Source organism: Lutzomyia longipalpis, chromosome 1, assembly GCF_024334085.1.
Source record: "Lutzomyia longipalpis isolate SR_M1_2022 chromosome 1, ASM2433408v1".
NCBI lineage: Eukaryota > Metazoa > Arthropoda > Insecta > Diptera > Psychodidae > Lutzomyia > Lutzomyia longipalpis.
In genome coordinates, this window is record NC_074707.1 from 49,241,468 (window position 1) to 49,526,897 (window position 285,430).

The window sequence follows — 285,430 nt, forward strand, 5'->3', positions numbered from 1 at the left end:
TTCTTGGCGTCGAGATGTGATGGACAAGGGGCGTCCAACTAATCTCTTTGATATTCGTTTCTTTTATTCTTATTTGGCTTGATGCGATGCTGATTTTTCTTTGTTAAAAAGGTTTAAAAGATTATCGATAAAACATTGAACTTCTTCCAAGAGAAAGATTAAATTCATTGATATAAAAAATTTTATCTGGAGATTTATACATAAATATAAATTTGTTCTCACCCGGCATCTTCATCTTAATTCAACACTAATTTTTTAATTAAAAAATTCTCTTGACTTTATTCATTAAAAGAAAACAGGCGCCTCTACCAAAGTTTTTTTTTTTAAATATTTGATCTCTGTACATGGCGTCTCCACTGAATATTTTTATATTAAAAATTATATTCTCGTCGATTTTTCTTTCTCAGTATCAAAAAATTGAGCTTGCAAAGGATAACCCGGCGTCTCCATATCAATTTTACTATATTTTTAAAGGAAAAGTCCTTATATCGTTCTCATTAAAAAAATCAGGCTCCTCTATCAAATTTTGAACATAATAATTCAACAACGACACAAATATAGTAAGAACCTGGCGTCTCCACTGTTACTCTTTATTTCATTTAGAAATGCAGACTTTAAAGCAAAACCCGGCGTCTCCATCGTGATCTCTGATTTTATCCCTACAAAACCACGTAGTTACCAGGCGTCTCCATCAAAACTTATTCCCAAAATCGGTCATTTTTTATCATAAATAAATTTAATTTAATTAAAATAAATTATTGAACAAAGTTTAATTAATTAATAATATTTCAAACGAATTTTTTGGCAGTTAAACGCCCCTTGTTCATGTGAAAGACATACGGAGAATTACTAATAGATCGAGTATAGTGAGAAATATACGATGGGTTGGAAAGTCTAGAGGCCGTATTTCACGGGGTGTTTACCATCAGACCACTCCAATCTGTGTAAGAGCATATAATTCAGAGTTTCCGGAGGAAAATCACTGAGATTTTGTACACATGATCTCATTTACCGAGACTCAATCAATTGATTGAGAGTGGTTGGCTAATTGAGACACGGAGCGAATTTGGTGAAGTAGATCAAACACTTTCTTCCTTTCTTTTGCCAATTTATTCTTTTATTGAATTACACAGTGCTTTGCAACTTGTGAGCTGAAAATTCATTTGAAAATGTGATATAACGGTCGGGAATTCCCGCGATCGCATCGCCACAGTGTAGGCATCACGATCTCTTGATCATTTCTTGAATCCACTTTGAGGTCTTCATGATGTTGTGATAGATTCCCGGTTGCTTTTCAACTCCACACCCAAAGCCTGCACTCGTAATGCCAATTAGGTAGTGACGATCTTTAATTTTAACAATTAACGGGCTTCCGCTATCCCCTAAGCAGGCATCCATGTGCCCATCGAGATGTCCAGCACAGAGCATTTCATTGAAGAGTTCAACATTAATGTTTTTGCTCTCATGCCATGCTACACATTCATTTAAACTTATAATGGGTACTGAGGCTGTTCTTAGAATACTCGTCCCTGTTCCTGTGCTTGCTTCCGTCTTACCCCATCCTGCAATCATTCCATTGACCCCCGTCAAGTCCAACTGTCCCACTGGAAGGCAAATTGGTAGAATGTGACTCCTAAGAATGAAAGAAAAACTTCTTTTAGATTTTTTTCTAAATGAAAATGAAAGCTTTCCCCGCCTTACTTGTAACCTGCTGGCCGTGAAAGCTTCAGCAATGCCAAATCATATCGATCAGGTTGCGTAACTCTAAACTGAAAGCGTGGGTGGATGTACTTCTGTAAAACTCTGTGCCTCTCAGCTGGAAGAGGTTCAGACACCGTCCCCGAATTTTGCGTATCCAACTCCCCGAGGAAGACAATGATATCCCGAAGCTTTGCCTGCTGAATGCAATGAGCAGCTGTTGCGATAAATCTGCGCGATACTACAAAAGAAAAGAAATGTGAATATTATAATTAAGAAAATCTCCTGTCTTGCGTGAAAGATTTCAATCTCAAGATTAATAAAGCTAATACCAGACATAGGTGTATTAAAAGCATTTTTAGAAAAAAAAAATTGGATGAAAGTTACCGTTTAAGCACCAGACGGTGATATAACACTTTCGCAATAATGCGCAGCTTGTGGAGTTTTTGTTTGTCTTTTAAACTTGATGAATTTGGGTTCTTTAAGAATATTTTGAGAGGAAAAGAAAAAAAAACAAACAAAGCTGACCTACCCAGAAGGCCCTAAATTAATGAAGAGAATTGGTGGAAAGAATTATGTAAGAGGCTTTATTTCTTTAACGTAACTTTTTTTTAGATAACTGTTTGAGAGTTAAATAAATTTGCCAATATTCTGTGGTTTGACGTCAGAACGTTTTAAATTTCAATTTATACGGCAAAATTGGGAATTATTCTTTAATAAAAATCGTTAATTGGAGCGGAAAGAATTAACTTTTTGTGATGTGATTAAAGTTTTAGAACTTTTAGCTGTAAATTTTATTGGTTAAGAATTTATCTGTGATTCCTTTGCTTCGGTAAATTCTTTTTTATTAAGAAATTAGAACAGATCTCAGGATCTTTTGATCTTTCTTTATTTCTTTAAATTCTATTAAAATAAAAAGAAAAATTATCCGAAAATAACTTACAAAGTACACCTCCGCATTGATATTCGAGGATTCTTATGTGAGCCTGCCATGGATATTCAGCAAATTGCGCCAATCTCCCACCAATGATGCGCTTCTGAAGGGTATTTTGGCTATTTCGGGAGACTCCACATTCAAAGGGTTGTGCCTCCGTGTCAATTCTCCGTCGCAGAAGGGGGACTTTTGAGTGAACTTTGCTAGCTGCTGGCTTTAGATGGGGCCTCACAATGGGTGGCTGTGGGGGTGGTGGTACAACAATGTCCACTTTAACGTCAGGAATACAGCACGAGAAGAGCCAACGATTCTCCCCACAACCCTGCGTATGACGACCACCCTGTAGCCAACAGGAGAAGGAGAGCTTACAGGGCATCACCTGGTTTTGATGCATACATTCCGTTGGGATGCCAAAGACGCTATTTATTATGCCTTTATTGGTAAAGAAAATTAAAAGATTTTTCAGTGTTAAAGGCAAAGCTTCTCACATGCAAAACTTTAGTACTTACTTGCATTTAATTCTGGTCCAGAATTGAGAGCAAGAAGGAGGTAGAGTCTGAAGATGATCACGTGCTCCCATTGCGGCATTTCTGTGTGTGTTCTTTAGTACTCAAGCAATTGTACAAAAGAAGAATCCAATGGATTTGGTGAAGATTGACTAAAGAGTCATGATATCACATTGTGTGTCCATCCAGAAGGTATTTTCGCGAGTTCTTTTTTATCACTCACAAAAACACTTTTATGCTCCTCTTGACGCCATCAACGTCATCGTTTGGGCGTTTTTTTCGGATTGCCAATTAAAGTGAATTTAAGGTGAAGATGAGGTAGACAAAAAAAAAGAGGAAAATGCTGTGTGTTGACCTCAAGGAAGATCACGCTTAGAGCCGGACACGAGTTAACCGTTTTCTGGGCAAATGCTCGTCTTTCTCTCGTGCGCCGGAGCACTTTTGCGCAAAAGAAGATGTTGCGATTGACCCAGAGATTTTAAAAGTATCCGTAAACAACGAAATTTGCCCTGAATCACTTTAACGTTTGCACACAAGAAAATCCACGCTGAAGAGACTTTTTCTTTCTTTTTTCTTCTTTGCAAAATTATCTGTTAGAAAAATTGATGATTATGATGTGAAGAAATTTTCGTTGATGTCTTTCTAATGCTGGTGTGAGTTCTTTTTTTTCTGATGTCTCCTTCTTGCTAATTTGCACAGAAGAAAATCAGCTTTTTGCCCGCCATCGTGTAGCTATATCATCAAAGTGTGTCCAAGGCAATTTTCTCCGTGTTTTTCATCTAGTCCAGCAAGTAGGTTAGCAATTATTGCAAGGTGAAGTAGCAAAAAAAAAAAACACAAATCCCACTACTTTGCCACACTATAGAGGATCACCAACTAAATGTTTAAAATTCAATTTCTTCAAGAAGATTTCTTTAAGCGTGACCGCAAAGAAGAGATTCTAAATTCAATTTAATAAAATTTCATTCGTTCATCCACCTCTTTTTGGAATGAATTAAAATCTCCCGAGAATTCAATTAAATGCTCAATCACTTATGGGTTTGTCTCACATCACTAAGAGGCATTCACTGACTTAGAACGCTTTATTTTAAAGGTGTATTAAAAGGTAAAAACAAAACAGCCCTTCTTAGCGCACGTTTGTGAAGCAATAAAGCACAAGGTTGCTCTTGCAGCAGCGGAAAGGAAGAGTTCAACGTTCACGGCAGCACTATATGCGGATATGCGGAAAGAGAAGATGAAGAGCGATGCCACCTTGTCAAGAAGAGAGTCCACCGAAAACTGATCACTTGTGACGTCTAATCTGACTCGCGCAGGTGCTGAGATTGGAGTGGAAACGTGTTTCTTGAACCTCCTCCAGCCGAAGATGTACTCGCGAAGATGATGATGGAACATCTAACTGTTCTTCACGCAACATTTTATCCACTCACGAGATCGCTCTTTCGTGCCCAGAGGTGTTCATTCGACAATTACATTTTTCTGTATTCTCTACATTTTTTGGGTTCTTGTTAATTTTGTGATGAAAAATTCAATTCTTGGGATGTTCTTTTGTTTTTTAAGGAATTTTCTTAGGAACTTCAATTAGATAACCGTTAAAACTCTTGGGGATACCTCATTTTAGCTTTTCTTTTTCATAATTCTATTAAAAGCTCATTTTTGAAGATTTTATTCAAGAAGAAACATTTAAGATTTTTTTTAAATTGAAGAAAACCAAAATTAAAAATATTTTTAGAATAATTAATTTATGTATTTAATATTAATTCTGAAAGAGGTAAAAATATTCATTCTAGTAGAGTAAGATCCTCTAAAATGAGCTTAAAGCTTTATTGGAATTTTAAGAAAGAACAAAAAGCTTCCATTTTATAGGTAACTAGAATATATTAAGGAATTTGCAAGAATTTGAGCAACTATATTATGTAACTGAAGTTTTAAATCTCAAGGAAAAATTCTGCAATGAAAAGTTTTTATCCAGACGAAGAAAATTTTAAAGAGGCATTTCTTATAAATCTATTCTACAAAATATATTTAGAATTTGAAATGTAATTTAGGACAAAATAAATTAGTAATTCAGGTTGACCCTCTCCATTCGAATTTCTTCTAATATTTATAGGCGTAATCTTTATGTATTTGCTGATTGTTGCGGTTAATCGTATAAATTACATTTGATTCCTCGCATCTCTCTGGTCGCGGCTGATGTCTTTCAGATGAGGCTGTGTTTAGGCAATTCTGGAGGAGCCACAAGTCTGCACAGCTGGGCAATTTGTGGGGAATTGTGTCATGTTAATCAATCAAATGGGATTAGAGCATCTTGTGGCAGATGAATTTACAATGAAATCAAAATAAAATCAAAATAAACAGAAGGAGGAGAAAAGGAGGTCCATTGAATGGAGCTTTCTCACTCTGAATAAACATTTTGAACATTTCCATAGAGCGAAGGATCTTCTGAAAAGTACTACAAGAAGAATTATCTACTTTGAATTACATTGTTGCAGCACTTATATGCCTCTTTGTTTTCACTCTTTTGATACCTTTGAGAGCTTGAGGTAAGAATTTCTCCGCAAAACTCTCGAATGTCGTCAATTAGAAACGGTCGGCGGTGGTAATGATGAGGAGTAAATTAAGGACACTGAAATTTCACTCAAATCAATGCGTTAGGATGTTTTTTTAGGGTTCTTCTTACACAATTTTTTTCTTCTCTTTTTTGTTTATTTTCTTCTTCTATCGTATAATTACAACAATTAATGACTGGACTGTAATTGTTTCATATCAATTAAGGAGGTTTATGTACAAAATATTTTACACAATTTTCTCTTCATCAATTTTGTTGTTTTTTTCGACTTCTTTTTTTTTTCTTTTAAATTTCATTGCTTCTTACAATATTATTGGCTTTTACTCTCTGTGCTGAAAATTATTTTTAGAGACAAATTATTATTTTGCCGAAACAAATAGTTAACAAAAAAAAGTTCCTCTCAAAAGCAACAAAACTTTGGGCACTTGACGATGGAAAATATCCATTTTTTTTTAGTGTTTTTAAATTTCACAGCAAAAAGGGTGAAATTGGTAACAAAAATGGAGGTTTTTCACAGAGTGAAATCTTCTCTATATGATCAGTTTTTTTCCTTTCATTTAATTCTCCTCAATATGCCTGGCGCTTGTCGCGTGATTTTTTTTTGTGCATTTTAACGTTTTTTTTTTCTTGATTGATCATCTTATAAGTTAGAGAGTTTTTTCTTCTCATTTAAAATTATTTACAAACATGATAATTAACATTAATAAATTATTTACACAACCATTTGTTCAGTTTCACAGAAACATATCCCAGAATGGTCATCTCCGGAACAACAATTTTCACCTATATTTCTCATCATCTCTTCTCCTTTTTTTATTTTTAAACAAAACATTCACTCTCGTCCATTTTGATATCACATAAGTAAGAATTGATTACATTTGCTTGTTTTCTTTTTCATTCTAAATCATTGACATAAAGTTCTTATTTATTCGTCTATTACTCCTCACGCTTTTCCATGAATTTTCAAGAAAAAATTAACATATTTTAAACATTCTAAACACAAAAAATATGTTCACTTTTTCATCCATCTCCTATCACAACACGAAAGGTTTCTTACAATTTTCTTTCATTTTCATTTACATGGTTCTTAAACCCTCCGCAAAATACTACGTTTGTATGTAATTATGATTTTTTTTGTATAGTTTTGGAAATCAACTATATGGATGCATGTATAAGAGAAGTCTTCAAAAACAAAGATAAAGATTTCTGCAAAGGATCTGGTTTTTTTTTTGAGTTTGCAGAAAGCATCCCCAGTGCAGCAAAAAATGTTAATTTTCTTTTGGTGCTTCGGTGTTCTAAAGTCTCTCTTTCTCTTTCCACTAATGACTCGTGAAATTCTTATAAGTTGCTCACGTATGATATCCAGTCGACAGTATAGGCGACCCTATGGTAAATTCCTGGTTGACCACGATTGGCACAAGAGTATCCTGCTGAGACAATTCCTGCAAGAAATTTATTTAAAAAGTTAATTAATTCTGTACAAGTTTTTCATTTAATTTTTGCGAGTTGATGTGCTTACCTATTAGATACCATCGTCCATTCTTTTCGTGCATTAGAGGTCCTCCACTGTCGCCTGGAAAAGAGAAAAAATCCAAAAGTGAGGAAGGAAAATTCTTAAATAGGAATGAATGTTGCCAATACCTTGACAGGAATCTTTGCCACCCCCTCGGTAGCCAGCGCATAGCATTTCGGGATAAATGACTACATTGATGCCATTGCTTCGATGCCATCGTTCACAGACCCTTCAAAAAATAAGAAATAAAGGTTATGAAGATTAGAAGAATTATTCATTATGAATTGAAAAGTTTTAACGCTAGAATTTGATGTTATTTTTTTTATTTTAAGAAGTTTTTTGTAGATAAACTGTACAAGAAATTGGTTTAAATTCTTCAGTATCATTTACCAGAAAATTGTAACAGTTTTGTGATTTTTCTAACTCAAGAAGCAAATTAGAATAAAATTTTAAGAATAATTAAAAGTAATACAAAATTAATTAATAATACTTCTTCGAAATCACGAAATGAATGAAACTTATCCGTTTCTGTTCTATAAGAGCAAATTTTTAATTTCTATGTTGCAATGCTATACTTATTGAGCTCTTTTCCCATCCTTCCTTTAAGGTCTTTTAGCCCAATTATTGAATGGTTGTGAAATAAATTTAACTATTCATTTCCTCAACTCTTCGTCTATAAATGCATTGGTATATTTAACAATTTAGCACCACACAAAGAGTTGTGCTAATTTCCATTTCCATTGCAAATGTTTTTAAAACACTTGTCAGTTATCTTTTACTGGACAAAGAAAAGTAATTTTCTCAATGGTTTGATTCATAAAATTTTTACATCAATGACAACGAAAAATGTGAGAAAAATTCTTAAATTTCTTGATGAATTTAAAGAGTTTATCTTCGTTTATTTTTGAAGTGTGTTTCTTATTGCAAAATATTTAATTTGAAAGATCAAAATCTGTATTTACATTCAAAATGTTTCCCTCTAAAAAAGTCAGAAGATTTTCCACTGATAATTCCTTTCATTTTTCACAATTTCATGCTTACTGACTGTCTATGTAAAATTAAGATTTCTTTTATAATATCTTATCCTCATTTAGAGCACCTTCTAAACTGCATTACATATTACGTCCACAACGGCAAATTACTTCAAATCATTTCCTTCTCTGAGTGCACTCAATTGAGCTTTTTTTTTCACTGGATTTCGTAATAAGTTTTTCAGCATTTGCATACGTTATCGTGTGTAGTTCTTACAACAGATTATCTCATTTGTTATTTATCGGGGCAAACAAAATAGCTCTTGTTATGCAATTGATTTTCTTATTCTTACCTATTGTCTATAACAGGAACATCAACAGCTTGTAGTGTCTTTGGCCTTAAACGAGATCCAGGATTCAGTGCTCCCCACCCGGCTGCCCAGCCAAATTTCCCCAGGAAATCCTCATTTTTCTCCGGCAGACAAATCGGAGCTGCAAAAGAGGATTTTTTTTAAAGAGATGTTGAAGATTTTTCTTGCTTGGATAGGCTGTGGTGGATGAAGGAGAAACTCACCAATGTGTGGCATATAGTGAACTGGCCGCTCTAGGGTGAGCACCGAGACGTCGTATCGGTCGGCCTGTGGTGTGAACTTGAAGTATGGATGGACATCGATGCGCCTGACGCCAAACGTATAGGCCGGTAGGGGTTCCACGGCCGAATTGATCACATAATCCCCAAGAGTAACATGCACTTGGCGTGGGCTGGCTCGTGCAACACAGTGACCAGCAGTGACCACGTGTCGGCGTGAAATGAGTGAGCCACCGCATCTGGAAAGCAGAGACCTGGCGTGTTTATGGCGCACGTTTCAGGGCACAGAAAAGCGTCGAGGGGAAAGAAAAGTCGGTTAGTAAATGATGATATGGCATGTTAAGATGAAATTAATAATGTTAGATTTGTTATAATAATGATTTAAGCATTCTGCGCATGAGCCTAACTTAAACACTAAAATTATTTTTATTTGCAAGCGTTAGAAGGTGTCGATGCGTTCATACCTTGAGGAGCCAATTCGAATGTAGGCCTGCCATGGAAAAGATCCAAATCCAGCATCATCTCCGCCAACAATCCTCCGCTGGGCTGTCTGTTTCGCAATGGAAATTCCACATCCTGGATTGAGGGGGGATTTGGAAGGTGATTTGTTTGTGTCACACACACACGCACAAATCACATGTAAGTATACAAAAAGAACTCTCTTTAAATCCTCCCACATTATAAATAGGTATATAAAGAAATGAGGATTCAAGAAGGAACTTTGTGCCAAAACACAAAAATTAATGTAAAGAAAGCATAAATCCATCATGCTGGCACAATCTTCCCAAAGTTAGACACTCACATTGTGATCTCCGACAAGCAGAAAATGGGCATTAATAGAGCTTTGAGAGAAGAACCACCCCACAGATGAGAAAGTTCTGTTTTTAAAAGGACTTCAAGCAAAAAATCTTCCACAACAAAGTTACAGACCTTCAGTTACTAAAAATGTTGTTTAGAATTTTTGGTCAATTTTATTAATTAAAAATAATTTGTTTTAGTAGCAGAAGCATCATGTTTTGGCCAAAAGTTTAATAATTTTAGAAGTAGGAAAAGCTCTACGCTTTGCAGTTCATTGAAAGTTTTTTCTCGCATGTCTGGATTTTTTTTCTTTAAGTTTAAAGAATGGTTGTTGTTATAAGAATGGTGTTTGTTAAGAGAAACCGAGGTGATTGATATTTTCTTCGTAAGAGGCGCATTTTTGTTGACTTTCTTACAATATTATTTAGAAGATTTAATAATTAAATAAATTAAAAAGTTGACAGTTAAATATTTCTAATTCTAATCAATCTGAATTCCAATTCAAAATCATTCCTATATTACGATGGAGGCGCCAGGTCATAACGGCCTTCAGTATAAATTAAACTTGAATTAAAAATTACAGTGGAGACGCCTGGTAACATCAGCGTATCTAATATGACTTCTAAATTAGAATTTTACAGTGGAGGCGCCTAGTACAAAGTTTAATCTAAAATAAGCTAAAAGTAATTAAAGAAATAGAATTAGTGGAGGCGCCAGGTATGACTGTGCTATTTTCCAAAAACAATTAACAATATTGATCGCGATGGAGACGCCTGGTTTATCAAAGTCAAGTAAAACTTAACTAATATTATGTTAATTTATTCGAATAATGAATTTCTTTAATTTTTTCATCAACAAACAGCATTAATTAATTTTCCATATTTTATCAAAGAAATCCAGTAGAGAAATACTCATAATGAACCACACAGAGAAAGGCATCAGTTGAGGGATCGCAAAGGAAAAGGAATAGAAGAAGCAAATGAATAAAAAATGAATTTACATTGAATGGATAATGATGAAGAGTACAAGTTGTGTGTTGTCTTTCTCCACAATTTTGTTCAAAAGATTTGTTTTTAAATTTTTTTAAGTATTTTCAAAACATAAAAAAAAACGAACCAATAAACACAAAAACTTGTGATGAAGTAATTTTGGGGGGAAAAGCAGAAAAGCATGCAGTGGTGTGATGTTGAAATTTGAAAATGAATCCAGCCACTTTTGACCAGGGTTGGGCGGTTTGTTTACATTTTTACATTTTACATGCTTTTTTACATGTAAACAATTCCTTTCTTTACATGCTTTTTTCTTTACATACTTTTCTTTACATTTTACATAAATAATGTAAAGAAAAATAATGGTAGCAAAATATTTCTTTAATTGAAAAAAAAAAGTAATTATTTTGTAAAATTATGTAAGTTTTTTTTTATTTATTCAGACACAAAAATCTTAATCAGAATTTTGTCTCTGTAAAGTAAATTTTTATGCATTTATAAACATTATTCAAAAGCTTGCAAAAATACAGATAAAATTAATTTGTTAAAGATTCGAAATTCTGGGAAAGTTCATTTCTAGTTATGTAAAAAATGTTTTCAGCTCTATTATTAAGGAGAAAATTTGTTGAAATTGAACTCATTCCCTTTCTTCAACCCACATACTCCCCTATATACATTTTTTTTAATATAGCTTCTATGTACGTACACTTTACCTTCATCTCAAATAAACTCGTAATTACCTATCATAGTAATTTGAGCTTCAACTTAAAAATACGTTAAAGAAAGCTTTAATGAACGCGCATAAAGTGAGAAAAGGTATTTTTTTTATCGAAATAAGAAAAATATCAGTTTTAAAATCATTTAGTGGGCTTTAAGAACATCAATAGAATGAAATCCAGGATTATTCATCGGCTTCTTTACGAAAAGGAAATTTTTACATATTAATATATTGAATTAAGTTTCTTTTATTTTTTTATTTTTCTATAAATATTTTAACGGGTTTCATATAAAAGATGATTTCCCACCTAAATTTCTGACTAATTAGTTATTTTGCATACATATTAAGAAATTTAAAACCTTTTAACAAAATTGAAAAACTTTTTACAAATTAATTTTTCCGTTAATGTAAAATAACTTTTTGATTTAAAGACTTTAAGTTAATTAATTAAAGTAATTTTAACAGAGAAAAAAATCAAATTTTAGGTTTTTTCACTCATTTCTCCCTCAAATATTGTTTTTACAAATTCTTTACATCATTTTTACATTTTTGTATACTTTACATATAGTTTACATGTTTTTTACATGTAAAATGTAAAAATCATGTAAACAAATAATTTTACATGAAATTGCCCAACCCTGCTTTTGACTTTGTAACATAATCTCTTCTTTTTGTTTTTACTACACTGCTGTTAATTAAATCTTCACGACACGTTGCAATTTTGTCGTGTAGTTCATTGCAAAATCAAACATATAAAACCATAATAATAGGATTTGGTTATGAATTTCCGTCTTGTTGTCTTGTAGGTAACGTTGGAAAATGTTCATGTCAAAATAAAATTCAAATATCGTATAATTTTCACAAATATTGCAGTTTCCGTTCATGTCTTGTCTTTCAAAATTGGCTGGAAGTTTCTTTTTTTGTGTCAAAAAGAAATTATAATGTTGCTTATTTTTTTTCTATGAATGGACACCCACCCGCTAGAGTTATTTAAAAGGAAAGGAGCTAAAAGAAAGAATTTTTATCATGTAACGTCTCTCCAAGTTCCTTCTTGAAAAAATCCTCTTGCCTCCATTAAGAGCAGAAAAACCAAACAAAGGAAACATTATAAAGCTTCCAAGCAGATTTATTTTTCTTTTCAAAAAGGAATAGCATAAAAGCTTAGAGAAAAGAGAAGCAACAAATTTAGGGAGATTTTCTCAAAATTCGCTGAATTTGTCCATGCATGACCTTCTTGATTTTTTTTGCTTGCCTCCATTGCTAAAAAGCCTTTTAATCCTACACACAAAACCGTTTTACATGGAGAATTTTAATTTATTTTGATGTCTGGCAGTGAAGCGTTTTCTCTATATACGAGTAAGCCAAAAAAAAAAGAATTTTCCCTCGCAAAAAGACAATGGGTAATTTAGGTGTTGTTAAGTGAAATGTATAAAATCACCCATTAACATTTAAATTTCTCTCGCAATCACATCAAGAATCTAAAGCCAGAAATGATGAAAAATTTGTAAAAAGAAAAAGAAATATTTTGAGAGCGCTAAGTGAGTGAAAATTAGTAATTTAACGATTCAAAGACTTCTTTCTATGCGGTTTTAAAGTAATTTTAATAACTACAAAAGTACGATCGTCAGAGATAGAATTGAGGGGAATTATACAATATTAAATTCATTGACAAAGAGGCAAAAAGAAGTAGATCGAAAAAGCCGGAAATCTTCTACTTATTATATTCAAGTGGCCAAAATTGTTTTGGATTTGCATACAATGCAAAACTTTGCTAAAAAAAAGATTTGATTTTTATTTCATTTTATTTTGCAAGGAAATGATTTGATTTTTTGTGTGTGATATTTTATGTAGGCCAACATAAATTTTTAATTTAATGTAGGTAACCATAAAAAGACTTAGAGTAAGAGGTCGCGTAAGCAGAAAGACGGAGTGGGCGTAAGCAGATCTTACCTGACCGATAGGAAATTAATTAAAAAAAATACATCACAATATACATATATACCCTTTCCCATATAACATATATTGGTATATCAAAAAGGAATGGAAGGGTGTAGCCATCAAGATAAAAAAACCCGGCTCCTCCTGATTCCCCCATCTACACTCATGCTTTATTTCAGCTACAACTCCTTTATACATATTTGACAAACATAGAACTATATGTATAAACCAGAATCCCCAACAAACTTTTTTAAAAAATGTCTGAAAATCTAAATATCGAGAGATTTTCTTAAATTCTAAGACTGAAATCAGGAGTTTTCTTCTATAATTATTTTAATTCTGTGCTATCTATTTTGTAGAAAAATCAGAATTTTAGTCAGAAATAATTCTTAATTGACTAAACATCTAAAAAAATTAGCATAAAATTATTTTTTATGCCACTTACAGGGTATAATTGCTTAAAGTTATTGATGAAAATTCAATAAAGAATTTCTTTCTTTCATTTTCATGAAAAAATATACATACATATGTAGTTGAAGACAATAACATAACTAAGCTTATGAAAATTTTAAATGTATTAAGAAACAATATTTTCTTTCTATCAATGATTTTTAAATCAAAATTAATATAAATAACTAAGAAATTATGAGGAAAGATTGTGAGAATCAAACTTTAATAATATTTTAATCTTTTCAGAGAAATCACATAAATTTCCTTCTGTTTAACATTTAACATTGTAGGTATAACATTCATTATTACAAAAAGAAGGTAAAATGATAAAGTTTACAAACCGATGAAGATCATTAAAAAATATATATTTTTAGCATTCACTGAACATAGGGTAAATGCACAATTTCAAATTTATATACTTTCTGCAGTAGCGCAGCGTTTAAATTGAAAATTACTGCATTTACCGCTTGTTTGAAGCAGAAAATGAAAATCAATGGTTTATCGGAATTGATGGGAAACTCTTTGATATTGCGCCATTCCAATATATTGCTTTGGGCGCGGAGATTTTCACTGTGAAGAAGCCCCTTTAAGAGTTTTGTGATTAACGACCTGGATGATAAATCTCTGAGAGTCCACGCGTGCTAAAGAGGTGTGAATATGTTGAGGGGTATATGTTTTATCATTAAGGCAACAATTGAACGAGTCTATTAGTCTATGTGCTTTGTAATCACACTATATTGGAATTAAGACGTGGTACACATTTTGACGCCAAGAAAAATTTGAAACAATGAGGCGTTACATGACAATATGGGGTACATATTACAATATTTTCTTTTAACTCTTCGCGCGGTCTCCTCTCTCCATTGTCTCACACATCACCTTTTGTCAACAACCATTGCGGGTGGGTAACAATTCATTCTTATATATGTCTTTCTGTCACGTAAAGAGTCGCTTTTTTTATCCTCCCCGTCGTGCTTATGATGATAGTTATAGCGAGCCAAAAAAAATGTTGGGAGAAAGTATATCGTCGGTATGTTTTGTTGTTGTAAAAAGATGTAGGAGTTTTGAGATGCTTTTGGGTTTTTTTTTAAAGAAAATTTCCAAAAAAATAGCCAAGAAAAAGAAGAAATAAAAAGGATGCGGATTACTTTGAAGATGAATCGGAGAAACTCACTGGGGTCGTTGGTAACAGGTCCATAATCTTTGTTTGGAAGATCCGTCAGATCGACGGTATTGCTGAGGTCACCGGCTGTGCCCAAATTTGCCGATTTGGCTGTCCTGTGACAGCAGCCGCGCAACAGGCCACCGCAGGCGCCATGTAGGAGGCCACCCGACATCCAGCACATCAAGAAAAATTCACATGTGCCCCCTTCGTGTTGACAATGCAAATCTGACGTGACGCCCCCACCGACTTTTGCATCAGGGTGAGGTTTTTTTTTCATTCAAACGTGCGTGCGAAAGATACAAGAATTTCTCTCATTTATTCAATTTTTAAACGTTTTTTTTTCTTTCAATGGCATAGTATTTTCAATGTGTATAGTAAGGTAATTCAATTGAATTTCCCACGGGGTAGGATTCTGGGCAAAGATGGCGCGCTATGGTATGTTGAAGATGCAGAATGTTTTTTTGCAGACGATTTTATGGAAATGAGTCAAAATATTTTGATCAGCTCAAGAGTATTTTTGAGAGATACTAATTTTCATTCTCAATTAAAATTAATCGCATAAAAACGTTTTTAATTTTAGTGTTTAATTAAAAAATATGTAGGTATTACAGAAGAAGAATTTCTGGATTTTTTTTAAATAGATTTAGAATCTATAGTGAATATGCCAAGATCAAAAATATCTTCTTTGAATTAAATTATAAATATTATGTGAAAATAGTTAGATTAGTCTAGAGATATCAGCGCGCTCTATATTCCCGGCAAAATTCTCAACTAAAGCAACACAAACAAATCTTTACTAATAATCAACAACACACAATGCTGCTGGGCAGGTAAAACAACAAAATCTCTGGGAAAATCCTTTTTCTCCTCCATCATTCACGTTCTTGACCGTTTTTCATGTCATTCCAGCTAAATGTGAGCACGATCACGATGCTGAGTGACTGCTAATGCATTTTCACCTCAACTTTGATCTCAATTAAATGACTTTCATGTATGATGGAACATTTTGCAAGATTCGCACGTATATAGCATATGAATTAAGTTCGTGAGGTTTTGCAGAGATCTTCTTCATGTAATTCCTCTTTCACTTCAATTTCCGCGCGCGCGTGAAGATTTCTTCCAAAGAAATGTATCAAATGAGGAAGGAAAATTAATTACTGATTTTTTTTTCTTCTTCTTCACTTGGTCTCTACTTATCTATAAATTGTGCAACGTTCTCCCGTAATAATAATTGATTGAATAATAAGCAATTTTCAAAAAAAAAAATAGCTGATGGTGCATGTTTGGCCTTATGAGTGGGTAAATATTCTTCTTCTCAAAATTGCCATATCACTGAACAACGATGAAATTTTGTAGGCAATGTAGGTATTATTTTTCCGCATAATTCTCTACATTTTCAGCTGTTTTTTCTTTGGAATAAACATCATGTTGATTGCCCATACTTAGCGTTAAAATAAATTGAGTATTGAGGAGAATTGATTAGCATTTTACCACAAAATCAAGCCCAAAACGCATTTTGAAAGTTCTTCATCTCTATATTGCTCCGTCACGTTGACTTTCGTGTATATCCCTTCCCTCGACGATGAAAGAAAAGGTTAAAGATCGTTAATTAAACCTGTGCCACGATTGAAGCTAAAAATTCGAATGGATAAAATGGCGAGAAGAAAATCGAAAGTGAAATTGTTTACTTTTTTTCTAATTCACTGCGAGTGCAACAATCGATAGTGCTCAATATCATGTCTATTCTTCCATTTCAAATAATGCTGCTTGTTTATTTAATGCGGTATATATGGGTTTTTAATTTGATGATTAAGAGCAAAGAAAAAAACGCACACAGTACAGCAAACTCTTTTGCGGTTGTCACTCTAAATTGCGTGATGTGTAAGTCAGACAAAGTGCTAGAGGGGATTATGAGCAGAAGCACGAAGAAAACCAATTTAAATGTTTAATAGCAAATGATGGTCCATTAAAGACGGATGTTAAATGCACATTTTTTTTTCAAGCAATAGAGAGAAAGATTGATGACTAATATACTTTGTTTTTTTCGTCTGACCAATGCTATTGTGTAACTTTTTTAATTAGCTTGTTTTATTTTCTCTATCTCTGTCGATTTATTAGACACACATTAAAAAAATGTCTCAACTACAGAGCTTTATTAAGGGTTGAATTTAAAATGATTATGGAGTTGAATATTTAATTCAAAAAAGACAATGTTTGATGAAGAATTTAAGATTCTCATAGAAAGGTATACCAACTAATAATGAAGTTTCTTTGAGAAAATTTCAAGTAAAGGCTTCTAAAAATATTGCTAAAGTTATATTTACTCAAAGATTTTCATATTTAGGATTTTTTTCTAATTAATTCAAGCTTTTCGATATATGTATTGGAAAGCTTTTTATGTAGTTCTCAAAATCTTCGTGATTTTTTTCCTACCAAAACTTTTAGAATAATTTTTAATATTCATTTCTTTCAAATAAAAATATTTTCTTATGTCTTTCTGATGAAGGAAATCCTTACAAAATTAAAAGGAAAAATCATGAAAAAACTACTAAAGTTCTGAAATGAATTTTCGAGGCTTTTATTTTGCTCTGAATTCTTTCGAATCATTTTATAAATTTTAGTTTATTAAAAAAAAATTGTCAAAAGAATTAAATGATCTAAAAAAAATATTCTTTCATCCAAAAAATATTGCAAAAACATAATCATTTGAAATCAATTATTAACCGTTAAACAATTTTAAGAAAATCGTATTGCGTGGGAGTCGCGTCGCGATAATGAGGGAAAAAGAAAGGGATTAAAGATCTCCATAAAAGAAGAAAATGGGATTAAAGGTAAACCCATTTCGTATATTTTGGGATAATCCATGAGAAAAATTTTGCATTAAAAGTCTTGCGTGGGTTGCAAAAAGGAAGAAAAAATTGAAGGAAGGAGCTGTTGCAGAAAAAATCCATGAATAAATCCTCATATGACAAAGGATTCTCCGTGGATTTGGACGTTTAAGAAAAAAAGCCATAGAGAAGCATACGTGCGAAAAAATTCCTCTCAATTACCTCGATCGACGTTGCTGGGATCTTCTGTAATATCTTGGAGATTGAATTCATTGCGAACATCCTGAATGGCCGCCAATTCATTTAGTCCAAAATTTTGATCACTGCAAGTACAACAACATAAAAAAATCATTGCAATGTTTTATAATAGAGAAGTTGAAGAAGAAGAAAAAATCCTCCACCACCATATCTCGTTTGTTATTCACTCACAGTGAGAGAGCGAAAGACCGGGTTTTGACTTTCACATTCACTTTCCATATAGTGACGCCAGAGTGGGATTTAAAATATATTTGCTATATGCTTTTTTTTCTTAATCAACGTGCGATGTTTAAGCATAGCTGATGTTGAATTAAAATTTCAAATGCAAACTTGACATTGCGTCTCGTTTCTCCTAATGCAAATTTCCGTGTTACAAAACTCTTCCACAACAATGGGAGCTTTTTTGTTGTTGTTAGTGCTAATATATACAAAAAAAAATTAATTCCACTATATGCATTTGTGATGCATAATTTCGGTGTGGAGATCATAAATATGTCTAACCGGAGATTTTATCAACGTCACATGACCGTGGAAGTTGTAAAAGTTTCATTGGATGCAAAACTCCGTGGAGCTTTTATGCTATTTATGAACTTTTTTTCTTTCTTTTTATACTATAGAATTAGCCATTAATATGGGAAAATAAATATAAATAATCTCTGCGGAAATTGTTGTAAAATTAAGAGCAATTAATTTGATTAAAAAGCTATTAAAAATTTCTACTTTCCTGGTCCTATTGATGTCTGTATTAGTTTATTGAGAAACATTTTGAAATTTGCCAAATAATTTAAATAATTTGTGGGTAAATAGTCTTATTAATTTGTAGAGTTTATTACAAATCTCCATGTTAGAGCTTAAAACATAGAAGATTTTTTTAAATCCATTCTTCGACTATCTTCTAGAAATTGTAAGAAACACTTCAAATTAACCCTGCGTAGAGGTCAAAAAATATCTTTTGCGTGACCCATCATAACGTGATGTATATATTTTGAAAATATATAAACAAATGTGGTATGAAGGGTAATGTACTACTAAATGTTGTGCAGTAGAAGAGAGTCAAATAAACATGAATTCATTCTTCCGTGAGAAATGTTAAGAGGACAACGAGAAGGTCAATAAAATTACACACAATGTAGCAATATTTCGTAATTTTTTTTCTTTTCTTTCTCATTGTAATAAAAGTGTTAAGTGAATGATCTCTCTCTTAAGGAATTTCTAAAGAAAACATGAAATTAAAATGTCTTTTGTTGCTCCTTAGTCTTTTTTCAGTCTTGAGTTTCATTAAATACTTTACGGACAGATTTAGAAACAAGAATATTTTATTTTCTTAATATTAACTCAATTTTTAAGAAGAATTTTTGAAATTATTATATTTTCTTCTTCAATTTCACAGCAATACAAGAACTCTCTTATGAACCAGGAATTTAATGTTAAACTTGTAAACTAAATATCCATAGCAAATGGCTATTGATTTTAAATCTATAATTAAATAATGTGTTCACAAGATTTTACTCAAAAACCAACAAAATTAAATAAAAACAACAAATCGATAAAATTTCAAACATAAAAATCCAAATTATTAAATCGTTTCAATGCTTCCGGCACAACACACTGGATTCTGAAGAATAAACAGCATGAATTGCAATTAAAAAAAATTGTACGTTTGCATAAGAAACGGAAATATCTCTTTGCTGATAATTCGAATTCATTTGTTTCCTCCGGAGTGTTATAATATTTTGTTTTCTGTGTGTATAATTTTCCTCTCAATTAAATACCTTCATTTCGCGGAAGTTTGTATTTTTATATACATATATTGCACTACATATCTGACCATTCGAGGGGTGACTATTAATGTCTTTTTCACACTATAAATTTATATTATTTCCGTGAGAAAATCTTTGAAGGAAATTAATCCAAAAATGCGTGACATCAATAAAAGTTATGAATTTCATAATATTGTTGCGAAACTGCAAATAAAAATTATTTTAAACGATTTTTATTACTTTTGACTGATGCTATAAATATTTTCCTGACTTTAGGAGCTCTCAAATTATTCTTATCTTTGAATATCTAACACATTATTCTCTTTCCTAACTCTTAAGCAAAATTTTACATTGATAAAAATGACTCAAAAAAGAATTTTAAATTTCTCAATACACAATGTTAAGTTGAAGGGCGTTGCAAGATTAAGAAAAAAAAGTCTCAAATGTGAGTAAAAGTTCGAAGAACAAGAAAATATTAAGTGTGTGTATAGCTCTCACTCAATAAAATGAAAGGTGCAAAACAAACAGAAAAAAACAGCAACACAAACTCACCGGAAGACAATGTTATCGTTTGCGTAATTTGTCGTTGATGAGGCGCCCGAGGGGAAAGTGATTCCGTCGCTCTGCGGAAAGACAACTCGTGGTGTTCGACTGCGCCAAAATTGCGGTGGTTGCGAGATATGTTTGGGTTTTGGCGGTCCCGGGTACTCGCTGTACTCCACGTATGTTTTTGGCGGGAAGAATTGCCTCGGTGGATGGCGGAATGTGTCGTAGGACACGGCAGCCGAGGCAGAGGCATCGAATGCACGTATACCGAGCTTTTCAACGCCCCCAAAATCGCCGTAGGGTCGCTGGGGTGGGTGGATAATTTGTGGCATGGGTTGCGATGGCTGGAGGCCAGTTATGGGCCCACCTGTGGCATCCCCGAAGCGCGTTACATCCTCATGGGAGTACGTCTGTGGCGCTGGGGAGGAAGTTTGGGGGTAGTCCTCGGGAAATGCGAGCCCCCGCGTGTACCTTGTGTCGTGCGTGAGATGATCTTCGCTATAGGGGCGCTGGTAGACGCCAATGGCTTCGGCGAAATTGAGATGATCCTCACGGTAGCCCTGAGGAATGAAGAAGTGATCATACTGCTGTGCTGCTGCAGTAAGACCATAGTGTGGCACACCACTCCGCCTTGCGGAGGTTTCTGTCGTCGTTTCAATATTCTCATCTTCACCCTCATCGAATTTATCCACATTCCCCTTTGTGTGGTGATAGTCAAAGTGCAGGAGTTCACTGGGGGTGGTATATGTGGCATTAACGGGGTTGTCAGCTTCATGACGCTGTGGGGTTACAGTTGGTGGGAAACGGAAGGAACCAAAGGAGCCTTGGGGTGCACCCACAACCCCCTGATGCACCTCCATGAAGCGTATATTGTCCACATTTGAGAAAATCTGCTGCGGCGCGAGGAGATTGTGTACGAGCTGCGTGGCCTTCCCTTGACCACGGTGCAGCGTGAGTCCAACGTGCGATTCTGTGCGTGATGGTCGTGCTGGGGAATCAATAGCGTGTGCCAGCAAAATCCCTGCCACTATGGTGAGAAGTCTCCACTTGTTGGAACCAAACATTGCTCTCAGACCATATACGCGCTATCACACCCGCGGGTTCGTCGCTTAAGCGTTGATGTCTATCGTGTTTTCTTTTCCCTAGAGGGTGGATCTTTCTATTTGGGGATGATTTGCTTACGCGCGGGACTTCACCTCAATTTGGACATAATTCTCGTGATGCGGGGGAGGGTGTGTGTGCCTGTGTTTCAATGCAACCGGACTGTGTGGGTGTTGATAATGAAATTCACTTGATAAACGCTTAAGCACAGGTGGTTGCTGTGTATATACTCCGCACGTTGGGAATAACAACACATGAATTTCACTTTTAATCTTTCGGCATTTGCATTCGAAATCAGATGGGAGAGAATTTCACTTTTTTTCTTGGCTGTTTACACTATTAATAATCCAATTTGTTGGCTGGTGTGTGCTCACAGCAAATAGCGAGCTCGCGGTACCCCGCGCGTCCTCCAAAACGCTCGTTTTTTTCTCTCCTCTACTCAACTTCTTCTTCGCACACCGTCTTATTGAGCGAAAGAAACAACCAATTTCACTTTTAACCGTCGATCTCGTGATGATTTGGAAATTCCCGGAGCATTTGAGCCACTCACGTGGAGACGCTTTTTTGTGGCCTAGTGCTTTTCACTGATGTATTTCGTAACAATTGATGGATAGGATGGATGGTGTGTCGATGATGATGAAAAGTTGTGGGCTCTCTTCACTTTCGTTTTTCCCCTTTTGCACGTTTTGGTAGCTACCGCTGTGTCATGCACTCCCCAACACCGCCAGGTTCCTCTCCGCTGGTGGACAGATTTGCTTCTGATGCTCGTGGCTAATTTTTGATCGTTTTTTCGTTGGATTTTGTCGATTGCTGCGAGCAAAAGAATGAGAGAAAAGGCATAAAGGAAAATTGTAGTCAGAAGGAAAAATTGCTTGAGAGAAAGCAAAAAAGTCTATATACCAAGTTTTGCTGCCACAGAGTATATCGTGTGGCTTAGATTTTTATAATATATACCCTCTATTGGTAGACTAACCATCGACACTGGCGGCCAATTAGTCATTCAATGGATTGCCCGAGACTTGCTCTCCGAAGATCAACCTATCGCCGTGATGTACGAGATTGTTGATCTCGACATTGAATGAGAAATTGACCTCGATGGTGGGGAGATTGAGATGAAAAATCTAATCATGGCCATTCCTTCACGTCTCAAAATGTGAATTTTTCTTCGTCTATATCGCGTGTGTGCCGCAAAGAAAAATATGTGCTATGTCGAAGAATTCTTTTATTTACTACCTCTTTTTTCCTTCACCTTCTCCTCCTTCTCCTTAGAAGACTAAAGGAGAGTTATTTTTTTTCTTATTTATTTATTAGTAAAAGAAATGTCTTTTTTGCCGGCATTTGAAATTTATAAAAGATGCACACGCGAGATGATGGAGTTGTGTGGAGAAAAAAAGAAGATTTCAAACAAGGAAGAAGATGTGTGCGAGGAATGCGCAGTGTGTGGAGAAGACATATCTCGAAGATGATGAAGATGATATTTGGAGAGAAATGGGTGTGTTTTTCTTTCACTTTCTGTCGCACTTTTAAATTATCGAGTGGGTGAGTGGTCGTGAAGAAATCCCAAAAAGGGGGTATTCAATACACAAAATTAATGTCAATTTAATTGAATTTATTTGAAATGTTTGAAATATTCTTCTTCTAGAAGAATTTAAATGATTCGTTTCTTAATATTATTACTTTTGATTTTTTTTCTTGTTATTTTTCATGAAAAATGTGTTTAGAGACTAGAGATAAGCTGAGAGTTTTGAGAGCTTTTTAGGATGAGAAAGCTTTCCAAAATAAATTAAAGAAAAAACTTCCAAAATTCTCGTTAGAAATTAATTAAACGAATAATAAAAGAAAATTACCATTAGATAGAATCGATAGAATATTTCTGAATCAAAAAGATCAATGACCTGTTGACCGATGACCTCACAAAGCTGTCCAAGGAAATGAATAAATGCGTACAAATTGCTTTAATCTTAATGACTTAATAAACCTTAAAATTTTGATTTTGTTGTGAATTTTAAGGCACAAAAACAAATCTATCAAAGAAAGCACAAAATTAAGGAATTTTATCGATTATCAACACGAACTGTTTCATTTCATGAAAATAATAAGGTACTGAAGAATTTCACCAAGAAATACGACGAAGAGTATTACCAGAAAATTTTCAATTGGGACCAAAAACAAAATATTAACACGTTCATTTTTTTTTTATTTAATTAAAAGAAAAGAAACTAATTTATCTGAACCGAAAGACCCAAAAAAAATATCTTTACTATTGAAAAATTGTTCTTAAAATTATGTATTATCGAAAGCTAAAACTGCTGTTTATCACTCAAAAATTTCATCTTAATCTCCTTTATACTCTTCTAAGCACCAAAGAAGTCAGTTCGTTATTAATGCAAAAGCTTCAAACACGGAAGTTGAGTCAGAGCTTTTTTTGCTGCCCCAAAAGAGCTTATCCGGAAGCACAGAGAATTGACCACACTCATGTCTTGAAGATGATTAATTCCCCAATAAATCACACGCCTTGAAAAATCTCTCATGGCAGCCACTCTCAATACATTTCGCATTACTTTTTTTTTCTTCTTTTCTTATTTATGCTCTTCTTTGGGCAAAAATCAAACAATATATACCCACATTACACTCACCATTTCACCGCAAAGGTAAAATATAACAATGTTTTACCTTCTTCTCGCTCTCTCGTGGACCTTTTTGTAATGAAAAAAAAATGAACAATTGTACGCCAAGGAGGAGAAAGATGTTTTTGAAGATGAGAGCGTTGTTGTTGATGGAAAAAGTGCAAGAAAAGGTGCGAGACTCAATTCACACCACCTCCTATTCTAATTTCTTTTTTTTTCTATTTCTTCAGGTTTTTCTTTCTTTATGTTTTTCCATTTTTCGATAAACAGAGACTCGCTCTGCACGTGAGTTCCGTGGAAATAGTGAAATTCTTTCGTGAGCAATCTTTCACAATAGAAGCGCCAAAGAGAGCAACAATAAGTGCAGCAAGTGCAGGAGGAGGGTAGAACAATGGGAAAAAGTACGAAAGTGTTGCATATGATGCAGGAAGATTTTTTCGCTCTGACTGACGGAAAAGTCAATTTTTAGGGGAAATTTTTCCACCAACAATTTCCGGATGTTTGTGGCTTTTACATGGCCAATGGGTGGTAGTGGTGGTGTAACTTTTTGTTGACGATTGAGGTTTTTTTTTGAGGTGCACAAAGTGTCTCTTTTTTCATTCGAACAGCAAAGAGACTTTCTGTGTGTGGCGCGCAAAAGACACAATAATAATGATCATTTTAAAACGGAGCGACACACTTTCTACCAACAGACAATTTCATTGCGAATGTTACTTGTATGTTACCAGATTTAACAGACAATTTTTTCCCTTCTTCGTCTTATTTTTTTTTCGTGGTGTACCTTCCTCACCATCTCACACCACAGAGTACTCGCGGACTCTTCGAGTCTTGTTGATGAATTTTGTGATTGAGAAGATTGTCTCTTTCTCTTTCACTACACTCTGGATGACTTTCTGCAAGGTCGTTTAAGACGCTGTGCGCACAAGAAGCAAAAGCAAAAATAAGAAGATGAAAGAAGAAAAAAAATAAAACAGCAGCAGCAGCTCAAATTAAAACCAGATGAAGATGAAAAAAAATTGTCTGTGCTGACCAATGATTCTCACAGAGAAATTTTCCTCGAGATGGTAAATTGCGAGTGAGTCAACAGATGGCAGAGAAAAGACACATGAAAAATAAAAGATTGCTTTGAATGAAGTTAATGAGATTTACAACACTCCAGAATCCGGTTTAATGGCAAATGAGAGAATTTATCCACACTTGAGAAATAACTCTCTTTCTCCCTTTTTTTTTCTTTTTGAGAAAATTGGTGAAAATTTGTAAGAAAGAAAAGTTTTGAATGAAAATTTCACTTTACCTGCAAATTATTAAAATCCACAAATGCACAAAGTATTTTCCGTTTTCACCTGGAACTGTTTAAATTTTTGCAGGTCAAAGATTTTGCTTGGGAAAATCCTCTGTGTGGATGATTTGTCCCCTGGGTAGTGCTGCGGACAAAACAGTTGTGCTCCAATCACAATACTTCTCCAAGCAAAGGTGTTATCACAATTTTTTTTCTTCACTACTTTGCACTTTCATTCACTTCTCCACGGGAGATTTTCTATCGCGAACTCGTTACAAGAAATTACAACAGGATAAAAATTATATATTAATTTTTCTCACTAGGTCGAGAGAGTTTTTCTTAAGAAGATGGTAAAAAAAGCGCGCGCCAGAACTGAGGAGAAACAAAAAAAGATAGAGAATTTAATCACCAAAGATGAAAGAAATGTTGTAAAAGATGCTTTTCTCAGTGTGTGATAAAAATAACACCAAAATGACTAAATAGAAAATTGTTTTGTACAATTTTTTTTCGTTAAAACAAATATTAAACTCACGACTCTCTCTCACTGATGCGACCTTCTTGAGTAAAAGCTCAAAGAAGTCTGGTGCTGGCGCTTCGTCTTTTGCCAGCGAAAAGCGAAAGAGTCGATGGAGGTGATTTTTTCGAATGTGTGTGCATGCTTTTTTTCCCAACTTCTTTCTCTCTCCACCCAACTTCTTCTGCACAACAAAACAACACCTCGCAATGGGCTCTAGGTGGGGAGGTCACCGCGCAAAGAAGGCAGGAGGTATTGAGCTCTGAAAGAAAGAAGAAAAAACTCGAGCTATCGTGAAAGAAAAGTAAAATTCATGCTTCCCAACCAAATGAATGCATCAAAAGCACACTCCAAACACGTATAAGAAGAAATTATATATTTTTTCAACTTCTTCGCTATGCGCTGTTGACGAAAAAGTATAAGCAGAGCGATTAAGGAGAGTTTCCTCGTAGAATTTGTGATTCTTTTCAATGCAATTTGGGATGACTTCTCTTTTTAGCTGTGAATTTTTGAGATTTTGTTGAAAATTTTTTGCTCTTCTGTAGGTATTTAAAACTTAAAAAAAAAGAGAGTCCTCTACGTCCTCTACTTTTTTTTAAAGCCTAATAAATAAATTAATTAATTAACAAATTCTCAACTTTGAATTTAATTTAACAGAGGCTTATGCAGCCTACAAGAGCTTAATTAAGAAATTATCAAACATTGATGAAAATTGTAATCATTTCCCGGAAAAGCGCTGAGAAGTATACAAAAATTTTCCGAAGAAGAGGCTGCTCTGGGAAATGACCTCACTTTTATTAAGTCTTTGATATTTAGCACAAAGACAAGCTACATAAAAATCTCTTAAACGATCATAAACATAATCGAAAGCTCTATTAATGTATTAATTTCTCGTAATAAATATTCCAATTCATTTGCAACAGCTGTGAATTCTTGAACAAAGTCAATCCAATCCAAAAGTTATTATTAGTGGGCATTATAATTTGATTATCGAAGGGAATCATTTGATGGCTTCTCAAATCGTGTTGATGACTTCATATATATGTATATTGATGGGTTTGATGGTGAAGAAAAAGAAGTGAGGTATCTGTTTTTTTTTTCTGACAGAGAGATTCTATCGCCAATTGTTCGAATTTTTCCCAAAGAGATACAAGAAGAAAATGGTGGTTAATTGGAAAAAAGTGGTGCGACGAGAAAATCAATTCAATTGTAATTAATTCACAATAAATCTCGAAAAAAATCCACACACCACCTCAAATTGCAATCATGCAACTAATTGCGCGATCCCATTGAGGTAAAAATTTTTCTTCAGGTGTCAGTGGTATGGATGCAATGAAGAAAATGGAAATGCTTTTCATCGCTGTAATGCTCTTCTTTTCTTTTCTTTTTTTCTCTTCTTTCTTTCTTTTTTTTTTGAAATGTCGAGAAGGAGTATCAAGTTCACTTTTGGCGCATGGCAGAAAGAAATAATATCCACGCTCGGTGCACACAATCGAATTATTAAATTGGCAAAAATGTGAGGGAGATGAAAAGAAGGCAAGGTATGGAAAAAATAATCCAAAGACGAATACAAAGACGTTTTGATGGAAAAAAGTGCTTCATGTTTTATTCATTGTTTGCCAAAGGCAAATATTGGCTACCGAGAAATGTGAATTTTGTTCCCCCACTTTTTTTTGTGCGAAGGAGTCTCTCATTGTTTGAGGAACTTTCTTCGCGATGTCTCTGCAATCATCTGCCGGAGTGAGCTCTTCTTGCAATCAATGCTATATCGCGCGCAATCAACAAGTCACCAAATGCGGTTTATGTTGAGGAAGTACCAAAATGCGCGCGCGCGAAGAGCTTGGTTATGCAACCGATAAATCTCCAAATGGCATCTAATGGTAAAAGTGAAGATATACACATACAAAAAATCATTAATTTGCATAATTTCCTCTAAAACGACTTCGATGGTGGACACCATGTACGAAAGCAGTGGTTGCAGTGAAAAATGAAAGAGAATTTGAGTGAGAAGAAGAAGTTGAAAAAGAAAAAACGAGCCTGCAAGCGGTCGATGGGGGATTTTTTTTCGTCTTTGCAAATGCGCGCGAAAGTGAAACGAGATCTCAAGGTGTAGTTCAAGGTGTTTATACGGACGGATTTTCTTCTCTTGTACAGCACTCCTCTAAATTGCGTCCCACTCCTCTCACCAAGTCATGCCTTCCCTTTGGGGGGAAAAATTACACACATTAGAAATGAATTAAATTGAACGCACACACAAAAATTGATTTCATATTTATTCCTATTTCGATTCCTCCGCACGGAATTGATCATTTTTCACTTAACATTTTACTGTACGTACTATTTTGTGTTATTTTCACGCAGGAGGGGCAATTTACCCGCGAGGCAAGCGAGGGCTTCAAATTACCCTCTAATTTGTGGAAGCTTATTTTTTTTTTAGTTTTCTTCACTATTTGAACGTTAATTTACAAAGTAATACGTGATGTATACAATTGGCAGGACGCAAAAACGAAAGAGTTGAATGAGTGAACGACGAACCCGATTGATGTATTGCAATAGCATTCAATTTTCTACCCATTGACTCACACGGGCGAGAAAATTGAAAAGAAAAATCCACCATAGAGCGCGATTCTCTTCATCAAAATCCAACAACAACCTTTCATAATTGTTGTACTCTCTCAGTCTTTCTCTCTCACTCACCACCATGACAAATTATGCTAATGGCGAAATTAGTTAATTAACCACTTGCTGATGTGTAAAATGATCAAAATGGATTTTTAGCTATGATCCAAGAGGTGAGTGAGATGGGAGAAAAGATCAACGGAGATTAGGTGTCTATGGCTGTGAATTTTGTAATTTTGTACCATGCTTACCATCTCTTTTTCTTTTCATTTTTATCTATAATTGTGTGAATTTTAACATCACGACCTGTGATGGATTTTTAAAATGTTGCTTTAAAGGAGAGTTTCCTCTCCCTCTATAGATAAATTTGTTACTTTTAAGAACCAAAGTGTGTGTCCTTAATATTTTTATTAAGGTTTAATTGAATCTGTCTTAAAAGATAATAAAGCTAATTTATAATGTTTTTTCTACGTAATTTTCGAAAAATTTAAGTCATCTTGATCACTATTTAAAGCTACCTCCTGCTGTTAACGCCAGTGTATTGATCTCACAGTTACGTTTAACTATAAAAATATTTTTGAACATTGCCAACGTGCCCTGCAATCAAATGTTTCGAGCCGAAAAATAAACTTAATGCTTTTCAAACATCATGATTGCTGCAGCAAAAGAAGGTATATATATAGCAAAGAAGAAAGAAAAAACGTATTTCGCGATTTGGTAGGAAAGTAAAACCGAAAGTGGAATTGTAACGAAATTGAGTTGCTTTCTGTGTTGTTATTTTTACACCAAAATTATATACTTTACCTTCCTCTCCATTGCTTGACCACAAATTTGATTGGAATCGCAAAATTCCTGATGGTCGGTGAATCGAATGGCGCCATCGGAGATTTTCCCGCGCATTTTTGTCGTACACATTTCATTAATTAATTTCTGTCCTCACTCTCTTCGTGTGTCGTCTCATTTTTCTCTTTAGTCTTTTTTTTTCTTTTAGTTTAATTAGCATTTTCGTTGGTTAGCAGAGATGTACCCGGCAAAAGGGGATTCATTTCAATATCTTTCACTTTTTCTTTCATCGAGGAAAGGTCAGGCAAAACTTGAGAATTTTGCCGGGTGTGTTTTCATTTTATTTTTTTTTTTTAATTTCTTTAAACAAATAAAGAAAGAAGAGAAGCTTTATTGCCCCACCATGGGATGAATAAAAATTAATAAATAAAATATCCGGAAAGATCCCAATTAAGAGAGATCAATGTGAAGGATGTTTTGCAGTGAGAAAAGGAGACAAGTAGAGTCCATGCGAATGAATTATGGTTGGTAAGAAAGTCATTGCGGAGTTGTTAAGTTTTATATATTGTACAAAACTGCAGCACGAATGATTTCATCGCACCGTATTGGCGCGGAGAAAGTAATTTCTGCTGCTCTGCTTGCCATCGTCATCGCGATCTTGGGTGAGATGGCTACCAGTTGAAGCCATAGGGAGAAAGACAGGCTATACGATGAAGATTCTGCCCATTTAATTCGAGAGGGAATGGCGATTTAATCACACACACAACTCTTTTTTCTTCTTCTCAATTCAATGCAAAAAACTCCCCATCCCAATGCAATTGACCACGAATTTCGTGATATTCATATATTTTTACTGTATGTTCCTACAGTTTTTTTTATATTCCTCCTTTTATTTATTTTTTAAATTTATTTTGGTGCATCTTCTTTCTTTGGGAGAGCTTTGACATTTTTTTTCTGTAGATAGGAATTAAAAAAAGTTTAAATTGACTTATGAATATTTTCTGAATGCAATTTCTTAGAATATTCTTTAAGAAAAGGTTGAATTTACATTTAGAATTATTTTTTTAATTCTTTTCTTTCTCAATTTTCCTTTTATTTAAACTTTTAGATTAAAGTTTTTGTCCCAAAAGCTTCTTCTTGTCTTTAAAATTTTCATAAGGTTCTTTAAAAAATATAGTTAGCTTTTAAAGCTCGTGAACTCAGTTGGATGATCTCGTCTTGTTTATAAAAGGATCCTAATTTAAATAATATTTTATTATGTATATATGTAATTACAATGTCCCAAAAACACTTGTATGTATAAGGGAGAAATAAATTATTATTATTATTAAATAATATTTTTCAAAAATCAGGAAATTTTAGTTTTTCGCGGAAAAATCGAGCATAAAAGTTAGGAAAAGCGGAGTTTTATTTTTTATAAAATTTATTTATTAATAATCGGATTTGATCTACAAGCTTTTCTCAAGTCACTCAAACGTTTAATAAACAATCGTCTAAAATATTTTCTTCATTCTCTAGCCATGATCTTTGCTTTGAATAAAGTTCGGGAACAAAATTAGTTTAATTCTGGACCTTCCCCAAATCAATTAAAAAGCTAAAATTTTTGCTTAAAAGCTCTAACATACCTATAAATTATTTCTTCCCTTTAATTGTTTTTTGAAAACAAATACAATTTTTTCTTTGACTACAAAGAAATTCAAGAAAACTTTACAAGAAGTTGACTTAATACAAAAGTGGCAAAAAAAACGGTATTCTTTGTAATTTTGCGACTTGAATGAGAATAAAAACTGAAACATTTAAAATTGGTGGAAAATTACTCTTAAAGCCCATCAAGTGAATCCAATGGGTGACTTTTTCTCCTTTTTCTTTGATCTCTTTTCTTGTCTTTTCACCTCCTTTGTTCGTGTCACTCTCGCACCTCTTTGCGCCGCCGTGACTTGGCCAAAAACAATCGCAGGAGAACGTAGCAAGAAAAAAAACTGCACTGCGACATGGGTTGGTGGTACAGTACCTCTCTGCAAGAAAGCAAAAAAAAAGCTCAAAAAGTCAAAGAGTTGAGGAGAGAGAGACAGAAGAAGAAAAAAAAGAAACAAATTGATCCATGTTGACTCTTTCAGTTGGATTGCACGAAGGAGTCCTCTCCATCACTTTCACTTGGATCATGTACGTTATATATAATATAAGTTATTTGAGTACGCCAAAACATGAAGCATGTTCAAGTGCGAGAGGGAGAGCAAAGAAGCAAAATAATAAAAAAAAAGCACACACCATCGAGAAGACGATCACAAGACCGGAAAGTTCGGTGGCTCTTTACATTTCAGCATTTTATGTGCGTCTTCAATTCAACCTTTGCGAGTTCATCTTTCAATCTTCACTCTCGCACATCCATCGCGCACAGCCACGCAAGGGTATTAAAAATCTATTACTAATATATATACCTACCTACATACATATCACTTTTTTTTTTAGCTTCAGCAGATATATATTAGAGCGAGGTAGAGAGAGAGAGAAAAAAATGCGAATGTTGAAAAAGCACAAAATGAGAAATTCTCTCAAGTGCAAAAGATTGTGGGAGTTCGTTGATTCTTTTTGACGCGTGATGCAACGCATTGAACCACAAAATCGTCATGGTTCACTTGAGAAAAGGGCTTCAATCTCTTGAAATTTATTTTTTTAAAAATTTAGCGCCATTTTTGCACGGGAAGACCTTACCCCAGGCAAGTGACTCACGAAGGTCACACATGCAGTGAAATTTCAACCTCGCATCCATACCTCTCGCGAGTGGGTCAACATCAAAAGATATAAAAGGTGTGTGTGTGTGTGTGTGTTTGCAGAAAAAGCTCCAGGCGGATGTTGGTGCAGCGGAAATTTTTCTGGGTCACAAAATTCACAAATATTACGCAATATTCGTTTGCTTTTTTGGGCGGCTTTTGGCGGATTAAATTTGTATGTGAAGAAATAAATTTAAGGTATTAAAATGGGGTAAAAGATCAGGGGAGGTAAAAATATATAAAGCACTTTAGAAGGGGTTTTTATATGAATTAATTAGACTATTAATAAGTAAATATTTTATGTGTTTGAGGGCAAAAAATTAAGAATGAATTTATCTGCTCTTTCTTTCCTCAGACAGGATCGCATTCAATGAAAGATAAAAGAAATTTTTATTAAATAGGTAAAACTTTATTTAAAATTTCGCTTTTTGACAATTTTCGGGAATTTTGCATAATTTTCGAGAATCAAGGAAAGACATTTTCGGGATTTAATTAAATCCTTTTGATCCTGATAACCCCTGCTTAACGGTAACTGATTTCTTCAATGAACAATTTTTATTTTACATAAAATAGAAAAAAAAATGTTGAAAAATATGAATTAAATTGTAAATGCAAATTCTTTTTTGGAAGAAAATAATTCAAAGAGTTAATTCAAAAAGATCAAAGAAAAGAATTGTTTAATTTGAAGAATTCATACTTAATCAGATCTTTGCAAATTTGTTTTTTTTTTTTTTAATTTTATTGCACAATTAATTCTCTTTATTATAAATCCATTTTTAAGTTAAAAAGTTACCAAGTTTAGAGATTTTTCAAATGATTTGTGTCAGGAATTATTTTTTCTTCCTAAACAAGACTTTATTATTTAAAAATAATCTTTTATTTGAAAAGATTTTTTTATATTCTAGCAAAATTCGGACTACATATTTTTCCATATAAATTTAAAGCTCTTAAAAACTCTGTTGGAATAAAATTAAACATAAAATAAAATTTAATTAATGTTTTGGTGATTAAATAAATAATATTTTGTGATGATTAAAATGCGATAGGCATTAGTATTTTATTGACAGTAAATGCAGATATGTTTTATGTTTAAAATTCACAATAGAAAGTGAAATTTTGAAGCGATAAAAGTTTTTAATAAGCTGTTAGGTAAGAGATTAAAAAAACATTTTTCGTCTGCATATTCCTCAAATTTACCTTTGATGCTGCGTTAATTACAATTATTTTGACGCAGTTTAATTAAATTATTATTTTGAATTTTGAATTGAATAAAAGATTTTTTCCCTCCAAAAACGTTGGAGTTATATTTTAACAGTTCCGCATTCGCAGCTTCCGCATTGATCCTTTGAACTCTTAACTCGTTGTTATTTCTCCAATTTCAAAAATATTCTTTTTTATGCTCCTTTTTGTGAAATATCTTTCAAGCAAAAAAAAAACATAAACTGCGCTTACATTGAACCATAAAGGTAAAGAGAGTCCCTCTTTAAAATCCCATAAACAACACTCTCGCTGATTTTTGCAGTCTTTATTTTCCTCTTTTTATTTTACCATCAAATGCACTTTCATCCGAACATGTCTTTCTCTTGAATGGAACTTTTCAGTTCCTCTTTTGCACTCTCTTCCAAATTCCCGCATTGCTGCATTTGCCATTTTGCTGCTGCTGCATCAGCATGAGAAGGAAGAAATATCATGCGCGCGAGCACTCGGAGAAATGGCAGAGACTTCCGCTTCAATGTACAAGCATCACGTGGTGCACATGAATCTCATTTGCAGATCATTACAATGCCCATGTTGGTCGTATGTGATGATGAAGACACCTCGCTTGAAGATTTTTGGAATAAGGAAGTCATTTACGTGCCGGTCATAATGCTAAGTGAATGTGGTGTGTACTGTTAATGTGCGCACCTCCGAGCCATAAAAGCCACCTTTTTTTCGACGCCTTTTTGCAGCGTCTTTTTCTCCATCATCGCAACATCCAACAATGGCTCGCACGGAGAAATGATTCAGAAAAAAAATTTTTTTCAGTCAAAAATGTTGGAAATTCAGTGAATTTTTGGATGGCGATGGGGCATAATTTTTGGCCTTTTTCGTTTGTTTTTGGTGTGTCTCCGTGAAATGTGGTTTTGGGGTCACAAAATGTGGGTGTTTACGCTGCTGATGTGAAAATAATCAGCAATGAAATCTGTGCTCAAGACTTTTTGCAAAGGGTATTCATTCAGGAAAGTTGTAGACAAAAGGCGGATTTACTTTTTTAATTTGATTTAATTTTTAAAAGAAAAATAAAGAATTTTCTCAAGAAAAGGAGTTCATGCACCGGCCGTGTAAAAACTTCCTGTCGCAGAACAATTTTAAAACTACGAGGATGTTGATCATTTGTTATTTGTTTGTCGTAGGTTTACTGAAGGAAGAGAGGATCTTCTCAGAGTGTGTAGAAATGTATGCGATAGCAAAGTGGTGAGGGATATTATAGCAATGTGCATAGAATGGAAGACCGTCGAACCTCTGGAAAAAGTTGTTTTATTTTTGAAAACTAATGATATAAGGATCTGAATCTTAATTACTAACTAAAGCTGTATTTCGGCGGTCATACATAGCGAAAGCTACAGACTACGGGTGGGGGGGGGGGGTCGCCAAAAAAAAAGAACAATTTTAACCAATTCCATTTTGTAGAGAATCAAAAAACATTGATGAATCGCGTGAGGAACTCCCCAATATCCACTGAGATAACATAGAAAAAATGCAAATAAAATTTACCAAAAACTTCAAATATTGCCGAGCCATTTGCAGTTTTTGTCCGTCTAAAAAAATGTTTCAAAACTTTTTTGTAGACTTGTAATGCATTTTCTGCTGAGGTTTTCATCTTTTTCAAATTAATTTTGCATAATCGATAAAAATGTCAATTTTATTGTAATAAACGTTTTTTTTTATTTATTTGAAAAAAGGAAAAATCTCCGCGGAAAATGCGCTACAAGTCTACAAAAAAAAATTGAAACATGTTTTTAGACGGACAAAAACTGCAAATGGCGAGGCGACATAATGCTTCGCATTTTTTGCAATCTTTATTTGCATTTTTCTAGGTGATCCCAGTGGATATTAGGGAGTTTCTCTCGCGATTTTTCTATTTCTTTCTTATTCTCTACAAAATGAAATTGGTCAAAATTGTGCTGCGATAGAAGAAGTTTTTACATGGGCAGTGCATGAACTCCTTTTCTAGTTAAAGACACTTTAAATTAGCAGAAAAATTGATGAGATTATTAAGGGCTCAAAGACAGCCAAACAGGCAGTTTTTCATACCTAAAACAGTCATTTAATTGCGCACTAAATCAATCAAGGAAAAAATTGCAAACAAATTAATTTTGAATTAAAGAAATCTCTAATTTCGTAAAAATGTTAAAAAAAAAAATAAACAACAATGTAGCAAAATCATGAATTTACTAGGAATCGATTAAAGTTCAATTTTCTCCTGCAATTTGCACCTTTTACTGTTTTTGTACTACAAATAGGAGAAACAAGAGTCACTGCAACACCCCTTTTGTTGCTTTTCCACCAAAATATTTCCGCATAGTTTTCATGTGATTTTTCAATTGACCAGTAAATTGTTTTTTTTTCTTCATGACTCAAATTGAGGGGACTTTCAGAGCGGTAAAAGAAGGGGCTTTCCAAGAAGTTGACGTGAAGTGATTCAAAAATGCATCATAATTTTACTTTTTCTTCCATTTCTTTAGTGTGGAAGTTTGATTAATCAGTATTTTGTAGGATATTATGCAATTCTTGTGTTTTCCCGGTTATTAAGATGATTTTTTAAAGTAATTTCTTGGGTATTAATAAAACATCTCCTTCGTCTCCTTCTTATTAAGTAATCTTACATCACGCTAATTGCAATTTATTTCTTCGTCTGTAGGACACGATGTCATGAAGAAGAATTATGAGCGATTGTTTTTCTGTTTATTAATATTATATCATTATTATTTAATTAATTATCTTTCTTTTGGGTTTGTGACTCAAGTAGTTTAAAAAAAAACGTTAAAGACCGTTGTTCATTTAGCTTTGAATATTCAAAGAATTGCTCATTGTCAGTGAGCTCACAACATCTCCTCTTAGTCTGACAGAGAAAATTTCGAATAATCTGACGAAGTTTCTTCGGAGATTATCGCAGCCCTTGCATGAAAAATGCCCAAAATGCGTTTTTCCGGGCGTTTTTTCCGTCCGGATGTGGCTTTTGGGGCGTAGTAGGCGACGCCGCGTCGTTTGGCATCAAAAAAACAAAAAATTCAATATTTTTTTAATTCGAAAAAGTTCTCATAGGTTACAATGCAAGCTGATTAAGTCGACGATTCGAGGTTTTTCCCGATTTTCTCGCATTTTCCGGGCGCTTTTCCCGTCCGGGTGTGGTTTTTGGAGCGTGGGAAGCGAAGGCGCGTCGTTTGGCATCAAAAAAGCGGAAAATTCAAATTTATTTAATTTATTTTTTGGAGAAAAAGAGAAAGAACGTTGCGAAACTTTGTGACGTCTCGCTCCCACACTGTCAACTTTGCTGTGTGAGTGAGACAGAGAGTGTAATGAAACTTCGCGATGTCTCGCTCCCACACTGTCAAATTTGCTGTGTGAGTGAGACACATTGCTGCAAAATCATCGCTTTCTCTTGCTCACACTTTTTGTTTTTCACGATTTTCTCGCATTTTCCGCCGAATTTTCCATCCGGGTGTGGTTTTTCGAGCGTAGGAGGCGACGTCGCGTCGTTTGGCATCAAAAACGCAGAAAATTCAAATTTTGCCGAAAAAAAATTTTTCCCAGAGTGTAAAGAGCCAAAAAATGAAATAGCAACAGCATCACTCCCTCTCGCTCGCACATCGTCTACTACATTAGTACATGTCGCATGTTTGAATTGGTTATTTAGTTTTACAGTACAAGCTGATTCAGTAGACGAAAAAAAACATCTGTTTTTCATTAAATCCCTCCAAAAAGGTTTTGTTTTTAAGGATTTTCTCCTTAAATTCCACACGACATTGGCCAAAAAGTCATCCCAATTAAAGAACGAACCATCCTTTACAGAGTTCCTTGAGAAAATCACAAAAAATCAGCTTTTATTTGGTGATTTGGAACAAAATCATGAGCAGGATGCCAAGGAAGCCTCCCAAGGAAGCGATTCCCATCAAATTGAGTGCTGCATACTCACCAGGAAAAGCCAAGAATACCGTCAAGGATGATGCTTCATTCAGAGGTAACATTTCCGTCCACTGAATTACTCAAAATACACTAATTTGCATTAATTTAAACAATCCAGGAACCCTCCTGCACCGTGCCAATGAGCTCTACGGACGCGGAAAAGTCCCGGAATCTGTAGAATGTCAAATTGAGGCTCTCTGCATGGGCTTCCGGACAAAGTTCTTCTCCTGCAGTGACCGCAGCGACTCACTTGATTATGGTAAGCATCTTCCGGAAGTTTCTTTTGAGCATTTCAAGCATAATCCGGATGTTTTTTTTCAGATATGAATATGAAGTTTATCGATGATTTGGAAGCTCTCAATGCTGGTCAGAGAGATCCTCCGGAATTCACGGGGTGAGTGTAAAAAATATATGGAAGATTGAGGCAAAATTTTTGAGAAAACTTTCCTTTTTAGTCCTGAATTTGATGTGCTCAATGAAGCCCTTACAGAGGTTGTGGAGGAGTTCAGAAAGTCCACAAAAACATCCCCTTTGGACACACTAGAGTATGACAGTGCAGGGAAATTGATTGAGAAATGCCGGGAACTTCCGGAAGAGTGGACAGTGTTGCATCTCTGCAAGGATTTCAATGCAAATTCCATAAATTCCCTCCAGAGTGAAGTGATCTCCAGCAATGGTGGCATCTACCTGACGCTCCTCAAGTACGAGAGGTCCGAACTGAACCATCACGAGCCCATTTGCGTCTTCCTGCCCGCACTGAAGGAGCAGAATATCTTCGAAATGATGCAGGATGTGGCAAAGAGACATGAAAAATACATGACTGTCAATCCGGGAACGGATAAAACGATCTATTGGGCTAATTTGAAGCTACTGGATCAGGATTACTTCAATTTGATTCAATTACTAATTAATTGGCTCGGTCCGTGGATTACCTTCTTCCTTGGGCGCATGAAGGAGGAGCGTGATGTGCACGAGAAGATTTTCACCATTGTGGATGATTTTGCAAAGGCCGAGAAGCTCAATTCGCGTCAGAGGATCCTCTTGAGTCTCATCTGCTGCAATAGGGATCTTCTGGATAGGGATTCCGTGGAAGTGGCTGCAAAAGAAATCAGTCAAAGTACCAAAGAGAGGCGAAAAATTCTTGATTTTCTCTCAAATGAAAAGATTTTTCCTGATTTCACGACCTCCCTGCGCTTCCCGATACTTCTGATTGTGGATGAGCTGCTGGATCAGTTTCCGTGGGAGATGGTTCTTCCGGAAATGGAGACAGCACGTGTGAGCTCCCTGCACATGCTAATGCGGCTGTACGACAAGTACAAGGATCAAATTGTTGAGGGGTATTTGCAGCTGAATCTCGAGAAAGGAATAACATTGATAAATCCACAGGGTGATCTGCTAAAGATGCAACGACGGATGGTGGAGTTCTTCACCTATTGGCTCCCGGAATGGCAGCAAAATGTCCAGAAAATTCCCACATCTGAAGAACTTCGCGGAATGCTCGAATCTTCTGATATTTTTGTGTTAGTTTTTCATTATTTTTTGTTTTTTTTTTGGAATCTTCTTTTGAAATTATTTTTTTCTTTAGCTACTGCGGCCATGGGAATGCACTGAAGTACATAAAACCGATGGATTTGATAAAGGATACCCTTAATTGCGTTGTTTTGCTCTTCGGATGTGACTCAATCAGGCTGAAAGCTGAAGGATTCTGCAGTGAGATGACTGGAGCTCATCTGTACTATCACTACGTTCTTTGGTGAGGAATTTTTCATCCTGTCCGCTTTTTCTTTTATTAATTTTTCCTTCTTTTTTTTCTCTCCTTTAGTCCTCTCGTTATTGGAGCCACGAATGTCATCACAGACTTCCCAACGGATCAATTGAGTGCCCGAATTCTCAGTTCGTGGTTCAAATCAACGGCCTCAAAGCACTTTGCCTTTGCTGATGAAAAGTCCTTCAAAGAAGGAAAAATTGGTAAGAAGGATTGAAAATTGAAAAGGAATCAAAAAAGAAATCCTTCATCCTTTATTTTCTTTTTGCAGAATTTAAGAAAAATTCCAAACCAGCGTGGGAGAATCTCCACAATCCGAGTATTTTGGGAATATTTGCTGATATTCGTAACTCGGAGAACTTAGCTCTCTTCATGAGAGCTTCTATTATCCTTCGGGGACTTCCCATTTGGCAGGGAAATGGAGAAAAATCAGGCGAGTAGACAATTAAAATATTTCTTTTATTTATGAGAGATTTCTCAGTTAGAAGAAGAAGACAAACATTGAGGGAACAATTTTCATGAATTACATTTTTCACTATTTATATTTATTCCGTAAAATTTGTAATATTTTCGTAAATTTCTAATTGGGAGGATAATTTATTATATTCTTGGTTAAACGTTAAATTTCTTGTTAAATACTTTTTCTACATTTTCTGGGAATAAATTGCAAAGAGAACAAATTTTTGATTAATTTTTCTTTTAATTTGGATACATTGTTAAACATTTATTGATAGCACAGCAGTATCTTGATGCTTCTACATTACATACATCAATTTTTAGTATTTTCTTTTATTATTCAGGAATTTTGCAGGAAGATTTTAACGAGGATTTTTTTTTAAAAAATTTAATAAGGTGTTTATTCGTCTTTGTATGGAACAGCTCCTTATTCTACGAAGCAATCAAAAGATTCTTAATCTTGTAGAAGGGACAAGAACGAGTTAATAAGAAATTGCTAAAAATCACTTCTAAATTTTCCGTAAGGATTAATTCGAAAAACCCCAACATTACCACAAAAATGCAAAGAATGACGTCATCATGTGATTTTTTTTTTATCTCTTTTGCTGCATGAAGCATAAAAATACTTAATACTCACCAATGAAGCATAAGCGTAAATGCTTCATGCATTGAAAGAGACAAGAAAAAATCAGAATGATGACGTAATTCTTTGATTTTTTGAGTAAATATTTGTGAAAATTTGGGAGCTTCTTTGGCGGTTTTTAAATGTTTTTAGCGAAGGGTGTTTATTTGAATGAAAATCTTTGTATTTTTCGTTAAGATTCGGATTAATTAATCAAGATTACACGTAAACTGATTGTTACTTCGAATAATTTCACGACTCATACATTGATGAATAAACTCCTTTTTCATAAAATGAGTAATTGAGACAATAATTAATAAAATAAATAATGATAAGAATAACAATAATTGAAAAAAAAGATGTATTTAAAATTAAAATACTGTGATATTCTCTTTTTTTAATAAACTTTAAACAATTAAAAAAAATTCTTTTATCTAATGAAACAAATTCTAGCTGATCCTTTTTTGCTAAATTCCTTTTTACATCCCTAAATAGTGATTGTTTAATTCGCAATTCGTTACCTTTTCTTGCTTTACATAAATATATATTTTCCTAGACCTTAGTCTGAATAAATATTTTAGTTCTTTGCTTAAGGGAGAGTGGCTTAAATCGGACCTTTTTCGGATTTAAGGAAAAATATGTTTTTTAATCTTTTCTTACAGAACTTGCTCCTCTTGAGATTTTTCTTTCAACAGAATTCAAATTCCTTGCAAGAACATATTAAAAAAAAATAATTGCAAAAGATCCAATTTAGCCCACCCTTCCCTAATAAAATAGAATGATTTCTACATTAGGGCACACAGAGTTAAATTTTAAGTGAATGATGCCCACATTTATGGCAAAATTTAACATTAGCATAGATTTTTTCCTCTTCATAAATTAGTTTTTCACTAGATGTGCTGAAGGATCGTTGATTATGTGGGGTATTCCAAGATTCTCCTCCAAAGTCCCATTCAGAGCTGTGGCAGGAGAATCCCAGAATATCCCTTCGTGGTGGTGGTGGGATTGTTTGGAAAAAGGCGGGATTTGAGAAGCCACAGCAGAAAACTCCCTGAGAATTTTCTACAATGCTCCCAAAGCTGCTGGAGAAGGAATTAACGTGCTGAACGTTGAAGAATCTCTCTTTGGATTGTTTAAGGGTTGAGGAAAGGAGTGGTTCAGACATTCTGTGGATTTTTAGGCGTCCTGTTGGGGTTTTAGGGGGAAGGGACCATTTTTCAGGGATCTGATTCACTTCTGCCAGACTGCTGGAACGTTGACGGCTTCTTGATGGCCACCCCTGGGGAATCATGTCGTGCTCTGAAGCATTTTTCTGAATGGCGTTTTTTCCTTCATAAACTAAAGGAAAATTATTTATTTTTAATAAATTTTTAAAGAAGATATTTTATTAAAAAAAAAGAAATCAAATTAATTAAAAAAAACAAATATTAGAATTAATGCCTTCAAGAAAATGAAGAAATTAATCATGCAAGACGACATCTATGTGAGATAAATCGATCACTACCTTCCCTTCGTACCTTCCCACGGATCCTCATTGTCTTCCGTGATGGCGCGTGCTTTGTCCAGAAAGTTCTCACCATCACTGCTGTTGTGAATGCCCTGAACAACGAGATCCATTCGAGAATCCAATGAGAATTGTTTTCCCGACATGAGGATTCCACGGACACGGCGTCGCATTGCTGGTGAATCCTGATTCTGCCAAAAGAACAATTTATTTCTTTTTTTTTAAATTCTTTTGGGTATTAGTTAAAGATTTCACTCACAGAAATCCTAATGCCAGCGTAGGCCTTAGCTAGAAATTCATCAGCATCGAAGATAGCAGCAAAAGATCCATTGACGATCTTTGGGGACATTGGTGAATTGGCCAGAAGGAGACTTGAGCCAAAAGCTTCGTTCTTCTCTCTTGTATCTACCAGAAAAAATGGGGAGAAGAAACGTAATGGTTTTGTTAGTGGTTGATGGTGAAAGTCTGCACAATATTGTTGCTAGCTTAATGTCCTTTTCAGTTGCTAGAAGAGCGGGATCTAGAAAGAAATCTTAAGAGTTATTTAGAATTATATCGAGGCTTGTCTTGTTGAAACTGATGGAATGTCTTCTTCTCTAATACAATAATAGATGATCAAAAAGAATATCTAGAAGTTCATAGTTTGTTCCTTGTAGACAGTCATTTCTGCGTATTTTCGGAAAACTCGAAGACTTCTTTCAGGTTGATTCGTTGGTTTGTTCTGCATTCAGCCTCTGCTGATTTTATTTACAAAAAATCAATAATTCCTTTAAGAAAATAAAAAAAACTGAAAATGATAAAAATAATAGTTTAGAAACAGAAATTTTAGTAAGAAATATTTTACAAAAGAAAAAGCAAAATCATAAAAAAAGTAAAAAGAAATTTATGGTTAAGGCAATGATGAAATGTGCATAAAAATAAAACACAAATTAATAAAAAAAATTTATAAATTAATAATATTTATTTACAAAATTATATTCCTGTACTTTTTCCATAATATATTACATAAGGCACTAAATCTTCTTCATTAATTAAAATTCTTTTCTTAATTATTGCATTAATTTTTTTTTTCTTGCGTCTACCGCTGACTCACTAATCATTATCGGGATATCAAGAAAAAATTCTACAAGATTCTATTACTTTTTTTACAACTCTTTACTACGTAATACAATTTGTTATCTATATTAACTTATTTACATTATTAGTTTTTTTCATAATTCAATAGATACAGTTTAAAAAGTTAAATTACCTTTAAGCAGTCCTCTAGCGGGAAAAATTATTTCTTTTTTCATGATACATTTTTTGAGACCTTTGATAACTAAAAAAAAAATAACTTTAAGCATTTAATGAGAAGCTAGAATAATCAGAATCATCAAAATCGGTCTACCTCGTTTATTATTTCCGTATTAATGAAACATTTTCTGCAAAAAATTATTTTGTAGAATTTTTAAAATTCAAACATATTTTAGAAAAATTTTAAAACATTCAGAAAAGTTAGTAAGAATCGAATAAGAATTATTTACATACAGTCCATTCAGTAATTAAATAAGAAATAAATTTAACAAACGGTGATGAATCTAATTGATAGGCAATAATTAATCAAATATTTGATCAATCACTAAATATTTGTGCTACGTATGGAAATTGTGAGAAGTTGAGTGAAAATTGATTAAAAATTGAGCAATTATTGAGTCAGAATTGATCAATAATTGTTATGCCTTTAAAATGGTAGTACATAATTAGAAAAGTTTTCATCAAAGATCCCAAAATATTAATACACAACGTAACAAAGACTAGTGCCTATTAGAGACTTGGATTGTCATCATGCGACTCACCTTTGAGGCAAACCCTCGTTCTTTCAATCTTTACATTCAACTCCTCGAGAATCTCCGTGGTGACACCCCTAATCTCAGCCCAATCTTTCAAGATGTCCTCATTGGTGGTGCGCGAAGAAGTAACCGTGAAGCGTATCACATAGCGTCCTTTGAGCGATGCTGGGACACAGTGAAGATTCCCGCGATTGTTGAGCCTCTTGAGGAGCTTCTCGGTGAGATCATTGTCACCACGAAGGCGAAAACAGACCATTCCTATTCCCCCGATGATTTTTCACAGAGCGTTGAATTGCAAAAAGAGTTTAAAAAAAATTAAATTATTATTTCTTTTTTTTTTTTGCACGGGCAGCAATTCTAAAGCGAAACATTGGGGAGGTCAGGAGGGGGCCTTCTTGAGTGTGTGCCTTTTGGGTGATTTTTTTTTCTGAGCTTGCGCGCGGATTCTCAAGATGAAAAGAAAGAACCGTTAGCAATTTCATCTTCACTTGGAGAAATTTATTTTGCGCACAATTCCCTGGGCTCGGGAGAATGATTAAGCGCATTTTAAGGTGAATTTTTTGCTGTCTGCAATACATCTCCCAAAGTACTCTCATCTCACGCAGTCCCAATGGGCTCCCTTGGGTGGGGACGTGGACATAAAGAATAAGAATTTAAGGCAACTACAAGACTAAAAAAAATGAGACAGACAAGAGCCCCAAGAGTGTCTTTAATCCCTCCATTACTCCGCCACTATCTCATTCGTTTTGCAACACACCGCGGGATTGGTGATCGCAAATCCCGCGAGATCATTGCCGTGGCCATTTTCTGGTCCGCGAAAGAAAATACTCTTTGCATGGAGAAAGGCAGAGGAGGAGGTATTACTAAATTGTCTTTCACGGCTATTCAAACTGACAAAATTGGTATTTAATGTTACAAATTATATCCGTCCAACAATTTCTTGCGCCTCGAGGTGGTGGGCAGAAATTCTTACAATTTGCCCCGAGAGAAGCCAAATTGTTGGAGTCATAAGCAAGAAAAAAATTAAATGGATTTATTGCAAACTTGTGAAAATTGCTTCTCTTGCAAAGACTGCAGAATTTCTTGCAAATAATCCAGAATGATGTGGATGAGTTTATTCAGGAAGATTGCGCAAGAGTTGAGGATAACCAAACATGGTCCATGGGGCATACAAATTGTGCACCAGAGTCCCATTTAAAAGAAGACAGAGAAAGAGAGACAGAGAAGAAACACCCGCGGTTTCTTTAACTTGGAGTGCTTAACGGTGAATATTTTTTGGATGGACTTTCTTCACGTGATAACAATTAATTTTATTGATTTCCCGCGTGCAGTGGGAGATTGATGTGGGAGATTGCGCGGACGTAGAGGGATTTCCAAGAATCTCACCTAAATGCCTAGTGGCTGGGATCTCAAAGCGATGATCAGCTAAAACCAATGCTTCAAATTTCTGCGCCAACCGAACGCCCTAAAATGACGAGAGAGAGAAAAACGAAATAAAATGACGATTCATGTTGATCTGCAAATCTGCGGGTTAAATCGGATGATGGACACAATAACTTGCCTCTCGGATGTGTTTCTGGAGACCCTTAATGCCGTAATTTCGCAGAACAAACCAGAGTTTCAGGGCACGGAATCGCTTACTAAGCGGAATCTGCCAGTGCATGTAGTCAATGGCCAGCCCTGAGTTCTCATGCTGAAGATACAGCGGCTCCACGTTGAATGTCCTATGTAGGGCTCCACTGTTCTTTACCCTGAAATTTTATTTTAGGAAATTAAAAGGAACGTCAAACTTAAGAAAACTTCAAAAGAAACGTCAAGTATTAGAAAATTAATGTCAAACGTTAGAAAAACCTTCGAGCGTTACAAAATGACCGTCAAACGATTAAAAAAAACTTCAAACCAAAGAAAAGAAACTTTAAATGTAAGAAAATAAATTTCAAACTTAGAAAAAGGAATGTTAAAAGATTAAAAATTAATATCAAACACAAAAAATGTCAGACGCTTTAAATAAACGTCAAACTTCAGAAAATTAACGTCAAATGACACAAAGCGAACATCAAACTTAAGAAAGTGAACGTTAGTACTTTAATAAAAGAAAAGATAATGACAAGCATTAGAAACGAAGAACCGTAAGAAAAGATTCTTCAAACTTAAGAAAATAAATGTCAAATGAAGAAAATGGACGTCATAAGATAAAAAATTAATGTAAAACGTCAGAAAAACTTCGAACGTTCAAAAATGAATGTCAAAAGTTAGAAAGGGAACTTAGATTTTTAATACAATAAATGTCAAACTCTTTGCTGATTCGATCTTCATCAGTAAAATTTTTTTCTAACGTAAAACGTTAGAGTTTTACAATTAAATTATCAAAAACTTCTAATACAAATTATACCACCGCTTATATGATTTATTAACCTCAATTTTCATAAACTTCGACTCTTAAAACTTTCTTTTAATCCAGCAACCCCTTTAAATTTTCTGAATGGCTCCCTGATATTTTAAAGCTTCTTTTTAACATACTTTTTCAAATTTTGGCCGTTACTTCGTAAAATTTTCTACATTTCTCTATTTTATTACTGCAGTTTCTTAAATAAATAGTTTTCCTTCTATGATTATTTCAAGAAAGAAAACTCCATCAAAGATCATTCCTTTAAAGGATAATTTAGAATAAAATCCCTTTTCACATTGGCATAAACAATGGTTTGATTGAGGAAGAGCATGTCTGTTTGTAAGGAAAGAAAAATGATTGAAGTATTGGGAATTGTTTTAATTTAATGCAAAAAATGCAAAAAGAAATTCCTTTTTCGTGTGCACGCGTTTTCTTTATCAATTTATTTGCATCAAAATGTGGAGTTTCCGATCTAATTTTCAATTAATGTAATAAATTGTAAATTATGATTTTTTTTGCGGAACTCACCACATTGCCGTGCAATCGAAATGAACCATCAACCACTTGGAGGGATTGAAGGCAATTGAATCGGCACGACGAATCCCCTTGAGCCATCCTCTGTATTCTGGGCAGATAAACGCACTTCCGGCATATGCGGCGTCCACGTGGAGCCACAGCTTGAATTCCTGACACACCGTGCCGACTTCCTCTAAATTATCGAAAGCACACGCTCCTGTTGTTCCCAATGTAGCACAGACCTGATGAGGGATTAATTTTTTTTTCTTTTCATTCTTCATCATTTAGTCGGACTTCTTTATGCATTTGAAACATTGGCAATTATGAGGGGAGGATTTTTATGTACATAAAACGCGTGGAGGAATGGGAAATTCCTTGAGAATTTGTGGATTGAAGGGTTGGGGGGGGGGGTGTTGTGGGTGGTTGTGGATGGAAGTCACGGCAAACAGGAAGCTTTTATTAATTGGATCCCATGAGAGATGCCGGGACACACAGAGATTTGTGTTGAGAGAGCGTGTCTTGTTGGTGAAAGCAACACTCACACGCGTGGGTGGAGGCGGCAATCCGCTTTGTCAGGAATCTTTTCACAATCTGTCGCTGTGTCTCCGTGCACTTCTCTCCGTATTATTAGCCATGATGCCGTGTGCGGTTTTATCATTCACAATTGTCAGGGAATTTTAGTACTTTTAATTTAGGATTGAGGATTTTCCTCCCCTTGGGGACAATTTTCCATTATGATGGTTTTAATTGTAGAAAATGAAGGTGTGAGCTGTGGTGGATTTTACTTACCCAAAATGGTATTAATCCTTGCTTTATGTCACTCTCAATGGCATCACGAAGGGGCTCACCGCGAAGGCTCAATTTCTCATCAGCTTCAATGTAGCGCATCCTCACGAGTCCTTTGTGGGGAGATTTTTTTTAAAGAAAAAAAATAAAGAAATATTTTGAGAACTTACCAATAAGAGCAGCTTTCTCAACACTCGAGTGAGCTTGATCCGAGCAATAGGCCACAAGACGGGCATTTACTTCGGAATCCTGGAGCCCAGGTGAGTGCTCGTGGAAGCGTCTAATGGCCTGAGTTCGTCCAGCAAGGAGGCAAACAAGCGTCGCCTCACTGGCTGTTGTCTGAATCACTCCACCCCCACGGCTTGAGCTGCCCAAATGAAGAAATTCATCCGGCAGCCCAATCATCTTCCCCAACCAATTCATTGCCACCGTCTCGAGTTCCGTGCAAGCCGGTGAGGATGCCCATGTGAATCCAAGGCAATTTATCGCATCAGCTAGCATGTCCCCCAGCAGGGATGGATAGGAATTCAAAGCTGGGAAGTAGGCGTGCATATGGGGGCTCTGCCAGTGCGTAACTCCCGGCATGATAACACGCTCCACATCCGCGACAATTGCATCCCAACTCTCACCCTCAAGTGGTGCCGAATCCGGCAGGAGGTTACGCATGTAGCCCGGCTTGACATTGGGAAAAACACGCCTTTCACGAATATTTTGCAAATAATCCGCAATATAGTCCACCATCTCCTTGCCTGCGTGGCGTAGAGAAAATCAATGAGAAAATGAGAAGAAAAGCGGGACATGTGAACAATGAATTCAATTTGGAAGTTAAAATTGGCGAAACATTTAACTCAATAAAATTCGAAGCAATAACATGGTGCGGGGGTGTAGGATGGCCATGTGAAATCCTCAGGAAATCCTTTAATGCACTTTACACATTTGCTAACATGCTGTGTGTGTGCGCGCAGAAAAAGGACTAACCCAGAGGGAGTCTCAATGAATTTCAACACGAGAAATAATATGCAAGGATGTGTGTAAATGGCTTTGAGGGATTCACTCGCGCAGTACCAACAAATTTATTACCTCGTCTTCGATATTCTTCGCAATCCATTGGTTCCCTTTAGCACAAGACAGATTTTTTACAATGTTGGAATTTTCTTTTCAACGAAGCTGGAGATTTTTTTTGGAACCCTTACTGGTTTTGAGAAGAAAAACCTGCGTGAAGAAAATGTTTTTCTTGAGCTTCAAATTTTTGTTTAATTGAAATTTAGATTTGGTTAAGATCCGTTAGGGAAGCCAGACCTAAATCAATCAAAGTTGTGAAGAAATATTTTTTATTATTTTTTTCCTAATATTAAAGGAAAAATCTCTAGGAATAATAATTTTATATCTTTGTAGAAAGGTTGCAAAAAACTCAGCAAGAAACGTTTGAATTCTGGTTATTTCTGACTTCTGTCTGACTGTAAAAATTTAACAAACACATTAAGTATTTAATCGTAAATTAGTTTAATGGCAAGTAGTTAATTTGTAAATAATTAATAATGTAACGTAAATTACGAATTATGTACAAAAAGTCGTTACAGATGTAATGATACTTTGGGGCCATTTCTTTCATTGAATAATTTTCCTTTTCGATTTAAGGAATTATTTCATGATAATAATGGAATTTTAGGGACTTCAATGAGTGATTTTGAGTCATAAAGGGACTAAGAGATAAAAAGCAAAGATTGAAATTTTTCACTAATTCATTTTAAACGGTTAAATATTGATTTAAAATTTATTTCTTATATTTTCGAAAAATATTCTTTTTATCATGAAAATAAGAGACACTGTCCCTATCGAATTGAAAAACCGAAAAAGTTCTCATTTCATATCACAAATAATTAATTTCATCACAATTTCTGGAAAACTTTTAGGCAAAATGTAAAGCTTTTGAGCTTTGAAATAAATTATTTCCACACTGTACCACACTTAACCACTTTCCTTTTAATCCTCTCACTTTAAAGAAAAAAACCTTAACTGAGAGCGATTAGGAACTAAAGATGTATACTAGAATAGTTTCAAATGAATAATGAAGTGCGACATGGTCAACTTTGTGAGTTTAAATGGGCTCCCAAACTTCTATTTATGACTTCTTGGTGAATTTTCTTTTTCTAAAGTACTATTTGTATTTTTATTGGCTCTTAATTTCATTCGTTTCCTAGCTGAGATTTTTTTTTATTTGGTACCTCTCAGACACGCTTTAAAGATATAATTTCAACAAATACACTCGATACCCGTATTACGCATATTAATGGATAAAAAAGATAACATGATAAAAGTTCTGAGATCTAGTACAAAAACAAAAGGAAAGCGTCTTTAAAATTTTATTTAAAATCTCATAAAAAGAAAAACATTTTCCAAATAAAATGTATCTGTTGATTGTGGGTCTCAGTGTATGTTTAATTAATATAATTAAGTTTCCTTATTTGCAGTTTGGCCTTCTTTTTTTTCTTATACTTTCAATGTATTTTCTCCATCGGGAAATCCTAAATTATTTTAATGAGGAAAAAGCCCTAATTAAAATGTATGACGTAATATATTTCCATGTAGGTAAATCTTTTCTTTTTTCATAAAATATCCATATATATATATAATTCATTTGAAGCTTCTATAAAAAGTCTTCAATGAAGTTGGGTAGAATAGTCAATAGAGACTCTAGATCGTCTAGCTTTATGAATGAACTGTAAGTAATTAATTTTAAGAGTTTTTCTTGATGTGGTTTACCTTTAGTTAAAACATTTACAGTATAAAAAAACAATCTTTAATTGGCCTCTATTATGAAACAAACAGAAGCTTTACTGCGATTCTTCACTGTAATAGGAAGAAATACCTATATCCGTGATAATTTGAAGTATTTTTCGCCAATTTTTAGCGTTTAAAATTCTTTATGGAGAACATGTTGTTTTGTGATTCAGGTCTCACATATGTCAGACTAAGCTAGAAGAAAAAAAAGCCATGGAAATTATTTAAATTTAATTGATTAGCTTTTTTGTTGGGAAAAGTTCTTTTTACTTTCTGCTAATAAACTAAACACCGTGTAGTGAACAAAATAAACTTTAAGCTCACTACAGGCTATGGGACTTAAGGCTTCAAATATTCGAATCAGAAGGGGTTAAAAAATCTAAATTTAATGTTTTTCTCACTAAAGGAATAAATATTATTTTCCATCAACACTCATGATCTGTTTCGCCTCTATTTAATGCATAAATTTTGTATTAAATTGTAAAGAAAAACGAAATACTTGGCTATTATGAGTAATGGTGGGAGTGTTGGGTGCAAGACACACAAATGTTAATGTTGCACAACTGAAAATGAGGTGAAAATATTGCCCAAAAAATTCTCCAGCAAGTTCAATGAGACACCAAGTCAAGGAGAGGAAATGTTAACACTGAAAACCACTTTCGCAAAATTTCCGCAGTGTTTGTGGAATTTTCTCTGGCTTCCTTCGGGCGCGGGTAAATGGTGGTGGAAATAGTACACTTGAACCCACTTTTAATGCTATTAGAATGCACAAAAAGAGGTGTACACTGTTGCACTGAACAAAGGGGGGCACACACGGGAAATCTTTTTTCTCAATGAAACTATCTTGTGGGGAAAATCAAATTTTGGATTCTCTTTCAAAAGCTCACAAATTAATCACGAATTGTCGCGAGGAATTTGTACTGCGACCAAGATGGTCCGGAAAAACTGAAGGAAAATCGCCAATGTTGCTGCCTTTTATACCCTTTGGGGCTGAATTGATCTTACTGCATGTGGGGAGTTATATTTGGACTTTCCCACCCACAATTGGGGGGAGAATTTTCTCAAGCGCACTTTCTTGACCATCCTGTTGCGCAGTGGATGTCCCTTTCTTGTGGCTTCAGTTATGCAGGTTTCTCGCTTTCTTGGCTCGAAGTTTATATTTTACACCTGATGTCATGAAGTCTTTCATCATTTGGAGCTTTTTTTTTTAAAAGAATTCTTTCGGAAAAGAAAATCTGAAGAAAGAAAATTAAATTCAAATTATTAATAAAATTAGGGCTAGGCCGATTAAGTCCATATCAATTTGATAACAAAACAAGCAATTTAATAGAGAATTCCAAATTATACCAACTTAAAGCTATTTTATTGGCCTCAAAAGAACCTGAATGAATTTATTGGTCGATGGAGCCCCATAGAAAAGCTTCCATAAACCACAATGATTCCCGTTTTAGCTTCGATTGGACCCCATCAACTTAATATTCCCCACAAAATCATGGATATTTTTCAGAAATTCATTAAGACTATCAATTCATCTTAATTATCGTAATTTTTGAAGATATAAAAATGAGAGAAAAAATCACGCACATTTGTCACATCTTCGGCATTCTTACATTCTTCATCATTCATCTCTATCATGCTTGTCTTTCATAAGTTATGGTCACAGAGAAGAAGAAGAAGTTGAAAAAAAAGACCATCGTGTATAAATTAACTAATTACACCTGGAAGATTCTGAGAGTGAGTTAAGAAATTTAAAAAAAAATCATTAAATGTGAAAGAAATGGTAAAAGCTGGATGGAGAATTTCTTCTTGTGCTGTTTCTTCTTTTCTTTAACAAAAATATAAAAAAATAAACAACAATTTCTCCATCCCTCTTTATTGGGAGGAGGTGAGATGAAAAAGAAAGGTGAGTTTTGGGTGGAAGAGGCATAAGGGGGAGGATGGAAATGAATAAGAAATTTAAAGGTGTAATGTACCTCCTTATTCCATTTCTTTTCAGCACACAAGCGCAATCTCACCAACATGGGCGCAAAATTTGATCTTCCGCATGGTATTGTGTATATGGGGAGATCAGTATGAGGAAGAAGGGTTATAAGAAAAAAGAGCATAAGAAGATGAGGTGTATTGAAGTTGAATTTACCGCTATATGAGCCACGGAGGTCAACGAACGTACTCACAGTGCGACACACAAGAAATTTAATACTTAGGCAACAGATCCATACCTCTTCAGGTGTGTGTTGGAAATCTTAACCCATCTCACTCACATACCTGCCCTAGGTATGTTCTCTCTGTTCCCATTCTCTTCTTTTTCTTGCTTCTCCTTTAACATTTTATTTTCCTCTTCTTCGACTTCTTCCCATTTTGCCGCTTCATCCAATATGAGTCAACTTCTTGACAATTATATACAAAATAGTTTGTGCCGTAATGAGTGTAAAAGTTTTCATATATAGGTATACCTACCTATATTGGACAACGGCGTGCTGCTCAAAAAAAAGAGGCAACATCAATAGGTTCAATAGGAAAACCACACAGAGTCAATTGGACGGAATTTGAAGATATATTGAGAAACAACGCGTACACCTCCTTTTATTCCCTCAAATTACATACAATGAGAACAAATCAATTTTTTTCTCTTTGCCCATTTGGGGATAAATCGCAAAACTGCCTGAATAAATGGAAACAAATTATCTGTAATAATTCTCATTCTCCTAATTGACCACTCTGAAATATGAGTGGGTTTTTTTGCACGCAAGAAGATCTCCTTTTTAAGCTCAATTATGTACAAAAGAAATTGTTCATATGGCTATTAGAGAAAAAATCTTTAAGGCAAATCATTTAGATTTAAATAACAAATATTTAAATTTTTCACTAATTGTTTTTCCAATTTTTTTTCCAAATTTTCCCATTTTAAAATTCTTCCTTCTTTTGGAAGGTTTAGGGAAAATATATGTATATGAAGAGAGATCACTAAATTGTAAAGTAAATATTGCGTAAGTCGTAAATATGACACATTTACTTTTAAGACATCTAATAATCGATTTTCCTCGATATTTCTCATTTTTTGCATTTTCTCACTCACCTGTTGGTTTTAAAACAATTTTGACTGCATTTTCTATTTATCCGAATCATCCCATAGCTTCAGGTACACTAATGAGCCCTATTGATAAGTTTATTATCAAAGAGATGTAGCAAATGTAAAAATTAGCTTAATCGATTTTTCTTCCACTTTTCGACCAAAACAGTTTATTCGAATTCTCTCACTCTCCTGTTGGTTTTAGAGTGATTCTGGGTAAAATTCATTTGTCAGATAGCCTTAAGGATTTCTTAAGGTTTTAGCGGTTCTAGCTATGATTCTTTCGATTTTAATTTTTAAATTTTAAGTTTTCTAAAGCAAATGTTAAAATTTCTCAAGTTTTCTTAAGAAAAACCTAAGATTTTTAAATTTTTCTTAAAAAATTCTGATGTTTTCTTAAGACCGTGTTAAGAAAACTTAAGAAATCTAAAGAATATTTTTAAAATATCTTAAGAAAACTTTAAAAATCTTAAGACTTAAGACTTAAATCTTAAAAAAAAATAAGCAACATAGTTTTTTTTTTCATTTTTATCCTGCTAAGCATTTTTTATGCTGAGCCTAAATCTAGTTCCCACAAATGAAATTCATTGTTTACTGGCTTAATCTTATGTAAAATACTAACTATTATTTCTACAGAGCTATCCCAGAACTACGCACCTTCTTACTTTTAAATTAATTTATTAAAACTTCAAGATAAAGGTTAAGAAATTCAATAAAATTGCCTTCAAATGAAATAATCTGACATGAAAGAAACAAACCTTAACTCATTTTTTGTCGTTCCTGAGATGAGAACCTTCTTGTTCTTATGAAGGTACACACAAAACAGAACATAAAAAAGCCCTCAAAAAATTTACACTTCTTCCAATACAAGCAAAAGGCTACATTGGGATGTTGTATACGCATAACAGGGAGTCCCTCCCGAAGTAGCGAGACTTTGGGCAGCTGTGCGCGGCTTGAAGACGAGAATGTGGAGTTCTTTGGGCCCCTTAAAAGAGCAAAGTTGATTCCTTTACATTTTGTTGGACCCTCCAATGGTCCAGTTCATTGACCATTTCTGGGTGTTTGTGGAGTTTTCTTTCCTTCCTTTTTCACCCGTGCAGCATTTTTCTTTTATCTCATTCACTCCCAAAGGCTCGTGGAGATTCCGTGGTTGATTATTTCCTCCAAGAGCCCAGTGGCAGTGATTAATAGTCAACATCAAGGATGCCCATGGTATGAGATGGCATTTTGGGCGCTCTAAGGGCTGCTGCTGCTGCTGCAAAGGTAATTTCAACAGTCACGAATTTTAATTTAAACCGGTAGTCAAGATCGCAGGGCTTTTTTGGGTTTGATCTTCATCTTTATACCATCCCAGGAAGAGGCTCTCCCTGCGTATTGTGTTCTTCGCGGGCACTCTGGGGAGCTATTGGGGATAGTTTTTATTTCATTCCATACTTCTTTCTCCATCTCATTCCAGCACAGTGAATGTTGTCACAGTGAGAATAACCGTTGGATCATTTTTCCCTTCCGGCTCTGCCCGGAATTTGCTCCAAAAGTCATGTGTGTGGCAAACGGTGGTGGAGAAGAAAGGTGAAACATACAAGGCAAGTATGGAGAAGACTTGGGGAAAAGGTGTGTGCAAGAGCGAGATGTGTTCTGGATTGTAGCGGTGAAGAAGTGTGTGAGTCTCAATGTTCTTATAGCTGTTGTTACGGGGCATCTGGAAGAGCCTCCCGTTGAGGTCACACACCCCAAGAATGTTTGATTCTTTTCATTTCACCACACACACCGCCGAAGAATAATATTCTTAAAGCTCCAACTGGTCATCCCACTCTGACGCACCACAGTGAGAATGTGGAGCTGAGATGGGATGAACAAATACATTGGGCCAAAGCATACCAATATACATCACCATTGGGGAGCTTCCAGCATTGACTCCCAATCGTGGGCATGACGACAAAGACGCGGTTGCCCAACAACAAACGAGCGCAAAAACACTGTGGCAGCATCAGAGGTAGAAACAGTTCTTCTTGTGCTATTTAACTTCTACGTTATCGTGTTGCTTTTCATGCCTTTCTTCATTTCCGTATTTTTGTTATTGCGTTTTCACCATTCAACACTTAGTTTGCACACAAGAAGTGGTGGAAGATTTTCGCGCCTTCTGCACCACCTTTTCACTTGTTGCATTCCATCTTCCCTTTGGAAAAGAATATCGTTGTACACGAAAAAAAAACGTGCTAATTGTGTGAATGATTAGAGTGAGCTTTTTATGCTTCTCTCTCTAAAACTAAAAGTTCTATCAAACCACCTGGACACTGAAGCATCTGCTCCAAGAAGACATGAAGACTTTGTGAACTTTTGGAACTTTCTCTCCCTGCTGAGGATGTGATTAAAAAAAGGATTTGAATTCTGTGTGAATTTAATTGTAATTTGTGACTCATAATTGAGGATTTATCAGTGATTTGCATTGAAAGTTATTTTAAAACTAGTAAAAGAAAATCTCAATATAAAGAATTTTCTTTAAGAAAAAAAAAAAACAGTGAGAAAATCCTTTTGTGCAATGAAACGCAAAAGAACCGTGAAAAGTATACAAATAACGTACAAATTGCAAAGAGTTTGTGCAAAGTTGAGCTTTCCTGGGTGAAAATTGAATCCTCTCTGAACATAAGACATCCTCCAAGTAGCTTTGAGAGCATCAAATGTATGTGCCATTGTCAAGTGAAGTGATCAAGAGATTCAAACTGTCGGAATGGTGCAAATTCTCATCGCCATTTGTCAAGTGGGATGACAAAAACTACAAGAGTGTTGGAGATAATCTCAAATGGCACAATAGTACAAATGAGACTATCACCGTGATAGCCAACAAAGTGCATAATTCATGGATTATTGTGAACGAATCATTGACAGGGATTTAAATTTATTGTTTCAATATCCGCGCCAAAGAGAAGAAGTTCTATATAACATTTATTCTTTCTCTGGCACGGCATTCCTCAACTTCTTGCTGTGTATAGCCCCTCGTGTGCTGTCAAGGAGTGACGAAGAAGACAAGCAACTGGAAGGTGAAAAACGGGCCCCGGAGAAAGAGAATTGAATATCCATTTTTTTCTTCTTACTTCTTCGTCAAGGAAAGAACTCTAAAATGCCAAGTACAATTAGAGGTGAGTCTCACTTGATTTGCAGATTTTTCACTTTGATACTAAACCTTGATTGTCTTCAACACTGTACTGTACATGTACCCAAAGAAGCTCTCTCTCTCATTCTCTCGAACCCATGCCCCATCCAAGAACTTACAGAAGTCCATTCCAGAAGACATTCTTGTTCTCCGCCCGCTTAAAGAATAAAAGAAAAGAGACCTAAAAAGTTTAAATTCAATGGGCTTTTTTTCCTCCGCCACCAAAAGCATTCTCGCGGGCGCTATATAGACAAAAAATCCCGATATTTTTAACTGCAAAAATCTCTCAATTGATATTCATGCTGAATATTTTTCCTTTTGAAGATGAATGCTTAAATTTCATAATGTTTGTCAATAAGCCGTAAAAATTCTTTCACAGTGGCCAAAAAAAAAGACAACACACAAATAAAACAAACGATCCCGCGGGTCAAGCACCTTCTACCAAGACGAGAGACTATATGGCCGGTAAAAAAAAACAGAAGATGGTGTAGTTGAGGTGCCTTTTGAGAGGGAGGCGAATAAAATTACACGATGACGCATTTATTGTCGAAATATGTGATTTCCATCCACTAAAAATTGTTTGCATTCTTCAATATTAATCATCAACGTTAAAATGCCAACGGGGAGGTATATTATTTGAACAGGGTGTGGCAATTCGGGTGTTCCATTTTCTTTTGTGAATATTTTGTTGAATTAATGATTTATTCAAGAAGCTTTTGAATCAAGTTTTTTTTTGAAAGATGAGAAGAAAGTTCTTTGATATTTTTTGGATTGAAATCTTCATCGTTGTTTCGGAAGTTAATTTTGTGCTTCATCAGGTATGAAAGTGTGCAAAAGTTACGTTGATTTTTCTACACTTTCAATTGTTGACATAAATATAGTTTTCTCATTAATTACAAGTGAATAATTTGCCATAAATTACGAATATTCTACCATTTCTAATTCACAAAAATTACACCATTTGAAGAAGCGAAATAAGGGTTATTAATCTTAAAAAGAAATAATATTTCGGTAGTTAATTTTGTCCTTCATCAGGTATGATCACGTTGATTTTTTTTTCCAAATATTACATCCGGAAAAATATGAAAAGGAGTTTATTCATTGATCTAGGAAAATCTATCTAATTACAAATAAAAAATGAAAAGTAATAATGGAAAAATAATAGGTATAGGTAGGTATATAAAATAGCGACACATTTTTTCGCAATCTTCACTGAATTTTTCTATTTAATTTCAGTCAAAAATAGAGAGTTTCTTTAGCGATTTCTTAAGCTTTTCCCATTCTCTACAAGACAAAATGGATTAAAAGTTTTTTTTGTGAATGAGGAAGTTTTTCATAGACCGATGAATAAACTCCTTTTATATCTAACTTTAATTTAATAAACTTTAAATGACGATTTTCTCAAAATGTGTATGTAGTTAATTGTTTTCAAATTAACAAATTCTAGTTGATTCCATTCAAAATAATTCATAATTTAATTAATTTAATTATTTATCAAAAAGTTTGTGCAATAAATGAGCATCTGATACGCCCCACCCTTTGCTTTAGGCTTCATAAAGGTGATTCAAATTTGAAAATAATCTGTGTGTGGCGGTGTAATGCAGAATGTCTCTGGGCAAGACGCACACGTCTCACAGGGCGGAAGACTTAATTATAATAATTTTTGGCGAAAAATTGCTTCTTGTACAAATGATAAATAATAAAATTTTGGCGGGTCTCTTCGTTGCGGTTGTATAAGTAGAAGAAGAAGAAGCATTGGGGAACGGTGCATGGAGACGAATCGTCAAGAAGCTTTACCTGTTTTTCCAATGTGAGAGACACAAGAGAATATTTACTGGCGATTAAGGTAACGGTATGCACCTGTCATTATTGCCTTTTACCGACTTATTTATGTGTTACTTTTAATAAATTTTCTTCTCTTGAATTTCTTCCTCCTGCGGGATACACAACAAACCCCCCGAAAAAAACGAGAAAAACACCTCAAAACGACTTCTTTTTTTTCTTGCAAATTCCTCACGCAATTATCTACTTTCTTCCTTTCTTGGGGCCATTTTTTTGGCGGGAAATTTGTTTTGAGGGGACTTCTTTTATGCTGCATGGTTTTGTTCACATACGCATTTTGGGGTTTATGTTTATGCAAGATCACGAAGAAAGGAAGAGAGAAAAAAAGACGCGCATAATTCTATATAGTTGCAGTGTCCATCCCTCCTAAGTGCTTTCTATTGTAATGCACTAAAAGTCTCTATGCGATGGCGGGAGAAAAGACAAAATAAAGAGGTGATGCCGGGTGGTTAAAAAGCACATTATTGATGCAATGTAAACAAACAATTACAGCAAATTGTGCTGCGAAGACTACGGTTAAAGATGGTTAATGGTGGAGGAAGAAAGACCGCGCGTACGCGGGTATATGTATATTTTCCTTTACAGTAAAAGAAGTGAGAGAAAGAAAGAAAGTACATGGCATAGCGTAGAAAAATAACATAAGTTTACCATAAAAATTAACAGTTAACCGTGTTCTTCTCATACACATTAATGCTCTCTCTTGCTATGCTAAAATTTAATGGAGGCAGTGAGGGAGAGAGAGAGAGAGAAGAATAAAGATCGAAGCATAATGCGATAAATGCGCGGAGAAAGAGCGGGAGGAGTTTGGTGAAAAGTTGCACCATAGCATATAAGAATCAATGAGACATTCTTGTTTGGAAGTTTGAGAACCCGGATCTTGTGGAATTCTCAATTAAATGCCATCTCATTGCAATAAGGAGTTTTTTCTCCGTGTACCACAGAGAGTTTTGTGCATGAAAGTCACCCACCAAAGACAACAAGGAGGGGTTTGTGCCAAAGTCGAGGAGACGCGATCAAAAAAGAAGAATTTCTCTGATTGCGGATTCTTTCCGCGCAAGAACTTAAGCATTTCGCGCGCGCACGATGAGACCATCACGCAAAGTAGGACAAGTGTTACGGTACTTTGCCATATGATTCAAATATTTAAAGAATAAGAAAAAACCCACGAGATAGAGGAGAAGAACACTGTAAAGTGCGTATACAAATTAACGTGTGATTCTCCATCTCCCAATCTCGCGCATTCTTCTCTTTATATTCTTCTAATGCAAAAAAAAAGAAAGAAAGCCCACCGCGGAATCTTCCACTCCTCAAGAAATCAACGTCTCATTCTCTGCATAAATCAAATATGGAGACAATCACAATATTTAACTATAAATATGAATTTATAAATTTCAAGAAGATAACGGATTATTCCATTGAGAGGTTTGCCAAAATGATTTACAGCGCTTTTCCGCCACATTAACAAATTGCCCAAAAATTTATACTTGCACTGTACATATCTACGTACATAGCTAAAGGCACTCTGTGCAATAAAGCAGGTATATCTCAGTCATTAATCTTTCTCTCATTTCCTTCTCTAATGATTCGACATTTGGGAATAAAAAAAATATTTTGAACAAAAAAAAAGAACCTTTAAGAACTCTCTGGGAAAAAATTGAGAAGAATCTCAAAAGTCTCAACTTCCCAAGAAATTCTTTTATCATTTCTCTGCACTTTTTTACATGTGTCAGCAATAATATTTAAGATTATAAATTGTATGTATATGGTGATTTAAAATCAGGCTACATTAGCGCGTAGAGATAAATGTGGGTAGTTAATTAATTTATATTTGAAAAGAGAGAGAGATAAAATACATAAAATTCCTTATGCTAAAATGTTAATGGATTCAGAGTCAACAGCTCTAGATTAAAAGAAGTTCTTTTAATTTATTTCATGTGAACTTTCATGGAAGCTTTTGTAAAGTCCGGAAAATCCCTGAAATAAAAATTCTTTAATTCTCTGGATCATTAATTATTTAAATTTTGAATGAAAAACTATCAAATCTGACAAGTATATTTTTTTTACAATTGAGAAATTTATTGTAAAAAAAAGCTTAAAATTTCCTTAAAGCTTTATAATTTTTTTAAGAAAAAAATCATTCAAAAATTCCATTTTACAATTTAATTCCAATAATTTAATAAAATTATCTTTATCTTTATCCATTGAAATTTTCTCTCAGAACATGCGCATTCTGATGAGAACCTTCCCCTTTTTATGTTTTCACTTTCTTCTCAGATTTTAATTTGATTTAAATTTTTTTTTCAATAGTATTTCTATTTCGATTAATTATTATTTTAAATCAAGTTTTAAAAAAAATATATATATTTAAGTTTTTCTTTGAAAAAGGACTCATCAAAAGCTTATCGGGAGGTTGAACATTTCCTCCTTCCTTAGCTGAGGATTTCTAAAATTTAAATGCGTGTTAAAAGAGGAAAATCCGTAAAATTCAATATATATAGAGCTTTCCTTGTCAGCTTTTCCATCACACAAATGGTTTGTTGTTATTTTTCACGGGGTTGAAGAGGGAAAACCATTCACCCACTTTTCCCCTTTTCCCACTCTGCGTACAAATGAGACGACAACATATGAATTGAAACAGGATAGATATGCGAGAGCTTTCCCAAAAGCTCCAGAGTGGGAAAAAAAGACAGGAGAGCGACGTCATAGAATTGCATCCAACAATGGAATCGACCCACATTCGGCATCAACTTCCGCCTGTGTTCCTTTTTCATTCACAAAAGTGGAAATAATTTAGGGGCATTAACAATTTGTCAATCAGTGGATAAGTAGAGAACATTTTGGTGTTGCTATTGAGTCATAAAGTGCTAAAAATCACGCGACATTGACATCAATTTCGCCTTTTTGGAACATTTCTGGGGGGCGGCTCGAGTGGAATTCCTCTGGAGAAGATCTTTCTGTGACTTTTTGCGTGTGTTTGTGTTGTTTTTTGTGTGTTTTTGTGTAAATCTACGACGAAATTTGCGTGTTTCCCCGTGAAAAATTCCTCTTCAAATTGACTTTTTCTCTAAACAATTTTCCAGCCTCTCTTTGAGCGCTAATGATTTCAAGTAAAATAAAAAAGTGCTATTGTATCCTCCTTCTTTGTGAATATAGAGAAGAAAAAGAATGTGTGTATTATAAAAAATCTCTTTATCAAATTCACTAAAATTCCTTGAAAATTCCTTCACTCGATGAAATATTAAATAAAAAAAAGATTCGTGAAATTTCCGGGAACCAATTCTTCAGCAATAAAAAATCATTACCTCCTAAAAGATTGTCTAACGTATAGGAGGAAAAATATAAAGTAAATGAGAGATTCCATCATTTAATCGACTGAATAAATTCAAGTCTGATTTTCATAAATGTCGTGAAATAATATTTAAAAAGAAAACCCAAAAAGGCGAACGAAGAAATTCAGAGGAAACTCGAAAAAGACATTGAATAATTTTCTTTTGGGGGTGGTGAGAGTATTCGGTTGAAACGGGAGGTGTAGTGATAAGGATAACGCACACAGGGACATAAAGTGTTTTGGGGGAAATTTTCCCCGCATTTGTGAAAATTCATCGAGGTTGAAGTCTGAGCTTTGGAAAATTCCCCACAAAATTGTCCGCAGCACAAGGCGGAAAAGCCAGCGCACACCCCCTGTGTTCGATGCAGGGTGAGAAAATCCCCCAACGAGGGTGGTGAAAAGCACATTCGATGAGGAAAAACACCCAAATCCGCCATATTTGGTAGATTTTCCTCCCTTTCGTGTGTATTGTGTTTATTGATTACGAAATAACAGAGTGAGAGTGAGAGGACGAGATTCGGAGAAGTTGCAATTTTTACTGACACTCGGTGAGATAAAAAAAAGAGTTTATACTTTGCAAGTGGAAGGAGTAAGAAAAAGGATTTCAATGTGTGTGGAAGATTAAGAAGTTAACCGCGGAGGTTTCTTGACGAACTTCCTGTGAAAGCACCCACAGAGTGTTGCAGAAAACGGAAACTTTGGAGCTTTATCCCCCCTCAGAAAAAAAATAGAAGAACCCGAAATAGTCCACATAAAAAAGGAATCCTGCGGAAGTATTCCTGTGTGTGCTGAGGAATTTTCGTGTACAGAGGGTTTGCCGAAAAAGCTTCCACATCGATAAATTTCATGAAAAGCTCTCCACAAATTCTAAAAAGTGTTTTAAGTAAAAAAAGAAAAAGAAAATTCATAATCTTTGCACTTTATTAAAAAAGAAATCCGTGTGTTCAATGCAATTACCAACGAGAGCAATGAAGGGTGTGTGAAAGCGTGAAGCTTACGAAGGTCGCTTTTGAGGGAAATTTTCGCTGAATTGGAAATTCTTTTGCAATCAAGAGTAAATAAATCTCAATTGCATAGCCATACAACGAGGGGTTGCTTATATATAATCACAATACATAGTAGAAATCCTATATAGGATAGAAAAACTGTGTGAGGAGAGAAAAATCTCCCGTGGGGTGAAAAGAAGTTTATTGGATGCACTGTGTCGTGGAGGTGGATAAAAAGCGACGTAGTTGTGGGTGGCAAGATGTAGTTGGTATCAACTCCCGGTTGGAGTTAAGAACCCATCCCCATTAAAGAGTGGCAAACCCTTTTGGAAAACACACCCCTCTCTAATGCTCTTGTGTGCGCGAAAAGAGAAAAGCTCACGAGTTGAAGATAGACTCTGGTGATATTGTTGAAAAGAACGAGAGTGTTGTGTGAAGATTTTGAGGTAGTAGCAGCAAACTAAGGAGAGAGGGAGGTTTTACTGAATAAATTGTGTGTGTGTGCGGTGGAGTTTTGTTTTGGGGGGTGAGCACCAAAACACCCATCCCATCGACGGGAAGGCCCATAAGCACAGCAACGACGCAAATCTCGAAAGAGCAAATTCAGCATCTACATCCCCCCGCGGAAGTTTGTGTTGCAGTTGCGGAAACTCATTCAAAGTGGCGGCATCAAACGAATTATCCCCATCTCTCCCTACTTCTTCACCACCCACCACCCCACAGAGTGTTACACTAACACCGCTGGAGACTTCACCCACTATCCTCATTGTGGGTGAGACAGCACCCACCTCCACTGCTGTCTCATCATCCACCACCACGGACACCTCCTCATCTACCACTTTGTCCACAGCAGCCACTTCATCCTCAGCCACCCCCCAAAAGTCCGCCACCACCGCCTCAGCTTCCACATCAACGGCACTCGTTGTCACGACAATCGCCCAGCATCAACCGCAGCTCACCAAAACTCCCAGCTCCTCCACCGGAACGACAAATCCAATCGCCAGGGACATCTCGTCGACGGGTGGCGTCATGACAGGTTGAGTTTCTCTCCCTTTTTCGATTTCATTCCACCCTCTTATCCCCCACAGGCTCTCTCACATCTCCTCCACTTCCTTCTTTTATTTCCCATCCCCCATTTCACAGTCCGAAACTTTTATTGATCTTTCCACAAGAGGATGTTTTAATTTGTACAACGAATTCTCATTTGCTACACTTTAGTTTGTCGTTTTCTTCCCAGGCTGTGATGCCTTAACTTCTAGATCCTGTGGTATACATAACTATTTTGTGGTCTTTTATATACAGAAGAGGTTTAAATTTGTGTGTTTAAAATAAAATTATTTTTTATAGCTTCAGGAGAGTTTTCTTTTGAGCAAGATATAATTTAAATTGAATTAATGATTTATGTATGATCAATTTGAAATTTTATTAAGAATTTTGGTTGGTTGAAGAAATTAACCAATTTAAAAAAAAAAAAAGCTTCCTATGAAAGGCTTGCATAACTTCAACAACATATTGAAATTTTAATTTCTTAACTTCTACATTCAAATTCATAATAAATTCTTGTTTTTTTTTTAACAATTACAAATAATTCGATTTTTAACATCTTGAGGGGTTCCAAAGTTCATTCTTCTAAGTCTTTTTTATTTTAAATTCTTTAAATTAAGAACAAAGATCATTAATCAACGTGAAAAATGCAATTTAAATCTTATCAAAAATATCTTCTATTTATAAAAAAAACAACCTTTCCGTGTGAAAGCTCTCTTGGGAGCTTTTATACCTCGTGCGTGTGATTAATTGAACACGCCTTGCGTTTTATCTTTTCGATGTCTTTTTTTGGGCAGAGAAAAGTTCAGAGAGCACTTTGCAAGAAAAGAAATATAACGGGGAGATATTTCTATTCTATTGCTCAATACTTACACGTAAAGTAAAAAAAAAAAAACAGAACAAGCAGAATCGGTGGGTTTTTTCGGCAATCATTTACCATTAAGCATTCTCTTTGCTGAGTTCGCGATGTGAATTGAAATGAAATTCTTCTTTTGCAAATTTGAACACACGGCACGCGGTTTTTCATGTACCACCGTGGAACTTTTTAATGATCCCTTTGGCCATTTTGCTCTTGATATTGCTTTTGGGTGGATTTTTTATTTCATAGAAGAATGTGCCAACATGTATGTATGTATGTATACCTGTCCTCCCACCGCGAGAATCGTGAGCCTCTTTTTATTTGCGTGGTAAATGATGAAGAAGCTTCGGCTTGATGAAGCGAAATTGCGCGCATTGAAGTCATCTTCCAGTTGGATGGAGCTTCTTGTGTTATATATATAAATTCCCTCCAACATTGCCCATGAGACTTCTTAGCTTTCGGGTTCTTTTTCATACTTATATACACCATCCAGCAGTCAAGTCGCGAGCGCGCGCGTTTTCTTGCGAGTTTGTGTTGGTTTGCCGTGGATGGCAAACCATCAAGAGCTAACGGTAATTGCGTCAACTACAAATCTTACCGTTAGTGACTTTTAATGCTCTCTTCTTACATATGGAACACACCGTATATACATTTTAACCCAACAAGATAGAAGCAACTTCTTGGGATCTTTTCTTATTTCTTTCTTCTCATTACTTCTCTCTTTTTATTGAAATTCTTGCATTCTCACACGGGGTCTCTCTGCATGATCGTGTGCAAAGAGAAAATAGCCAAGAATAGGAGGATTAAGAAAATGCCCCAGCAACCGCATAAAATCATATTTACAACCACATCTCATCCCTCTCCGCCATTATATCTCTCCTTTCATCGAAAGTTCTACGTATTTAATTGTCTCCTCCACCACCATTCATGACATTTCCCACAGCATGTGCTGTTTTCTTTTTCATGGCATTTTCCCGCCCATTCACAACCCCCTAACATCCACCCGCCTACCCCCATCCAATGGGTTTTTGTACTGATTTTTCCACATTTTTTGCAATAATTCCCCAATCTTGTGTGCGTTGATGTAAAATTTTAGAGCTTTTTATGCTTTGGTGCCTTTGGTGCCTTTTATGTTGTGTATGATGTCTTGCGGGCCCGAAAAAGCCGATGTTTACTGGGAGAGTATTTGAGAGACATTGTGAGAGAACACAGAGGACCGGTAAGAGAGATGAGAGAGTTTGATTTCCGCCGAGTTCAGCTACTTCGTGCCAGAAGGCGCCAAAATACTATATCGCAGTGAAAGCTCCATAAATGAGAGTTTTCTTATCCATATCTCTTGTATTACATACACTTTTCGCAATTACATAAAAATAATGCAACATTTACCTGTCTATATGTAATTTAATTAACAATTCTTTCATTTTTTCTATTTCATTCCAGGTAAGTTCAAAAGTAAATGAACTCAATTCAAATAATTAAGAGGAGGATGCTCTGTTCTGGAAAAAAGGATTCTGTAAGTTTTTATCTTCTCTATTTGTTTTAACGAGAAATGATGAAGAATGAGGAGATTTAAATGTGCAAAGAGGTTTCTATTTAAGAACTTTTATTCTTGAATTTAGGTATTTGCTTGACTTAATTAATTTAGATTTCATGGATTTGATTGATTTATAAAAATGTCTAAAGAAGGAAAAAGCTCAATAAACTCTATATAGATACATAGAAAGAGACAGATAATTGCTGAGCATATTCTGCTTTGTAAATATATATTAAGCTCATCACAAATTGAAGTCCTTCTGCAAAAAAAATGTTTTTTAACATCTTGCATAAATTTTTAAAAATGCAAAATTGCGAGCTTTTATTCCAAGAGAGCTTTCATTATTAAAATTTAAAATATTCCTGAAAGGACTTATGTTTTGTGAATGCAAATCTATGCAAAAATATATTGTTTATGGGGTAAAACGATCTCTTACAATGTTTTGCTAAAAGGCAAAATGCTATGCAAAGTTTCCATTCAATCTCTGTGGCTGATATTGAAATTCAACTCCTGAAATTCTATTTACCTGTATACAGTATTTGTCTCTAATTAAAATCATTTCTATTGATTTTCCCTTCTGATCCACTCTCCGAGAAGTTCAAAAGCTTGTTTCAAGTATTTTATATCCATGTAGGTACATAATGTAGATATATTTATTCTATGCAATTAAACAGTTATTCCTTCGACTTTGTGCTACATAGCATGTCTTTTCTCAAAATGAGGCAATGTGTAATGATAAGTTTTTTCGAATGCTGCGGTGTTGCGTGCATGTGGTGCGAGGGAAACGATGAAAAGTCATAAAATCTCGCAAAGTTGAAGAGAGAAGAAGAAGAAAAAAAAAGAATCCTCTCTAAAGGTGGATATTTTTGCTGCAAGTTGCAATGCAAGAAAAAAATAAAAGATAGACGAGAATGAGGTCAATCGAATGAATTTGTGCACCACACAAGAAGAAAATTATGAAGAATTGTCTATGACACTGTATGTGTTTTTCAATTTGCAACATTAAATCCTCTTCTAACTCGTTTTTCTGCCATTTTGAATGCAATGCAAAAATTTAATGTTTTAAAAGAATTTTTCATCTTGCAAGCATCAATGAGCTTTAAAGAATATATTTGCGCGCATTTTAATTAAATTCAATTTCAGCTAAAAAAGCTATAAAGGTCTCTCTTTTTTATTAATAAAAAAAATTGTCACACTCCGCTTGCATGGGCATTGGTGCTTTGGAAAAGGAGTTTCATTTGCATTTTCCACAAGTCTTGTGTATATGCATTTATCAAATGAAAATGATCACCACCGCCAATGGGCAAGAACAACTCTCGAAGATTGTGCCCAAAGAGAGGTTTGTGTGCCTCTCTTTAAGCTCTAAAATAAGAATTTGTCATGTTGACCATGAAGATTTTTTTTCATTCCACTTCTTTTGCGATTCTATGGCACATTTATGTGGTACTTGTGGTGGAAAATGCATTTGAGAATCATCTATGCGAGATGCGTGAGTGACTTGCGGAGAGGTCGATGGCAATGTTGCAGCATTCGCATAGAGGAGGGAGGTCACATTTAAGAGCCACTCTTGGTGGTTCTTGCGCATTCTGCACAACCTCTTGCGGGTTCTCTTTTTTTTTGCTTTCAAGGTGGACCATACTTTTGACTTCTTTTTTTTCTCACTTCATCATGACCGTCTTATTTGGTTTAAATACCAAGTTTAATAGAATTCTCTCAATATGTACGTACACAGCCGTTGAGGTGGGGCGATATGGGATGCTAGGGGGAAAAATGAGTGGACAAAATGCATCAAATGCAATTAACTTTTCAAAATGTGATCTTATTTCGCGTATATATATCGATGTTTACACACTTTAATTGCGCCTCGAGATATTCTCATGGAGGCAAAAATTGAGAACGGTTGTTTGGACTCTTTTTTTCTTGAAAAAAAAAATCTTGTGCGTGCCTCCGCCATACATTGAAATTATATATCTTCTAGAATCACTTCTTTGACACTATGTTGGGTGGTGGGAGAGAAAATGTCTAATTATGCCAGAAAAAGGCCGTTAATTGGTCAAGAATAAAATGTTGTGCAATATTAGTTGCATGTAGACCACATTTATCAGGATTTTAATGTCGCGGGGCAAGATCATCAAGTTTCCACATAAATTTTAAATTTACCATGATGAAAGGGCAGTAAAATTGGGTGATTATGCATTGAGGAGAATTTTTGTGTTGCTGAAAAATGATGCTAATAACTCTATGCCGCTATCTATGCCAATATCTATAGAGCAGTTGTATGTAACGCGTTAGAAGAAAATTCATGTTGAATCTTGCATTAACTGTTATGGAAATTCTCATGGAACTCATGGAACTTGTCATATTATTTCAATAATTAGAAAAATAAATTTAAAAAAATAATAGCTTAAAATGAAAAAGTTGTGTAAATTCTTACTATGTCTGACTTCAAAATTTTCTAGAAAGGTCAATTTCAACCGAAATTTCTAAAATTTCTCGTAAACTGTTCTAAAGCATTTCTTTTAACGGAATCTATTCAAATTTTGCAAAATTTAAAATTTTTAATGCCGTTTTTAAGCGCTCAAAATCAACAATTATGGCAAATCCAAAATTAAATTGAGAGCTTTTTGATTGAAGCTATCATCCTCATATAAAGACTATAAAGATCATCCTTCTAAAATCTTAAGAAAAAATAAAATCTCTCAAATTATTCTTAAGTCAGAACATAGTATTTATATATAAGCTTGAAAAGGCAAATTATTTGTGAAAATAAGTTTTCTTATTGCTCCAAAAATGAAAGTTCTGCCTCTCTTTAGTTATATACATACATAACATATGTTCCTCAAAGTATATAGTATTTGATGAGACACGTGCGGTACCATCTGCAATAAAATGTCCACTTTAGCATTATAATAGTTATAAATTTTGCTAGAGCATTGAATAATATTGCTTCATTATAAGTCAAAAGCATATGGCATAAAATAGAATCAAAATGGGAGAAACTAATAATGCTCAAATGGTTTTTGCACGATTCTCTGTGAAATTTATTTATTGTTTTGAGAGACAATTGCATAATGCTATAGAGACAAATTTCATTCTTCTGCCAAAAAAAGAAAGAAAGAAAAGTGCGAGATGGATGCGTCTTTTACACGCTAAAAAGAACCTTTCTGGGCTTTTTTCCACTTCTTGTATGCCACAGAAACCATCTCACATTGCAAATTGCAATTGTTAATATTGCAAAATACAATTCATGCGATCTCAGCGAGAGATTTTTGCGTCAATTTCCGCCACATGGTGGATTTCGTGCCTTGTTGTGGTTGTGTGATTGAAGTCTCGTAGTGTTTGGGATGAGGGTGCTGCTTGCCTCAAAATGGTGAAGAGAGCTGCGAAAAGCCAACATTAGAGAAAAAGCACGGAGAGAAGAACACAATTGTGCCTATTGAGAAAAACACAACACACCGCAAGTCAGAGTGCTAAAGAATCGCAAAATTCCCTCCCATAATTGTTGCTTTGAACATACTTTTCGCTACATATAGTGATTGTCGTGTGACTGGGAACAATAACCTACTTTTTCACTGAACCCAGAGACATACTCCAATGTAGAATTTATATCTACATAGCAAGAGACAATATATAAATTCTTTGGGAGCTTATATTTATTTATTTTTTTCATTTCCCATTAATGTGCCATCGGAACCACTTGATAAGATGAAAAAAAAATGGGGTTAGTGTGCACAAAATACCAAACAATAAATTAGAACAAGAGACGAATTCGTCATTGTTTGCCACCTCTTTTCCTTATTCCTTTTTTTTTTCAAAGAAAATAACATACATATTGAACTCCCCCGCACCACAGCTTATCTATTATTGCCAATTAATTGCGAATGTACTTAAAAGGCACGCACTTTTTCTCCTCATTTGAACGAAAATTCCTTTTCTTTTTAACCCATATGGTGACTTATTAGGCACACTCTTAGAACACACGCGAATTTTGCGCCAAGACAGCATGGAGAAAACGAGATCAAAAGAAGAATAAATATTTAATAAAAAATATATTTTTTGAATGGAAAAATCAGCAAATATTTCCACAAATGTGGTAAATCAGCACATCAACGTGTTTTTTTCTTTCCTCCACTACATACCCTCTGTGGAATATTCTTTTACGAATTATGAACATATTCACTTCACCAGTGAATGCCTTAGGTCAGAGAAATTGGGTGTGTTCGTGAAAAGAAATGTCTTTTCAGTGATTTTTTTCCCACAATGGGCTGTGAGGCACTTAATTTTTCATGTGTCTGGAAGAAGTTGAAAAATTATGCGACAATTGCCAAGAGTTGACCCATTTCTAGGCAGTCAAGAAGTGCTAAAATTAATTTTTCCGTACAAACATTATGATGCAATATTCTTTCTTGCATTCCAAGAAAGTAGAAGAAGAATTTCAAAACTCACGAATTAAACGCTAATTATTTTATGCTTTAGAATTGTGTTTTTCTCAGATTTTTTTCTTGACCCTTAGAGAATTTTTTAAGTTGTTCTAAAAATGTTTTAGGGGAAGATGGGGTAATTTGGTTAGTTATTATTCTCTAAATTCTTTGATCAAGCAAAATTTTATTATTCAATATTTTCTTTGAAGTGTACTGAACATTTTTCTCAGAATTAATTAGAAAAATCCACTGAATTAGAACATATAAAATTTAATAGGTGTGAGAGGGGGGGAGCAAAAAGCCACTAAAGGATTTAGGAAAAGCTTCAAATGTCATATTTCCCAAGAAAGAGGTTTATGGCGGAAAATTTCATTTAAGAATGGAATTTAAACTTTGCTCTATCTCTCTGGAAAATAGGATTTTCCCAAAGCTTTGATTGACTATTTTGCCTCTCTTTTCCCTAATTTCCTCTCTACCTGTCGAAATCCTCAATGCTCTGCTTTTACTGAAGTTTTCCATGCGATTGTAATGAAAGAAAAACAAGGTAAAATACACAACTATGAAGCTTTTGAATTCTCTATTCTTCAATGAATCATAAAATTATTTTTATTACAAATTTTTTCAAATCATTTTATCACTTTGTTGCAGAATTGAATGAAATAGTCAGAAAAAAAATTAGTTTCTTTCGTGTTTTCTTCATGATGTACATAAGTACAAGAATTGTTAACCTTAGTGGAGAAGCAAAGATTGGCACCAACAGTTTTTTTTTCATTCCCGAAAATGATCTTACAGAGAGAAGTGAGTGAGATAAGATTTTCAATAGGCCATTGTTGAGATGAAATTGTATTTCACTGTCTTGGTGTTTTTTTTACTTTATTATGTTGCTTTTAAAATAATAAAAAATGCCATAAAAATCTGACAAAATCTCACGTGAAATGTTTATTAAAAATATTCGGATGCGTGATAATCTTTCGCTGCAAATGAAAAATTGCTTAAGAAAAAAAACTCGACGATTTGTGGATGTTTTTTTTTACATCTCGTCAATCTTATGCATAATCATGATCTTGTGATTTATTGCAAAGATTTGATAAGTTTTCTCTCAATTTAAATTTTTTTTTCGGGACAGACACCAAATGTGCGAACACGTGAATGTCCGTTAAGTGCGAAAACGATGCTTAACCTTTGGAATGCGGAGGCCTTGGTAGTTACGTAGAATGCGAAGGTGGGGTCGTTGAACGACCCCAAAAAGAAGGCCAATTTTCTCCCAAAGTATACAACCTGGAGTTGTCGGGTTAGTGCCTATAGATTCCTTATATAGTCCTCTTGCACCCTGCACCACAAATTCGCCGCCCTAAAATACTTAGAAGGAGATATTAGGGAAAAACATTTTTCAATCATTTTTCACAATTTCTTTTTGAGAAATTTGCCAAGAAACTGCAATTTTTTTTTACTCTTCCCCACATTCCCCTAACTTCCCGCAAAGTGATAAATGGCAATATTTCTCGAATATTCTTTATTGTTTTGCACATTTACATGCTTCTAATTATGTTTTATATTGTTTATGCTCTAAAAAATTTTCCGCAGCATGACCGTTACACCAATTTTTGAATTCCCTTCTTCTACATTTTCCTTAATAACTTTTCTTGTGGTGGTCGGATTGAGCTAAAATTTTTACACAACCTCCTCAGATAACCAAGGAACTTATTTCTAAAAGATGGGAATGGTATCTTTTATATTTATTGAGTTATAGCATGAAATATAGCGCTGGGGTCGTTCAACGACCCCGCTCCGCATTCCAAGGGTTAAAATTCTCATTAATGATCAATAAAATTGGTTTGTAACAGTTTCTCAATTCGTGATATTGGTAGCGCGATAGGCGCGATACTTAAGAAAAAAATCAAAGAAGAATGACGAAAGACGTCTAAATTTTCACAAAAAGCAACTCCACAAGATGACAAAGAACCGTTCTTGTGCGATTTCGGGAAAGTTTCAAAGCTCTTTTAATTTTATTTCGGCGGGATTTCCAAAGCATTTTATATTAATCTTTTTATTCATACTGATTGAGAAATTAAATTAAAAAAATCTCTATGCAAAAATTGACAAATATATTGGCAAAAATGGCGAATTTTATGTTAATTTCTGCATGCAAAAAATGCAATATTTTTTTTGTGGAGATGTTTGATGTTTCATCAAAATCTGAAGGTCCTCTCTCACAGTTTGACGAGAGAATTTTCACATGTAAACTGAAGGTTCATGTACTGTAGGAGTCACAATTAATTACCCAAAGATCATTATCATTGGTAATTTGTCTCTATCAGCAGCTTTACAATTACAGCGTCACGAAATGAATTTTCATTTAGCATTAGAGAGAGAGAAAATTAAATTTATAAACTGTTGAATAGAAGAAAAAAAAAACTAACAAGAACTTTGCAGTGCTAGAGTTGTGCTGGCTTTGCTGACTATGCTGAAGAGAAACTTAATTGACAGCCTTTTGCCTAATGTCTATCTCTAACAGTTTTCGAGGTACTGATGTGAGTTTCTTTTGGCAATTAATGTTCTTTTTCATCCTTATTGGTTCTAATTATTTTTCAACAAAAAAAATCTTCTCATAATGGTTTGTTTTGAGAGAAACTCAAACTCCCTCCAGAGATGAATGGATATGTATGTAGAAATATTATGTAGGTTGTGAAGTCAAGAAAATAGGCCACAGTACCATCCATCAGTGCTGCAGATAGCGCCCCATTGTGTCTCAGTCGTCATCACATTGCAAATATATATGCATTTTATCCATAAGTATAGGGAGAGCGCGAGGGCTTTTTTTTTCAAACCATTTGGTGTATTAGCTCACGAGATCAACATTACGGCGCGCGCGATGAGATTACATAACAAAGTGCATTCACACTGCAGTATTAATAGCCGCTATACGGTGGCCTCGGGAGGCTATGTGGATGTGAAATATACCAACAACGGAGCGAAAGAGAGAGAATTGTGAGATGATTTTTTCGGTGTATTGTTTGGACGCACATATCCGATGATCCCGCGAGAAAAACAAACCCAACATAATATTAAAAATGTGTGTGAAAAAAAATTATGTGCAATGAGATGAAGATGCTGTGTGGTGGATTATTTCACAAGAACATATGTTTTCATAGTGAATTCTTCTTCTGATTCACTGAGATTTATTGCGGGATGAGCAACTGCATCCATTCTGGAATAGGAGGTTCAATGAGAAATGCGCGATTGTGATTTCTTTTAGTATTTTTCTCTTCAATATGTTGCATACAGTAAGTGGTACTACATAACGAGCATAAATAGTGTCTTTGATCGTATAACGAATTTTATTTAATATTTTAAATTAATAATTGAAATTATAATTCATATTTTCTCAAGAATTCTCTTACGAACTATTCACTTAAGTTTGATTTAACTGCGTGAAATCTAATAAAATTTAGGTTTATTTTTACATCAAATATTGTACAAAAAATTGCTAATTTTTTAAAATTAACCCAGACATGCCCGGGAACTTTTTAGAATTTTTCCAAAATGGGAATTGTCTAGAAAAGTAAATCCTGAACTAAAATTCTAGAACTATCGCGTAAGGATTTCTGGGATTTCTAAAACTCAATCAGCCATATTGGGTTAAATAATAATGTTCGCGAAATTCCCCGAATTATACGCGATAAATTACACTTTATTACGGAGCAGGCACGTTTGCATCCGTATTCCTTGCCTTCCAAAACCGATCTGTCATTTTTGCCGCCAAATCATTCTTTTTTCCCTACATTCTCTATTTTCACCACACGAATTCACCACTTCGAGTGCGCGCCAAATTCAAATATTATTTTATTTCATAAGTTTTCCGAACAAATAATATGAGACCCTTTGTCGCTGAAGGGTTAAAAAAAATAGAAAAAAAAAGAAGTCTTTTTTATCTTCATACCATACTCAGGCAAATTTTCAATAATAAAAAAAAAATAATTAAAAATCATTTAAACACTCGTATTAGTATTGGTTTTTTTCTCAATCCTTACTATCAGTAGACGCGAGATAAATATAAACCAATAGAGTTGAGAATCTCTCCCGTATATACATATAATTAAGATATGCCCAATAGATACAATATGGAGTACCTATGTACATTTTTTCTGGACATTGCGTGTGTAGAATTTATGCTTTGTGTAGTGTTAAGATTTGAATTTACAAGTAGATTTGGAATTTCTGTGGAAATTCATGCTTTTCCATGTAAAGTCATTCATTTGCGTCAATTTTATCTAATGGAAATCAGGTTTAGATGAATAGATTACTTCTGCTAGGTATTACTGTGCTCTGAACATCTCAAAGTACGTAGAGATGTGCATTTAATCCCAACATATAGCTGGGCATTTGAGGGGTGAGCTTTGGACGGAGCTTTTAGGCTTTTGCTATGTATGTGCTGTGTGTGTGAAGGGATCGCGAGTTGACGGTTGGCGCCCGTTTATTTTGGAAACACACTGTTTTTGGAGACATTCACGCGCGCAATGTGACCATTTTGCTGCGGTGAAATGATGACGATGGATTTATATTTTCGTGTGTCTGTCCCGCAGCTTTAATGGCTTTCTCACTCTTCGGTGTAGCGTGAAAATTCACCGAAATTGTGCAATCACACACAACAAATCAATTGACCAGGAGAGTAGTGTAAGAGAGAGAGAGAGAGTGAGAGAGTGAGTGTTGAGAAAAGAAGTGGCCATTCGATGACTTTTTCCTTTTTCACATCTTTTATTTTTCTTTTATATATTATGCGAAGATGAATCTTTCGGTTTCTGTGGATTGCTTGCGGATGACATTTGGGATAATGTGTTGTGTTGTGTGGTACTTGTATGAAATATATATATGGTTTTGGGGTGGGGGTTGAATGCGGGGTGGGTGGTTAGCAGTATCCTGCTGCACATACATATCTAGTGGAGCTTTTCTCAGTTGCTGTATGGCGGGAAAATGAACAATGTATGACAACGATGCACACACCATTTAACCATTTTCCACAAGCCCGGAGAGATATGGCATTTTATTGTTGGAAATTCATAATAAGAGAGACACACAAAACCATGGAGGAGCTATACAACAATAATGAGATATTCCATAACTTTGGAGTACCATAAGTTAAAGCATCATACATAACCATATTGTATACATAAAATGTGCTGTATTCATAGTGAATTTAATACTCTCTTGGTATTATAGTTTGTGGGGCAGAAAGAGAGGTAGAGAGAGAGCTTTTGGATGTGAGAGAGAGCCAAACTCTTCGGGTATACACTATAGATTTTATAACTGAACCCAAACAGCCATTTTACACAATCACGATGGTGAGTAGTGGTAATATGCTTCTAGCCAGTCTTTCGCCAAACTTCGCGTTGAGCGCATCGATGCGGTTTACCAATGTTGTGTTTTTTTATTATGTACCTTCTACACCCAAAAAACTGTGAGAAGCAGTAACATTTTAGTGGAGAACTAAAAGAGTGTACCAAAAGTGCAATAATTATGGATTGAGCATTGTAAAGTGAAGGGAGCTTTAATGCATTTTATCCATTAATTTAACAAATAAAAAAAAGAAAAGAAAGTTTTAGTGGAACATTTAAAACTTAAAGTAAATCCACCCCCTTGCAAACCTCGTAAAAGTATCAAACCCCATACAGAGTAAAAAGCTCAGTGGGGTGTGCTTTTTCCTCCCCATAAGCAAGTGTGTGACATTTCCATCTGATTGTTCCTACAAACGGGGGAGAGAGAGAGCTTTTATTGTGTCTGTGTGAAAAAGCACATTGCTATATAGGCAGGTGAAGGAATTTCGTGAGTTTTTCACCCACGAGTGTAAATCCACGGGGGAGGCGCGCATTCGATGGAGTTTTATTTGCAGTGAGGCTTTCACCGGGTGAATGGAGTTGTGTAATTTTTTTTTCGGGAAAGCGTCTCGCAAAAGCCCATCGCAAAAATTCTCCTGAAATAAAAAAAATAAATAAATCAAAAATTGTACCCCAAAGAAGGGGTTCAAAAGTGCAAAAGTGTCTCTCGAAATCCCAATGAATGGGAAATTTTCTTCACAACACAGCATTTATAGTGAAACTTGTGTGCCTTTTCGTTGGAAATACGAAATTATTGGGAAATCACTTTGGATAAATTTATTCATCATATTCACACAACATTTATGAGATAATACTTCCCCACACCGGAATGTCTCTCACAGGATTACTAAATACATATTGCAGTGAGAAATGTATCTCTCTCTCTTTCTTGTATATAAAATAAAAATTTTCTTTTTATTGAAAATTTTCACGATTTCAGTAGTAAAATTAAATTTCATTTTGAATATTTCGTTAAAATTAATTTAAAGTTATAAATTGAATATTAAATTTTTTATTATTTTTTTGGACGTTTGGAATTTAATTTTACTGTGCACAGAATTATTATGTAAAATATGCAAAATTGATTACTATCAATACATTTATAGTAAAAATTATGTATTTTATGTGGTATATACTTTGATACATAAGCTTCAAAATTAACCATTTATTCTTCGTTTATTTTTTCCTCTCTAAATTTTAAACTTCTCTGGGTTTGGTTTTTCTTTTATTTTGTAAAAGAAGTATTATGATGTAACCTTAAGCACTCTTTAATATAATTTATAGATGAAAAGTTTATTGGATACTCACAGCTGATCAAAAAGCAGAAAAATAGTCTAAGATACGTTTTTTTATCACATGAATTTAAACTTTAAGAATGTTCTTTAAAAATTATGAAAAATTAATAGGGGAACTCACTCTAAAAAAAATTAGAATACTTTTCCTCAAGATTTCATGTATATTTTACGGGATATTACGTAATTGTTGAGAAGTAGATTATGATAGAACTGGGTGTAAAATTTATCTTATGTTTAGAATTTTTATCGTTCAATAAAATATTACGAATAAATTCCTGAATAAATTGACAAAATTATGATAATTCCAATGAAGATTTTTCTCACATTTTCTTTGCTATTTGTAAATTCTTTAAAATCCATTTTAATTACATTTTTAAAAAAGATTTTTATTTTAAATTCAAACACTGCTCATAATTTACAAATTAGTACGACCTTTGTTAATAAATCTAACACATCCCTGCATCCTTAATAAAACTATCAGGTAGTTAGTTTATGTACTATTTAACTAAACAAACGTGCCAGAGAATCGCACTGTAAAATCCCGCATAGAGAATCCTTTTACTTCGTTCACTTACCTGTACTGTAACTTTCAAATTTACATCCCACAAGATGTATTTGCATAAAAATTAGGCATTAATTAAATTTAAACTCTGTGAGGTATATTCTTTGAATTTATTCACACTGCGTCGGTGGGCAAATTGCCATTTCTCGCGAGCGACGTTTTTGATTATTTAATCAAAAAAGTGCCAAGAGAGAAGTGTCAGTGTGAAAAGGGAAAATCAACCCAATAAAATGCAAAAAAGCTCCCCATGTGTTTTCATTTGAATTTTCAATTTTGTCGCACGGCAGGGAAATCGATGCAGGGCAAATGGAAAGTGAAACTCCGTCCGGGGGATGATGGAACATTTTTTTTTCAATGTGGGGGGAAAATGCATTTATTAAAGAGAGAAAGAGCTATTAACACCGCTATGCAAAATATTTATATAAATTGAAAGAATATAGCAGAAGTTGGTTGCTTGGAGAAGAAGTAAAAAGAAAAAAAAAAAAGAATGAATGATGTGGGTTTTAATTGATAGATAAAATTCGCATTTGCTAGCATCCTCTTGGGCTCGCGCGCGCTCCCCTTTATATCGTTCATCTGTGTACTTACAGAGTGGTGGTGCTCACATTTCAAACGCCACGATCGCGATGATCACCTCAATTGGGATCTCCATGGCATGGGAGTCAAGTGGAATTAAATATTGTTGCATTACCGTTAAAATGCACATTGAGAAAATTAACATCTTCACGCGAGAGATTAACACAAGTTAGAAAGAATAAGAAGCAAAAAAAAACGCTGCGAAGATGATCAAGTCCCGGTGCAAGTGAGCAAAAAATGCTCAACATTAAATTTTTTTTAAACAGTGAAAGAAGCGCGATTGAAGAAAAATATATGTAGTTGAAAGAGGTGCAATAAAATGAGGATTTCCTCTTTCTCTCTTTGCAGATATGTATTGCATTCAAGATACCTTCTTGTTATACTGTTACAAATTGTCGAGTGGAGGAAAACAATCCTCCTGATATTCGATACCTACTATAAGATACATGGAAACGGGACATTATGGAGGCGGGCGCGGGGGTGGATGATGCCAAAAGGGACTCTTGTCTGGGCTATTGAATTTTACTTTATATATTTCATAAAATACCTTTGCATCCCTTCGAGGGATTTTATCGCGTACTTCTTCCCGGTCTTTTGTTGCAATTCCTCACCTCCGGTGCAAAGGAGATGTGAAGAATTCAATTGGTTTGTCGGTGAGGAGGAGCAAGTTTCCCAAACACAAAAAATGCTCTCAAGTGCACCCAGGATAGGGAATCAAATTTAAACCTGCGAGAATTCTCTGTTCAGGATATATCGGAAGGTTGGTGTGTGGGAGAGAAAAAGGATTTGTGTGATATGAGAAATTCTATAAATCCTCTACCTATCGTATACGATTTTTTCCCCGTGTAAAGGACCTCGTGTGAATATCTCTCTAACAAGAAAAGCAAAATAAACAGGATTCAATTTCATCTTCAAATCTTCCTTCTTCCCTTCATTTTCAATTCAATTTTATTTTACAACTTATATGCGATCCTTCTAACAGGATTCCATTGTAGTTTCTTCCTCAATCTCACAATTCACTTCCAATGAGGTTTACAGTTCATTTCCTTGCGTCCTTTTTCTTTTCTTTTCTTTTCTTTTCACCTCCTCCCTCGCATATCGTGCGAGGATGTTTCGGAATTATTAAATGTGTATTTTTATGTTGCAAAAATGTATTGCTTCTTTATAGATAAAGAGGCATTGCAATGCGTTCCATTTATTACGCAATATAACTGGGTTGAAAAAAATCGTCGTTAGTTAGTAATTTAATTAACTTTTTATTACTACTTATTTAAAAGAACTCGAAATAAAGTCTAACAAAAATATAAAATAAAATTGAATCATTAGAATGTTTCATGGCTCTTTTCAATGCACAAAATATTGATTAATATTTTTAACAATTTCTGCAAAATTTATGACTTACTTCACAGCTTGAATTTTATACAAACTAACTAATTCCTACATAAAGAAATTGTTTTTTTTTATTCATTTCAAAGCATTTTCACGTAGAATTTTCCTTTAGGCATTTTGTGGTCGATGTATTGGATATTTTTTTTGCATTAAGAATGGGTAGCACTGTATCTCTGTATAGATTGAAAAATCCCTTTAGAGACGGCACCAGAGGGAAAAGTCGAGTTGAAAATGCGCAATCTCAGTGCAATTCCTCCAGACCAAAATTATTTTCTCATACCAATTTTCAAGCCTTCTCTCTCTCGCGCGCTCTCGCTGTATTTTCTCAGCACTATTAAATTATATATATTTAAGATTTTAGTGTTAATTTCCATATATATCCCCATGGAGACCTATATATGTATATGTTGATGGTTGTGAAAATTTCCTTGTGGGAAAAGCACGATGATGCAAATGCTGTATCCTATGGACGATGTTCTCTCTCTCCTCAATACGGTCTCCTTTTGCTTTTGGAAAACACTGTTATGCAAAAGAGGTGGAAGAAGAAGAAGAGGTTGCAATGGGATTTGTACTATTTACCCGATGACTTATAAATTACACACTCTATTCGCTAAATTGCACATATGTACAGTGCTACAGCGTATCCACTGTGTATCATGTATGCTATATAGGTACATATACATAGCTTTTTGAACACAATGAAACGCAAAATGGGTGTATGTATATGTGTTGTGTTGTATTTGCATGGTGCATAAATGGTATATAAACATAAGAAGGAGAAGAGAGAGAGACATGCATGGGAATGTTCCCTGGGTATTGTCACTGTGTGTCTGTGGATAAAAATCATTAAATGGGTGGAATGCAACATGAGAAATGTATTAAATCCGATGGGAAAACACCATGAGCATAAAATTCCCTGCGCCTATGTATTGGGATGGGGGACCCGTGCACATGCAATGGAGCATGTGTGTCGCGCACATTCAATGCATCATCATCGTGCATTTTGCCGTGCCATTGTACCCAGTTACACACATTCTATTTTGCCTCTATTTTCATCTTGTACTCTTTCTCTCGCACACCCTCTTTTGCCACTCTTGCTCACTTTTTTAGTGGGTCTCTCCTTTGCCTATTTTCTTTCGCACAAGCCCACCATATGATGCGTATTTGTGCCACGAAATTTCTTATATGGATCTTCTGACTTTCTATTTTTTCTTTCTTTCTTTCCTCTTTCCTTCATCCAATACTGCTGTGGGGCTTCTTGCATGCCAATATGTAGGAATTACGTATCGTGGTAGGAGGAATTTTCTTCCCTGTAAGAACTCAAGTTTTCTCCCGTCTATATAGCAATTTTCTCTGCTACATATAATATTTTTTCGGTGTATAAAGGATTGTGGATGATGTCAAAGTTTTAGATCCCTTTTTGAGGGATTAAAGAGCTGGGGTAGAAAAGAAAGGAGTTAATGCCTCGAAATTGCACTCCGTGTGGAGGATGAGAAGACTATGAGAATGATTTTTCGCTTGAAGCTACGTCACGTATAGCGAGCTTTTCTTTTGCACTCATAGACTTTCCCTCAATGAAGACGTGTCCTTTGATGAGTATTTTTTCTCCCACGATATGACTTAAGATAAAAGATGAAAAGGTTCTTTGTTGAATCCCGCCTCCTTCCCGTTTTGTAAGGGAATTCACTATATAAAGTATTGTAAGTTCGTAATAACTACAATTTAGAAACTCAAATCTTTGAAAATATAAGAAGCAAAATTTACAGCATGATTTGATCTTAGAATTTTTGCTGATTTGTTAATTTTCTTCTTTTTCTTTGATAATTTGTTAGCTGTTTGCAAAGTCTTTAATCTCTCATGATTTTTTATGCATTCTCTTACTTTTTATTGTGAATTCTTTAACCCTTTAAGGTTTTTTGGGTCATACGCTGATCCAAACGTGAAACATTTTATTTTTTCAATTATTTATGAATGTAATTGTTTTTCCATGTTACAAATATATCAAATTCACGCATAAGGGGTCAAAGAAAACTTTCTGAGTGAGAAAAGTCCTCTAAAAAAATTCATAGAATAAAAATCGCGATAAAAGAGCGCATGTTTCAATGTTTTTATGTTTCACGTTGGACGTTAAAGGGTTAATTTAACTCTGTAAAATTAAATATTGCTTTTTAATCTCATGGTATTGCACCCTCTAAAAAGCCTTAAAAACTATTAACAAAAATAGTTTGAATTCTTTTCCATTACTAAACAAAAAAATACTTCTTTAGCAAGAAAGAAACGGTTAATAATTCATAACACTATACCATGTGAATACACCTAACATTTATCTTTTCTTGGAAAAAAAACTTTACTGGTTTGAGGAAAATCTCTTTCAATAGTTTCTCATGTTAAAACCACTGCAGAAAAATGACACGGAGCTCAAAGGAAATCTATGGGAGGATTATACATATAAGTATGTATAGAAGAGAATCTCTTATATACATAGTTTCCTTTTGTGAGAATGGAGGCGCCTGGTTGTGGGCGACTTTTCCATGTATTTGTGTTTGTCTCCAGCCCTAACAGAGGGTGGTTGGCGGTTGGCTTTCATGCTATGAAAAAAAGGGATGGTTTGTCGTGGGAAAAACGAGGAGGAAATGTTGGAACAATATGTGCAATCAATACTCTCTCTTTAGAATTTTTCCAACTATTGAGAGAGCACAAAAGCGAAAGAGAGAGAGAGAGAGCATGTACGACTTGAAGGCAAGTTGCAATGAAAAAGCACACAAGATTCATTACACAGAGAGGGTGAAGACACGATTTGTATGGGGTGGTGGTGTTCCGTGGAAATTGTTGGAAAACTCTTCTCAATTGCTGTGATGTGAAGAAAAATAAAAAAGCCCTTTTTTCACGTAATTTTTCCCTTTATCTCTCTGTAGACGTGCTGTGAGAAAATTCTGTGTGGTTTAAAAAGAAAATATAGAAAAAGAAAACATTGAAGGTGCAATTGGGACTGAAGAAACAATTTGAAAGGATGTCGCAAAAACTGTGGACCGTTCAGAAACCTGGATGATTTTCCCGCGAGTATGTGTGTGTCTGTAAATTTGCGTGATTTGATTTTTTATATATAACTAAACTACCTATATACATAATAATAATTTTTATATCTCGGACTGAAAGAAGTTAATCTGTTCGCCAAATTATAAACTCTCAAGAGAGGCTGCAGAAAGGAGATGAAAAATAAGAAGAATTAAATTCAATTGTTGGTAACGAAGACAAGAAAAGAGAGAAACTGTGAATTAAATTGAAAATTGCGTGTGCAAGAAAAGTTATATAGCATTGGAATAATAAAACTCTTTTGGTCTCTTCGTCTGTATCTGTGCGCGCGCTATGTTTGGTGTGTTGTGTCTTACAAAGTGATATTAAAACAACTCCGAGTTTAAGCCGTTACATAAGATTTTCGAATTACATGATTGAATATAATAATAATAAAAGAAAAGGAGAGAGAGCAAACTGCGAAGAGAGCACGAAGAAGGAAAAAAAATCACAGCAAGAAAATTTCTTTTTCAAACCATTTAATCTCCTTTTGGGAATCTCCGTACACGAAAATCGTGTGCGTTTGATCCACCACCCGCAACGGACGCCACACTGAAGAAAAAAAAGCCAAATGGCCAAGAAGGTTTGCAGCAGCAGATAAAAGTAAACTTTTAAAAGCAACAACAGCAACAAAAATTAGCGAATGATTGCCAAAAACAAGAGTTTGTCGACACACAACTGAGGAAATTGACATTTAACAAAAAAAAAGAGAAGCAACATCCCAAAAACTACATATATACCTACAAAAAAAAACCAGTGGAAAAACAGCTAAAGCAAAAAAAAGAGTTTTCTAAATTCGAGCTTATATGCAGATTTAATAATTGTAAAATCAAAATATTAAAGTGTCTTATGCAATGGCAACGTGAAAGTACAGTTTTATACAACGTTTTTTCTTCTCTGCTTTTTTATACCGTACATATATAAATTTTTTCTTGTCTTATTTATTTATTTCGACCACACAAAAGAGATAAAAAAAAGAAACCAGAGAGATACTACAGGCAACTAAAGTGAATAAGAAAGCAACATTTATTGACAAAAAAAAACTTCAGGACAAGAAAAAAGCAGCAGCGAAGAAATAAGAAGACAAAAAAAGTGCATTGAATTGAATTGAAGGAGAATTTGAAGCTTTTCTGGGTGCGCGCTGATTATTAAAGAGGAGAGTTGAAATTTTTGTACCTTTTTTGCATGATAAAAACTGTGATATAAAAATTTTTCTCTTGGCTTAAAGACACAAAAAATAACCTTTTTTACAAGAAAGAAAAAATAAAAATTTTTACACAAATTCAAGAAAAAAAACCTTTTTTGAGAGGCGAAGACAGAGAAATTCTTTTTTAAAAACCAATATTAAAAAAAAAACAAATACATAAATTTAAATAAAACCCCGTGAGATCGTGAAGACTTCGCGCTGAAAACAGTGAGGGTGGAATGCTTTCTGCTGCAATTTGGTATTACATATATTTTTTGGCAAGAAATTGTAACTTGTTCAGCAATAAAAATCGCATAGAGGTGTAAAAAATGTCCCCTGGCGACAAAAAATGCACATGGATGGTATTTTACGTGGAAATTGTGTCAATTTCTCGTCGACAAACAAAATAGGAATGATAAATTGAGTGCATTTGAGATAAAGATCGAGAACAAGAAACATTTTCTTGAGAGTTGAAGGGGGAGGCGAACACGGGCTCTCCGAAAGTGTGGTGCGCAAAGACAAAATGATAAGGAAAATGTAATGGATATGCAGTGCTTGTGATTTTTTTTTCAAATGAAATGGACTTTCTTGAAAAGAATGAAAACTTTTTTCAAGTTGGTAAAAAAATGTGCTAAAAGGTAGTGAAGAAGAAAAGCAAAGCGTAGGCGAATGGAACTGTTATGTGGTAGTTTCTGGTCCACGGAGTACACTTCAAGGCGACGAAGACGTGCAAAGAGATCCACGAACTGCATTTAATTTGTAAGGTACACCAGTGTGAAGGACAGGAGTGGGTGTAGGTCTTCTTTTTTTATTTTAATTAATTTTTCGTACCACCATCCTTTTGTTCAAACGGAATAAATTGTGTTCATACACACACACACCTTAATACTTTCCTCAATCGCACCTTTTTACACCAAGAAAGGTGCTTGTGGGGAAAGCTTGGAAAAAAAAAGGATTTTTATACCAAGTGCGATATATATTTTTTGGGCGGGAAAAAGATAAAGAGAACCCAAAAAGTGGTGTGATTAAACAAGAGACAAGATTAAATGCATACCTCGAGAATGTTTGATATGTGGAGCACAGTCACCACTAAATTAGATGGACACACTTCGGTGCAGAGCAACATTCAGACAACTTCTGTCCAGAGTCCGTCTAGTGGGTCGATTAAAGGTAAACAGCTATTTCCATTATAATTATATACAAACACATCTTCTTCCCATATATGTTTAAACTCCATATAAAGGGTTTGATTTACTAGCAAATGATTGATAAATCCGATTGCGACAAATGTCAAAAGTTTGACAATACTTCAATCGATGACAGATGTCAATGTCGTTTTCATTTTTGCTCGGAAAGACAACTGAAAGGTACATCTTTTATAAATTATTGTCAATTAATTTTTAAAGAACTTACTTGATTCTTTATGATGCAGATACATTGATTTTATATTGCTTTCATGATTGATATTATATATGCATTTTTAATCGGGAGATCAGTCTTGACGAGAATTCGTTATTGATTTTCCCGCATCAATGACGGTTCGACGACGTATTTTCAATCTTCTTCAGGCTCTAAAAAATACGAAAAGAAACAATATTTTAGTATTGAAATGACTAGCCATTAGAAAAGGCTTAAACTTAAAGTCGTAGCAGATAAAAGGTTTAAATCTCCATTTATTGACCGATTTTAGAAATTTAAATGGTTTTATAAAAATAAGCAAAGAATTCACAGAGTTAGGAAAAATTCAAGAAAGCTCATTTAGGATTCTGAAATCCTTTTAGTTTATTTCTTTATTATTCTCCTTATTAAAGACTAATCTACTTAACCCCAGTCCTCCCTACAATTGAACTTAACTGTCCGTGATAGATATTTAAATTTTTTAAATCACAAATATTAAGATTACGCCATTTTGAGCATTAGATTTAAAAAAAAAAAGGAGAGCTTTCACTCTCTCTGTATCTCCTGCTGTCTACCCTGCGTATCAGAAGGAAAGTTTGATCTTTGGGGAAACATTTCGGCGTTGCCTTTCTGCAATATATCTCTCACTTCGCAAGATTATCTTTCAGCTTGATATTTTTTTTTCTTACACACAAACATGTGTGAGAAAGATCAAGTTGAAAAGTAATTATTTAAATCAATTTGTTCATAAAGAGTGCTAAAAGAGAAATTTTCGCTAAAACCCACTCGCCAATTTTTTTTTCTTTTTGGATTCATCGCGGAAAGGCTTTCAAAAAAAGAAAAAGAAAAACAAAGCCTGTCGAAAAAGGAAAAACTCTTCCTTTTCATTTAATATTTTTTGAACATTTTTTTTTAAATCTTTCCTTCGTTCTCTGCGCCTTCACGTCTACGCGTAGATTGACATTTAACAGGCGATCGTGTATATCGATTAGTGTGATTGAATAATCGCGCATTTTTTAGGCACTATGGCTTAATGCTCACGAGGAGTGAAAAAAGAAGTAAAATTTTGAAGCATATGAGTTTGATTTTTAAAATTGATAGTGTCTCTGGAACGAAGAAAAATGTCTCTAACGCCCTTTTCGTGCAAAATATCATTCATTATATTTCTTAAGATCTCTTAGGCCTTTAGGGTGTGCTGAGATGTAAGAAAAAAAATCGTGCTACATTTTCGAGGAGACTCTTCAAAAGGTTGTCCAATGTCCATATTGGGTAGTTAAAGAAAATGAGTTGAGTTTTTAAGAGAAAAAAACATTAAAAAGAATCTCAAGACATTTGTTAGAGCTTTAAGCTTAATAGCTTCATATAATTAAAGTTCTGACGTGGGTGTTTATAATTTTTGGTTGATCCGGTCTTCGTCAGTGGGGGCTTTTCTTCTTAACCAGGAGTTAAAAGGAAAAACATAATTTTTCTTCCAGAGCTTTCGGCTCCCTCCGAGCCTTTCTTAATAGCTTCTTGAAGATTTTTTTTATTTTAATTTAATCTTCAAATCTATACAAATGTTTTAAGATAAAAAGTATAAAATGAATTACAGCTAAAAGAAACATCTCACGTCTTTTTTTTAGCATATTTTAATGCGAAGATCACCTTTTGGCCAAAAAAAAACTTTCCATAGATGATGCGGAAACGTACATCTTTCACTCCACTCTATGTCGAAATGAGCCAAATTAACTCCTCTATATACAACATAATGTTAAAACATGTAAAATATCTCGATGAGGCAATTTAGTGGCTCACAAGTCTTATAGATGGAAGATCGCGTTTGTCTTAAATGCTAATAACCAAACCGATAAATTGTATCCGGATTTGTATTTCTTTGAACGGAAATGTTGGAGCTTTGCTTCTTTCTTTTTTTTTGCCTTGATCATGCTGCCCATTTTGCCACACTCTCTTGAGCATTGGCGATTAAGGGGAAAGATGGCAAATTGGCGTTTTTAGCATCAAAATGTTGTGCGTCTGTGCGTGCGATCTTTAGAGGTATTCCGCACTAACGGCGATCATCCAACATGGCGCAAAATTTCGAATCCACGACCAATTAATGGGACTAATCAACAGGTTGAATAATTCTGGTAACTGTTTTACAAGCCAGGGAAATTGCAATAAATGTCTCTCTCTCTCGGGGATTTTCTTTCAAAATGGACTCAAAGCCATCCATCTCTGTCAGCATGCGATCACTTAATTGATGATCGCGGTGGATGCTGTATTATACTGTGAAGATGATCACCCTGATCACCAGATGAGCACCAACTGTTTCGAGAAAGAAAAAAGAAGATTTTTGGGTGGGAAATGGTCAGTGATGCCGATTAAATGATAATAAGGTGAACTTCTTCTTCAAAAAAAGTTTCTTTGGCACAATCTTCGCGTGCTCACCTGATCGCGAAGAAATTCGTCAACATTGTCTCACATGGCATATTCTTTCTCACTCACTGAATGTCTCTAAAATGAGAAACAGTTACCTAACTGTATAATCGCCGGTCTGTGTTTCACATTTATTATTATTATTTTTCTTTTATATATACGTGCGCCAGGGGTTTTGTCTTTCTCTCTCTCTCACACACATTCTCCCATTGCCCGTTCTTCTGCCTCTGGAGCCCAACAACCCAGGCGTCCAACAATACCGAAGCCAAGCAACCACAACTTCTTTGACTTGAAGGAACCCATATGTGTTGTGTCTGCTTGGATGTTTAATTCCAAAAGAGAGAACCCATCGCAGCCGTGTGGAGCAGCAAAATATGAAAGAAAACTGTAAATGAATTCCAAGTTGGGCACTTCATTCACCTTCTCACCCAATAACGGGCTTTACTTTCTCTTTTCAAAACTTCAAATTTTTTTTTCTTTAACGCCACTTCTACGTGAGGACTTTTTCTTATTTTTTCAGTGGGCTTCAATTGTCGTCGTGACTTTTTGTGAACGCCGAGTGGGAGGTGCGAGATCGCGTACAAAAGATCGCTGATCGATTTATCAATGTCCAGATTTTTTTATTGTTTTTTTTTTTTGCAAAATGAAATCGTCTTTTGAATTTTTAATAAATAAATTCCGACAAATTGGTTTTGCATTATGTTAACCCTTTCGCCTCTAATATGGGAAAAATCATTAAGTTTTATTTTTTGTTACAAAGAATTATTCAGAGGAAAATTGAAATAAATAGGAGAATTTTCTTTTAAAAACTCAAAAACATTTTCGAAAGCTTCATTTAAAAATCATGGATTAAAATGATTAAAATTAATGTGAAACTCCTTGTTGCAAGCCCTGATTTTAGGGGATTTGAAGCTTAAGAGCTCTACTAAAGAATCTTGCTGCAATTTTAATTAATTTACACAACATACAAAAAAGCCTGAGAGATAATCTAAATCTTATTGCTAAAAGCTCTTCACTATCTCTCGCCCATTCTCTAAAGCTCATATCAACAAGCATATCTTGCATGAGAAAATCTTCTATATTAGATTTTTTTCCAGTTACAATTTAAATGTAAAAAAAATCTCTCGATGTTAAAATTAACATGAAAAATTCATGCACCTTGTTATTCACAAAAGCATAGATTCTAATCTCTTTTGACGAGTTGTCTGACCGAAAGAAAAAGTTCACTCGGCGCCTTGTAGTGCAGAAAAATTAATATCCCACATAGATTTTCATTTTGATGTGTATGCAAAAGGGTGCGCGCGGTGGTGGGGGGTAAAAGGGAATGATAGAGTTGCAAAAAAAAGCTCAAGTGGAGTTGTTGGTACAAAAAAAAATTCGAGGAAAAAATTTCACGAGAGTGTCGAAAAAAGTCTCGTGACTCTGCAGTTAAAATGTTGCGAAAGCTCAGTACAATCAATTACAAGCTTTTTTACGGGATTTTCTCTCTCTGTCTCTCCCGCTGTGTCTCATTCCTTCGCATACGTGAAAAAGACCATCAAAAATAGTATGAAGCACGATTGCAGGTGGGTTAGATGACCACAAAAAAACCACGTGTAATTAAGTGCGTTTGTAGACAAAACTTTGAAGCACAGACATTGTGCTATGTAATTAGATAAACTGCAAATAAGCTCAATAGCTTTTAATTTATTCCCTCTTTTTTTCAACTAAATTGTACTATTTGGCCTATACCTACATATATATTTTTAAAATGAAATTTCGTACACACTTGACTCTCAATGTTTGTCGCACAAAAATGCGACGAAAAAAATGTTTATAGTAAAATACATACATATAGATGTAGGTATATATACAGCTGAAAGAGCACGAAAGAGAGAAGGGAATAAAAATCATGGGGATTGCATAATTTTTAACACACAGTATGATTCTCGCATGTAAAACCATATGTTTATGATGACAAAAAAATGCTAACAAAGTGTGTGTGTGTCAATTTTCATGTTAAGTAGAGACACGATCATCATGCTGAGATTACCTTTTGATCATCTGGCTCATCACTTGAATACAAAATACCTTTTTATCGTATCTTTTTTTGTGCTTCTTGACGATGTTTTTTTTTCATATTCATTCTCTTGTTGCTTTAGAAAGGATTTTATGTCTTGCAGAGCTTTGACAATGGTAGTTAAATTAAAAATAAAGAGAATGCTTGAAAAATCTCTTGAAAACATATTGAAAATTTTATACAACGAACGAGGACATAGAGAGGGATTTAATAAAATTTAAAGAGAGTTTAGTTAGAGATTAACTGGATTTTTTTTAAAGAGTCTTTGAATTTTCAAATTTTCCCAAAGAAATGGAAACTAATAAAGGGTTCTATTCAGCGACAAAGAAATCGTTGTTTTGCTTGAAATCTTGAATATTTGTACTGAAATTTCAACGACTTCAACGGTTTGTTGGTCGCTGAATACGACACAAATAATATAATTAAGAACTTTTATCCAAAAGAATCTATAATGGAAATTAAAGATTTTAATTCAGCATAGAATTTGAAAAATTATTGTGACTGTCTTACGAGAAATTCTTTGAGAAAAAAGATACATAAACTAAGAGTAGATTGAGAAAAGAATATTTTTCAAGATTAAAATAAATTGTTTGAGAATAATCTTTTTATTTTTAATGTTTGAATCTTAGCAAATTCTTAGAACAAGCTAAAAAGAATTATGTTAATTTTATTAAAATATTCCTAAGAAAGTCGAGGAACGATTAAAGAAATGTAAGAAAATCATCTTAGTCTTCGCATGAATGTCTTGAGAAACTTAAAAGCTCGAAACTTATAAAGAAAGCCTTTATATTCTTATTTTATTATTCTTTATTCAATAACATTTACATAATGCAAATTGATATAACATTGCAGATAATATGTAGGTACATTGCAGTAATTTTCCCGTAATTTCCTTTAATTTAAGGAACTACAAAGAACTTTGCAAATAATTAGAAATTCACCGTCTACATCCTTTTGAGGAGATTTGTATGAGATTCCCACTTGAAGTATTTTCATCGCCAAAAAGCTAGAATCCTTCCCGCATTACCACCGCTTAATGAGAAAATTCAAGTGGTGGAGACACACACTCACTCTCTCTCTTGAAACTCAACAATTTTCCAGTAGCGTTGGGAAAATTTTCCCATTAATTCACTCCAAGAGCGCGCGAGTTTTTTTGTTGTATCCAAAAGAACCTTCGGATTAATTTTACTTGATTATTTTACCGCAACCAATACTAATTTACGCAAAATAAACTCACGAAAATCCGACTCATTCTCACCTGAAGTGATATTGAGGCGGTATTTTATATATATATGTGGGAATGGAAAATTTCCGGTCCTCGATAGAGGGCGCGAGGGAGGAAGAAGGACAGAGGGAGAAGGACAAGACGAGCGATCAGACGTGTAAAAGCTTATATAATTAAATAAATCGAATAACTTCGAATTTAATACAATCTTACATGGGGGCTCAACCGGGATGTGGCGTAGATCAAGTGACTTGTGAAATTCAAGTGGACATTTAAAGTGAACGTGAGAAAAAGAGAAGAGACTCCGGTGAATGGGGCGCTATTAGTGAAGACGCCAAAGAGGTTAGCTCCATTGAGCGCGAAAAAGACGAAAGACGAAGTCGTGTAAGACGAGCACGACGAAAGACGAAGCCGCGGGCAAGTAAGACGAGCTTGCACCGGAAGAAGACGAAGACGCGCGAAAGCGAAAAAAGACGAAAGCTGAAGACGAAAAACGAAGCCGAAGACGAGTAGACGAGTTTGACAAAAAAGAAGAAGACGCAAAAGACGTGGAGATTTTTCAAAGGAAGTGTGCTGAGAATTTTCCATTCCAATATGATGGCTAAGAGAGTGTGTTCAATCGACGAATTGATGGAAGTGTTCACAAAGGTTGGATTGGAAAAGGAGTGCGAGCGTCGCAAGATTTCTCGTGATGGTGACAAAGCTGAGTTGGCCAAGCGAATTGTGGAGCATGATTTCACAACGAAGGAAGATGGCGGCGACAGAGACGAAAGTGATTACGAAGATTGTGAGGAGCCGGCAATGACGACACGAAAGAAGAAAGTTGTGAAAGAAGTTGATGAATTTCATGGTGACGGTAGAGCAGTCAGTATTCGAGATGTGGAAGATTCTATTGAGAAATTTGGCGCAGAAGACGGACAAGATGTAGTGACTTGGATCGCTGATTTCGAGGAAATGTGTGACAATATAGGTTGGGGCGATTTGCAAAAGTTGATTGCCGGAAAGAAGGCGCTTAGTGGCACGGCAAAGAAGTTTGTTTTGGCACAGAGTGGAATTACAACGTGGAGTAGTTTGAGAAGAGCATTGATAAAGGAATTTTCGCCGAGGTGGAGTTCAGCGGATGTGCACCGGAAGTTGCAAAGCCGACAGAAAGATCCGAATGAACGATCATTGGATTATGTGTATGAAATGCAACGTATCGCAAAAGCTGGTGGAGTTGACGAAATGACTGTTTGTGAGTACATTTGCGACGGCATTCCGGGAGATGTATCGAGAAAAGCCATTCTATACGAAGCGAAGTCAATTGAGGACTTGAAGGTGAAGTTGGAGACGTATGATAAGCTCGTGTTGAAGAAGAAGAATTCAATGACGAAGGAGAACGTCAAAGATGAAGTGAAATCAAGTGCAAAAGAAAGTGAGGGGACAATAAAGTCTAGCAGTCAGTGTTTCAATTGTGGAGGCGATGGGCATAAGTCGATGGAATGTCCTGACAAAGACAAGGGGCCGAAGTGTTTCAAATGTAACGGATTTGATCATATTGCAAGAGATTGTAAGAAGAAGAGCGAAAAAGTTGCCAGTGTGAATGTGATTCAGAGTGATGACAGGAAGTTGAAAAATATTCCAACCATTTTGATGAAGATTAACGCATCTGAAGTGAAGGGAGCTGTGGACACATGCAGTGAAGTCTCGTTGATGAAAGAGTCACTGTGGGAGCAGATCAAGACGCCAGACATGGAAGCCAAGCCTACTCAGATGAAGTTGTGTGGATTTAACGGAGCATACGAGAGAGCAAGGATAGAGGTCATGTTGAAGGTGGTGATAGATGCGGAGAAGTACGAATTTTTATGCTATATTGTGAGAAATGAGGCCATGGATCTGGATATGATCGTAGGAAGAAACTTCTTGGATGGTGTTAACTACTCAATTACGTCTCAAGGTGTGAGTGTTAAGCCGCGAGAGCCTGAAAGTGTCACTAAGCCGAAGTCAATGCTAGAGGAGACCGAGTTGGCAAACGTCGAAATCGGAGAATTTCAAGTGAGTGCTCAGATGAAGGAAGATAACTCGGTGATGGCATGTGAATTAGACGAGGAGATTGTACTGTCGGAGTGTGGGGTGCAGCCGCATGAGTCCGATGAAGTTGGGACTAAAGAAGGCGCCGTTCTTGAGGAGCCACAATGCAACGATGACCAAGGGCTTGTAGATCAGCAGCGGGTGTATTCAGGCGGAACATCCGAGGCGGATGAATGTCAGGAATGGCCGTGTGGGAATGGAAAATTTCCGGTCCTCGATAGAGGGCGCGAGGGAGGAAGAAGGACAGAGGGAGAAGGACAAGACGAGCGATCAGACGTGTAAAAGCTTATATAATTAAATAAATCGAATAACTTCGAATTTAATACAATCTTACATATAAATTTTATAGTTTTTCCCTTTTAAATGAATTAAATATATATTGTAATATTATATACATTTAGGTCTATTTTGATAAAAATGTCAGTGATATTGGGAGGTGTTTTGGTTGGTATTTCAGCAACAACAAACTTCTAGCACATGCTTAATCGTGCGTGGTGGGTTTGAAAAAGTATTTTATATATACAAATGCTGTATATACATATATTTTAGCTACTACACTTGCTTTTTGTATAGACAAAAGAATTGTTAACGTGGGAGAGGCAGAGGGGATAGTGGGGGGGAGGGAATAAAATGGAAAAATAATATATCGGTGTTGATTGCTCAATTTCACCGTTGACCTTCAATTTGAACTCTACTGAGACACCAAGTTAGAGTCAAGAAGTTGCCTTACAATATGCCATTGGGTATATACACAACAAATACACCGATGTGGTTGATTTAATTGATACGAAATTTACGCTCTAATGTTTGAGATAAAATGGTGAGCTTTGAGGAAAGCTCACTCGCTGTTAGATGTTTGATTTTCCCCCCTGCGAGAGACACACGGCGGATGGCCCCCTTGCATTTGTGATTTACAATCTCTCTGACACAAACAACCCGGTTTGGTATTTGCCAAAGCGCCCCATTTTCTTGCGGGAATTCCTTGAAAAAGTTCTTTGGCATGATGCGGTAATTCACAGTTGCTTTATTTACAAAATGATTCGTCTGTGAGAATTTGTACATAGTGTGATGACTTCTAAATAGAATCTTCACCTACTTCTCACATGCGACTGATGGCGTAGACACGAAAAAGAGTTTGAGAGAAGAAGTAGAAAAAAAGATCGCGCAACCTCTTTTAACTTTGTCCAAATAGGTGAGGAAATTTTTCTCATACTTATATATACAATACATATCTACGAAAATATTATGCCAGAGAGACATGGCTAAAGAGTAGCTCAACGAAGAAATTATGGGTCGCGCATTTTCTTCCGAGGGAATTGAGGTCTCTCAAACCGGTAAATCTAACTGCAATCTCAAGCTTCTGTTGCTTCTGTTATTTTCTTTACTTCTTCTTTTTATATACATACATACCTACCTTTTTTCCACAATGTTAAAGCCAAGTCCGTATGCTCATTTTATTTATTGTGTGAAGTTTTGCCGTTGATTGTGGAGCCCCTCGCTGTGTTGCCTCCCTCCATCGTCATTCGCGGATGGGGATTAAGAAGAAGAAGATGGAGTTTGTAAAGAAGAAGACATAAATACTGTATCCACGGAGGAACACAGCTCTGAGAGAGTTAAGAAATACGAGGGAAGAGAAAAAGAAAAAAAAAGAAAAAACACGATGTGTTGTGTGCATCAATGGAAAAATATCTCTATAGCAATTTTTCCTTCGGGTAGTTTCTTGTGTGTAATAATATAACCACTAAGAACATCTAACGGATGTAAGAAAGATCTTCTTCATCAACTTTTAATGCGCGATTTCATCGTGTGGTGTGCTAACTTTATGCGAAAAAATTTATAGACGTCTCGTCTTTTCTATGCACTTGCTCACACACTCCAATAAAATCTTGCATTGCGCTTCTACTAAAGATTTTTTTTATTATTTATTATATGCATAATTTTGCTTTTAATTAAATCTATTAAATTCTCTCACAAAGTCCTCCTGATTTCTTATCACTTAATTTTGTGCAACGTAAACACCTTGAAGACTATGCGTGCCGAAGAACAGTTTTCCACGCTAATTCTTGTTATTCTCATGAGTTTTAATTTTAATTTCTACTCACGTTTGAGTGGCTTCAGAGGAGAATTCTCTTTATGATTTAATTAAGAAAGAATTTCATTCACAATTTTATCTTATTTGTGATAAAATTGAGATTGTTTTTGATAAGGTTTTGTGAACACGTCTTTAAGTTCCTAATTGGAAGAATTTTTGTAAGTTTTTTGTTATAAATTATTCGTTCTATCAAATATTAAACAAAATCCTACATTTAATGTTATAAATTTTAATTGATAAATAACAAACGTTAGATTATTCTCAACATAAAATAGCTTTTAAAATAAATGAGATTCTAAGCTAAAAAAAAATTTAAATACTAATATTGTCCGTTAGAGCTTTTTCAATGAACTTAAGAACCTATTAAACTATAGTAACAAAACCCTAATTTTTTAAACAAACGTTAGAAATTCCAATAAAACAGTAAAGTTTATTAGAAGATTTGCTTGGAAATATTTCGAAAATTGTCCTTTGAAATTAAGAGCGCATAATTAACAAGTTAAAGAATAGATAAAAGGCCCATTTAAAAATTAAAAAGAGTTTTGATAAATTGTTAAAAATTCATCTTGTATGTTAATTTAAAAGTCCCTTTGATGCAACATAGATCCGTGAAGCAACATAAAAAATGTATCAAGCATAAATTCAAAGACGTTAGAAAAATAAAAACCTACAATTTTTTTTTGAAAAGGGAGAGTAAACAGGAATAAGCACATTCTTATTCTAAATATGCCACCATAGAGGTTTTCACTGACCATTGAGCTTTGCATATAAAAAGTCTTGTATTGTGTATATACACATTTTTTCTAACCACTCAATGTGGCACAAAATTATACTGACAATAGTATTATATAAATAAAATTGGTATGCTCTAAAAATAGCTCACGATGTGCAAGAGAATGCAATCGAAAGTGTCTTCTGGGTCTTGATATTTGTTAAGCAATACTCCTCTTTTCTTTGACTATTGATAACACGCACTATGTGTTCGCAAATCAAAAAAATAAAGGGGGGTATGCACATGAAGCACATTATGTACACATTAAAGCAAAATAGGAGTGAGAGGGAGATTGGAAATTGATAGAAATGTCTTAATGTAAACGCTATTTTTGAATCATTGATACGGTTGGATGTCAAATAAATTCTAGACTAAATATCTTGGCAGTAATGTACGCAAAGGAGGTGACTATGCGCAACTATGTAATGCAAAGCAGGGAAGAAATATTTAGTGCTGCCTATCGATAAATTTGTACAACCACAGTGTTGATGGTTTTCAATTTCTATAAGACAATTTTTGCATTTTATATGATAAATTTTTTTCTATCTAATTCTCGGAAACAAGACAACATTATTTATTAAACAATTCCTGCAGTATGTGTTGAGATTAAAAGATGCCGCAATGCTCAAATATATGTAGTTTAGTTTACATTTCAAAGCTCAATGATTTGTTGTTTTGGTCTTCTCGTTAAGGATTTATGAGCTGTTGATCTCTCTCTCTCTCGCTCTGTGGCACCTTTCCTAAAACATTGCCAATAACCTTTAATTGATGAATTTAAGAATTGGTTTTAAGAAAAATTAATAATCTTTATAGAATATTAGAAGAGCTTTTTGAGCTTTTTAAAAAGAAAATCAATCAATTTTCTTCTTCAATAAAATCGGAATATTTGAGGATAATGTATTTTATATTCTATAAATTTATTTGCCCCTCATACATTATGTATATAACAAATATGTGTTCTTGTTTAGAATATTGCGAATATGCTCCACTGAAATTAAAGACAAATAAAATCCTCTAAGGGAAGCTTTCATTCAACAATATTTATTAAATCAATATTTTTGATTTTTCTGAATCTCTGTATGTTTTTTCATGGTGACAGAAATCACAGAAAATAAAGCAATTTGAAGTGAAGAATTATTTTTTAAAGCTTTACTCACCTCCCACTTTATCAAATCCAAATCCGTTGAGGAAAATCCCATGGAAAATTTACTCAAGGGGACTTTCATCGGATGATTTTTCATATTGGGCGTATAGGTACATATAAGCAACATAAAGCAAAGCTTGGGAAAATATTGAATGTATAAAATTATATATATTAAAAATTTAACATTGATTTTGCGTGTATGTGCCTGTGGGAAAATTGGCAGGTATATATGAAAGCTCTTTATGCATGCGGGGTGCCGTATTGTGCATTGGCGATATATTCATTTAAGTTAGACGGGGCAGAATGACATGGAGCTGTGACAATAAAAAGACGACTGGGTGACAAAACATGAGAGTGGAAGCCACACTAACACACATTTTTGTTTGTAGCAATTTTATATAATATGGGCAAAATATATATATTGAGAGTTGGAAGCCATTCTATGCGACCAAACTGCCCGTCCTTGGTTGGTCTATTCAACTTTGTCCCATTTATTTTCCTCACACACCAAGTCGTGCGTTTTCCAATTCTCTCTGTCTCTCTCCTTCTCTCTTTTTGCTCTTTCTCACTCTCTTGCCACCGACAAATACTCGCGTGCTTCTCTGACGCGATCTCTCTTATGTGCTATTACAACTATTTGCCTTGTTGTGTCTATAATAAATATGCGAAATATTACGTCTTCCAAAGAGATCTGTCGAGGAGATACTAAAACTTCTTCCCCCTCTTACCAGCTCGTCTTTTCTCCATATAGCTTTTTTCCTCCTCAAAAGGGAGCTTTTTCTTTTCTACATAAACCAATCTTCCTTTCCACAAACATACCAGTTCTCTCTTTATCATAATGCTATACGTTTCTATATTTTATAGCTGAAATATTGGATAAATATCTCTCTGAATATCTCTCAATCCTTATCAGCTATATGTGGGAGGGGGGAAATATTTCTTTTTGCGCGATTTCCTTTTAATATAAATATGCCAACAGAAGGGATATATCTGTGTGGAGGAAGTTGACGAGTTTTGGCGCAGACACGATGGAGACGCCTGGTTGCCGGGCAATTAGGCTCTACACTCCTTCGGCTTTTCTTCCGCACCCTCTCGCTCTTTCTCTCTCTCTCTTGCTTACCTTTTATCCCACGATGGAAAATCGAGAAAATCAACTAGGAATATTTTCTCTTTCACATTAAATTCAATTTTATTTCATTTCCTCAATAAAATCCCTCAAGAGCTTTTTCCGGTGCATATCTACTTTATTCCCCACTCAAAGGGAATTGAACTTTGAAGGACTCTCTTGTACACCCAAAAGGGATATTTGTTCTTTAGAAAAATACATGAAAAATAAATAAATTGGGAGTATTATGGATGGATAATTAAATAAATGTAATATTAAATTAGTCACAAGTCTAGACGATGCAAATAAATACAATAGAAGTGGCTGAAAGTGGACGCAGTGGAGGCGGCGGGTGGTTGAAATTGAAACGAAAGCGAAATTCATTATGTCATTTAGGTATGTAGAGAATGATGGGGAGAGTATGAGTGTGATGTGGTTTGAAGTGTGTGTTTTGGCGCGATTTCATTTGGTGTCAGACTTTAATTTACTTTTCTTTTTTGCCACCGCAAAAAGAAAGCATCACGATAAGAAAATCGAACTGGTTGTGCTTTTAATTGGCTCACCCACAAGAAAGAAAGAAAAGCGCAAGCAAAAAATTTAAGCTTCAATTTTCTCTAGAAAAAAAAATCAGGATAGTTGTGGGAAAAAGAGGTCACGTGCAAAAACTATTTGACAATATTTTGTGAATATTAACTGGTAAAGCTTTGATATTTAAAATTATTTGTGGTTAATCTTTTTCAATTGTTTACAAGAAAATCTTTTAATTTTTTCTTTGCACTATTTTGACATAATTAAATAATATTATCAATTCAATATAAAAAAACATACATATAGAGCTGAAACTATATGCCTTTGCTCTCCAAATCTGTTTCCCTTCTCAAGCAATATTTCAGAATGATTTTATTTTACATCTCAATTGCACTGCAAATTAATTAAATGAGTTTTCCTTATTTGCTCTCCCTCTCTCTGGGAAATGCAAAAAGAGATAAAATTGCGAGGAAAATGTCTCGTGAGCTTTTTATGCTGCAGTCTCAATGATTTGTAACTTACACGAGCCCTTTCTCACAGTATAATTTCTTTCTAATGGAAAATCCTCATGTTTGCATGATGAGGAGAAAAAATGACGATGAGTATGAAAATGATGAGGAAAAGAGGACTTTAAGAAAATCCTGATGAGAAAAATTAAGTGACTGTGGGTGGAAAAAAAGCTCTCTCATACATCTCATCGACAGCAATGATGAGCAAAGACAAGGGGATGAAGAATGAGTGAAAGGGGTTTTTTTTCTTCTTCATTTCACATTAATTTTTAAAATGCATTTTATATTCCATCTACATTTTTCACTTTATCTTCTCGTTCGGTGTATGTGTGCCTTCTTGGCTTTTCTATGAGCGATGAGAGTGAGTTGAAAAAATGAGTCTTCTTCATTTTACTTTATTTTTCCAGACCACTTTTCCACACCCACACCCACATGTCATCTACTGAATTTCCACATAAACACACACGTTTACATATCTCCACTTCCTCTTGTACCCACCCCCACCGTGTCTCTCTGAAGCCCTACAAAGTGGTCGGAGGTGAAGGAACGGATGGCACTTAAAAGTCAATGGATTGAGGGTTGGAAAAGGAAGCTTTCTATACACATCAGCTTTTTTCCCTTCTAAAGACAAAACGCATGCGTTGATACTTTTTTTCATTTTCTTTCGTGTTTTCTAGTCATTTTTTCTTCGCCTCTTTCTTTTCTCCTCCACACACCATCTCAAATTACAAATAGTGCTTTTCTTTTTTTTTTATCAATTTCCTCCTTCACTTTCAGTGTAGAAATTGTTCTCTTTTACAACATGGGAGAAGAAGCAAAAAAAAAAAAAAGAGAAAAGTTTGAGTAGAGTTTACTTAAGATTTTTTTCTTATCATTTGTGATACGGAATATTACACAATTTGTCGATTAACCTCCACTATCTCGAAGACCCATTAAGCTCCCATTTTATACCGTACTACTTGCTGTACATTAAGTATGTACATAACATCTTCCGAGAAGCTTCTTTGCGGTGATTAATTTTTGTTTGTTTTTCTACAAATTAATGTTAAAATTCAATTACATACGGATAATAAACTCATAAATTCATTCAAAGTCAAAATGTTCCATTAAAGCTTTTTTGCACAGAGCTTTCAAACAAAAGTTTCCCGAAAATTTTACAATGAAAGGGCGCCCTGAATGTTCAATTAATCTTCTCAAGATTCGCCTCCCCCTTTTATCTCACAGCCTTCACAGTGATTGTTGTTTTGTATGCTTTCTCACAACATTCAAAATATTATTTTTTTTTGTGAAAAGAAATAAAAAGAAGTGCCATGGAGGAGGGAATGCGCAAATTCATTAATTCAGTAGCAAAATGCATAACATTTAATTAATGATGATGTGCGGTGTTATTTGATAATCGGATGGTCTGTGTGCAATTTTTCTCTTTTTGTTTTTCTTTTTTGCAAATAATTCCAGCTGTAATTGTTAATTATGGATGAATAATGAGGCAAATTGTATGTACATATGTATGCAGAAAAAATTGTGGGAGGAATGGCGGGAGACTGAGACGTTTGCTATATGCACTAGAAAAAATGTCTGAAGTGTGTGAAGTGTGTGAAGAGAGAGTGAGATGGTGGAGAGATGGGTGACAGAGAGGGAGTGATGTTAGGTAAATGAATATAAAAATGTTCCGGCTCGTTGGTGCTATTAAGTATTATGTGTGAGAATTGGTTGGTGATGAGATTATCTGTGCAATATGCCAATAAGGTACGGTGTGAATAAAAAAATATAAAAAGAAGTTTTTTTTGTGGAAGAAATTGCAAGAAGAAAATGAAGATAGAGCGGCATACACAGCTGTGAGAGATTGGTGGAAAAAAGGCTCAAAAGAACTGCAGGAGAGCCACAATAGAGTGGAGGCGCCTGGTGATGGCGCTTATGCTGCATGCATTGCGTGTCCGCTGTGGGATAACAAAACGGACTGGCGTCTCCATCGAACAATTCATTTGCCGACTCAACTTTACCGTCGTATTTTCGCTCTCATTCTTTCACATTTTCTCAATCTCCTCTCGCGTCTCTTTTGCCACACAAGATTCCGTTGTTTTATATACATACATAATATACCGCTTCTCCCATTGATTGCATACCATACAGTTCTAACAGTATAGGGGTACATAAACCATAATAACGAACAGCAAAGGGTGTTACATGATAAACTATGTTTTTGCTTTCTCTAATGATGATTTTTTTTTGGTTTTTTATTACTTATTTTGAAGTTTTAGAATTTAGTAGAGGGTGGTCTAAAATTGATTTTTATTGACGTTTTTTTCATAATATTTTTAGCCCGAATTTGCTCATTTTGTATTATATTTTATACGATCGAAAAAAAGTATTTATTGACTTTGAGTGCATAGAAATGCAATTAAAAGTTGGCTCCATCCAACTTTTAAGGCTGAGTCTAAATAAGGGAAAATTTGAGTCACGATAAGGGAGTTGAGTCAACATTAGACATTTTATGCGTCACGATAAGGTAAAATTGCGTACATATTATTTTTAACCTTTAAAAGTTTTTATTCTAAAAAGAAGTAAAAATTTTCTATTGAACGAAGAATTTTAGAACTTCTAGCATAAACAAATTTTGAAAAAAGAACTTTTAAGAAAATATTCAATGTTCTTATTGCAGGGAAACATTTATTAAAAACAGAATTCATTAATATGAAAAACCTACATTAAAAAAAGCTTTAAAAATATCTTTCCATAAAAAAGAACATATGTTTTCCATAAAAATCACAGAAAAAAAATGAATATTTAATAGTTTGCAAGTATATTCATATTTTTCTTATTCTATGCTTCATGCATTTTTAATCCACATATTTTTCGCATAAACATACATAAAATTAAATTTTATAGTAATTAAAACTCTAACGTCTTGTATGAATTTCTAAGAAAATATTTGTTAAGTTTAAAACTTTTGCATGTAGTGTTTGTTCTTAAAAGTTTTAGAGTTTAATCGTTTTATCTTGTTTCAAAAACAAGAAACTCACATGAGATCAAGAAATTATGTATATATGTTAAGAACTTTATTCAAAGCACTGGTATTTAGTGCATTTAGTGGTTGAAACTTAAGTGGATGATGCTCTGTGTTTAAGTAAAAGACGTGATAAATGTTCTTGCAAATGAGACTTAAAGTTCTTTTTCATTCTTTTCTTAAAATTTTTCTCTAAGATTTCTTTTAAAAGAGTTTTGTTTTTTCAGAAGAATGATTCAAATGATTTAAATTTAATAGTGTAAGAGTTGGTGTTAATGAGTTTTGCGTGACTTTCCAAAGTCCTCAAAAGCCTCAAGGGGTTAATTGATACCTATAAAATTAAATTGTACTATTTTTATTATTTCCATTTCCTTAACTACCAAGTATTCAATTTACTCGAACGGTGTTTATTTTCCTTTAGATTTTATGCTTTTTGCAATAAAAATCTCTTTTCTGGGCCTTTAGGGCATGTAGGTATCTCTGGCCCATTTCTTATTTCCCAGCACTGTACTTAACAAGGATAACTTAATCCTCGGAGAATGGTGCTGACAATGCATTTCTTGGGGGAATTAGAATTCTCTTAAAGGCCATATAGATTCGAGTTTACGTCATCTTCACACGAAGAAAGAAAGTTGAAAGAAAATCTAAGGAACAAAGGAAGAAAGCTTCTTTAGAATTAGTAATTAAGGAAGGGATTCCAGGAAGTTGAAAACTATATATTAACTAAAATTGAGATGATAATTATTCTGTACTAATTCCAAACATCTCTCTCGCTCATCAAGTTGTTCTTGTAGTGTAGTCTAACTAAATTAATTTCAACAACGTCATGTAACAACGATTTAATTGCAATTGCTTGTACATTGTTTATTTGTCCCTTTCACACCATATTCCGTCCCTTTCGTTGCACACTGTGAGAAGAGAATTTTTCTTCGTACATCTTTGCATGTGTAGTTTGTTGAAGGGAGATGGGGGCAAAAACAGATGAAAAGTACATAAAGTAACATATATAGCAAAATAGAGAAGAAAAGCTCACCCCGTTTTTTAAGGGGAGTGTGGGGCAAAATGGGTGATTTATTGGGAGTTATAAAATGAAGAAGTTATGTACTTTTTTTGCTGGCTATGTGTGGATTAGTAGATATTCTCAGTGACATGTGTAATTGTGTTGTAGGCTCTGTGTGAGTGGGTAAAAAAGCCGCTTCATCGGCGCGGTACGACGACTTTACGCGAATCCCCAACGAAATCGCGTATAGTTGTACGCGAGAAGCTTCGTAAGTGGGTCATCGCTAAGTTAGGTCATTGCACTATGTATGCCGCGGCGCTGTTATTCTCATTCTATCCCCATCTCACTCCGCCACACAGCCCGTTCTTTCTGCTATCGCGCGCACACTTCTTTTGCCCACCCCGCACACCTACCGTCTTCTGCCATCGAATCACTATTCAATGCGACGTAGAATAAAACAGAAGGGCGCCCAAATAGACGAGAGATAGATGACAAATTTTCAAAAGAGACACAAAATATGAAAAGTTGAAATTTTCAAGTTTGTTTTTCTCTCAATTTAATCTGCAATTTGGAACCTTCAATTTTTGTGATTCTTGTTCCTTTTGTACGGGTAAGGAGCTTTCAAATTGGAGCTTTTTTCTTCTTTTACATATAACCAACACTCTGAAGCTCGACGACGTCTCGCCGCGAGCGACAGAGACGGCGTCATGGCGATGGATGATGTTACACCACAAATTACAATATCTCCAACTATTACATAGTCTTATGAGTTATTAAATTAATGTGCATTATGTAGCTTGATTGATACTCTCATTTTGATGGTGCTGCACACAACTGTATAAGCTTTACGAAGAAAATGCTTCATTTATTATTGAATATTAAAATATTTTCCTTCCTCTCCGTCGCAAAACAACGAAATTTCACTCCAATAACAACTAAATTGATTGCGAAAAAGCACTAAGAGGCACAAATATTCGATTGAATATCAAATTTGGCTGTTGGATAAAAATAAAATGTACGCTGAGAGTGTGAATAAAATGAAAAAAAAATGAGAGACAGATGCGAGCAAGAAATGTTGCCGCATATTTTTTTTTCTTGTTCAATTTAGTTAAAGATTTTGAGTTCTTTCTCTAGAAAATCTTAAAGAGTATGAAAGAGATAAATAAACGAAAATTTTAGAATTTTTTTATAGAACTTTGTACAGAATTCATTTTAGAAACTGCCAAAAGCTCTAAAAGAATCTTCAGAATTGTTTGAGCTACCCCAATTTTCTCTATTAAGTTTTATTCCTCTTAAAATATTTTTCAATATACAGTAATTAGCAAAAAAAAAAATAACAACCAAACTTATCTTCTTCTTCTTCTATATAATAAAGAAAGGTCTGTTTGTTGGTGAACGTCGTTCCTACTTTTTTAAACAATTCCACACCGTTTGACCGATCGCGATGAAATTTGGTACAGAGGCTCCTTATAACAGGCGGTTTCAGATGGCCGTATTCATTTTCCCCCCAAAGACCCCCTTCAGGTAGCCCCCATATAGATTTCATGCAGTTTTTGCGAATTTTTGAATTTGGCGCCTGAAGTGTTGTATGAAAATTATTTCTTCTCTTTGCAAATTTTTTCTTTTGGGATTCATAAGTGGCCCTAATCTACCTTTAAACGTTTAAACCATCACAATATATTTTCTCATTAAAATTTGCGCGCAGCGCAACAAATCCCCGCGAAGCGGGGCGAGGTAAATTGGAGTGAAGCAACAATTTACCTCGTTCAAAATAAAAATTCCAATTAACACATGAAGGATCGAGGTTTCTAACCTCGATCCTAAAGATCCTAACGATCTTAAATTAATGGAACTTCCTTACACAGAGATATTAAAAATTATCACGATATTTTTAAGAGGTTTTATTCTGTGACGATTAAAAAAAAATATCTAATTGCCCACTTTGGCCAGCAAAATCCTCCAAGAGTGCGCCAACATTTCGTGGTTGGATCTGTAAAATGGAAATGACCACCAAATATTTCTCATTCTCTCTTTTTTTTTTTTGAGTGAAGTAACATAAATATACGTGTGCGGTGAATGATAAAATTGTAGGTGAAATGCAGTCCAGTATTGTCTGGATTTTCTTATCATTTTATGCTATTAGCAACAAAATTGACAAGATTAGCAAATTAATTAAAGCTTAAACCATCTTCAATTCATCTAATTTCGATGAAAAGTTTTGTAGAATATTTTCTAACATATAGAGACAAACAAAGGAATTTTCTGATAAAATAGAAAAATATTTCATTTGAATGGTGAAATATCTAATTGCCCACTTTGGCCAGCAAAATCCTCCAAGAGTGCGCCAACATTTCGTGGTTGGATCTGTAAAATGGAAATGACCACCAAATATTTCTCATTCTCTCTTTTTTTTTTTTTGAGTGAAGTAACATAAATATACGTGTGCGGTGAATGATAAAATTGTAGGTGAAATGCAGTCCAGTATTGTCTGGATTTTCTTATCATTTTATGCTATTAGCAACAAAATTGACAAGATTAGCAAATTAATTAAAGCTTAAACCATCTTCAATTCATCTAATTTCGATGAAAAGTTTTGTAGAATATTTTCTAACATATAGAGACAAACAAAGGAATTTTCTGATAAAATAGAAAAATATTTCATTTGAATGGTGGGTTTGGTTTTTTGTTCTCTTTTGGTATTGTACTGAAGCCCCAATGGTTCGTCATATTAAACTCACTTTCACTCAGCAATGCGTAAAAATCCGTTGCGTAATTCCACAATAAATTACAAGAGGCACACAGTCATATGTATACAGACAGCTCTCTTTGGGGAACTCCAACAATTGCTAGGTGGCTCGCGTTTTTCTATACCTTTAGATGTAGGTACCTATGTATATGAATTAAACAATGTCTTTCAAGTATTTTATCACATACCGCAGACGCGACTCTTTCAACGAGCAATTTTCGATAATTTTCTTTTTGTTCAACAGCAAATTGTCTATGAAATGTACCTTAGAATTAAGAGCTCCACCTCCTCCTTTAACCCATGTAGATGTTTTTATTTTAAATACTTGCACGTACATAATGTAATTGAAAACTAATGTTTTTCTCTCAATATTATTTTTTTCAGGTAAGAGATGATGCATTGAGGGGCTTACATTGTGAATAAATGGACTTGTAGCATGAGAACGTGGCACATGCTGATGAAATATAAACGCCATCGAAATATTAAGTATTAAATAAAATATTTATTTCAATTACTCTCTGTCTCTCCCGTATACACTTTTTATGGCCAATCCACAATTTGGACAGGTAAAAAAAAAGAACTTTCAGCCTATTCAGCAAATATAATTTATTGCTTTCCATTGAAATATTTGCACTTTTGTATCTTTTAGTATAAAACTTTTATAATATCGTTTTTTTTTTTAACTCGATTGTGTCATTTATTTGAAATTTTTCTGACAAATTATTATTATTAATTCAACGTGCATTACGCGTGGGAATTGCAAAAGAACAAAAAATACCCCAAGGGGTTCATGTGTGTCGTACAAACATGTAAAGTTCTGCAATGAAGAGTTCAGTTGAATGCGATTTTTCACAAAAGGACGAAAGTCATTTTTATCAAAGAAAAAAACCAAAAGAAAAAGAGTTTCTTCTGTTGAATAAGAAGCAGTAAAATATACAAACTCTCAATTTTATGGCATCTACCCTCGCAATTTGGAAAAAAAAGTGAGAATGAGTCAGAGAATTTTATGGCGAGAGCAACCACCTTTCACAATTCTATCGAGGGTGAAAATATATACCTCACCGGAAGTTAAATGTGAATGGGAAAAATTCTATTTATTTTTTTTTTTACTTCAAAAATGATTATTCGGAATATTTCAATGTTAGTGACATGACGGATAAAAAAACATTTAAATATGAAATTATATAGTTTTTAGAGCTTTCAAAGCTTTGCATAAATAATGTATACAATATTTAAACCTCTTTCCATTCTAATCCTCAAAACATTTATAACAGGCAATTGAAAAATATTACGAGACTTTTTTCTTAATCAAAATTGTGAAATTAATTTTCACGTAATTTTTGAAAAGTTTTCTATTTAAATTAAAAAATAAATTTTTGTCCATAAAAATAGTTCCTCTGATTTATATTTAATCCCAAACAGTGAACAAGAATGCTGAAAATCACGTGAAAAGTTCTATGTGTAAACATTTTTAGAACGTTCTTTGAACTTTTAACCAACACAACAGCTCACAACATAAATTTCCAAAACCATCTCAGCTTTCACTTAAGTGTGAATCATGGCATTTCTTGCGAAAAAAAAAGAACGAGCATAAAAGTAAAATTGTTCCTGTCAGAAGTATTTGAGCTTGTCTCGCACTTCCGACTTGAGCATAAATTATCCGGTGAATTCGGGCATGCCGCTGTGTAGCATATTTTAGAGGAATGCGATTTTTTAACAAGCAAAAATAATTTTTTAATTGAGGTGAAGGAGAAGAGTTTTTTATTTTGCACAAAAAAAAGTGTCAACGATTTGATATTTTGCCTCAATCGTGCGAGTCATTTTGGATAAGATAAAAGAATTTTCGCAGTTCTTTTTCGTGAAAGCGTGAAGCAAGTCCCCTCGATTAAAGACATTTTGATTTACAACATGCTAAAAATATCATTTGAGAGTTTTTAAAGAACTTCATAAAGCAATTAATGCGAACATTCTTTTTCTTTTTTTCTTCTTCTCACTTCGTGCCAACGAGAGAACTCCCTACAAAACAGAAGCGCTATAAAAAAATTACTTTAAGTGATGGGTTATTTTTTCTTCTCCACGCTGTGGGGCTGACGTGGCAGGGATGTGGGGGTGGGTTAACCGGGGAGAGAACACTTGTAATTTTTTTTCCGTGTGGTGTGACTTCATGTCCAAATCAGATTTCTTATCTCATCGACAATTCTCCCAAATTGTAATTTCTACTATTTTCATTCAGTTTCCCCACCAATTTTTTTCCCTGCGAGCTGTATGTTTATCAGACATTGACCTTTTGGTTTATTTCTTTTTCGTGCGTTTCCACCATGTGGTTGTATGTACGTACACAGTACACACACTTTGCCTGTATTGGGGGGGAACGCACACAGACTCAAAATTCTTTTTTTTTTCGAGGAGGGCGAATTATTCGGCATTTTTTTTCCTTTCGAGTGGGGGTGTGGGTGGTGGAATTGTTTGTTACTCAAGAGGTTCCAAGACGACGGTCACAAGTCTCTTGTATTTTCCCAAGAGAGAGTGAGGGGGATGAATGGGGCGCTTTTTCTTCTTCTCATCGTCAATGTGGCGAAAGACGAACGAAATGAACTCGTGTGTGAATAATAGAATGGACTTTCCGGGTTCATTTCATATTAAGTTGATTCAACTTTATGATCCGCGTGTTAAATTGAGACTCGTTGGCAACAAGCGGCAATAAATAAATCAACGCACCGAAAAAAACGTCAGATTGTGTCCACTGAGCTCCCCAAAAAAAATCTCGGAAGAAAGAAAAACTACCCTCAACAATTAAACAAATGGGCAAGGGGTTTGAGAGAGCTATACAACGCGCACACCATTGACGGGGAAAATCGCACGAGGGTGGAAAAGTCCATGCGGTACGTATGGAATGGCTTTAAGGGGTGATTAACCTTATTGCAATATAAATTTTCAAGAGAGTGGATTAAATACAATAATAAAAAAATTACAACAGAATTTTCAAAGGCCATTCACACCACCCACGAGTGGGACACCTAATTGAATGAACCTTCATTGCGGGGGTGGTGGAGAAAATGTGTTTTGAACTCCTTTTATAACATTATTTCCACCCTTCGCAGTGAGTTCTTCTTCTGCGAAAATGATGTAAACAAATCGGAATTGTAAGTGCTTTTGCGATGAAAACAAAGAGGAAATTCAAGAAATTAGTATTAGTCTTCTCTTAAATGACTTGATAAAATTTAATTTTTACACTCAGAAAAATCTTTGTGTACAAGAATTTTTATTTAGTGATTTTCTTGAAATTTTTTGTTGCTATTTATTTTTACTACACGAAGGTTTTTGAGTGAAACCTTTTTTTCAAAAAAAAAAATATAGTTTTATGTTTTTCTGTGGCTAGATTCTGATATGTAACTCAGCTTGTCTCAGTTTTCCTAAGAGCTTTTAAGAAAAGCATTTCATAAACTGATTTTTTGAATTTTTCTAAAGCTTCAGCTAGGCTCTAATTTTTTTACTGGAGCTTTTAATCCTTTTTGAAGCTTATTTACTACCGAAATTTTTATACTGAACTGATTTTATTTCTTTACTATTGCTAAAGAGTTTCTTCTGAAGCTTATTTAACTGGAGCTTTTTTTGCTGATCTCTTTTTTTTTATAACTTTATTCCAAAACTTTCATTCTATGGAAGCTTTTCTTGAAGATTATTTAGCGAAGCTTTCTTCTTGAATTTTACCTGCTTCATTACATAAAAAATCTTCTAAAGAAAAAAAATGTTATTCTAAATGATCTAAATATAGAATAAATATTTTTAGTATATCCTTAATGCTCGAAATGGTCTTCCTGGAAATCCCTCAATATCCTGTTTTGAGAAAATGTATTCGCGGAAATGGGCAGATTGACAAGGAGAAATCCCAAATTGCCTTCATGTGAAACACTTTGGCAATTTCTTCACGTTCGATTTATTTGAATTTGATCTGCAAAGGCGCAAATCCTCGTGCAAATTTGCCGAAATAAAAGCCCCTTTTTGTCGATAAATGTTTCAAAAGCTTCAAGGAACGCCCAATCTTTTCCATCATCTCTCTTACGTCCTTTGAATGCCAAATTGATTAACCCTTTTGCTCACGCGCTCTTGTTTTTTTTTCTTTATCTCATGAAGATTTTTTTCTTCTTTTCTTCCACACATATTGTGCAAGAAGGCAAGAAGATAAAAAAAAAGAATTCATCGAGTTAATCAAATGAATTGCATCTGATAAGATTTAAAGTGTAATTCGCAATCTTGTCACCCGAAGTCTCTCTCAATTGCACTCTCTGCTGAAATTTTATGTACTTTCCCATGCCAAGCACATATTTTTTTTCCTTCTTCTCCTCAGAGGAGGGCTGAATTTCTAATGCTGCACAAGAGGGGAGTTTATTCTCTCTTGCGACTCCGTGACGTCGCAATTTATAGCATTGAAAATTTATCACTATGTGGAATTTAAAGTATATATATTCAGTGGGAAATGAGTAAGGGGTGGTAGAGAGCTTTCACTTTGAAACTTCTGTTCACCCCCCTCATTCCCGTTCTCCTCTCAATGGGGGTTGTGCAAGAGAATTTCCATGACGCCCCATCGTCGGCAATCTTTCCCCATATACAGAGAATATGGGGGGAATGAGGGATTTGTGTCTCGTAGTGCGAAGGCAGAATGATAAAATTCATACGACTTTCTTGTAGAATTTTTTTTTTGTTTATTTTTTATTTATACGTACACTATTACCATTTTTATGGCTTTATTTGAGAGAATAAGAATAAGACATGTGGTTGCCTAACTCTTTACAACACGTCTAGTTGCTACGTACAATGTACCTTTGATGATATACAGTTGGGGGAATTCTTTACAAGAAATTGTAATCAATGGTAGCCTCGTTTGAAAAATGTCATCAATTTGTTCAGGTACAAAATTTTGATTCGAAAATGGGTTGTTTGTTTCAAATTCGTCTGAGGATAGATTCTTTATTAAAAATTCTCTAATTTATAAAATGTACTGGTAAACTGGCTAAGTTTACGAGAGCTGAGGGCGTATTATGTAACTCTCCGAGTGCTGGGTGGCTGTACTGTACAGTTCTTATGGGCCACTCAGCACTCGGAGAGTTGTATAATACTGGCCCTGTGTATCTTTCAGTGAACTAATTTTGTAAGAGCAAAGTTATTTTTGAAACTCTATTGAGCTAAAATACCTTTTTACTGTGTGCTCAATGACGTCACCGTACCACGTGACACATCACTTTGTATACATTTTGTCAACTAGCGCCACGATTGCTAATATTCGGTATTAAGATTTAACACTGAAAGAAACAGTTTTTTGATAGATTTTGTTCGCCCGAGTTTCCAAAATAACGTAACTTGTAGATACTGCGACACGTGATTTTTCTTCGAAAACTTTCTTCAAACTTTTTTTTGTCAAAATTAAAAATTCTAATAGGTCTTCTTTGCGTACTTTCTTGTTCAGCCCCCGAGTAATAATCTAAAGTCATTTATAACTTAAGACTTATAAAGTATATTTTAGATTAGGTATGTAATCTTTTAATTTTCATGTAAAATATTAGATTGTCATGTAATCGTTTCATCATATTGTAATCATTGTCATGCCTTAAAACTTTATTCTTTTTTAATTCACTTTTATTCTTTATTTATTTACAATCTGTCAACAATGATTAATAAGTGACGAAAAATTTTCAATACACAAATATTTAATATAAAATAACTCCAACTTTAAATTCTTAATAGTTTTTGTCATGTAAACTTTCCTTCTCTTATTGTCTACAAATTTTATCTACATATATGAGAAACAATATAACTTATATCCTTTGTGCAAAGTATCAAATCGATATTATATGTGCTTTAAAAGCACAATTCAATGATTTTATACATATATGTATGTGATGTACTTTCTCCCCTGTTTGCAATGTCCCTCTCTCACTGGGTGATGAGTTTGACACCCCCGTGTGTGTGTGTGGGAAAAAGGGGTTTTCTCTCCATTGTTTGGCAAGCCCGGTGACAATTTTATAATGTCTGTGCCTTTATCATAAGAATATGGGAGAGAATGTTTATTTCTGATAAGAATTCCATCGCCATAGGGATACTTTTCCACCCGTCAACACACAATACATGTAATGAGAAGATTTTCTTCGCTCATCTGGTCGATCATGTGGTTGTGAATGATTCTATGTATATTTAGCTTTTTGTAGTATTTTCTTCAATATTTTAGATGGGAAGAAAGAGGAGAAAAAAAAAAGAATAAATTTGTGAATGTGTGCTGAAGTTGTGTTCTATCTCACTTACTCTTGCTATCCCCAATGGGGGTCGATGACCGATGAAATTGCACTGTGGTGATGATAATACGTGTGTAAGCGATATGTGTGACTCTTTTTCCAAACACTTGTGCGACATTCCGCGATACGTCACACGATGTTTTTTCTTGCCTATATAGGTGTGTATGAGGGGGTTTCTTTTTTTTCCAGCGACGCGTTTCCCGCGGGGTTAGCGCGCGCTGTCAGTGGGGCTGTCAGAGTGGTAGGATGAGATGTCATATGGGGAAGATGTGTCAAGAAATTGATGGATGAATTTGAGAAGATGTGTCAAATTTTGGCGGTAGGTGGGTGGGTAGGGGGGGGGGGGGGGAGGGTGAGAGAATATGTTCTCAGTACATACTCTCTCTCTCTGCTCTCTCAGAGATGGTTTCTCTTTCTCCGTGAGTGGGGCATCTCTCCTAGTCATTCACCCACACGGTGCGTTCAATGAACGGGATCAGAGCGGCGTCTCCCGCACACACCCGCCCCCAATTGTGTGGGCCACATGACGACGTAAGTCGATGATGCTACCGCACCCAGAACATCAGACAGAGACATCCAATCCCCATATATATATGCTCACACTATCCCTCTTCCACTGCAGCCGTTGTACACCAACAACCAGAGAATGCTTCCCCGAGAATGGGGCACATGCGCCAGAGAGTCCCCAACATTGTGGCTCCGCACCAATACACACCGTGTGCACACAGAATGTGTCTTATGGGGATTTAGGAGTGCATGTGGTAGTTATTGGGGCGCCGCTGTGTTGGCCAGCAAGCGCGATCTTACGTCAGGTTTCACGGGTACCGTGGTGTTGGGTCGCTTCCTAGTTCCACAGTCGTCGATGAAAGTCGCCAAAAAAGTTTGTGCGGTGCGGGGAAAGTTTTTCTCACCATTTCTCCTTTCTCGAACTTTTTCTTATTCTTCGCCGTTTTTTTTTTTAAAAACATTTTTTATTGCTGCCCACCCAAATGTTTTGTGCTTTTTTTTCTCACCACACTCGGGATTCCTCACAGAACACTCAAGGAGTGTACATTTGGGGGAGGTTTTCTTCGAATTTATACCACCCATTTGGGAGGATTTTTTTTTCGCTCAATAGTTTTCAACCTTCTTGTGGAATTTATAGTTTTGTTTCCTAATTTTTTTGAGTGCAAAAATAAGAGGAAATTTTTTAAAGTGAAAGGAAGTTTTGTGGAGAAAGATAACGAGATTGAGTGTAGCAGAAAAATTTGAAAGAATTCTTTTTGGGGGGGTGAAAGTTCTCGGGAGTCCCCCTGTCGAAATCCCCAAAAGTGCGTGTGTATTTGTGTGTGAACGAGACGGAATGCTCAAATGAATGAGTAAGAGAGAAATTCATACATTTTTTGTACTTTGACGAGTGTGTTTAAGAAAAAATTATTTTAATTCTCTCAAGTCTCTCGCGGTGTTAATGTGAAGAAAAACGCTCGTGTGGACATTGAGGATTTTTTTTTAATTCTCAAAATATTTAATTCCAAAAAAGGAAATTAAGGATTATTTTTTTACAAGTGTAGTGAAGTTTTTGTATGAAGGACATTAAAGGATTGCCAGTGAGGCCTTAAATGGATTTTGCAACATTATATATTTTTTTGCAAAGCTTCTGCATAAAATTGAAAGGAGCAAGTGATGATGAAAGATGTGTTAAAAAAAAATTAAATTGTGGTTTTTCTATAACTAAAAAGTGACCGAAATTTTAATTAAAAATATCTCAATGGATATTTTTTTCTTCGCAGCAGAGGAAATTTTACTTTCATGTGAAAAGCTCCATAAAAGGGTGGTATTTTGCCGGCAAGTGGCTAAAGGGGGAGGTTGTGTGGAAATTTTTCCATGTCTCCACAATCATTTTCATCTTAATTGACTAGTGCGGCATTTTTTGTGGAGTGTCAGTGACAAGAGGGGCACCGAAAAAGCCAGTAGTAATTCCTGTGTGCCCCGCGAAAGATGATGAAAAACGAGGAAGCATATATACAAGAAGTGTGAGGCAGTAAAAGAAGCCCGAGATGTGTGAAAATTAAAATTGTGTTCATGTGTAAAACATCCACTGGGAATTGAAGACTTGAGGCGATGAAAAAAATCAGCCAAAAAATATAGCATATATATATAAAACACAGACGTAAATAATTTTTCTTTACAGTCAAAAGAGTTCATTGACTCTACTCTTATTGGACTGATATACAAAAGTGTGTGACGTTCTCATACATAATATTGTGATACATCGCGCACAGAACAACACATAAAAATAATACTATAAAAATCGGAGAATATGAACTTAAGTGAAATTATGTTATGTACTTTTTAATTATTTCTCTCAATTCCTCATCCCCCATTACACACCGTGATACTTTATTAATTACATTGAAATTGTACTACACACACGCATTGTTAACTTTACTCCACATCTCTTCCATTCTCTACACAAATTCTCTACGCACAATACGCACCTAAAAAAAAAGTGGACATAGGGCTTTTTCATATAAATAAACAAAGCGTTTAAATAAATAAGCAAAGCACTACTCTCTCTCTCCCTCTCGAATTTTCCTCTAAATGGTGTAAGATAGCGCGCGAAATAACAATAAATTAAATGAGAAAAATAAATATTAGGAAAATCCATCAAAATCCCCTTAAAATTAATCCTTTTCACATTGTATGAATTTTCTAAAAATAACATCACCCCAAAAACGATTTAAAACAAAAAGTTCCTCACCTTTGACATGCCAGGAGAGGTCTCTCAGTCAGAAGAATCTCTTCCTGCTCGCGGTGTTCAATCAAGCTTCGCTTGGGAATGTTTATCTTTTGGGAAATAACATCAAAATTTTCCACTCAGTTCATTGAACTCCAAACAAAAATCTGTCGATTCAGTTTTAACTGGTTAACACGGAAAATGTTCTTCTAACCAATCCTTGAAATTTGATAATATTCAATCAATACCCTCGGACTTACTAATTCGCATCTTGTGCATCTAATTTTCATTGAAATGTATTAATTTGTGAAATTTTGAATGTGTTATCTATGTGAAGAATCTATTTTCATCTATTTTTAGTGGGATATTTAATTCAGTCATTAATTTTTGGAATATATTTTTTCAAAGGAATTTTCTAAATTAAATGAGGGGTGTGGTATTCTAATCAAAAGTAAAACGTTTTAAATGTTTGTTTCTCTATTAGGAAATGATTTATTTTATTCATCAAATCCTGAAAATTGAAAGAATAAAGTATATTCCTAGAAATTCATAATGTTGGAAAACCTTAATTAATAAACGAACTAAAGACTACAAAAGAAAATTTTCTTAAGTAATATTTTACATTTTATTCTAAATTTTATATTGGAGAAAATTTTACATGAAAAATTCATTTAAAAATTTGAAAATTAACTTTTCTCATTTAAGCTTTAATCATTTTCCTAAAAGGCTTTAAATTATTTAGTAAAAAGCTTCCGTTTTCCTAAATATTGACTACACAGTTTATCCAAAATATGTATTTTCACTTTTCATTTAATTGAAAATTAAGAAAAATCTCTGAAAAAGCTTTTCGTTCAAAAAATAAAAATTAAGCAAATTTTTTAACTTTTCATAAAAGGAATTAATACGCTTGATCAAAAATTCATCAGAAAATCTTTTGAAAATAGTTTTAAACGTAATTATCGATATATTTTCGGGGCTAATCCACAAAAAAGTATCATAAAATACAAATCATGGTTTAAACCTCAAATCTGTAGATGAGCATAACATTTCTGATTTTATCAATTGAGCTACGCAAAGAAGAATCACATCAACACGAGGGAGGGTATAATATTTTATCAATGTTGCGAAATAACGCCAGAATGGTTCATTCACCCCACAATGAACTTTTCCCGAAAATTCTCGATCGTTGATTCTTCTCTTACTTGCGCGGGTGATCGAACGACCCAAACGTTCTGTGACTCAAGCACCTAAGTCACTCACCATACTGTATGTACCTACCTATAAGTGAGTTTGAGACAATCCTTTTAACCGGGTGGTACATTATGAATTTTCCCGCGCGAGAATTTTCTATTATTTTCACTTGCATGTAAAATGTTCTTTTTTTATTGGGAAATTCTTCGCCACATTTTATCGGTGGAACACAGACACGCATTTAGCGCTATTTTCCCATAATATTGGATGCGGTGTTTATTACAGCGCGCAGGGGGGCAAGCTTCGGGTATTATTTCCATTTTCAAATAGATAGTGCATGGAATTGTTTAAATTGTGAATTGGCTGTTTATTGTGGTTAAGTCGGTTGGTTGGTGTGACACCTAAATTATCCGCTCTATATTTCCGCGCGCGCGACGTAGTATTTTGTTTTGTCTTAGAATGTATTATGGTGTGGAGCTGCTGAGAAGGGCAGAAGGTGGTTTTTGTGTGTTGGAAAAATGTCTAAATAGGGAAATTTTTTTTCTCCAGATTTCTATTAATAATGCGCGGCATTACAATGGTTTAACTTATATTGATAAATGTTCAATTTAGTGGTTAAATTCTCTTATCAAACATTCGTGTTAGTCTCTGTGTGCATTGTTTGTGAATTGCACAGCACTATCAGTCTAATGGGATATAATTCTTTTTATTTTAAATAATTTATTTACGTACTTACGCCAGACATAGGTGCACCTAACTATAGGCTAGGTATGTGCACGTTTTAATAATCACGAGATTATGAAGAAAGAACATTTCCAAATTTTCTTTTGGAGAAATTGCATGAAAAAGTTGCAAAATATAGAGTGAATTTCCATTTAACGAATGGCTTGATGTATATAGCCGTATGTCAATCAAATTGCAAGTGCTATACATAGCAAAAAAAAAGGATTTATTTTATCTGAGAATGTCTCGTTGGGATTACACCTCTGGTGATACATTGTTTAATATAAAATGTTGTGTGAAAATGGGAGAGTTGGTGATGAAAAATATACAAAATGTCATTCACTCCATTTTGTACATGAAAATGATGATGATGCCCGGGGTGTGAGTGTGAGAGAAAAAGCCGGCAAATCATCATGCGCCTCATGGTGACGTCGCGCGCCGCGGTTCAATAACATCGAGAGTACTCACGACGTACTCTATAAACACTCTATATTTTTTTTCTTCTTCCTTCTCATCTACACACTCTCAATTGTTGCCCCGAAAAAAAGCCAAAAAGACACGCTGTGAGTAAAAAAAAAACGAAGAAGAATTTTCACGCTGATCATTTTTAGATCATTCCATTGACTTTTAATATGTACATATAAAACACGAAAATATTGAGTAATTCCGCAAAATGCGGAGGTTCACCCGTGAAAAGCTCAGTGCGTCACAGGAAAGCTCACGATGAGGTGACTAAACCCAATGTTTTTTGCCTCTTTTTTTGCGCTTCTGTTTGTTTTTCTCGCGATTTTTTTTTGCATTCAATTTTGATCATCTTCCGCGAAAGGGTGTGTAGTGCGAGAATTCCGCGCGCAACCCAGTTGGGCTATTTTTAATTTTTTTTTTACCAGAAAAGAAAACATACATTGAACTCTTTGGGAAAAGCACAAGAGTTCAAATGAATTCTTTATGCTGGATCGATAACTTTTACAATGTGACTGCTCTTTCTGCCTCGATCAACGATCTTTTCTTTCTGCCAATTTGGCGATATTTTCTCCATCTTTAATGCAAAAATTGTAAAAGGAAAAATTCCCAACATGGTGCAATAAATGTGGACGCCACGTCATTTTCTTTCTCTTTTTTTTCAACTTGATGAATTTCGTAGAGGTTGCATTTTATCGCATACATACCCCCATATTGCACCTAATTTAATGCAATGCGAGGTGTTTTGTCTCTTTATCGGCACTTTCCACCATTTCAGCATTTTCTGTGGTTGGGCAAAGCAAAAATTCACCGACTAAGGCTTTTTGCGTATCTTGACCTAAGACAAACGACAAATTAAAATGAATTTCTGGCGCCTCTAGAAGTGAATCTTTTTTCACACAAATATTCTATTCAGAGGGAAAATTATTTCAATTTTTTAAACTTTAAAAGAATTTTCTTATGATTTTATTTAAATTTTCTTTGCAAATTACACGAAGAATTATTCAAAATAATTTATTCATTTTGTTCTTAATTTATTGCAAAATTGGCGAATTTTGCTGACGAATTCTTGAAGCTATTCCAACTCCAAAATGTTGTCTGATGAACTTTGTACATTAACTAAACATATATTTCCCGCCCACGTTCTTCGGGTATAAGGGTTTCAATTGAGCTGCAATAACTCGGTATTACTTGGGCGCAATCTTTGGTACATCACAGGGAGAGGGAGGGAGAGGGAGGGAGAGAGATGTGCAAGGGAATACCCTTGAAAGTTTGAAGAAAACCCCCAAGGGGGGATGAGGGATGATATGTATCCATGGTTGGTACATGAAAATCCTCGTGTTGATTGCCAAATTTCAGTGATATAGACAACGTTGGGGGAATAAACTCCATCTTCAAGCTCGAATAGTTACCATTTTGCAAGTGAAGACAAGTCCCTGAGCGAATAGCACGTGCCCAGGGGGTTCCCTTGAGGAAAAGTGTGTGAAACGTTTGGGAAGATCCCTTTGTGAGTGACGGTGGGTTGCCGAAGAAAAATCACCGTCAACGATGATGAGTATTCAGTGCATAAGACCGCTGTATCCAACCTAAGAGACGCCGGTAGAAGATGGAAAACGACTTTAGTGATTTTCTAAGTCAGAATTGGTATGGAAAATATGGTGGTGTTCGTGGAAATGGTACGGCCAACAATAACAATGTGGCGGGGTCGTGTGGGAAAATGGAGATGGTGCATCAAGCACCGGGACCGCAGCAGGTACCCAATGAGATGGGCAAGGAGACGCCGATGGGGCTGGATCCACGGCTCTTCCTCGATGAGCTCACCCAGATGCGCTGTCCACCGCACCAGACCAACATTCAGCGTCAGCAGCAGTACCCAATACACCATCGACCCACGTATGCTGCCCCAGCGGCTCCGTGCCGCCCCATGAGACCACCCCCGCCGCAGCCGCCACTCAAAGAAGTCCCGCCGCTGCGGCTACCTCTTGATACGACCATTACGCGAAATGCTCGAAGTGCCGTTGCCTCTTCTTCACTAAGTGCCATATCGACGTCCACGTCGCCGTGTCAGCACGCCCCGGCGGCGTCGTCAACCTTCTCTGGACACCAAGATACGGCAGACAGCACGACGCCGCCTCCGCTCATTCAGAATTGCACCAACATCCACACAATGAATGCTGGTGCAGCCGCAAGTGCCACCACAGCTGGTCCGGAACCAGAAAAGAAAGTTCCCAATTCAATAAGAGGTACCTACACCTGTAGAAAAATTAATTCCCTTTCAGCTTTTCATTCAACTTTATAAAATTTTAAACACTCTCCTCAAAAGTTGCAGATAAAGTTTTTCAATCAATATGAGTTTCATATCACAATTTATGACTTAATATCGTGTGATTTTTTCTTTCCAAATCACTCACATTTTGATATTTTCATGCAGGGAAAGTATAAATGTTTTATTGCCTGCTCATCTGCCTATATATTGAATATTTATTATGTTCAAAAATTCAATATTTTGGATAATAAATATTATTCAACTTCTAAATAAAATAGGGAGTACTGGGGTGGAGTTAGATGGCCTATAAAAAATTTTTAGAAGCTCGAAAAATTAAGAAAAGCTCCTATTTGTCTTAAAAGCTTCAATATATTTTAATTTTTAATATACAGATAAAAATGAATTTTCTGTGCAGTGTTCTAGAGCCCTATACTTGGCATGCATAGGGTTAATGACCGGGTACCTAAAGTTATTATTAAGTACGTTGATTCCTTTGAAATTTCACCCCTATTATCCGAATAAAATGCCACGTGCTAGTTCAAAAGATTTGGATGAATTTCAAAAGAATTAAAATAAGCTTTACATCGAAATATAATCCGTCGAAAATCTGCCATGCAAAGTTAATTTATTGTTGGCTCGACAGGTGAAAATTAATGCAAAATAGTTTGCAGTGCATTAATTTATATTATTTCGGTTTTTTTTTTGGTTCTTGCACATCAACAATATATTATGTGAATTTTTATTTAAAAAAAAGAATATGTGAAAGCGAATTTTTGCCACAAAAATTGAGGGAAAAATTTTGCAGAATTTCTCTTTATTGATATTTTTTGCTTAAAAAAAGGCTTTTTAATGAATTTTCAAACTACTCCAGCCAAGACTCCAGCGATATTTTATGTTACAACATATTTCAGATAGTGCAATGCATTATTTTGTGTATTTTTATTCCTCCTTTTTTTCCAAAAGTAATGCGCTGAGCAATACCCTCAACATATCAATCGTTAAGTACGTCACTTTTTGGAATCCCATTGACTTTTTTTCGCGAAAAAAGAGAACATACAAAAATGCGGAAGTTTAAAAAGGAAAAAAAAAAGAGTGTGAAAGAAAAAAAAGGCAAAAGAATATCAAATTTAGCTCCTTCGGTGAAGTCACACAGAGAGAGAGAGAGACCTGGAATATAAATAATGTAAATTCAACTTTGTATTCTTACGTTAGGTGTTTATATATAAAACACAAGAGAGCAAAAATTCTTCTTCTCAAACCCAGGGAGTCATTCACCTGACCTGACTGTGGACCAAACACTTTTTTTTTCTTCCGGTTTATGCCAAGAAAACTCCTCAATATAACACTTACATGTGGGGGGGGGGGGGTGAACTTTTAACGCAATGAGCATTGATTCTCATCACTCGGTTTGCCTAATCAGCAATGAGAGAAAGTTTATTTTTACGTGAACAAGAAAGTTGATAAGGGGGAACACATTCAATTTCTTTGTTTCGCTTATCAGTAAGTTTTGTGAGTAGTTGAAGGAGGAAGTGAATATTTGAAAAGCTTTCTCTGAGAGCCCCCTAAAGCACCCTCAAAGCTTATATTTTTGATCAATTTTTTTTAGTGTGTTTGAAAAATGAAAATTTCGCTACGACGCTATGTTATTTATATTATTGTTAAGCATTAAACATCAAACACACACAACACCTTGTTGATTTATATGTGTAATGAATCACATAATAAATCTACGAGCAGATATTTCCCACATTATGTCACATTAAAATTAAATGTAATAATTTTTCCCATCTACCACAAAATTGGGAATTAAATCATATTTTACCCCCATTTCTCTTGACATTATTGTATGCTCTAAAAAAAACTCTGGTTCATTGAACATATATTTTTAGTTAAAAAAAACCTGGGAATGATGGTTTTTTTTGTGCATAAAAAAATTATCCCTGCACATAACAAAGGGTTGGAAAAAGCTCGTTGGATTTCTAATAAATCAACAAAAAGGGGGGTGGGACAGAGGCGCGAGGGTGTGTGTGTGTCTATTGTGAAAACCCTCAAAACGGGAACTGTGGGAAATTTATATTTCCCCCAAGCAAGGAAAACCTTATGTCAGTCGGGCTTTCGCGATGAGGGGGTGTGATGTGGAGGAAAAGTGGCACAAAACCACGAGAGAGATTGATATCAAAAATTTAATAGCAACGCAAATTTCTGTTGCAATAGGTCAGGTACAAAGTGCGATTGTCCGTGGTTTTGCTGTGTGCGAAGCTTCCGATGCTTTTCATGAGACATAGTATAGACAGACACTCAAGTGCCATGCAGAGTGGTGGGATTTATTTGTGGCCACACAAAAAATGCGCTTTGAGTGTTCTTTCATCCAATTGAAAATTATTTGTCTCTAGTGACAACGTAGTCACTCAGTAATCTCCACCAATCTCTCCATCAACACGACCAATCAATCACATTGCAATAATACACGAAAAAAAAGCTCTGGGTGAAAAAAAAGCTCCCAATTATCTGGTCAATCAATCTGGGAAGTCAGGGAATCATATATTGTTGTAACTCCTCCAGAGAGAGAGTGAGGAAGAATATGTGAAGAGGAACTCAGGGCAACAATTTGTTAATTTTTCATCAACGCCCACATTCAATTACAACGTTCTTCATAGTGAGATAAATCATTTTCAGCTAAACCGTTTAAATAATTCTCATACACATTGCACCTCCATAAATACAAATGAATCCACGATTTTTTTACCCTCTTCCTCGCGTGGATTATTTTCTGGTTTTTGGTATTTTAATTAGAAAAAAAGGAATCCCGCGCTAAAAATGCACCAAATATGAATATTTTTTTGGCAATTATCCAGATTTTTGTGTGTTTTCCAAACCCTGTGTTTTCAAAAGCTTTCGCTGTCAGAGCTTCGTGAAAGCTTTGATTTTTTTGTAGTTTGTATATTTTTTAGCTATTGTGGTTATGGTTTATTTACTTAAACCATTTTGGCAAATATTTAGTTTGTAAAATGTGATTGAAGATAAAAAAAAAATTGGAAAAAAAAGAAATATTTCAATGATTATTTAAACTAATTTTCTGGATAAATAATTTATTTATTAGATTTTGAATCATTTGCCAATAATCTGATTTCTCTAATAAGCTTTGGTTTTGAATTTTGAGCAGTTAGCCGAAAAATAAAGTAATATTTATCATTGAAACATAATGATTTGACATAGTCTTGAAAATTCTGCAAAACATTCAGTTTTAATTAAACTCTACATTGACTTAGATTAAATTAGATTAGATTAGATTATACTCTCAGTAACTTTTTGCTTTCCCTTTATCTGTTTTTACAACGTTTTTTTTACTTTATTTAAACCAGGCGTCGCCATTGCTATCTTAAGCTAGATGATAAAACGTTCTGATGGTTAACCAGGCGCCTCCATTCCCATTTAAATTTTATTTAGAAATGGAATATTTTATTTATTCTAAACAAATTAAGAAATCAAGATAACTACCAGGCGCCTCCATCTCAATGAAATCATTGTCAGCCCAACTTAAATTTAAAAAAAACTGGTGGCTAATTTTGTACTAAAACCAGGACTAAAACTCTCTGACTTTGCTTAGAGATGCCCTTTGAATATTTATGTATATAATATTCTTCATTCATTCAAATAATCAAGAATTTTAATTAAATTTTTATTGAAGTTTCAACACGAACGTATACAGCAGAAAATAAGCAAAACATTCTGAGAAAATTCTCCAAAATATTTCAATGATGAAGAAAATTCCAGATTTGAACTTTAATTGATTTTTCATGTATGGTGCTCATATAGAAATAGCAAGAATAACAAAAAAAAAAACAGAAATTTGCAAGGAAAAATGTATAAATTTCACATAAAAATGGGAACTGATGTCATCGCAAAATGAAGAAATGCATAAACACATTGCAATTCTTGTTCATTTTTTTTTATTCTTTATTTTTTCACACCCAAAAAGAGTCATAAGCATGAGAACAAAACACAGCAATTTCGATGCCACTGAACTTGAACGTCCTCCACATCGCGTTCCTCATCCATGTCACCCGAAATTTCCATGTCCCCCTCCCGTTCGTACGGTACGCCAATGATGAATAATATTAGTTGGTATTTCTTTTCATCGCGCATAAGCCACGAATGTGTGAATGAAAATCGACAGAAAATCACGTCTTGAATTGCTTCTTTTGGCACACATGCCCCATAAAAGTTCTTTTTCGCGCAGCACTTTACATTTTAGCAATTTTTACAAATTTCCCTCATACCACCCCAAAATTGGAATTGCATCGAGAATTGGCAGAAGTCACATACTTTTGGCAATTCTTTCTTTTTTTGCTCTCTCTGCGATCTCTGCTGAATAGCTGCGAGGATAAATAATAAAAAAGAACTTCAAGAAATAAGTTTTCTTCTTTTTTTTTGTCTTTAATGAAGTGGATCCCATTCTAATGAATACCTCTTGGATGTATTGTTGAGTTGTACGTATAGAAGTGGTAAGAACACACAAATCGATTTTAGAGCGTCAACATGAGTGCGGAGAACGAAAACTATATATCGCGTCGTGTCAGTGAACTCTCCTCCCGATTGAGTCATTAGACGGGCTTTTTTCTGGGTGGTACAAAATATTTATTAGACAAATTTCATTGAAGCTCAAACCAAAAGAGAAGCGCGCGCGTATTTTTTTTTATATCATACACTACACATACTTCTCATGTCCACCCCAGGAATGCGAAGAATGCCCACAAAACATGCTCCGCTGTGTGCGCGTTTGTGATAACAGCAACTCATTCACATCAACAACAACACTTATTTGGAAAAAAATTCACATAAATTCTTATTGAAGCTGCGTAGAATTCAATTAAAATTTCTTCAGCCTAAAGTGGTTCACAAATTTCTCAATTCCACTCCAGAGAGACAAAGATTTTAGGGCTCTCTATCGTGGCGTGGAAAAGCGATTGCAAGTGATATCGAAGAATTATGAGTCAACCTCCGACATCCGGACAAAGGCAGATTACGCAGAATGTGGCTCAAAAGCGACCCAAACAAAAAAAAACGTTGACCCACTTTTGATTTTTTTTAGAAATATCATAACCATATCAAATTAATTTATCACGAGGAAGCCTTATCATGTCAAGATTAGGTGCTCTTTTTCAGCATAAGATGCTGTATTTTGTGTTGTACTATCGGTCGTTGGCAAAAAGGTAATTTTGAGCGATAAAAACCGCCAAAAATAAGCGTCGTATGTTGAGTTATACATCAACGTTGATTCACACGGAGAGACAGAAAAACATATTTGAATTGTTTTTTTTTTTTTAATTTATTTCTTCAGGATGGCTTTAGAAGAAAAAATTATCTTTCCAAGCTTTCGACTCATTAATAGATCTTAATCAGAAGAGAACGATAACCTCATTTGTGTTATCAATTTAAAAATTAAAAACAAATCAAGAAAACTCTTATTGCGACTCATTTTTTTTTGGTTTTTAAGAAAATATTGACTTACAGTAAACGTTGATGAAGATCAAGGGAAAAATCAAGAGCTTAGAAGCTTACGGATTATTATTTCCGACTATTCTTAGAAGTTAGATTTAAATACAATCAAGATATAAATTCTTTAGCATGGCCATAGTATAAAACAAACATCAACTGAAACATTACTGTAAATTACAGATGATTTTCAATTATATTTACCTCTTAATTTTAAAGCTTACTGAAAGCTTCTTAAACTGAAAGGATTTAATAAGATTTATTCATCAGATGGGAAGAGGAACTTACTGAAAGCTCTCGAAAAAAATGAAAGCTCCTTTATTCAAATCAGATTTCTAACTAAATAAAAGTTAGAATTTCTAATCTATTGAGGCAGGCAAGCCAGAACAACCTATAGAAGCATAAAATACCACGTTCTATGCCACATTTAGTCAATTAAAAAAAATTAATAAAACAATTAAAATAAATTTATTTAATGGAAAATTGTATCTTTTCTTTGCAGCTCAAATTGAGATAATCCCATGCAAAGTGTGCGGTGACAAATCATCTGGAGTGCATTATGGTGTGATCACATGTGAGGGGTGCAAGGGCTTCTTCAGGCGGTCGCAGAGTTCAGTTGTGAATTATCAGTGTCCACGGAATAAGCAATGTGTGGTGGATCGCGTCAATAGGAATCGATGTCAGTATTGTCGACTGCAAAAGTGCCTAAAATTGGGAATGAGTCGTGATGGTGAGTACTCAATCTTTTATTGCCTTCTTATGATGGACTATCTGCGGAGCATTGCTGCAATTTCTGGCCCTTTATGTATGTATGTTGGATATGTTGATTTTCATTTGAAACTAGAAGCCTAGCAGGCCTAGCTGAGAATTTTTCTTAAAGATTTGTCTGTTCTGAAGGGGAAAATATCCTTTTTTTAATAGAGCTTTCGTATTGGACTTTCATATTTTAAAAAAGTTTCCACCCAATGTAAAATATCTTATCATTTTAATGATTTTCTGAGTAAGTTATCTTAATTTAGTTTAAAAATTTCTGAATTTATCTGATAAATTCCCTGATTTCTTAACAATTTTAAGATTCTCCAAGTAGAGCTTCTCTTCATCCTATATAGTGTGCACCTTAAATTTAAATTACTTACAGCTTAACGGACGCTCAAGTCGTAAAAGATTTGCATTAAAAGGTTCAAGAAAAAAAGAAAAGAAAGAAGTTGAAACTCCATAGAATCGATATGTATGTGTCATTTAGTTCTCATGCTAATCTATTGCCTCCAGAGAGACTTTCTCGCCAATATCTTAACTTTACGCGATAAGACCTATTGCTATATAGGCGCGAGACTCCAGAAGCGAGCTATCGGTTGCGTGGAAATGTGTTTGTGTACGAGTGTTTGGTACGGAATTGAGGTGAATGACTGGAATGGAACACAGAAATGGGAAGGAATGAAATAAAAGCGATTTGGACACGTGGAGTCCCACATCTCGCAATCGCAACACCACAATCCATCTCTCTTTCTCACATCAACTTTTCTGGTGTTTCGGAGAAGGATGAGCGATTTTCTCATGTGTGCGTTGGGTCTTTTTTTTTCTATACGCGCCTCTGTGGCGCTTTTATTCCGGCATATATAATGTGGAATATACGGTTTTTGTGGAAGAACTTCTTGCCCCTTTTGCGCTATACTCTTCGTCCATTATTTATTCCGTCATCTCTTTTGTGGCTCACTTTCGTTGTAGAGTCGTCGCATGACACCCAAAACCAAACATACACAAAACTTGAACCTTTACCATCATCCCTCATGGGTGTAAGGACATTATAATATAGCTGAGGAGATTCTGTGTTGAGAAGAGTAAGATTATTTTGATGGAGAAAGTTTGGGATGAGTGAGAAAAGCTCAAGAGATTAGAAGGCACCAAAAGTGATTAATATTCAAGAAGATTATCCCCTCAAAGACTCTGTTAGAAAATTCTTATTCACACATTAAGGTTGCTCCTTTACTCCACACATATTCAAACCACAAAATGTTATCTCTGCACTCTTTTTATCTAAACCACTCGTTGGTGAATTATATTTAAATTGGATGATGGTTTAAAATGAAAATCGTGACTTTGCAGCGATAAAAAAAGAATCGTTCTTAATAGAGCAGAAAAAAGCGTTTCTCTTCTAATCATCTGAAAATTCAATGCACCCACTCATAAGAAAATTCTAATTTTCGCAAAAAAAAATACTTGCAAACGTCCGTTGAGGCCCTCTTCTCGTATTTCTCTTTAGCATTCCAGCACGAAATTATTAACACTGACAATATCAATACTGAAATTCTTGAGGTTGGCCAAAATGGCTTTCAAATGTAAGTAATTTTTGCGGGCGTGATACCCGGAGTGATGTGTTTTTGGATACCAACGTTGAGCATTACGTGTCATTCTAAATTTATTCCCATGAGCTTTTCAATCAATATCAAAAGGGGTGAATAACTTGAAGATCGTTGAACTTCCCCAAATATCCCAAAAAACGATTTTATCTAATTCTTATACTTATAATGCGAAGAGAATACGGATAAAGGAGGTAATCTAATGTTACACAAATTATACCCAAAAGTATCTCATTCTGTGTGATTCACACACAAATATCTCCCTTTCCCCCCAACCCCTGGTTTTCTCCACGCAATGTAACATCATTTCCCCCAACCCCCGTGGAAAATTCACATGAAACTCTCCCGCAGCATACACACTAGCTAAATCAGGATAATTTGTGGATTACAGATATCTCCTAGTCATTAGTGTTAATCTCAATTTAATTAATTCATTGACGATTGTACTCAATTTAAATAACTTCACACAAAGGGGTGCGGGAAAACGGTGGGTTGTAAATTTTCATGAGGGTTGATTAGTATGAAATGGTGCCCTGTTATCAGATGAAATTGCTCTAAATTTTCCCTCTAATGCATCACTTTCACTTGCAATGGAAAAGTTAATTTACCTAATGGAACATCAGCTTTAATATTCAGAGCTTTTTGGGGAATTTTGTAGCTTATTTTGTGGCCAAAATTTTCATGACTTATGTAGCTTTTTGGATAATGTTGTGAACACTGAACAGATCTCAATAATTTCAAAGTTATTAATACATATTTTTAGAGCTTTTAATTCATTTCATATAAATTCCCTTTCAACGAGATGAAAAAGCTTTCGATTTCAATGAAGCTTCATGGGAAGTGAAATCAAAACACTGCAAATTTTTTTTTTATTTTAACAATTTTATTCAAATTATATGGGTTAATATAAAATTAAAACAGCCACCATTTCTCTCAAATTGACCATTAAATTAAATTAAAATTCCACATATAACGCACAAACACCGCTCGTACCAATGTAAAACCATTTTCAATTACACAATGCAATAATTTTGATAGGGAATAATAAAATTTTGCCACAAACATTTAGGGAATGCCATTTAATGGGAATTTATTGTTTATATTTTAAAATTTAACGGCAAATCATTTGGTTTTAAAACATATTTTTAGTGTAAAATAGTTAAGAACTCTAGCTCGCAGGTTATGTAGTAATGAGAGAGAGAGAGAGAAATAATTTCCTGCTATTTGAAGGCCTTTTAGACAATGACCTAAGGCAATGTTAGTTATTTACCTATACACGATTGAAGTTTGATTTTTTTTTATTTTTAAAAGAACAAGAGAAACATTCTTAATATTTTTAAGATTAATTACATTCTAAATTTCAAAATAAACATACTTGCAGTTTCCATGCAATTTACAAAATAAAATCTCCTCCGTGGTAATGCAAAATGGGTTTATTCTTTCCCATCGCAGCGCTATTATTGGATGAAAACAATGTGAATAGTTAGAGACAAATATAGTCACAAATTAGTGGTTTTCTTGCAAAACTCCAAACAATAAATTATTATGAATTTTCCATAGAATCTCTTGCCAATATTGCAAAATTGTGAATTGGAAAAGGAAACTCTCGTACAATTCTCGTGGCCCAGCAGTTCTTAAGAAGTTTTTTTTTTCACTTCTTGTGCACAAAATGTATTGGAGAACACGAAGAAGGTTGCATTGTGGGGATGCCTTGAGGCAACAAACTAACTGCAAAAGCCGTGTATATAAATCGTTCCGGTGATTTGTTTCTCCTGATAAACACAAATTGATAGTTAATGATCGGAGAGCTTTTGCTTATGGGCGGGAAAATTTATTCTTACACCGTCTTTTTTCTGCCATCAATAAATCCCACCGCGGTGGGTGATTCATCAATGCCCTTTTGTACTGAAATATTTTCTCATTAGACATTGTCAAAAGAAAAAGAAAATTTATTTAAAGAAAAATTCTCCTGGCTCTGCTGGAGGTTTTTTTTTTTTGTTTACATTAGATTTCTTTCAGAATGCAAATAGTGCGTAGGTGCGGGCTGCAACTAAAAAGTTCTAAAGTGAGGTCATACCTTGGCTAAATTGAAAGAATATATCGAAGAATATATTGATCAGAATATAGCGATAGGGAGTTGCATTGAATAATTTGCCATAACATTTCGCAATGCACGACTCATGTATTGATTTGATTTATTTGAAAATAAAAAAAAATGGGGAAATTTTTCCTTGTTCACTTCCACTGTGGGAATTGTCTTTACCAAAGGCTCGGTGTGTGTGTGTGTGTGTGTGTTGTGAATGAAAAGTAAATTGTAAAAGAGGTGAGCATGAGGTAAATCGATAGTTAAACACTATAAATGGGGTTAAAACACAAATAGCGCAGAATAGTTTCGCAAAAAAAAGTGAAGAAGTTGCATTTGATATTCAATCAAAAGAGCGACAATGAACTCCACACTGTACAAACGTCCTTAACTTTGTTACAATTCTCATATGTACAAGAAAATTGCAACTGAAATATACCCTACCTAGCACGTGTTCGTGTATTTCTTCTAGGTTGTATTTATAGAAGAAAAAAATTTAATTTACCGCCGAAGACACCGCAAATTATTGGAGTGAATTAAAGTTATAATTAATTCTGAAAGGAAAAGAAGTAAAAAAAAAAAAGAATCGGCCACTATCAGTAACATGGAAATTTTCTTGGGAAAGTGCGCTCAATGTTTGATTTGTCATTGAAAATTTTAATAAACTAATTAAGCTTTTGAGTGATATGGGTATGAATTGTGGCCTAATTGGGGAACTTCCGCAGTGCAACCTACTTTCAGAAGGAAGAGGAATGCGTTCAAATTTTTTTGGGTGGAATTTATGTTCCGCGATAGAATTGTAAATTCTACCTAGAATCGTTAGAATTTATCAAGACAGCTGTCATAAGTTTTGAGCAGGAAATTCTCTGAAATTCAAGCTTTTAAATAGAGCTTTCAATAGTTTGAACTGGAACTTTGAGCCTTTATATTATTTTAAATAGAATCCTTACTAAAGAAGAATTTATTTGGGGAATTTTCTCATAACGAGAGCTTTCTTTGACGATTCGGATAATTTATTTCCATCTTCAGAATTACCTCTGAACCCTTTATCATTAACCCTTGGAGGATTTTGCCGGACAAAGCTGGCCAATTCGTTTTTTTTTCAATCACCACAAAATTAAAATCTATTTAATATTTCGTGATAAATTCTACATCTGTGTATAGAGGAGTTTCATTACTTCAAGATCATCGAAAGAAAACTTGGAAAAATATTTTCTTTTGAGAGAAAATGAAGGTCAAACTTTTGAGTTTAGAAACCTCGATCCTCCAAGTGTTAATGAAAAAGGAATATCCAAAGCAATAGAAGCAATAGAAAAAGCTTCAAAGCTTTTTGTCATTAAAAAAAAGCTTTTATTTTAACTTCCTTTTTTGGTTATCATCTTAATGAATTTCTTTGCATTTTCTCTTCATTCAAAAGAACCCAAAACAAACTCAACAATTGAGCAATTTGAGAGTCAATTGCCACAATGATTTTGCAAATTATTTCAATTTTATCATTGCATCGTTTCATCCTGCAATCTCTGCTTCTTCTTGTTCTCTTGCTCAAATACCACAAAATTATGTTCACCGAAAAAAATGAAATAAGCTCCACAGGCGAAAAAGAAAAGATCACCGACAAAAGAGAGAAATAACAATAGGAATGAGAATAAAATGGTCATGTTGAGATATTAAAATGAGAATAAGTGAGCATTGTGTAATAATATGTTGCCTTATATGATAAAATGCGTAAACTGTGTTGTATGGAAGAACATTGAAGATGCAACGAAGAATGAAAAAGGCCAAAAGGGGAATGCTTGAGAAATACTTTTCAAGAGAAATTAATAAGTCGTGTTCTGTGTGTGTTGTTTTTTTTTGGGATTCCTCAAAAGAAAATTATCTGAGCGGGTTTTTTTTGGGTGCAAAGTGTGTAATGAAAACCGCTAAAAACTACACGCAAGATACTCTATAAATGGTACAAAACATTCTTTATGTTGCGTGTGTGCAATTTACTTCTAGCGGTTGTTATTTACAGTATGTACTATTTTGCTCTTTTTTCCCTCACATCATTCCGGCTTCTTATTTTTAGTACCTACATCTTGAGCTTCTTTTGCATCTTTTGCACCTTCTCCGCGCACCTCAAGATTTTGTGTGTGTTTCAATGAAAGAAGAAGAAAAAAAAACAGAGCAAGATCCACAAACCTCATGAGCTATTTTCCCAAACATCTCACTATAAACTTACGAAACTCTCTGATAGTGCGCTTTTTTGATACCGGTGTGAAGCTATATACATACATAATTTTTTTTGAATTTGTAAAAGAAAGCATGTAAATTGGAAGAAATTCGCAATGTAAGAGCTTTCTTGCCATTTTCTCCTCTTCTGCTGACAATATAATGCGGAGTTTAATGGTGGATTGTCACTGAGAAGAAAATGCGAAATGATCGTAAAAACGGTAAATTCATTAATTAAGATATCTCACAATTCTCACATTCATTTCCAACATGATAAGAATTTTCCGCAAGGAACTGTCTTTTAATTAAATGTATTTCACAAGAATGCAAATTTTACCTTTAGTGGCAAAAATTTTAATTGTCTTTTTATGCACGATTGTGCACCACAATTCCCTTGCAAAATATTCGTTTTTAATCCATAAGAAGAAAATTATAATTTTGCCTATTTTTATTCTTTTTTTCGGTTTTTGGAAATAATAATTAATTCATGCTTAAATAAATATTCTTTAAAGGGTTTATTTTAGTATTTCAAATTAATATCCTTGCAGCCCAACGAGACCTACTTTCCCAAATGCTGCCCTATGTCGAAATAATTTCCAAAATATGTCGAAAGTAGCTGCCCTATTTTGGAAGGAAATCATCTTTCGAAATATATTCGGCATATTTCCTTATCAAGCAGCCCAATTTCTGCCCTATTTTTAAGGAAAAAAATTGGGCAGACCAAGTGGAAAATATTTCGAAAAAGTTTCGACCCTCTTTCCAATAGGAAATTGGGTGTCGACAGTCTGTCGAAATTTTTCCTTCCTCCATTTCCTTAAATATTGGGAAAAAATAAGGCAACATGTCGACTAATATTCGACATGCTTTCGACAATCTTCCCAATTTTTGCCCTATTTCTTCCCAATTTCTGCCCTTCTCCAGATTTTTGATTTCATATTTTGTCAACAGATGGACTTTAAGGTTTAGAGGTTAATGAGCTCAATGGCGTACTTATTCGTGCGCGGCAAATCAAAAATTTACTTGCTAAAATTAAATTCGATTTATTAATTATCTGAGACTTTTGCATCCAAAATAAGTTGACCAACATGTTTCAGGATGTGTAAAGAAATTTTAAAAATACTTTCAACAAGGTTTTGGGAAATTTCATTTTTTATGTGCAATTAAAATATAATTAAAAATTTGAATTTGTGAAATGCAATGGCATTTTATCGCCTATGGCAAATATTCATGACGGGAAAAGGGTGTGGCATGGTTTTCCAAAGACCAAGCGTCAGGATAAGTCGCAATATAAAAATATTAATATATATTAATATCGTGTTCCATTTTGTCTTGGCATTTTATTCTTGTCATGTAAAATAACGCCATGGAGGCCCCAATATAATCATGTGATGTGTGAAAAGAGCAGAAGAATATAAAAATATGTTGTTTGAATTGAATATCATTGGAGAGAAAGAGAAGAATAATGAGGAAATCAAGGCAATACATGTCGACATCTTTCTGCCCTATTTCGACGGTCCGTCGAAATATGGTCGACCACGTTTCGACAAAGCTTCCCAATTGGGCAGAAATAGGGAAGATGCTTTCGACGAACTTTCGACAGAAAAATTGGGATTTTTATTCCCCATTTTTCGTCAAGGCGTCGAAATTTTGACCAATTCTCGCCGTATCCCTGCCGACGGATTTTCGAAAATTTTCCCTATTTTCAAGCGATTTCTCTCCTTGGGAGTTTATCTGCCAAATCATCTAGAAAACAATTAAACTTAGATGTAGCATAAAAAAAACTTATTTTAGAAACATTTTTTAAATTTTCTTTTCAAATATTTTCAATTAATAATGTTTTTAAATATTTTCTTTGAAATATGTACGACGATTGACAAAAAAATCACCCCTTGATATCTTTTACTGTTTATCCAGAAATAATAAGAAACATCTCTTGGCATATTGTTTAAAAAATCACATAAGAATCCCTTTTATATATTTTTTTCCCTTTCAAATAAACTTTGTAATCTATTCTTAAGCATTGGCAGACTCCTAAACGATTCTCTTTGCCTCTTTTGTGCCAATATTACATTTTCCCTCCCGGCAAATCTGACAATAAAATGTAAAGTCTATCCAATGAAAAGAGCAGCTACTACAATTTTCTAATACATAGCATATTGATTTTTCATCAAATGAAACATCACATTTTCTCTGCACAAATGTCGTATCAATTGAAATTGAAAATAGTGCTGGTAGTGCGACAAGCTAAAGCTTAAATTGAGATTCAACTCACACCACCGCATGCTGGGGTTTTATTTCACACTAAAAATGGGAAAACTCTCTTGAATTGTCATCGACGCATTGTTAGCACTACATGATAGTTTTTTATCCTCCTCATCTTTGCTTTTCCGTTGCAAAACACACTGATGTGCAACACCAAGTTGGGAGTTTTTGTAAAGAGACTCTAACTTCAAATAGCAGATGAGTAAATACTCATCGTTTCTGGAAAATATTTTACCATCTCTCGCTTTTCTTTAGAAGATTGTGAGCTTTCATACTAGTTTGGGGTATTTTTTTTTTTCAGTAGAATGCCAGTGTTTGTTTGAGAATTCTCAGGTCAGAAAAGGGGATGTTTCTTTTGAAGTAAAAACAGACAGCTGGACAAATGGACAGAGGGAGTGCTGAGAGGGTTTATGTTTTTTTTAAACTACTGAATGAGTTTATGAGAGACGATTAAATGGCTTGAGAGCTTTTTGTAGCGTGCAGAAAAAAGCTCTGCATAAAATCATTCTAAAAATTTTAAGAAAAAAAAGAATAATAATTCTCACTGAATTAAATCATTATTTTCTTGGATGTGCAAAAGCTCCATGTTCCTCCTCTATTCTTAACCTCTCTATTGCATAGAGATTAATCTCTCACATTTAATTGACTAAAAGAGATGTAGGTAATACGCCTTCCTGGTAGGATTATGTTAAGAAAATCTTGCAATTTCTCAATTAAAAGCAACACAGAAAGCTCACAGAAATGCAACATACATAGTTTTGCCGACATTGTCCGTCTGTGCTATGTATATACGTACATACATATCGTATCTTTCACGCATCATCATCACACTGGCGCTCGAATACAAGAGTTGGAGATTCCCCCAAAGCGGCGGAATGGAGTTGTGCGGTGAAGACGTGAAAAGAGAGACATAAGAAAGCAGAAGGTTGCGAAGAAGACAAGCGCGAAGAAGAAACAAGTGGAGAGTACAATAATAAATAACTGTTTTTTGACACACTGCCTTTTAAATGAGCGCTACACGTAATAACGTTAATATTATAAAATTAACGTTTTCGTGTGTTACACGATTTCCAACTGTGTGATGCCTTGTTAGACGTTAATCTCGTATGCATCCTCACCATGCCGGTTTTATACATAATGTGTGAGAAGATGATCTTGGTGGAGAGAAAAAAAATGCAAAGAATCACTGTGAGATGGGTTCTTAATGTGACTTATGGATTGAGAAGAATGACTAACTGTGTACAATTTGTGTCAATTGAAAGTCTCGCGAAAAATTCTTCTTTACTTTAATACTGCCGGCAAAAGATAAAATAAAACCACCGCATTTCGTGACGGAGAGAAATTGAAGAAGCTTCTTTTGCAATGTTTTTCCCCCCACAGAACTTTCTCACGATTCCCACCCATAATTTTCTTCTTAACCACCTTGTCGACAAAGATGAACTTCTGTGGAGATTTTTTTTCTTAAATTACACATATTGCCACTGTCTAATAGAGCTATGGGATAATAAGAAATGAACGTATATAGCGAGGGGTGTATATATAGCAAAAGCTCTCCCCATGCAGCATATGCTCCACAGTGTGTCTCGACTAATTACTTAATTTTTCTTTTATGGAATTTTAAAAATTATTTTTTCTCTGTTCATTTCAGCTGTAAAATTTGGACGAATGTCAAAGAAGCAGAGGGAGAAGGTGGAGGACGAGGTGCGGTTTCATCGGGCACAGATGAGAGCCCAAAGTGATGCAGCACCCGATAGTTCTGTCTTTGACACCCAAACGCCATCAAGCAGTGATCAACTCCATCATGGGTATAACAATGGGTAACTTTGTATCGTACAGACGCGATTTATTTAAAGTTTACCTTTCTTTTTCTTGCTTTCTTATGTTTCCATTTAAGCTTCGACTCTTTTACATTTACTTTAAGCATTAAGTTTTTATTTATTAACGAATTTAATAGGAAAACTTTTCATTTAATTTTAATATTTGTAGGGAAAATTAATTTGAAAAGAAACTAACGTGGTTTGTTTGCAGAAATTTCTTTAAAGAAAAATAATTTTTTTTCTTTGTTTTTACTTGGAGTTATCATCTGTGTTAATGAGCCAAAGATTAGATAATATAATTGGTAGAAAAATTAGGTTAAAAAAAACCTTAAAAATCATATTTGGTGTTCAATCTTCGAATTTAAGAAAATGCAATGAGAAAAGCTCAAAAGCTCAAATTATTAATAAAAGCTAAACTAAAAATCCACATAGCTAGCAACCTTTAATTTTCCGGTAGAAGAAATAAAAAGAAAATTTGCAATAAAAGCTCCTGCCCGGTATTGAGCATCCTAACAAAATGCAATATGTTCTGCTGAAAGCTATAAATTTTATTTTCCTCATATCCTACATAATTTCTGCAAACTCCAACCATGGCATCCTATCGGATTTATGATTATTATTGTTGTTGTGGATTAATGTGTGCTTGTTTTTCTATTTTTCTTTTATCTCCTTCATCGTCATCCACACCAACTCGGGGAATTTCCAACGAAAACGTATAGATACACATACCTCAATGAGGTGGGATATGCTAGTCCCTATGGTTACTCTTCATCTGTGACGCCTCAGCAGACAATGGGTTACGACATTTCCGCCGACTATGTGGACAGTACAACAACATATGAGCCCCGAAGTACGATGATTGATCCGGACTTCATTGGGGGACACAGTAAGTTTAAATTTCTTTCTTCACAACGCAAAAAAAATCAAAAATTATTCTCAACATCCTCACACCTTTCTCTTCACATCTCTATCTGTGTAACTCATGTTGATTTTTTGAAGATTTAAAAAAAAAACGATGATTAGCAATTTTCTCTTTACTCTCTCTCTCTTTGAGCATAAAACCACCCCCTCAATCATCGTAATTTTTGTGTTCTTTTCACGTCACTCAAATTCTTTTACCATTGTAATTTTATAGAAGAAGGAACCCTCACCAAACACACACATTAAAAAAAAATTAAACATTCACTTTGCGAGAGAAATTTTTATTGTTACAACACCTCCTGTTGTGTAGAAAAATTCATCTTAATTGCGATAAACATTGCAAAGTTAACAAAAAAGCGTCATGTCTGGTGGTTAAAAATTCATTCTAAAATGCAATTTTGTGGTTGTGGTTTAACTAATTGGCCTCTCGCTCTGTATGTACCTACCTACTTCTTTTCCACCCGCCCCAAAGAGGGGGAGGAGGTAAGGATGGGAAATTTGTATTTTATCCAACAACAACAAAAAAAAGGATAACCGCAATGCCTGTAAAAAAAATATAAACTCTCAGAAGATTTTTTTTTCATATATACTTTCCACGACATTTTCATCCTCATCCAATTTATTAGTGAAGAAAATTGAGTGAAGAATAAATTGCACAGAGTTGCAAAATAATAGGCCTAATGAGAATTTTCCGGGAAAATCCCCCAAATAGGGCTCACGAGGAGAGTGACTTAATTAATTAGGAGATAATCAGATGATAGTGTTGGGGAGGAAGTATACATGGGGAGAATTTGTACCTACCTATGTGTATATATATATTTCTCATACTTTCACCCACTCTGCTACCATGCGTTGCGGGCAATAACCTTATCAACAGGATGATTATGACAAAAAAGAAGAAGAATTTACGGAAGAATCACTTCATATTGCTAAAAATAACTATATAGTGCGAGTGATTACTCCAGATTTATTATTTTATCATCAATTTGTCGTCTGAATTCCAAGAAGTTGTGGAGTTTAGGTGAAGCATAAGATGTAGGGCAAATACTTTGATTATTTTTTTAATGATCTAAAAATAATTCAAAAAATCTACTTTAAGAGAAAAAATAAATTATTTTATGCACACTAATATGCAAGAGCGCTGGAAAAATCTCTACAAAATATTTTTTTTATTGACGTATTATTGCGAAGATTCTTATAAAAGCTTTCTGCACATAAGTAGCAATGAAAGCTCACTTTGCATTAAATATAAAACAAAAAGGAGATATAATACAATGCTTTTCTCTTTAAAAACTCAATGTTGTATCCGGAAAATTGAAAATGTCGTCGTGCGTGTTTGTATTATTTAGTTTATTATATAGCTTGTCCTGTCGAAATGATGTGATGTAGCTTTGTGTCACAACTAATGGATTATCCCGTATGTCTCTGTTGCCTTGTCTCACATGCAGCCAGCAGTTCTGGCCCTCAGCAATCTTCCTCGCCACCAACACCAACGGCGGTGGCTCAGCCGAGTGCCACGGCGGACAATCAAACAACCACCGGAAATGGTACAAACAATTCAAGTACAATTGTCACCATAAAGCAAGAATCACTCCAAAGTGTTGACAATTTAGTTGGGAATTTTGTCGATTCTACGACTTTCTTGCATTCACCAAATAGTCAAATGGTTAACCCAAATCTCGTTCAAGTTCAAGGAGCGTCTGCAGGTGATTTTTCGAATGACTTTTCAAATTTTCATTGCAAGAGCAAGCCAAATTTTTTTGATGCATTTGAGAAAGGCAAACGTCTATTATTATCATTAAATTATATACATATTTATTATCTTATTAGAAAGTTGATGAATCCTTTTTCACATTTCCTTTTGTTGGCGTTCTCATATTTCGCTGTTTCCATTTCATTTCATTTTTTTCTCGAATTTTTGGAAGAGGTTCGTAAACTTTTTTGTTAAATCTTTTGAAAAATTAATTGATTAATTAATTAAAAATTATTTAAAGGTTACTTACATCTTCTAAAAATCCTTATAAACATTTTCTTTGGTGCTGCGAAAAGGTTAAAACAAATAAATTTTCATAAAAAATATTATTTTTATCATAGTTGGGAGGGAAAGCCTATTTGGTGTGCAATATTTTGAAGAAACGTTTCAACACCGCAGGAGAATGCTTTATAAGAATAATTTGAAAGTTTCAGTGTCTCTTCTTTTGTATAAATGACAAAAAAAATCGAACTTCCTCGATGGCGTCTTTTTGGTTATTATATTTTGTTTTCTTAAAGTCTTTACGTAGAATTCTCAATTTTAGTGCTCTCTTTTGAAATTAAATTATTCTCGTAGAAATTCTATATGTAATATTTTATGAACGTTGGAATGCCTCACTTTATATCGTATATGGTGCATAATAATTTTACGTCCTCCAAGAAAGACAAGAGAAGAAGGGGCTGTATAAGAATGTTTCAGAGAATGTCTTGCCTCCCTGTTAGATGGTGAAAAAAAATTCAAGTACAGTGAATTTTTCTTATTTTGTTTTTCATCTTCTTAAGTAAATGTATTTTCTATATGAAATTAGAAATTCATGTCTAAATAAATAATACATAAAAAATGCCATATTCTATGTGGGAGAATTAGTAGCTCCTTTACGGGTTCTTCCGTTGAAGATGAAGGATAAATATTTCTAGGCAACAATATACGGCGAGGATCTGAGTGCTGCCATGGTGATTCAAATCCTCCTGGTACGGGTTCCCAGAGCCATCAGCATCAGAATGCCCAAATAACTCAAATAACAACATTTGGCGAGGACGATAGCTCTTGTGATTCCCATACAAGATGGGGTAAGAAGATGCTATTTGATCCTTCCATCGAAAGGATTTTTCTTGCAACAGTTTTATTTTATTCCCATTCTTATTTTTTTCTCTCTGCCTTTTGTATTTTTTTATTATTATTTTTATCTCACTCTGCCCCCTTCTTACCTCCTTCCCACCAGCTCGAAATTATATTTATTTAAAAATCAATTCTCTCATTTTTTCTCTCATATATATTTTGTTTTTTTTATAGAGTAAAAAAAGCTTTTCATAATTCACTTTAATTTTGTGTGTTTGTGCAAATATTTGCAGACAACATTAAATAGCTTATTTATTCAACATAATTTGCTTATTTTGCACGAAAACGGTGTAAATAATTTCTTTTTTATTATTCGAATTAACCATTCATTTTTTAATTCATTTTGTGTGCTCTCCCACAAACCCCCTTTTATCATACAAATTAATAAATTCGGGGAGTTGTCACTGAATATTGATGGATAAACAGCAATTTTCGTGTGATAACTCCTAAATCCCTTCATCATCCACAAAAAAATATGTAAACTACATATTTTAAAATATGTTTTAATGTTGGAATTTATGAAATAAACGAAAATATTTTGACCACTCTTTTGCAGCGGAAGGTGACATCAATGAGGTGTTAATTAAAACGCTAGCAGAGGCGCATGCAAATACAAATCTCAAGTTAGAAGTAGTTCATGATATGTTTAGGAAACCGCAGGTATGTTTAACTGCTGAAATATTTTCATTAAATGGAAAGCTTTGAATGAAGAAAAATCGGAAAAATCTTTAATTTGTTTTACTGATTTTTTCATTAAGCGAATTAAAGTTGTGAAATGGTTATGAAATAGAAGGAAATATTTTTAAAAATTCAGAGCTTAATTGAACTTTAAGTCATTATGAAGCTTAATCTAATTTATCTCCCCTTTATCGCTAAATATATCATCACACGATAGGATTAGATTTTATTCTTCCTCTATAAAGTTTATGAAATTAATACGTGAGCTTTATGATGATTTATTTGAATAACGATAATATGAGATAAAGATGAGAAAGCTTGATAAAGACTTTAAGCTCAATTAAGCCTAGAAATATTAAATAATCGTTTCTTTCGAAAAGAAATTAATTTAATATCCTTTCATTGCATCTTTAAGATTTTTCTTCAATTGACTAAAATGAATATTTTGCTAAAGAAAATCAAACTGAATAAATAAATAATTCCCACGTACTTTTACACAGGATATGTCTCGGATATTGTACTATAAGAATTTGGGTCAGGAGGACTTGTGGCTGGATTGTGCGGAGAAGCTGACGGCAATGATACAAAATATCATCGAATTCGCTAAACTCATACCTGGCTTTATGAGGTTAAGTCAAGATGATCAGGTAATGAAATTCTTTTTTATCTCCATTTCATCATTTTTTTATTTTAAATTATTTTTTCAATTTATTTAATTCATCTCATCAGTTGATTATTTCATTATTTTTTTTTGTTATAAATTCCTTTTAGAAACTTTTATTCCCTTCTCTGTACAATCTTCCCAAATCCCTCTTTAGAAGATCTTTTTTCTTAATTTTGGCAAGAAACTTCATTTTTTTTTAAGATCAAAATTCATCTTTCATAAATTAAAAAAAAATCAAAATACTTTTTTCCTATTTAAAAGCAAAATTGAGTGATCTTTCTCCATATATTTCTTTTTCTTTTGGTTCGCGTTGTCGTTCCTTGTTTTTTTTCGTGAAATTCTCCCTTACAGATTCTCCTGCTGAAAACGGGCTCATTCGAATTGGCCATCGTAAGGATGTCACGACTGATGGATCTCTCGCAAAATGCTGTTCTATATGGTGATGTTATGTTGCCACAGGAGGCCTTCTATACCTCTGATTCATTTGAGATGAAATTAGTTGCATTTATCTTTGAGACTGCAAAAAGTATTGCGGAACTTAAACTCACAGAAACTGAATTGGCGCTCTATCAGAGTCTTGTGTTGCTGTGGCCAGGTTAGAACTCTTCTTGATTTTCTTTAGAGAATTTTATGCTTTAACAAATTATTTATCAATCTTTGCTTTAGAACGAAATGGTGTCCGAGGCAATACGGAGATTCAAAGACTGTTCAACATGAGCATGTCAGCAATACGACAAGAACTAGAATCAAATCATGCACCACTTAAAGGAGATGTCACGGTGCTGGACACACTTCTCAATAAAATTCCAACATTCAGGTAACTTTTTTTCTTGGGAGCATTAAATTCAAGGGAACTCAGCAAGAAGCTTTTGAGGTTTTCCTTTCTAACATTTTCAACATTTAATAATTTTTTTTCTTCTTCGCAGAGAACTTTCTCTGATGCACATGGAAGCACTGAGTAAATTCAAACAGGATCATCCACAATATGTGTTTCCTGCACTGTACAAGGAGCTCTTCTCCATCGATTCACCCCAAGATCTCACATAACATAGCGACGACAATAGTGCCGCCGTGGTTTTCATCATACAAGAGGCAGAAATTGAGTATATCTGAAGGATTTGTGTGATGTTCACACGGCAGCAAATGGGTTAAAAAAAAACATGAAAGCATTGGGATAGACAGAGAGTAAGCGCTAGCGCAAGAAAGTAACATTATTAACTATATTAAAAAAAAAGCAGTTAAATGAAAAAAAAATAGTTAAAAGAAAAAAGTGATAATTTCAGAAGAAGAAATGAGAAGAAAATGTGTGTGAAATGTCTTTAATTCATTTTCTATCCCTCGAGATGCGTTTGTAGGAAAATTTCCGCGAATTTTCTTACAAAATATCCCTTGTTTTAATGTATAATTTATTTATTATTCATTCTCTATTTTTCACCCACTTCTTAACGCGCCCCCAACGTGCGAAATAACTTCTTTCACATCTCGGTTGAGGAGAGAATTTCTCTATATACATATTACGAAGATAAACTACGTAACTGCCTTCGTTTATCGAAACCTGTGTGTTCATTTTTTTTTTGTTTTTTTTTAAGTAAAAATATATTTTTTTTTATTACCAGTATATTTCGAAATATATTTTTTATTATTGTATTTGATGCATTTCGTCGTATTTTTTCGTGTTTATACTTAAAACCATTAATTACTTTTTGCTGGTTTTCCATTCAAAAAGCTCTAAACTAAAAATGACTGAGAAAGAAAAATCTACAACAAAAAGAGGGGAAGAAGAAAATTTCGTCAAACAAAAATAAATAGAGAAGGGGGATGAAAATTAGAGAATAAAAAAAAACACCACAAAAACATATAGAAAATGCAATTAAATTAAGAGAAATGTAATTTTATGCACATAATGTATTTTAGTTATGTTTATATCTAAAAGAGAGTTAAAACAGAAAACAAATATTAATTCGAAAAAAAAACATTTAGTAGAAGAAGAAAGAATTTTTGTGGCAAAACATTGGAAATTTTCAGGTGTAAAAAATTTACAAAATTGATTTGTCTAGGAATTTTCGTCTTACTGTCATTATTTAACATTGCTAGAGGTTTTTATTTTTTTTTCAATAAAACATTATTGGTGTACATGAATTTTTAATTAACTATTTTTAATATAGTTCTGTTCTTGTTGTTTTTTTTTTTATTTTGTAGAATATTTTTTTAGTTTTGTTTGCTTCTAACATTTCTCTCCAGTGTCATTGCGCAATTTGCAACCAAAAAAACATAAATAAATAAATTTTAAAAATCATTTTTATTTTTCAAAAAATTATCCATAAAAAATTCAGAAAATAGAAATAAATTTTTGATTAATTTTTTGGGGGGATTTTCAAAATTATTTCACAACACACATCCACAGACAAAGAGGGCAAAATAGCAATTTCTACTACAAACTTACATAATGAGATACCAAATAAATAAAATGAAGAAAAAATATAAAGAAGATAAAATTCAGATCAATATTACCTTCATATATTTACAATTTAAATGAGAAAAAGTAATCAAAGACATATAGCAGGTCTTGTATTGAATTTCATTTTAATTTAAAAAGAAAACATACAAAAACAAATACTTAACAAAATCTCCACACTTTGAAATAATAAAATGCAATCTAATATTTATATTTAAAGAGAGAGAAAAAGAGAGAAATAGATTTACAAAGTAATTGTTAAAATGAAATACTAGAATTTATTGAAAAATAATGAGACTTTTTACGAAATATCACAAAATTTTGACTGAAGATTGCAATTTTGATTTTTTTACTGCAAATTTTGAAAGGATTTTTGACAAAACAAATACAAAAAAAACAATCCATTTCAGTTCATCTTTGTCTGTTTTTGATTTTTCAATTCTTTTTTGTTTGATTCTTATTTCCGCAATATCTCTAATAGACTCTTACAGAACCACAAAATTCTTTTTTGAATAGAAGAAGGATTAAAAAATAAATAAAATACGGAGAAGAAATAGCTAAGGAAGATAAAATCTTGTGATATGTTAAAATGAATACAAAATGTGGGAGATGGGCGTAAGGGGGAAAGTGTGTGAAAATAGTTGTATAAAAAATCCTTATTTGTTGAAAATATTTGTTTTCTTTTTTTGTACAATTTTTCCAAACTACACTGAAAATATATATATTTAAATTCTCTTGCATCTTCATAGAGAACCGGAAAGACATAAAAAATATACGAATAAAAATAGCAGAAAAAAAACCTAGAAGAAAAATAGACAAAAGAGATTTAGTAAGATGAAAAATCAATCTATACGTACTAAAAAAAGAAATAAATAGTAAAAATTTAATAATAAAAAAAATACATGAAAAATAGTTTTTTGTTCCAAAAGTAAAAACTATTATTTTGAAATATTAATTTTTCTTGACCATTTCAGACACAAAAATCAATGTTTTGGTAAAATTTTTCTAATATTACAAACATTTGCTGAATAAAAAAAGAGGTATAAAGTTACATTTTTTCCAAAAGCAACAAAATTAATTTTTCTCAATCAGACAAAACAAAAGGATAAAAATTTCATTTCATTTACGAGAGAGAGAGAGAAACTTATAAATGTATGGGTGCTTCTATAATAAAAAAAAAGAAATGAAGAAAAAATACATGTATGAATTAATTGCCTTAAATAAAAGATAAATGATGAAAAGATTTAATATATATTAATGACATAAAATATATACTAAAAATTAAAAATCTGATTAATTTAATATTAAAAATAAAAAAAATTATATTAGTAATTATTATATACAATAGAGAAAAAAACTGAGAAAAAAATATGCAAAAAAAAATGTTAAACATAAATGAAACCCTTTAAAAAATATATTTCACAGAATACAACAAAATGAGTATAGAGTGTGCAACAAAAAAAATAGAGCGAATGTGTGAAAAGAAGGAAAAGAGTGAAGATGAGAGTAATAGAGGAATAAAAAAAACCTAAAAGATTGACATTAGATACAATTTTACTTTCTGAGAGTAGTCTTAAGTGCATAACTTAAAGAAAAATGATGAAAAAAAAACAAAAAATATTATTATATATTAAAATAATTATACAACACTTTTACAAAAAAAAACAATGAGACGATATATTTAGTAAATATATAGTTAAAAAAAAAGAAATGAAAATATTAAATCATTTTCAAATGAAAAAAAAATCAACTTTTATCAGACAAAGACAATTTCCCATTACTATCCATTTAATAAAAAAAAAGAAATTCTATAAATCTACGAAGAATATTATTGGGAATGGCTGGGTGGGGGGATTTCTCCGATTCTTAAAGGATTCAGCGTTGGCTTCATTGAGAACATTAATCTCTATACAGATTTGCATTTAATAAAAAAAAAACAAAAAAAACTCACAGAAAGCCCCATTTAGAAACATATAAAATTCATACACGAAAAAACAATGTTCAAGTAGAAAAAGCGAGCTCTAGAAAACAATTATATATGCAAGAAATAAATTTTAGGATTTTTTTAAGGAAAAGAACTCTTGTTACTTTTGAGTACTTTTATAAATTCAATTTTGACGAAATTTTTGCATAAAAACGAAAATTTATTTCTTCAAAAATTCTTCGGTCATTTTTTCTCTTTTTTTTCATCTCAATAGATTTTTTTTAAGTATTTCAGCTAAAGGATTTTTTGATAAAATTATTCTATTGACTGACCCTGTAAATTTTTTTGGAACCCTTTGACGGCTTTTCTTTAATATTTTCTTTACAAAATTTCTCAATTTTTGTTATCCTTCAAAAACTTCTTTTGCCGATATTTTTATCCCATCATTCCTCAAAGTGTTTACAAATTTATTTCAATCTCAGTGCTTTTACACTAAAGACTATAGAAATGAGCGATTTATGCACAAAGAATCTTCTCAGAAATTAAACGAAAGAATAATAATTTTCAAAAACAAAAGAAAGTTTAATTTTTTTGCAAAATTGTTCTTCTTTTCCTTCTTATTCAAAAATAAAAGAAAAAAGTGAAATGAGTGTGTACACAGATTTAGGATTTATTTCTTAATTTTAATTTGTTCATAGAACATTAGAGTGAACATAGAAAATTACAACAGAAAGAAAAAAATACAAAAAGTCGAAATTAATCATTTTTAATTCTGAGATGCGAAAGGAATAGCGTATTAGGGCATAAGTGATAATGCAAAAAATGAGTAAAGAGAAAAAAATATTCTTAATTTATAATTATTCTAATCTAAATGGATGACAGTGAAGAATTTAAATTAATTCTTGTATAGGGTCTTTATTCGGGTGAAAGGGTACCACAGTTTAATAGTGTTGGACCACGCGCTCTCTACAAATTATATACTGAGCGGTGTGTCCTTCCAACAAAATTTCATAATATTCCCACAACTTTTTTTTTCTTTTAGTTAACTTTTTTGTTATATATTATATTTTAGAATGAAAAACAAATTTGATATAAAACAAAAATTCGATGGAATCACTGTGAAATTTTTAAAAGAGTTAGTGATGGATCCACTAGGAGTTGTAATAGTGTTTAAAAATGAAAAGAAAATGAGCATTAAACGTCTCTTTTTTATGGTAGTACTGTACATATTTTTTGTGTACATAAAACACTAAATAATGTGAAAAATTTCGACTCTAAACAAAAAAATATTTCTTAGAGAATTTTAATTTGTTCCAATAAGAATTCTGTTGAAAGGATAAATATATTGATTTATAAAACAAAGAAAAAAAAAGCTAAATCACATTTTATTAAATGCAAAGCATCCCCGTAAATTGTAATAAAAAAAGAGGGAATTTTCTAGAGAAGAGAAATAATTGAAAAGTTTTTAATTATTAAACTTTTAAAAGAATGAAAAATGTAAAGATTTAACTTTGTTGTTTCCTTATCTGAAGTATAGAAAAAAAAACTACAAACACAAATCACAAAATAAATCCTTCGCAGTATATAGGAATTTCTCATAAGATAGTGAGGAGGAGAAGAGAGAGAGAAAGGAGAAAAACACGAAGAAAAGGTTATTAAATGGATGATGAAAACGTTAATAAAAGTAAATTATCATGTACCTACAGTAAATTTATTATAATTGTAATAACTATAGTTTTCTTCTTTTATTCTTTTTAAATAAAAAAAAACAAAAACTTTAAATAAAAATGATGGAAACTTGTGAGAAATAGCATGAGATCTTTTATTTTTTTGCGCGAGAAGTAAATTCAACAAAAAAACGTGGACAAATGGGAGTTGAAAGGGTAAAAAAAAGAGTAAATTTAAAAACAATGGAAATCTACAAAAAATTTAATAAAAATACAAATCTAATAAAACTAAGAGTAATAAAAAAAAAGATTTAAAGATTATTGAGAGGAAGGTATAAATGAAATAAAAAATATAGAAAAAAATCAGAAAGATATGATCTTTTCTTTTGTTCTATTTCTTTTTTTTTTTTAATTAAAATAATATGTTGATACAAAAAGAGAAAGATTTTTATTGAAAGTGTACAGAAACCTATTATACTAATTAATACATTATTAAATATATACAGAGAAAAAAAATTACGAAAAGACATTGTTTTCGTGTCGTGCTAGAACCAAAGAGGCATTCGATTCACTGGCATGGAACTCTCTGATGACTACGAGAAGTATTATAACAGGGCGAGAGTTCTTTGTCCCGAAAAAAATGCGCACAAGAGAATTTTTCACCAAATTGTTAATTTTTTTTGCAGAGGAAAAGAATGTCATTGACATTGGAAGGCAGGAAAAAGCACGAGAAACAATGCGCTGTAGTAATTTCCTCTTTCACCCGTGCAAAAATATCGCAAACCCATCTTCCTCCCTCGACGGGCTCTCAAGAATATTGTCAGCTGCAGTTACTTATATACATTTGAAAAGGAATTTCCGGGAAGGATTCAACGCAAATTTACGCTTCATGGAGTTTGTTTTCTTGGACGTTGTCTGTGGGGGGAGGAACTCATCTTGGTGAGACATCATAAAGCTCTTTGCAAAATATTCTGCCAAAGACATGGCGCGGAAAACAAAGAACTTTTGCGAGGTGTTCAGAATGAATGGCAGAATTTCATCTTCAATGCAACAAAGAGTCATAAATTCTCATCTTCCGGTGATGATAGATTTATAGACAACAACACTGCGGAGGAACTTACAAAAGCTCTCTCTCTCCACCTCGTTGCTGCTGATAAATCAATTTGTTGGCTGCAATGGAAATTCTTTTATTTGGTGTAAATTCTATTTTGAAAGAGAAAAATTCAATGGGAAGGATATTTGTCCTTTTTTGAGCTTTAGTTCAGTAAAATAAATTATTGAAAAAATATGTCTTTAAAACCTAAATGAATGTAGGTAGATTAACAATTATTATTTCAATTAACTGAGAGTTTTTGGCGGGATTTTTTTTTATATCAAATTAATTTTATAAAAACCCGAGAGCACCAATAAAACCTCACGAATAAAGTCAAATGGATGTTAGAATAAAATGCCATTGTTGGGTAAAATGCGGAGAGTCATTAAATTTGGCCTTCTTGGGGGTATACCTTTTGTGGGGCTTGATATTTTCGTGAATGGACCCACCAATGGCGCGATCTTTTTGTCATTTTGTTTGGAGAGGAAAAATAAAAAGATCCACCGGAGATATCGGCATGTCATCGGGAATGCCCTTCAGATGAGCTCTTTTTCGCATCCAGAACCTCACAACAAGCATGTATGGTCAGCATCTCCCTGTGTTGATTTGGCCCACATTTCAATTGCTAATGATCTTTCCACTGGCTGCGCATTTGGATTGCTGGTCTGTATATGCTGCAAAAATGCTTATTTGTCTCTCACACACCCTATTTTGCATATTGGATACATTTTGAGATCATCAATGGCAGCAAAATTTTTGCGTGTGCTCTGTTCTACCTTTTGTGCTTGCGGAGGTTCTGAGAAGTACTTCTCTCTCGCGAAAAAAATCACTTCAAGAGATGATTAAAAATTTCCGCTTCAAGGGTTCTTTTTAAAACGTCTCGAATTTTTGGCGTTGTTCTCGCGCAAAGACACGAAAATTTGCCCACCTGAAGAGATCCCGAGGGCCAGATAGTTATTAAGGAGTCTTCTTATTTTTTTATTCTTTTTGAACTTTGCTGAATAAACGCGAAAAAATAATAATTAACAATATTCCTCACAAAGGTTCTGAATAAATTTCACAGCACGAAAAGAATTGAGAATCATTTCCTTCGCCTGTCATTCTTGCCGAAAAAAAAGAATTAATAAAAGTTTTGCACACTGAAAAATCCTTATCTCGAAGGCTTTTAAAAAGCAACACGCAGTGAGATCACGGGACAGCATAAAGATATATACAGCACATATTGTAGAATGTATGTATAGCATCATTTAGTACAGGTGTTTCTCTCACGCCAAACGCGCGATTTTGCAGTGGAGAGAAGAATAAAAATAAAATAGCAAAAGGTGGAAGCACCTCATGAATAAATTGTTGTTTGTACTACGCGACGTTCGTAGTAAAAATATAATAAAATAGTTTAGACACAATCAATGTAATTCAGTCGTTTTCGTCACTCCGACGCGCCAACACGCAACCCTCGGAAGCTCTTGCGATCGTGCGCGATCACCTAATTACCCAACGCTATCCGCCTAATTCAACTACTGTCCATCCTCCTTCTTGCACATTTAAGGATTATTCCTCCAGGATATTTCAGTGTGAAATTTTTTGTTGTGTGAAAAATGTGATAAATTCTATGAAAAAAAGGTTATTTTTTAAACGATTTTGTGCTCAAATTTTGATGATCATCAACGAAAGAAATTGGTGTGTTTGACGATCAGTTTAAGTGATTGCAATTGCTTGGATTCATTGCCTTAGTTTATTATTTTGGATTACTTACTTCTTTTGAAGAAGTTAAAGAACTTTTAGCAAATACTCGTGTGAAAAAAGATCAGCATTAATATTATTTTTTTCCAAAGGGTTGTTAAGTAATGAATTTGCGATATTTTTCTGAAGAATCATTGAATACAATGTGTATAGAACAAAATTTATGAAACTTAGAACTTTTCAAAAGACGTTAAAAAAATTTAATTTGAATTTTAATTAAATCATTTATTTCCCAAATATTATAAATAAAAAGTTAAAGAAAAAATTAGAAAATAATTAAAATTAATAAAACATAAAAAAATATTTTCAGATTTATGAAAAAGATTCTAAACACTTTTTTTTTAGCACAAATATAAAATATTCTACATCAGCTTTTCATTAGCAAATATTCATCAAAAGAGCTTAAGTCTAACGACGCCAACACATCAAGAGATTTTATTAGTTTAGTGGATAATAAAAAGATTTATTTTATTAAAAAAAAACTTTCCTTTTTTGTTCTAATCCTGTTTCTAGAATGATTTTGATAATAAATAAGATTCCTTTTTGAATAAGATAAAAATTATGGAAATTGAATGAAAAATTATTTGAATAATCTACGATAAAAGAACTCAAAGTAAAAAAGAAAAGGCTACCAATCATTAAAATATAGCCACTAATTTTTTTTCTATAATTTAGAACCTATTTTCATGCTATAAAAATAAATAAATTGAATTTCCTTTGGCATTTGATCGAATAATTTTATTAATATTATTCAAGAAAAAGAAACATTGCTCAAAGCATCATAGAAAAATAACATAGACATTTCTAAACTACAACTTGAGAACTTATCAGCCCTTTCTCGAGGCCCCAAGACCTCCCAGCTCTCTAAGGTCTAGAACACACTGAAGGAGCATTCGTGTGTGATTTTAAAAACAAACTTGAGAGAGAAGCTCAAAATGAGGAAATGATCAAATAATTGAAAGGTGAAATCATCGTGATTTTTCTCCTTGTCCCCCACCCCCCCCCCATCGCGCGGCATCATTAATTCTTCTGAAGAAAAAGAAGAAAAAAATCTATCATCGAAAAATTTTGCGACTGTATAATTAATTTTTTTTACCGCAATGTGTCTTTTTTCTCAGAGTGTTTTTACTTAATATCATTTTTTTTGCACGCGCTCGCAAAGGCAGTGTATCAACGAAGGTAGCCACCGAGAACAAGAGGAAGAAGATCAAGAGGCTTCACTTGGGAGTTTGCGCGATTGAAATTAACGACGAAGAAGAAGCTCCTCGGGAATTGTGTGTGAGTGCAAAAAAAGTACAAGAGCACGAATTTTTTGTTCTCCATGCTGTTTTTATAATCTCTTGTCTCAAATAACACGAGATTGAGACAGGTGAAAAAAAAACAGCAACACTGGAGTAACGGTGAAGAAGCATTTAAAGAAATTTTTCCTCATTCTGGGGAGATTTAGCGTGAGTGAAGACATTTGATCTCCATTTGGACACTTGATGTGCCAATTTCATTTGCAGATTCACTGCGGAAAGTTCACGCAAAAGTAGTCTATGGAGGAGTTCTTTTAAACTCACCTGAATTCCTTTTGAGTATAGTGTAATAAGAAAAATTTTCTGTGGAAGTGTATAGTGTGTGTATGGGGAGAGCTTTTAGCAATTTTTTTTTTAATTTGTGGTCAAGACATTCTTAACAAAATTAGTGCTTCGAAAGGGAAATGTGGAAGAAGAAAATTCCATCGATAATTTGGTTCCTGTGTCTCTGTGCCACATTTACCACTGCCATCCAAATAGATAATCGACTAGTGTCTGCACAAAATGGTAAGTTTATTTATTTTATTTTGCACTTAAAAAAATTAATAGCAGTTTAATTAATTGAACATGAGCATTGGAATGAAACAAAGCTTCTGTGAAGAAGATTAATTAATCACCTTCTACGTGAGAAGAGTTAAAAGATAAAGATCATATTCAGACATTCTTTATTATTTCGGCATACAGCCCATACAGCCCCATGTAAAAAATATTGACGCATACAAAATATGTTCAGAAAGTTCCTAAGGAGAGATCACAGGCCACGGGGTTAAGAGTTCTAAATTGAAATATTTCATTCGAAAATATTCTTTTCTAAAGATAAATTCTCTGAAATCCTTGTTTAATATAATAATTTTTTGTTTTTTAAAAAAATTATATTTACTTGCGCCATTATTTTCAACACTATTCTGTACCAACGTTCCTTGCTCAAAGTTTGAGAAAAAAACACGCCTCCAAGAAGATAAATATTTTTCGCACTAAACGATGGTATGTAGAGATTTGCAAAAGCATTAGAATTAATTGCAAATTTCCGCCATGTCTGGCTAGAGCCATACTCTGAGAGTAGGTATGAAGAGGTGATTAATTTAACACGGACCAAACGGCAAGACACTGATTAATTTAAATGCAACTGAACAATTGAAGCTCATTGCGTAATGCGAAGGTGAGACGCAGCAATTTGTCACGCGCGATTTCACACGGTTAATCCTCCCATTGCAGATTGCTTCGAGAGGATCGCCCTGGGGGCAATGATGCCCTTCGACAGCACCTTCAGGAATACCGACACCAACTTGCTGAGGACATGTGAGGAGCTGTGTGCCCGCGAAGGCACCAAATGCCAGACTTTTGCTTTCGGGTAAGGACTCCTCAAAGCAATATTTAGATGATTTTATTTTAGCTCTTGTTGGCATGTAGGTCACCACCACCGCATGGAAAATGTTAGTATAGAGATGATTTATAAAAACGAACCATGATTGATGCACATCTAAAGCTATGCGAGTGCGGAGATCACAATCTAAATGGATTTTCTCCCATTCATAAATACGTGTAGTCCAGTCAATTGAATTCCATTTGCGCATTTTATTTGCTTTTTCTACGCTTTTTGTTGCCACTTTTAACCCAAACATTTGTACCTACAGAGAGAATACAAAAAAGCGTTAAAAAATAAGAAATATTCTCAAAGACACAATTAATGGAATTTACATTGAATAAGTATAACGATTAATATTATTTTCATTTGCTAGGATTCATCCACGAGGAAATGGCACGTGCCAGCTTTCATCGCAACGAATTGATGCGAGTAAATCACGTCCTGTGGGCACAATCTTCGATCCGGATTTCGATATGTACGCGAGGAAGGAGAACTGCCTACCAATGCAGGGAACAACGAGTCAACTGCCATTTCCAGGTAATTTTCCCGGTGGCACCGATCGCCCTGCCCAATTCCCGCCATCATCAACATCCGCCCGCCCAGGAGGTCCTCCCTTCACATCCGTGGACTCCACCGAAAATACCCGTCCCCCATCAACCCCAATTTATACCACAACAGACACCACCGGAAGCTCTTTACCCACAACAGGAAGTACCGGAGATACAACATACAGCACACAAACTACAAATCGCTACCCCGAGACACCATCCTACCCATCCACAGAGGGTTACCCCAATAGGCCACCAAATAGACCCCAATACGGAGGAACAAATTATTCGCCCACAAATGGACGACCATACGGACCGGAATTCCCTTCTCAACCAGCAGGACAACCAGGAAGGTATCCCGGTCAGAGGCCAATAGATTCAACACCTGACTCCAATGCAGGGCAATCGGGATACTATCCAGGTGAGAATAAGTATCATATTTGATGACCTTTGACATTCCTAAAGATCACCAGAAAATCATTAAAAATAATTAATTTTTTGTGTGAGCAACAAAATCACAGGCAAGAGGCGTTTAACTTCTCGCAATTTGTGCTTACAGCTGAGATTATTCCGAATATTATTGAAAATTAATAACTATTGAATAATTGGGAATTTTAAGAAAAAAATTGATCAAATTCTCCAAAACCATGAGAATTATTTCTTAGTTAGTAAGATACTAAAAGAAAATTCTAAGAAAGGATAATTCATCTTGCAGATATATTCCAAATCAAAAATTCTTAGAATAAAGATTTTTTAAGCTTGTGGGAATTAGAATAATGTTTTAGTTTAAAGAGTTTGCAGAATATTCAAGAGAATATTCCGATTTCCGATAATTGAAGAATATTAAATTGTGGAGAATATTTTATGAAGAAAAAAAATTTATTAAAATTCTTTTGATAATTAAATGTGCCAGACTATATAAAAAAAATTAAAGGTTTCAAAAAAAAAAGATTTTTTATAAGAATTTCTTTCTTTATTTCTTAACTTTATTCTCTAAGCTGATCTAGGCTGAGTTACGTTCTAAATTTCTTTATTGATCTTTTATTAGATCGTTCTTTTTAAATTTCTTTTCGTAATTTTAAACTGTTTTATAAATAGAAGAGGGCTTTCTGGATGTTTATAAGAGCTAAGGACCTTAATAAGAGGCCATCAGTCTCTCTAACTTTCAAATTCTAATTCAAAAATAAAGAAAAATATCAGGGAATTCGCATATTCAGAGTATTCGGACGGAATAATCATCAAATTATTAATTTTGTTCAATTTAATATCCATTGCAATTGCAAATTATTAACCCCCTGTGAGATATTCACATCACCCTCACCTCGATCCTCATCATCCACTAAATCACATTACGATCACATTTGTGCAGCCATTAACCAACGACCATCGCACCCAAATGCACCGCACAAGATCAAACCCCTGGGACCTCTGGGGCCCGTAGCGCCTCTGGATGAGCGAGACAAGTACAGACCACGACCAATTAATGTCCCCGCGGCGGGAGACAGAGAAACAGGATATGGCGGCAACTCAGGGCAACCAAATCGCGTGGAAGGCGGCGGAAGTGGCGGGTACCAAGTCACAGAACTCCCCAGTGGGACAGGTGCTCGACCCACGGATCCCTATGGGAATCCCTCAAATATGTACGAGAAGCCGGTGAAGAATGACAAATGTAAGTTCCTGGATGTTGCACGCACAGGCAAAACTCTCAATTTCTCTCAACCACATTCACTCTCAATTTGGCAACAATTCCCAAACCAATTGTCTGGGTGTACGCGAGAATTAATTTAGTGCCGTCCCTTTTGTCTCTGATCACGTAATAATTCTTCCACTTGCGCGCTTTTTCCGTTTGCGATTAATTCAATGTCACCGCATTGTTTCACATTTTTCTGATGCTGCTGCTGCGGTGGACGATGATGGCACAATTTTCATTAGCCAATGCGCTGGTGGCTTTTTTTTTTCAATGTACCATCATTGAGAGTTTCCATCAGTTTTATTACTGTGTGAGATCATTAAAGTACACTCACAACAAATCACCCAACAATTAGGTTGGCATTAAAATTAATTTGCGCCAAATGCTGCATTACTTTGCTGTTCTCCTCCATCACCTTCATTTAACCAATATACATACTCATGGGAATTATTTGTTTTTTTCCCTTTCCTTTGGCCATCGTGCACCTTGACAGACAAACCACCAACTGGTGGAGGAGCATATGGACCAGGTTATGGCTCAAGTGGAGGATCAGGATATCGCCCAAGACCCGAAACACGTGAGTTTTATTATTTTTAAGTTTTTTTTTCTGTGAAGTTCATTGAAGTTCTTTGTTTAATTCTATTCAGTGCGACACTTAAAATTCATTCAAAAGTCTCACGACAATTTTCTCCGCATTGCATGGATCATAAACCTTGCGATGTGTCTTCGTAATAAAATTTAATTTACGGAAATATGATGAGATTTTGACATAAATTGCTCAGAAAAAAATTGAGAGGCGCTTGAAGATTGATTTATTAGGCCCTTGAATGAATCTCTTTTTTTGTCTTTAATTTTATGATTTCTGTGAGTAGATAAAAAAAATTATGTTGGAATACTTGTCGAAGATACTAAAAGTACCGTCTACAAGAAAAAGAGCAGGGTGCAAAGAAATATATATATAAAAAGATTTTAATAAGAAAAATTGAAACGAAAAATCAAAAGATTTGCTAAATGCAAAATTTCTAAAGCTTTCAAATGAGAGTTTTTGTAACGAGTGTTTGCAGTAGAAGAGCTTTTACTCTTATCTGAGCTATATAGCTAAAGTATAAAGATAGTAAAAATTTAATTTGATTTATTTATTATACAAATTATTAACAAAAATATGTAGAATTTTTCTTTATTCTTAATAGCAAAACTAAATTAAGTTTTACTTGAATGATTTTTTTTACTATTTGATTTTTTTTTATTAAAACATCGAAAATAGTTCTTGCAAAATCTTCGGGGTCATCGACAATTCTATATAAAATAAAATCTCCTCCTTTTCCCGACTTATTCTTTACGAATGAAACAACAAAGAAGAAATGGTTCTAACTAGATGAGTTAGATAATTAACATTTTCCACAATGTCACGCATCAACTTGAAGAAGATTAAAGAGAAAAATGTAGAATGCTGATTAAAATTGCGGAAAAGTTCCGCTAAATTCTCCACCTTATTCTTGAAAAAAAATTGAGATTTTACCTCCCAGCTATTTTTGCAAAAAACTTCTAAAAATGTTTTTGCTGAATTCTTTTTGTGATCACCCGAAAAAAATGCGATCTTCCCTTCCACAATTACACGCCATGTGCTCATATTCATTGACGAATGTTTTTCGAAAAAAAATGTTACCTCTTCAGTGATTTTAGAGGGTGTCGTTAACCGCCAAAAAATTACAAACCCATTTGAATGGATAAGTACAAAAAAAGAAGAGATTAAAACAAATATGAATGAATGTGAGCTTTTGTAGCACATTTTAGTGCAAATCGCACACAAAAAAGTCATTACAAGTGCTGCAATAAAATTAAATTTTTTGCTTTTTCGCGCGAAAATCGCAATGGGAGCGCAAGAGATGGAAGAACACGCGGGAAACCTTTTTAGTTTCGGGATCATCAGAGCATAACGCAAAAACTTCAGGTCATTTTGTTGTGGGTGATCTTCTCTTGCGAGCATGGTATATGTTGGGATGGCATATACAGCATTAATTGAAATGAACAAATCTCATGGGTAATTAACATATTTCCCCCGCACTTGCCCTCTTCCTCACACACAACACTCTGTAGGTTCTAGGCTCCCATAAAACAGTACGTATTGTCCACACGGGACAGGAGGAGACGACGGGGGTGGGCGGGATTTTGTTTTAATCTCAATACGGATGCAAATGAGGCTCAAAGAAAAAAATAATCCCATGCGCATGTGGAAACATAAAAGAGCTCAACGCGATGGCAAATGTTTGGTGATTTTTCATTGCCATCGTACCTCTCTGCAAGTGATCCTCGCACATGGCTTTTGATTTTATTTTAATTGCTATGGAGAGTTGAATTAATTTTCAGTCAATTTGGGGGATATTATTGTTCTGTAACTACGGTGATCGTCATTGAGAGACCTCAAGGGTGAATTTTCCGCTAAAAAGGGGTCCTCCACTTAATTACTCATCAGGGTAAATGCGGGGCAGGTTCTCGGGAAATTTATGATCAGCAATTTGACACGTTAACGAGATCATTTAAAGAAAATGTGTGGGAGACGTTTGTTTTTAATAACTTCAATTAATTTGAGTCTTTACTGGAGCTTTCAAATGCCTCAGAGAGCTTTTTCTATTATAAAAATTTCAAATATCAAAATAAATCAATCAGAAATTGAGTTTTTTTTTCTATCAATTTGAACAGAAAAGAGTTTTAGAATTAATATTTAATTTTAGTTACATATTAAAAAAAAAAACTATAATTCCACTAAAAGCTCAACGGCATTAACGCTTAAATTTAATTCGTTTGTTGATTAATTTAAAATCACAGTTACGTAGCGAAAATTGTTGTCTCTTAAAAAAATAATTTAAATAGTTAATTCAATAATTGAGGCACCTAACTTACCTAATAAAAATCCTTTACACACAATACACGAATTAGCAATTTACGTAGTTTTGCACGACACAAAAGATTAATTTGATAAGAATCAAAAGCAAAAGTAAGAAAAAAATACAAAATAATGGTTTGAAGTACCTACATACCTTTAATTCAATGAGCGGGGGAGTTGTTAATTAATGTCAAAAGACAGAAGATACGAAACGCGACAACAAGGCCATTGAATTTTATTTGATGTAATGACGATAATACGGTCTATTATGAGATAATATTTTTCCTAATATTAAATAATGAGCAAAAAAATGTTGAGCCGGTGTGGGAGTTTTGCAACAATACGAAAAAAAAGAGCAAAAATTGCCGATGAACATGAAAGCGAGAGCATCAATTGAATTGCGAAAGAATTTATTACTTTTCTCCTGCTATGCACATAGATTTTGGCAGAGAAGTTGGGTGTGTGGAAATTCCCTTTTATGTACATTCGCTGACAACAAAACTGACAATGCAGTTGTATGTTTAAAGCTATCTACATATGTTGCACAATGCACACGCAAGATTTAAAAAAAATGCTTAAGAAAAGAGGGCCCTTTTGCATCTTTCGCGCCACAACAACAAAAGTCTTCAAAGTATCGATTGCACACATCTCACATGAATGCATGTTTAATCTTACATTTACCATTGGATGATCTTTTTCTTTTTTTTTCTTCTTCTTCCACCATTTGAGAACAAACGTGTGTGCATTTTTTCTATGCGCGTCTTCTTCAACAAGAAAGAGATATTTTCCGATGAAGACAAAACCAATGCGCGAATGCAGCGAGTGGAACGAGGTTTTCCCTCTTCCAGGAACAACATAATTTTGAATGAATGATCAAAATTTGTGGTGGGGAGGGTGGAAATAATTAACAAACAAACAAAACATTAAATTTTTGCATAAGGTGCATTTTGATTGATTTGTGCTAACAGCTCCATGTGCCACACAAATTTCATCAAATCAACGACCATTTCTGCGTGATGTGCGATGGACAATGCGAGTGGGGAAGAGGGGGAGGTTTTCAAGAAGAAAAATCCAATGTGTGTTCCAGATCCAATGCAATTTCCCCACCACGTTTTATGAGCTGCATGAAGATCGCTCCATTGATGTTTTACCATCGGAAGATGCAAGAAAATGAATGTTATTGATTAAGAGATCTCTGAAGAGAGCTTTAACGCTTTTGCAAGCAATGAAAGAAACTTCTAAAAGGAAAAGTTTCTTTGTAATGCTAATTTGGTTGCTGTAAAATGCAAAACTTGACGGAAATATGTTTTAAGAAGTTTTATTCTTCACTTCTTATCAATTAAAAAAATCTTTCATTCAAAATTCTTATTTAAATTTCAAAATATTTCAATTTTATTAACCTTCAATAAAGCTTCAAACATTCATAGAATAAATTATGATCAGGAGGAAGTTTTATATATAACCCAAAATATTCTCGTAAAAATAACTATACAATATATTGCACTTGAAAATTACCATAATGTACATTCAAATTTATTAGATCCACCTTAATCTCCCCATCAGGATCATCATGAAAAAAAAAGAATTAAGTAAAAAAATCCCCGCGCAAATTTAGAACAATGGTGTGGGCGCGATGAGTGCAAATTGTGGGAGGTTTTCCGTCTTCTCTGCACTCACAGCATGAGAGTGAAGGTGAATCCATTCATGTGGTTGCGAATCCCCACTTTGGTGAACCTGGAGAAAAGTCCAAGTTTCCCGCAGAAAATCTATAAAAGACACCACATTGCACAGATGGGACTTCAATTGTGCCCCAAAGTGTGCTCAGGCAGCCCACACACTGCTTGTTCGTGAAGTAGTGCTCCCCGGGAAAATCCCAGAATTCTCAACATACACAGTCAGTTGATTAGACGAGATAAGAACTTGAAAGGAAAATTCTCACAGGAGTTTGCAAAGAAAAAGTGCATGAATAGAATTTGAAGAAAAAAAAATTTTTTTTTTCAAGTGAAAGGGCTTGAGAAGAATTCTTGGGTGCGAAGTGCTCAAATGTAGTGGCTTTGCGTGAAAGATAAATTAAGAAAAATATGTGATCTTACAAACGAAATGTGCGACACAGTGAAGAAAAAATGGTGACAACCCTGGGAATTCTTATCATTGTCACTATCTGTGCATTAGAGAGTCACTGCAGTTTCCCCCATGAGAGTACCATAATTATTGTTGAAGATGCAAAAGGTTGCATTCACGTTTTATTGTTTTAATTTAATTGAAATTTAATTAATTTGGATTTAATCACTTTTTTTAAATCATTCAGAGAAGTTTATAAATTATGAAAAAATATCAATTTTTATGAGGAGCTTTTTAAGGACAGAAGAAAGCTATCTAAAAGCTTTAGAACTTTATAAATTAAATTCAAAATTCTCACTAAAAAATTTCTTCTAGATCTCAAAACTCCTGGATATATAATTATCAAGAGCTTTTATTTTATTCCAAGGAAAGAAAGTTCTTTTCAAACTTTTAGAGCTTTTTTTCTGAAATTTTCTTATATTCTAATTCCATATTAAATTCTTAATTAATTAAGAACTTTTTAAGGGATTCCTGTTAAATCTACTTAATGTTTCCTGAATGAACAGGAAGCAAAAAGCTCTTAAGAAAAATTCTTTTAATTAACATTTAACATGAATTTTTTTCTTTAATTTCCAGCTTGTTTCAGAAGAGTTCTGGCCGGGAAGAGGGTTGCATCGCATTGGGTACGAAGAACTCTCTCCTGTGAAAGGTAAAAATAAATTTTCTAATTAAAAAATCCTTCAATCCTTCAACATAAACCTAAAAGCTCACAAATTTTTTATTTGCATCCTCTGCAGAGTCGAGGACTGCCAGCGGGAGTGTGGAGAAGAGAAGAGATTCATCTGCGAGGGATTCAACTACCGCCTTGATCCGTCGGGACGTGGTCAGGGTAATTGTGAACTTACAGAAGTTCCTCTCGGTGAGATGGATCTCTACTCGAGTCCCTTTCATCGCGACAAGAACCTCATCAATCATCCCGACTACGATTACTACGAGCGAGATCGCAGCAATTCCCCAAGCTGCAAAATGCCCACAGGATGTGTAAATTGTGGCTTGAAGCCGTATCGTCCGCCACCACCAAGTTACGGCGGAGGAGGACCTCCTGATTACTTCAGGCCAACAACATTCCGCCCTCAGATCGACAGCTATCCTGGTTATCCGCCAGATCGCTATAAACCTGAGACAAGTGGCTATGGGGGGCATTTCAGACCTCCCACTTCCGATTATAATCGCTACGATGTCTCCACAGCGGTGGATATCTACAGACCACCACCTAATTATCAGAACTACAAACCTTATGGGGTTGATAGATATGACCAATTTCGTCCATCCCGTCCAGAACGTCCGTCGTTTACTGGCCCTCCAAGTGGGTACTATGATCATGAACGCCAGGATTATGGGCGACCTCCTCCTGAATCCTTCTACCAACCACGACCAGATAGCAACTACCGGCCTAGGTTAAAAGATGATCTTTGCTTTAAAACTCATTCTCTCTTAAGAATATTTTTTAATAATTTAATTGATTGAATAAACCTTTCACTTTTTCCTTCCAGACCCTCCCTGAACAAACCTCGTCCAAGCTATGGAGGATCCTACGACGGGGATGGTTACAGAGAGCGCTATCCACCACCACGTCCTGCCTATAATTACCTGGACAGAGATGATAAACCAACAGGAGGATCCTACAAGCCACAATCGAATTTTGTTCCCTACCAAATTGGCCAGAGCACATACGGGGGAGCCTACAGTGGAAGTACATCCGGTTCCTACTGGGGCATTCAGCAGCAGTACGAAACAAAACGCCCTGAAAGTAATCAATTCAACTACTTTGAACTCGGTGGGAATCAAAAGTACTCCCAGCCTGAGGAAAATAGCATCTGGGGCTATCCAGGAAGTCGCTATGGACCCGATGATAGACCCACGAGACCCCAAAGGGTGGATTATGGAACACAGTGGACCCGTCGTCCAGGTGCCGATGAATGCAGTGTGAAGTCAAGTGAGGGCTTCCGGCTCCACAAGGGGGTCGTGAGATTGGCCTACGCTGTGCCGAATGTGCGTGAGTGTGAGAAGATGTGCGTGGGTGAGGAGAAGTTCAAGTGCTACACGTACAGCTATCGCTATTCAGGCGGTGCCAGGGACAACTGCTTCCTTTGCGACAGGCCCTACAATCTCCTTGATTACTATGCTGATCTCGAGCCAGACAGAGACTGTGACATCTATTCCATGTCCGATGATATGAATTCCTGCACAAAGCAACCAGCTAGGGAGGAACAAAATAATGCTCGTGAGTTGGAGAGCTTTCAGAGCTTTCAGATTTTCTTTTTTTGTAAAATAATTCTTCATTGCAGAGTGCTTTTTCAAGGCAATCGACAGCAATAGATTCTTCAAGTCCATCGTGAGGGATTCCCTGACGGTTAAATCAATTGGAGAATGTGAATGGGAGTGCATTAAATCCACCAAATTCACGTGCAGATCCTTCACCTTCCGGTAAATTGGATTTTTCTCCTTTTTTGAATATCGCGGAAAATGTTGAAAAAACTTTAGAAGAAAATTCTTCAACAGATACCGAGCTCATGGGCATGATTCTGTGATTGATAACTGCCAATTGTCAGACTGGCCGTGCAAGGATATTGATAAGGATCGACATTTGGTAGCTGATCCTACGTTTGATATCTACGAGAGAGCAAGCTATGGACATGGGTGTGAACTTCAGCCGATTGTCGATGAGAAGCATCAAAAATGTAATTTTGGGAGCTTTTTTTTTAATGTAGTCAAAGGATTAAGATTAATTGTTGGATTATTTCTTGCAGTGTGCTACCTGGGATACGGATCTCCTGCTAAGCTTCTTTCGTCTGCAATTAAGAAAGTAATTTCAGCTCCAACGGAGTTAGATTGCAAGAATGAATGTATTAGATTCCGGGAGACAACGCCATTTAAATGCTACTCCTTCAGCTACGGGTAGGTCCTTAAAGTCCCTTAAAGGTGTTTTTGCATTCACCGGATTTCAAGAAAATTGGAGAATTCAAAGAATTAAAAAAAAAACTCTTCCACAGATCCCAAGCTTCTTCCTACAATTGCGAGATGTCTGATCTGGACCAGAGTGAGCTGAAGGTCAATGTTCACTACACCCACACAACAGATCGCGATTTCTGGCTCTTTGCGTGGAATCCCTTTGACTTTACGTGCAGGGACAAGGTGACGTCAGTTAGTGGGAATCGCAATGATCGCCGAATGGATGTCTTCCGTGAACCGGGTAATGCATTCATCACCCGTGCACAAACCCCACTTCCCCAGCCCATCCAGATATTCCAACGTAAATTCTCTCAGAAAAATTATGCACAAGAAGAATTTTTTTAAAGCTTCTCCCCCATTTTTGCAGCACATCTCTGTTTCTGAGACTCCACAAACACCTAAAAATCTCACCCATCTCATCTATCCAGTCTTTCCCTCCACAACAACTTCCTCTGGTTTTTCTCTCTCTCTGTGTGGCACACCCTTTGGTTTAAATTTCTGTTTCTTTCACGCATTTCATTATTATTCTTCCGGTGTGCCCAAAAACTCAAGGTGAGGATCCCTGGCGCCACTTCACTGTGTCCGGGAAGCCCTGCCGCAATGGGGCTAAATGTGAGCAGAACATCGTCACGGGCTTCTATTCTTGCGAAATTGATGGCGGGGAGATTGGCTCGTGGGACTACTGCTGCAAAGAAGATCATCCCTGTGGGTACTCTCAAGGATTTGATTATCCCTGGTTAGTTATTTTATTTTTTTCTTTTATATTGAGAGTCTTCCGCGCTCCTTAATCATAATATTTTGAAGGAAGAAAAGGTTTTTTTTCTTAAATTTTTATTCTGAAAAATTTCTTAAACTTTCAAGGATTCTTTGAGAACTTTCCTTGAGGCTTTTCCAAAAAAAAATCTTCTTCACAAAATAAATTTTAAAATTCCCTCAGGTGCTACGTAGGTGATAAACTGGATCAGTGGCGAACATGCAGTGATCGCTACTTCCCGGGAAAGCCATCGAGCCAGCTATCGACGCACCCAACGAAGAAGAAGGGCGAAATCTACCAGCAACCACCGCGTCCTGGTGGCCTGCAGAGCCTCGAGGAATTCTCCGCAGCACGTCTCTGGCCAATTACCTTCCTCTACAACGAGGGCCCACCAAATTCCACGGAACTCAGCAATGTGGTGGATTGCAAGAAGGAAGATTGCTGATCCCGCACCCGCAAATCACGTTCCATTTCTTCGTCGCTCTCTATTTATACTCCGATTCCGAGTTTCATGCTCAACGTTCTCTGTAATAACTTTTGATTTTAAGAATAAAAAGAGATTTTTCATCAATTTGCCCAATTTTAATAACGGATTATTCCCGCGCGTTTGAATTTTCGCGCCATTTGCGCGCATTTTCCCCTGGCTCTGCTGTGCTGTATCTGTGGTGCCAAAACGTGGAATCTGTGGATTGTGTAAAAGGTTCACTGCAGAGGCTTCCGGAACGGCAAGAAATCTAATAATTCCAGAGTAATTGGGCATCTGATCATGGGGGAAGCAAAGAAATCCGCTCTCTTTGTCTGTTTAGGTAAGAAAGCCAGAGAAATAAATTGAAGACTTGCTAATTTTGGCGGGAAATTTAAAGGAAACATCTGCCGGTCTCCAATTGCTGAGGCAGTGTTCATGGATGAAGTCAAGAAAGCTGGTCAGGAGGATCAATGGACGATTGACAGTGCTGCAATTGGGGGTTGGCATGTTGGAAATAATCCTGACTACCGTGCTCGTGGGACAATGGAGAAGCACAATCTTCCCTACAGCAACAGAGCCAGGCAGGTCTGTCTGAGAATCTTACATGTCATTCCCAGAAGAATTCCTTCTTAATTGTTTTGTTTTAATTACAGATTAAGAAGGAAGACTTTAATAAATTCACCTACATCTTTGGGATGGATGAGGAGAACATCAGTGACCTTAAGGAGCGAGCTCCAGCCAATAGTTCAGCAAAAATTCTCCTCCTGGGGGATTTTGATCCGGAAGGCAAGAGAATCATCCGGGATCCTTACTATGTAGGTTTTAATTATTGATTTTACTAAATTCAATTTATTAATTATTTAAATAAATTCTTGTTTTAGGATTCAGGATCAGATGGCTTTGAGCAGTGCTATGTACAATGCGTGAGATCCTGCAAAGCTTTCCTGAGCAAAGCAACCGAGGGATCAGTTTAATTTGTCCGCCAAAAAGCACGTCAGCGAAATTTTCCCACTGCAATGTCCTCTAAAAATAGATCAAGACAGATTGTCAAGTTGGGCGTGAATAAAATGTGTGCGACCACTGAGAGAAAATTGCGAATTTTATTTGTCTGCATTGGTAATCATCCTTCTAAGAGAATTTCATCTTGAAAAAGTCCTTCACGCAGTTAAGATTGTCTATTTTTGTCCAGGAAACTCCTGTCGTAGTCCAATGGCTGAGGCTGTGATGAAGAATCTCCTACCAGGAGCATCCACGTGGGAAGTGGATAGTGCTGCAATAGCTTCGTGGAATGTGGGCCTCCCACCGGAAGAGCGTTGCTTAAGAATCCTCCAGGAACACGGACTTGACTCCAACCACATTGCCAGACAAGTAACAAAGGCAGATTTTTATAGATTTGATTTTATTTTCGGAATGGATCCCAGGAATGTGGAAGATCTGCAACGCATGGCCCCAGCAGATGCAACAGCCAAGATTGAGCTGCTGGGGAGGTACGACAGCGAGAGGGATAATGTAATTCTCGATCCATACTTCGAGACGGGCGATCATGGATTCAGGAGGTGCTTCGAGCAGATCAGCAGGAGTTGTGTGGGCTTCCTGCGGATTCACGGGGCAACGAGGCGATGTCATGCAGCTGCAGCGGCCGATTGATCCTGCGAAACATCCTCAATGAAGGCTTTCCATTGCTCGTGGAACATATCCGACACCTTCATCCACTCTCGCTCCGTCAGGACACTTTGCCTGTTGACAAAGAAGAAGTCCTTTTGTAACATTTATCTAGTCCTTTTTGATCTCATTTAATCAACTTAAAAAAATTAAATCTTCAAAAGAAATCTTTTTAAATTAAAATTAGAAAATGATCAAGAGTAAAAAAATTCAAATGAATGATCTCTTAAATTAAAAGAAGAAAAGAAATTCTTTAAAAAAATCTCACTCAAGCGACGTCCAGGCGAATTTCTTGAGCGTCTCCAAGCCCGCGTCGGCCGGAGCAATGGCCATGAAGGCGTAGTAGAAGTCATAGTTGACCCCCTTTGCATTCCAAAAGCCAGGATCGTCGCTGGAAATGGTCACGGCGAGTCCTTGGGAGAGGTAGTAGCTCGCCGGATGGTTCCGCAGGTCGTAGACGAGGTGCAGGACTTGATTGGAAATGGGATTAACTTCAATTCCAATCCGCTTCTTCTTCACCACGTCCAGCAGGTAGGGGTGCTTGATCAGGGCGTACCCATGGCCAATTCTCGTTGTGTTCAGTAGAATGGCATCAATGAGATTCTCATCCACGCCTGTGCCGTACCAGTCTGATGGGAAGAACAAATATTGAGAAATAAAGGATTTAATAAAATTATTTAAATCATTTTTGTTAAGGTGTGAGAGTGTGCTGAAAGCTCATCAGAAAGCTCAGAAATATGATGTATTGATCTTCAAACTTTTTACATAGTTAGATTTTTACATAAATCTCATAGAATTCTCAAGATTTTTAATTAAAAATAAACCAAAAAGATTTCTTGAAAATTAGAAAAATTCTTAAGAGCCTAAAAATTGTTCTTACTCGTCTCTCCTGCATGGAAGAAGAATTTTGTGCCTTTCTGCATTCCTTTTAGGGCACTGATGGATTCTAAATTAGTATTGTGAATTTTCTCTTGAGCTGCTATATCGAATCCAACAATAAAATTGGGGAAACGTTCCTTCAGGATCATGAAGACTTTTATATCCCTTTCAGAGCCTTCAGCTAAGCGATTTCTATTGCCCGTAAAAATTGCTTTTGCCCCAAAGAAATTCGGATGATCCTTCTTGAAGTCCTCAATGACCTCAATGAGGATCTGCGCGTGCTCAATTGCACTGTAGATCTTCCCTGATTCATCGTAGAGATCCCCAAAGCTTGTCCTGAATTCTGCGTACATCACATTGTCGGCATCAAGCTCTTCAAGCATCTGGTAGACATAATCCTTGAAGACAGGGACGTACCTAATGAGCTCAGATGTTGCAGTAAACATATTCTCAAACCTCGTCCACACTACATCAATATCCGGGTAGTCTGTTTCCGGATTTGGAGTGTAGAGATTAAACTTTGACTCCAGCCACTCATCAAAGGCTGTCACATTGTCTGCAGAATCCCTCAAATTCGACAAATAGGCCCATTCTTGAGGAGGATCGGGGCGTTGAAATGTAAATTTTTTGATATTTTTGGAATTTGTATAAATTATTGCTCCTTCGCGGTAAGTTACATTCTTGAGGAGCCACTCTGAGGACACCATAGCACTGAGATGTGCATGAAGAATCGCTCCTTTGGGCATTTTTTGAATTAATTTGAAGACTTTGCTCTTCTCAATCTTCTCCTTGACGCGGAAGAAGTGATGAGAAGGCAGGAAATTTGATGAATTGTGCATTCCTGCAACAATTTCTTCCATCTTGAAAGCTCTAACGATCTCATCAGCGCGAATTTCGTCTTCCTCTAAAAAGAAGGAGCCCATACGGATGCGATCCTCAAAGTCTTTAACGGCATTCCGTGTAAATTCGTGCTCTAAAGTAAAAAGAATTTACTTACAAAAAAAAAAGCTTTGATTGATAAACTTTGTATTAAAACATTATTAAATAATTTACAAACATTTATGCTACACACAAAAAGGTTCAAAAAGTTAATGAACGAACTATTTCACGCACAAAAAAAGCTCCAACACATTTAAATTCAATAAAAGACTCTTCACGATTTTTTCACAATGAACTTTTAAATTTTCACCACAATGAATAAAATTGAAAATTCTCTTACGTAGAATTGATGAATTTTTCCCATCAGGCAGACTTTTTGGTTCCACGAGAAAAGCACAGAAAGTAGCAGAGAAGAAAATGAAAAAAGCTCCCTTCAACATTCCTGTGAGTACACGGAAAGAAAAATTTGTTAAAATGTTGTTAAATGTTGTTACTGCTGCTGCTTTGATTCCATGTAAATTTCAACAAAATGTAGTTGAAATGAGGTTCTCACTAAAAAGTTGTTATAATTTGGTCAAATGTAGATATCGTTTGTTGTTAAAAATTGCATAAGGAGAAAATTCTTTGAATTATATTTGGGAAGGAAAAGCTCACACGATGGATGGCTCACAACTGAATGAATTATTTGGAGAATGAAGAGATATTCCAGAGTCCCGAAATATTTTGCTTTATTTGATGTTCCACTCTGCTGCTCGTGATAATTTTTCTGGGAAGTGTTGCAAAAAGCATAATGTTAAGTGTTTTGTTGTGTGATAAAAAGCTTCGCGCATTTCATTTTCAACAAAATTCAAAATTTTAAGCGATTTTTCATTCATTTCTGCTCTTGTCTCTTCACTGATAAAATCTTATCTATTTTGGTGCATAATAATCTACATTCTTTCTACTTATTTTGTGGAAAATTATTAAGGAAAGTGAAAGGATTCGCTCAAGGTTTGTTTTATTTTTTTTTTAAGTCCGTTGGTATGAAAAACAAAGCATAAAATATGTTTACAAAAATCGTTTTATTTTCTTGAGAAAAAGTTAATTCAAATCTCCAAATTTGCATGTTTTTAGGCAGTTTTAATTGTCATATATAGCGTGTTCTTCAAATAACTTTTATAGGCAACAAAATTTTATTACTTCTGATTGTTGATTCAATCAATTTGTATTGGTTTACAAATTAAATTATAGTAAACAGGGGAAACATGATGGCATCGCCTTTACCAAATAAATAATTATCTAAATAAAGTTTAATAAAAAAAATATATTAAGAAAAAAATGAAAAGCTTTCAAAAAATTCAGATCTTGTACAAAAACGATTTATTCCCCAAAAAGCTATTTAAAGAAAACTTTACAGTCTTCCCACATTAAATCAATAAAACATAAAAAGTAGTTCATGTATTGAAATGAGCATCAATATTAGAACTAATAAAATACGAGAGCCTTGTGCTAGTGATATAAATTTGTTGAAAAGTTAAAGTACATATTGAAGAGAAAAAGTGAAAAATAACACGTTTAATGATGCTTCTTTTTGCGACATACACGACTAAAAGCAGGGTTAAATGAAAAATTGGGACATTAAATAAATTCCAAAGGTGTGCAGCAACTCTCAATTTCTCAAATAATTCATTCAATCGAGAATCGCGATCGCGAGAACATTTCTTTCCCCAAAAAGATCACTAAAAGAATTTTCTTTCTGGCTCCGGAATGTTCAAGGGAGCTTTTCTTATTTTCTTCTCATCCCTTCTCGGTGCTTTAATTGTGCAAACTCAAACTCCGCCAGATAATGGAACTTTATTGCGTAAGCTAATCAGATTGTAACTTTTTGATTGATTTAAAAAGATTCAGGTGAATGTGAAAAGTTTTATTGGATAAATTAAATTGAAACTTAAGAGCTTTTTGTGATTATACATAGTCATCTTTTTACATGATTTTCTGATTAGATTTAGGAGTTACAATTTAAAATCGAATTGTTCTCATTTTTTTTTAAATTCAATATCTAGAGCAGGTTCTGAAGAAAATTCTTAAATTTTTCTTAACAGAGTATGATTACAATCGTAATAAAATCATTGACTACGAGGACAAACTTCGTTTAGGGAATTTTTACTATGACGATGGCAACACGCGCGCAGATAAGCTTATGAAAGTTCTCAAGAAGGAAGAAATTGATGCAGGATTAAGGAATTCATCGAATTTCCCAGCTTCTCATCACTTCTTCCGCGTCAAGGAGAAGATTGAGCAAAGCAAAGTTTTCAAAATAATTCAGAAAGTGCCAAAAGGAGCCACTCTTCATACACATCTCAATGCTATGGTGTCCTCAGAGTGGTACCTTAAGAATGTAACTTACCGCGAAGGAGCTCTCATTTACAATGATCCTGATGGAATCACAATGTTGTCTTTTAAACCTCCGGATCCACCAACAAAGTGGAATTATTTGTCTGATTTAAGAAAATCCTCAAGGAATATGAGAGCTTTCGATAAATGGTTGGAATCAAAGTTCAATCTCTACGTTCCTAATCCGGAGATAGCTTATCCAGACATTGATGTAGTTTGGGATGCGTTTAGCAATATGTTTGGTGCAACTTATGAGATGACCTACTACCTTCCTGTCTACAAGGATTACGTCTACCAGATGCTTAAAGAGCTTGCTGATGATAAAGTGATGTACGTAGAAATTAGGACAGGTTTCGATGAGATTTACGATGAAACTGGAAGAACTTACAATCCCATTGAACACGCTGAAATCCTCATTGACATCATTGAGGACTTCAAGAAGGATCATCCGAATTTCTTTGGAGCAAAGGCGATCTTTCAAGGAAATCGTGATCGACTAACAAGGGGAGATCCCAGAGATATTGATGTTTACATGGAGCTGAAGGAGCGTTTCCCAGAATTTATTGTTGGCTTTGATGTAGCAGCGCAGGAGAAGTACGACAATACGGATTATGGGTTCATCAAAGCTCTGCTGAGTCTACCAAAGGACACCAAATTCTTCCTTCATGCTGGGGAAACAAGTGAGTTCCTTCTTAAAAATTTTATTAATTTAAAGTAGAAAAAAAGTCAGGAAATATTCTTCAAGAGCTGACCAAGGCAGAGATCAAGGTCTCGATTATGTTTGAAAACATCCAGAATTAGGTCATTATTTATAAGCAAGAAACGAATGGTTTTTCTATGTGATTTTACTTTACACTAATGAAAAACATGAAATAAGCTTCTATAAAATTTCAGAACCTTTAAACAAGTCCATGTACTTCAAAACTTTAAGATTTTTTTGCTTTAAAAATTTATGGAATTATTGTTCTAACAACGTTTACAAACTTGAAGATCATTACATATTTCTGAGCTTTCAAATAATCTTTCGCAACAATCTCATCGATTAACAAAAATTATTTTAAAAATTTAATCAATTCCTTTTACCCGAATATTTGTTATCCGTGCAGGAGAAACAGTGATCTAACGACGTAAAAAACTTGAAGATCAAAATATATAGGGGAGGGCGGGGCTAATAAAGTCACTTAAGGGTGTGAAAAAAGCCTAAAATATCATATTTTCTAGCTAGCTAGGAAAATAAAATCCTTAATAAAATTCAAAGAGTTTTTTTTTTGTTGAAAAGCGTATTAAAAGCTCGTCATAAAGCTCATAAAGCTTAAGGATAGGGGAGAGCGGGGTTAAAAAAGTCACCTAAGGGTTTAGAAAAAGCTCAAAATATCATATTTTCCAAACAGATAAAGTGGAATGCATAGCTCATTTATTTAGGAAATTTACTGCCCTATAACTCTTTCTCAGATCATTTTGCTCTATCTAGATATTTTCCGCTGATTTAAAATTATTTTCTTCTTCCCATCAGACTGGTACGGCACAGGCGTGGATGAGAATCTCATTGATGCCATTCTACTGAACACAACGAGAATTGGCCATGGGTACGCCCTGATCAAGCACCCCTACCTGCTGGACGTGGTGAAGAAGAAGCGGATTGGAATTGAAGTTAATCCCATTTCCAATCAAGTCCTGCACCTCGTCTACGACCTGCGGAACCATCCGGCGAGCTACTACCTCTCCCAAGGACTCGCCGTGACCATTTCCAGCGACGATCCTGGCTTTTGGAATGCAAAGGGGGTCAACTATGACTTCTACTACGCCTTCATGGCCATTGCTCCGGCCGACGCGGGCTTGGAGACGCTCAAGAAATTCGCCTGGACGTCGCTTGAGTGAGATTTTTTTTAAAGAATTTCTTTTCTTCTTTTAATTTAAGAGATCATTCATTTGAAATTTTTTACTCTTGATCATTTTCTAATTTTAATTTAAAAAGATTTCTTTTGAAGATTTAATTTTTTTTAAGTTGATTAAATGAGATCAAAGAGGACTAGATAAATGTTACAAAAGGACTTCTTCTTTGTCAACAGGCAAAGTGTCCTGACGGAGCGAGAGTGGATGAAGGTGTCGGACATGTTTCACGAGCAGTGGACGGCCTTCATTGAGGATGTGTCGCAGGATCAATCAGCCGCTGCAGCTGCATGAAAAAAAATAAAGTTTTGCGCTAAAATTAAATCGTTTTGTGAGTGATTAAGTCCATCGTTGAGAGCAGCATAACCACCAGCGTGCTCTCGTTGCGTAACTCTTTCACTTAACGACCTCCAAAGCCAAAGAGAGCTTCACTTTCACCACCATTCGGTGCCGTCTTGGCTTCCGCGCGGACGTGGGGTCCGATGAACTGCCACCCAGCAAGGCCAACAGAGAATGCCCATCGTGTGCGCCAAAGTTAACCAAATATTGGACAAGAAGAAAGTTGTGAAAGAAGAAATTTTATCTATCTTCACACAGATTCCACCTAGACCGGTTTTTTCTTTCCTTTCTTATCACCTCCATGTATCTATTAAAAAAACACACGTCTTATATTTTCAAGTTCATTTTATTTCTTTTTTTTCTTATTTACTCTGTTTAAGTATTTTTTTTTACATTTCTTTTTTTTCTGTAATTTCGAGAAGGATTTGTTTGTGTTTGTGGAATTGAATTAAATAAATCTTCTTCTAATATGTAGTAAGTTAACGAAGGGACAATAAATAGGCAACATTTGGAAAGAAATCTTCGCTGAAAAAAAAAGTTTCTTTCTGAAAGATTTTTTTCTTATTTAAAATTTACTCAAGAACAATTTATACATAAAAAGTTATTCAAATGGAAGACTTTCTAGTCCATCTTAGAATGGTATCTGATGTTTTGTAAGTAACTCTGTTGTTTTGTATTTAACCACTCAATTTTGTGCTTGAAATTCCACAGAAAAAAATTATTTAATTTCTTCTTTTTTTAATATTATTTTGGTAACAGGCATTTCTTTCTTTCATACGTATGGCAACTGTTTTTTAACAATTTAATCCAACAGCAGTGTTATATTTTCTCTTCTTTTTTATGTTTCTTCTTTGCAAAAAAAAAATATAATAACTATCTTTAAAAAAAAAGTGAAAACAATCTTAAAAATCTAAACTTTTAGAAATTTTCTCTCTTCTTTCATTTTCTAAATTAATTCACAAAAAAAAGAATTTATTCACTTTGTAAGTTTTTCTATATCTTCTCTTTCTAAAACACATATTCTAATTTCTTCCCACCCACATTCTTATGTAGAATCAAAATTATTTTATTTTATTCATAACACTTTATCCCATTTCCCCTCCCATGTTCTTAACATATCCCCGACTCTTTTTTCTATCGCTTTAAAGTTTGTTTTCTTAAAAAAAATTGCACTCCTATAATGAAAATTTAATTATTTCTTTTTTTACAATTTAATTTTCTTTTCCTACGTCAAAAAATATATAATTTCTTATTAATCTACATAAATTTAATTAATTATGATTTTTAATCTTTCTGCAATGATTTTGTTCAAATTTTTTCAACTCAAAGTTTCCCCAAAATTTTACATCTTTGGATTTTTATTCAAATTCAGGAAACTCTCTCCCGTTGCACTACTCACCCTTGATGGTGTTCCTGAGTTAATAGCAATATAAGACCTGAGGAAAGAGAGAAGGGGAATTAATTTAAAAAAAATACTAATTATGAGATTTTTTATGAAAAATTTAAATTTTAAATCACCCAGTAAACTATTAATTGAGCCAATAAATACTCAATCATGATTGACTCAATTATTGGGTTGTCCAATATTTATCCGGATTTCTAACCTAAGATATTCACATAAATTCAGTACAATTTTGATTTTCTGTCTCATTCATCCCCATTGAATGTAATGGTAAAAATGTTAGGTTAGAAATCCGGATAAATATTGGACAAACCAATATATTGATATATGATTGCACAATAATTGATAAAACAGATCATGACTCAATTTGATTGATCAATTATTCACTGTTGATTGATCAATTTCAGGTCAATTCTAATTGCTTCATAGCTGACTCCATATGGGGACCTACATTGATTCAATATTGTCACTATCAATATTGATTCAATTTTATATCAATTACTTTTTGACCATAGATTGATTTATTATTGATAAATTATCGTTCTTCATTTTTTTCGTCAATTACTTTAGTCAATATATGCTCAATCATTGATCAATCAAACAATTTAAGCACAATCATCGATTAATCACACAATTTTAAGACAATTTTGGTCAATCACATAATTTAAGGATACAAAATCGGAAGGATTCCCCCTTCCTTAGGGTCTCTTAGGCAAACTGTTAGAATCTAAACATTTTTAATGTTGTAATTTTTGGGGTTTTTTCTTAAACTCAGTTTTCCGATGTTGGTTACATTTGAAACCTAATTATTGAAGTGTAAGAAAATCACTTTTCGTCATCTTATGTGCGACGCCATCTTGAGATTTTTCTCAAAACACAAAGGTAGGTTTTTCTAAAGATCTACTGGATGGATTTTGATGGGGTAAAAAGCAAATGAAAGAAGAAATATCAATGCAGATTTTGATGTAGCAGAATTTTGAATTTTCAATTCTGGGGCTGAGAAAAGTGGAAAAATGTGACTTTTTTTCAGATATTTTTGACGTAAACAATGAGAACAAATAGTGTACTAAATTGAAGTATTTTCAATCAAGCAGATTGATTAACAATTGAGCAATAATAGTCAATGAATATGATTGATCAACTATTGATCAATTATTGTCCAGCAGTCTGATTGATCAGTTGAGAACGTACATTGACTCAATATTGAGCTCAATTATTGATCAATTTTTGGCCAAATTCATTTACTGGGTTTGTTCTCTTTGCGTAATTTTCCACAACATCATTATTGAACTCAAGAATTTTCAATTCAGATACAAAATGATTGAAAAAATAAATAAACAAATAAAAAATAGGCAGGTAAAGCACTCACCTATTGTGACGCATGTGACTCTTGACTAGATCACTATTGACGAGGGCCGACATGAGACTAATCTCCCCGGCCATCACGGTGGCACAGACAATACGGGCCAGTCGTTTGGCATTCTCCGCCGGATGGGTGGCGTGCGCCCCTCGCACACCCAACATTTCCAAGCACGCCGATTGGGCCGGCAGCACCGTACCCCCGCCGATTGTCCCCACTTCCAGTGACGGCATCGTACACGTCACATAGAGATCCTCTCCCGTCTCCCCGCACACCTCCATGCTGGTGCTGCAATTGCTGCTGGTCACATTCTGCGCTGGGTCCTGTCCCGTGGCAATGAAAATGGCTGTCACCATGTTGGCTGCATGGGCATTATTGCCCCCAATACTGCCCGCCATTGCACTCCCCACGAGATTCTTCAGCTTATTGCACTGCACCAGTGTCTTGGCATTCGTCTTGAGGATCGTCCTCAGCTTATCCGCCGGGATTATTGACTCACACACAACATGCTTCCCACGACCCTTAATCCAATTCACCGCTGCTGGCTTCTTGTCCGAACAAAAGTTCCCACTGAGGCTGATTATTTGCATTTCGGGGAAATGCTCCTGGATGCACTTTAGTGCCATTTCAGCTCCCTTGCTCACCATATTCATCCCCATGGCATCACCCGTGTGCGAACGGAACCGAATGTACAGCGTTGGCCCATCCATGCCAATGAGAATCTCCTGCAGACGCGCATAGCGACTCGTTGAGTCAAAGGCACACTTAATTCGCTCATAATTCTCCTCAGTCTCAATCCAGCGCTTTGCCAGGGATGCCTGGAGGACACTGGGGAAGCGCACGCATGGGGCACGGGTCATCCCGATGTCCTGCACAACACTCGTCACCCCGTGCGACATTAGAGCTTTGCATCCGCGATTCGTACTTGCCACGAGGGCTCCTTCCGTCGTTGCCATGGGCACATAGTAGCGCACCCCATCGAGCAGAAGAGGCCCTGCATAGCCCACTGGAATCTGGACGTACCCCAACACATTCTCACAGCATGCATTCATCACCTTTATTTGGGATTAGAAGAAGAAGAGAGGAGAAGATTTTCTCTTTAAATTTTCTTCTATTGCTTTACCTTTCAATTTAAACTTTTTCTTAAAATTTATTTGAAAGGAAAATGATTTTTTTCATCAGGTTAGAGGGCACATCTTATGACCTTTAATAGTTTTTTTTTTAAAGATTTGATATACGACGTAGAATAGACGGAAAAGATAAAATACAACCAAATAAAATCTTCCCGACCAGTGTTTTAAGCAGAAAATGATTTTTTTCAAGGTTTCTTTAAGGCCTGATGAAGGCTTCGAATGTGTCCGAAAACCTAGGAAATAAGACTATCAATTTTAGATTTGATGGAGGATTTTTTAAAAGGATTTTTCAACAAGAAAATCCTGTAAAATATTTCAAAACTTATTTGTATAAGAAATAAATTTATTTCAGAAAATATTTTTAGTTTTTTTTTTTTAATTCTAAAGCTTTCCGTTCATTTAGAGACCTTCTAATTTCATAACTTCTATAGCGACTTTTTAGCTGTGATTTAATTTTTAATTCTTTTAGTTTTAAATCATTTCAGGGAATGAAATTTAATTAAAATTAATCAATGTCCGATAATTTTTTTAATGAAAACTTTGAAAAAAAAACTATCTTATTAACCTTAGAGGAACGTGGCCCAATTCAGACCTCTTAAGGCTTTTTTAATCCGCTATTACTTGAAGCTGATAAAACTTTAAATGTAGAAAGTTATGGGAGTAAAAAGAGCATTAAATGGCACCAAATTTAAGAATTATTGCTTTATATTTTATACCATTTTTTTCTCACTCTTTACGGACCTTTGGAAGTCCCAATTGGGCTACGTTCCCCCAATCAAACAAATTAAATCTTTAAGATCTAATATGCTGTAAAATAAATTCGCTAAAGTATTCCTTGGCTTCCTGAATTAATTTAATAACAAATTATAAAGCAAAAAAAAAAAGATTTTTAGTCATAAAAATTCTAAAAATATACTCAATTTGTCTGTCATTAATTTTTCTTTTAAATTAAAATAAAACTACGTGACAAATTATTTTTAGATTCATAAAAATGTCTTTTGCTGGAGCAATAAAATCCATAAAGACAATTAAACTAAAACAATTTGTTTACAATTTTAAATGTTTGTAAACTTTAATTTTTATATTTTTAGCCAGAATAAATAAAAGTTTTTTTTCTCGTCTAATAAATTATGCAAAAGACAGTGGCAAATTAAAATTAATAGCTGTGCTAATAAGAAATTTATAACGTGAAAAATATTGCAAAAAAGTATGCCCAATTAGCAAGGAAAATTATTCTATTTCTTATTCAAATCTTTGCTTTAAATTTTTTTTTTATTGTTAATGATCTTTTGAACTCTTTTGCGCAGCAGTTGAATGAACTTTTTTTTCCTCCAATTCGGGCGATTTTATTTAATAAAAATAATTGAAAATTGAATGAAATATCCTTACCTTGGAGTAATCATAGCCTCTGTAGGGGAGATTCTGGAACACATCGTAGGGAAAACGAGCCTCAGTTGCTAGAATTTGTCGTCTAATCTTCACACCACGTTCTGGATCATTGAGAACACTTTCAATATTGTACAGTGGTATGTGCCCACCGCCTGCCTTTACAATCATCCTGATCTCCTCATCACTGAGACTAGCACCACGATCATTTGAATTGAGAATCTCAATGCATTCCGGGAGTGAACGTGGGGCATGATTTGTCTGTTCCTCCCGGACAAGCGGTGCCTGCTCCAAATGCTCCAACTCCCACACAATATCATCCGTCTGAGTCATCTCATCCACATACGTCGTATCATCGAGCGTGAAGAGGGGCTTGTTCTTCTTCTTCCCCTTATCACCTTCTGCCGTGGATGTGACTCTAATCTCAACGCCCCCATTCCCATTGCATTGTGCCCCATCACCATCATCGTGGGTACTTTCGCTCAATTTCAACTGATCCGCAAGATCAGCACGATCCTCAAACAAGATGTATTTGAAGAGAAGAGCAATTATCACCACCATGAAGATTATTTGGTCGGCACTCATTGTAATCCATCTGTCACAATTCCATTATTAAATTGAAGCAAAAAGAAGTGGAGAAAAGGCGGAGAAAGTGTTTAGGAAATTCATTTTTTTTACCAAAAATAATTAAAAAAAAAAAACTCACTTCATGATGTATCCTGTAAAATCTGTTGGTTCTGTGCGATTCAGTGAAACACTCTGTGGGGCATTTGATAGGGTGACGGTGTCTGATTCATTTTCCCTATCCGAAAATGTGAATCGACTGAAAGGAAAAGGAAGGAAATGTCCTTAAGATTTATTTTTTGAATCTTTTTTACAGCTTTTCTTGAAGTTCTTTCGATTTTATTTTTTCAAGAAATTTTTATTAAGATTGAAGATTCTTTTTTTTATGCTTGAACCGGTGTCTAAAGCAGAAAATTATTTTTTTTTTTCAAATTTTCTTCAAGGCCTGATGAAAGCTTCGAATGTTTCCGGAAACCTCAGAAATAAGAGGATCAATTTTGGATTTTTTGGAAGATTTTTCAAAAGAATTTTTCAAAAAGAAAATCCTTTAAGAATTATTAAAACTTAATTGGAAAAGAAATTAATTTATTTCCGAAAATAATTTTTATAAAACAATAAAGAGCAAGATGTTTTTAATTTTTTTTATTGCCGGAATGCAGAGGTTCAAGGTTTTAAGTTTGTACAGAAAAGGTTAAGTCTTAAAGCGTAACGCAACGTCTCTGAGTAAAAGTAAATTATAATTAGACCTTTAAGTTTAAAATTTCTCAAAAAGAAAGCATTAAAAATGAATTTAAAAAACATTCTAAATAAATATAACTTGTTGCTTTCAAAAACTAACTTATTATATTTTTTTATTTTTCAGACGTTGTTAACAGACGTTGTTAAAATAAATTTTAAAGGGTTTAAAAAAACCATCTTTGAATCATTTTTATTTTATATCAAAACTTTTAAAAGAATTTTAATTTCTTTCTAGAATTTTTCTCTTTATTGATTTTTTATAAGAGTTAAGTCTAAAGAGAGCTCTAACAAAAGTCTAAGAATAAATTCAAATTAGACCTTTAAGTATGTATAAAATCTCTGAAAAATAAGGTCTTAAAAATGAATAATAACATTCCTTATAAATATAAAAATATGCTTTCAAAGAATAACTTTTTATATTTTTAATTTCCAGATGTTTTTCAGAGACGTACTAAATTAAATATTTACTCAAATTATTTTTTAAATGAGAATAAAAAAGGTTATTAGGACCTTTTAGAAGAGTCATTTGACGAATTATTTTTATTAAAACTTTTAAAAGAATTTTAGAGGGGTCGTTTCTGTCAATTTTTTATTTATTTTTCTTTTAACCTGGGAGCTCTTATAAGATTTAGACAGTTGATGCTTTAATTATTGCTCAATTATTATGCTGTTCGTGAATTCTTTTAGAAATTTCTCTGAAGATTTCTGGAAGAATATTTTTTATTTGTTTAGTACGAAGAGATGCTGTTAAAAACTTAAAATAAAAGAAAGGATTTTATACAGAATCGATCACTTTTCATTCCTTATTCTTTTAATGAATTTCCTTTTTTATTTGAAAAGTAGTTTATTTTCTAATTTTGACATTTTCTAAGTACCTCAAATATGCCACAATAAAATCCATTTTGAACACAACACTTGTAAAATTAAATCTATTCTAAGAGTCTGATTAGAAACTCACTCTTTAATAAATCAATTTAATAACAAAATAAAAAATTGAATTTTCACTAAAGATTTCTCAAGTTATAATAAATCATAAATTTTTATTGTACTTTAGTCACTTTCCTACGAAGATTTAATCAATAAAACAATAAACTCAGACTAAGAATCAACTCGCATACGCACTAAAAACTTCTCTGAGAAGTATAGGTAAATTCCGAAAAAGACTTCTTTACATGACGAAGAGAGAATGTGAACTGCCAAATAAATTCTTTTTAGTTTTCATCTCCATTATATTCTTCGTATATGATATACCTTCAAAGTGAGCAAAACACGTGCCTTTTTTGCAGCCTAATATTATTACTTATTATTTAACGTAATGCTCATCTCACTCAAAACACGAGTGTCTATTTTTGATAATTATTCACACAACGACGAAATTGTTTTGGAAGCACTTTTGTTCAATTCAGAATGAGATTTTTATCTTACACAAGCCTCTAAAATAGAATAATATATTTTAGGATCTTTCAAAAAAGAACTCACCTTTTCTTAATCTCACAAGTTTAAGTCAAAAACTTTATAATTTTTTATGTCGCAGGTGTTGGGAGGTTTAATTGCGCGCGCAGATTAATTTATATTAAGTCAAAAGAAAAGAAGAAGAAGAAAAAAAAGAGACTCACCTGTGAGCATGAACAATAATAAGTCCCGTTGACATGATAATTTTAACTCTCTGCACGACGGGATTTGGCTTTTGATCCTCATCATACAGGGCACGTGTTAGAAGTGAATCCTTCCCCTTGACCTTCACGGAACGTGCCACATCAACGCCATTGCGCGACAGCTCCAAAATGAGCGACAGGCATGCTGGGTAGAAGGTCATGAAGAGGATGTAATTCACCACAACGGACATCACGGCAAACCCGCAGAGAAGTTCAAGGCGATGGACCCCCGACAGGGTTCCCACGCGAATCACAAGAGCCTCCACGAGGGTATCCAGAGAAATTGACGGGCCCAGAATTTCCATTCCACGTGCAATGTTTTTCGTTACTTCACCTTGATTTGAACCACTGAGTGCTAATTGTGCCAGAATTCCCACCTTTGACAGGTCAACGAGTAGCAGGAAGAAGAACATTGCATCCCTGTTGGGGAAAATGCAACGAATATTGAAGATTGTGCAAACTTATTCTGTCTTATTTTTTATTCTTTTCTCATTTCTCCATTTCTGTTTAAAATTGTGACCAGAATTTCGCATGAATGAATGATTTTTTGCAATATGCTGGAAGCTTTGAATGTTTATCGAGATAAAAGACTTTATTCTGAAGGTTCTGAAGACAAGAAGTGATCGGTATTTTATTGCTTATGTTCTTTAGATTTAATTTGACGAGCTTTGAAGAAAACAATGGCAGGTTCTTTGCAAAAAAACAACCTATATAAATATGGAAAAGCTGAGCTTTTAAGCTTTTATGATTTTTGATAAATTTTTTGATAAATAAAATGTTTTCTTTTTGTCAAAAAAGAGATTTATAAATGATTTTTTATCCTTTAGCTAATTTATTAATTTTCAATAGAAGAAAATACTAAAATATTATTACAGAATTGAGATTAAAGAAAGCTTTCTATCGCAGCTTGTATCAGCACTTGTAGTAAAGACTAATTAATTATTAGTGCTACGATTTTTTTAAAAGAAATTCTAATGACGATCCCTCAAAGAAATTCAATAATTTTAGATAATTTATAGTAGTTTTTGATCTCTTAATTAGAATTTTAGCAGTTTCTTTCTTTCATTAATTTTATTTCTCAAAATTTCTCTCAATATTTTCTCAATTTTCTAATCTTGAAAAAGCCCTTCAGACTCTTTTTCTTTAGCCCATGTGCCACCCACTTTGGTATGATATTAAATGTCTGCAACGCTGCAAATATTGTCTGCATGTGCAATGTGCATGCATGCATAACTTTTAATCCACTTAATTCCATACATATAACGCCAAATTAAGTAATTTGCAGCGAGAGAAAAAAAATGTATTACGTGAGCCATTTACCTTGTATGTATGTTTTTCTTTTCTTTTGCTTTTTTTTCTTGTAAGTTGCATTAGGAAATTATTTAATTTGCAATTTGAACTAATTCTCCCATCACAAATTTGTTCCCTTCCTCCCCCACCAATGAATCATGTCATGTTTAATGTTACGGCCGTTTGTAAAGTGAGTCAAGATCTTCGTCCAAACTTAAAAAAAAACTTCTCAAATGTTCGAAAAATTATGTATTTGGTTTTTCGGATTTGTTTAGACTTTTTCAAGTGAGAGAGAAATTTGTCTGTAAACATTTGGGGAATTTTTTCTGCACACTCAATCATCACATTTCTCCGTAAAAGGGGGTGGTGGGTTGGGTAGGTGTACTTAAAGTTTGGCAAAATAAGACAGTTTAACACACTCATGGACTTTATCCACGAAATATACGCACTCTGTTGATGACATCAAGCAGATGTACTTATTTTCCTCTTAAAAAAATAATTTCTTAATAAAATATATAATGTACTCACTTGAGATCAGCGACGGAACTTCCCAGGAAGTAAAAAACCGTCGACATAAAAATAAGACTAGAGAAGAGTGTGAAGAGTACAGCAATTCCTGGAAAGAGAAGAGAAAGAAGCAATAATAGCAATAATAGCATTACAAATTGTTTAAATAAATTCTCAGGGATATTTTCATACACAAAATTCACAAATAAAGGCATCGTGACGCAATATAACTACATATATTCTTTAACCAGGCATCACCAAGATAGTTTCAAATATAGTTTATTTTTCCTACATATTTCTTTTACAGCCTTAAAATAAACATACACGGAAATGGCGTTTATTTGTGCGAAAAGTAAATTTTTAAACAAATTCATATACTTATTTTAGCATAAGGTCAAGGTATTATTTTTCGCGCTAACAATGCTCCGGAGACAATTTTTTTCTTCATTACTCTGTTGTTAACACAACAATTGGGGAAACGAAGAAGAATAAAAAAAACCGGAAAAATTACCCCTGAATGATTTCAATGGCATTTTGTGATCTTTCACGTACATTTATAATGAGAGACGATTTTCCAATATTTACCCAAAAATCCCCAAAAAAACAAGATTTAAGATGATGATAAAATATTTGACTGGTAATCAAGGGGAGAATAGCTGGAAAATTTTGAGTTACATGAACTTTCAAAGCACAGATGGATTTTTTATCATTTTCCATGGAATTTATGACGTTAGTTCTAATTAATGATTCTAATTGTTTTTCAAATAAATAATATTTTTTTTTCTACATTACAATATGTAATTTTCAAGTTCTCTTAAATTTCTAACGTTAGATCTTTTTAAATAATCTAGAACTTTAACTAAAAACAGCTAAAAAGAACTTTAAATAGATGCATTTTTCATTAGAATTATGTAATGTCAATTTCTAACGTTAGATATTTTTTTTTTAATTTTCAATCTCCCTTGAATAGCTAATGTAAGATTTTCTAAAGAATTTATTACTTTTAATGTAAAAGTAATTTATATTCCATTTCCTTTTATTTTAGAATTTCAAACTTTGGTTATAACATTAATTTTTTTACAGAAAAAATTGATTATTAAAAAGTCTTAAATGATTTATTCTAATTGTGTGTCTACTTCCTAATTTTTTTTTTTACTGAGCTTTTAACGTTCTGAGCTTTTAAGCTTTATCAATTTATTTTTTAAATGAATTTTCAAATTGCTTCAAATTTTTAGCCATTGCTGATTCAAATAAAGTTCTTTATCATTTGTTTTAATTGATTTTCAATTAAAAAAAAAAAGAAAATTCTTTACAATTTCTGACAGCTCATGAATTCCGCCCCCACCCCCACCCTCAAAAATTTCTTGTTCTAACGTACAATTTAACAGAATTGCGAATGTTCAATGGACTATTCTAAATTCTAATTTTTTCCTAATCAAAACTCAAAGAAATAAATGAAAAGTTTTTTTTCTTTTTCTTTTTTTTTTCAACAAAATCTTCTAATTCTTCTAATATCAACTTAACTAATTGCTTGCCCCCTTTACTTTGAACTGTGTAATATTTACTTTTACTTCCATGCAAATGATCAAGAATTAAACAAGGACCTTTTTTTCAAGTATTGTCACTCTTCATTCAAAATTTGTTTTCTTTGTCGTCGTTTACATGACAAATGGACGTGGGGGGAAAAACCCTACAAATCACCTCTTATTTTTCATTTTAATTGAGAAAATATTCCCATATTTGCGTATGACTTTCGTACATAAACATCTTTAACTGTAAGATCTTTTGAAAAAAAAATCAAAGAAGCAAAAAAAAAGCTCTTGCAACTCTTCAGTATTCATGAAGGAAGAGCTACGCAGAATGTCTGTTTAATGTGAATATTTTCAGAGAGCATTTTCAAGTTGCGTGATTGGACTTTTCAATCAACCTCTTCTTCATTACAAATTTCTTTGTAAGCGCCTCAACACAATATTCTGTGAGACAATCTTATTAATTTTAAACTAATAAATCTATGCGAGATTTATTATTAATTCAACCATTATTTATTGCAAAAAGATTCTATACATAATTCTATTCAATTGATAAAGTCAATTAACGGTTATTTATGTAGAATAGGTCATTGTGAAGCAAAGAAGCTTCACAAAAAAAATATCAACCACCCACTGATAAACTAATCATACAGTTACATGCAACTGCAATTAACCACCTTAGTATATCAATTTATAATTAAGTATAATATCTTAAGATCGTCAAGCACTCAAAGCTTCAACTCTGAAAGGTGATTCATATGTTCGTTTTTTTTTGCCCACAGTCATGTTTAGAAGAAGAAGACAAAAAAAACTACACAGACACTGTCCTACTTTCCCAAAGAAACAACATCTAATTAATTTTGGAGTTCAAGGAGACAATCATTGTGGCAATTTTTTGCAGAATGCACTGCAATGCACGACAGTGCTTGTTGCAAATTATCGTTCACATTTCCATCGATATATGAGGCAATTTTTTGTATGTGCAAAATATACAAGAAATGCTTTTAGGATCATTTTTTCTCCATTCAAAAAGTAAATGCTTCATGTATGTTAGATGATGTTACAGTGCAAATTTTTTGTACAAATACATATAATGAAATAAATATATATAAAAAAAACTATTTACAGAACGTTGTAACAAGAAATTTGCACGATTGAATTGGAGTCAAGGGCGTCAACAAGCCAACAACACTAGTAGCCCCAAACACTATCCATTCTTTCTCCATACCATTTTATGGACCTCTAATTTTTTGCGTCATCCCACAATTGTGAAGAGGAGACGCACACGATAAAAATGTCTTAAGAGACAAACCAACTCTTGCATTGCGAGATATCGGCAATGAAAAATCATCAAAATTGCTTTTATGAGGGCTTTTGGTAAAGTAAAAACCAAAAAAATCCCAACGAAAAAGATAAAAAGTCCTAACCTTGATGCTCATCGGTACAATAAGAGCTTTGTTTGAGTACAAATTGCCATCTATATTTTGAGAAAAAATTAAATAATCCAAAGATTTGTAAAGCTATTTCTTTTTCAGAGAAAACTCTAGCCGGTAAGTGTGACGTCAATGAATTTCAGGCAGACCAAAACAACTTTTTTTCTCCTAACCATTGGTAGAATATTTCGCCAGGTGTGTAATTTAATAATGCTTATGCTACAGGATCTTCTGTGAATATTGCGTAAATTAATTTAGGGCGATCATAAATTGTCTTTTTACAACGAGACATAAAAAGAATATAATACGCAGAATTTATTCTTAAATATATTTCACATAAAAAAATTTTTACATTTTGTTCCGGAAGCAAACCATAAATAGAATTATTTTACAAATAAAAAAATTTTATATGGATTCGGTTCAAATATTATTTGAAAGTCAAATTTAATATTAAAATGAAAATATTTATGCCATGAGGAGAAATTTAAATGATTTGTATTGCCTGAAGACGATTTATTTTTGCTTTATAAAAAAATCAATTTTTTATAACGATTTAAAAACATTCGATTAGGCAATTCTCCCCTAGACTAAATACCCTTTTTTTCTTTCATCTTTACAAAATTTTCTCTAACCTTTAGTTCTAATTTTGAGCAATAAAATCCATAGCACTCAAGGTGTTAAAAACCCTATAAAAAACTATTATGCTTAATCTGATTTTTCTTAACCTTTAGAAGCTAAACTGTTTGATGACAATCATTAAATGAGAGTCTTCAGTATTCTAATATTATTACATATTTTAATTTCTCTCTTTATCTGCACTTTTAGAAGGTTTTCTTGACTTTTTTTGGTTTTAAATTTATTAGTTTGTTTTAAAAACAAAATTAGAGAAAAAGATCCTTCAAGTCTTTTATTGTGTTTTCTATTTTTAAGTTTTTAAATTAAACTATAATTCTAAAGCACAAGGAAGGACACAATTATCTCTGATGATTAAAAAATATCCAAAACGATGTTAAACAGAAACCCCTCACAAACCCAAACTGATCGCAAAAATCTTTAATATGACGCAAAAACTTAATAAAAAAAAAAAGAATAATTAATGAGGTTAATTAATTCTACAATTCAGTGAACTGAGAGGCATTTTGCAATGGCGACATTTAACTGTAAAAAAGTGAAAGATTAATTTGTGATTTCTTATGAAAGTTTTATATGTTGTTCAGCAATTCCCGCAAGCAGAAAGAAATGAAGAAAATCAAAATGAAAAAGGTAGTCACAAATTAGCTAATACAAGGATTGCAAAAGACATACATATATGTACCATAACATTTATCCTAAGGCTCTATACTGTAATTTCTTCTGTGTTATGCTTGGTATGTTGGTTTTTTTTATTTTTCGCAGAGAAAATGCAAAGTTTTTCTTTTTTTTTTTTTTCTTAAAGTACAGAATTCTACGCCAATGTGCAAGAGAATTGGTCAAAGAGGTATTTATGTATATGAAATCGGTTCAAAACGATTAAATCATTGTCATTGAACCATGACACGAATATTTTGCTTACAAGATTGTGGCCACTTGACTCGTTGACTCTGCATGGCTAGTTTTCTGCATGGTGCACACTTGAAAAAGACATTCACATGATCTAGAGAGATTTTTTTCTACAACATACAACATTGCTCCTACGGCCATTGGTGTGAGGGAGATCGAAAAGTTGATGGAATGAATAGAAGAATGGGCAACCTCAAACGGCCATAAGTTTACCCATTTGTATATATTTCATTTATAGGCTTATTTTAAACATTATATAGAGGTGCACAAAACCCATTGCGCGTGATCGCGTAAGATGAGATGAGAATTGAAATATTTATCCTCTTTTATTGCAAATTCAGAAAACCTCTTGGTATGCGCCAAATGTGATATATACGTAATTTAATTTTGTATACATAAACACATTTTTATGTGGAAGGAAAAATTATGTGGCTTTTATAGGACTTGCAACATCATCATCATCCAATAGCTTTTTGGAATGCTTTTGCGTAGATACTCGCTCTGTTCTCTGTCATGATCACTTTTGAGTGATTAATTATATTTATATGTAAGTACACATATCGTGATGCTTACCTACATACATAATTTTTCCTTGCTATGTGGGTAAATAAAAAAAAAACTCCACGAAGAGAATGCAAATCTCTGAACAAGATATGAAAGTTTTCAAGAAAAAAAAATTCCATCCATAATTACCTGATTCTAGAGTGAAAGATAAGGTTCATTCGCTCATTGAGGTGTTTAAATTAGATTAAATTGTCAACTGATTCACTCATTCACACCTCATTGGTTTATTTACATCTGTGAGTGTTGATAGAAGTGGTTGAAGTAGTAAAATGCAGAATTATGTCAATAATAAAATGTTTTGTGATGAAATATTATTTTTATTAAATTTTTGTTCATTAAATAAATATTTTTAGTGCAGAAAGTTTGTAGAATTTAAGAATTTCCCATCATTTTTTTTTACAATGTTGCTTCTTGTAAAATAATTCAGAATTTATGACACGAAACAATACAACATGTAATTACCTTTAGATAAGTAAAACAAACAACTTAATTTATTGTAGATTCTAATCAGAATAAATGCCTATAAACATCAAATATTTAATCAAATTTTCTCTTTAGAATTTTGTCAATCAGAATTATTTTAAGGCTCATATTTGAGGGAAGATAAGACAATAAATTATTTGAATTGAATTTTTTATATTCTTTAAAAAGAAACTTTTTCGAGCCTTCAAAGAATCATTGAATTTTTTAAATTCAATTAATAAAACATATTTCTAATTATTCATTAAAAATAATTGAATTTAATTGCTGAAAAAAATATTGAAAGAGCCTAAGAAATTCCTTAAACATAAAATAAATCTTAAAATATGTCTTTAAGTATCAAAAGCACCTCTTTGCCTACATAAACATCGTGGGAATTTTACGCCATAGTGTTGCAATTTTTATCAACAGAAAATTTATTCACATAAATAGGAAACTATTTTACTTTTTCTTCACCCAACAAACTCCGGCGCAACTACACGTGTATTGTGTGAAAGAAAAAAATAACAAAAAATATGCAATTTAATACGATGTGCACAATATAACTTTCTAATATATCTTCCATATGCTTTTTGAATTGCAAGACGAATGAGACGACATTAGCCGGCTGAACAGTGGGGACGCCTGGTCACCCGGCGCCTCCACTATTGCCCCGAAGCAATATATGTATATGAGGTGTAGGTACCTTTTTTAACGCCACTTGTAACTGAATTGTGTGTGCACAGACAACTTGTGAGAAATTCCGAAAAAATTCAATCATTGAAATTTTGAGTTTTTGGTCAAAACTTTATATTTCTTTTAACGTAAGTCAATCTCCTGGATGAGAAATGTTGTTGAACTCGCTCACACAATTTTCTTTTAAACTACAACATGGTTATTCAATGGGAGAGTTCACACAAGTTCAGCAATAGGAAGTGCATAGCACACACTTTTTCACACCAAATTGCAATTTATTTCTTATTCTGAAACAATAAATTTTTCTTCATGGTACTCATAAATCATTTATTGTTTATGATTTCAAGATTTTATTTACTTTTACAAATCACAATTTTGCATTTAAGGAATTATTAATATTTTATTATTTGAATCTGAAGGGCAGAAATGCATATCGAATTGGTTTGAAAGTCAATTTATTTGAGAGAAGAGAATTTGCTTTATTCTTTAAGGTTTTCTACGAATTTTTCATGAAAGTTTCATGATCTGTTTAAAATTCTAAGCATTGTTAATTTTAAAAAAAAATCTTGAAAATATATAATTTTGTTTCCTGACTAGAGGACTCTGCATAATCTCTTCTATAAGGATTAGCGCCATCTATCGAGTATTATAAATTAATATAAGCGACAGTAATTTCTTAACATTATTTTCAAGGGAAAAATAAAAGAAATAAATAAGATTTTTCAATGACTTACCGAGGATATATTTGGAACCGAGTTTATGAAGATTGCGGAACTGGTAGTAGCAATACAGGACAGCTGAGCATCTAACCACCGTCATGAGGATCACATCGGCTGCATTGTACTCAGCTTGCTCCTGATCTTCACACGTGTCCCGCCAATCCCAACCATGGCATTGACGGTGTGCCTGTCGCACAGCGGCCGGTGGCGATTGGTTGTCGCCACTCTTGCAGGTCATGCACAGGGTCAATGTGACAACGGCCACAATCACCTCCCATGGGTGGGAGGCGCAAAATTTGCCGTGGGCACGAAAAAACTGCCCCATCATTGTAAATCCTCAGAGAGGAATTCCACCAGAAAGTTCTTCTAATTTTTCTTTATTATATTATTCTGAAAATGAACAAAAAGAAACATTTTATTAATTCCCCATGAAGAGCTGTGAGAAAATTCGAGAAAATTAGCAAACATCACGGAGAAAATTCAATAGAAATCATCGGAAAAGTATTTTTTTTTTCACCTTCAAAATCTTCTCTAAATGCTTTATTTGAGATCTTATTTTAGAAACAATTCCGTGCAATCGTATAAATATTTCCACCTACGCTCAATTCAACACTCTTCCACTGATTGTTGTCGATTGAATTTAAGCCGCAAAATTTCTTCTTACTTATTGATTTAACTTTATGCGCCGTATAAACAAGATCATGGGGAATTTTCGCATCTCAAGAGCACACACGAAATGAAAATTCTATTGATGGGTGGTGGGGAACAATGGTTCTGTGGTTCATGGCTTTTTCCTCATCACCTTTTTTTTGTTTTCTTGGCGGAGCGAAAATTATGCGATCGTCATTTGTTATGAAATGTTGCAGCTTTTCCCAATCAATAAATCACTTCATTTAGAACCGGCGTTTAATTGCGATTCAAAACGCAGAAATTCAAAAAGAAATAAAATTTCCCAATAATTCAACACCCTCCCCTCATTAACGAATCACCTTAACTCGTACCAAAAAAAAATCTAGCACAGAGATATTTTCCAAAGGCGTTTTGTTTATCAATCTCGAGGTGTTTTAGCTTCACTTTTCCCCCTCATTTGTAAATGCTTCTTTTTCTCTATGTCTTTCCTCTTCAGAAAAATGATTGTATATTTTATTAATAGAGGTAGAAAGGTGCCCAAGAAGTGAGTCTCTTTTATAATTCCCTCATCTATTGTTATTTAAGCAGGAGGATTGCAAAATTTTCCAGAAGCTATTCATAGACATTTTTTTTATTATATTCAGTGTATGTTTGAACACTTCTTTCACATAAAAAACCTTAATTTCATGATAAAACCATTCGATTATATAAACCAAATGAATTTAATGTTCTTTTTTTTTCTTTAATAACTTCAATGTCTGTTATGAGAAGTGCTTTGTATTCTTCATATTTAATATTGCATAAGATCATTAACTTCTTCAGTGCAAAGCTTCAAATCTAAATAACTTTTCATTTATGGAGGATTTTTAAAGGGATTTATTGTGGAAAAAGCTTCATCAAATCTTCAAAAAGCTTTTCTTAATCTCTTAATTTAGAATGAAATGTGCATTCGTATACCTTTTCCCACACTTTAGTCACTTAAATGATAACAAATAGCTTCGAGTAATTGAATGAATTTTTAATCAATGTAATGAATTATTTAGGAACCTGGATAATTTTATTTTTAATTTAATTTCTACTGCAACAAAGCTCCCGTCTCAAGAAAAAAAATGTTGTATGTTGAAATCAACATTATATGTATTTCCTTATCTATATACCTTTCGTGCTCAATCTGCTTTTAAATATACAAAATTGAGCACTCAAACATCACAGATTAGTCTTATAGCAAGATATTTAGGCCCTTTGATTAGGAAATTTCCAATGAAGGTATATAAAAATTGGAAATTTTTTCGGAAAAAGTTGATTAGGTTGAAAAGCAGGTGAATTAGCATAGGTAGCGCATTATCTTCTCTTATGCGACTGTGAGAAATCTTTTTTTTTCATAGGTTTTTTTTCAAAGGCATTGGAAACCTGTTCCATGATCAATTGGTTAAATAAATAAAAATTTCAAACGAGGCTATATCTTCCATCATTGCGCCCATATTTGCCCAACATATCTTCTATTTTTAAAATTGATCCACAAACACAGTAAAAACCTACCTATATACATTTTTTCAATGAAGAGAAAGAGAGAAAATCTCCCAGATAAAATACTCAAAGAGTGCATTTTCCTTTCGAGAAAATTCTCATTTCTTGTGCATTAACATCAAAAGAAAAATTTCGTGAACTTCTCAATATCTACTTACTTATGACTGCTCTGCTCCAATCTATTAGCACACAAACTATATACCTACATAATATTTCATAGACTTACATAATCGAGGTCTTGGCGCAAAAATCTCTTAGTTTTGTTTTATGTACATTTACATATTTGTTTTAACGCATTATTGTTAATGCTAATAAATTATTGAAACATACTCCAAGACGAGAAAAAAAGAAGGTACCTATATAAAAAAAAAAACTATTGCTAATGTGAAATAGAGAAGAAGACAAAACTGAGGAGGATGTTTTCTCTTTGCCAACAAAAGCCTCTTTATCATTGAATTTTTGAATGAAAATCCACAGTTCCAAAAATAGAATTTAGAAGAAGAAAATTTTCTTCCATAGAAACAGATTTTATTGGGAATAAATTGGGATTCACCGCGAGACACTTCCTTATATTTACTTTAAAAAAAATACATTGAAGGTATATTTGCCAACCCCAAACATCTTTTTAAAACAATTTATTCTTTGACCAATTTAAATAAAATTATTCAGGCATTTCCATTCATTTTCCATAGACACACACAGAGGAATATTCTGAGTTTTGAAGGTAAATTCTCTCCACATTTCGCACATTCTTTTGTCAACACTTTTGGGTTATTTTATAAGTAAAAAAATACATATAAATGTTTTAAATTCAGGTGAGAAAACTCATGTTTTATTTGACAGAATAATTACTTCCTTCAATGATTGGAATAATAAATACTCCAACAACAAAAAATGCCAGAAGAGTTGGTGAAAAATTGCAAATTTAGGCATAAAAGCATGACATGTGCCATTAACAAATTACATCATATACGGATGTTTTAAGAATATCAAATTTTGGAGCCTTGCATGTCTTACAAGAAGCTTCTATTCTCAAGTTTGTCTCAATACAGTTAGTTCTAATTGAAATTTAATTAATTCGGCTTAATAAATATTTAACTAGCATTCTTATTGATTTATTAAACATTTAATTAGTGCAATTGGTAAGAGTGTTCTAATTTTTCATATTTCAACAGTTGTGAGTTCGAATCCCATTGATGACTCGTTTGTTTGCACAATTCCTGACCCTATTTATTCTTTTAAACATTTTTTGAGGCCATCCTTCATACGCATTTTCCTTTATAAGAATTTCTTTTATTTCACAAGTTGAGAGAAAATGTAGTTATGACTTATCTTTTCCTAAGTCTACTTCTCAACATTAAATTGTAATTATTCCATTAATCAAAGACCCCGAAAGCTCTTAGAAAAAAAAAGAGGGATTGGCTTAAGAATTTTCTTTCAAATCTTAATTTAAAAAATTCATCACTCAAATACTTAAAAAAAAAAGAACTTTCCTCTACAAAATCTTAAGATGAAAAGTTCACTAAACTACTCCAAGAACACCCATAAAATCAATTCTTTCAGTCCCTTAACAATGTCATATAAATTCACTAATCCTCGACACTATTAATTGAAATATCTTCAGTGAAAATAATACATCTTTGATTGTTATTTTATCTCTTAATCAAAATTGCAACAAAACAATAGAGCTGCAATTAAGTTTAACCTTCGCCTTTCAACCAAGACATCATTATGGAGGTAACAAAAAAAAAAGAAAACTCTGAGACGACAACTCACGTGTCTTAATGTTCTTTTTTTTACTTAATTTTACAAAAGAGGTGAAGTTTAAGAAAATAAAAGACCAACCAATGCAATTTTATACCACAAAATGACATTGACTTCTAATCAAAAGGAACATCAACTAATAAAAAGCAACAACCTAAAGAGCTTTGATCTTGGAACGTGTGCGTCGTTTATGCAGCTCATTGCACTTTTTTGCTTCTTTAAAAAAATCTTTCAATAACTTCTAGTCCAAAAATACTTTGTAGAAAAGTATAGGTATACTAATTAGAATTCATCGATACCCCGAAATACCCTCAATTGTCGAACAAATTCAGCAAAAATTTCTCAGAGCTTTTTGTGAGTTAAAAAAATCTGCACAATGAATAACATTTTTTGCAAATTCAGCATTGACAGTGGCACAAAAGACCGCATGTAAATGTCTTTCTTTCTCTAAAGATCATCAACAAAAAGATCATCAAGGTGAGAAATGAGAATCTTCAGCTCTTAAACTCTCAATATACATTATGCTGTTTAGCAATTCAGCAAGAATTTGCATGTAAATCCATTTTGCAAGAAAATACTTCTTTTTATAGAAAAGAATGGCAACATTTTGCGATACTTAACAATTCATAACAAGGAGTTGAGTTAATTTCTTTTTTCATTATTCCCACATTAAGAATTTATTTGCGTAATAAAGGTGTACAGAATTAGCAAAAAAAAAGAGGAAATTTTCTTATTGTTTGAATAATAAAAAGCATCTCAATTTCTCAGAATAGTTTTCAACAACGTAGAATAGAATTTTCTTTTGGTAAAACATCTAAATTAGCTTTTTATTCTCAAGTAAAGGAGTTTTTTTTAAACCCAGCCGGAGCTTGAACTTCCATGAAACTGATGATGATAAGAAGTTTTTTTCAACAAGAATATAAAGTAAATTTTTTAAACTGTTGGAATAAAGAATATTATTGAATTTCCAGAGATCCAGAGACCTAAACTGAGCCACTTTTACATAACTAACACTCGACTACCAATTTCTTTACGAAATATTAAACTAATACGAATGAGAGATCAATAATTAATGATATTAATATTTTACAACAAAAACTTATCAAGATTAAATCGAAAAAAAATGTGGAGCAATCAAATGACAAAATATGATTTCTTTGAAAATTTTTCCATAAAAATCAATTTTGTAAACAAAAAAAAATTGACCCAAAAAGCAGAGCAATTGCCAGAAATCACCATTAAAACATACATTTCCACGTGATTTCACAGAAAAATCACAAAACTATAAAAGAAGCGAAGCGAAAGTTCACAAAAAAAACTTTTGTAGGCTCTTTTTTAATTGTATGACGTAAAAAATGGCGATATTTCGGCACAAAGTGCGAGATGGTTTTGCCCACTCTCACCTCATGCTAATTAACCTTGGAAGGATTGCAAAATCATCCCCCAGAATCCCATATTTAGTGTCTCTCTTTTCTTGTACATAATGTACAAAAAAAATTTCACAGAGATGAACAATAAAATAAATAAAAATGACCGAGCATCGTCACACGTTAAGAAATTTGTGATCACAATTTTACAATCTTTCGTGATATTTTTCAGTAGGTATACAAGGGGCAAAGAGACAAAGTTGCGATGATGTTGAAAGAGAAAAGATTGTAGGAGAAATATTTAACACCAAATTCCCATAAAAATATTGCGATGTTTTTTTTCTCTTCTTTGGCAGGTATTATATTGGTTACGGCAACTGTTTGTAGGAGAAAATAAAATATAAATGAAATATTGTGGCATAAAAATTTCATTATGAGGGCTCCATCTTGTCTCTCTAATTCTCTGTAAATTTTGCTGTCAAGACTATAGAATTGATTAATCACTCCGTAGCTTTCTAAACAAAGAAGAAAAAAAAATCCGCCAAAGACTTGAACCCGCGTTCTTTTGAATGAGAATCCAGGTCTCTATCAATTGTTCTATTTGGTCCACAAAATCAGAAAATTATGATAGCAAAAAAAATCATTTTTTAATGCAAATTAGAACGGAAATTGATGCCACAAAAATTCCATAAACCTAATAAAACTCTTTTCGAAATAAAAAAGATCTTGGTTAGGAAGAAAACCTCGACCTAGTCTATGAATTTCAATTGTGACACAAAAACTGGTATCAGTTCAATCAACATAAAATCAATGACATTTTTTTTTCCCTTCATTGTGATATCACCAGATGTTATTAACCTTCATATTACATCTTCATTGATGACTTTTCTCACCGATACAAAGATCATTTTGAAAAAAAAATCCACAAAGAGACGCGCGCCAAGTTTCACTTTCATTTTAGTCATATTTGCCATTCCTCCTCACACTTTTATCATCATCATCGTTGAAGTGTGTCACTTTCCGTGATTCCACCAAACAACCCAAAAGATGATCTTTTATTGATAAGTTCGAATTTAAATTAAAGGGAAACCTTTTTAATGAAGAAAATGTAATAAAGATTAGCAAAGAGAAAAATTAAATCAAAACATTATGAATGGTTTGAACAACAACAAAAATTTAATTTTATAAACACAAATACGAGAAAAAGCGTAAGTATATCATTACATATTAATCGGTTAACATTGTTGTGCACAATTGCATAAACAGGCATTACAATTCAATAAATTATTATTTTTATTGAAAGGTCTGATTATTTTGTTACAAAACAAAAAATATATTTCTCTCTCTTTCTTTCTGTCTATTTTTTTTTCTTTTTCCCACATTATATAGTTTTTCCTCCCTAATTTTCATCTATTTTCTTCTCTTTTTCACATCTGCGAGAAAAAATCAACCAAAATATTTTTTTTCCTGTTATATTTACCATTCATATTATTATGAAAGACCTCTTCATGAATTTTTTATCCATTCTTTCTCTTTCTTATTTATACTTCTTTTGCACCATGTTGTGACTCGATAAAAATTTTTGCATAACCGCAGACCACAGAGGTGAAAAAAAAGAAGGGAATATATAAATAAAAAAAAGTCGTCTGATGTGACAGAGCAGCAATGAAAATTTTATCCAATATGTGGGGGCTCTTTCGGCTACATATTAATTGGACAAAATCTCCATTCATTGACGTAATATTTAACACTCAAAGTTACTCTTTCAAGTCAGGGTAGATAAGACTTTAGGAAAAGTCAATTTCTAACGTATCGTTCATTAACATGAAGAATAGTATTTTTTGTTTTTATTTTACTGCTCAGTTTTAAGTATTTTCCAAATATTCTGAAACTCTTTAAAACTAAAAGCCTAGTTCTTAGATTGTAACGTAATTTTGTGAAATAAAAATCTCATGTTTTTCAATGATTCACAAATGAATTTCCAAAATTTCAATTTTTAACGTTGGATATTTCATCCCATATTTTCTAACGTTTGCTTATACTTTTCTGGGATTTCTACTTAAGTTTAAATCTCAGAAACCCCAAACTTTGTATCTATAACACTATTACATAATTCTAACGTTATTTTGGTACAACTCAAAATTTCTAACGATGACATAAAACCCAAGAAATATCTTCCTCGTGAAATATTTATTTTCCTCTTTAAGGGTTTTTCAGATTAAATATTTAGTCTATATTAATTCAATGAAAAACTCTCCAAGGCAAGAATTTGAATTTGTCCTCACAGTCTTGGTTTCCCTGTTTCTTCGTACATAAACTGCTTATTCTCAAACATTATGGAAGACCTGTTGCTGCGTGAGATTGACCTAATTTTTGGATTACCTACTCAAAAAAAAATTGGTGTAAACAAATTTTTCACATCAGCTGAAAACCCTCACGGAAAATTAATGCGGAACTAGAAATTTAATATAGCTATATTTTTTCAAAAGGTCATCCCACAGTTGGTGAAAATCTCGCGGAAAAATTGTTTATATGAAAATATGTTTTGAATATGAGGGTTTGGTGGAAAATAAAGCTAACCTTGTACCTATTTTTGTGGAGATAATTTCAAAAAAAAAAAAAAATAAGAAATTTGAAATCAAACGTATCTAATTCCCAATAATTTCTCTCGTCTGATTTGCCCTATCGAAATTACCGCGGTTTTGCTTTTTTTTCTTCCTTTCCTCATTTCACGATCTTTTCACCAAGCGCATGATCGTGAAATGGTTATATTATTATTTTCTTTCCGCTGCTGGAGAAAAGTCAAGATCAACCTTCTTTTTCATACAAAAAACTCAACCAAGATTTCATACTCTCTTCCAGCATAAAAAAAAACTACAAACTCTCAGGCCATTGTGCCTTCAAAGCGAATCACTTTCCTTTTCATCCAACTTCTTTCATTCTCTCTTTCTTGGCGGGGAGCTCTCCAAATGATTTTGCAACCGTATAAATCTCTTTTTTTTGTGCAATAGACACACCAGAATTATAATAATAAATTTTTCTTATACCGATACTAACGCATTTTGTTTGAAGCCTCTTCCACAACCTCCGCATTGAACCATCTGCAATTTTCACTTTCTTTTGCTCATTTGAAATTCATGTGTGTTCGCGCACCTTTTCCTCCTTCTCTTTCTCTTTTTTGTATGCGCCACACAATCAAATTAAAAGCTCTCTTTGGGACTTTTTTTTTATTATGTTTGGTATTTCTTCATTTGGGGGCAATTTATCGTATGTTCCTCCTCTGTCCATCGGCAACATCAAATATTATTTTACAACACCCACACAACACAATATAATGATTTAATGATAAGAGAGAAAAAAAATAAAGAAATTATTCACTTTCATTGCCAATTAATTCTCTTATTAAATCGCTAATTTAAGTATCTTTCTTCCCTCATCATTGCGGTTTATGTTACTGAGAGAAGAAGAAGAAGCTTAAAAAAAACCTTTAAAAAAAAAGCTCATTAAAGTTCATTCGCGTGTCCACGTGTAAAACAGCCGTGAAATTCAAATGACATTATCCCCAATTTTAGGGAAGTTTCTTGTACAATTACTTTTACTGCACAAACGTACATTAATAAAATAAATAGTTCTTGTTTGAAAATACCTCTCCGTGAGCTTGAATTACGAGCTTTTTCTCAAACGTCTGTGCGCGATTCACTTTGACTTGATTTTTTTTCTTTTTAATTCCTTCAGCGTAAGTAAATAAATTAAAACATGCGCCAAATAATTAACATTGTCTGCAACTTTTTATTGAGCAAAATGAACATAATAACTACAATGTACTCACACAATTTTAATCATAAAAAGAAGCTTAATTAGCAATAAAACAAGAGGGATGTACAAAAAGAAATCCACGAGCTTACAAGGTGAACTTGAGGATGAAAGTTTGTTAAATAAATTCCCCAAATTGAACTTGAATACAGCGACTAATTGCTCAAAAAAAAATCACTGCAATTCGCTATAAGAATTAAAAGATTAACGTTGCTAATTCCATAGAACTTGTGCGAATTTTTTTCCAAGTGAACCATCTTAAAATAAACCTTTTTATATTTATAATTGAGGAAATTGAGAGATAATTATCAATTAGAAAGACACACTGTCCTAATTCATTTTGTCATTATGTTGTAAATTTGAAGAAATAGGCATTAGGTACAGGTCATACAGGTACTTTGAAGTGAAGAAAAGATATCAATTAATTGGAACACGATACCACAAATTAATAAAAATAAATTCAAATAAAAAAAGTATGAGACAATCTTTTTTATTACTTCAGACTTTACCTTGAGATCTTTGAACTTTTGGTGATTCTTCCAAAAGTATTATCAGTCTTATCAATCTAATAATAAAGTAATAATGTGAAATTAGCGCCCCCCTAAGTCTCTAATAAAATGTCAATAAAAATCAAAAGATCAAGATAAATGAAATTATTCTTAATCTTAATTTATTTCTTAAATCAAACCCTTTTTTGGAATAAAATTTATTATTCTAATTTTGTATTCTTTATTCACATGGAAGTAACCTTGAAAAATGCCAAAGGAGAATTACCTACTTACTTAAATAAATGTATTAAATTCAATAGTAAACCTATATAGAGCAATTAGGTGTACAAAAAGTATTACAAATGAGTGAAATGAAATCGAAGAAAAATTGTCTTTGTGTGCAATTTCCTATATTTGCTTGGAAATAAAAAAAGTATATATTGAAATTAAAAGTTCTTATGTTTTTTTTTAACACAGAAACTAGCATAATTTTGACTTAATTATTATTTATTTTGTGTTGATTCTTTTGTATTTTGTGGAGAAAAACATTTATCGAGAGAAATGAATAATAATGCTAAATTAAAATAAATATTTTGTGTAAAAAATTTCTTGATCTAATCACCTATTAGATTAGGTACCTGAGGAAGGAGGAACAAATATCCGAAAAATTATGTCACGGAAAATCATAAAACGCAAAATGTCGTAACTTTTTATTTTCTGATATTGAATTATTTCTTTATATTTTTTATCAACATTTTTAAATATTAAATTACAATTGAATAATTAATTTGTCCGTTATTAATTCTCCTTTCTTTCCCACTTAATTCTAGCAAAATAAGTTTCTATCTGATTTACAATTATCCCTTTCTAGGATATTATATTTTATTTCAGAATGTTTGACGTTTCCATCTTATCCTAAAATATCTAACGATTGACATTCTATCCGCAAATTTCTGGCTTTCCCATTTTATCTTTAAAGAAACGTTTGAAATTTTATCCTAAAAAATTTCTGATATTTCTCGTTTTATCCCAAAATTTTCAATGGTTGACATTATATTTTCATTTTCATTAAAATTTGTGTCAATTGAATTTCTAACGTGTGACAGGAAAAATTTGTAAAAAAAAAACTTTTAGTTTTGATAAGGTTCAGTACGTTCAGTAAGAAATAAATATTACCTAACTAAATTAAAAAGAAGAAAAGAACTATAATTCGTATTTCGAAAGAAGTAACGATTTTAATCTTCTAGTGTGAACTAAATGACCCCGTTACTCCTAAGGTTAAATTCTTTTAAAAACTACAAATCTAATCTAAAGATTTTATTACAAATAAATTCATTTTAAACCGAAAAGTCTTTCATAACTAAAAAAAATAATAACTTTGAATTATTTATACGAATTTTATCAATTTTGTACCATTTTCTTTCTTTTTTCTGGCTACAGCGCCACAATTTTCATCACAGATCTGTATCGAAAAAAAATCTCTTTGACGACACTTTTTCGCATTACGCAAGATCTTTGTGGCTGTGGGAGACACTCTGGCGAACATTGAGACCTTCTTCTTCCCCCAAACTGAAAGATCTCTCCATTGGATTAAAATAAAATCCCACAAATTAATTTTCTCGGAAGAAAATCGCATGGAAAAAAGCGAATTAATGCTAAATTTGGAAAAACTAGAGCTACTAAAGAGGAGAAAATTAAGGCCTTTCCTCTCGTGTATTTTGTGGGAGAGAAAGACGTTGAAATTTCCTTCTTTTGGTCAATCTCTCGCACCGTCTTTGGCATCAAGCCGTCCAGAGAGGTGGTGCGGGCTGTTTTTGAAGGCACATTGAAAAATAGTTTTGTATTTTACTTGCTCAACACGTAACTCTTTCAAGAGAGTCATAATATAGTTGCTATGCTACCCAAAGAGACGACGGTGAAAGTTTCATGAGCGCGAGACGAGGAGCAAAAAAAAAGAGACTTATTAAATTACGAAATTTTAACACACAAGACGCCAATAAGCTATAAATTAAGGGGACAACCCACGGGAGGGAAACAAAGGCGTGATCATCTGGCCACAAGAGCTTAACCATTGTCGTGGTCAATCCCTTTGGCATTTCACAGGGATTGCGAGGAATTTCATCATTATCGCACATGAATGAATGAAGAGAGAAAGAGAGATACTTAAAGGCCCTTTCCGGAAAGGCAAACTCACCTTGACTCGGAGACTTGGGCAGTCTGTTGGGGATTGGAGTCCTTGTCCTCAATTGCAATCTCTTGCAGCACTCTGAAGAATTAATTTTTTTTTTGTATCACACTCACACCGTTTGGGGGCTTTCTTTTTAGCGTGTCTCTCTCACAATGCGATGCAATTCGAGTCACACGATTAAAGTTCAGAGATTGTTCAACTTCTTTTCCTCCTCGTGCTTTTCCCTCTTATGTAATCTTCCCGTGGGAAATGTCGTGGAGCTTCCAATAAGACGAGAACTTTCACGCACCAAACTTTTGCTACATAAACATTGTCACCGTGGCGGAGGCGTACGGATGTCCAGGATGAAGCACATTCGGTCTCTCTGCGGCGGATAAATCACCCATTAACTGTAAAACTCCTTTTATTTGTTCTGAAAATCTCTTTTCCGGAGAAGCAGGATAGGCGATTTATTCTGCACAGTTTGAGACTTTTTCGTTGCACACTCCGTTGCACTTTACGTTCAAAAAACTCTCAACACGGGTGGGGGCTCAAGAAGAGACTTCCGGACGCACGGAAAGTTGCACTCAGACTGACCACAAGAGACGACGATTCCACGAGAGCCAGGTGGTGGCTCTCTCCATCCACACCAGACACACTGCGTGGCTCTTCAGCTGCTGATTGCTGGTGGGGGGAAGCTATCGTTGCCTCCCCAGCTGCACTCTTCAGCACATGGGCCCCCGAAATTCGTTGCACGCTTTTTTTTAATCGAGTTTTTATAATTTTTTCCTCCTCTTATTTTCTTTTTTGACACATGTCACGTTGGTTGAAGTGAAAGTGAGACGGAGGTATATTCCCTCATGCCTTCTCACCTCTATTTTCTTACTCTTATTGTCCTTATTGTACGTGTTTCTCTTTCACTCGCACAGTAGTTTTCTTGCGATTTTCCGTCAAATTTTCATCATAGAAATTCCATTGTGCCCTTTGGAATGCTCCCAGGGCTCCTAGGATTTCCCCCGAAGCCAAAAATGGGGTTTTTCCTTCAAAACCAGAAGATTTTCTTTTTAACTTCTTGCGAAATCTCCGCTAGGAGTCGCTGAAAGCAATGTAAAAAATTCCCCTACGCGTAAAAAAATAACGTCTTTTTCTGATGATTCAAAAAACTTTTTGACAGGTGTCATTTTCGATAATATTTTGGGGCGAGAACGCAATTTCCAAAAGAAATGAATTTTTTGTGAATTTCCCCTGCATTTTGCTAGTTAATTAGTGTGCCTAAGTATTCGGGGAGAATGGAGAAACTAGTGTGGTGTTCAATAATTATCCTAGGTTATCTGTGTAAGTGGGAAATTGAGGGAGCATTTTGGGGGCAGCCACACCCTATCGGGGCTTTGTGCCCCAAACTCCCCAATTTGGGGGCTCTGTGGGCGCTATTCTGACAATTTGCTTGTTTGCAGGTGCCAGGGTGGAGTGCAACTGTACAATTCCGCTAATTCTGCGAGGATCGTGGTTCTCATGGGAAGTCGGGAAGCCCACGCTGACGGTTCTGGATGCCACGACAATGTCCAAGCGGGGATTGTGCGTGAATATGATGAAGGATGAGGATAACAATTACCAGCTGATCTTTAAGGATCGCGAGGGATGCTATCACTGCTTGAAGGCTCTCCCGCGGACGCTGAATGTCTTCGAGAAGGTGGAATCTCCGTGCGTGAATCTCCAGCCTGGGGAGGAGCCCACCATTGAGCGTGTCTGTGAGGGTATCAATGCAGAGCAGCAACTGATAACGCTCTTCAATGAGAACTACATCCCCATCAATTGTCGTTCCTCCCTCGAGGGCGTGTGGCAGTTTGCCTATCAGAATCGTTTCCGTTTCACGGGTGAATGTGACAATCCCGATGCCCAGATAAAGTCCTGCCAGACAGCAGGAACGCAATTCTTGATCACCAATCAGAAGTTCAACATAACCTACAAGGAGTGCAAGGGGATGACGGGAACTTTCAACGGGGTGGTGGAGTACAGCTGCTTGGGGGATTGGTTTGTGGGGAAGAATCACTACTTTGCCGTGGCCAATACGAAGGAAAGTCGAAAGGATGAGAAGTACAGGTGCTTCCTGAAGAATCGTGACGATGATCTGTACATCGGCGTGTCAATAACAGCTGAATGCAACACCCTCAAAACAGTCGAGAAGTCTCCGGAAAGAATGCGAATTACCCCCGTGAAGGCCGAAGTTGTCCTTCCGGGATGTCGTTTGCCGCAAAACTTTAGCGGAGATTGGATCAATACGGCCAATATTGATGCAGATGTCTTCATCAATGAGACTCACATCATTGAGACGTACTACCCGGACAAGGCGCGATACCGCAGAACAATCTACGTTTGTCGTGAGCAGAGGGATACGCGCGTGATGATGGCTCGTCTCACTGTGGATGGTTGCCAGAAGGATTACGTCTGCTTTGACTTTGTGCCGCGACATCACAACATTATCCGCTACAGAAGGGGCGTCGCCGTCATCATTGACGACTTCAGTACAGTCTGCTCGTGGGTGCAGTTCAAGAATAGAGTTCAGTGGCGATACGATCTCTTCCTCTGTGAGTACCTTCTTTGTTTTTATTTGAAAGGTCCTTAAACTTCCCTTTTAATCTTATGTTAAATAACTCCTTTTTTAATCCTTAAAAATTAGATATTTTCTACCCGAATTTTTTTTAATAAAATTCCTCAAGTTTTAAGGTTCCATTTAAATTTAAATTTAATAGTAAAATTCCTATAAGAATTATTCTCAAGCAGATTAAAGAAAATCAAATAATTTTACATTTTCTAACGGCAGATTCAAACGTATTGTTTATTGACGTTCAAAGTCTTTAAAAATTAAGGAAAAAAAATATTATTCAGACTTTTTTAATTGATAAAATATTGCCTTTTAGAACTTACCACACGAAATCTTTCCGCAAGAATGAGTTTTTTATACGTTAGACCTTTTTTTTCAATTTTTCTAACGCTAAGAAAATATCTTAAAATTATTTTTTTATTAAAACTTTCTTTTAATCGTTGAATGTTCATAAAAAGTTTCTTAAATTTAAAAATTCTTTTTTTTTTATTCCTGAAACTAAAACTTCTGAAACCAATTTAAAAAATTCTAACGTAAATTTTTAATTGTTAAAAATTATCTTTAAAGAACTACTAATGTTTAAAAATATTTCGGATTTTCTAACGTTTTAAGCTCTTTTTAAATCTACTTAGCTTGAAAATGTTGTGAGAGTCAAAACGCGGGATCTGACCTTTAGAAAATACTCTTTTATTATTTCTGCGACGTTTCGGAGCTTTATTTCTCCTTCCTCAGGCATTAATAATTGAGGGTATTTTTGTCAAATTGATTTTCACTTTCTGCATCCACTTTGTACCAATTACGGTTCTCATCACCATGGCTTTTTGGCTTTTTTGCCTGAGGAAGGAGAAATAATGCTCCGAAACGTCGCAGAAGTAATAAAAGAGTATTTTCTAAAGGTCAGATCCCGCGTTTTGACTCTCACAACATTTGTAAATTGACCGAATCTCCAACATAGCTTCAATATCCTATTAACAATTTTAACCTTAAAGATTCCTTTAAAAAAATCTAACAGTAAGACTTTCCCTTTCAAATTAAAAATTCGTTTTATTTATTTTTTTAATAGTTTTAAAGCAAAAATTTCTAACGTTAGGAAGAACTGCTTGTGATTGACCATAGAAAATTCTAACCTTAAGAAAAACCTCTTGTTTCTTTGAAATGTTTTTTTAGAACGTTACGAAATCTTTAAGTTAGCCTTTATAAATCTTAATACGAATAATTCTAACCTAATAAAAAATCTTTAAAACTTTCAAGTTTAAAAAGATGTCTGAAAAGTCTTAATGTTTAATGAGATTTTTTTTTAAAAATTAATTATATTGGAAGCTCTTTAAAAAATGTTCTAAAGTCAAAAAAGTCTAATTTTCTAACGTTAAAATATTTTTCTTTTATTGAAGTAAATTCCCAAATTTTCATTCACAGCCAAAAATCCCGTGCCAGTGCGTTGTCCCGTTGCGGGAAAATTCAACTTCACCCAACGCGGAGAACATCCCTTTGTCACGCGAATCTTGGGCGGTGTGACCCTCAGTCCGCGTCCGGACATTCACTGCAAGCAGAACATTTCGGATTTATCCGTTTGCGATACGGATCAGAAGGAAATGGCTGTGGATGAGAATTATTGCCTCTCTGTGGATCATTTGGGGCGTCCGGTGGACATTTATTCGGATCCGGATTACAAAATGAAGTGCATTGGCTTCTTCAAGGAGAACCTCAAGTCCTACCTCATCACCTACGACGACCTGGATCCGTTGTCCAAGTACCGCTGCTGGGTGTACCAGCGCGCCGATCTCAATCGTGTCCTCATGTCTCAGGCTGTGGGTGCCTTCTGTGACATCCGGCAGGATGTGACGTCGTGGAATTACACGGAGGGCGCCGTGGTGGCCATCGATGCGACGGAGTACGAGCGTGAGCGTGATCAGTGTCCGATGCACTTTGACGATGGCGAAGATCCGTGGATGAATTCCGAGAATTACGTCAAAATCTTCGACTGGGACTTCTACAAGAGCACCTCCCCTGCACTTCATGTTTCCACCCTCCTAATTGTAGCTCTAGCGGCCTTTCTAGCGCACTAAAATCCTTCCTGCAAAACTCATTCGTGTACTCCGGAAAGGGAGAGAAATCTCCCTTCAACAAAATAGAATTAAATCTCAGAGAATCTCAAGAATTTCATTCTAATTGTACAATGTAGAATGAAGAATTTTGGTGGCCGTGCTGCCAGATTTTTTTTAAGAACGTTAAGAACAAGAAAAGACAGAAGGATCAAGCTCAAGCGTCAAATCCGTCCATATTACATTCCGTCCATTTATTCTTGAGCTATTAGATGTGAATTTTTTTTATATACAAAAAAAAAAGAAATCTCTTTAGAATATTATTAATTAACAATTTGTATGTAGATTGTACAAAAGTTCGTCAAAATTCAATAAAGATTATTGTCGAAAGAATTATTTTTGTTTTAATTTTATTTATTTTTTAATTAAAGGGATCGATTCTGTTAAAAATCTTTCAGTTTCTAATAACTTCAAAATAAGATTTGTTCTGTTGAGTTTTTTTTTTAAATCATTCTACAGTCGTTTAATAAAAATAAAGAATTTTGTTGTTTCAGAAAGTAGTCAGGAAGATGATAAAAGTCTTGGAAAGGCGTTAATAGTGTTAGTAGGTCTTAATAATAGTGTTTTTAAGAGGTCTTAAAAACACTATTAAGGAAATTTAAAAAAACCGTTAAAATATTAAAAGTTTTTTAACAGAATATCAAAAATCTTTTAATTAACAAATTAATTTTATTTGGAGCCAAAAACCATTAAATATTTTTTTTCAGAAAAAGGAAGGAATAAGTCTTAATGGGTACACAAACTTCTCATTCTCAATAGATATTATAGTGTCTTGCTAAAATAATTTCATTAAATTAAGATTAGGGAACAGAAAACGCAATTCACCATTTTACCCCATGGGTTGGGGCAAAACGGTAAAAGTGCAAGGGTTTGGAAAATGGCCTGAAAAAGCATTTTCCCGTTGAGATAGAGAAAAATCGTCTGAGACAAAGTTGTAGCTCGGAAAATTTCCTATAAGATCGTTGTCATGGGAAATTTCCAATATTTCCACGGAACTCAGGGAAAATTATCTCTCAAAAATTCACCATTTTACCCCAGGTTCAAAAAATCATTCTTATTCAGCTAACTAGCTGCTCATAATAAAATTAAATAATTTGATTAATTTAAACTGTTAGAATAAAGGAATTTATTACTTTTCAGCTCCTTTTGAGCCAGAAGAAGTTGAATTGGAGTTAAGCCTTTAAGGATCGTAAGCAGTCTAGCGAGCTGAAGGTACTAAAAACGATTTTTAAAGGTTCCTTTGAGCACAATTTAAATATTTTTGAGCAATAAAAAATCTTGAAAATTTCAGTTTTTCCTCTTTCTTGATCCTTGGGAATCAATCCTGCATTGATTCTGTCTCCAATCTTAAAAAAAAAATAATTACCCGAAATGAAAATCTGACTGAAAATATTCCGATGATTCCTCAAAGAAATCAAAATATTCAACAGACGAACATTTCTTTATTTTTTGTTTTAAATTAGTAGAGACTGAGGAGCAACACCATAAAAAGTACTAAATACTAGCTAAAGAAGTTAAATCCAATTTAGTACTTTTTTGGCTTAAATTTAGTACTTTTCCTATTGTAATTAGGTATACATTTTCACCGAGCACTCACTACGTTTTGTACTAGAATTTAGTACTTTTAACTATTGAATTTAGTACTTATTCTGCTTGAATTTATTCGGCTAGAATTTAGTACTTTTTGAATATTCAATCTTAAGAAAAAAAATCAATAATTAAAAGTACTGAATTCTAGTCGAAAACATACTAAATTCTAGCCAAAAATATAGTAAATTCTAACTGAAGTTCTAAATTCTATCGGAAAAAGTACTAAATTCAATCCTGCAAAGTACAAAATACTGCAAAACCAAATAAGTACTAAATTTTAGGTGAATAAGTACTAAATTGAGCCTAAATGGTACTAAATTCAATCCTGAAAAGTACTTAAAAAAAAACAGTAAATTCTGACCGAGAAACTAGTAAATTCAAGCTGAAGAAGTACTAAATTATAGCTGAAAATGAGAATATTTACATCTTTGGAAATATTGTTAATTATTCCCTAATCTTCGGATTGATGCCAAAATAATCAAAATATTCGACTGATAAACACCCTTTGAATTGTCCTCGAAGGTTTAAATCCAGGACTTAGTCTTTCGGGAAATCTGTAAAACCTTTGCAAAAGAAAATTGTGGTATATACCAACTAATTGTAACCAACCATCCCCCAGAGCTCCCCTAAATTATATTCTTCCTCATCCCCAAAAGAAAAGTCAAATTTCAATGATTTCATGATAATATTTTATTTCGTTTCGAATTCAAAATAACATTAAGTTTTTTTTTTCTTTTTGCCACATGAGGGTGGTGGGGAGTGTAGGGAGTATGATAATTCAAAAAATATCAAAAAAGAAAAAAAAAGAGGAACAAAGAGTACTTCAAGTTATGTATTGTGAATGGTATGAATAGTTAATGATTAGTAAATTTGGTAAATAAAATAACTTTTTTTTTATATAAAAAATATCATTAAATGTTGAATCACTTGGATTTAGGGGAGGGAGGGGCTCTCCTTTTATTTATTTGGCGCCTTTTTAACTTTTTTCTTCCTTCTTCGGTTTAATCCTTCACGCCATTTGTGTAGATTCCCTCACTTTGGGCGCTTGATGAGACTTTTGAGGGAAGAGATTGCGAAGATTGCTCAATGATTGACTCGCTTTTGTTCAGTTCGGGGATGGATTCATCCGATGCGCTGTCCAGTGTGGCTTGTGTGAGAGATGATTCAATGATTTCCTTGGCAATCATCCCATTCTCCACAATTCCATCGAGAATTTCATGCGCAACAATCCCATTGTCCACAATGTCCTCGAGAAGTTTTCGCGATTCCTCCGTTGCTGCTGATTGTTCCACGGAATCTTCGGAAGTCATCGAAGCAGCAGCTCCATTGACAACTGGCTGTTCCTCCTGCTCCTCCTCCTTAAGGTTAATTTCCTGCCCATTGAGGAAGAGCTTAACAAGAGCCGGTGTTGTAGTGCGATTAACAAAGACAATTTGGAAGATTTGCTCATCACAATTCACCTCCTTGAGAATCCTGAGGAATCCCTCCTTTTCCCCCTCTGTCCACTCACTGGGGGCCTTCCCTGCAAGAGCACAATGCACTGCAAGAGGTTCAATTGCCTGCATTTCCTGTGACAACTCAAACAGATCACTCGTCACACTCGTATTCCCATAATCAATGAAGAATACGCGGAATTTCTCATCATCCTCCGGAGCTTCAATCTTTGCTCTGTAATAGCAGCCATCTTCGGAATATTTTGCCGCACACAGCGTGGAAATTTCCCTTCCGGACACGGCGGTAAGTTGAGGATTCTCCAAATGTTCCAGCAATTGCTGCAGGCGGGCATCGTCGGAAGTGAGATGAATGTAGAAATCTCCCGGAGTGTTGGCAACGGTAATTTTTGCTGGAACTTCTTCATTTTTGGGATCTTCCTCCATGAGATTTCCTTCTATCTTCTCCTGGCTTGCTTCGGTGTAATCCGTGAGATCAATTACGGAATTTTCTCCTTCCTGAAGCATCTCCACCACATTGCGCCCCTCATGAAGGAGACGTACCCTCGTTGTCTCCCCCAGAGCAAGAGGGATAATCTCAAAACTCGTTGCCCCATCTTGCGCCAGATCTGTGAATTTCTTTTCAGCCTCCTCTGACCACTTCTTCCCCCCCTGCGGTGCCTCCAGGGAGCACTTCTTGGACAAAATGGGCATCGCTGCAATCTTCTCCGGAAGCTCCTTAATTGCATTCGTTATGGCCGTATTCCCATAATCCACAAAAATCACCTCAAGTTGCTGTGCCACTGAATGCACCAACTTTGCGCGATACCACAAATTATCATCCGGAAATAATGCCGCATACATCTTCCCCTCTTCCGGCTCACGCACATCACCCCCACCAGCTCCAACCACAATCAATGCATCACTTATTGCGTACAAATCATCTGCATCCTTCTCCAGCTGAATAAAAAAGTCTCCAATGCTATTTATGTGACTCACAAAGCCAATTGAATGCGCTTCAATGATACTCAATGGCTCTGCGAGGGATTTCTTCAGGAAAATCTCCTCTGCACTTGTACCCTCCTCCGTGTACAAATGCACAAACATCAACCCATCAGATTCGGAGATTTCCGTGTAACGAACGGATTGATCTTGAAAGATTTTCTGCATTATCTCCACAACTTCTCCTGCCCAATCATCTTGATGTGCTACCCCCTTGGGCGTTAGAGGGAGAGAACAACGTCTTGCATAGGCTGGAATACCCTCAAAAGCATCAGAAATCTCCCTTAGATGCTCAGCATTTGTAATTACATCCGTATTCCCGTAATCAATGTACTTCACACTCGTTACATCCCCATCTGTATCGAGAATTCTCGCTCTGTACCATTGTTCATCAATTGAGAACAACCCCAGGCAGAGTTGTCCCACTTCCGGCTGCGTTACCTTCGGTAGGGACGTGGCAACACACTGAATTGACGCCTGAAGTGCCTCAATTGCATCCAAATCGGCATTATGTTGCAAATAGAAGCTATTTGGGTGTGAAATGTGCGTCATGTAGGCAGAAATCCCTTCCACTTGCCCCTGAGGCTCCCGCAGATCATCCCTCTTGTCAATCATCGCAAAAACATTCCCCATATCTGTCGGACGCGCCAAACCCTTTCGCTCCAGCTCATCCACAACATTGCACCCATTTGCCGACAATTCAACAATCCATTCACCCCGATAATCCTTGAGGAAGTGAATACTCGGCAAAATATTCAAAATCAACTCACTCAGTGCCTCTGTGGCCTTCTCCGCACCATCCGGATCCATTGGCTCGGCCATCAGGAAGACCCGTGTAGCATAGCTACTTGCCTGACTAAATTGCGCCGTGAGGAAACGCAAATTCTCCACTTTAACCACCTCCTTGTTCCCATAATCAATGTACTTCACCGTTATTTCATCCCCATTAATCGTCAGCACTTCACCGCGATACCAATTTGCATCCGATGGACTCTTGACGGCATAAATTCCCTTGAGGGCCACGTCAAAGCGTAGATACGAATGGGAATCCTCAGATTCGTAGTAGGAGAACATTTCGTCAATTTGCTGCGTGAGGAGTTCGGAAAATTCAATTTTCTGCACATAAACCACATTGAGGGACTCCACAAAAGGTACAATAGCTGAGAAGGAGCTCTGGAAGATAGCCTGTGGGCAGATGAGGGGTGGCTCCTCCAGGAAAACTCGCGATAGGATCTTCAAGCGGAGGCTGCGGAGAAGAAAATTTGATTTTTAATTTATTTGTACGGAACTTTTGAAGTTTTTTTTAAATTTTTAACATTAGGAAAAGATTAAAAAAAAAAACTTTACTTTTTAGAAATTGAAGGAGAAAAGCTCAAAAATGAAAAAAAAAAAGTCGACAAAGTGAAAAATTTTAAATATTTTAAATCGTTTCTGGACTAATTATTATTTCAAATGTTGTAGGCCCTGATGAAGGACTCATACGACTCATACAGTCCGAAATATCGACTTTAAATAAAAAATAAATAGCCTAATTTCTAACGAAGATTTTATTTGTTTTATTTAATCTTTTTGTTAAAAACTTGAAAACATGAAATTAAACATTTGAAATTTTGAAAAAAAAAAATGATTTTACGTTAGAATTTACAAAAGATTAGCTTAAATGAAAATAAAACATAATAATTTACTGGAAATTTTTTTGATCATCAGAAATAAAATCTTAACTAGATGAAGTTTTTAATGTTAGACACTTTACAAAAAAAAAAACCAAGAGATAATTAAAAATTAAATAGAATTTTTCAAACGCTAAAACAGTCTTGGAAAATCTGAGCGTTTTGAATTCAAAAGCATTTTTTATGGCAAGAAAGTCTTGAAGAATTTTTATTAACGTTATAAGATTTAAATAATTTTTTTTAAACTTTAAAAGTTCTTACATTAGGTGCTACCGGCAGAAATTCTATAGGAAATTATTGACGATAGGACTCTAAAATTTTATTTTTAACACAAAACAATTTAGAATAAAAATTCTTAACGTTATAAACTTTAAATGATATTTTTAACGTTTAAAAAACTGAAGGAAATTTTAAGGTTAGAAATACTTAAAAATATTTTAACGTTAAAAAAACCGGAAGCAATATTATAACGTTAGGAATTCATAAGAAAATTTTTGGCGTAAAAATTCTCAAAAATCTCTTTACGTAGGAAATCTCCTGAAAAATTTTTGAATGTTAAAAATTCAGAATGAATATTCCTGTTAGAAATTTCAATACAATCTATTTTCAAATATTAAGATGAGAAGATAAATCATAAATAATAGGTACTTGAACGTTAGAACATGTAAAGTAAATTTTTTAACGTTAGAATACTTTTTTTAATTTCATGGTTTTGAAGTCACAAAAGATTTCTTTATTATTTAAAATACCATAAGATTTTTTTTAAACATGGTTCTCAAGAAAAATCTTTAATTTTTGAAGGTCTTGTTCAAGGCTAACAAGAAAAAAATTAGAAATTAAAAATTTAAGGCGGGGAGGGGGGGTGAGAGGGGTTGGTAAGATAACCGGGTCACAATGTAGCCCAATTAATAAAACAAAGTAAAAATTGACTTACACATCATTTTCAGCAATGCCAACAACGTAAACTTTGCAGTAGGTTCCCTCGAGCTTCTTCAGCTGCTCCCCCATCTTCTTTATGAGAATCTGTCCGCAGTTAATGTCGTAGTACGTGGCCGGAAGGTGAATGTCAGAATGCTCAAAGTTCACCTGAAACTTCTCCAGACTCTCCACATTCGCCATACGCACACGAATCGTCTGGCCATGCAGGAGACTCACATTGACAATTATGTTCTCAGCGAGCACGGCTGGTGCTTCCTTCTCCTTCGGCACCTTCACGAGGCCATCCTTAATCAGTGCCTCGAGGAAATCTCCCCGTTCCACCGTCACATTGACATGATAAATACCGCTGTGAACTTCATTGAAACGACACTTAATTGCCATGTTATCATTCACATAGTTGCTGATTTGCGTAAAAATATCCTGACGCTCAAACTCCAGCACAATATTATTGGCCAGAGAGCACCGAATAGCCATTGTTGGGAGCTGCATGAATTTCTCCGTCATTGGCCACATTGCATCGGGCGTCGCCACACCGCGGTAGCCCTTATCCACAAAGATAACTTTATACTTATTGAGCATTTTGTTGTAGTCAAAAACTTTGGCACGAGAGAGCAAATTGTCTCGACTATTGCGCGCCACGACGCACCAACCAGTCTCATAGTGCGTCACCCCGATGGACTTTTTATCGCGATAAAAGTCCTGAATGTCCTTCATCATAGCCTCGTACTCATTGCGATGCACCTTGAGCTGCACATAGAATTCCTCAGGGTCTGTCCACCACGTAAAAATTACCTCAAAATCCGTATTAAAGGCAATTTCAGGGGACTTGTAGTCTGTGCCTGAGGACACAATACTTTCAACAGTCTTTAGTTCCGGTGGCGGAGCAGTGCTCGCATTCCAGTCTTTTTCATTTGAATTTCTTCACAGAGCGCGCGCAATGGGGGAAATAACAAAAAAAATCTTGTTGTACTTAAATGGGACTTAGAGTATTTATGGGATTTGAGAAAAAAGGTTTCTCGTTTTCTTTTCGAATTTTATAAACTTTTCTTGCCTTTTTGGGACTTTGAGTGATAATTTATTTGAATCTTAGAAAGTATTTATTGGATTCGTGGTACTTGCAGTACTTGTGGATGTACTTAAATGGGATTTAGAGTATTTATGAAAAAAAAATCTCGTTTTTTCGAATTTTATAAAATTTTCATGCCTTTTTGGGATATTCAGTGAAGATTTTATTTGAATCTCAGAAAGTATTTATTGGACTCGTGGTACTTGCAGTTCTTGTGGATGAATTAATAAGCATAATTAATGACTTAATTAATAAAATATGTTATAATAAATTCTGTTTAGTCGCATTCAAAGTATTTGCAATAATCGTGCGATTAAAAAGGGACTTAAGGGAATTATGGGACTTACGAAAATCTTGATAATTTTCTTATCAGAAAACTTAAGTATTTTTAATGAATTTTTATAATTATTGTTAAGGATTTCAGTACTTCCAGAATTAAAAAAAAAAAGTATTTAATAGGAATTTTGAGAATTAAAGGAAGTAAGAGAATTTTAAAAATAATTAAAGTTTAATTATAAACAATAACAATAATAATAATTGTTAAATTAGACTCAAAGGATTCTAAGTATTTGCAAAATTTATAGGGTTTTCAAAGGAATTTGTAATTGTATTTGTTGAATTTGAAAAATATTTATTAAGACTGTTATTTGTGGAATAGATGCGTCATTAAAGGTATTTGTAGTATTTAAGGTACTTGAATACTTTTTTAAAGAGATTTTTATCAAAAATAATTATTATTTCAGTACTTACTCGGCATGATTATTTGCCTGAGGCTGCCTGGGTTCCCTTGCGTTGCCTTTGAAGGGCTGACGTGGTCCACGTTCGCCACGATCGGCTCCACGATCAGCACGTTCACGTCCACGATCATTGCGATCACCACGATCATTGCGATCTCCACGATCACCGCGATCAATACGATCACCGCGATCACCACGATCTCCACGATCATTACGATCATTTGGACGATCACCCCCACGATCGAATCCACGTTCTCCCCGATTATTCCCGTGATCACTTCCACGATCACTTCCACGATCGCTTCCCCGATCACTGCCACGATCACTCCCACCACGATCCCTCTCATGTGGCTTTGCATCTCTTCCTTGATTATCGCGTCGTTCAAATCTGCACCCACAGCAAAAGAAAATAAAGAAAAAATTCGTCTCAGTTTCACACTAAATGATCATACCACAAAGCAATGATAAAAAAAAGAACTTTGCAAGCATTTTCTTTAATATAGAAATGATATGAAAATAAAATGATGATTTAGGAAGAAATTAAACACAAAAGGCATAAATTCCATGCACCAACAAACATCCCATTGCATCTGCCCATCAAGTGCAAGAATAAAATTAAAATAAATGTGAGATAAATTGATCGTTCTGTGCAATTAGATGGTAAAATATTTATTTAATTTATTAACTGGTATTTTTTTTTTTCAGCTTAACTTTGCCACCAACCCCCACCTCCGTGAGATTCTCAACACGGAGACGCATCTGCCGGCTCAAACGTCTCAAACAATTTTTATTTTAAATCAGTTTAACTGGCATGCGATCGTGCGATTGAGTGATCATCTTTGCATTATCTCCAATTAGATCATTCACTATACACAACACAAATAAATGGAAATTAGCTAAATGCGATAATTGATCAGCTTCATTTTTTCTTAATCTGAGCTTCTTCCTCCATTAAATGATTGATCGCACAAATCGTGCACAAGAATGATCATTTAATGATTAAATTGCTTATAGATTGATGTTAAAAAAAATCTGCGATCGTTTTTTCTTTCTTCTTCAACTTATTTAATTCCTCAATGATGCAGATAAAAATAGACCCCAATTTTCCGCTTGTAAATCAAATGCTTTGAAAGAAGAAAAAAAAACTTGAAGAGTGCCTGCAAAATGTTTATTGAAATGAGGCAGACTAAAGAGAGAAGAAAAAAAAAAAGTAAAACAATGCCATTTGTAATTCATTCACGAAGGCGGATATTTCTCAATTTTAAACGCCGCCGTGGCAATAAAATCTTTGTGAACCTATTTAATCAAATCGCATTGATTTGTTTGAATGCATTGGAGAAATTTAAGGATTTGCTTACAATCGTTGATTTTAAAACTCTATTTTTTTAATTAATAAACTGCAAAAGAAATTAAATGAAAAATGATAGAAAATATCAAATAATTTTGTCAAAATATTACGTTAGAAAGATTTGAGGTATTTGTGGGACTTGAAAAAAAAGGAAAAAAAATTTAAACGTCGTTTAATATTTTTTTAAAGCTGTATTAAACAGAGGAAAACGAAGTAAGAAAACAATTCTTACGAAGTAAGAATCAAAACTAAATTCTTAGGAACTCTAAGAAAACAACTTTTAAAGACATTTGTGGGATTTGAAGTAGAATTATAGTATTTAGGATTTTAATAGAATTTTATTTTTTAAAGGATTTATTGAAAAATAAATAAAATACATAGATATAAAAACGTCAAATCAAAAAATAAATCTTTGAATTTATAGAAAAAAAAACTTCTCAAGATATTTGTGGGATTTTAAGTATTTATCGGAATTCATTAAGAAAATATTAAAAATATTTTTTAACAATTTACAAAAGATTTGTAAAACATTAAGAAAAATTTCAGGTGTTTGTTGAAGTTAAAAAAAAAATTATTGGAGAATGTATTTGTGAAGGACTTATAGTACTTGTGGTACTTGAAGATTATTTATTCTGCAATTTCTCACTTTTTTATCTTTATTTTTAAATTAATAAAACTTTATAATTAATTTTTTACACTTTACATCAAAATATTGTCACAAAATATAAGAATTATTTAAAGGATTTAAAGGACTTAAAAAAATAGAAATTAATAATAAATTTTCTATTAGAAAATAAAATCAAAAACTAATTAATCGGATTTTGAAGAGAATTTTTCCAGCCTCAAAATTAATCATTTTTAGCAACATCCTAAAAGTATTTGCAGGACTTATAGGATTTACAATAAAAATAGTCATCAACCCTTTAAAAAAGAAAACCGTTGAGAATCTCACAAAGTCGCCGAAATGTCGTGAAAAATAAAATAAAATGAAATGTGAACGTAAAGGTGCAACACTTAACCGAATTTTGTGAAGCAAAAAAAACTATTCAAAATATTCAATTTATTTGTTACCCTTTCGTCTTGCTGTTTTTCGCAAAACGCTGATTGCTTTTGTTGGCAGAAAATGCTGCATTATGTCTATATGAAAATTAATTTTAAAAATCAATTATTTCACTCAAGAACAAAAAGAAAAAAAAACAATCTCACGCGATTGATTGCGAATGAATTAAAAGCAACAAAAATATGAAAATTTTATCACTCACCCCTTTGGATTGTCTGCAAATTGGCGCTTTCCAGGCTTCTCGGGGTAATTGTTGTTCCTCTTGTCGGACGGATTGGATTTTTCGGTGTCCTTTTGACGACGATCTCCACCATTTGGACGCATCCTCCCGCCATCGTTCTCATTTGAACGATCCGACGAGACATTCCCATTCTCCCACATAACCGTACTCTCCCCCAATCTCTGTTGGTACGTCTCAACGTCGCTTGATGTGGAGAAATTGGCCCCGTGCTCAAAGGGAGCTGGTTCCGTGGCAATAATCTCATTCCTCCCAAAACTCTCACGTTTTCGCGCTGGACCTTGAGGTTTCTTCTCAAACATATTCACATAATCCTTGTAGGGCATTTGTGATTTGCACAGACTCTTTGAAATGTTCACCGGAGGCATCTGGGTGTTATCAAAGAGATTCACAAGGAGCGTCTCCTCCGTCAGAAAGTCCACAATGTGCATATTTAGGGTCTTCCGTTCACCCTTTGCATCCTCCACGAGCATTTCAAAGGCATTTGCCGATGATTCCGTCACATCGTGCATATTCTCAAAACCCTTAATGCAACACTCATACACCTGTGGTGGCATCTGCGTGAATTGATAGCCAATCTCACGCAATGACGACGGAGGAACATCGATAATCTTCCCATAATCAACCAATTGGACGGAAACTTTCTTCTCCGACGCCTTCACTTCAATCACCTTCCCACGATACCAATCAACATCATTATCAACGGAGACAGAGCACAAAATACCCGGCCTGAGATCTGTGAGACGCTTCCCATTCTTCTGGCAACTTATCGAGAGTTTATCCATCAAAACATCATGATCGGCGATATTAGCAATGAGCTGAACGTAGAATTTCTTCGGTGAGTCAACGTACCTCACAATTACGGGGCCCTTAAATTGAGAGAAAAACTTCATTTGAGGGCCTAGCTTATTTGAAGAAGAAGCAAAAAAAAGGGACTTAAATGTATTTCTTGTGCAGGATTTATGGGAATTGTGGGATTTTTTTAAAAGTTTTTTAATGGATTTTTTAAGGTTCATTTAAAAGTTTGAAGAATTCATAGAAGAAAGTTTTAATGGAATTTTGAAAGTAATTTAAAAGTTTATTTTTTTAAAGTTTAAAAAATTAAGGGATTTTTAAAAGAAATTTAAAAATTTACCGGATTTTTAAAAGTAGGTAATTTATATGTTTAAAGAAATTTTAAAAGTTATTAATTTACAAAATAATTTTAAAGATTAAGACAAGTAAGTACTTAAAGGATTTATTCAATTTGAAAATGTATTTTAAGGATTTAAAGTCAGATTAATTTAAATTTTGCAACGAATTTAAGTTTTTAATGGATTTAAATTATTTAATAAAAAAGACTAGTTTACTATAAGGATTTAAAATCGAATTTCGCAATTTTTGAAAAACATTTTTATATTAAAAGTATTTTAATTGATTAAAAAAAAGAAAATATATTATTTTGGAAGAAATTTAAGTATTTGAAAATGTATTTGCAGTACTTGAACTAAAATTACAATTTTTTTTTAAATAAATTTAAGAGCTTCTAAAGGGATTTAAGAATTTATTCAGCTTTTGAATGCAAATTTATGGATATTTTTAAAAGGTATTTGCAATAAATTTCTAGTGATTTGCGGGATTTAAAGGAATTATGGGATTTTGTAGACGAAACATACCAATTAGAGATATTTTCAGAGATATTAATGGTTACAGTCAGGTTTTTAAAAATCTCACAGGGAATTAAATTGTATTTTTGGGACTTTCAGGATTTATGAGACTTATACAGCAGTTAATGAATTTTTAAATATCTCAATCGGATTATTCAAGGAAAATTAAATTTCTAAAACTTACCTTTGAAAAAAAAAATAATTGATAAAACTTGAAAGTATTTCTAGGACTTAAAGGAATTATGGGATTGGAAATTTTGGAAAGGGAAGAAAATATCTGGACCAAAATAAGTATTTCAGGAGCTCTCATTAATAAATTTTTTTAATAGGTAATTAAAAATGTATTTGCAGGACTGGAAGTATTTAAAAAAAAAAAAGAAAAAATAAATAAATTCTTTGCACCTACCTGGAAGTCACCAGAGAGCCTAATCGTTGGCTGATACTGCAACCCAAACATTTGAATGGACTTCAGCTCATCCATAATGTTCTTGTTGTTCATGTAGAGTTCACAGCAGAGGACAAAGGAGGATCCTTGTGACGGCATAACCTTCATCCGGAGATCCTTGCCCAGAATAAGTTGCTGAAAAAAGTCTTTTAGGGTGAATTTATCCTCCAATTCATCGCAATTGGACAGTGTGCACTTAACGGAGAACATTTTGAAGCGTAGAAAGTGCGGTGGGATATCAAAGAGATTCCCACAGGCAATGTTATCCGTAATGCCAAAGTCCACAAAGTACACAACACACGATGTGGGCATAATGTTTGTAATGACTCCGCGGTAGAGACGATGTGTTTTATCGTGACGCACAATGCACGCCATACCGAGCTTTGGTTGTGCCTGAAGCTGATGCAGAGGTGTCTGTGCGAGGTCAGCCATCAATTTTCGCAACTCTGCATCCTTCTGCTTGAGCTGCACCGAGAACAGGCGATACCCGTCCTCAACGTGCGAACAGGTGACTTCGTAGAATGAATGAACCGGCAAGACGAGCTGCCGGAGGATCTTCTCCATTGGTGCGGATGATCCTGAGGACGTGGGTGACGTCATGTCGGGCACTTTGCCCAGTCGATTTGTCGTCATCTTTGGCGTCTGCGGTGAGCTTTGTCCCGTTGGGAGGAATGGATTTGTCGATGCGGGCGGCGGCGCCTTTATGGACATGTCGAGATTCTTCTTTGTCACCCCCGACGATTGGAGGTAGCGCATATTGGCGAGATTCTCAATCTTCTCCGGAATTGGCTTTGTGCCCGTATGTGGTGGTGAGGTCACCAATTTTCCCGCCTGAAGGGTTTCCTTTTGATTTTTCACTGAGATAAAAACCCCCAACAGGCGTTTCTCAATCAAATACTGACTGTAGTCGTAATTCTTGTACAACAAGCCTATTATTGGAATGCGATCAATCTGCAAATAATGGCGTAGCCCCGAAAATAAAAAAAAAAACGTGGCGTCACTCCAAATAATCCGCAAACACTGAATAATGAAAATTGCTTCGTTTTTTTTTGCTGCTGCTAATGCGGAGAGCAATAATAAGAATTGAGAGAGCATTTTAAGGTCAATTTGCGCAGCAGAAACTTCTCTTTTTTTCATCCCAAATTATTCCCTTTTTCACTTGAAAAAAAAATAGTAAAAGCCGGTTTACCCTATTTCTCCCAACAAACTCCGCATCTTTGAGCAAATAAACAATAAAAATTCATCTACTTTCCTACAAGAAAAAAAATCCCTCACAGCTCATGGCCATGTAGAGAGAACTGTTTAACAATGTTTACCCACTTTTATAGAGGCAACTAAAAAAGCAATGATTGAGAGTATTTCTTACATTTAAAATCTCTTCTTTATTCTTCTGCTATTCGCCCAGAATTTTTTCATTAGAAATGCCATGAAAAGAAGAATTCTTCAACCTCCCAAAAATGCTCTAAACTCTCATTAATAAATTTTAGAGAAAAAAACAACCTGCAAAATTTGGAGCAATAAAATACAAAAAAAGTGTTAAATTCTTGTGGGAGGCGCCATCAATTCAATGGAAAAATACTCGGAGGTTTGCAAGAATTTTGGACAAAGAGACAATTGATTAAAATTCAAGCATTCAAAGCCAGAGCAAAAGCCAGCACAGTCGCAGAAAAGTTAGCACAGGTGAAGCACCGCCGTGTTTAGGCGTTACCTCCCAAATGATCGACCGAATGATGCAATTGAAGGTGCGAAAAGTACCTCAAAATTATCGCGAAAAAGACTTTTTTCTTTACATAAAAACTATGTCAAAGCTTTGGGAGATTTTTTCACTTTGATAAGAAGAAATGAAAACAAGGAGGAATGCCTTCAATTAGTGAAAGAGATTGTTTTGTTTTTTTTTATCAGATAAAAGGTGTGACAAAAAATTGAAGACAAGCAATGATAATGAATTAAGAAAATTAGGATAATGTTTTTTTTTTTCTTGTTGCAATTTAAAAGAAATATTTTCAAAGAAATTAGAGACATTCTGAAGGAGAAATTCATAAATAAACGCTAAAGAAAATGTCTAAATTATGTTATTAAATTTTTAGAATTTCTTTATTGATTGTCTGTTAATTAATTTCAAGATTTTTTTATACTTTATAGAATTTTCATTTTTAATAATATTCTAATTAAAAAAAATCTTTTAAAGAAGATTTTTGATTTTAACGCAAACTTCAAAGTCAATTACAAACCTTTTATGAATTAGTAAAATCTTGTAACTCTTAGTAATTCTTTAAATCCCACAAGTCCCAGATTATTATTTTTTTTTAATTTCACCAATCCTAAAAATTCTTTAAATCCTATAATTCCCACGGATCTTAAGAATTTTTAACGTAGGAAAATTTATCCAGACTGCTTTCATATTTATGGGATTTAATCCTAAAAATCTCTTAATCTTCTCAGTATTTTTAAAAATCTTTTTTAGTATATAATTAAATCCCAAAAATACATTAATTTTATAGTTAAAAAATTAATTTATTAGCATTCTTAAATACACACAGAAAAATTATTCGTATTAGTCGAATGCGAGTGAGATATTCGCACATAACCTCAGTTTGATTCGCACTCTCCAATGTAAACAATATAGGAAATATTCGTCATTAACGAATGCGAGTGGCACACTCGCAAAAATTGACAGTTTCACTGCCACTTTTGATCAAAATTTCTCTGTGTGTACTTACCGTTACTAGTTCACTTTTCCGATTCTTTATTTGATTTAAAAATCCCGTTTTTTTTACTCTTTGATTAACATTCAAATCCCTTAAGTACCACAAGTCCTAATTTTTTTATATAACAAAAAAAAAACATCCCCTCAAAATTATTTAGGTATTTGGTTTTTGAGATAATTTTCTTAAACAAAAAGAATCAGAATGGTCTTGATTATAAAAAAAAAATAAAATTAATAAACAATCATAATTAAAATATTCTAAGTCCCGCAAGTCCTTCAAAATATGTTTTTAAATTTTTTTTCAATATTTTTAAGATTTCTTCAAGTTTTATTGATCGATAATTAAATCCTTCAAATCTAGGATCTAAAACTTAATTGTTATACCATTTCAGTTTACACTATAAATCCCTCAAGTACCATAAATCCTACCTTAGGATTTACAAGTTTATTCGTACGTTTCCTTGAAAATTTATTATCTCTCTTGATAATTTCATTTTTAAATCTTTTTTTTATTAATTTTCTCTCAATTCTTACCAAAATAACTCTTTAAAAAAATAATTTTCTCAACAATTCCCTCGTAAATACTTTTCCAATAAATCATAGAGAAAGAGAGAGGAAAACGATAAAAGTATTCCCCCCGAGAGGTCACATCGCGCGGCATATTGATTGATTATCTCCACATTCCGATCCCCCCATTAAAATACAAACCGCGATTAATTTGTTCACAATATCGTATGCCGCTTAAGAAAATCAAGATCATTCTCTCCCTCTCTCTCTCTCTCTCTCTCGGTGCATAAAACAAAAACTCATTATTCTCGCGATGCAAGGCAACAACTGAATGCCGACAGAAGCACATTTTATGTAATAATAATGTCTCATTGCTAACCAAAAGTCTCCTTATCTCATTGCGGCAGTGTTATCATGCACCGGGGCTCTTATTCTCTGTTTTTTTTTAGTAAGAGCATTCTTTTGATTTATTTTCTCTCTCTCTCTTTTGCAACTCCCCACGCGCAAGAAAAGCAAAGAAAAAATGAAATGATCTGAATCATTACCTTGTCTTCCACGTGATACGTGTGCGAATCATTGCAAATCTCGTTCCTAATGCTGGTAAGATCCTCCTGACTCCATGCCCCGGAGATGCGTGCCAGCAAGTACTCATGAGCCTGCGGGGCTGTACCCATTAGGTAGATTGCCTGCTGTGACTTGGTGTGCAGCGAAAGTAGCTGTAAATGTGTATAAAAGGCCCACGCATTAGTGCATGTGATTTTTTTTATTTTATTTCATTTATTTCTTGCGTCTTATTCAATTAAATCGCCTCTCTTTTGCTTTTTGCTCTCTTTGCAATTATTGGGTCACTACAACACAACCCATCCACACACCACTGTCTATTTCGCTTTTGCTCATCTCGTACTCTCCGATGATGATGGGGGCACTACACATAGCAGAAGCTCTAAATATTGTATAATTTTACAACATAAAACAGCATAAAGCAAACATACCAAACAGACAGTGTATCAAATGAGTATACTTTTGTAGCAGATTTGATTCATTTGGAAAGACTATAATTTTCGTGGAATGCTCCATCATCATGATTACTTTGCAAGACTAAGGCTTTTTTCTCCCTTTTCTTTAATATCTAGCACAGCAAAAAAATATTATATTGACCTTTTTGAATGAGTTCAAAGAACTTTTAGTATAAAAAAAAATATGAAAAGTCAACTTAAAAGACACTTTATGATTAATTTTCTATTCGTTCTTGAAATATTTTGAATTTATTGGTAGTAAAAGGCATTGTTCATATAATTTAATTCCTTAACTGTCCATTTAAGCCATATTTTGCATTATATTGGTGGTTTGAAATCAATGACAAAGAGAAAAAAAAATGTCTTCAGCAGTATTTGAACCGGAGGAAATTGTATTGAGAGTCCTATGCTTCTTACACTGTTCTACTTACCTAAAAATTAAGAAATGGGTACTATTTATTTATTTTTTAATTAATGACTTTTTTATTTTATTATTATTTTACTAAAATTTATTCGAATGACTCTCTCAAACGAACGATTTGAATTATTTTGATAAATTTCCAACAAGAGGCGTCTCTCAACACTCCACCATGGTTAGAAAAGTTAGGTTTCTTTTATTTTGGATGTTGAACAAAATTATTTTTGAATAAAATTTTCATTAAAAAATAACTCAAAAAATGAATTTTGAAATGTTGGAATTGATTATGCAAAAAAAAACTTTTCTTAAAACACAAAGTTTTAAAGGATTTTAACTGTTGATGATTTAAATAGTTCTAGTGTCGTTCAACAAAAGAAAAACAAAGAATTTATCGTTTTACAATTAGCTGTGATTTTTAGTTTCAATCGATCTTAAGAGATTTTTAATCTAATATTGGGAAAGGTTCTGTAAAAGTAAATCTTTTCTATTTTTTACAACTCAGAAGATATTGTAAGATTTTGATAGTTGATTTTCTTTTTTAATTGTTCAATTGTCGTTCCAGAAAACAGTCAGAAATATATTTTAAAAAAATGGTAAAGTAATTTTTTTATTATTAAAAACACGATTAAAAAAGAAAACTGTCAAAATCGGTAAAAATCTTATAGGATTTTTGGAATTCTATAAAAATCTTTTAACAAATTCACGTAGAAAAGAATAACCAAAGAAAAACTTAACCAATGAATGCTCTGCTCATAAGTCTATCCACCAATCAGAATAAGCTTTCAATTCTTCTTCTTATTCATTCATCATTCATTAAGAGTTTTTCCTGCAATCTGATTGGATGAAATTGCTCCACCCAAAAGTCATCATCAAATGGGTGGATCTTGAGTGCAAACGTGCATTGAATAAAGTCAAGAATAGATCTATTAGATCAAGAACGTTTTAAATGATCTTTCAATGTGATAAAAATTCATTAGCAAGCTTAAGTGGAAAAAAGTTTTGGGGGAGAGGAAGGTGTGGAGTGTTAAATGGTAGATTAATCTATTGAACAGTTAAATCATTTCTGCCTCTCTTGGCTCATTCATTGTTAAAACATAAATCGATTATGAAATTGCACCACCTGCTTGTGGAGGCGGAACAGTAAACACTTTTTTTTAACGGCCAGAGATAAAAAAAATAACAAGGTTTTCATACAACTTTGTGGACTTTTCTTCCAATGAACCAACAATGACAAAATTTTTATGCAAAAGCCAAATTTTTTGAGAAACTTTTTTTTGTCCATCTTGCCCCTCCCTACCCTATGAGGAATTTTTTTATCAAGATTATTTTTTAAATAATTTTCAAATGATTTTTTTTTCTTTAAAGAATTCTTTATTTTAATCATTAATGAATGGAGGGAGCTCCCTAACACACAAATTGTTAGTGAGGGGCCCCCATCATCTCTGACAATGAGCTCTTCTCTCGAACTTACCTCACGAAAGTGAACCGTGGCTGAATTCCCGTAATCAATAAAGTGGACCAAGACCAAATCTCTGTCCACAATCCGGACAATCTTGGCCCGATAGTACAGCCCATCCTCGTAGCGTGTCAGGCACCGTAGCCCCGCTTGCAGCTCATCCGGACGGAAGGTCTTTCGCTGATTGCTCACAATTTCCTGGATGTTCGTTTCAATCTTCACCGCCTCATCCTGATCCGTTTGCCCGTAGATACGGAGGAAGAAGCCCCCCGTGGCTGTTTCCACGTGCGTGACAAAGAGCGTCATCCCCCTGATTCAGCAATTTTCTAGCCCCCACAAAATGCACCGCAACTCAAAAAAAATCGCAATGGAGTTCAATCATCCCCATCCGAGGTCCACTTTCTTTTCTCCCCACTCCCACGCTTTCCCTTTGCAATTTTCTCGTGAACCTTCAACGTAGTTTCCCTCTTTAACGCCTTAACTTTACTTTTCGCACCGTTTTCCTGCACTTTTCACGCGAAAATGCCACAAAATTCCTCAAAAAAGTCGGAAACGAAAAAATCACACGCGGGCGCCTCTGGTGTAGATGCACTCTGAAGTTGGCTACTAGTGGGCCTTTTTTGAACTTTAACGAACTTTCTTTTTTGTTTTTCCAAAATGCGATTTTTGTGGTTTTTATTGGAAGTTTTTGGGCATAAAATGCATTTTTTGGGCTCCTGGAGTATTTCTGGGGGCTTCACGGCCCACGGAGAGCCCCTCCGTGTGGAATTTGGGGCTCGCGGAAATTTTGACGGTTGGGGATTTTACACGACTCTCGTTTCCCAGAAATGGATTTTCGCGAACTTTTAGAATTTTTGATGCCAAAAATTCAAAAGCTTTTTCCTAGTCACAAAAAACCACTTCCGGCCGGGAAATGCGGTGGAAAACGCGAGAAAATTGCGAAAAACTGAATGTGTGAGGGAGACGAATAGCTGTGAAATGCATCCGTTTCATTTTCTCTTTAAGAAAATGTATGAAAAAGAGCGCGAAATTTAAAAAGTAATTAAAAAATGCGGAAAAATTACACGGGGGCGCTACGAAAGGGGGCTCCGGGGGAAAAATGAGTACGGCCATCTGAAAGCGCCTGATATCAGGAGCATCTGTGCCAAATTTCATCGCGATCGGTCAAACGGTGTAGAAATGTAAAGAAAATTGTTTATTTTTTAAGTAGATTTTTCTTTATTATTTTGTTCAATCTCGTTGGCTTCATTTTCTTTAGCTTCTTCTTCTTGTTCTTCCCTTCCGGATGGTTCCAGGGCTTCCGGCGGACATTCAGTGGGAGGAAGTACTTGAACACGATCACCCCCTTCTGTCTCAAGAGCCCCCGCGGCTTGTTGAAGAGTCACCGTTGAGTTCTGTCGCAGGAGATTCAGGAGTTTCTGCACACTCTCCCCCGAAAGGATTAACTGATCAGCTTCCGGAGGACGTTGCGCAAACTGCTGAGGAGCACTCTGACCGTCTCCATGGCTGTTTATGCTGCCCATTATAGCTGGGACAACGTACTTGAATGTATATTTGATGAGAATACTCATCATAAGGTATGTAAAGTAGAGAACAAAGGGCAGGATGACTATTTGTTCCTTCCACGTGTACTTCCGGAAGATGCCACTGAATGTTTCATGCGATTCCTGGATAAATGTGACGAATTGTGTCATGGTGAGATGGCTGAAAAACTGTAGGAGAACCTCCGTGGGCCTACAGATGCTCCTCTGAGGTCCATAGGAGTTCTTAAGGTGCTTCATGCAGTCATCCTCAGAGTGCGTGCCCCAGGAGAAGAAAGATTGCTTCACATGACAGGGATTCTTCCCAGCCATTCGATTTAGTTCCATCAACTTCTCAATCTCGAGCTTTTGATTGCAATCCAGGTACATCAGGAAGTAGCTGATGGCCACGATTGTGAGAATAAAGACTAAAACAATGTTCCTCTGAAGTCTACGGCTGACGATCCAGACAAAACCAACAGTAGCCACTGCGAGGGAGAGGAAGAGAAGCTGCAAGAAAGAACATTCATTCAAAACCTCCACAGAAGCTTCCGGAAGTGCCTTACAGTGTCAGAATTGTAAATCTCATTGAGGTAGTTTGTGATGATATCCGTCACGGAGATGACAATTTCCTTAACCTGCTCCAGCCTACCCTCGCGAGACATCTCAATAACCTCAAAGACAACACTATCAATATCCCTGGCCGTCTCAGCTTCCTGCAGACGCTCCAGCAGCTTTGGCGTAATGTGTAGGTGGAGTGTACGTGTCAGCGTGTCTCCATCCCCATTTGGACGCAATTTCGACGTATCAAAAAGGAAATTCACCAATTTCCGGTAGAAATGTTGCCCCTCCTCGCGTGGGATGCTCCGTCCCGCCTCCAGAGCGTCCGCAGATGCCCGTTTTTGGACATTTGCCCAAGCATGGGGCTCTACCCAATCTGCCGGGATTTGTGCCTCGTCCGCAGTGACAATGTGGGTCAGGAGAATGAAAAGAAATCCTACAAGGAACCAGCTTGGGGATTAGCATGCATCTGGGGAGGAACAGGGCAGGAAACTCACCAAATCCATAAAGAAAAACTTTCATGATTTCATCGCTTTGTTTACTTTGGGACGTCACTGGGGTGTACTGGTGGAAAACTTTCTCTAAAAACTAAGCAAATGTGGGAAGGTGTCTTAAATTACATCAAAATAAATCTTTTTTTTCTGGAGATTTTCTTGAAGAAATCCTTTTTAATTCGTATTATGGACCTTTCTTGAGCCTCTCGAGCCATTATTTGACCCATTTTAACTCAAAATTGTTCGGTTTTCTCAGATTTTCATTTGGTTCCAGTACATCGCGGATTTTCGACGTGTCGTAAATTATATTTATTTACCTTTATTACACCAAATATATTCTTTTCTGCTTTATTTTACGCTCTTCAACCGGGTTTTTCATCTTAACGTAGAAAATAATCACTTTTCCAGTATAATCTTCAATTTTTATACACGCACCTCGCACGTAATATACCCGCTGTCAAATTCAGCGTAATTAAACACTCCCATGTGCCATCGCAACACTTTGAAATTTTTCCTGCGACCGTGTCGCGAAGATTGTTTTTTTTTTATGTTGAAATTTCTCCTGATTCAAATATTCTAAATAAATTAAATAAAAACCCAAAAATAAAGCGAACATTAAATAAATTATATCAAATAAGTAATAATTAAGACACAAGTGGAAAAAAAAATCTAACGGAAGTAAAGGGTTCTATCCCCCAAATAAAGTGGCCCATAAGGGCACAAACAAAGTGAAACTAAACAATGAACTGATAACAATAGAAAAAAACCGAGAAATAGAAATAAACAGTGAAACACTTAATATACTTAAAAACAAAATAAAAAACAATACAAAAAGAGATGACAACCCACATAATAATCAAATACCCCTACACCCCATTCAAACTATAGAAACGATGAACAAAGGAAAGAAAAAAAACAAACCTGGAAAATCCCCACAGAAGAACAAAAAACAAAAAATGGAAGCCACATCCTCCTCGACAACACAAATGGACGAACCATGCACGAACATGGCCGTGGACGAAGATGAGGAAACAGAAATAAAAACATGGACAAAGGAACCCTTACCCCAAATCAAGGAACAAAGAAAACATATGTTCCAAAAGATGACCAATACCCAGAACGAGATCCCCGAAAAAAACAACAAACAAGAAACGGAAGAATTAATTAAGTACAACAGGCAGGACAAAGGTCCCTTCATATTAATGATGGAGAAGGACAACGCAAATATAATCGAAGCTGCAAGAGATATATGCAAATCAACAGGACGAAACAAGATTGTTGAGATAAAAAAACTCTCAGCAAGAAGAATAAAAGTAACTACTAACAGCTGGGATTCAGCTAATAAAATTCTGCAGGACATAAATATTACAAGAATCAAGCGCTACAGAGTGTATGTGCCATCAGCATACATACACTCCATCGGTGTCGTGGACGAAATCCCAATTGATTTCGACACCGATGAAATAATACAGGAGTCAGAATGCGAATCACCAATCATAAAAATTGAACGCATGATGAAATTAAACGCGACGGAACAAAAATTGGAGAAATCAAACAAGGTGAAGGTAACCTTCAGGGCCTTTCATCTTCCAACAACCATCAAAATTTACGGGGCGAGTTTCAGAGTGAGACTCTTTATACCCCCACCCACATATTGCAAAAAATGTCTGTGCTACGGACATTTTAAAAAAATCTGCAAAAACGAAGAAAGATGCCCCAATTGCACCAATTTGAACGTAAATGGACACGACTGCAATACTTATTGCAAGTATTGTAAGACCGGGGAACACCCAACAAATGATAAAGAATGCCCTGAAAGGAAAAGACAAACAAAAATAAAAACAAAAATGATTGCAAAGAAATGCAATTATAGAGAGGCAATAAAGATGATAGAAGAAAGCGAGAGAGACACACCACCAAACAAGACAGAAAACAGGAACGAGAAAACAATGGCTCAAATCATCAAAATCAACCAACTAAACGAAGACCTTAAGAACAAAAACAACAAGCTGATTGATATGGTGCAGATAATAAGCAAAATGGCACACGCAGACAAAACCCCGAACGAAGAAACCATTGACTACATTCGTGACGTGCTGGATGGAAATCAACCACTCTTCACGTACAAAGAATAAATCCAAACTAACAACTAACCAATGATAATCACACAAATTAACATAAGAAGTTTAAAATCAAATAAATCATTATTAGAACAGTACATAAACGAAAATAAAACTGAATGTGCCTTACTAAGTGAAATATGGACAAATAAAAAATCAAAAATTAATATCCCAGGATTCAGAAAACACCTACACAGCCGTGAGAACGGATACGGAGGTGTTGGTATACTAATAAATAATAAAATTATCAGCAAAAGTAAAGTGAGAAATGATCTAGAACCTCTAGAAGTTATAGAAGTGCAAATAAAAAAAGAAAACAAAGACTACACATTGATCTCAATATATATCCCACCCCAAATTAGAAATAGTGACATAAAAGACAAACTAGAAAAACTCTTAAATGAACTAGTGAACAAAAACAATGTGATTTTAGGTGGTGATTTCAATGCAAGACATGATATGTGGGAAAACAACTCAATAAACAATGGAAGAGGTGTATTAATAGCTGAACTAATCTCAGAATCAAACCTAATATGCATCAATGACGGCCAACACACCCACTACAGCAGTCACTTCAACACAACATCAGCAATAGACCTAACTCTAATATCCCCCAACCTTATAGATAAAGTACAATGGAATATAAATGAAACAGAGATAGGATCAGACCACTTCCCTATAGATATAGAAATTAATGTAGAAAAACAGAACCAACAAAATAAACTTAAAACAAAACTAGATTTAAGCGAAATTAAAATACAACTAAAAAACAAGCTAAATCTTAATGAATGTACAACAGCAGAAGAAATTGAAGGAGAAATAAAGAAAATAATTCTCAATAATATAAAAACATTCAAAGACAATAATGACAAATATATACCAAAATATTGGTGGACTGAAGAAATAGGAAGACTGTGGAAAATAAAAAAAGAAAAATTTAAACTATATAAAAAACATAAAACAGAATACACAGCTAAAGAACTTAGAAAAATAACAGCTAGACTTAAGCTAGAAATAAAGAAATCAAAAAAGAAAGCATGGATTACTTTTATAGAAAGTATAAACCCAGGGAGCAGCCCTTTAGAAATATGGGAGAAAGTAAATAGATTCAACAACAAAAAAATCAAAAGAAAAAATAACATAATAGAAACTAGGGAACAAGGAATAGACTTTATAGAATACAACTTCGTAGAAGAAGAATATAAAACTATAACAACACAATCTATAGATATAGACTATGATTTTTGCACATTCGAAGAAGTAAAAGAAATAATAAAATCAAACAAAAATACAACCCCAGGCATAAATGAAATATCACATGAAATGATGAAAAAACTAACAGACGAAAACATTAAAGCCATAACAAATATATATAACAAAACATGGAGAGAACAAAAAGTCCCTAACAGTTGGAAAAAATCAAAAATAATACCAATACTAAAACCTAATAAAGACGAAATGGACATTGCAAGCTATAGACCAATAGCACTCCTAAATGTAATAGCAAAAAATTTCCACAAAATACTAATAAATAAAATAAATAACATAGTATACAACAACAAAATACTTCCAAGTAATACATATGGATTCAGAAAAAACAGAAACACAACAGACTACCTACTAAATCTAACAAATACTATAAAAGAAAATAATAAAAAAGGCATGAGAAGCATAGCTATAATAACTGACATTAGTAAAGCATTCGATAACGTAAACATTGACATACTAATAAAAAAATTAAAAGAACTTAACCTTCCCACAGAAATAACTAACTGGCTCGAACACCTACTGAATAATAGAGAAATAATAATAGACGAAGAAAGCTATACAGAAACTATATTAACAAGCACAGGACTACCGCAAGGTAGTATACTCAGCCCAACACTATTTAACTTATATACCATAAACCTACACAAAATTAACTCAAGAGACTGCAAAATATTACAATTTGCAGATGACATAACACTAATAGTCTCAGGAAAAAATAACACCCAATTATACCAAAACGCAAACAAATTATGCGAAACACTCAAGGAAGAATTAAAAAAACTAGATTTAGAACTAAACCCGAATAAATGCAAATATATACAATTCGATAAGACAAGTAAAGATAAAGGAGAAATAAAAATTAACAATATAAAAATAAAAGAAGAAAGATACCACAAAATACTAGGCGTATATATAGACAAACAGCTTAATTTCAAAATCCACAAAAAAGAAATAAAAGCACAATGTGAGAAATACATAAATCTCCTTAAAATCTTTAGCAGAAGCAGGGGAGGAGCCCATCCAAAATCATTAACTATGATATATAAATCTCTAATCAACTCCAGAATCAACTATGCTGCACCAGTAGTATGGGATCACAAGGAAAATCTATTAGAAAAAAATATTTTACAAATAGTTAAAAATAAAGCCCTCAGAATCGTAATGGGATATACAAAATCCACACCAATAACATCTATGTTAGCAGACGTAGGAGAAATGCCAACTAGATTAGAACATGAAAAAAATACAATAAAACATCTTATTAGAAGAATACAAGGGCCAGACAGCTGTCCCAACATTATAAACCAATATAGAGAACTTGAAAACATAAACTACATCAAAAACAATTACGAAGAATTTGAAGAAACTGGAACAAATACAGAAGAATTAGATAAAGAAAAAATACTAGAAAATCTTAAAGTTAAATGGAAATCAGACTATCAAAACATAACAGAAAATGTAGGTAAATACAACAAACAGATAAGAAATAACAAATTAGAAGATAAACCCTGGTTCAAAAATAAAAAACTAAACGCTAGAGCAACTAAACTAATAAATAGACTTAGAAGCGGACACTCTTATGATAAGAAATTCCTTAAAAAAATAAAAATAAGCGAAAACGATCAATGCGATCTTTGCAATACAGAAGAAAACGCGAATCACATCATAATAAACTGTAAAAAGTATGATATCTCAAGAAGGAAATACAAATCCATCACCAACGCCCCAGACCTCCAGAGCATACTCAAAGAGAACAAGACAAACAAATTGATAGAAATCTACGAGTTCACCAAGGAAAACAACATAGACATTTAAACACAAAAAAACACTCATATATTATAAGTAACAATAAGAATGTACAACTTTACCATATACTATTATGGTATGATACATCCTTATAGAACAGGATAATACTCTATCCTAAATAAGAGTAAACAAAACCAGAACAAATTAAACCAACGACAAAAATTCAAATTCAAACAAACTAGTAATATAAGAGTATATGTATATTGTGTGTAGACGTCAAATGACGTTTGGCCTTGTGGCTTGAAAAGGCTGGGGCCGTAAAGCTTTAAAATAAAAAAAAAAAAAAAAAAAAAAAAAAATTTCTCCTAAAATTGTGATTTTTTCGCGTTTCCGCCAATTCTGTGAGATTACTTAGTGTGTGAGGAAGCTAAAATCATGCCACCGAAAAAAGCCCAGCCGACATCTAGCAAGAAAACGGAGCAGAAGAAGAAGGAGAAAATTATTGAGGTTAGATTTTGTGTTGACCCCAAATTCCCGGAGAAGGAATTTTCCGCTCAAATTCTTCTTGTTTTTTTTTTTGGGTGTGAATTTCAGGATAAGACATTTGGGCTGAAGAACAAGAAGGGGGCAAAGCAGCAGAAATTCATAACGCAGGTGGAGAAGCAGGTAAAGAGTGGTGGACAGCATCCAGTCGCCGGTGCCAATGCCAATGTGAAGAAGCTTGAGAAGGAGCGGAAGCAGCTGGAGCAGAAGGAGCTGGCTATGCTCTTCAAGCCCGTACAGACGCAAAAGATTGAGAAAGGTTGTTTTTTTTCACTTAGAAGGAGAAGTTCTTTGAGGAGTTTGATTGAATTTCTTGTTTATTTTTTTTGCAGGAACTGATCCCAAATCCGTCGTGTGCGTCTTCTTCAAGCAAGGGCAGTGCACAAAGGGGGACAAATGCAAATTCTCCCATGACCTCACTGTTGAACGGAAAGTGGAGAAGCGTTCCCTCTACGTGGACATGCGAGATGACATGGAGGGTGAGGAAACAATGGAGAATTGGAATGAGGAGAAGCTGAAGGAAGTTGTGGACAAGAAGCATGGAAAGGAGAAGCGAATGCCCACAACTGATATTGTGAGTAACCCAAAATAATCAATTTTTTCATGAATTTTCAACAGAAAAATTTGATTTTTTCTGCAGATTTGCAAATACTTCCTGGATGCTGTTGAAAAATACAAATACGGATGGTTCTGGGAGTGTCCAAATGGCGAGAAGTGTATCTACCGTCATGCCCTGCCAGCGGGATACGTCCTTAAGCGCGATAAGAAGATTCTGGATCAGAAGAAACCCGATATCTCTCTTGTGGATCTCATTGAATCCGAGAGAGCAGCTCTAGGGCCAAAGCAGGTGAGTTTTGAGCAAAATTCTAAGCTTCCTGACCAACTAATTCATCCACAAATCCCTCAATTTCCAGACTAAAGTCACCCTGGAGAGTTTCATAGCGTGGAAGAAGCGAAAATTGGAGGAGAAAAAGGAGAAAATCCGCAAAGAGGAGGAAAAGAAGAGGAATGAATTTAAATCCGGAAAGAATATTGGGCTGTCCGGAAGGGAAATGTTTAGGTATTTTAGCTTCAGAGGAATTTCCGGGAATTTTCAGTTCCTTCAAATTTGTTTTTCTCTTTGTGTTTTCAGCTTCAATCCCGATTTGGTTAATGATGGTCAAATGGAGGATGGTGATGAGGCCTTTGACAGCTACCAACGCGAGGAGGAGGAGGAGGAAACGGGCATTGAGTATCACGAAATTGACTTCAATAGCATAGAATTGGGTGAAGTGGACGGTACGGGAACTGTGGCGTCTGCTGATCGCTTCCATAGGCTCGAGGAGCCAAGTGGGCAGGATGAGGAGGAGGAGGAGGAGGATGAATCATCGACGGAGGGTGCTGGAGCTGTGGATGCTGCCCCTATTAATGAAAACCTCTTCCTGAGTGAGGATCTCGAGGGTTTGGATGATGAACTAAATGAGCTGGATATTGATAAATGAGCCGCATTTTATTGAGCATCGAAAGAAAAGCTAAAAAAAAAAATAAAGAAGTCACTAACACACACAAATCTCTCTCCTCTGGGAATCCCTCAGAATTTTCCCTGAAGCCACAAGCTGGGATTCTCAATTGTAATGCGATCAATCTGCTCGAGAGTGAGACCGCGCACATTGAGCCTTGGGAGGATGTTGTTGAGGATGTGGGAGTAGCCATGCCCACCAAAAGGTGCCTGAAAGTCCCCAGAAAAAAAGGTAAATCCCACGAAAGATTATTCCAGCAGGGGTTGTATTCTCTAAGAGTGAAAAACTCTCGTGATAAACTCCCGAAGGCTTTTTGCAGGGAAAAAGTGAGGAAAACTTCACGCTATAAAGTCCCGTAAGATTTTCCCGGTTTTCACGTTTCTTTTAATACACTAAGCCTTCAGGAGTTTATCACGGGAGTTTTTCACTCTTAGAGAATTCATGCCCAGGAAATTCCGGGAAAGAAGAAAAACTCACCAAACGGTGCTTTGTGTGAACATCGTGAGACATCAAGATCTGCCCTTCGCGTCCCTCAGCCACCAATTTGAGGATCTTTGCAATTCTCTGTGCATCATTCGGCATATCAACGGCAGGGTTGAGTTGGTAGTAGGAGCATTCAGTGCCGAAGAGGTCAAATTGCGTAAAAGTTCCCAAAGCAGCAAATTCCAGCAACTTCTCATCGCAGAGAATTGTCCCTGAAACATTCGCATCAAAAGGTAAGAATTCTCTTCTTTTTTTTTTGCTTGATTTTCTTGCACTCACGATCGAGATGAGACATGACGCATTTTGAGGCTTTTCCACCTGCCTCAAGGTAGAGCCGGATAATCTCAAAGGGAGCTTCCTCACTCCTACCCGGATGGAAGGAAACTCCACATCCAATCACCTCCTGAATCTCTCCCGTTGCCTTGATTGCCTTCTTCTCGAAATCTTTATTAATTAAAAAGAAAAGTTTTCATTAAGATCCGATTTGATTTATTCTTCTGCCAATTTGCCACCTTCTCCCCTATTTTAGAATGAAGAATAAAATTTATTTAATTTTACATTTTACAATGAAAATATCTTTCAATTTTTTGTTCTAAAATTAATTTAATAGATCCAAATGCTTAATGTTGGTTTTAGAATTAATTCTAAATTTGGGAATTTGAAGCTTTTTAAAAGAACTTTAGGGTTCTAACAGAGGGGTTCTAATTTTTAAGAACTTTCTTAAAAAAAAATAAAACCTAAAAGTCTGGAAAAAGACTTCTTTATACAGATTTAGAACTAATTTTAAATCCCATCTAAAGCATTAGAATCTCTTAAATTTTTAGAGCAAAAAAATTAGAAAGATATTTTAATTGCAAAAAAAAATTAATTAATTTGAATTCTTTATTATAAAATACGGGAGAAGGTGGCAAATTGGCATGTTTCAATGTTTCACGTGGACGCGAAAGGGTTAAAAAAATAAATTTTAATTCTTTGACTTTCAAGACTTTCTCTGCCTGAAGAAAGGTCGAGGTTTTTGTGGTTTTCTCTCCATTTCCTTCGCATGGAAGCTTTTAATTTATTCTCACAGACAAAATATTTATAGCTTCTTTGTGTTATCAGTCGTGTAGATAAGGGAGAAAATTGGATTATTTTGACGGTGATATCTTCAGTTTGAATTTGATAAAAGAAACGCGTTTTGGATTAAAGCAAAACTTCGCAATTTAAAATGTTTTTTCTCGAGATTTCTTAATGATTTCTTATAGATTATTTATCTAAAAATTCTATAAATTATTAGCCCCTAAAAGACTCTCCAATAAATAAGAATTTCCTTAAGAATTAAAAAGAAAAAGAATGATTAAAGAATGTAGAGAAGATTAGCGTTGGGATTATCAGTGAAAAAGCAAAGTTCTTCGACCTCAAAGGGGGTGGGTGGGCGAAAGCTCTTTCCTACATACCATGAAGGGGCCATCCACTTCCAACTTCCCCGATAAAGCCACACTTGATGTTGAGATTGGGATTCACATCGACGCCAGAGATGATCTCTTTGCTGTACATGTCCGTGAGTTGCTCAACCGTCATTGCCTGCGTGCTGGCGGTCTGCGTCCCAGCGACATAGTGCCCAGTTCCAGCGATCACCTTCACCCCTGTTGCCGTGGAGAGATCGTGCATGAGCCCCAAGTTCCTGTTCAAACCGTGCGAGGTGTTCTCCACAATGGTGCCACCGCCGAAGCGTTTGAAGGCTGCCAAATCCTTCTCAACCGCCAGACGGGTGTCTTCATCCTCAAAGGCGAGATTGAAGCGACTCGAGTAGGGATATTGGCGGATGTAGCCCAAATTCTCCAAAGTAATCCGCGGTTGCTCCAAGAAGCTCGTCAATGGTTGTGGGGGTTCCGTATAGAAGGGTGAGAAGTCCAATGCAAAGTGCTCGTGCGTGAGCGTAAAGCCCAAAGAGTTGCTGGGAATAGTTCCCCGAACTGGGTACGGAACAATTTATCACGCGCTAATTTATTGGATAAATGTTTTGTCGACGATGGGATTAAGGGTCACTCACCTGTCTGCACGAGAGCCATTTGTCTTTATTTAATTTTCCAATTTGATGGATGAATATCTGGCGCAGAAAATTAGGGTGTGATTGTGGCGAAGAAAAAAACAGCACAGAGTCACCTGACTTGCCTAACTTGCAATGAGCCACACGCACCGTTGTCGTCGGTTGTTTACGAAGCCCGGAGAATGATTGAGAGCTGTGCCTGAGAGCTGTTCAACTTTTATACTTGATGGCACAAAATGTGAGAAATTTCTCACATTAAAAACGAAAATATTCAAATACAGTGATAAGAGGAAGAGAGTGCCCCCAAGAGAGCGGCAGGAAAGTCGCGCAGACACTCTCAACAACATGATCTCAATAGGGAGGAGGTGGACAAAGTTATTTAATTTTAAGGAAGAAAAAAAAATGATTTTTGGGATCCTTATGAAGAAAGTTTTAAAAGAAGAATTAAAAAAAATTTATTATTCACTGAAATATTTTTTCTTAAGATCAATTAAAATAGGGAAGACAAGGGCAGTTCAGTTAAGGGTTGAGAAGAAATCAAAATATCACATCTAAAAAACTTTAGGGGAGAATAGGGAGAAGTTCAAAAGTTTCCATGAGTCAAATTCAATTTTTTAAATCTAATTTAATTTAATTTAATTTAAATTACATAATTTGATCAAAATGTATTCTCGGGGCCAAAAGATTTGTCTAATTTTCCAAGAAAACAAAAAGGTTTTTGCGTGTGTTTTGGGCTGTTTTTTTATAAATTCAGACGCACTGATTATAAACTTTTCATTAGTTTTCCGATTTCTCTAACCGTTTTTTACTGTGTTAGCTAATTTCATGAGAACTTTGCAAGTGGGGTAAAAATGTTCAACAGGCTTTACATCAATTCTAAAATGCATAAACTTTATTTTAGAAATCTTTTTTCTCAATGAACGGAATAGTTTAGAATTATACGATGACTAAAATATAAAATCGCAATTATTTTGGAAAAAAACGAATATTTTTTTTAAATTACTTGATTCAATTAAACTACATAAACTCCTTTATAAAATAATGAATTTATATCCAATATTATATTATTACAAGGGGATGGTTTAACCTCATTTTCAGTGAAGAAAAGTCACTTTTTGTTGAACAAAATGTATGAGGAATTCTCGAATCTCGCTCAATCTCGACCGATTCCCGAGAAACACTTTAACTTTTTTTATATTAATAATGTTATTTCGATAATGAGATAGGGATCAATCGAAAGCTAATTAAATGTACTTTCGATTGCAAGTGGAATTGTGCAAACTGATCCCTTATTTTGATCGGAAGAACCTGCTGCCTCACTAAAAGTACTGATTTCTCGGGGTTGGGCATCCCCCTGTATTATTAAAATTAGTTTAAAAAATAATTCAGAATTGCATTGATTTTTTACACTTTAGAGGAAAGCGGGGCAAAAACAATCACTTTAGGATTTGGAAAAAACTCAAAATATCACATTTTCTAGCATAGATAGTACAAAATGATCAGAGAAAGAGTTTTTAGAGCAAAAAAATGACCTAAAGAAATGAGCAATTACATTTCGCATTACCTGTTTGAGAAATATGAAATTTTGAGCATTTTTCCCAAACCCTTAAGTAACTTTTTTGTCCCGCTCTCCCCTAATGAATGCAAGAGTTCAGGAAAAATCTTTAAAATGGTAAAAATGTATTTTCTATTTGAAATATGACAATATATAATATTAGAAGGCGTAGAACAATAATTTTTCCTTAAGAATGATTTCTTTAAAACTGTTCTTAACATTCTGTAGAAGCCAATAAAATTCTCTTATCTATAAATTGATTCAAATAGCCCCCATTTGTTCCAAAATGATATTTTCATTTAAAAAAAATCATCATTAAGCTTAAAGCAACGCAAAAACTTAAAAAAAAATACAATGCAATTCTGTTAAAACTTTTTTGTTCTAAAAGCGATAAAAGCTGCTATTTTAGCAAAGGGCGGCCATCTTGAAAAAATGCGAAAGGGCAATTTTTAACGTTTTCTTCAATATCTTAATTTCTTTATTTGCTAAAACGCTTAAAAGTATAGAATTGAATTGAAAATTTGTTTTATTCTTTTCTGTACTTAACAGAGGAACTAAAAGGGATAAAAACGTCCATTTTTGCAAAAGGCGGCCATCTTGAAAAATGCCACAAGTGCAATTTCCAAGTATTTTCTTCAATATCTCCATTTCTACAGCAGCTAGAAGCATTCAAATTGCAGATTTACAATGTAAATTAGCTTTATTCTCTTCTCAACTCAAAAATATTCATTAATAAAGCATTAAATTGAGACTTTTGTGAGGATTTTGAGTACGCGGGTGCTTGCTGAGCGACATCTGTGTGCGTTTTAGGAGACATAGCCGTACACACCCGACGTCGACACGTGTTTCCGCTTCAATCGTCACGTCACTTGACAAATCAGTCGGTGTGGATTTTATTTTTCTTTTCCGCACCGCACAGTTTCATTTTGCGTGCCCACATTATCACATGTTGCGGCCGCTCTATCACATCGCGGTATCGGCCATCTCGGTGGTGCCCCACTTTATTGCACGGCCTTATCATTCGGAAGCGGCGTGAACACACCAACCACCAATTTCTTCCAGTCCTCTCCTCCTCTCAAAGAGTGACAATTTTCTTTTCTTTCTTGCTCTTCCATACCTTGTGTAAATTAATAATAATAAAAAAAAAACTCTTTTAATAAAGGAATAAATCTCTTTCTAAAATAAGAAGAAATTCCTTAATTATTTTTTTTTATATGTGTGTTAAATTAAAAAGAAGTTCGCGAGTTCGAAAGATGATTCTTCCGGCTGATTTACTTTGACAGTGGCTTTAAAAAAATATATGTATATCTGTGCTTTTGCATAAATGAACTATTTATAGCTAAGCAAAGTTATCCAACCGTGAAAATTATTTATTTTTGCGAACGATCACACAGGATATATTTTATATCTCTGTCGGAGTGTGAACATATTAATTTTTCATTCTTTCGCCCGTGTTTTCGGTGGCACAACAGCAGCAGTAAGAAGAGGAGAAAAAGGTGAATTAACTAATGGTGGAGCTTTTTTTGGAGCTTTCGCACCAAAATTCCTCAAAATTATTCATTTTTACCCTTTTGAATTTATTCGTTTTCTTCTTCTGTTCTTCTTATTAAATAGCAGACAATGAGCCTTCAATCGATACGTTATGATAAGGGATCGTTGGAGATTCTGGATCAACTCCTCCTTCCGGTCCAGTCAAAGTACATCACAGTTAAGGGGGTGGAGGATGGTTGGAGGGTGATTAACAAAATGCAGGTGAATAGGATCAGGCTCTGTTGTGGCTGCAACAATGTTGTAGCATCGCAAATCCCACCACGTCATGTTATTTGTCCATCAAACAACATCACATTGTTACCCCATCATCAGCAAATCCCTATCAACTCTTGAAATTTATGAGCAATAGTAAATGATTTGTTTGGAGTATACAAATAGCAAAAAGCAAAGCAAAGAGAGAGATATGATGAAGAGTAGTTTATTGAGTCACTCTAGATGTGCACTTAAAATGCCGGTTGTGCGCTTTAAGGACAATGGAGGTCGTCGTTTTGGACACGATCCCATTACTCATCATATGAGATGTACACCGCCGCCGCCACAATATGCCCAACTGATAATTTTGGGGTGAAGCCAAGAAAGTGCCAAGAAAAATCATATAGCTTAATAATGATAGCTCATACACACTGCATCATTTGAGATCTCTTCATTACAATGACCTTTTCCCCCCCGAAATGTGTTGACAGATAAGTTTAAAGGGGGGAATCGCAATTAAGAGTATACTATAGTTGCTTAATGATATTTTAATTATTTTTGCATTAGTAATCAATGATTAATCAACACCTTTTCTTACTTTGTCTGATCAAATGCATTTAAAAGTAATTTTAAAGGAGGATTCTTTGAGAGATTTGCAAGGAGTTCAGTTTGAGGTCAAAAAGTTTGTTTGAACATTTAATTTATAGCCGACGTTTCGGACAAATTTAAAGAGGAATGTAAATCTATTTAAAATGTCGTTAAAAAAAAAATAAATCTAAAAAAAAAGCTTTTTGACCGGAAGTTTCACGCAAACAGTTAAAAAAAATTCTTGGAATAGGGAAGAATGGCTTAGGTCTGACCTTAAGGGATTCATTCTTTGATTTATTTAGAAATTTAATAAAAAGATAGTTAGGTATTAAAAAAGGGTTTTAAATGGTATTATACATACATTTAATATAAGACGGAAAACTTATTTTGAAATTTTTTTTTTTGGTTTATTATTCTTACAAATTCAACTTCCAGAAAAATATATAAATCGGCAAAAAAGAAATGTACTGGAGGAGAATCTTTCTAAATTTTTAATAATTAAAGAGTTAAAATGTTAAATGAAGCTTTGGAACAAGATAATCACTGAAAAATATTCTATATGAGATTAGTGGGGAAACGTACGTACCAACAATAATTTAAACAATAATTTTTTGGGGTTTTTCTTCGGTTTTTTGTCAGGGGGTTCTCACCCAGAATAACTCACGTTTTCCAGAGCTTTCGGCTTCGTCTGGAGCCTTCTTCAGTGGCTACAGAGAAAAGAAATTTATTTACAAACATTTTCTACAATAACAAGACAATTTTCCATTCACTCAAGCGTGGGAAGATTTTTTTCCTATCTCTGGGCGCTTCACAATTTAGCGGAAAATTATTATTGTCTCTATACGTCAGAAAATCACTTCTTTTTTTAACATTTAAACATTCTTTTAAAAGTCCATTTAATGCCCTTTTATTACCATAATTTATAACATTTAAAAAGCTATCGGTTTTAAAAGGATTTATTAAAGTAATAGTAGAGTAAAACAAAAGACTAATAGGTCCGAATTGGGTCAAGTTCCCCTATTTTTTAAGGAAATTTTAATTTGTGCGGCATGTTTTAAAGAATTTTATTTTTAATTTTCGTATAAATAATAAAATAATCTTGAAGGGTCTGATTTAATCCATCGTCCCCTAATATTTTATTTTATTAGTTAATTATTTGGGATTGGGATTTCCCTCAAAAGTAAACTTTGATCACGAGCATTTCACTTATAAAAATTTATTACCTAATAAAATAAGACATAGAATAAGTTACCTAATAGAAGCCAAATTTATTTTCATTCTTACGTTAAACAAATTAAAATTAGATTCTTTCTTTAAATAAAAATGACGTTACCTAGTTTCTTTTAGAAAAATAAGTTAAAGATCTTTTTGTTTTAATAATTCATTTTTTTATTAAAAATTTGAATCATTCAAACATTTCTTAAACAACTTCTTGCTAAATTCTTATCATACTTATGCTTTTCAAAATCGTTGAAAAAAAATCCGAAAGTTCCTATTTTGATAACATTTTGTCCGTTAAATTTTTGAAAACTTATGTGGAGACAGCGCCAAACGGCGAACTACGGAATCGTTCTTAAAACATTCACAAGGACGCTAACCTATAATTATCAAATTAAAAGTTTAAGTTGATTCTGTTGAAAATCTCTTATTTTCTTATAAGATTTTGACAATTTATTTGTTTCTTTAATCATGCTTTTAATGGAAAATTACTTTTTTAAGGCCCTTTAAAGATTTTTCTGATTGTTTTCCACTTAATAGTAAAAACATGATGTTGTTGACTAATTTCTAATGATTTTTAAAATCTTTTATAGGTTCGTGGTGCTCCGGCAATTGCAATTGTGGGGTGCCTATCATTGGCTGTGGAAATCTATCCGGAGGAATATGAGAGTAAGAAGACACTCAGGCAGGAGATTGAGGGGAAACTCAACTATTTGGTATCGAGTCGCCCAACGGCGGTTAACATGAAGGGTGCTGCCGAAGAGATGATCTCCCTGGCCAATGATTTGGCTAAAGATGAAGCCATTTCAGTTGGGGAGATGAAGCAAAGGTGAGGTGGACGGGAGAAATATTGGGGGCTCTTATGTGCACCACATAAAGATGTCGATTTGTCATTAATTTAGATTTTTGGCGGCCACAGAAGCGATGCTGCAGAAAGATATTTCGGATAATATGGCGATTGGCTCCCATGGTGCAGCTGCAATTTTATCTAATGTCGCTGGCGACGGACCAATCCGTGTTTTAACGCACTGCAACACAGGGTCATTAGCGACAGCTGGGTAATGAGCGATTTACAAATAATTAATGCCAATTAAATATTTGAAATTTATTGAATTTTGTGATTTTCTAAAATTTAATCATTTTTCTCTGAAAATTTTTCTAGGTACGGAACAGCATTGGGTGTTGTGAGAAAATTGCATGAACTGAAGCGATTAGGTGAGCTATGTGTGTGACGTATTTAGTTAGAGTTATTTGGCCCATATGGGCAGGTGATTGTTGAATGTGGGTAAAATGCATGAGATATGTGAGACGAGATGTGAGAGTGACAGGAGGATTGCACACATGGTAAATTAATAAATTAACTCTTTTGGCACACGAAGCGCCTTTTCCCCAACATATTACACATACATACATTTATGTATATATCTGAGGGGCCAGCCGTCGCGTGAACAATACATGCGGGGACGCCTCACGCTCAGGAATTTCACGGCTTGCCCGTCTTCTCTGATGTTTATTTACAGAAAAATTCAATTCATAAGCAGCGCTATTATGCACAATGAGTCACAATAGCGCTGCTGAATTCTTTACGCTCGCTCTTGTCTCAGAATGTGACGAGAATTTCAATTTTTTATGCTTTAATTTGAAACTTTGTATAACGCTGTTCTTGTTTGCCGTTAAAATTTTAAATTGTTTGCAAAAGTGAGGTTAGGCTGAAGGCGTTATTGACGCCATATTGCAAAGAAAATGGCGTGTAGGAAAATATCAAGATTTTTTGAATGAAATTTTCACAAAATTTCATTAAGATTTCCTTGTTCATACCCACAAACGCAAAAACAAATCATGAGAACTCGGTTGAACGCACAAAAATTAATCCATTTGTTTTATTCCAGAGCACGTCTATTGCACAGAGACACGTCCATACAATCAGGGCGCCCGACTGACGGCCTTCGAATTGGTGCACGATAAACTTCCGGCTACCCTTGTGTTGGACAGCATGGTGGCTGCCCTGTTCCGCTGTCGGAATATCGGGGCTGTGGTTGTGGGGGCGGACCGGGTGGCCGCAAATGGGGATACAGCCAACAAAATTGGCACGTACCAGATTGCCGTTGTGGCCAAGCACCACGGAGTGCCTTTCTACATTGCCGCCCCGCTCACGTCCATCGACCTCAAGATCTCATGCGGTGACCACATAATCATCGAAGAGCGACCCGATCGGGAGATGACTCACGTGGGGGAGCATCGAATTGCCGCACCTGGGATCACGTGTTGGAATCCCGCATTCGACGTCACCCCAGCTGCCCTTATCACTGGCATTATCACCGAGAAGGGTGTCTTTGCGCCACCGGAACTGCAGGAGCAAGTGCTGAAGCACACGCAGCCACCGACAGTTTCCTAAAAAAAAGAAAAAGAAAAAAACTCGCCAAAATGTCTAAATCCCGAAATCTCCGCCAAGAGTCGCGCACACATGAGCCGAGTGCCAAACGTTAATCCTCTTCCATAATATTAATTCACTTTTTGTCTCCTTTATTTTTTCTTTTTTTGTAAAACACATGAAATATTAAAAATATTGCTACATTTGTAACTTCCCACATTCCAGGCTCTTTCTGTCTTTCTCTCAAAATGGTTAATCTTCTGCGGAATCTTCATCGCGAAGGTAATTTTTTATTTGTTTCTACAATTTTCATTCTTCGTTGCTAAATTAATATTCAGAAAAGATTTTTTAAATGTTTTTATTGAGGGAAATATGATTTGAAGAATTGATGAAAGGAGAAAAATCAATATGGCGGCATTGATTTGAATTTTAGCGTCCTTGTCGTAAAGTTTTGTGAAGATGAGTTATTTATTTGTAGCTATTTTTAGCATTTTTAGTGGGTCTTTGATGTTTATTTGCGTCCCATAAAACACATTTTTAAATTGAGATTGCCCATTAAATTCGTATGAATGAAGAATTTTATTTCTTAACTAAAATTGAAAATTTAATTTTAAAGTTTTCTTTAATTTTTTTTTAAGTTTCTTTATTAACGTTTTTCCCTATTCGGGCAATGTCCTAAAAATCGCTAGAGGCTAATTTTCATTTATTCCCTTTAAACCATTTTCTTCTGCCATTTTGAATAGTGTAACATAACCTCAAAGCTTAATTTCACAATATTTCAAAGTCTTTGGTTTTCAAGGCTTCCGGTGTTCGTCAAATGAAATTCCCGCTCACCCAAGGAAAAGCAGCAATTTAAACCAAAGCTTTTGACCCTTATAGCGGGTCTTATTCAGTGGCTGAAAGGATACTTTGCGGGAATTTCCTCTGACGAACACCGGAAGCCTTGAAGAACAAATCCTTAATGTCAGAAAAGAAAAGAAAAATTTCAAAATCCTTTTAGAAGCTCGCAATTATCTTAAAAAGAAATTAAATCCATTTCATATCAAGGAATAAGTTAAAGATCTTAAAGATCCATTTAAAGATTAAAGATCATTGCAAAGTCTTCGTCAGAAGTCTAAATTCAAATTTTCTGAAGCTTAAAGTTTTGAGGTTACAAATTACCCGTTAAATTTTGCTATTTTAAAATTTAACGGCTAAATATCCACCATATTTGAGAAAGCAAAGAAAGCTACGAAGCTGATACAAAAATCACTAAAAAATTGTAATTAAAAATCATCCTAAACTCCAAAAAAAAGATCATCCATTAAAGCCCTTTTAGGTTCCTTCAGTCCAGAGAAAATCTCAGCCAGTTAGATATTCCCTGCAAAAAAAGTCCGAGAAGCAATGTGATGTGCTCTTGTGAATTCAGAGAGTGCCACTGTGCTTCTTACTTTATTATTTTCATGAATAAAAAAAAATCACACACATGATCACTCCCACACTACGCCTGAGAGAAACCCCGTGCGTGGGACAAGGATGGGAAGAGTCTCGGAGGAACGCGCGCGAAGTCTTCTTGGCCCGAGAGAGCGGGGAAAACAGATTTAATTTGTTTGGTAGTATTTTAGTTTATCCAGATACTTTGTAGCGTGCGCATCATGAATAAATTAAGAGTGGTGATCCTCAGTGTGATCGTGTAAATTTTTCCTCCCAAACAGATCGTGAATTAATTTGCTTGTACGCATTCGCTGAATTCTTAAATCACGCCAAAAAAAATTCTCCCTTCGGTGAGCAAGATCGCGTCCGACGAGTCAAATCGATTATTCTATCAAAAGTAATTTGTGCGATCATCAGCATCATTTTATCTCCTTGGTGTCGTTGTGATCAAACCATCTGCATTTTAAACTTCTTTGCTTTACAAATTTTGCCGATTTGTTGATTGTCTCGTGAGGCGTGCGGAAAATTTGCGATCTTTTCGGTGATCTTGGCAAAGCGCAAAAATAGACTTTTAATGTGACGATTGCGTCAAAATGGGGATCTTCACCGTGATCTCCACACAAACCTTTAGCATTAGATGAAGGAGTTTTTTTTACAGTTGCTCTAAACAAGGAAGTTTTCTTTATAGAAATTAAAATCGAAACTTTGGTAGAATTTTCTTGGAAAAATACATTCTTTTGGGTCATGGATTTGGGGCAATTGGCGATCGTGATCACTATGTGAGCATTGTGGGGTGTTTGAGTGCCTAGAAGTCTCTTCACCTGCAAAAATAGCGCTGTGTAGAATGATGTCATTTTCACCAAATAGAAATTTCATGAATAATTATCGATTTACAAACACAATTCAACTGCGAAGGCTCTCAGTTTTTTTTAACTGATCTTTGCAGAAAGGCAAATATTTTGGAGGGAAAAATTCCTCCCAAGACGCACTTTGGCAACACATGTTGGACATAACATAAGGTTCCCTCTATTGAAGGGCTGGAAGGGCTATATACTCTGCATAAAAAAGGGCCTAAAAATAAAGGGAGAGTGAGAGAGAAGAGCTAGAAAGTCTCAAATTTCCATGGAAATTCTCGTATATAATGAAGATCATTTGAGGATCATTTTAAGAAGCGATCATTTTAAGCTGAAATGATCGCACAAATGAAACTTTTTGGGACGTTATTTTCCTTTGCATTAGTATTCAGTGAGAATTTTTGCATGAATTCCACACGATCGTGGCTGCCGAGAGATCAACCAGCGATCGCATAAATTTTCTTCACAATATGTCTGTGCAACTCAATCTCGCGGCAGTCAAACAAGTGTAACTGATCGAGAGTCATGAAAAGCAGCGCTCATAAAATTCACTCCAAAAGACTAGATTCATTGCACCCCAACTCTCTTGCTAGATCGCTGCTAGTACTGTGTATAGAGATCCAAAATTAGATTTTCCCCCGAAACACGGTGTATGGAAAAATTAATTCAAACTCCTTTCATTTTCTCGCGTGTGCACGTTTTTCATCTTTCCATACAAACGAAAAATATACAACACTTTTCATTATGAAAATAAATGAGTCGCTCTCGGGCTCGTGCCATCCGTGGAAATATGCGCGTACGCCGCTGCGTTTTCCATTTTTACATCTCCCGCATCTTTCTCTTCTCCCTGGCCACCCTCCTCCTTCAACAAACAAAAAAGAAATATTAAAGGCAAAGCTAAATAAGAATGCAAAAAAGCAACTTTCCAGAAGCCCTCCGCGTGATCTTGCATTGCGATCAGTGATTCCGCACAATGATCTTGTAAACAAGAAATGCTTTTCATTTTCAAAACTATCCCGTTCAATGAACCATCTCCTCTGACGCACATCTTGCGCATTCCATTTGGGAAAAGTTTCTTCTTCTAGCAATATTGTTATTCGGGGTTTTAACCATTAAAATATTCTCTTTCTCTCTCCCTTCGTCTTTGCAACACAGAATTAATAGAGAATATTGGAAATCCCAGCACGGTGCAGTATTTTCCGGCGGAAGTGAAGCCCAAAAATTAAATTGAAAAAAAAAGGAATCTTCAGGGAGTTTCTCATAGGAACAGCACCAGCCAGGAGATGTCTGTGGGTGAGTACCTGAAGAGATTTTTTCTTCTTTCTCAAGATTTTTTTTTAAATGAATTTTATTCGTACAAGAAATTGAGCTTGAGGGATAAAATTTCACGATGGAAATTTATTTCATAGATCAGTGAAATTTTCAAGGAGGATTCCTTTCTGATATTTTATTGTGAAGGGCTTAAAAATGATTTTTGTTAAGAAAATAAATTGAGGAGTGTTGAAAAGGATCCTTTTCTCAATTTAGGAGTAAAACAGTTAATTAAAGGAATTTCCTTTAAATTAATATTTAAAAAGCAAAACTGAACGGTTTTTTTTGAAAAACCCTGCATGTCAATTTAATTAATTTTTTAATCCATAATTTTCCGATTAAATATTTAGTATTCTAAACAATTTTACAATTTCATTCAGTTAACTTTAAGTTCATTAAAATCTTTTATTTTCACGAAAATTAAATTGATTCAGGTGAAAAGAAACAGCGCTTTCAAATAAATCCTTGACAAATGTGGGTTAAGAAAAAAGTTAAGGTAAAGATTTCGAAAGGATTTTACCGCAAAAATTTATTTCAAGCTAAATTGAATGCTTTTAAGGCTTTTAAGGTTATTCTTACAAACAGTTTTACTATTTAATGTATTTAATGTAAAAAAAAAACTTCTCAGAAATTCTAAAAAAATCTTTGAGATATTTCTACGACAAACAATTCAATTATTTCATGCTTTTTGCGTTAATTTTAAATTTATTGAGAATGACAGAATAATTTTCTCGAGTATTGTGTATTTTACCAACACTTCTAAAAATAATTTTCACATGAAATTTTCAATGAATTTCCACGAATTTTCCATCCCTTTATGTAGCCCTCAAAGAGCTTCCTTTCTTCCATTTCTTAAACACCCACTAAATATTCGATGAACGTCTCCACGTGATTTCTTCATAAATTTATGGGAATTCTCAAAGAGAGAGAGAGGTGATGATGAGAAAAACTTCTTTAATATAAAAATTTCACACTAAAGTCACGATTAAAATTTTAAGAATTTCTTCACTGAAGCCCCATAAAATCAGTGAGAGGCGGAAATAATTAAGGGAATTGGGCCATTGCGGAGGGACTGAGCACATGAGAAGATCCCTTGAGTCAGGTGCGCCAGAACTTTGCAAGATCGGAAATGATGATGATGGTTTTATTTTTAATTCAGTCCTCCGTGACTGTTTACCCACCCTCAGATGGAGGTCGACAAATGTGATTTCACTGACGCGTGCTCTATATGCCGGCAAGGGCCCCAAGAAGGCAAAAAAAAAAGGCATACATAGAGGAGAAGTTGGAAGAGAGAGGAAAAAAACGAACGAAGAGTGGGAGATGAAGAAATAAAATAAACAAGAGAATAAACAGGAAAAAGGGACATCTGCTAAACAGATTTATGGAAGGAATTACATTATGATTTCCACATCACGCGAATGGGGCAGATTCTCTCCCTCCAGCCGGGGTGTGTTTGTCTATTTACATTGCCAAGGCGATAATACGCCCGAGATCTCCTCCACATGGATGATGGAAAGAACAGCAAATCGAAGATTATTTTGGGCCTTCTAAGTCCCTTCTAAGCTGCAAGTAATGCGTGTCGTTGTTGTGGGTCTCGCGCGTTGTTGATGAGGAGATCCTATCAGTTGTTGTTATCCCTTTTTGTGGGTGCCTTTTAGTTTGTTTCTTTAAGCCGTGAGGATTAATAATCTCTTGATAGGAAATTGTGAGAACAATAAGCCTTAAGGAGCATATAAAAGAATATAAATTAAACCTTTAATTGCAGACGTAAATTTATGCTGTACTTTAAGACAAAATTGTGGGTGCAAAGAAAACGTTAAAGAAATTTTCAAAAATTTTTGCTGAAATGATTTGTAATTAATTTTGCATTTTATGTTGGTCAATTCTTTTATTTTATTAAAAAGAATCAAAAGAATGCAAAAGTATTTGTTTAGGTATAATATTTCTCATAAATTTTAAATTAATTTAATTAAAATAAATTATGTGCAAAAATTATCTGGAGTGAATTAAAAAGAAACAATAAAAAGATAAGATAATTTTTATTTTTCTTTTATACTCAATCTACTTCAAGATAGTTCTGTGGGCTCAATTCCTTGAATAAGTCGTAAATTGGAGAATATAGTTGCGCTTTAAGAAAGGTATGCAAAATAAGCTAAAGGATAGAAAAAATCGACGGCGATTTATTATTTTTATCGTGGACTGTTTCACTCTTTTTGCGTTTTTCAAATTTTATATTCTCAGGATCTATACCTATTGCCCAAATTATCCTTTAAATTAAATTAAAATTAAATTATTCTTATGCAGAAATAAGAAAAATATTACGGTATAAGAATTTGCTATCACTTTCAAAATAACGAGCAAGTACATAATACTACTTTTCCCCTTTTAATAATAATTTAATCAGGATTAGAGACGTTACAATTTAGCTGGAATGTTCAAGTGAATACTCTCATGCAGATTCTATAGAGCAAAGCAGTAGTTCTCAAAATGAATCTCTCATATAAAGAGTCTGAAAGTAAATTTGGCCAGCAACAATGGTGGCAAAGTATCGGAGTCAATGAGACTCAATAAAAGCGCGCCAAGTGGAAATAAATGAATGAATGAAGTTGTGAAGCCAATCCAAGAGACATTCTCGTTGCAACGATGCGTGTAGAGTAATTGTGAGGTCCCTCTTGAACCCTCAACCAAAAGGGGACGCTTTGTACGACTCTCTGTCGCTCATCTAGAAATCAAACGAGCATACAGAGAGTGTCGTTTTGGAAGCACATCTCTCCTCCTAAACTAAAGGCATATTTATTGAAGGGGCACATAGGCACTCCATTTAGTTCAACCGACAGTTTCCATCCGTTCAGATCACTCTCGGGAGATTTTTTTCTTTTGGTTGTTCAGTGGTGCATCTGTAAAAGCGATTTTCTTGTCATTTATTTTGGCATTCAGTGGCGTGAAGATGTGAATTTGGTGCCAAAAGACGAGGGTTTTATTTTCTTGAGGAGAAGCAGCAAAGGAGAAGAAAGAAAGGAACGAAGACGCAAGGATTGAGCAAAATGAGTCTTGTATCCTTGAATACAATGAATTGTGCAATAGTGAAAGGTACGGGGGTGCAGAAGGATATTTCTATGCAAGTGGGGAAACCATTAAGAGTGGGCGAGTTCGTTTATTTGAGGACTGTCTCGCATTGCAAAGGAAAGGGGTTGTGGTTTTGTGCAAAAGGACGAGAAAGGATTGCCATTCACATTATTCTCTTTTTGTGAATAAAAGAAAATCTTTCCCTATTGTGCTGTCTTGCATTCGCTGAAATAATAATAAATTCAATATAAATTCTTCATGAGATGAACACTCAGAGGAAACAAAAGGATTTTTTTTTAGAGAAAATCCTCTTGAAATATTAAATAAAACATTTTCTTTTTACAAATTGTGAGAAGAATTTCTTCACGATGAATTTTCCTTTTAAAAATAAATTCATTTTAATTTCCCGCCATTTATCTCATATATCGAACATCTCGACGACGTTGGGAAATTCTTGTAACATTTCGAGACAAATTGAGTTGAAAGAATGATAAAGTACAGCCCATTTCTCACAACGATCCTTCCTCATTTTGCAGACAATCCCTACTACTTCAACAATGTTGGCGAATGTTCAAAGAGCCCCCAGTCACCCAGTAGTAGATCCACATTCTCCTTCTTCCGCAAGCGCAGCAGCACATCGAAGCTCAACACACCGAGCTCATCGAAGGGCAAGGTATTCCCCAGTCCATCCTCGGACACTGTTTCGCTGGGCGGAAGCCGCCGTGGTAGTTTGAAATCACTGATCCGCTCCAGGAGCACCACAACCACATCAAGCGTCTCCTACTCCCAGGGCATCATCCTGGGTGAATGCCAACCCTGCCAACCATCCAATCCCACCTCCTCATCCTCCCACTTCCGGCGCCGCCTTGGCTCGTACAACGAATCCATCTCATACACCGGAAGCGACGATGTCTTCCTCCCAGATCACCGATCAAAGTGAGAAAAGAAACCTTTTTCTTAACAATTCTTTTTTTTTTGTTATTTCTCCTGCCCAAATGGGTCGGAGGGTGCTAACGGAGATAAATTGTTTTCTTTCCGGTGCCAAAAATATCTCAACTATTGTAGCAACTTCCACTCGATCGACTTTCACATCCCACGTGTAGGAGGAGGTGATGTGACGGACGGGAGTGGTGCATCTGGGCTAAGACGACACTCTATTGGGACATTCACGCACAAAGAACGCACGCGGTGTGGATCATTCTCAGATGAGGTGAGTTTTTCTTTAATTTTTAATTTTATTTAACCATTTTTCAAAGTAAAATTCAAGAAAAAACAATTTTATTATTGATGTCTTAAATTTAATTTTAGCATTAGAATTAGTTCTAGAAGCAGAATAGAATGGAATTCGCTGGGAAATATTTTTTCAGTCTTTCGAAACAGTTCAAGAAAGTTAATCAAAGAATTTTTGAAATTATTCATTAGTGCGAGGGGGTAATTTTTGTCTAAAGAATTTATATATCCTACTTAATTTTTGATAGACAATCTAAAAAGCAAAATTATTCTATTAAAGAATAAAATCCAGATTCTACAATTGTTTTCAAAACTTCTTTAAAATTTTTAATGTAAAAATTTACCATCAAATTTAATTATCATTAAACTGTTAATTAAATTAAATAAATTAGAAATCTTATGTTCAAGATGGTGACTATAAGCAAACAAAGGCTTGAGTTCTTAGAAAACATTTTTAAGTGTAAATTCTAACCGTTTTGTAACGATTTGATCTACGATATTATTTTAAATACTTTTTCATCTAAAAAAATGTTTTCTCCCCTCTTTTAGGTCCCAAAAATGCCCGCCCCTAAGCCCCCATCAATGCAGCAGAGTCCTTTTGGTAGTTCTTCCCTACGAAAGGGTAAGTTCTGAATGAAATTTTCTCCAAGAACATTATTTCAATTTTTATGATTTGTTTTCCCATCGTTGTACACCATTAAAAGCATCTCTATTTGCAACAATTTAACTCCATCACAAGATGTTGGGGGAATTCAAGAAGAAAATTGACGATAATGGGAACGTCTCGTAAGTGTTTCCTTCTTGGCACATCAGCTTGGTTGGGTGATAAAAATTTGCGCAATAGATCGCTGCGTAGAAAATTTTTAATGATCCTCCCAGCATAGAAGAAAATCTAATCAATTGGCGCCAATTGTTCTACGCCCGCGGAATTTAAATCCATCTAACCGTTTGGGCAATGTCCTTTTCTGTATTGTTGGGTAATTATTTTTGGCTTCTTTTGGGGCGCAATTATGTGTGATTGTGTGGGCGGTGGGGGCACTTCTTTCCGGGTTTGGAAAGCGTGGGAGAGAGGGGTCATATCATTCTCTCGCATCAAAACAAATTTATCCCCAATATGTAATTGAGGCACGTAGATGGGATTTGGATGTGCTTCCTTTCCTTCCTCTTTTTTTTTATTTTTAAATAATAATGTTCTTTGATAACTTTCTTGGACACACTCTCTCTCACCTTTCGTGCACTTGTTGTACCCCTGAAAGGTGAGAGTGTGAGGGAGATGGGGTATGATCATGATGCACATCACACAGCATTTCCTCTTTTTTTTATTGCCTGGAAATGCTTATAGAATTGAAGACTTTGATGGCTGCTTGTCTAACGCAATTATCATTTTCACGGTGCCTCCATCCCATATAGCACAACAGCACTATAGGGTCCCCTCTCTTCCGAAACAATCACGCACACACCCTCTTCCCCAGGGTTCTTCACTCCATGAGCAGCACCTTACCTTCGGCGCGGGTGTCTCCCAGGTAGACAAAACATTGAGGTGCAAGACGCAAATTCAATGGGATTAGGCGACGATGGGGCAAACACACGAAAAAAAAAAGAAGAACCATCCGACACGCTCATGAAATTTTAATTTGTCAACCCAATCAATTCACTTTCGACTCTCAATCGAAACAGAAGACCCCGCGCGCGGGTTCCATACTTCATCTTATAGAAGTTCTTGTGAGTCAAATAGTGAAGAAAAGTACCTTGAAATTGCAATTCGAAGCATTTTGCGGATCGCGCGAGAGATGATTTGTTGTGCCAAAAGATGTGAGATCGCGTGACATTCAGCTGTGATTGTAATTGATGAGTTAAAAGACATTCCTGAAGAAGTTTAAATTATTTTTTGTAGTCTTGAAAGGTTCGTTAATTTAATTTAATTTGTTTTTGTCAGACGGTGAGATTAGGAAAATGATTGTTTATTGAATTAAATTTAAAATAGAAGATGTGTTTCAATGGTTAAAATGCTCGACAAACGGAAAGGAATCAAGTGGCAAATTAGACAGATTTAAAAACTAATAAGAAGACAGAACAGAAGAAGACTAGAACATTGTGAAAAAGAATTATTTTCCTATTTAATGATCTGTTTATTAAATTTCTTAAGAGAATTAAATAAATCCTAAGAAAACGAGAACGCCTCACGATTTTTTTCAGTGTATCAATTTATTTATTTTTTGATAGAATTAAAACAATAAATCCCCCCTCCGAAAAAAAACCTCCGTCAATCAATTCTAAGCCTTGTTCAAATAAAAACAATCACTTGACTCTGAATTTGGTGATTAAGTGAAATGCAAGAAAGATAAATTGGGAAGAAAGATTTTTCTTTATTTATTAAAACGAATCAAATTGACTCTTCCCTCTTGACGAAGCAATATAAAATTTCAAGTACTCCTTTTTACTTGAGAGAGATTAATTAATTCTCCTCATTTTACTTTGAGAACATGCACATTTGAGGAGCTAAAAATGATCCTCTGCGGAACACCCAAGAAATGTTGGAAGAAAGCCACTTAATAGTTTCTTTTTTGCTTTTGTTGCTTCCATCAACGTGCAATTGAAGAAGACGATCTCAATGGAATTGTGGGGCTGCCTGGCACCACTCTCCCTGTGAGGAGAAGTTCCTCTGGAAGCCCTTTTGGGATGGAATGGAAATGTATTTACTTACTAAAAATAAAATCGCCAAAAGGCGCTTCAATGGGCACTAAAATTGTCAAGAATGAAGCACATTTTCGTCTCCAGAAAAGCACTTGAGCCCCCGAAAAAAAAGAGAGAATCTTGTGAAGGAGAATGGTGCAAATTGAATTGAGGCTTTAGCAGATGTGCAAATGGTGCTCAAATATGCTATTTTTTGCCACAAAGAGCAATGCAATGTGAGAAGAAAAAAAACCCAAAGCAATGGAGGCTCATGTGGAAGGGCAACATCACAGCATCACCCTCGCATTGTACGTCTCTTAATTTAGAAGCATCGCCATAAATTAGTGCGGAGAAATAAGAAATAATAATCGGAGAAAAAAAGTGTCGGGCAAAAATACAACAAATTTCGTATTCAAGAAACATTTGCGTGTGGTTATTTTTTTGGGGAGGGACACAGGCGAATGCATCTCTCTCTCTCATAATCTTGGACTTCTTTGGCATTCATTGGATGAAATTTATGTCAGTTCTTTATGAATTTAATCCATTCATTCCATCAGAAATGAATAAATTCACGTGTCTCGTTGTGACTTTTTTTTCTTGCCATTTTGTGAATACAAAGTTTTGATATTTACTTACATTTTTCTTGCCTCTTCAATCTGCGGAATATTTTTGGCTTTATTTGAAGAAGAAATGAGCACAAGGATTTAAAAAAAAATAATTTTAGATTAAGTGATTTTGGATTGATTTCATCCACCACACAATTTAATCTATACCGAGAAGTTCCCAAAAGCTCAGCAGAAATTTTACACAAAAATATACATAATAAAAACTCGGCGCCTCCATTGCTGTACGAAGAAGCCCATTCTCGAGATTGAAAGAATAATATAATATTAAATTGAGTAAATAAATTACCATAGAATGGGATTGGTGTTATTTATCTGTTTACATAAAAACACCCCATCTCTCGTGCCTCCTTTCGTCCCATTCAACCTTTAAGATTGACGTGATTTCAATAACAATAAAGCTTTTAATGAAAATATTTTCCTTTAGGAAGATCAGGAGTAAACAAATTTCCAAATGGAAGTTTCTCCTCATCAGATTTTTCTTCCATTTATTTTATTTTTCTTCTTTTCTGCATCTTGGAGACACTAAGAAGAGTTATAAAGATGCTGAAGATGATTTTTTTTTCTAAATGGGGTGCATTTGAATGGAATGGGAGCTCCTGCTATCGTCTAATAAAAGAAAAGAAAAAGCCGCCAATGAAGAGCGGCTTCTTTTCTACCCGGCTCAGGCATAAAACTGTTTATTCTTCATGGAGTGAATTTGCAATTATCGCGGACAGTGTCCGAATTTGCTTTCAATTTGCAAACTGAATTATTCCACATGAGAAATCACGGTGGTTTTATCATTCAAAAGAAATGTACCGAAAGCATAAAGACGAGGTCGTAACATGGGTCAAAAGGAAGGAAAAATAATTTTAATCAAAGGGGCGGTTAAGTACTCAAATTAATGTAGATTTTGTATTATTTTTTCTTGAGAAATAATATTAATCTATAGAGGCAAGTATTTCTTTTCTATTGGTTGTTTCTAATTTTGCCAGGAATTTAGCTTAAATCTATTTCAGGTTTTCTTTAAATTTTCTGAAAATATTAGGATTAGTTTGACAGAAGTGATTGACAGAAATTTTTTAAATAACAACTGGCGAGAAAGTTAATTTTGACAAGAAATGTCATTTAGATTAAAAAGAAATTAAAAATTAAGTTTTCGTGTCCTTTTCCCGATCCTTAAACTACTTCAAAGTCAATTAAGTTTTAATAATAAAATAAAACATTTTACAAATTCTAAAACAATAATTTTGACAGCATAATTTATATGCAACACCATTAGCAACATTGTATTTGATTTATTTATAGAACAGAGGCACAAAATTAATAAAATTCAAACGATTTAGTTGACTGTCAATCATTTACTTGACAGCACTCATTATCATAAAGTTGACACGAGTCATTATATGAAATTAAATGTCAATCATAAATTATGCCAAAGAGGTATCACCATATACATGAAAACATGCCATTTAAACACCCCTGAATGTGGTGTGAATGAAAAATCCCCATTTGACTGTTCATCCACCCAAATTGATGCGAAGAGTTTGAGTTGAAATGCTGCACACAAAGTGCATAACCATCCACATATTATTTAATAATAAATTTAAAGAGATAATAGAGTCAACTAGTGGCTTCCTGTCTTACAATTCCCGTCTCTGTTGGGTTATTTCTTCATTTTCATTTTTTTTTTATCTTAAGCGCGCGCGCTTCTGATCTCTTTTGCCTGCAAATACAATCTTATATGGTCTCGAAAAATGCATCTAAAAATTTTCCAGACAATTTTAACACTGATAAATCACAGAAAGATATATCACTCGAGGCTGGACGTACAAGAAAAAAAAAGAGAAAAAAAACTAAACGCGTGGCGATGGAAAACTCTCGTTGAACAAATTTTCTATTTTTGAATGTTGTAGATGGGAAAAATGCGGGAGTGTGTCTAAAATAATTAAATATTTCTTTCATGGGGACCACGCGAGGACACGCGACTTCCAAACAGAAGTCTTTCTCTGTTTCTAAAAATCCATCGTCCAAAAATGGGCGATCATTTCTTATGCCGGAAATGATTATTCCGCGGTGATTGACATCCAGCAGCGGTTTCTTGCCCCATCTCACCCAACGATTGTTTTGGGGGAGTGCACGTGCTCCAATCATAATTACTACGCGACTCTGAATAAATCTTCCTCATGCAGTTGATTGATTCACGGCATTCTCTCATGGGGATGGAGGGGGGAAGCATCGTGGTTCACACTTTCAATATCATTTAGTCGTAAATTTGCCAGGCTGTATGGAACTATAAATAAATTTCAATACAGGAAGTGGTTGTTAAATGCACCGCGGTCGAGGGGTCTTCCCAGAAGAATCAAAGAATCAATGCCACATAAGAGCACTTCGACACAATCAATCAATTGGACGCGTGCTCTTTTATGATCTTGTCCACATTTACACAAGGCGGAAGGATGATCAAAAGAAGGGCCCCAAAAGATTGCGGGAAGCACATTGAGAAAAAGAGAGTTAAACCCCCTTCTCTGTTTATTGCTTCCGATCGGCATTTCATTTGATGTTCAATTTGAATGCATTTCCCGCGCTTTCTTATTACTACAAAAAATATATTAATTTGCGGATTTGCCACTTTGAGCGCTTATGGTAAAAAAATGCAAGATGGCGGACAGGATTTTAGCGTCCTTATCTTTTTCTTTAAAAGAAAATATGAAGAATTTTGTAGATTTTTTAGTTAGTTTAAAAATGTTGATCATAAAAGTAAATTTCATGAAAACTAAAGTAAATTCTTCAATAAATTTTGTTGCCTAGCGTGATCTCTAATATAATCCCAATTTGTATCAAAAATTATTGACTATCGAACCCTCGTTTGCACCATGAGGGCTCTTTTGTTGAACATTCAGCCTCTCTTTTAAAAACTTCTCACACAATATAATTTGAGCCCTCTAAGGGATAATAAGTATTTAAATAAATTGATATGAAATTTTATTATTAATTTGCCCAATTTGGCTCGTTGTTTCTGCGTCCTGGAGAATTAGGTCAGTTCTTCCCGCGCCAATTCAGCTACGCAATTCACACGAAATACAGCAAAATATGTGTCAGAAGTAAATTTTAAATTACTAATTTCCCCTCCAGATCTTCAACCGTACTTCCGGTCTCTGGACTCTCTACGCTGCATTAAAAGCCATTTTAGAATTTATCATCATCTTTGGGATGAAATTAACCGTCTTATCAGTATCAATAAATTTTGGGAGAAAATTTCTCGGTTCACTGAATGTGACAGAAGCCAGAAAGTCTCTCTGTTTTTGTGTAATGAGAAGCAATATTGTGAGGAGAGGAAGAGGATTCTTTTTTTGGTTTTAATTTTTTTTTGTGTGTGTCCCCTCTGAGTTATATTTTAATACAATCTCCTCCAGAATTATTTACATCTCACATGTGGCTCAGTGTCGCGCTATCGCGGGGCGGCATACTTCCCTCGTATCTCCCTTGTGTTTTAGCAGATTTTGCGCGCGCGGTTTTGCAACTAATGTTCCTCTTCCTGCACATGGGCTTCCCCTGTCTGGAGGAGTGAAATGGCTATTGTTGAGAATATTGCAAACGGGTGGATGACTGCAGATTTCCGTAGAAGAGCTCCTTTAGTCTCATTGCGACTGCTTTGGTGTCTTGAGTTCTCCAGCGGGGTGCTCGTTCTCTCTCTGTTCAAAAATTCTTTTAAAGATCTTTCCTTTTTTAAGTTAGTCTAAGAAGTTCATTCAACAAGCAATGTGAGTGAAAAGTTAAAAAAGAAATATCTTTAAGAGTTCAGTGATAGGGATTAGTTTAACAATATTTTTATACGTCTTGTCTCTGTGAGATTGATGAACACATCAAGGCCAATGAGCGCTCTATCGTCCAGACATTTGTGTGTTTATTTGGAGACACATTTTATAACTTATGCCACCAACAGTAGCATAAACAATCGAGCGATAAAGGAGAAGAAACTGCTTTGGGATTCAGCCAGCATTTGAAAAGTGTTTTAAATTTCAATGAAAGATCATATTTAAAGATTTATTTTTAATTTAAAAGATTCTTTTCGGTGTGATAAATTTCAAAATTATTGCTGTTTAGTTGACCAGAAGTTCTTAAAATGATAAAGAATTATTTACTTTAGAAGAATAAATTTTATTAATCATTTTTTGGGATTTACTTGGACGTTTATGCTGAATAAATATTTTAAAATTAATTTTTTATATTGCAAAAAGTTCAAATTTAGGTTTAAAAGAAACTTTCTGGCCTGAGAATTTAATCAGACTTCTCATTTATTAATTTGTGAGGTGTATAGTGTAACCAGGCGCCTCCATAGACAAAAGTTTAGTTCATTTCTAAGGTAAATGGAGACGCCAGGTGAATACTAGGCGCCTCCATTGCTCAATTCTTAATAATTTTTCTAAGTAAATGGAGACGCCAGGTGATTACCAGGCGTCTCCACTGCTTTATCTTGCCTATTTTGCAATAAAATAGTTATGTTTTTCTCCTACCAGGCGCCTCCATCGCCAACAATTGCTATGTATGCAATAAAATAGAATAATCGGCGCCACAACTTTTCCACTAAATAAATCTTAATTCTATTTAGAAGTGAAAACAAAGAATTTCATGAAACAACAAACCCTAAAGGCAAAAAAGCAAATCTCTATCAGCAGTTTGTATATAATATAAATTCACACATCATTCCTCAATATATCTGCAAACAATTAGTCATTTCTTTCACGCCGATGGGAAATAAAGTCTGGAAGGAGTTTACACATTTTATGCACTGAAATGGCATAAAAAGGCAAAATGATATTTTATGGATTTCAGGCTCTAAATGCGGCGCTAGTGGGAGAAATATGGATGACATACTGATTGCAACGTCGCGCCAGAGCGAACCAGCCATTCTGTGGGCCAACTATCTCAAGACGCGCTTCGACAAAATCACCAGCCAACGAGGGCGCATCCCATTCAAGTATGTGGCGCAAAATTTCATGCATTTTTCCTGTGTGCCCCATAAATCACTCACAAATGCCTTTTTTTCCTGTACGCACCACAGTTTTCTCCATGTCAAGATTGAGGAGGGAAATCTGTCAGCGGACATCGTTAGCAGATGCTTAGCCACCAAGTTGCAGATCGTCATTATTTGCCCATCGCTCCTGGCATTGCCACACTCTCAGCTAATGACGCAGCTGTCGGCAATTCTCAGGCCTGAGAAAGTTCTGGGCTTGTTGCTGGAGATCGATGAGATGCGTGTGCTGGATATTCATCAGCAGGCACTGCCGAACTTCAAGCAATGGCGAAGGTGTGCAATTCGCAGCAATGATCAGTCATTTATTGGGAATGTTTTGGGGATTGCAACAGACATCTTGGGACCTGCTCTGAGGGATCAACCACTCAGCAATTCAATTCCATCGACAGGAGTCACCCAGACAGCTCACGATGCCTTCACTGTGCTTCCCAGGAAGCTGCGCATCTCGCAGAATAAAGTCGTCGCCTTGCTGACTGAACCACTAAAGGTGGATGATCACATTGTCGTGCGAATTGACAAGACTGGAGAGATGCTCGAGGCGTCTGGGGTGAAGAGACGAAATCCCTACACATTGCAATTTAGTGTTCCTGAATCCTGCATGGAAGTTTCCATGATTATCAAGATTCACATTGAGAAGAATGGGAAGGAGCTTGGAAGTCGCCAAATTCTCTGCGAAAGCCGCCTGCGGGAGCTCGAACAAATCCTTAAAGCTCAAGATTCCCCCATTGAATTTATCTGCCAGTCAATGGGAATCTCTGTGGCTGATAGAGAACGCCTGGATGATAGTCTCTTGCAGGCTTTTGAGAAGAAAATCCCACCAAATTTTCACCTCTTAGCAGGAGGACACAGTGGAAGTTTCCTCGGTAATCGAGAAGCAAGCTCAGAGGAGTACCCAACGTTGCTTCATTTTGCAGCCAAATGGGGTTTAGAGAAGCTCTGTATGAGACTTCTGGATTGTCCAGGTAAAAATCTTTTGCACCAAAGTCTTTTAATGAAGCTTTGTGTTAATAAAATATTTTAATGTTCTCTTCCAGGAGGTGATTTAGCAACATCTCTTCGCAATATCAACGGAAAGACTCCCTTGGATCTGGCAGATAATGAGGGACACACGAAGCTAGTAGAGATCCTCAAAACCTTCACAGATATGCACGAGTTCACAACGATGTATCACTATTTTAAAGGAATCAGTGATTCAAAGACAAATAAGGTCGTTGTGGACTTTAAGAATGAACCCAAAGGAGCTAGATCTCTTCCAGCTACCCTCAAAAAGACCGAATCCATTGAATCACCCACCAAAGTACCCGAATACATGGAAATGACCGGAAGTAGCAGTTCAAGCGATCAAGGATCATGTGGACCAGTAAATGCGGTAACAAATTTAAATTATATAAACATTGAGACCAAATCAAACAGCGGAGAAGATGTTTGCGATGGTATAGGCGCCATGAGGGTGTCAGATGATGGCATAATGACGAATGAGTTGAGGATAAATGAGCCTGCTTACTATGAATCCAAAGACAGCAACAGAACGGATGATTTTAGTCAGGAATGCTCAAATTTGTTGGAGAGCATCGGTGTGGACTCATCCAATCCCCTCGCAGACTACCTAACACAGCCCTCAAATCGTCCTGTTACCCTACTTCAACAAGACTTCCCAAACTATCTCACCCATCCCTCAAATAGACCCGTTGAACCAAGCTATGTTAACGACACAACCATCTCGCCCAGCGCAAAAATCTCTCCCAGCCCTCATGAATCACACATGAAGTTCACATTCAAACGTCGTGAAGATGGGAGTCGATCTGGTACGCTAAAACGCCAAGGGAGTGACACATCGAAAGCCAGTGTTGAGGATGAACTCCTAGAGATTCTCAATGACTTCAAGAAGAACGTCTTCACGATTTCCGATGCGGAAAAGTTTGTTCTAAGTTGGGAAAATCGCGATGATGTGAAGCAAAATTTCAAAGACAAGCAGGAATGGTTGAAGGAGATGCGAGAGAGGTATGATCGCATTCAGAGTAGCATGAAGAAGCCCACAGTATTGGAACGTGTCAAGCGATTGTTGATCCGGAGTAAGAGTCACGATAAGGGGGATCGAGATACATCAGGAGGTTCCACAACGGAAAGGCCAATTAGCAGCTTGAGCCTACAGAGTGTCTCAAGTAGTTCGTCATCAGGACGCATGAGTACTGGGAGTGTGTGCAGCGGGACAAGTTTGGGGGATAGTGGAACACATTCAGATCATGAGGATCGACGACAGATCTACAATTGCAGAGTTGGAGTTCCTGGGAGTTTGATGGAGAACTACTCAATCCCACCAGCACCGAGGGTTGTCCCGCAGCCACAGAATGAGCATCACTACGTCATCTTTCCTTCTAATGTTCCCGTTTATGCTTCTGCGTGTGCAGGTAAGAGCCATAATGCTTAACCGATCAAATGATTCGTTTATGGAAAGATTTAACTTTTTGAAGTAAGTTTTTTTCTATATGGTGGGTTTCTTCTTGTTAACGAGGTTTCCTTTTCGTTAAAGAAGTTTTCCTTTGGTTAACAAAGTTTCCTTGTAGATAACAAGGTTTCCTTTTCGTTAGCAAGACTTCATTTCCGTTAACGAGATTTCCTCTCTTAACGAAGTTTTCTTCCCGTTAACGAGGCTTTCTTTCTGTTAACGAAGTTTCCTGAAGATTTTTCAAACTAAAACACATTCCTTCCTTTTCAGCGTCCCCATCTGACTCAACAAAGTCCTTCAATCATGACTATCTAAACTTCAAAGCATTGAATACGATTGATGAAGCCAAAGAAACCGATTTCCCCGTTACGGTGCAACCAATTAAGATTCAAAGGAATGAAATGATCTACAGCAAAGGTAAACGCGATCCCAATGATCTCTGTTCCTCCTTCAGAGCAACAACGACACATCAAGACACCCAAAATGCAGAAGAAGAAAATGCAAAAGAACTCAATTTAACAGAACTCGATCTCCAAACACAAGAAACCATCAGAAACTTCAACAGAACCATCAAAGAATGCAACGAAGATCTCGAAGAAATTCGCACCAAAGCTGAGGAAAACCATCCAAATCATGATTACATCAACCTCCAGCTCAACACGTAGAAGAGCTGCTAAAATTGAAAGAATATTAGTTGGTATACCACAATCGTGGCATACCAAGTATTGTAATCGTCGGAAAAACCGACCACCTCAGATCGGGCTCAAACTTGGTATGAGCACGTTTCAGACAACCCACATTCCAAAAATGGTGGTGGAAAATTTTTGATCCGGCCGGCCTGCCGTCCTGCCGTCCTGCCGTCCTGCCGTCCTGCCGGCCTGCCGTCCGGGACTCTAAACTTTGCCTTATATCTCGAGAACGGTAATAGATAGAGACTTCCGGTTTGAAGTTTTCTATGGAAATGTGGGTGTAAATTTTAATTTTTTCGCATTTTTAAAATTCAAAATGGCCGCCGTCCGCCATTTTGAAATACCATCAACCAGTTCCCTTATAGCTAAAGGTCTGAAATTTTAGTATGTTGTATAGCTCAGTGAGACGTTTTCATCAACAATTCATACTTGACAATCGGTCAAGCGGTTTAGCAAATATGGCGGCCTAAAGCAAAAGGTGTTTTTTCGATATAACTCGAGAACGGCTTGACCGATTTTGACCATCTTGGTATCAAATGAAAGGTATTGAGAAGCCCTATAACTGTCTAGAACATTTCAAGTTTCAAAAACATCCGCAAGAGGCGCTAAAATCAAAAACAAAAATTGCCTAACTTTAAGGGGCAATATCTCCGAACATCTGTTATAGATTTCCTTTAAATTTTGATATGTTGTAGCCTGACTCAATATCTATCACCAGTCCGAAAATGAAGAAAATCTATGTCGCCGTTTAGAAGATATAGCCATTTGAAAAATTCTTGAATTAGAAAAGTTCTAAGAGCCATATCTCTTGAACCGCTTGTCCGATTTGACTCAACTTAGTATCAAATTAAAGGTTTTGCAATTATCTACATCTTTCTAGAACATCAGAAACCTCTAGAATCATACTTTCAGGACGAAAAGTGCAAAAAACTGTTTTTGTTGAACATAAATCCGCCATTTTGTGTTCTGGAGGTGACCTTGAAATGTATCAAAATATATGTCAGATTATAGCTTATTTCAATACCTTTCCAGAACTAGTCAAGAAATTTCTGTAGGTCTAATAGAACTTAAGATATAAGCATTTTAATCTGTCAAATTGCTAAATTTTACAAAAAATCGACTTTGCCTACTAATATTACTCACAAATTAAATTACAACGCATAGACTGACCCATCCGCGTTGTGGTATACCAACTCTAATAACTGGACGCGTTATGATTGACTTTTTCTTTAGTATTTATTTTGCAAGCATTTCATTGACAACGTGAAAAATTTTCTATTTAGTGGTTAAGATACGTGTCTTTTCATACTCCAAATATTTGTACTATTTTATATAAGAAGAAAAAAAAATGATTGAGAAATAAATGTTGTATTAAGAGATGCCGAAATTTCTGATTTCATGCCCATTTACCCAAAAAGGGGGTTGACAATTAATCTGCTTGGATGGTGTGCAAAATGAGAAAAAAAGATGAATAAATCTGTGGGCGTGGATGTAGAAATAAAAAATAAATAAATAAATTTTGTGGATGATAAAGAGAGGAAGTGATAGTTGCATGGCTTTTATGCTCCGTTGCGATTCTGCTGTGCCTCGTTCAGCTTGATAAAAATTTAATCATCGCCGCTCTTTTAGTCTAAAAGCGACAGAAAGTACTCTGCAATTAATGCAATTATGTAGATGGGAGAAATATTTTATTTTACGCACTATGCTGGCGGTTCAGGCAAATGAAACTAATGGAGCTAAATATTACCATTGTTTCATAAAAAAAATCATAACTTAATAAAATTATGAAATTAAGAATTTAATGGAGTTTTATGTTAAATGTATTAAATTAATAAATTTAGCATTAAAAAGATTTAAAATATTGCTTTGCTTTGAACGAAATTTAAATAAGTCCTAAGTCTATTGTTGGATTTATTTACAAAAGAAAGTCAATGATTTAACTTTAATCCATTGAGGATTAAATAATTAAGGCAAATTATGCTCTTAATTCGAGCTTTGATACTGGCTAAATTTATTCTTTCTAATCTTTTAATTAATTCTGCCCCAAAGCTTAGGATTGAAACAAAATAAAAATGAATAAAAAAAGCTCCTTTTAAGAGCCATTTATCAGCCCCTTGTGACAAAATTTACTTCCTTAAATCTAAAACATTTTTCCGCTAAATTAACATCACCGCAAAGTTTCTTTATCGCCTCCAAAAGACACACAAAATCAGTCCTAATGGGTCGTAATTTCGATCGCGCCGTAATCACACAAAACGTGAGAAATTCAAGGTGGTCCCCGCAAGACCAGCAGCAGCAGCAGCGGCTAAAAGAGATTTCCCAAAAAATACACGTGAAATCTCCAATGAATCTGCCCATGCATGAAAAGACCATTGAAATTCAATCGAAGAAATGTTGCTGGACAGACAAAAAATCAGCCATAAAATTGCCATTTGTGCGTCCATTGAGGTTTCTGTGGGAATTTCTGTGAATGAAGTGCATCCACAGGTGGGGAAATTTCACGTGAATGAACATCGCGTAAAGTACACTGCGAGAAAAAAAGCTCATCACCGAGGAAACCCCGCTGATGGATTGAAATTTTATTCATTGAATTCGTGAAATTGCTTTTAGTAGTTGAAGCAAATAAATTTTGGGAGGTTCCACAAAATTTATCTGCCCAAGTGGTCTAAAATTGAATGTGGAAAAAATGCAAAAAAGTCGGGCATTAGCTTGTGGAGGAGATTAATGAGCGATCCAATTAATTAATCCGCGAGAGAGTCCATTAATATTGGGTGAAAAAATGTGTCGAAAATTAATTTGTAGACATGTAAATGTGGGGATGGCGGTTTCACCTTCGTGCAGAAGAGCGGGAGCTCTTAAGAGGCGGAGACTACTTAGAGAAAAACACAGCTATTGTAAGTTAATGAATTAAGATGTTTTTTAGAACTTTCTTTTTTTCAATACTTTTCAAGACATTTTTAGACTTTACAAACGTCTTAAATTAAAAAGAGTTTCAGCTAAAATATTGAATAAAAAAAATTAAAGATTAGAGGTCTAATATTAGACTAAAAGCGACATCTAGTGGCTAAAATAATTCGTGGCAAACGACAGACTTTTGGCCCATTTTCTTAGTAAATTCACAGGATTTTTTGAAATAGAAGTTTCACAAAAATAACGTGCAAGCTTTCTAGCATTTTTATAATTTTCTTGTTTTATTTGTCCCTTATTTAAAAGTAAAAGATAGTTCTCAAGACGAAACTTGCCTATAATAATAATAATAATAATAAAAATAATCTTTTTCAATAGATCTTTTTTGAAAAAGATTATTAAATTATTTAAAAAAAAATATTCTTGGAATCTTCCGGCTTCAATTTAATTTTCATTGTGTCAACAAGTAAATCAATCAGACCCGTAAGCTCTCTAAGCTACTGATTGCCCTCCACTGTTTGGGTCTTCATGGTTGAGTTGCCGACACACCAAGAAGCCACCTTTCTGCTTCCCAGCACTTGCTAATCCATCGCACCAGGTGAGTCAGTTGCATTTGAAACGTGCTCGCGGTTGGTCGCTCATCACCTTTCACACAGCCAGCATTTATAACCCAAAAAAAAGCCACCAAGTTCTGTGATTCAAAGCATTTTTTTCCATGTAGTGATTGTGAACAAAAAAAAAGATCTTCCGCAACAATAAAAGGGATTTTGCGTGCAAAAATTGTTCCAAATAAAAGAATATTAGTTTTCAATACAAAGTGGAGGAAAAAATTGTGTGTGTTGTGTGATTTTAGTTCGGTGACCATTTTTGAATAAAATTTTGAGAATGAAATTCTAAAAAAATATATAGGTACGTTTTTATTGAGTGCTGTGCTGTGCTGAGCTATAAAAAGGGAGCGACGGAGTACTAGCGAATGGATACCATTCTTCAGCTGAAAGTGTTGATAAATTGGTGAATATTTCATTTTTTTTATATACAGCAGCACATCACGAGATCGAGAATTCTGTATTAACTTTTGATTTCAATGAAGAGAGAGAAATTTTTTATTCCGTGCAGCAATATCAAAGCTGCCGTATTTACATAAATTGCTATCACTTTTCTTTGCTTGCATTCACCACAACCTCTTCGATAATTACCCGCCAAAGTCATAGACAAAATCACAATGAGGCGGGGGAGGTAGAAAAAAAGTAATCACACCATTGCAGAAAATCACACCAACAATAGCTATTATTCTCCACTTAGGACACAAAAAAGTTCCTCTTTTGCACCTGAAAATTTCAAATGGAAAAATATATGTAGGTATATAATTCAATTTGAAAATGCCTTTTTTTCTTTACTTTGTGCATTTTCCCGCAATATAAGAATCTCACGGAGTTTTTCTCGGGGGGTTTTTCTTTCAAAACTTTCATTCAATTTTAATAAAAAAAAATTAATTAGATAGTAGAGTGCATTTAGAGGGCGGCAAAAATGTTTAGTTTTTAGAGAGAAATTTAAAGTTTTTAGAGATTCTTAGAAGAATTTTTTTTTGGTTTTATTAGAATAATTTTATGGTCTATTTAAAAAAATTTGGGAAAATTCCCTTGTTGAAAATTCAGGACAATAATTAGAACAATTTTCTCGACGTATTGTTTTTATTAGATTTGTTCTTCTCGTTCTTGTCTGCTTTATCAGAATTTAATATCATAGTTAATATTCATTTTTATTTCTTACTTGTTTTTAAACAAATTTTGATTAAATCTACTTATTAATTTGTTCTATTCTAATAAAAAATATAATTGAATGTATGAGTTACTAATTAATGAAATAACAAAATGTTGTAAAATAATGTCTAGATTTGGCGATAAAAGAGGTAGAAAAAAATGAATTTTTCGGGTTCTTTAGATTTTTATAAATTAGACTTCTTCAAAGTTTTTTAAGAAAAATATTTAAATTGTAAGAACTTCCTTCAAATGCGAGAATCCTGATGAATTGAAAAAGAATAATTTTCAGAATTCATGTCCACAAAAACGACAACTTTGCACTGCAGAGATTTAAAAAATTGTAAGACTGTATAGCTTTTGCATAATTGTTTGCATTTAATTGTCTTTCAATTTCTCAAGACATTGAACTTTCTGATCTTTCTGGCAATGAACCGCAAGATCGGGCTATAAAAAATTTATTTAATTGTTATGTTGAAGAGGTGTTTGACATAGTTTTACAATTGCAATTTTTCTCCAGCGCCTTTTCTCCCACATCTCAATGGCATGAAGAATTTTTCCTTTTAGCATTGAAAACAATTGTTTCCATCGTACAAAACAAGATTTTTATTGAATTGGGAAAGCCCCCTCAACGTATTTTCTTTCACTTTGCAGAAAATGCAAATTCTTTCGGCACATTTTCCCATTTAATTCATCAATGGGCTGTGCAAGACGTTTGCACAATGTTGCTGGAGCATCCGCGGGCACTAAATACCATTTTTGTGGGACTTTTTTTTCTTTTCTTCTGAAAATAGATTTTCTGCCAATTCCTTTCACAATCAGCCACACAATTGCCCTCCTGCAGGAGGGAATTTACAATAGCTGCCAGATTTGTACACACATATGTACGAGAAAAAAACTGCGTGAAATATTCCTAAAAATCCCAATTTGTTCCAGCCATTGTGGCTCCAATAGCATAAAAAAGTTTTCTAGTGACGACGATTCGTCTAAAATCCATACAAAAATGGAATTTGTTATTCAATATTTTTCAAAAAAGAATAAATTCAGCGATCGCGATAATTTCTCTATAAGTAACAAGATAAATTAATAATTTATTATAATTGAAGCTAAATATCGTAACACTGGGTGCCGCAAAGCGAATTTCGTTGGTAAAGGTTGGGTTATTCACACGAAGAATAAAACGGTTGACTAATTCAGATGGATACTTCATAACACACTGCAGTGTTTCACCTAATTTATTCACAAGAGTGACCAGTTGAATTTTTTCCTTTGCGAAATTGCTCATATAGAGAGCTTCTGGTTTAATTAGACTTTTAATTGAGACATCCATTTCAGTGGATTTTGCAATAAGATTCTTCAGGAAAAAAATCAATCCGAAATGAGATTCAATTGAACTTTTATTTAAATTAAAAAAAAATTGTCAGAGATTGTCTCAAAGGTCATTAATTAAATAAAATTTAATTATTTTTCATATCATAATTTTAAAGTTAATTTCTAAACTAAAACTAAATTAGTTCAAGTCCACTTATCTCAATGGAAAACACATGTCCGCAAATTTTATTGGTCTCGTTGTGAAGATAAACTTCTTCTAATTTTCCTCTCTCAGTCACAAAATGATTTCTATTTAATATGCATCAGCAATTAAAAATCCATAAAATTTCTGCATAAAATCAACGAAAAAAAAATAGCGGACAAGCTGCTGCAAGCTTTTCACCCAATTTACAAATATTTCATTCATTTCACCCATTGAGTTTTGAACGCTTCTTCTTCTTCGAAATATTAAAAAAAAGAAGAAAAATTTGCATAACGAAAGCAATGATCTTGGAATATTTAACTAAACTCTAATTTAAATGAAATCTCTCGGTGTAAGATGCGAAGATTCCGGAGTGACAAGGTGAAAGAAAATACGTGCAAACAGGCAGGAAGTTTGTAATTAAAAATCATCAATCTTGGAGAGTGTTGTTGAGAGACAAATGTTCCCACGAGAGGGCAATTTTTGGGTGCACACACGGCAAGTTAGAAGTCATAAAATTAAACCTCATTAAACCTCATCTTCGCAGGTGCTTCACTTGATAAGTCCTATAGAGAAAAATGCCATAAAAATGGCAATAAATTTATCTGAAAGCAAACACATCCCATTGTGGAGCACTTTCCATTTTTCTTTTCGAAGCCAAAATGCCGCACCATACAGCTCCGCGGCATAAGTTACATCACAACACGGAGAATTTCCCATTTACACAAATATTGTCATACACTCTTGTACACGTATTATGTTACTTCCATCAGCCATGGAGGAAAACCACAAAATTTAATTAAAGCGCTACACTGATTTTCTATCCATGGAGGAAAAAAGAGGAAGGAATTTCTGTGCATTGAAAAGCAAGACGAATACTTTTCCCCAACAGTTTGATTTGATCATAATATGGGCGAAAAGAAATTAATTAGCTTGTTGCATAAAGAGTGCAAATTCGCTGAAATGGAGGAGATTGGATTACAAAGCACATTTTGCACAAATAAATCCATATTAAAGAATGAAAGGAAAATCCACTTAATGTGTGGTTTTTGTTACGGAGTAAACAGAAGTTATCAAACTTTTGCGGTTAAAGAAATTTCTCTCAATTATTTTTTTTTTTAATAATTCAGGAAAAGAATTATTAGTCTGCAGCAGCCTGAACTGCTGTGTATGAATCCTGTAGTAGGGGAGAACGGGGTTAAAAAAGTCACTTAAGGGTTTAGAAAAAGCTCAAAATATCATATTTCCCAAATAGATAAAACGAAATGTATAGCTCATTTTTTTAGGTAATTTACTGCCCTACAACTCTTTCTCAGATCATTTTGTTCTATCTAGCTAGGAAATATTATATTTTAGGCTTTTTCTAAACCCTTAAGTGACTTTATTAGCCCCGCTCTCCCCTACAGTGTTTGAATTCGAGGCCGTAGTTAGGGAGGATTTTTGAGTGTCTAACTACCCCCTAAAAGTCCTGGAAGTTGGAGCTTTTCTTTAGAAGTTGAAAGAAATTATTTATAAAATGTTAGATAAAAAGAACAAACAGAAAAGAAACGTAAAACGTTAGAAAATAAACGTAAAATTTTGTAAAAGAAAACGTCAGACGTTAAAATAGAATTTAAATGTTAGAAAAGAAAAGTCTTTAAAAAATAATCGCTAATCATCAAAAAGTAACATGAAACCTTCAATTAGAACTCTTCTTTACAACACAGAATATTTTTCACATGTATACGAAGCTTCGAGACAAGGTTTAAAATTAAATAGAAAAAAATCTTGCTGTTTGGGTTGATCCCAATCAACATTCAAAATGCAGCAGACAGTCCTCGTCAGGTGAATTTTCCATTCTATCTATTTTGTTTAAATATCAATCATAAACATGTATTAGTCATTGAGTTTCTGAGTCAACAAAGTGCACCCCTTTCGAAACAGGAAGGAACACCTCCGCGTGTGATATATGTAATATAGAGGAAGTTGATATGTACGTACATACATAATCGATCCCTCGCTACCTGGAGACGCATCGTAAAAAAACTTAGAGGCTTCAAAAAATAAGGGGAGAGAATCCCTCGTTGAGTGACCCCACATAGAGCAATTAATTCTTCCCATTAATATTCCACATGAGAGTCCATCGCCCTTGTCGCCCGTAGCACTGGTGCACACATAAATTCTGGATATGCTTCCCTGACCATATTGTTCACGGGAGTGGAACGTCTATCTGAGACTTATGCTGGTTCTCTCACAGCCCTAACCCCGGAAAATGACTCAAAATTCATGAGAAATTTCAATTCCCATCCCGCAACGTAAAAATGCAGGACCCACACGGAAAATTTCCCTATCTTGAGTGCTTAAGGGTGGGAAATACATATACGATAGTTTCCGGTTCAGCGAGAATTTCCTTAAAAAAAAAGCAACACGATATAATTTCAATGCCACGATGCCCTCCAAATGTCTTTCTTGAGATCCCATGCAGAGACATTATGGGTTGGCTTTTTTTTGTGTTGCGGAATTGTAGCGCAGAGAGAGAGAGACTTTCGGTGTGATATTTGTGAAGTGTACTGGATTAAAAATTCTGAAACGCATTGATGACTCCTTTCACTTTGCCTGTGTGCGCGCCCAGCAAAGTTATTGCCTTCATTTTGATGCCCCAAACTACTCTTTAATTGTTATAGAGTTTTGTGCTTGCCCGACTCACCAAAAGACCCCCTCATACCAATTTTTCTTACCAGCTCAAGATTGGTGTTTATATCGTCCGGAATTGCTTCCGACTCTTTGCTTGTTTTCTTCTTTTTTTGTTTATTTTTCATCACACACCTTAATTGTGCCATATCAGCTCAAATGGCCAAGAATATAAATTTTTTCATGGTCAATTATCTCCCATATACATATAATTAAGTACAATGTGGCGCTGTCTCGTTTGCCAGATCATCTCGCAGGTGAGAGTAAAAAAAAAAGTAATGTATATAAGTATAATAAAAGAGTTTTCTATTGATGCTGCAAAACTTCAGCAACATACCGCCCAATGGCTACAACTGAGCCAACATGAAGGCAACGTGCCCAAGAACGTGCAGCCAAGAAGTTTTTTTTTCGTTGAAGAACTTGCGCAAGAACTTCTTGGAATGAATAAAAGAAAAGGTAATAACAAACAGTTAGAATTGTGTCACCTGGGTGGGTCTGATTTTGTGGTTCTTGGCCAGGAGGGTATATCTACAGCTGGAATGGATTCTTCCATTGTTGCGCCAAAAGAAGTGACAAAGGTCTTACGATAAATGAGATTTATATTGCCATGAAAACAATCACAATATGAATTATAATTCGTCACGGATTTCTGCAATTCACCCGTGCAAGAGGTAGAGGGAGTTTTCTTGCGAAAAATGACGACCTCATCAAAAATATTCCGTTCAGTTTTGCTACATATATGTATATTTTTGGAGCGCCAAGAGTTTGGCCCCTTGATGACTTTTTATTGCATCACCATCGCAATCAAATCATAAACACCGTAATGATCTCTGGCAAACACAACATTACGGAAATTATGGCGCATAAACATAAGAGAATATTATGGATTTGAGTTAAATTGTTTGGATATTATTATTATTATTCGGAGGAAGTATTTTTGCTTTAGTTCTAACCGTTCTGTGAGATTCTTTTTGTGAGTTCTTCTGTGAAATTAAAGCTTTTAAGCTTGAGGAAATAAATTATTTAATTTATAGTTCTTCATCTCAATTAAATTTTATTGAGAATTAACCTTTGACCGTATTGGAAAAATTGAAAAGAAGCAGGAAAAAATAAAATCTCAACCGATGAATGATCAAAGAAAATGATAAAAGAAAGAACTTGATGCCCCTTTCTCATGAAAAACTAATCTTGTAAGAAAATCCTTGTCAACAAATTAGCTTTCATTATCGATTTATTTATTCCCCATCTCGTTGAAAAAAAATCTTGGCCGCAAAATTCCGTGGTTTTACACGAGTTCCATCGCATCATTATCAGAAGGTCTCTGGGAAAAGTAAAATCAATCGTAAATATTGATAAAGAAGCGTGACTCATTGCGTTGGGGAAAGATTATTATGAGAAAAACTTGCAGCTGAACTTCTCTATTTCCTTTCAATTTCTAGTTCGTGCTTTGTATTCTTCGAGATTTATTTCCTTCTGCGTCTTTTTGTACGTCTCGGTGCAAAGTAGTAAATATTTCAGACACTTCAAGTGATAGTAAAATCGAAGAATAAAAACATAATATCTGGGTTAATGTTGCCCCCATGTAGATTTCTGTATGGAGGCTCTTTCTGCGTGTGATTCCAGGCACGCGGTCTAAGATCTGCAAGAGTCCACACTTTTTCACTTTTTTTACACCATCATCTTCACCATCTTCTTCTCAATGGTGCAAGTTCTCTTCGTATCTCTTGGCAATTCAATAAAATTAAAATTCCATGTAAATGCAATTGTTGATACACTTTAAGCGCTCTCTTTTGCACGATATGGAAGCCGCGATAAAATTAAAATGAGCCGATGGGGCTTCTCACTTCTTCTTGCATTTCAATAAAACAACCGCGCGCGTTTGGTGATGCACTTGACTTGTGTTTCAAATTGCCTGGGAAATGGATTGAGGCATGAGATTATACCTTTTGGCATATGTTTTTTGAGATGCTGTGTATGTAATTACACCATGCTGCTGTTGCTGGATGTACTCTCAATGCGATCCCAAAGTGACTCAATTATTCTCACAATTGTCATCGTATATTTTTTTCCCATCGCACCGCAAAAAAGTGGTGAACGAATTACCATGAAATCGAATCTCTTCATTCGACACTTTTTATTTCAACATTGGGTGCTTCTTGCACGTGAAAAGCCACCGTGAGTGATTAATTGCTGGTCATTGCACGCCGCCATGCATAGGTGTGTGGGAATTTCACAGATGCAGTCACATCTCTCAATGGGACTTGCGGATGCTGAAATACCACAAAGTGTGGAATTCGGAGCTGTTTGTGTGTGAAAAGTGAAAATTTCGATGAGTACAAATTGCATAATTGCCATTCAGCAACTTCCACCTGCGACAGATTTCCAACAACACTGCTTTGCTCTCGAGCAGCGGACCTTGAACCACATTCTGCAATCCGCGTGTATTTTAGCGACATGTTGATGGCTTCATCCCTGGGTTGAATTAATTAATTAATTGCTCAAGAGAGATGGGAAATGGATGTGAATGCACCCACCGGATGCTGGGGGGAGAACAACACGTGGAACAGCGTCATACAATCACCTCTCTTACGCACATTGGGATGGAGGTTTTGTTGTTCTATATTATGAGTTTTTTTGTTTGAGCTTATTGAGCTTTAATTTTATTTATTTTTTTTTAGAAGAAGGGGCATTTAGCTAATGAGTTTTAGTGCTTTTATTCTTTTCAATATTTTGAATAAAAAACTAGTAAAAAGGAAAAGTTTGGAAAACTTTGCTTTGAAGGAAAATATTTAATTTGATAACAATTTGATAATTTTCAGAAGAGTTTTTCACTTTGAATCCTAATTAAGATATAATAAGAAAGTGGGCGATAAGTAAAATCTTTCAATTAGAATTTTCCCCAGAAAAACTAATCAAAATTTTTAATTTTCTTATACATTTTTATTCAATTGGTTGTCAAGAGTATTCTTCAGTGAGTTTTTATGATTTCAAAAATTAAGAAATAGTCCTCATAAGAAGAATATCTCCAACACATTTATTTAATAAAGTTCTAAATCTAATTCTATTTCTTCTATTTAGAATTTTTTAATTATTATTTTTTGAATAAAATCAGAAATCGTTTTTTTTTTTTAATTTTAAACGATTATTAAAATACCTGACATATTTTTTTTCCATTTGTGTGCCCCTCTTTATCACGTGGAATAATTTGCATTTAAATAGAGAATTTTGTGCAGGATGGAATTTTCAAATTTCATCATTGGGGAAATATAAAACAAAAAAAAAATAACTGAAAATTGTTTTAATTAAAATATGAAAACTATTTCAAAATGCAAGGCAAATTGTTTTAAAATCCCTTTGAGAATCCTTCATGGGGATAAAATAAAATAAATTAAAACAAACAAATAATAAAAGCTCTGGAAAACCTTGAATGGAAATTTTAGGTCTTTTAATTGATCCCTTTGCGTTCTTTTTAATGCCATCCTGCACGCAATGTACGCAACAATGCTTCTGCAGACCAACGTCGAAGGTAGTTGTTTCGTATTAAGTTGAAAAGAGTACTTTTGGGACCCTTTTCTTAGCTTAACGCGCACAATCCATGCAATATTGTTACATACTTGTATTATGCATTAAGATTGGAGCTGATAAACTTGACGTAGCTGGGCGATAAGGTGCTCAACAAAAGAAACAATTCATTAAGACAATTGCCCAATGTCTTGCATCTTCTCTTTCTACCGCTAAATATGCTCTCGCAGGTGTTGGAGGTGTTACCTTCAAGACTTCAAGTACTTTGTGAAAACAATAAACAGAAATATTGTTTTAGCGAAATGTCTGGGAGGTAAAAAAAAAATTGAGAGCCAGACACGCGCTTCTTCTTCACGTGGAGTTTTGCTAATTAGTAATTTCTCACAGAGCACGTGGATGCTGCACTTCCACAAGAGCAAGTTTGCTTAATTTCATTTATATCTACCTGCTTTCCCAAGAAATTCACCCAAAACTTATAAGCAAAGGTGTGAAATTAATTCAAGAATAATTTCATTAACATTTCTTTTTCTTAAACACATTTAATCACCTATCTAGAAATAAATCTTGGCTGTTCTGAAGATGTAAAGCAGTGTTGCTTTACCTCAAACTTGACCCATTCTTCAGGTGAAAAATTCTACGAAACGCATCAGTCCGTGAAGCGGTGGGTTGTAAATTTTATATGCTTACACATGGAACGTGCTCGCGACTCTGGGACTTCTTCTTTGCCATTAAAGTCTGTATTTGTTTTTCTCAACTTGTGACCACTTCGCGAAAATTCCCTCCCATAAATAAGCCTCGCGCGTTAAATGCACTTTTGTAGGTCAATTGTGTATGTCTCCACACATATAGCCGTTAGGCCGTTAATTTTTTAATTTAAACTTGTGAAAATTTCCTAACTTTGCTCCATATTTTATTTATTCTTTTTGCCAGAAAATTGCAGCAAAATGATCACATCCGCATTACTTCATCAACTACAGACATCATGATGGAATTTTGGAATCACCACACCAACAACTACGTCAGAGACAACGAGTAGCAAAGAAACAGATCAGAGAATTATTTTTTTTTTAAAAATGGGCAATATGGCAATTTGGTGCAAGATATTCAAGAAAGTTCGATTGAAAAAATTCCTGGACATACAGAAGACGCGGAAAAGTCGACTACCCTGTTCACTGATCACAGTGTTTTGTATCCTGGAATTCCTGGCTTGCTTCAGGAGTGCCCTGGCTAATCTTCCACCGAGATTCCTAATAGATGGACATTCGGAAATTGTGCTGCGACTAAAGGAGGGCCCTGACACACCTGTTGGATCCTTAATCTACAGACTCAAAGGATTCGATCCAGATGGGGATCCACTAACATTTGGGATTAAGGAATCAATTCCTGGAAGTGAAGTTCTGCGTGTTGAAAATGTAGGGATGAATCAGGCAAACTTATTCTTGGCTCAGGAGTTAGATAGAGAAGTAAGAATTCTTGTAGAATAAATTCTAGAATAAATTTAGAAGCTTTTTGTACGAATTGATTTTTTTTCTTTCAGACCAAAGATGAATATTCAATAGTTCTAACACTGACCGATAATCGTTTGGGAGAAGGAAACTTTGTGACACAGAGCCTCCTCCTGCTAGTTGAGGATGTCAACGACAATGAGCCAGTCTTTAAGCCCTTCCAGGCAGCTATTGAAGTACCCGAAGGAAGTCGCCCAGGTGTTATAACAACAGTTGAAGCAACAGATCAAGATGAAGGAGCTTTCGGTCAAGTTATCTACTACCTCCAAGAACTCGATGGTGAAAATGAGGTCTTCTCCATCACGACAAATCAAGGAAAGGGCGTTATAAGGCTCATGCGTGACCTCGACTACGAACGCAAGAGTCTCTATCAATTGCGCATCCTTGCCGTTGATCGGGCGAATCAGGGTAAAGTCAATACGGGCAGTGCGGCGCTTCTTGTTAAAGTCAAAGACATGGAGGATCAACCACCGGAATTTGTTGCAGTAACTCCCGTAATTCGGGTATCTGAAGATATTCCAGTGGGTTCAAAAGTTGCGCACGGTGAGTGAAATTTTGTCAAAACAATTTTCCGCTTCTTGAGCAAGAGCATATATGCAGAAAAACTCTTTTACGCGTTTTCTCTTACAGTTAAAGCCATTGACGGTGATCGGGGTGTCAACAATGAAATTCGCTACTCCATGAGGAATGGCTTTGGCTTATTTGGCATCCACGAAAGGTCTGGAGCTATCATTACAGTTAAGACACTCGACAGGGAGAATCCAGACAATCAAATAAATGGGGCATACATCGTGGAGGTTGTTGCCACGGAAAAATCCAAAATCATCAACCCACCACCTTCGGTTAGGACGGAAATCACGATCATCCTAACGGATGTCAATGATGAGACACCACGATTCCGCGAGACAGCCTACGAGTGCGAAGTCAATGAAAATGCCCAAGAAGATACTCCAATAACATTTTTAGGGAATTCCCCATTCAATGAAGTCTTCGATCACGATCAAGGACTCAATGGGACATTTGATCTGGCTCTCGTTCCACCAAATGAAATTTTCGAAGTTACCCCAAGTAGGGCAATCAATGAAGCCACCTTCCTGATTCGCGTGAAGGATTCAACATTCTTGGACTTTGAGAAGGTGACTCAGTTGAATTTTACTCTGGTTGCCAGGGAGGTGGCTGATAAAAGTCGGATGACAAAGGTTCCAATAAAAATCCACATCAGAGATCAAAACGACAACTATCCGGAATTTGCAAATCGAATTTATGAAGTCTCAATTCCGGAGAATAGTGGAGTAGGGACTACAGTTGGACAGGTGGATGCTTTTGATTTGGATTCGGGGAATTATGGAACTAGAGGCATCCGGTACACCAACATGGGTGGTGGCATTGCTCATTTGCTGCATTTGAATGCAATTTCCGGTGTGATAACGGTTAAATCTCCAGGTGGGCATTCCTTTGATCGCGAACTTGTATCCCGACACTACCTAACCGTTGAAGCTAGAGACAATCTTGGGCAAGGAAATAGGAATACCGTCCAGTTGATAGTCAACATTGACGACGTAAACGATAACTCCCCGGTTTTCGTTCAAAGCAAATACGAAGTAAGATTGATGGAGAATAAGGTTTCCTTTGAAACTCCTCTTGTCGTTGAAGCCAAGGATAATGATTTGAATGGAACGAAAAACAGTGAGATCGAATACGAGCTAATTGACGGAGAATTCAGGGAAAATTTCACAATTGATTCAAAGAGTGGTTTGATAGAACCTACAGGATCAATGGATTTTGAACTGATCCCCGGAGGAAGTTCAAATATTAGACCAATTCATCTTACAGTCAATGCAAAGGATGGTGGAATCCCAAGTCTTTCAGCTCGTGTCCCTGTTGTTGTCTACCTTCATGATGTTAATGATCATGCACCACAATTTCAACATGCCTACTACCGAAGATCCATTCCCGAAGATCTCCCCAGTGGCTCATCAATTCTCGAGGTGAAAGCTTCAGACAAAGATGGATCTTCACCCAACAATGTTGTGGTTTATCGCATACAGAAAGGTGCTAGTGATAAGTTTGTCATAGGCAGTGATACGGGGGTTATATCAATAGCCCCAGGGGCTTCCCTTGATCCCGATTTGACAAATCCAAAAATTGATCAGTACTCACTGTTTGTCGTTGCCCTGGACAGCGGGATTGGGGATCAGCAAATGATGACGTCCACCGTGGTTAACATCACGATCATCGATGTAAATAACAAACCACCGCATTTTGCAGATCCTGGCACAGTTTCAGTGAAGGAAAATACTCCAGTTGGAACATATGTCTTTCGCTTGATAGCCACAGATCCCGATGTGAAGCCAATTCTGCGGTACAGCGTTGATCCGGCAACGTCAGAGGCACGATCTGAAGAAGGGGCAATTGTTAAGTTATCAGAGTATGACTACCTCAGTGCGTTTGAGATAAATGCAGTGGATGGTTTAGTTAGGGTTGTCAAGTTAGTTGATCGGGAGAAAGTTGAACAGATCAAGTTGGGATTTACTGTTGAGGATATTGCTGCAGCCAAGGGAAGGCAGCTAGTGCCAGGAGCACTTTCAATTGTTATTGAAGATGAGAATGACAATAGCCCGAAATTTAGAAAGCCCTTCTACAAGCGTTCCATCATGGAAAATAGCCCTAATGGTGTAACAATAGTTAACATTGTTGCTTATGATGTGGACAAAAATAGAACCATTACTTATTCACTAGAAGGACCTTCTGACATCACAAGCCTCGTACATTTGGACTCGGAATCAGGAGAAATTGTGGTGGCAAATAAGATTGATCATGAAGTTCATAAATGGCTGAATTTTACAGTGAAGGCCACTGATTCAGGCGTTCCCAGCAGATCATCCCTTGTTGAAGTTTTCCTAGATGTTATTGATGAGAACGACAACAGGCCATACTTCTTAGGGGACATGAGGAATTTTTCTGTGTCTGAAAATGCCCCAATTGGAACGAAGATTACAACAGTAAGAGCTGAAGACGCTGATTCAGGAGATTTCGGGAAGATTACATATCTAATGGATCGAATTAGCTCTCAAGGAAAATTTACAATTGATGCAGACACGGGAGTCATCACTGTGGCTGATAAGCTTGATCGAGAAATTAAAGATGATTACATGATTGTAATTGAGGCCTGGGATAACTATCAATTTGGATATTTAAGTGGAGAGAGTCGAAATACCTTCAAGCAGCTTTTGTAAGTTTTACTTTTTAAAGTTCTTTATTAATTTTCTTTTTATTAAATTTCCAACATTTTCATTTTAGTATTAAGATCATTGATGAGAACGACTCTCCGCCTGTTCTGCATTTTCCTGTTGGATGCGTTCAGATCACAGAATACCACGATCTTCGGGAATTCATTGCAAAGATAAAGGCAACAGATGCTGATGACCCTAAGACCCCAAATGGAGTTGTTGAATTTGAATTGCTGCAAAATGAGAGCGCTGATCACTTTAAGATCGTCAAAATTGATTCATGGTCTGCAGCAGTCTTCGCCAAGCATTCCCTCCAAGGATTCTACGGGAACTATACTCTAATGATCAGTGGAAGAGATCTCGGAACTCCGGCAAATATTGTCACGAAGAAATTGGAGATTTGCGTTTCGGATTTCAACGATCACGCCCCAATCTTTATATCTCCGGCAAATAATGTAACGATCCGTATTCCCGAGAATGCAACCATTGGAAGTTCAGTGATACAGGTAATTGCACGAGATGATGACGTAGGTCCCAATGCTGCTGTTCTCTATCGCCTCAAGCCTGACCCAATAGGCAGCTACAGGATGTTTGATATTGACGCCAAAACTGGAATGATCACCCTGAAGCATCAGCTTGACAGAGAGAGGCAGCGAATTCATGAGATTCGCGTTGAAGCCTACGATCAAGGAATACCAACACCGCTGAGTTCAGATCTCGATCTAACAGTCTACGTGAGGAATGTCAATGACTATGAACCACAATTTCTCGTTGATGAGATCACCGTGAACTTCACAGAGCATTCCCCGCCAGGGAGTGAGAAAAAGAAACTTCCCGATACGGTGGATCGCGATGAAGTTGATGAACTGGATGATCCTCCGAGTATTGTGTGCTACTACATTGTCTACGGGAATGAAGAGAAGATCTTTCAACTTGATCCTGAATCACATATCTTAACTGTCTCAAGGGAACTCGACAGAGAGGTCAAAGCAAATCATACGTTGATCATTAAAGCAACAGAGGATTGTGTCAATGTCCCAAGAGCTTTGCAGGCAGATGGACCAATTTCAGCACCAATAAAGCGCCAACTTTCAGATACAAATAGAACGCAACAAGCACGAACGAAGACTTACAGCAGCAAGTACGTTGACTATTTCGATCGATATAAGCATTCGAGGAATTTGAGGAGCATCGAAGAGGACGCTGAATTCATACGAGATCCCATTTTTGAGAGCTTAGAAAGTGGAGCGTTGTTATCAGAAGACAGCACGCTAGTCCGGGTGACGGTCTTTGTGAACGACATCAACGACAATGCTCCTAAATTCTCAAGTAAAGTCTTCACCGGAGGCGTTTCAACAGCTGCGGATTTTGGAGTGAAATTCATGCAGATCAAGGCAGTGGATAAGGACGATGGGGATAATGCAAAGATTACCTACTACCTCGTAGGATCCATTCATAGAACACTAACTGAGGGATTGGAGAACTTGCAAAAGCCACCGTTTCTCGTTGACGTCGATACGGGAGAGATTCAGCTGAATTTTGATCCCCTCAAAGGGATGAAGGGATACTTTGACTTTATGGTTATTGCCAATGACACCGATGGGCTTCAGGATGTTGCTCATGTCTTCATCTACCTCCTACGGTCTGATCAACGCGTAAAGATTGTTCTACGACAGCAACCACCTGAAGTTCGGGCTAAAGTTGATGACTTTCGCCGCATTCTGGGCAATGTAACCAATGCCATCGTGAATGTGGATGATTTTCGTATTCACGAAAATAAGGATGGGTCAGTCGATAAGACCAAGACGGATGTTTACCTGCATTTAGTGGATCCAATGGATAATTCAATCTTGGACGTTGGGGATGTCTTGCGGCTCATTGATCAGAATATTGAGAAGTTGGATGATCTCTTCAAGGAGTTCAATGTTCTTGATACTCAACCTGCAGAGGCCCTACTCCTGACCAGTGAGATGACGGGCAAATCTTTCCTAATCTGGTTGGTTTTCTCAAACCTGATCATTGGGGGTTTACTCATCATCGTCCTTGGGCTTTGCATGTCTCAGAGATCGAACTACAAGAGGCAACTTAGAGCTGCCAGGGTTAATACTTACGGTAAGATCCTGATCATCTTCTTCCTTCTTTCTTGATACTTACTTTATCCTCGCTTTTTTAGGTCCTGGAATCTCTGACCTAGCTGGACGTGGGATAGCCTCTCGTGTACCCAATACAAATAAACACAGCATCGAGGGAAGCAACCCAATCTGGCTGAAAGCCTACGAGAATGAATGGTTCAAGAATGATGATAACTTTAGCAATGGCTCCGGAAATGACTCAATAGATGAAAATATTATAGTCAACGATCAATACAACGGAAAGAAAAAGGAGATTAATACTCAGAACGACATGAATCGGCAATTTAATGTTTACCAACAAATTGATAAGCTCACCAATGCCCACATCCTGGCCAAGAAGTTGGAAACGACGGAACTGTAGCCTGCAAAAGGGGGTGCATTTAATTTATACAACTAAATAATTTATGTAATGTAGAAAAGAGATGGCTTTTGTATCTTTTGAGGAGAATTAAAGTCCTTTTGGATGGAAATTTTATTTATTCTTACCTTCGCTCTCTTTATTTTCTTTATTTCTAACGTTTTTGGTTTCTGCTACTAAACATAACCTTACTTTTATGCAAAATTTTTGGAGGGAAACATTTGAAGTGTTTCACTTAAAGCTTTTTGAAGGTTTACCTCAATGTAGTGGAGTTTTGTGGGTGAGTTTTTTTAGGCGTTTTATTCCCATTTAATCACAGTAATTCACTTAAAATCTATATACATTTGATAGAAAACTTCTCCAAGAACCTTTTTATCAAATAGAACAATCAAGCAATGCGTAGTATCTTGCTGAGATTTAATCGATTAAGTGGAGTGAGAAACATAACCTCACAACTTTGTTTACAAAATCCTTTCCGGGAGAAGATTCGTGGGATTCACACTTGTTCAGGTAAATGTAAATCTCTGAGGGACTATCTTCCCACATTTTGGGTGCCAAAGACAGTTGAGCCCCCCTATAGGCATGTCACTCAGATTGGAGATCCAATTCTCCGGCTGAGAGCAGAAGCAGTCCCCGATGGAGAGGCCGCAAGTCCGGCAATGAAGTTCTTGTTTGAGCGCATGATTGCGGCAATGCGAGCTTTCAAGTTGGTCGGGCTGGCGGCACCCCAAGTGGGAATACCTCTTCGTGTCATCGTAATGGAATTCCCAGAGGCCGTGATGGAGACTTATGCCCCTGAAATTATCAAGACACGAAACATGCAACTTCTACCACTCACGGTGGGGTAAATGGCATCAAATTAATCTCCGTGTGTGACAGGAAAATTTATCATCACATTCAACCACCCCCACAGATCCTCGTGAATCCAGTGCTGAAAGTAACAGACTTCACCCGGAAAACCTTTCCCGAGGGATGTGGCAGCATGACGGGATTCACTGCGGATGTGGCACGTTATGCGGGTGTTGAGGTGAAGGGATACGATGAGAATGGCATGCAGAAGACAGTGCGGCTCGAGGGTTGGAATGCACGGATTGCACAGCATGAGACAGATCATCTCGAGGGAACAATCTTCATTGATGTCATGGACAGGAAGACGCTGCAACTAAACTGCTGGGAGATGATAAATGCCCGTGAGGGACGTGTGGAGCTAAAGTACTACTCCAAATAGATTATGTATAGCTTTTGTAGGATCAATAAAAAATTATTAATATTGAAAAAGTTTTTTTTTCTTAATACTTCCTAATTATTTTTGCATCAATCACACCGAAGATGCTTCTTCAATGTGATTTCGAATGATTGTCCGTCCAAGTTTGGAGGGGCACAAAAAATAGAGATTTCAGGGGGTGGGTGAGAAACCGCGTGCGTGTTAGAAGAAAGTTTTGCGCATTTTTGTGAGCCAACGACGTGCTACGATGCGAGAACACGCTACAAGAATTGCTTTGCTATCCTTCTATACCAACAAGGTTTTTTTTTCTCACTCTCAGTTTTTCCCTAACGGAATTTATCAATATGAGTAGAGTTGAGGTAAATGTAGATTAAGGATTAAATAAAATAATTTAATAAAAAACTTACAAATTATTAAAATCATTTGCAGAATATTTGAAACTTGTGCAGAATATTCAAAACCGTCTGTAGAATATTTAAATGCTTTGGCAGAATATTTGAAGAATAATCAAAGCTTTAGCAGAATACTCAAAGCTCTAGCTTAACATTTGAAGCTTTGACAAAATCTTCGAAGCTTTTGCAGAATATTTGAAACATAAAGATCTACCCCAAACTCTCACACCTTTGGTTAAAGTTCAAATTACTTTATCTTCAAACTAACTTCCTTTATTTCTTCATGAGATTAACTTTCATTTCCTTGCATATCTTTAATACTAATCGTGGAAAATCTTTCGAAGCTTTCCAAGGTTAAATTCCTTCGATTGTTTGTACAAGAATACACCGATAAAGTTTCTTTGTGAAAGACTATTTGTTGCCTGTGGCGCTTTTGGCTATAATTGCGCCAAAATTGCTCCCCATTTCCCCAACCCCAAAATGAAACAACTTTTCTCTCACAATGAGCCAATCTTCACTGATTATTCCGCCAATTGTACCTCATCGTGGAATTATTTTGCGCATTGCCGAATATTTTTCTTCTCTTATATTTCCAGGGGGTAGGATTGTTTTTCTGCGAATTCAGGGTTTGTTTTTTTTTGCACCTCGGGTATCGCTTGGGGATGGAAAAAAATATACAATTTGTCACTAATTGGTCCGATTGGAATAAATGACTTTTTCCGCACTGTTGCATGACGATTTAAATCAACATTTTCACAGATTTTTCTCCCAGTTTTTTTCTCGTGAATAGTTCTTTATTTAAAACTGTCGAGGGTGGGAGGGATTGTAACCAATTTAGGTGGAAGATTTTTCTTTAAAAATTCCCAATTATTTTCACTCCAAAGAGCTTCACTCCACAATGCGATTAATCTTCTCTCTGCAGGTAACTTCCTGGTGGATGGAAGAACAAACAGCAATAATTCTCCGTGCCATTT

General features: G+C 34.8%; 22 protein-coding genes across 46 annotated transcripts in view; 13 read left to right on the plus strand and 9 right to left on the minus strand.

The window, feature by feature from the left end:
* Positions 1-1,095: 1,095 nt before the first annotated feature.
* On the minus strand, positions 1,096-4,419 carry LOC129788056 (serine proteinase stubble). The gene is made up of 4 exons (XM_055824029.1): positions 3,142-4,419; positions 2,642-3,064; positions 1,702-1,939; positions 1,096-1,633 (listed from the first exon to the last, which is right to left on the minus strand). Exons 1-4 carry the CDS (start codon positions 3,218-3,220, stop codon positions 1,222-1,224), a joined length of 1,152 nt encoding a protein of 383 aa, XP_055680004.1. The 5' UTR covers positions 3,221-4,419; the 3' UTR covers positions 1,096-1,221.
* A 1,400-nt stretch (positions 4,420-5,819) lies between these two features.
* LOC129788057 (serine proteinase stubble) lies at positions 5,820-25,851 on the minus strand. Of its 2 annotated transcripts, XM_055824030.1 has the most exons (11): positions 25,767-25,851; positions 25,250-25,606; positions 20,234-22,138; positions 17,886-17,986; positions 14,845-15,081; positions 9,242-9,353; positions 8,763-9,016; positions 8,542-8,680; positions 7,346-7,446; positions 7,224-7,277; positions 5,820-7,146 (listed from the first exon to the last, which is right to left on the minus strand). In XM_055824030.1, the coding sequence occupies exons 3-11, from the start codon at positions 21,289-21,291 to the stop codon at positions 7,043-7,045; spliced, it is 2,160 nt and encodes a 719-aa protein (XP_055680005.1). In that variant the 5' UTR covers positions 21,292-22,138; positions 25,250-25,606; positions 25,767-25,851; the 3' UTR covers positions 5,820-7,042. The 2 variants fall into 2 exon arrangements, with proteins under 2 accessions (XP_055680005.1, XP_055680006.1); XM_055824031.1 differs by lacking the exon at positions 14,845-15,081 and having other exon boundaries at positions 25,767-25,816.
* Positions 25,852-36,519: 10,668 nt separating this feature from the next.
* LOC129788059 (uncharacterized) lies at positions 36,520-39,532 on the plus strand. Of its 2 annotated transcripts, XM_055824036.1 has the most exons (8): positions 36,520-36,886; positions 36,974-37,142; positions 37,206-37,346; positions 37,409-37,481; positions 37,543-38,607; positions 38,673-38,840; positions 38,910-39,055; positions 39,124-39,532. In XM_055824036.1, the coding sequence occupies exons 2-8, from the start codon at positions 37,031-37,033 to the stop codon at positions 39,291-39,293; spliced, it is 1,875 nt and encodes a 624-aa protein (XP_055680011.1). In that variant the 5' UTR covers positions 36,520-36,886; positions 36,974-37,030; the 3' UTR covers positions 39,294-39,532. The 2 variants fall into 2 exon arrangements, with proteins under 2 accessions (XP_055680011.1, XP_055680010.1); XM_055824035.1 differs by having other exon boundaries at positions 36,818-37,142.
* On the minus strand, positions 39,376-48,123 carry LOC129788058 (histidine decarboxylase). 2 transcript variants are annotated; one of them, XM_055824032.1, is made up of 10 exons: positions 48,035-48,123; positions 47,125-47,703; positions 46,958-47,067; positions 46,181-46,410; positions 44,825-45,014; positions 44,650-44,728; positions 43,270-43,521; positions 41,694-41,839; positions 41,448-41,625; positions 39,376-41,268 (listed from the first exon to the last, which is right to left on the minus strand). In XM_055824032.1, exons 1-10 carry the CDS (start codon positions 48,060-48,062, stop codon positions 40,736-40,738), a joined length of 2,325 nt encoding a protein of 774 aa, XP_055680007.1. In that variant the 5' UTR covers positions 48,063-48,123; the 3' UTR covers positions 39,376-40,735. The 2 variants fall into 2 exon arrangements, with proteins under 2 accessions (XP_055680007.1, XP_055680008.1); XM_055824033.1 differs by having other exon boundaries at positions 39,544-41,268; positions 41,435-41,625.
* An 8,661-nt stretch (positions 48,124-56,784) lies between these two features.
* Positions 56,785-146,799, plus strand: LOC129788060 (probable nuclear hormone receptor HR3). 14 transcript variants are annotated; one of them, XM_055824050.1, is made up of 12 exons: positions 75,324-75,777; positions 82,080-84,592; positions 125,133-125,360; positions 135,189-135,345; positions 136,077-136,243; positions 137,727-137,984; positions 138,949-139,101; positions 139,707-139,810; positions 140,329-140,475; positions 140,844-141,087; positions 141,159-141,309; positions 141,419-146,799. In XM_055824050.1, exons 2-12 carry the CDS (start codon positions 84,469-84,471, stop codon positions 141,537-141,539), a joined length of 1,854 nt encoding a protein of 617 aa, XP_055680025.1. In that variant the 5' UTR covers positions 75,324-75,777; positions 82,080-84,468; the 3' UTR covers positions 141,540-146,799. The 14 variants fall into 14 exon arrangements, with proteins under 14 accessions (XP_055680026.1, XP_055680025.1, XP_055680012.1 ...); XM_055824037.1 differs by lacking the exons at positions 75,324-75,777; positions 82,080-84,592 and adding exons at positions 112,147-116,179; positions 118,228-119,111 and having other exon boundaries at positions 135,189-135,357; XM_055824038.1 differs by lacking the exons at positions 75,324-75,777; positions 82,080-84,592 and adding exons at positions 112,540-112,665; positions 118,228-119,111 and having other exon boundaries at positions 135,189-135,357.
* Positions 146,800-150,537: 3,738 nt separating this feature from the next.
* LOC129788061 (uncharacterized) lies at positions 150,538-163,555 on the plus strand. 2 transcript variants are annotated; one of them, XM_055824053.1, is made up of 15 exons: positions 150,538-150,649; positions 150,877-151,176; positions 151,885-152,020; positions 152,409-153,004; positions 153,953-154,252; positions 154,767-154,850; positions 159,855-159,927; positions 160,016-160,675; positions 160,772-161,502; positions 161,567-161,705; positions 161,781-161,959; positions 162,029-162,176; positions 162,272-162,471; positions 162,783-162,966; positions 163,168-163,555. In XM_055824053.1, the coding sequence occupies exons 2-15, from the start codon at positions 151,074-151,076 to the stop codon at positions 163,427-163,429; spliced, it is 3,795 nt and encodes a 1,264-aa protein (XP_055680028.1). In that variant the 5' UTR covers positions 150,538-150,649; positions 150,877-151,073; the 3' UTR covers positions 163,430-163,555. The 2 variants fall into 2 exon arrangements, with proteins under 2 accessions (XP_055680028.1, XP_055680027.1); XM_055824052.1 differs by lacking the exon at positions 150,538-150,649 and having other exon boundaries at positions 150,829-151,176; positions 161,781-162,176.
* Positions 163,556-163,659: 104 nt separating this feature from the next.
* Positions 163,660-164,541, plus strand: LOC129788064 (low molecular weight phosphotyrosine protein phosphatase 1-like). Its single transcript, XM_055824057.1, has 4 exons — positions 163,660-163,790; positions 163,848-164,035; positions 164,104-164,265; positions 164,332-164,541. The coding sequence occupies exons 1-4, from the start codon at positions 163,751-163,753 to the stop codon at positions 164,422-164,424; spliced, it is 483 nt and encodes a 160-aa protein (XP_055680032.1). The 5' UTR covers positions 163,660-163,750; the 3' UTR covers positions 164,425-164,541.
* LOC129788063 (low molecular weight phosphotyrosine protein phosphatase 1-like) lies at positions 164,467-165,218 on the plus strand. Its single transcript, XM_055824056.1, has 2 exons — positions 164,467-164,566; positions 164,640-165,218. Exons 1-2 carry the CDS (start codon positions 164,467-164,469, stop codon positions 165,095-165,097), a joined length of 558 nt encoding a protein of 185 aa, XP_055680031.1. The 3' UTR covers positions 165,098-165,218.
* Positions 164,833-167,340, minus strand: LOC129788062 (adenosine deaminase 2-like). Its single transcript, XM_055824054.1, has 4 exons — positions 167,211-167,340; positions 165,993-166,964; positions 165,381-165,741; positions 164,833-165,187 (listed from the first exon to the last, which is right to left on the minus strand). Exons 1-4 carry the CDS (start codon positions 167,308-167,310, stop codon positions 165,073-165,075), a joined length of 1,548 nt encoding a protein of 515 aa, XP_055680029.1. The 5' UTR covers positions 167,311-167,340; the 3' UTR covers positions 164,833-165,072.
* Positions 167,341-168,537: 1,197 nt separating this feature from the next.
* LOC129788066 (adenosine deaminase 2-like) lies at positions 168,538-171,452 on the plus strand. Its single transcript, XM_055824059.1, has 4 exons — positions 168,538-168,710; positions 168,952-169,923; positions 170,757-171,117; positions 171,313-171,452. The coding sequence occupies exons 1-4, from the start codon at positions 168,617-168,619 to the stop codon at positions 171,425-171,427; spliced, it is 1,542 nt and encodes a 513-aa protein (XP_055680034.1). The 5' UTR covers positions 168,538-168,616; the 3' UTR covers positions 171,428-171,452.
* A 347-nt stretch (positions 171,453-171,799) lies between these two features.
* Positions 171,800-201,041, minus strand: LOC129788065 (3-hydroxy-3-methylglutaryl-coenzyme A reductase). Its single transcript, XM_055824058.1, has 8 exons — positions 200,230-201,041; positions 188,462-188,836; positions 181,529-181,616; positions 179,672-180,130; positions 177,460-177,576; positions 176,757-177,348; positions 174,244-175,289; positions 171,800-172,908 (listed from the first exon to the last, which is right to left on the minus strand). The coding sequence occupies exons 2-8, from the start codon at positions 188,772-188,774 to the stop codon at positions 172,815-172,817; spliced, it is 2,709 nt and encodes a 902-aa protein (XP_055680033.1). The 5' UTR covers positions 188,775-188,836; positions 200,230-201,041; the 3' UTR covers positions 171,800-172,814.
* A 315-nt stretch (positions 201,042-201,356) lies between these two features.
* On the plus strand, positions 201,357-205,239 carry LOC129788068 (uncharacterized). The gene is made up of 3 exons (XM_055824062.1): positions 201,357-201,537; positions 201,657-202,787; positions 204,221-205,239. Exons 1-3 carry the CDS (start codon positions 201,492-201,494, stop codon positions 204,868-204,870), a joined length of 1,827 nt encoding a protein of 608 aa, XP_055680037.1. The 5' UTR covers positions 201,357-201,491; the 3' UTR covers positions 204,871-205,239.
* A 1,923-nt stretch (positions 205,240-207,162) lies between these two features.
* On the minus strand, positions 207,163-224,777 carry LOC129788067 (maternal protein tudor). 2 transcript variants are annotated; one of them, XM_055824060.1, is made up of 8 exons: positions 224,197-224,777; positions 221,837-222,007; positions 218,039-219,028; positions 215,951-216,855; positions 215,760-215,825; positions 213,354-213,728; positions 211,533-212,456; positions 207,163-210,174 (listed from the first exon to the last, which is right to left on the minus strand). In XM_055824060.1, the coding sequence occupies exons 1-8, from the start codon at positions 224,485-224,487 to the stop codon at positions 207,498-207,500; spliced, it is 6,399 nt and encodes a 2,132-aa protein (XP_055680035.1). In that variant the 5' UTR covers positions 224,488-224,777; the 3' UTR covers positions 207,163-207,497. The 2 variants fall into 2 exon arrangements, with proteins under 2 accessions (XP_055680035.1, XP_055680036.1); XM_055824061.1 differs by lacking the exon at positions 215,760-215,825 and having other exon boundaries at positions 224,197-224,771.
* Positions 224,778-225,375: 598 nt separating this feature from the next.
* LOC129788069 (uncharacterized) lies at positions 225,376-227,332 on the minus strand. The gene is made up of 4 exons (XM_055824064.1): positions 227,074-227,332; positions 226,760-226,850; positions 226,268-226,698; positions 225,376-226,211 (listed from the first exon to the last, which is right to left on the minus strand). The coding sequence occupies exons 2-4, from the start codon at positions 226,782-226,784 to the stop codon at positions 225,384-225,386; spliced, it is 1,284 nt and encodes a 427-aa protein (XP_055680039.1). The 5' UTR covers positions 226,785-226,850; positions 227,074-227,332; the 3' UTR covers positions 225,376-225,383.
* Positions 227,333-232,243: 4,911 nt separating this feature from the next.
* LOC129788070 (zinc finger CCCH domain-containing protein 15 homolog) lies at positions 232,244-233,977 on the plus strand. Its single transcript, XM_055824065.1, has 6 exons — positions 232,244-232,398; positions 232,486-232,693; positions 232,767-233,008; positions 233,075-233,281; positions 233,349-233,494; positions 233,567-233,977. Exons 1-6 carry the CDS (start codon positions 232,327-232,329, stop codon positions 233,913-233,915), a joined length of 1,224 nt encoding a protein of 407 aa, XP_055680040.1. The 5' UTR covers positions 232,244-232,326; the 3' UTR covers positions 233,916-233,977.
* LOC129788071 (phosphotriesterase-related protein) lies at positions 233,903-236,772 on the minus strand. The gene is made up of 5 exons (XM_055824066.1): positions 236,449-236,772; positions 235,853-236,371; positions 234,696-234,860; positions 234,411-234,628; positions 233,903-234,142 (listed from the first exon to the last, which is right to left on the minus strand). Exons 1-5 carry the CDS (start codon positions 236,465-236,467, stop codon positions 234,005-234,007), a joined length of 1,059 nt encoding a protein of 352 aa, XP_055680041.1. The 5' UTR covers positions 236,468-236,772; the 3' UTR covers positions 233,903-234,004.
* A 2,070-nt stretch (positions 236,773-238,842) lies between these two features.
* Positions 238,843-244,139, plus strand: LOC129788073 (methylthioribose-1-phosphate isomerase). 2 transcript variants are annotated; one of them, XM_055824072.1, is made up of 6 exons: positions 238,843-239,496; positions 239,615-239,752; positions 242,143-242,378; positions 242,452-242,607; positions 242,712-242,764; positions 243,439-244,139. In XM_055824072.1, exons 2-6 carry the CDS (start codon positions 239,621-239,623, stop codon positions 243,942-243,944), a joined length of 1,083 nt encoding a protein of 360 aa, XP_055680047.1. In that variant the 5' UTR covers positions 238,843-239,496; positions 239,615-239,620; the 3' UTR covers positions 243,945-244,139. The 2 variants fall into 2 exon arrangements, with proteins under 2 accessions (XP_055680047.1, XP_055680048.1); XM_055824073.1 differs by having other exon boundaries at positions 239,618-239,752.
* An 854-nt stretch (positions 244,140-244,993) lies between these two features.
* On the plus strand, positions 244,994-264,620 carry LOC129788072 (phosphoinositide 3-kinase adapter protein 1). Of its 4 annotated transcripts, XM_055824069.1 has the most exons (10): positions 244,994-245,633; positions 247,343-247,480; positions 251,101-251,500; positions 251,630-251,774; positions 252,344-252,416; positions 259,909-260,053; positions 260,138-261,072; positions 261,145-262,518; positions 262,827-263,253; positions 264,479-264,620. In XM_055824069.1, exons 2-9 carry the CDS (start codon positions 247,471-247,473, stop codon positions 263,219-263,221), a joined length of 3,477 nt encoding a protein of 1,158 aa, XP_055680044.1. In that variant the 5' UTR covers positions 244,994-245,633; positions 247,343-247,470; the 3' UTR covers positions 263,222-263,253; positions 264,479-264,620. The 4 variants fall into 4 exon arrangements, with proteins under 4 accessions (XP_055680044.1, XP_055680043.1, XP_055680042.1 ...); XM_055824068.1 differs by lacking the exons at positions 244,994-245,633; positions 247,343-247,480 and adding an exon at positions 250,322-250,588; XM_055824067.1 differs by lacking the exons at positions 244,994-245,633; positions 247,343-247,480 and adding an exon at positions 250,322-250,588 and having other exon boundaries at positions 262,827-264,620.
* A 2,492-nt stretch (positions 264,621-267,112) lies between these two features.
* On the plus strand, positions 267,113-282,951 carry LOC129788078 (cadherin-23). Its single transcript, XM_055824082.1, has 6 exons — positions 267,113-267,163; positions 276,545-277,077; positions 277,152-277,662; positions 277,750-280,351; positions 280,420-282,461; positions 282,523-282,951. The coding sequence occupies exons 2-6, from the start codon at positions 276,688-276,690 to the stop codon at positions 282,840-282,842; spliced, it is 5,865 nt and encodes a 1,954-aa protein (XP_055680057.1). The 5' UTR covers positions 267,113-267,163; positions 276,545-276,687; the 3' UTR covers positions 282,843-282,951.
* A 134-nt stretch (positions 282,952-283,085) lies between these two features.
* Positions 283,086-284,111, plus strand: LOC129788077 (peptide deformylase, mitochondrial-like). Its single transcript, XM_055824080.1, has 3 exons — positions 283,086-283,119; positions 283,191-283,678; positions 283,753-284,111. Exons 2-3 carry the CDS (start codon positions 283,235-283,237, stop codon positions 284,065-284,067), a joined length of 759 nt encoding a protein of 252 aa, XP_055680055.1. The 5' UTR covers positions 283,086-283,119; positions 283,191-283,234; the 3' UTR covers positions 284,068-284,111.
* LOC129788076 (uncharacterized) overlaps positions 283,323-285,430 on the plus strand; it is a 25,634-nt gene continuing 23,526 nt past the window's right edge. Inside the window, exon 1 of one of the 2 annotated variants that reach the window (XM_055824076.1) lies at positions 283,323-283,349. The gene's annotated coding sequence lies outside the window, so the exon portion shown is untranslated. The remainder of the gene's footprint in view (positions 283,350-285,430) is intronic. The other variant, XM_055824078.1, reaches the window with a different exon arrangement.
* The window catches only part of LOC129788075 (tachykinin-like peptides receptor 99D), a 31,338-nt gene continuing 31,319 nt past the window's right edge, over positions 285,412-285,430 (minus strand). For both annotated transcript variants that reach the window (XM_055824075.1, XM_055824074.1), the window contains one exon: positions 285,412-285,430. This exon is cut by the window's right edge and continues 3,360 nt beyond it. The gene's annotated coding sequence lies outside the window, so the exon portion shown is untranslated.

Coding starts and splice junctions, on each gene's coding strand:
- LOC129788056 (XM_055824029.1), bottom strand. CDS start 3,220: ATGCCGCAATGGGAGCACGTGATCATCTTCAGACTCTACCTCCTTCTT. Junction 1,940..2,641: donor TCAATGCGGAGGTGTACTTT/GTAAGTTATTTT, acceptor TTTCTTTTGTAG/TATCGCGCAGATTTATCGCA. Junction 1,634..1,701: donor TCACGGCCAGCAGGTTACAA/GTAAGGCGGGGA, acceptor TTTCATTCTTAG/GAGTCACATTCTACCAATTT.
- LOC129788057 (XM_055824030.1), bottom strand. CDS start 21,291: ATGTTTGGTTCCAACAAGTGGAGACTTCTCACCATAGTGGCAGGGATT. Junction 15,082..17,885: donor TCCCAGCAACGTCGATCGAG/GTAATTGAGAGG, acceptor CTGATGCAAAAG/TCGGTGGGGGCGTCACGTCA. Junction 7,147..7,223: donor TGGACGATGGTATCTAATAG/GTAAGCACATCA, acceptor AATTTCTTGCAG/GAATTGTCTCAGCAGGATAC.
- LOC129788059 (XM_055824036.1), top strand. CDS start 37,031: ATGAGCAGGATGCCAAGGAAGCCTCCCAAGGAAGCGATTCCCATCAAA. Junction 37,482..37,542: donor GATCCTCCGGAATTCACGGG/GTGAGTGTAAAA, acceptor TTTCCTTTTTAG/TCCTGAATTTGATGTGCTCA. Junction 38,608..38,672: donor GAATCTTCTGATATTTTTGT/GTTAGTTTTTCA, acceptor TTTTTTCTTTAG/CTACTGCGGCCATGGGAATG.
- LOC129788058 (XM_055824032.1), bottom strand. CDS start 48,062: ATGGATTGCGAAGAATATCGAAGACGAG. Junction 44,729..44,824: donor TCCAGAAACACATCCGAGAG/GCAAGTTATTGT, acceptor TCGTCATTTTAG/GGCGTTCGGTTGGCGCAGAA. Junction 41,840..43,269: donor AACGAGGGTTTGCCTCAAAG/GTGAGTCGCATG, acceptor TTTTTCTGGTAG/ATACAAGAGAGAAGAACGAA.
- LOC129788060 (XM_055824037.1), top strand. CDS start 118,475: ATGGAAAACGACTTTAGTGATTTTCTAAGTCAGAATTGGTATGGAAAA. Junction 125,361..135,188: donor ATTGGGAATGAGTCGTGATG/GTGAGTACTCAA, acceptor TGTTCATTTCAG/CTGTAAAATTTGGACGAATG. Junction 135,358..136,076: donor CATCATGGGTATAACAATGG/GTAACTTTGTAT, acceptor GAAAACGTATAG/ATACACATACCTCAATGAGG.
- LOC129788061 (XM_055824052.1), top strand. CDS start 151,074: ATGTGGAAGAAGAAAATTCCATCGATAATTTGGTTCCTGTGTCTCTGT. Junction 154,851..159,854: donor TCGCCCAAGACCCGAAACAC/GTGAGTTTTATT, acceptor TTTAATTTCCAG/CTTGTTTCAGAAGAGTTCTG. Junction 162,177..162,271: donor TGCTACTCCTTCAGCTACGG/GTAGGTCCTTAA, acceptor ACTCTTCCACAG/ATCCCAAGCTTCTTCCTACA.
- LOC129788064 (XM_055824057.1), top strand. CDS start 163,751: ATGGGGGAAGCAAAGAAATCCGCTCTCTTTGTCTGTTTAG. Junction 164,036..164,103: donor ACAGCAACAGAGCCAGGCAG/GTCTGTCTGAGA, acceptor TTTTAATTACAG/ATTAAGAAGGAAGACTTTAA. Junction 164,266..164,331: donor TCATCCGGGATCCTTACTAT/GTAGGTTTTAAT, acceptor TTCTTGTTTTAG/GATTCAGGATCAGATGGCTT.
- LOC129788063 (XM_055824056.1), top strand. CDS start 164,467: ATGTCCTCTAAAAATAGATCAAGACAGATTGTCAAGTTGGGCGTGAAT. Junction 164,567..164,639: donor AATTTTATTTGTCTGCATTG/GTAATCATCCTT, acceptor ATTTTTGTCCAG/GAAACTCCTGTCGTAGTCCA.
- LOC129788062 (XM_055824054.1), bottom strand. CDS start 167,310: ATGTTGAAGGGAGCTTTTTTCATTTTCTTCTCTGCTACTTTCTGTGCT. Junction 166,965..167,210: donor GAAAAATTCATCAATTCTAC/GTAAGAGAATTT, acceptor TTTTTACTTTAG/AGCACGAATTTACACGGAAT. Junction 165,742..165,992: donor CTTCCATGCAGGAGAGACGA/GTAAGAACAATT, acceptor TCTTCCCATCAG/ACTGGTACGGCACAGGCGTG.
- LOC129788066 (XM_055824059.1), top strand. CDS start 168,617: ATGTTCAAGGGAGCTTTTCTTATTTTCTTCTCATCCCTTCTCGGTGCT. Junction 168,711..168,951: donor AGATAATGGAACTTTATTGC/GTAAGCTAATCA, acceptor TTTTCTTAACAG/AGTATGATTACAATCGTAAT. Junction 169,924..170,756: donor CCTTCATGCTGGGGAAACAA/GTGAGTTCCTTC, acceptor TCTTCCCATCAG/ACTGGTACGGCACAGGCGTG.
- LOC129788065 (XM_055824058.1), bottom strand. CDS start 188,774: ATGATGGGGCAGTTTTTTCGTGCCCACGGCAAATTTTGCGCCTCCCAC. Junction 177,577..179,671: donor ATTATTGTTCATGCTCACAG/GTGAGTCTCTTT, acceptor TTTTCCTTTCAG/TCGATTCACATTTTCGGATA. Junction 177,349..177,459: donor TTTACAGGATACATCATGAA/GTGAGTTTTTTT, acceptor GAATTGTGACAG/ATGGATTACAATGAGTGCCG.
- LOC129788068 (XM_055824062.1), top strand. CDS start 201,492: ATGGAGAAACTAGTGTGGTGTTCAATAATTATCCTAGGTTATCTGT. Junction 201,538..201,656: donor AATTATCCTAGGTTATCTGT/GTAAGTGGGAAA, acceptor GCTTGTTTGCAG/GTGCCAGGGTGGAGTGCAAC. Junction 202,788..204,220: donor GCGATACGATCTCTTCCTCT/GTGAGTACCTTC, acceptor TTTCATTCACAG/CCAAAAATCCCGTGCCAGTG.
- LOC129788067 (XM_055824060.1), bottom strand. CDS start 224,487: ATGACGCTCTTTGTCACGCACGTGGAAACAGCCACGGGGGGCTTCTTC. Junction 222,008..224,196: donor CCACGGTTCACTTTCGTGAG/GTAAGTTCGAGA, acceptor ACACATTTACAG/CTACTTTCGCTGCACACCAA. Junction 212,457..213,353: donor CAGGCAAATAATCATGCCGA/GTAAGTACTGAA, acceptor CGCTCTGTGAAG/AAATTCAAATGAAAAAGACT.
- LOC129788069 (XM_055824064.1), bottom strand. CDS start 226,784: ATGAAAGTTTTTCTTTATGGATTTG. Junction 226,699..226,759: donor AGTTTTTCTTTATGGATTTG/GTGAGTTTCCTG, acceptor GGTTCCTTGTAG/GATTTCTTTTCATTCTCCTG. Junction 226,212..226,267: donor AGATTTACAATTCTGACACT/GTAAGGCACTTC, acceptor TCTTTCTTGCAG/CTTCTCTTCCTCTCCCTCGC.
- LOC129788070 (XM_055824065.1), top strand. CDS start 232,327: ATGCCACCGAAAAAAGCCCAGCCGACATCTAGCAAGAAAACGGAGCAG. Junction 232,399..232,485: donor AGAAGGAGAAAATTATTGAG/GTTAGATTTTGT, acceptor TGTGAATTTCAG/GATAAGACATTTGGGCTGAA. Junction 232,694..232,766: donor GACGCAAAAGATTGAGAAAG/GTTGTTTTTTTT, acceptor TTTTTTTTGCAG/GAACTGATCCCAAATCCGTC.
- LOC129788071 (XM_055824066.1), bottom strand. Junction 234,861..235,852: donor AAGTGGATGGCCCCTTCATG/GTATGTAGGAAA, acceptor TAATTAATAAAG/ATTTCGAGAAGAAGGCAATC. Junction 234,629..234,695: donor CGTCATGTCTCATCTCGATC/GTGAGTGCAAGA, acceptor CGAATGTTTCAG/GGACAATTCTCTGCGATGAG.
- LOC129788073 (XM_055824072.1), top strand. CDS start 239,621: ATGAGCCTTCAATCGATACGTTATGATAAGGGATCGTTGGAGATTCTG. Junction 242,608..242,711: donor GGGTCATTAGCGACAGCTGG/GTAATGAGCGAT, acceptor AAATTTTTCTAG/GTACGGAACAGCATTGGGTG. Junction 242,765..243,438: donor GCATGAACTGAAGCGATTAG/GTGAGCTATGTG, acceptor GTTTTATTCCAG/AGCACGTCTATTGCACAGAG.
- LOC129788072 (XM_055824067.1), top strand. CDS start 250,543: ATGAGTCTTGTATCCTTGAATACAATGAATTGTGCAATAGTGAAAG. Junction 251,775..252,343: donor GTGGATCATTCTCAGATGAG/GTGAGTTTTTCT, acceptor CCCCTCTTTTAG/GTCCCAAAAATGCCCGCCCC. Junction 261,073..261,144: donor GAGACTTCTGGATTGTCCAG/GTAAAAATCTTT, acceptor GTTCTCTTCCAG/GAGGTGATTTAGCAACATCT.
- LOC129788078 (XM_055824082.1), top strand. CDS start 276,688: ATGGGCAATATGGCAATTTGGTGCAAGATATTCAAGAAAGTTCGATTG. Junction 277,663..277,749: donor GGGTTCAAAAGTTGCGCACG/GTGAGTGAAATT, acceptor TTTCTCTTACAG/TTAAAGCCATTGACGGTGAT. Junction 282,462..282,522: donor TGCCAGGGTTAATACTTACG/GTAAGATCCTGA, acceptor TCGCTTTTTTAG/GTCCTGGAATCTCTGACCTA.
- LOC129788077 (XM_055824080.1), top strand. CDS start 283,235: ATGCGTAGTATCTTGCTGAGATTTAATCGATTAAGTGGAGTGAGAAAC. Junction 283,679..283,752: donor TGCAACTTCTACCACTCACG/GTGGGGTAAATG, acceptor CCACCCCCACAG/ATCCTCGTGAATCCAGTGCT.